The sequence below is a fragment of the Lepisosteus oculatus genome, chromosome 19 (genome assembly GCF_040954835.1).
Source record: "Lepisosteus oculatus isolate fLepOcu1 chromosome 19, fLepOcu1.hap2, whole genome shotgun sequence".
In the NCBI taxonomy this organism is placed as follows: Eukaryota; Metazoa; Chordata; class Actinopteri; order Semionotiformes; family Lepisosteidae; genus Lepisosteus; species Lepisosteus oculatus.
Window position 1 is genome coordinate 8,062,817 of NC_090714.1, and position 243,793 is coordinate 8,306,609.

Sequence of the window (243,793 nt, forward strand, 5' to 3'; positions counted from 1 at the left end):
TTGACAGGGAAATCTGGAATACAGGTTTTCAAACAAAGGAGGGATGTACAAATTATGAGTGAATTATGTTGCTGCACAAGCCTATTGTGAGATGGGATTACTTGTCTTTGTTTTGTCATAAGTACACAAAACACAAATGTTCTTGCTATCTTGCATGTCTTAATTATATCATCTCTTGCTTTTGGCTAAATAATATTTATAATATTTACTATTTCAATGCTGTTTTGTTCTCTAGTTTTATCATTGTATCCAAAACTATGTTATATCTGCATGAATATATTTTTTCATGTTGTGGAACACAAACTAGGGTGCAGTGGATTTTCACTAAATTCAAGCCAAGCTCATGTTCTGCAATCCTTAACTAATTCACCTCTGAATTTGTAATACCACAAGTCTCCAGCCTCAGTAATATTTTCTCTTTGAAACCCATCTGAGTTACACTGGAAAAAAATCTATTTCTATTTCTTTCATTCCTAATTATTTTACCCACACTCCTTTTAGCACGGCCACTACAGTGAATTAACTCAATTTATCCTCACTTCACAGAGTTAAGCTGACATTATGGCCCGGTTTAGTCGTTTATCAAGGTCAGACTTACAGCTTTCCCTACCCTTCATGGCACAGCTAGAAACATCTTTTCTAAGTCTCAGTTAAACATTGTTCTGCAGAGATTTTCCTTCAATGCTCCTTAATAACAGGAGTTTGGAAATTCAATTACTACACTATGGCATGCATTACTCACTAAACCCTGACACACCAATCTCCACTATGACTTATTATGTGGGATAGATCTTGAAACTTTAACTTTGAAGTTTATAAATAAATTATGTGTGAGGCACTATTTTTCACAGTGTATGGCATGGTCATATTTCAGGAGAAGAAATGTGTGCCAGTCTATATTGGTCTAATTCTTGCCATCTAAACACAATCCTTGAACCAGCAGGGGCTCCCCTGCACATTCATTAGCTACATATTTTGTTGATCCAAGTGGTAAAAACAAAGGAGGAATCACAGCGAGGGCATGTTATCATCGTTATATGGATTGTGAGAAATGGATTTTTAAAGTGTGATTAGTCATCACTAGGCATTACAGACAGCACTTGACAGAATGTTTTTTTGGGAGATGATAGATGAGCCACAAGCGAAGAGAATCTGAAGAACTACAGCTCTCAGGTGAGGGGAAACCTCACAGTTTACAAATTAAATTGAAGGGGTACTTTTCAAGGACTCTATACAATGCATATAGAGTCATAGCTCTCTGATGGTGAGATTAAAGAATAACCTTATTTCCAGTTTTGAGGTGCATAGTACATTGTGACAAACCAAAAACCCAACAAACCAAAGTGATAGCAATTCTCTTCAGTACTTGTTTATTTAGGGTGGACCAGCTGAGTTTGGGTTGTAGATGAAACAAGCTTGTGCTCATTTTGTGAAGTTAAACTTGATATTATTGCGTTTCCTGTTAATCAATTGTCTACTTGTTGCACATTCCATCTTAAATACTTTGTGCATTTTATGTCATTCTATATCCAAATGTAGTATTACATGGCAACCCTCCAACTTCAAAAGTTCCCAGTGTACTTTTAAAAGTTCCATCTGCAAACAAAATAATTCGCAAATCCAATTTTGTACCTTTGCTAAACTGAATACCATTGCTTAATTTCCGTACCAGGACAGTAATTGTTTTAATATGAAAAGAAATATACAGATGCAGCCATTTTAATTCTAATCTGCTTAACAACTGTAGAAAACATGATTTTAGGAGGAAACTCAGTTGAACTGGCAGCCCAGTATGTGATCTCCTGTCACAGCCAGAGGAACAGTGAGTCTGTCTCCCAATAATGCTCAATATCTTTACAGTATATATAAATATTTTATGATATGTCTTTGTTGTAAATGTCTGTAATATGTCTGTAGATCTTTTTTGTTTTGTTTTGTTTCATGTTAATTTGATTATTTTAATTTGCTTTGGCAACACTGATTGTACCCATCGGTCATGCTAATAAAGCACCTTGAATTTAATTTAATTGAGAGAGAGTGCCAGAGAGAGAGCGAGTGAGTGCCAGAGAGAAAGCGAGAGAGAGCAAAGAGAGAGAGCAACACAGCGTTGTGAAACCAGGGAACTATTTATACGAAAACGGGCGATCTTCCCAGACTGTACGCCCGTTTCAAAGTGGGTCAGCTGCACTGGTCAGTGGCTTTCCTAGTATAATCCAATATAGTGTCTGTAATATTTGTTATTTTAGTTTTTCAAAGAAATGTTTATTTGTTAAAAGAAAACTCACAGCAATAGCTAGATTTGAACACCTGATCTCAGCCTTATAAGTCAGCCACTTAAGCCATCATGCCACAGACACAGTGGTGTAGCAAGCAGTGAAACAGCCATACACATATCAATAGAAAGTCTTATACTACTGTTTGTGCTAGCGTACATGAATATAATTATATAGTTATTAATTTCTTTAGATACGCGATTCCATATTATATTCCCTATTCATCAAATTCTAAAAGTATGTTTTTGTTTACTCTGATAATGAGCATATTCGCAGAAAAGGTTATATCTATCACTTTTCTCACAAAGTATATAAAAGTACAGTAATGTGGTCAGAAGGAGCACGTAAAATTTCTGAAATAACCACGTAAGACTTTGATGCTTAAAATGTTTAGGGAGAAATAGAATACTGGTGTGTATTTTTTCTTTAAACTACCAATACCAGCCATATACAGTACAGTTTACATAATATGTTTATGTTCCTAAATTAATATCATTTATGAGCATATGGTGAATCAGAGATTCAGTGGACCAGAGTAATACTTTGAGTTTACAGCTTGTCCAAGGTCATTCATTAATACTTTTCGTAATATCTTCGTAAAGACTTTGATGCATAAAATTAATATATTTATGATAAAGGTGGTAGGTTGTGTACTTTTGTCCAACTGAGCAATCTTGCTTTCATAAAATATATCAACTTTTTAATGTTTAATGATACATAATACACAGTTTAAATTTAAAAATCTAAAGAGTATACAAATTGAATTCTTAATTGAATAAAGATTGTCCCTCAGCAGTGATCAAGATTCGAAACTGGGTGTTTCCTGGTGACAGCTCAAATGCTGTACACGAGAGGTTAAGCTTTATTAGCTTCACCTGGCGGTTTTACAAGGTGATTCCGGATTCTAGTAACATAATCTAATTTGCATACGGTAAACCACAGTATGATGTGAAATGATGCGTTTTGATTCGACACGCCCACCGCGTTGAATGGCTGCATCTGTATACCTTCAATATTTAATTTTTTCCTGTTTATTTCACGTTCAATAACCTGTTTAATTCTCAAATGTGCAATGTTAAGTTGTCTATGCGCAGTGTCTATGTTATTCAGAATGAAAGATGGGGATTGAAGCAGAAAGGACATCTGAGAAGCCATCATAGTGCATACAACAGCACAACTTGTGTGTTAGGCAGGAAGAAATCACAGGGAAAACACAGATGGCCATGACTTTGTTTGCTTCTCAGATACTTTTGGCCTTGTTCATGGGGAGAGTACAAAACATTTTCTATTTTGACACCTTTTCAATTTAGTCAGTATTCATATTTTCCAGACATGGGGCAGGTGAAAGAGCCCTTCACAAGTACCAATGACATAATCTGTTCCAGACAGATTTCCAGACCGAAATCAGATTTTGTTGAGATCTTTTTGAGTTCAGCATTGAACTGTTACTGTTTTGTGCAGCTACTCCTTATTCTCCTGCCAATTCTACTCCATTCCAGTACTTAGCACGACCTACAATTACCTGCAAATAATGCACTGATGATGCTTGTTTTCAATTAAGTAAATAAGAAGGTATTTATCGTTTAATTCTGCAGTGTTGGGGATTGGAAGGGCTACATCCAAATTTGAACAAATAATTATCCTTTTACAGTTTTGTTTCTGTATTTTTTTAATTTATTGCTCCAGAAAATTATGTAGATACATTCTGCTTTATTTATTTATCAGTAGTTTCACTGAAATCACTTTGCAGAAAGAAGACAGAAAAACAGCTCTTGAAATATCACACATTTGCTGGTCAAACCTTGTCAAAGTTTCAGGATGAGTTATTAGAGGTGAGAAAGGACAACATGTAAAACCTGGCTATGGGAATGTTTTTTACCATATAACATTTGCTACAGTACATTTCTTTGTCCACATTAGGACTCATCAGCATACAGTATGTGGCTGAAATATTGACCTTTTTAAAACTGTTCCTTTGTTACAATAAAAGTGTTTATGTTTCAGTTTATAGAGCGGCACTCCTTTTTTGGACGCAATCTTTATTTCCTAAAAGTCAGAGAGACTCTGGGGGTAGTACCCATTTCAAAACAAACTGGTGTTTAAGGTGTGCCCATTTCAAAACAAACTGGTGTTTAAGGTGTGTTTAACCTTAAAGCCTAACTTATTATAATACACTGAACAAGCAGTATTTGACTTTGACTTTGTGACCCTCTATTCATTCCCAGTAATACTTAATTATGCTAGGGGCAATGACACCAAAGATATGTCCTTTTTGCTTAGGGTCACAGCACTGCAATATTATGCATAAGGTTGTCAAAGAATATGTGCAACATTGAGCACTAGGAAGCTTGTAATCTACACTGAGCTATGTGCTGATGCATTTCAGGTGGCTGGGATCACCACTCGATGACCAAGAAAAGGAGTCCACAAAGGACTAGTCTACAAAGGAGAGGAGCCCACTGTACCCACCTTACTCACCTGATGGATTGTGACTTATTGATGGGAAGATCACCCTCACCATTTATTTAAATATTCCAGGGAATAAATGCTAATGGTGTGGCTGGACATTTTATTCTAGATACAATCTTCTCTTTCATCTTAATTTGTGTTCCAGGCTGTCACGAAGCGTCTTTCAGGACACTATGCAGACAGTACAATTGGGAAGGGGGTGAAAAACACGGGGAAAAAAGACTAGGATAGGGGCTGGAAGAATAACAGAGGGCGTGTCCAAGGTGCAGTGGTGCTCGGAAGGGTGTGCCAAGGGAGAACAAGTCCAAGGGAGTCCATTAGAATATCCTGGAAAAGCCAATGTCCAAAGCCGGGTGATCCATCCTGACAGACGAACGAAGTTAAAAGCCGGACTGGGATCCGGCGAAGGGTCAGGGGAAATCAAAGGGGGTTATGGGGCCAGGCACTCCCAGTCCCAGACCCAGATGGTCAGGATGCCGTTGTGAAGCCTATGCCGTCGAGTCTGTCCTGGACTCGTGGATAGGCTGGCTTCCGGGTGTCTATCTTCCAAAGCTGAGACCAGATTGGCAGGAACGTCTGGCTTTTATAGGACGGGGGCAGTAACCAGAGGCAGGTGCAGGAGATAAGGAATAAACAAGGAAGAGCTGTGTCACGAACAGTTCTTTCCGGGCCCTACGCAGAAGACAAGCTCCGGAAGGGAGTGAGGAAACGCTAGGAAAAAGTCATGTAGGAGAGGGTATGGAGACAGACGTGTCCAAGGGGTGCAGGTGTCCAGGTAATCAAAACATGAACCGGGTCGGGACCGGCGGGGTGGGGAATCAGGAACAGAAGGTTAAAACTATAATGGAGCCAGATGCAGCAGGACCCCGGGCTCTCACGAAGAGGAATTCAATGAGGAACCAGGAGTGATGTCTGCGTCTGGCTTTTAAGGTGGAACGGAAATAAGAAACAGGTGCAGGTAATGGGGCAGAACAAGGAAGGGCTGGAGTGCCCTTAAGAGGAGGGGTTTACGATCGTGACACAGGCCCTTGTTTCACGGTTGTTTATGAAAGACTCAATTGCATTTCATTTCATTTATATTGTAAGGGCATCTCAACAAAGTAAAATGGGTGTTGCTGGTATGAAAACTGAACATAAATGGTACTGTACATGAGAGTGTATTAAGGATTATATGATAAGAACACTAATGTTGCACAAGCCTGATACTAACTCCCAAACCAAATGCAAACCTTGACTTCCTAATATTTTATATAGGAAGAGATTCTATCTCAAATTCTACACATGAGTGTTTGCTTCTTTCTCTAACTCTGAAACAAAAACTTATAATGAATTATTATTAGCCAACATCTTTCTCAAGGCTTTGTTGTTTTCTTCACTCTAAGGTTTGTATGGGTTAAATATTTTGTCTCTCATACACAGTACCTTCTGTAGAAGTACAGTACTTGTATGTGCCTTACTATTACAGATGACCAGGCAGAAATTACAATCACTGAAGGACAATAATTAATACAAAAGTCTGACACATACATTATTCATATATATGCCATTTTCGTGGTTTTACTATCAGCAAATGAACACCAGTGATTAAATGTTTTCCAGCACTGTTAATTCTGTTTATAGAAAATTATTTTGCTGTTGAGCTGAAACTGAATGGCCTTTTAATGAGTTTCGGCATAAAATCAAATAACCAGTGAATCTTTTTTGGTCACAAGTCTTCCAGTCAATTGTCAACACTATTTTGTAGCTATTGATTGATAGAGTATTCGACATGAATTATGTCCCTAACAGGATCCTTAACAGGTATTGATTATTAAATAAGTCTCTGTCCTTGAATCATTTAAAACATTTCCCCAAAGAATGAAAGCTCCACTGAAATGTTGCTGAATCTCTGCTGTGTTATATTACAATCTATGATTTCAATTTTTGATTTCACAAGACATCTGCATTGTTCCAAAATGATTTTTTATCATTTCTCTAGTGCAGGTAACAGCTTCTGTGGCTTTCTTGATGTTGTTCTATGCAATTAATTCTCTATTCATATAAGAACAAAACTTCAACAAGAAGTAGGAATTTTGTTTTTCTTATAAAGAAAGAACATTTCAAACAAGATTTAATCAAAATAAAGGTAACTGCAGTGAACTTTTTGAGACATGATAAAAAAAACAGAATGAGGTTGTTTTTTAACATTTTATTTGAAAATCACAGGAAACATCCTGTTAAACGTGCAATATTGTCCAATGTCTTATAGACCCTCAATTTACTTTCCTGTTTTGGCAGAGCTTTAGACATTTGTTGACATTTTCACAAAAGGAGGCAGTTCCAGCTTGTTTGCTTGTTGGAAGCAGATTCATCTGAGGATTCAGTTTTTTTCTTGAAAGAAAACAAGGCATTGGCTTCCACAACATAGCTGGGTAACTTGTTCCAGGCTCTCACCACCTTTTATATCGAAATACTTCCTGTTCTGAAGAAATCCTGAAGATTAACCTTTTTATATCAACACCGTGTGATTATTATTATTATTATTATTATTATTATTATTATTATTATTATTATTATTATTATATGTGCAACCCTGGAATAACAAGCATTTGGAAAATGTAATTTAGCATAAGGTGGTTTTCCAAGATGCTCCACATGTTGTTCACATTTCACATCAAAGTCCTCAAGACTGGGCTTAACAGGTACATTTAATAGTGTAAGGGCTACTTTTTTGTTATTTGCTTTTAATGTGTATGGCCTCCACTGCCCTCCCTTCAGTAGACTAACTTTCTATTGTCTGATATTGTATTATCTTTGACTGGAATATTCTCTGTATTTACAGTATCTGATACACATAAGCTTTAAAGTAAGTTATAATATAGTGGCTATTTTTTTTTACCTGCTTAATCAGAAATCCATCAGAAATGGAAAGTGAATAAATTGGACTTTCAGTATACTGTACAGTATATGATTTAAATGCTTTTTTCCTAATGCCATTCTTGCACTTATAAAACTATTTTTATCTCGCTTGGTTAGTGATTGTTCAAGTTTATAACTTCAACTGAATAGCAGAAATTCTAATGTTTTCAAAATTAAAAAAACAGAGGAATGTAGTAGCCTAACTAACCCAATTTTCTAGGTCCTGCTGAGTAAAACATTTTATTTCATGTTTTGACCAGAGCTGATCTTTCCTTTATTAGATTTAAAATATTAGACTCATTCATCTCTGAAATAGACCAATTTAAAATGGTTTTAATTAGAATGGAGAACTAGTCCCAATGTAATTTAACACAAAGGGCCACTGCAATAGTTTGGTGATGAATCGACCAATACAATAAACCTTATGAAAAATAATATGACCTCATAATTTTATACAGCCTCTGGCAATAACAATATGGCATTCATATAGTTACCTATAAATAAATGATAAATTACACTGCTGGGTGCTGCTGAGGTTTCAGCATCTCAGCCATATCCGGTTACAAACAAAGCCCCCAAACAACATGGCTTTCATAGACAAGTGTCAGGATAACAAATTTTGTATGTGAGTGACTTTTTTCATTTATTTTACTCCTGAAAAATAAATGCCAGAGGCGCTGAATTTCTTTGCATTATGGTTTCAGTTTCCATTAATGTATCCACAGTCTGTAAAGCCTTTTGTTTTTCTCCAGGTTTTACTACTAAACCTACAAAATTTCAATTGAGAATGGTTTTTGAAATGTTGCATTTGCTTGTTCAGTCATAGTTTCGAATTGATGTGCAGAACACGACACATCTTTTGTTCATAAAAAGAGTTATTGAAAATGGTTCTTGGTATAGCAAGCTTCTCTCTGTGTTCAATTCTAGAACAGGAGTAGCCAGCCTTGGTGCTGTATGTCTATAGCAAGTTCAGTTAATACCTTATTTTTAAATACATTTTCAGCATCTGATTTATTTACCTAATTAAAGATAAATTCAGTAATTCATTTATTGGAACTTTCAAAACTCTGTAATTAAATGGAAGTTTCTAGATTGACTACCCCTTTAATATTTTTTTCTTTTTTTTATACTTTACGTATACTTTATCCCTTTACAGTATTTCCAGCTGCCACCCTAAACACCATTCTGTACTGAGTGGATTATTTTCTTTGAAATATAGACCTGTTCAACACATATACTGTATGTGGACCTGGTGTCAACAGATGTTTGTTTGATCATACAACCACCTCGTTACCTGTTTAAGTTATTGCTGAGACAGGAGAAGTCTGATCATTGCTGCTTTGTTCTGGTCCATAAGAATTAGAAGACTTCTACAATCTGTTAATTATCTCCCATTTCTTTGTACATCAACCTCTAAGGCCAATATTGATTTTAGAGTCATTTGTTTTGCTAGTGTCAAGCTATTGACAGCCACTGACATTTTATGACAGCTTTTTGTTTTAAATCACCCATGTAGTACTTATGTATTCATATTTTGATGTTGATCAGCAAAACAGCCTATGAAGTGGAAAGTTTAGAAAGTGTAGAACACGATAGAATCAAAGTTAGAAAATGAATTTAATAAAGAATATTAGGCAATGCAAAACTATTTTGATCTAAAAGGTAAGTCTTTAAAGGAGAGTAATTTGTTTTTCCTTATTGGTTTTAACACTGTGAGGGTTATACTGTATCTGTAAAAGTAGTTTATATTAAATTGATTAATATGACTGTTTAAAAGCTGCTTTTAAAGCCTGGAACTAAGGAAAATAAAATCTTAAAACCGACACCTCAAAAGTTGCTCATGCATACACACATCTAGATTTTGCCAATTATTCTATCATTCTGTTTGGTTTTCTAATGTATTTTTTCTTTCTTTTCCATAGGTTAAAGTAGCACCCCTCCAAGAGTCTTGTATGGAGACGTTGACAGCTTGAAAGCAATATCTGAGAAACAGAGTAAAACTTTAAAGTCTGGAAGACATTTTTTATTCTGGCAGTCCGGGTTTAGCTCCTCTCAGAGATCTGAATAAGATATTCAACACGGGAAGCTCCCAGATGGCTCCACCTTGTCCTGACCAGTCATTGTAATTGCTGGAATGTGAGAGAAGAAGCTAGCAGTTCTCTGGGCTTTTATGGAGTTGATCATACAAGTAAGTCTCCAAGGAAACAAACTTGTTCATCTCAGCTGAGACCTTGTTATGAATCTGATTTTGTTCACTTGTATGACCCTATAAAGATGTAAAAGTAACTTAAAAGGGCCACAGAGCTGGAGGAAATCAAAGCTCATCCAGGCTAAGGGGAATATACCAAACCAATAGGAATGAAAAAATCAAGTCTAACTTCCCTTTGCTTTTGACAAGTTAAATTAAAAAATGTTTGAAGTATGCAAGCATTAAAAAGGAGAAATAGCATTTTCACAGTTGTTGGATCAAAGAGCCCAAGAGGGAGACGACAGATATTCCTCTTTACATCTCCCATCAAGCATTCCAATAGGTACAATGATAATCCTTAACCAAAAGAGAAGTCCCTTTTTTCGCTCAGTAATTCATAGGAATGTTGTTTAAAATAAAGCCAACAAAATGGTACAGATGACACTTTTCTGTTTAGACAATATTGCGCATATGGTTTCTTACAACTAATTGATCTGAGAATCCCATTCAGCACAATCAGCTTCAGCTATGTTTAAGTTACATCCATTTCAAATTCCATCAACAAGTCAAAAAGCAAAAATATAATAATTTCATACCTCAGCCTATGAAAGTCTTCAATAAGAAAGTGTGATACCTCTAACTGTGACAAGGAATAGTCTTCTGCAGAAGCTGGTTTTGTCCTGTGTGTACAATCTACTGCTTTACAGTAAATTATGTAGTGCAATTAACAATGACTACATGGTTACATTTTATTGACTTTATTTTATTGCATTTATGTTCAGTGTTGACCATCAAACCTTTAAGATCCGAGGAGTAAAAATGTGATTCATAAACAGACTAATAGATGTGAAGGAAAAGTCTATGAGTATATTGGTAATACTTCATAACACACGTACATTAGGTACATTATAAAGTGTACATACAGTACAGTACATTATAGCACTTGTTTTCAAAAGTAATTAGAAGTACATGTAACATTAAGATTGACATGTAACATTCTTAAGTATATATGTAACCACAGTGTACAGTAGCTGATGCTAATGTAGTATGAAGTGTTTCTATTAACTTTTTTGTTAATTTGTTCCATCATTTATTATTCTCTTTGGTAAACACACAGTACAGTATGTATTCCCATCGTAATTCTTCTCACTGTCTTCAATCTTGTTCCTGCATGAGAAGACACAGGGCTTGAAGTTGCTCCAATATCAAGCCTAAAATTGAGAATAGGCAATAGCAATCATTTTGATTACTTCATTGACATGCCTAATAACTATAGTATCAAAACCATGAGATCTCTACAAAAATAAATATGCAGTTTCATTATTCATAGGAGTGAAAAAAAGTTTGAACAAACAGTGGGATGCTGTTTAATTAAAAAGGACAGTGAATATGAATATGTAAGGAAAGAAGTCTAGTCAAGGGTGTTCAATAAGTGGAAACACAAAGGCTATGGCATTTCACAACAGTGGTACTCTAAGATGTATCATTAAAAGAAAGATACTACTTTTGCACTCATATTATCACTGATTATTTACAGATTTAACAGGAACTTCAAACACCAGGCTCATCTGTCTGGGGTAGGGCTGCAAAAACACACAGAATGCCAGCAGGAGTGTGAAGTATAATGTAGTGAAGACCTGAAGAACAACCTCAGGCTGGCAATTAAGAAAACTGGTAAATGATAATCACCTCATTAAGTCACGGATCAGAGTGCTCCACACTTAAATTTCAAAAGTAAAATTAAAGTAATAAGATCAGTGCATCTTACAAGAATGCAAACCTTGGGCAGGTTGTCATTTTACATTAAATCTCAATTGATTGAGCTGGTTGAATAAAGGAACTGTCTATGCAATCAATTAAAAAGTGTAGAAAATGTGATTGAAACAATCAATCAAGGACAATGCTGAAATAAGAAAACCAGGTTTGAATTTGTTAGGTTATTTAAAAAACCTTCAATACTAAAGCCTTGGGAAAAAAAAACAATTATTGTGCTGATGTGTCTGGATTCAAATACATGTTGGTTCTACTGAATAAAAGCACTAGTCAAGGAGAATGCTGCCCTTTTTGACCCTTTTCCTGAAATGTCAGATTAAATCCATGAAACCTTCCTTCATTCTCTAAACTACCCAAACTACCTGCGTTCGACATGCGAGTAGTTAAAGCCATGGTGCGAAGTTCCTCTGGGATGAAGATTTGGTACCTTTGGGGTAGACCATGTTCCAGAAATAAATTAACCACCTCCCAAAAGCTGCTAAGCTTTACTTGTTTTCAACTGACTCAGTCTCATTCCAAAAAAGTCTACAGGTCAGCAGAGTCAAATGCCAGTGGACTTTCAAGTATTGACAACATTAATGAAGTTTAAATAAATGAGACTTCACAATGGCCAATGCCAGTGGCAGACCCTGATAGAACATACATTAATACATATCAGGGCTTTGGTCACAGTTCTTTATTGGCATGCATTAGATTCCCTTGATAATAATTAATCTTATATTCAGCAGCATTTAGTTGGCCTTTCTTACGTGGCGGCAGAGAATACATACTACAGAGACTGCTTAATGACCTTGTATTGAATACTCATTGATCTAACTGTTCCATAATGGGCCAAAGTGTCTCAAGGGAATGCAATTGATAGCACATGGCTCTACTGCTGAACAATGATTTACATTCTTAATAGTGCAAGGACTTGAGTTTATGAATACCAAGTACATTTTAAAGTTCTACAGGCACTAAGATGCAATCTTGTCTGTCTTGGACAAAGAGCAGTAGTGGATGATTTCTATGGTATGCTTTTCCACTTGATGGTAGCATTCTTTTTTACTCACTAAATTCTTTCTGCATACCTATTTAAATATGAAATAATTATTCAAAGTGGTTGAAAATATCTATTTTCTTTTTTTCCCTCCAACTTGGACAGTATAGACACAAATTTAGACTAGATACAGAAAAGACCAAATTAATTTTCAATAAGCTATTTGTATCTTTCATGGGAATTGTACATTTTAAATGTCTGTTAGGATTTATTAATATCAATTTAAAATTACTGTAGGTATATGTTTCTATTGTAATTGATTGTAAGGACTTTCTTCTTTCCACATATAATATTTTGAATATGGATCCAGATTTAATGGTATATTAGCACATTTGAGTGTGATATTTTTCTATTAGCTTTTGGATAAAAAAAAACTTCAGGCAATATGAGTACAGTTTCACACTACAGTACTTCTTTCAGAATTTCATTGCACTTATTACAAAGCTCCCCAGAACAAGACCAAAATGATCTGTAACACTTTCCATCAACAAACCATCAAACATACATTTGTCTACCTAACAGGCTTTAAAAAGCATTGAACTACAATGTTGTCACATAAATTCAAATGTGTACAATTGAATTGAATTGAAATACAATGAATAATAAACATTTAGCTTCATCAATTGATAAATGTTTCCTAATCATTTAAATCATGTGGTAAAGTTACTCTTTTTTAAACCATGGATACAAGCCTTGATTGATAAATACAGTCTACAGTGAATTATTTGCTGTAAATGACTTTTATATCCTTATTTTTATATTTTAAGTGTTCCCTATTGAAATGGGAGTGATATCGGGCAAGTATGATTCCTTAGCCACCAGTAGAACAAGGGCAATTGTTCAGAATTAATTAAAGACATTAAAATCTAAACATCACTCCTATTAAACTTTTATGGAGTTATAAAGGCTAACTAATTTAATATAACTTGTGTTATCTTGAGGAAAAGATTTGAACAGTCCACAGTTAATGTATTCCAAATAACTGCAAGACCTGAAAACCTTATTTTCTTAGTGTGATAGAATAGGCCAATGTCAAGATTTCTGTAAAACAGATTGAAATTACAGCAGATACTCTATTAGCTTAAAGAATTTAACAAGAATTCCTACAAAACTGTAAAACAGCATTGTGTGGAATGAGTGATGATGCATTATGTTGCACTATGTGGAAGTGCATTTAAAACTGAGAGTTGGTGACATTTCTTTACACAAAGGTATGTGACAGTCTGGAACAAACTGCCCAGCCATGTTATTGAAGCCAATATAATGGTTTCCTTTACGAACAATCAAAGATTCTCTTGGATCAATTAGCTACTAACTACAAGATGGGCAAGGTAGACCAATTAGCCTCCTCTAATTTATGACTGTTCTAAGCCACAGACATGATCAAATTGTATGCCTTAATTATAACCCAATATAAACCACATAATTAATCTGAAATAACTGGTGTAACCTAATTTGTGTATTATATGAACCTTTTTTGTAGGACATAATTGCAGAATATCACCAGAAACAAAATGAACCTCATAAGCCTTTATGTTTAAAACAGTAAGCCTTTTTTTTTCAAGCATATATGTATGTATCACACTGTGGTGATCTAGTGGTTTACAGCTGGTAGTTTCTCAGAAAATTGGTTCTGTATGAGATAAAATGACAACTGCAAAGGAGATTTCCCTAGGTAGCACTTGTAGGATTATGGGTTTCTGCAAGAAGGGAATGACCTGGTTTTAGCCAGGCCATAACAATATATTTATGAACATTCCTATCGTCAGACTCTGCAGCTGGGGGTGGAGATGTTTGCTGCAGATGTGAGATATTGTATTCATTGCCTTGCATGTAAAGGATGGGTTTACAGGAAAACAATATTTGTATACAGTTAAAGCATGGCTTGAAACGATGTTCTGTGGCCTTTAGACTGACACACTGATGCTCAGTACGAGGCTGTTTGAGAGAGACAGCTACTGAAATAACGATTGACTGGTCATGGAGAAACAGCACCTGGCAATATTACAAATAACGTTCTGGCACACTAAAAACAGGACAAGGAAAGGGGGACAAGAAAAAAGTTTCAGTATTAGAGTAAACAAGTACAGATGTGCTTCTTGAACAGCTTCTCTGTTTCTCAAATGCACATTGAATGATCAAGTTAACATAAAAGAAACTTGTAAAAAATTGTGTTTTTTTAGTCATAACAAATAGCAGTTGGAAGTGTGGGAGACATTCATTTAGGAACTAAAATCTTTGTCTTGGGTGGCAGGAATTTTGGATCTAGCTCTCACCAGAAAAACAACTCATGTCATCATTCGCTGACTAACCAGTAGGTGTACAAATGTACAGATATCCCAGCACTGGCTTGTTGTAGGGTGTCCTTTGTCACTGTTCCTCCCTGTTCTGGAGTTGTGCAAGGCTGCAAATCCTGGTCTCATCACTATGTAATTAGAAAGGTTTATTTAAAAAAAAACAAGGTGTACACCTATTTGTGATTTGTATTTTAGGTTGTTGGCTTAACTTTTTGTTCTTTTTTAACACTCATTATATGAAAACCTCGTATCTACAATACCAACAGCAATGAGGTAATATACTGTATGTGAAACAGACATCTTATGAAGTAATTATGACATGGCAGTAGTTGGATAAGGTAAGCAGGCAACTGGCATTGGTTAGACAGCTTTATTTAATCTGCAGCCTTGCACCAGCTGGCAGGAATATTTCTTTTCTAGACTGGTCGGGGTGAGGTTGCTTTGCTCAGTCTACACAAAATTGGCAGCCACTGGGTAATTAGATTAAATCTGCAAAAACTTGCCAAGACAAGGGTGCAACATGCAGTTACCAAATTTCCATTGTCAGAGTAAAATCATCATAATTAACCTGCACACCAGAAGAGACTGCTGTTATTCAGACCATGGCCTGGCTCTCACTTAGCAATTACAGTAAATTGTAGAGCAGCAGAAGGCGAGGCAAGCCATGTCAGTAAACAGCCTGTGGAATCGGCTGTATAGAAATAGGCCCATTGTTCCTGCACTTGAAAGACTATGGTGTGATGTAGAATCCATTCTTGTCTACAAATGTCTGTAAGCTGCATGCTGCTGTGTGAATTTAGGCCATACTCTGATTAGTTGTCATTTTTTTTGAATGGCAATCATTTTACTGTTGCAACTGGCCTGGGAGAAATTCCAGCACCATGTTGTGCTTCTCTGCATGGAGTTTCAAAAATTGACCCTTTTTTCAGTGTCGTGAATAATATCTCTGTGCCTTTTAGGAGTCCTGTGTCTTCTGGCTGTTGTTCTAATGCAGTTCCCAGTTTTTTAAGTGACACTTTAATTTGTTCAAACAGAGCAAGTTATAATTACTCTTCACCTGAAAACAATTTGAAAACTGTAGTCTAGACCATATTATTACTTAAATTTAGTTGTCAATTAGATATCTAGGAACTGAGCTGCAAAAAACAAGATTTTTTTAATGGGAATCTGAGTTAGGGGAAATTATAGACCAAGAGGCAGAGCTGTACATACTGGTATAGGAGCAAATTCCTAATGAACATTGATGTTACCAGTGTGTGTACTGTGTAAATCAGACACATCATTAAACATTTACACATATTTTAATGGGAATAGAGATGATGGTAATGAAAAATACATCCACGTCAAAAGCTGTATCTCTGAATAGCTATCACTACGTTGTCAGAAAACAGTGTTTCTTCACTTATTTTATTATTTTGCTAAGGGCACTGATTTTAGCACATCTTTAACATTTGCAGTATTCGAAGAAGAAGATGATTCTGAGATACAGTACATATTTTAATAATGTGATGAGGTTTTTACACAAGCAAATAAACTGAGATCAACATTGATTCTAAATTGTGACAAGCACATTTTATTTTTAAAAATACAATAACTGTGTTCTTTAAAGGAAAAAGATCCAAAACAAATCACAAACAATTGTGATGCTATCAGATTCTCTGCTTACATCATACAATTTTAAAATACTGCCTGCCTGTGATGTGTTTTTACCTGATATATTTTACTTAATTTTTTAATTTTTAATGTTAATTTGAGCAAAGTGGACATCATAACAGCATTTTACTCTGCATTACTTATTTCAAGTTCCAGACCAAGGAATTCCAATATGTAAAAGGTAAAAAAGGTAGATCAAATACATTGAAGGGAGTGACTGAAATAGTGTGTGGAAATTCATGTAGAATAATGATTTCAGCAAGCAGGTTGATCATTTGTTACAGGGAATGTTTCTGTCTATCAGTTGTAATGTTTCTGTCTGCCAGATGTAAAGAACTGGCCATTGGACAGAATGTTTGGTTTCAAAGGTTTGTGGTATATCCTGACATTGGCATTGAGCCAGGAAATGGGATTTAAAAGCCCTGTTACTCTGTGAGGTGGTGCTATAACATCTTTAATGTCTAAAAAAACTGACAGGGTTCTAGTTAACATCTGAGAGTGATCATATCTCGTGTCCATAGAGGTCAGAATTCCAAAGTGTGAATTTCCTATTGAACCTAAAAGGCTTTTGTCATGCTTAGATGTAAGCATCTAAGCTTTAACCAGTATTAAATCTGAGGCTTCACTTTGGACTGACTAGCTTTTGAGGCTGACAGCATGAAAGCACCAAAAATGTTCCCTTGTGTTTTACTATAAAAAGAGGACGAATCATTCCAGTAGAAAAAAAGTGTGTTAAGGCATTCTGGAAGCTTGCATAGGCAGAACACTTCATCTGATGGTTCCTTATATTTAGTCCATGTAGTATGCTGTATATGTATTAAATGCAAAGATGAATGCAGACCATTGCGAGCCAAGTCCAAAGCCTATAAGGGGTTACCTTTGTATTGCTACTGTAGTTTCTTTTGCCTCCTTCCTAATTTGACAGTACTTGTATAGAAACTTGCCATCCCTTTCAAAGCCCCATTAGCACAAAGCACACTTTGTCAAGGTCTGTTTAAAGTAAACTGATGAGCTGTTGCCCCACAAGCTATTATTACCTCCTGATGTGTTCTCTTTAGGAGAATGACACACCTTATCCTTGGCCTTCGATCATTCTAGGAGGATCAGGAAAGTATGTGGAGTGGTGTTAATGTATCACTGTCTTGTAGCTAGCTAGTCTCTAATGAGTCTTTCACTGACCATAACAGGATTTGACTCTTATTTAACACTTAAATAATTCTTATTTAACACAGATGAAGAGTAAAGGACTGGGAACAAGACATTGCAGCCCCCAACAGAAGCTGGTAAATTTGTATTTGTAGTATAGGGGAGCACAGTGGCTCAGTGGTTAGCATTGCTGCCTCACAATGCTGGGTTCAATTCCAGACCTGGGTGCTTTTTGCATGGAGTTTGTATGATCTCCCTGTGATTGTGTAGGTTTTCTCCAGGTGCTGTGGTTTTCTCCCACAGTCCAACAACTTACTGGTAGGTTAGCTGGCTTCTGGGAAAATTGGTGGTAGGTGTGAGGGTGTGCATGTCTGGGTTTGTGTCTGTCCCTTCGATGGACTAGTATCCCATCCAGGGTGTATCCTGCCTTGTACTCATTGTTTGGTGGGATAGGCTCCAGCTCCCCATGAATTGGAAGAAGAAGTTAGAAAATGGATGGAGGGATAGTACAGTATTGACCCCTTTAAAGCTATCTGGATCCTGTCTTAAACGGTCCTAGCAGTCCTAAACTGGCTAATATAGTGGACTACGTTTTCTAAGAGCTTATTCAACCATGGGAAACTTTTTTAAAAGTTCTATTAGAACTATACTCACTTAGCTAGTATCACTTAGCTTTTTGTAACCTATATCTCAAGTGTTTGTGAGAGTGTCTGGACCAATTATCAATAACGAATAGTTGAGCAGTGATCTTAAAGCTGTCTCTTGCTTCTCTAGAAAACACAGAAAGGACAGAAGCTTGGAACATTTGTCCATGCTGAATTTTGGTTGTGATCTAGGATATTCTCACTGTTTGGTCTCAGTAAGATGTCTCACGACAATGGCTGTAAGCTGGTAAGATCCCCCAAAAGCCTCTTCGTTTTTGTACTCAGTGATCTGAGACAGTCGCTTTCTCTTGGATACTGTATATCATGAAAAGCGAAGGTCACTAATTTTCTCACTCCAAGTAAGTGATAAATCACACAAAACGTAACGTGTTACCTCTGGATTGGCTGGGCTAACACTGATTTTCCAAAAATCATAATTCATTAAATATTTAAGCATTATGAGGAATTACATTCAGTTCTGCTGAGGGCAAATTTATTTAAGTTTCTTGTGAAATATCAATTAGATTGATCAGAAAGAGCAAGGTTAAAAGACTAACATCTGTACATGAAAGGGTCATGATAATGACTAAACAGAATCAGGAGTGCCTTCCCATCAGTCATTGCACTGAATTGCACAGAAGTTTTGATTGTGGAGTTGTATAGCTAGATGGGCTTCTTGGATCACTTAGCTACTAGCAACCAAATGAGCTATGGGCCAAATGGTTCCCTCTCATTTGTAAACTAAGCAAACTGCAATGTGAAAACTACTGCAATTCATTATAAAGGTAACACTAATTTTAGAACTTTTCTTATTATCCGTAACACTGCAGTTACTTTACAATGCTTCAATAATACTGTACATTTAGTTATGATGATGAATTGGTAACTAAAACAAAAACTGAAGAGACTCCAATTTATAAAAAATGCTCCTGAATTGTTTGAGTACAGCACTTGAGTGCTGTAATTTCATCACTGCAGAGCAGAATTAGAAAGCAAATGGATAACTTAATCCCTCCAAAGAAAATAAGATTAAATGTGGATTAAGATAGATTAACTGGACAACTGAAATGATCGCAGGTTGTCTCCTGTGAGATCAGAGAATAGCATCGTATTTACTGTAGATACAGATCATCCAAGAAATGGCCTTTTAGCTGCTGAAAAGTGTTTTGCAGCTAAATAAGGGTATCCCTAGCCAACAGGTGAAGAACTGCATTTCAGAAATGGAGATTTGCTGGAATGTGCAGAAATATCCAGTGGCACAATTCTGTACAGTGTTCTGATGTAACTGGCTATTTCCAGAGATGTTTATTAGTTTCTTTTTGTACCTCAGATTTCCTGGATAGCACCAAGCAGACATGTTTTTGACACTAAAGGATAGTGAGACAACATCAAAAAATATTTACCAACAATAAAAAAACACAATACTTACATGCTGGAGTACAGTTAGTAAATTAGAATATGTCTTTCTCCTCATTACCTGATTAAAATAAATCCAATACAGTAACCTTCATTTGCCCCAGATACATCTGCAACTTTTCATGCTTTAACTATTTCACTCTCTGAGGTGAGAACAAGCACGAATCAGAATAGTCAATACTCACTTTATTATACTGACCCCAAGGTGCGGAAACTGATACATATGAGTCAGAGGCAGTGGCAGAGTTTAGACATCTGCAGCAGTCTTTCATATCTTCCAGGTGTCCTCTTTCCTTGACCCCCGAATAGAATAGTTAAAAGTTGTCAAGTAGTTGTCAAGTCAAGTAATGACCAAAAACTACAGTATTAAAATCATCTGAAGTTTTGTTCTCTGTATGATCTCTTTCTAGACAGGTGCTGTCGACACATGCTTCATTTATCCATTTAAACTAAGCTTTTTCCTGTGATATTTAAAAAGCATTTTAATGACTGGCCTTAAGTAAATTAAATGTCATTGTAATTCACAAATGCCAGTTCTGTAATGACCATTTTAAGGTAGATTATGCTGCATTATCTTTAAAGTTTTGACTGTGAAACATCCTTGATTGTATTATGTTTTTTTAATTTCTTGACTTTTTATGGAAAGTGTGTCTGGGGGGGTAGATATCTCTTAAATTCCATTTATTGGTAAATGGGATTTTATGTGAATGACGCTTTTAGGGATTCATATTACGAAATGATTTATATATGTGAATGAATACTGTACTTGCCTTGTACCATCTGTAGTTTTCATTTCATATTGTTGCCACCAGTGAGAAATTTAGAAAGCATTTTCTCCACCTAGTGGTTTGATATGAATGAAAATATAAAATATAGAGGTTTCTTAAATGTTAAGATCACCTGAATGAAATAAGAAATTATCTTTATTATAGAAGCAATGTTGCAATGTTCAGATCACTACAATGTCATGTAAGCCCATACAGATTTGTTAAATGTAAATTTTAGACAGTGCCACTTAAAGTTTTACACAAGACAAAAGCAGACTATGTTCTGTTAGAAAATGATTTATTTATAAAGCTGTCTTGATTAGGGAAAAACTGAAAACATCCTTATGTTCTGTTTTCATAAAGCTATTTTACCCTCAAAATATATTAATATTGGTGACGCTGAGGTAATTGCATACCTCTGCCTAAGTATGCCTGGTCATAGTCAACTCATCGCATTAATGAAACTTTAACATAGGGCCGCACTCTGAGAGTGTGCATTTTCTGCTTGAGGAGATGGCATTTTTAATTATGCTTTAGATAAGTTCCTGCAGATCTAGCAGCAAGGCGAAGGGAAGCATCCACAGCTAGTTTTCAGGTAAGAAAGAGGAACCACTATTTTTCTCTTGTGCACCAAATACAAGAGATTTAATTCCTTTCAGTTAAGCCCTCATCCCAGCTTACAAAATACTCATGCTTCTGAGCTTTTATCAATCTTTAAACAGACAGTTTTATATTCTTACCCTTACAGCACTTCTCCTACCAAACAATTTCACAAACCTCTGCTAAGAAAAGCAAACATTAGAACCGCCACCACTTTTCACAAGCAAAAGAAAAAAAACAATCTGTTAGACAGTCCCAGAACTGCTTCTAATAAAGAGAAACTCGTCTCTTCTCTGAGCTGTGTTGCATTGATTCACACTGCCAGCTTATAATGCAGGTATTTAACATTTCGTAGTTAGGCAGGTGCTCATTTGCTACCCCATATTTGCATCTCAAAACTGGACACATGTCCCCTCTAGTGATCGCTCAAGGAAACTGCGCCCTATATTAATGTGTTGAGGATTCGATCCCCTTTGTAAATCCTCCAAATTGTGGATTTTTGTTTTGTTTATTAATTTGGTAATAGTATCACAACAGGGAAACTAAAGAGTGATATTTTATTGTGTCTGTAAAAAACTTGTTTAAAAAAACTGTAATAAATACTTTTCGTGGATAAAAAAAGAGGACTGTAAATTTAGGACTGAACAAAAAGGGCAAGACTTATGATATGAGTGACTTTGAATCTTGTTTGGACACCAGCAGCTAAGGCTGTGCTACAATCAAGAGGAAGTAGAGTGCCTTCCGCGTGCAGCAATGCTTCTAGCACGGGAAAACATACACAGTGCAGTCAGTAAATATTTGGACAGTGACACAATTGTTGTTTTGGCTCTGTACTCCAGCACATTGGTTTTGAAATGAAACTGACTATGTGGTTAAAGTGCAGAATGTCAGCTTTATTTTGAGTGTATTTAAGTCTATATTGGGTGAACCATATAGGAATCATAGCCATTTTTATACATACAGTTGTAACGTTGCCATAGCCAAAATGTAAATGTAGTGGCTCTCTGAAGGCACCAGTTCTGTAGGGTTTGGGCATTTACTGAGACAATTATTAATTGTAGCAGTAAATCACAAAGTTGATGCTTTTGATGGCTTTAGAGTCCAACCATGCGACATAACTCAAACAACGCACACACACAGGTACTAATACATGAGGATACATTTATTAATACATAGAATATGCATGTAAACCTAACAGATCTTATCGAGCGGGTTATCAGAATACAAAAGGTATATATTCAGTCAGTTACAAAGAGTTACATATATCAAGAGGACATACGTTCAGTATATCATTCATTAAGACCGTTTCGTAAATGAACTTGGTTACAACTTCTACATTAGATACTCAAAACAAGTACATAACTCTTAGGAATTAAATTGATATCAACTGGTTGGGATAACAATTGAATTCTCAAGCTGTAATGCATTGAAGTTGAATACTCATCCTATCTCTGGGGATTCAGATCTTCCTGCCGGCACAAAGAAACAGTTGCAGGCTTGTTGCTGTCCAATCTGCGCTCTCTGGCTCGGTGCCAGGCTGTGATGTGCGGCTTGCAACGGTGCGCTGCTGATGCTCGCTGTTGGCTTTAACTAGCAAAGTTTGTGCACAGGAGAAAAGATGACTGTGGGTCCCAGCAAGTCAGGAAGAGGACCGGTTCGTTCCTGATGAAGAGCTAGTTCTGAATAGTGATTCAGCTGTCCACAGTTCTGACCTGTTCACGAGGCCTGCTGCTGGTGCTAACCTCGGGTGGATCCTCTGGTTACTCTCTGGCAACCTCCGCTCTAGACTCTTAGAACAAAGGAAAGTTCTGGCACTCGGACACACTGGCCGTTCCATGGTTGTCCGGGCTGAGTCTCAGGATGGTCAGGAGGCGCACTGCGAGAATGTCCTGCCCTTGGGAGCCTTCTGCTCCTGGGCCATCCTGCCCTGGAATTCTCCTTTGAATTCCCTTTAGAAAAGTCTCAGAATTCCCTCAAATCTTACTGAATCTTACTGAATCTCACTGAATCTCTGTGTTGCCTGTTTTTACCTGGAGGAACTTCAGCTCGTTGATTGGCTGAAAGTTCCATGGGCATCAGAGTCCCACGTGGGTTACTCGGCCCTACCAGTCCCTGATTGGTTGATCAAGGTGAGATATGAGTCACTTACTCCTGACACTTAGGAATGCAGTCCAGATGTCCAACTCGCACTCCCTAAACAGATAGGCACCAATGGATGACCATTGATCATGATAGCCAGGCTTAGCTAAGTGCATCCCCCTTTGGGAGCTATCAAAGGAAACCTTAAATCAGCCTGCATGAATAGTTTCTCTGTAGCTGCACCACAGAGATGAACAGAGAAATGGGGCCTCATTTTGGAAGGCTCAGAACACTTAATTCTTTCTTATTAATAAGCCTCGCCGCTACACAGTAGTCCTCCCATATAATGGACCAAAAGTAATTGGACAATTGACTACTTAGTTATTTCTTGGCCATCTGTGTGTTGTTGCATCATTAGTTCATGCACAAGAGAGCTAACAAAGGGTCTAGAGATGATTCTGGAGTCTGTTGCTGTTGTCTCTCAATATAAGGACCAAAGAAGTGTTAATGCCATTAAAGCAGGCCATTATGAGGCTAAAAAATCAGAAAAAAAACAATCAGAGACATAGCCAAAACATTTGATGTGTCAAAATCAACTGTTTGGTACTTTGTTAAGAAGCAAGAATGCACTGGTGAGCTTAGCAATGCATTCAAATGACCTGGTAGACCACAGAAGACCACAGTAATGGATGACCGAAGAATACTGAAGATCATGAAGAAAAAGCCCTTTTCTACCGTTGAACAGATCAAGAACACTCTCCAGGATGTGTCAAAGTCTACCATAAAGAGAAGAATAAACCAGCATAACCTCAGAGGGTTCACCACAAAATGCAAAACACTGGTAAGAAAGGCCACAGAAAGGCCAGGAAACAGTTTGCAAAAAAGTACATAAAAAAGCCTCTAGAGTTCTGGGACAAAGTCTTATGGACAGATGAGACGAAGATTAACCTGAGTGATTGAAAGAAAAAAGCCTGGGCATTTATGGCTGCCAGTAGAACTGGCTCACTTGTCGTTATTGATGATGTGACTGCAGACGGCAGCAGGAGGATGAATTCTGAAGTGTACAGAAGCGTCTTATCTGCTCAGATCCAACCAAATGCCTCAAAACGCACTGGATCGCGTTTCACCTTGCAACAGGACAATGACCCCAAAAAGGGCCGAAAACTGGAATGTTCTTGACTGGCCAAGTCAATCAACCGACCTGAATCCCACTGAGCATGCATTTCACTTACTGAAGAGAAGACTGAAAGCAAAAAGCCCCTGAAACAAGTAGGAACTGAAAAAGGCTGAATTACAGGCCTGACAGAGCATCACCAGGTGATGTCTATGAGTCATGACTTGCAGACGGCAGCAGCAGGATAAATTCTGAAGTATCTTATCTGCTCAGATCCAACTAAATCCTTCAAAACTTCTTCCATTAGGAATTTCACATACCCCAGCTTGCTCTCCATGAGAAACACAGGCACACAGACAGGGAGAGAGAACCTTGGGGTTAGAGCACAGGGTCATACGGTACCCCTAGAGCGGCTGGGATAAAGGGCCTTGCTCTGGATTCCTCTACCAGCAGCGGAATTTGAAGCGGCAACCTTGCAGTTACAGGCACAGATCCTTAGTCACAGAGCCACCACTCTGCCCGGGACAATGACCCCAAACATATTGCTAAAGTTTTTCAGGGCCAAAACATGGAATGTTTTTGACTGTCCAAGTCAATCACCCGACCTGAATCCCATTAAGCATGCATTTTACTTACTGAAAACAAGACTGAAAGCAAAAAACCCCCAAACAAGCAGGAATTGAAAATGGCTGCATTACAGGCCTGGCAGAGCATCACCAGGATGTGATGGTGATGTCTATGGGTCCCAGACTTCAGGCAGTCATCAATTGCGAAAGGTTTTGTAAACATGCCAAATTTTATTTAAGATCATGTTAATGTGTCCAATTACTTTTGGTCCCATGAAATGGTGGTATTATGTATAAAAATGGCTGTGGTTCCTATATAGTTCACCCAATATAGACATAAGTACCCTCGAATTAAAGCTGACATTCTGCACCACTTTAACCTCATAGTCATTTTAGTTTTATTTCAAATCAAATGTGCTGGAATACAGAACAGCAAAAATTATGTCACTCTCCAAATACTTACAGATTGCACTTTAAGTGGAGAGGTATGTGAAGGGAACAGAATATTGAAGGACAACAGTAAGTCCTGAAAATTCTGGTTTGACACCTGCGAAGGAGGAAGCAAGACGCATGCAGATTGGTGAATTCTGTGACTGGTGGATTCAGCTCCCAGTGCCTACCGCACGACTCTACTACCTGTTACTTTCCATCTCACAGTCAATCATAAGAATAAGGTTTGCTTCATCTGAAAGAACACATCAGATTATATTTACTCACAAGACAGTAATTTCTGGACTGATCTTTCTCCTATCTGGTCAGTCTTTAGTTTTTTTTTTATTAAGCCATGTAGACACTATAGTGAACCTCTGTCCAATATGGTTTCTCTAAACCTTTGGAGCCTTTGTTCTCCAGTTTAGCCCCAAACTTTTTTATATACCTAGATTTAGTATGTCTAAACCAGACTACATTATAACACCCTAAAACAGACCAAGCATCTTTTCTAACTGGCCCCTACTTCAACTAATAAATACCGACTTATATAGCCTGATTTTAAAATTACAGTGGCCAAAATGTCTTAAACCTTTCTCCAGCATCGTGACACGTCTGACACGATTGCTAGGATTAAGCAGTGGTGTGCCAAATTTGTAATCCTTAATTTAAACCTAGATTAAATAACACATTGATGCATCCACCAAATGCAAATTCAAACACAGTACTTGCTTCCATCTAGTGGAAATCTGCCATCACTCTCAACAGTGAGTTCTGAAAGTGTAATTGGTGAGTGGTTGGAGGTACAGTACTGGTTTAACACTGTTGTAGTAGCTGAAACTGGCCAGCACTGTGCTAAGGAAAGCCATGTGAACTGCTTGTGTGAATATCTGAGCAAAGGAGTCAGTAGGTCACTCAACATTTCAGCACCACCGGCTAGAGTTTGTAGCTGGACAGCTCCTCTTTGCCTACTGTTTAATATTATTTTTAAACAAAATTAAGTTACAGTATTATGCATTTTACTGGGGACAACAATAACTAAGGACAAAGCAATGGTTTGTGAAAGCTTGGGATACTTGGTGAGAAATCTCTGGCTTAAGGCCATAAATGAGGAGGCTTGAACCCCATTCAGACTGAGTAGAGACAGAGGAGGGATGCTTTAGGCAAATAAGAAGGGAGGCATTTGAGTTCAGTATTTACAGTATACTGTAGTTAGTTCAGCGGTGATGATGCTGATTAGGTGCAGCTGTGTGAGATTGACTTGTCTCTGTTATTCCTCCCAAACTTCAGTTAATAACTTCCACTTAATTAAATTGAGAGTAGTTGTTTAATTAACTCACACATAATTATTATTAATAGAGAATATTCATAATGTATATTTTACTTGCATATATTAATGCATTTTTACTTTATTTGCACTTACTAAGGTACTAATAATTACTAATTATTTTCCATCAGTAATAACTTGTTTATAAAGCAAATATGCAATACCTTTCCCCTTTCCTGATGTGTTTTTCACTTCTACTGATTGATGGCAGCAATAATGAAGAGCAGAGAGCATCAAAAAGAGAGGTTTCAAAAAGGTTTCATTCTGCTCATGTAGCCTGTTTGGTTGCTAGTAACTAACTGGTGTGAGGATCTCTCTGTAATTTGTGAATTGTTGTAATATTGTAAAAATAAACCTTATTGTAGACTATTGTCTATTAATGTTGTTACTTGTCAAAGAACCCCAAATATATTTACCTGTTCTAAACCATGTGGCTTATGGACTAGAAAGCCATTTTCACATTGATTATCCTCTAGTATACAGTTGTTTTAATTATCATTGCCACAGGCAAAAATGATCGGTCTACAATTATTTGGTTTGGTTAATTGACTCTATTTAGGGGTAAATATACCATTAGTAATTCTTCAGTCAAATGGGATCAATATTTATTTTGCATTCCCTAATATGCATGCACAGGTGTAATGATTTATATATTATGTATACATATAAATACAAGCAATACATATACATATATTTACGTGTCATGATGAACATCAGATTATGTGTTCACAAAACAAATAACACACATGGATCCTTTTTCTCCCTCAGAAGAGTATAATAATCATTATTAAATAGCAGTTCATAATGGTTATACATACAGCACCAGTGTCTTTCAGATGTGAAATGTGTGCTAATAAAGCTAAAAGGTTAGAGGTTCACAGTGTTGGGGCATTTGTAATGAGAAACACTTATTGAAAATAAATACATTCAGAATATCATCTGTATAAATTTCACCTGAATCTTGATATCAGGGAACAATGTGACACTTAATATTAATAATATAGTATGCAGTAGTGTAAAAACCTGTTGTAGTAAAAAAAAACAATAGTCTTTAATATTCAAATTAGGGCAGCCTGTAAATATATAGTTTATGTGTTTTAAAATATTGTTGGCTGTCATTTTAAAGATAGATCTTTTCTGTTTTTTTACATTTGTACAAAAAATTATTTCCCAATTATATGTTGTGTGCACTGTAAAAAAGAACATATGTTGTTCAGTCGTGAACACGAGATGGCAGTGTTTGAAAAAGTAAAGGTGGATTCTACTGACTCTGGAATATTGAAAATGCCCAATACAGAGCTTTCATAAATGAGAGAGACAACATTTGCCCTATTTGAGAAATTCAAATAATTAATAAGATTGTGTTACTTCTATACATTAGATATAGACAATATAAAAGTACTGAATATATGCAAAAATCTAATTACTGATGTTTGTGGTATTTATTAAGCACATATTACTGATGCGTATGAGTGTGTTTGCATGTGCAACCATTTTGTGGAAATGGAATTTCAAATTAATATGTTATACTCATGCTGATTTGTTGTTTTTGTTTTTAGACTGGACGGTAAAGATATTTTAATAATAATAATAATAATAATTGCTTACACTTATATAGCGCTTTTCCGGTCACTCCACTCAAAGCGCTTTACAGGTAATGGGGACTTCCCTCCACCACCAATGTGCAGCATCCACTTGGATGATGCAACGGCAGCCATAGTGCACCAGAACGCTCTAATGTTTTATAATCACTAGAGTGAATCAAGATGCATTTTAAAGCTCAAATTAATTTGTGCTGTGTAGAAAATATAAAAATGCTATGTAAAAGATCAAAAGGCAGTATTGATAATAATAAGGAAAAAAGCACAAATTAAAGCAACAATAATTTGAATGCACTGGCAGAGAGAAGCACAATGAAATGATTAATAAAATGATAAACTGCTCTGGCAAGTCTGAAACACCAAGAGATTGCAGATAATAGCTATCCCATGCTGAAAAGAGAAGAATGAAAACACAACGTTTTGGCTGTGGAGCCTTCTTCGGGTGTGGCATCCGAAAAAAGCTCCACAGCTGAAACTTTGTGTTTTTGTTATTCTCTTTTCAGCATGGAATGAACCTATTACTTGTTTCTTTGCAGCCTATGCATGCTGATGCAGCTACCCCCTGATAATAGTTATCTGTCACTGATGAGTTAAACAAATATATACAAGTTTGTTTGTAAAATCACCAGTTTCCCTTACTTTCATAGTCTATCATAAAGAGGCATGCACTTTCTTTTAGTCGTTTTACCACTAGAGGACAGCATTGTAGTTATGTAAAGATGACAAAGTGGCTATCCAGAGTCCATATTAAATAGCAAACTAACACTATGTACTGTATTTGCTCATCCTAAATTTGTTTTACATTAGCTATTAACACTATCAGCCTGTAAAGTCTACTATTATTACAGTACAGGGTTTTTTTCCTAAATCAACCCTGAGCACTTCTCACACACAAATAATCCCTGCAGTTTTAAAAGAACAAACAAAACAGTAGTGTGGGCCTGGTGGCTTAAGAATGTTACACCATGTGATAACCATATCTTGCTTGTAGTTACAAGAAGAAATACATTACAAAAATACAATTATTCTTTTATCAAATTAATAATGTTAGGAGTCAGAGGATTTTGCTAATGGGCTCAAAAGATTAAAAACATCTTGGTATACTGTAGATAAAGCAGCTCACCAGATTGAAAGCACACATACTGTATAGAGGAACTAGTTACTCCGGTTAGTAGTAGCTCAACTGATTAAGGTGCTTGTTTGTTCATGTGGAGTGCAGTTTGCACTGTTGCCCACACATTGCTGGTTGGAGCCTGGGCTGCACTTTTATCACCATCTGCCTGTGAGTGAAAATCCCAAAAAGTGGCACACAACAAGCAAAACACCGCCTGTGGTGGATAGTGCCACGTTGGACAAAGTACTGTCAGCTTATAGCTTACAGACAGCTGTGAACTTGCTCCATCACTGCTCCTTTCAGTCCTAGTTCCCAACCCTGTTGTAGGGGCCAAGCGACTTGCAGTTATGTCAAAGGAGCAGCAGGAGCAGATTTCAAAAACCATTTTCACCCTTCTCTGAGCTATTGCTCATCACAGCTTTAGGCTGAGACAAGCTGTTTAACCATGAACAGTTTGATACTGGGGGGATACAGAAATAAAATAATTGAAAATTCCAATTAAAAAAACATCCATACACCTAGCAGTTATATTCAAACAAAACTGAAACAAATAATAATTAAATCAGTGTCTCAAGACTTTAAGATGCCCATTTTGTGGTGCATGTTGTAGGACTCAGAGCTACATCATATCATATAGCACCATCCATCACTATGGTGTGGAATTACTGCATTGTAGAATCTCTGGGGTGAACATTACAGAGGCCAAAGCACAATAAGGTGTGTCCTTTTGGCAAGGATGTTGAATGAATCTCTACATTATATTATAGTGAGCTTTCTCAGTATTTTTCACATAAAACATGTGCTCTACTGATGCTTATGTTCCCGCCATTTATTATTGTTACTTTATTATTAGATTTGATGCACACATTCTCTCTTTAGTGATCCCACAGTCTAGCTCAGTATTGGTAATATGATAGGGCAAATACAAACCAGATTATTGTTTAGTTTTTGTGCTAAGGTTGGTGGAATGATCACAGAGAAGGTGAATGCTACATTTTAAACTTGTCATCTAGCATTATCAAGCCATCATGTTTGGGATTTCTGAAACGAAGATCTATTTTGAAATAGTACAGTACATTACCTTGTTTCATAACACATACAGTATTTACTATGGTTACATATGTGTGCTTTCATTTCAGAGACACAGATATCATGTTTCATATCTGGTATGAACCAGAATGGATCCCAGAGTAGACAGTTACAGTACCGGCAGCTGTGTAAGTTACTGTATGTAATTTGTATTAAGATTTGAGCTGTTGTCTAAAGCAGGCCTCCAAGCACCTGAATATTACTGGCTCAACTACCAAAGCCCAACCAGTAATAACTCAAGTGAAGTGATATTTGTGATATAAGTGATATTTCAAACACCCTCACTTCCTTCAGCAAACAAGCAGAAACAAGCCCAGGCTGTAAACCCAGAATCATTTAGGTAAGACTTCATTGAGTTACACATGCAGGTGAGTGTACATTACTTTCAACATGTCTTGCCAGTGAGCAGTCCTGGGCCAGTCCGAGCTTGAGAGTGCAGGCTGCAGCCAGTTACATCTGGGCAGGTTTTGCTCAATAATTGGGAGAAGCATACAAAATAAAAGGAAAAATTGATTTGCACTTCAAATGTGCTGGAGGCCCTGTCATGTGAGCTTACAGTACCTTCAACTTTTTGTTTATTAAAAACCATGTCGCTGAATTTCCCAGAATCATATTTGATGTTGAGAAAAGCAGTGTCACATTTACCCACAGGGACTTTCAGTGTTCCTTGTCAAAATCTCTCTTAAGCTCAAACATTACCAGTAAACTAAACAGGAAAACAAAATTACCTAAAAAGCTAAAAGGCCATGGACATTTACGTGGATGTCATGAGATGCCTTCAAATAACAGAATTAAATTGTAATGAGTAAAAGAAAAGCTGAAAATGCCTTGTGCTGTGAAGGATGTGAAAGCTCTTTCTGACGTCAAGATAAGGCTCTGGGAGTTAACTTGGGGCATAGGGTCAGAGAGTGGTAGCTCCTCCTGACATCCCAGCATGTGATGGTTTAGAGAAATAAGCAGCAGATTCAGAATGAAATCATACTTCGGCAGCAACCAGTGTCTAAAGGTCTTTATTTGGGAGGGATTGATGCATGTGTCCAAGAATCAAAAAGGCCCTATCCATCAGAAACTGACAGAAAATATTGACCCACTACAGTACAGATAAGCCTCTTAGGATATAAACTACTCTCGTCTTCCCAACCAAGTTTATAAGAAAAGAAATTCCATCATAAAAATATTATCCTCAGCACTGAACACCCAATAGCGGACATTCTTATAGATTGAATGACAGAGATAGCAATATAGTATTGTTCCTGCATTATTAAAATGCTTGTTAATCTTCGCATCAACAGAACTGAAAGGAACAGCTAATCATTTACATATGCAATCATGCTGATTAGCATTAATGAGCATATTGACAGGCATAAGATGATGTTTCCATTGGTGTTCTGCATAATGACATTATGCCCTTATCTCCAATGATCCACATCATATTAGAATGAATTAGTATAGTAATTGACAATAATTGAATTAGAAAATCACTGACCTGTAAAAGATATTTGACATTCATATGAAGAAAATCCCATCATCCGATGAAATGGAAAACACACAAAACAAAACTGTTAGTTAAATTAAAGTTGTTCAGCCAGTCTTTTCATTGAACCTTCACCTATCTTGTCTGTTTGATATGTTTGTTGAAGTATAGTAACTGCTTCTAGTACATAAGCAAAAACTCCTACGAGGTGACCAAGAGCATTTATTTAAGATCACACCTTCGCCTATGATATCTGTGAATATTATAATCACAATTTAAGTTAAATGTTTTATGATGAATAAGTTCTAAGGTTCAATTATTATCTTCACACTGAACATGTTTTCAAGATTCCAAAGACTTTACATTTAGACTTTTGTTTTTTCCTTACTAGTGTATAATGTTCGGTTTAGAGATCTATTGCTATTACAAGCAGGTACATTTCACTTTACTAATCCACTGTATATTTAAACATTTCATACACAAACAGCACACAACACAAATATCTTACCCTAATACAACACGTGGAGGACTCCAGACCCTAGACCCCATCCCTACTGTCTCCACCCCATACTCAGATGTATATCATAGGAAGCGAATATTTCATTCCGTTCTCAGACAAATGCTGGGGGACTGTAGGGAAATTTAAAGCCACGCCTCATGGAGGAGGAATAAAATGATATGCGATATGAAATTGCTGTACTTTTTTTTTAATTGTGTTACTTCCAGTTTTCACTTCCCTTACCTCTTTCCTCTTTCATCTCTTTAGGTTGGTCTGACTCACTGGTAGCTTTCCAATTCACTCCCACCTGACTTGTCAATGCTGCTCTCACTGACAACACTGCCAGCTCCTAGCTATCAAGATATACAGTGTGGTTATGTGGTGAACTGTGGTTGCTTTGGCTCACATGAGACCCACCCATCTGAGGGAGCACTCAGCGTGGGGAATTCTAGATACATTTGGCATGACCAGGCTAGTGTGAAGGACTTGTACTCTGCATATCATTTCTGGACGGAAGGCTTCTGAGCAAAGATGAGCACTTAATAAGCCCTTGAGCTGTGAAACAAACCAGATATTAAGCAAAGAGATTATTGATTTATTGTATGAGGAACACCCAGCACAGCTTCAAATATTTTGTAGTGTCTTTTTTTCTCCCTTTTACAACATCAGGTTGTCGTCAGCCTCAGTACAAGGTACAGTAGTTGATTGTAAATTGGCTTTTGATAAATCACACAGCAGTTTCACTGAACCTTTAATCATCCTGAATATGATGGATCTTTAAGTTCCTGATAAATTACAGTGTGATTTGAGTATGCATTGATTTGCATGCTGTAACTTGTAATTTGATTGTGTGAACAGGACCTGCTGTCCCATAGGAGCCTCATGCATGCAGGAGAAAATCTCATGGGTTATATTCTGGGGTACAAGACCTTTAATAACAATTCAGCCAAATGCAGACCCATGTTTGCCTGCAATTTATCTTCCCTTTCTCCTTGCCACACTTCAGTCTTGAAGTGCTGCCTCTCATACTTTTTCCTGCAAGTCTCTCACTAAACATAGAACAGATTTGAGCCCAAAAGGAGCATAGCCAATACAAGGACACAGCTGAAGCAAATTATTTGCCTATTTTTGACATTTTCTAACAAGAAAAATAAACACATAACTAGATAGCACATAAAAGTGTGGATACTATAATAAGACTTACCAATTGCAACATTTTTTTCTGTCCTGATTGCATTGTTCTCAGTACAGTACCAGTCACAATGATTCATTAATATTTCTCCTGATAACCCCCAGAACCATATACTAATCCCCCAGAAACATAATCTGTAACTCATCCTTAATCCTGTTGTACCACTCTCTTATAAATCAAATTGCCGTCAGTGAATAGTATATCACATGTAAATGATTAATAAATATATAAATTCAGAATTATTTGCTTTTATGTTCTTTAGTGCTGATTATCAGCAGTGACTTTGCCCTTCAACCATGACAGATTCTGATGCAACATCTAGACTGAAAATCAAACTTTGCCTGGAATATCATCTTGCAGTTAACGATTTCGTAGCAACTCCTTGCTTTAACATTTAAAAGTAAGAATAATGGTATAATCCCTTAATGACTTAAAACGTTTAATTGTTATCTATAGTAGGTAAAAATCATGTTGCCTTTCTTTGAACACACCTGTGGTTATCAATTATTCAGTGGACATATTGAACTAATAGAATGAAAAAAAGTGCCTAAACCCTTGAAGGAAAGATTACCAATGAAACTGAAAAAAACAGGATAGCACATATAGGATCAAAGAACCCCAAAGCCTCATATAATTAGAATTTTCAAAGACATCAGAAAAACTATCACCTGCATTTCCCAAGGAACCTTTTCCCTCTGCTATCCAGTAATTATGATAAATAAAGCTACATATTCCTGGAAATACAGGTAAGATCTGAGCTTTCAGCGGATCATATACAAAAGAATGTGATTCAAATTTTTACTTAAGGTTGGACTTTTTTTCTACAAATAAGAATCTGATCTTATACAATGAGCGAAATCACATTACACTAAATCATCAAACTCTTATTTCTCCTTACAGTAATTCATGAATTTTTTCAATTTAATACTGTAATAATGACACCACTTAAAGTATATGGTGCCGAAGGTTTTCCAGTTTTCCTTGCTTCATGAAAATATTTTAATTAAACTTTTGACACTTTGTACCATCTATATGATTAATAAATCCATTTCAGATTCCATGTGGTATTTGAGAGAAATGTTTTAAGTATTTTGAATTGGTAGATGAGTCACATTAATGTGTAGAATTTCTGTGTTTAAGTCTCTTCCAGCACAGGACCAAGAATCAAGAGGTCAAAATTAAATTCTAACATTTCCAAACAGTCGCCCTAAAGAGCTACTCAGGTATATCCTAAAATATAAAATTTCATGTGCTACAGAAATATAGTGATGGTTTTATAAAAACTGCAAAAAATAAATAATGACTGTAGAAAATTGTGGAATCTATTAAGTGACATTTCTAAGAATGGAAGAACCTAGATCATTTCATTTTAATGTACTTAACTTGACTATCTGGAAAGGTCACACTGGGATTTAAGGGAAATCCCTTTGATCCTGTATTCCTATGGATTTAATGAAAAAATAAATTGGTTTTACTATACTGTAACAGAGCATTTGCTCTATATTGGCAAAGTGTTTTTTCATTGGTCTGAATAATGCAAATTCAAGTTACATTTTAGTTTTGAAGCATATGTTCCAATTTTTATTAATTCAGTCATTTACTTAATTATTATTATATAGTCATTACTGATGGAACAGAGATTCCAGAGATTTTAGATGTCTCTCACATTTAAAATATGACAATGCTACAGCAAACGATTTTGCTTTAACTGGAAAATGATGTTAAAACGCTGAGCATTAGTGCTGTAAGACACACAAAAAGAAAAGGAAGTCCATTAACCTAAAGAAGAATCTTCTTCTCAGTGAAAAACCTGGTGATGAAGATGAAAAAAATTGTGAAATTGCTTCTGGTGACACAGCTTACTATCATAACAAAAAAGATATGCTTTTCTGTCGTGATGTTCTGTAGACTGCAATTTGTCAAAATCACAGTCACAGACAACTTACCTGACCTGGAGCAATAATTTCACTTATTCAACATTTTGGAGTGACATAAACTGAGTAATGGTTTCCATTTTGCCTTTACATCTAACAATACTTAATCTCTCCTGAGTCGCACTTAGTACCACCACTACAGGAGTAACAAGCTTAATTTATTTTAAATTCATTTTAATAATTTACATTTTCTTGATTTATGGACAAAATAAATGTTTACGGTAGACTGTTTATACAGTATGACAGTGTTAATTAGATTTGTTGAATGGATGTATTGATTGTTACTTAAGGAGTTTATAACAAAAATTTAAGAAGGGAGACAACAGCCAAGTTCAATCAGACTCAGCTGTCAGTAATTCGCAATCACTCCTGAGGTCATTTCCCCACCTAAAACATTATGAATATTATGGTGTACGTTATCCCGTTCTCTCCCTCAGATATCTTTTTGCATGGACCATCCTATGACCCTTCATTCCCTACCTTTCTTCACTTTCAGTTGCGCGCTCCCGCTCTGGTCTGCAAGGGCTCAGAGTGTCCCATTTGTCAATTTGTGTTTCTCAAGGGTGCTCTCAAGCGCCCCCAATGCACCCTTGTCTGAGGTCCACAATTGAGCAGAGTTTGCCAAAGGAATTACCCCCCTTTAATTACATCACCTTGCGGAATGGTGACATTTAATTTTCTAACCTATCAAAGCGGAGTGAAGCTGCCTCAAATATACAAGTGTTGGTAAAATTAACTTTACAGTTTTAAAACTTACATTATTTTATGTGAAAACAAAATTTCATTGGGTTACTTTAAATTCAGATGAATTCTAGTGTAAGACTGTACTGTATGAGCGACCTGAACCAATGTTATCCACTGGGGACTAGAACAGGGAGAAAACAGTGAGACAACTGGCATGCCAAACAGACATGAACTTTTATCACTCCACCATCACAACACAACAACTTGAACTACTATTTTCCTTGCGATAACATCCAGTTCCCCCTGAGAATCCGAGAGGGTATAATGTCACAGTTGCCACAGCAACAGCAGCTGCACACTTCCCTTTACGGAGATTAATAAGTTACTGTCTTATACAGTACATCACATGTATTCTAGATATAAAGTATTGACACAAAGCTCTTATTTTGTCACCCCGTTTCGACTGTTGAATATTTATTTACCTACAGTGTTATTTGTACACAGAAAGATGAGGTATTTAATAGTACAAAGCTTTGAGGTATTTTGCTAAGTTTACTTTGACAACTTAAAATCAATCCTGTTTAACGTTAATTAACACGTTATGTTCCTTATACTGTCATTTTTGTACTGGGACAGATGAGATTAAATGTATTTAATAGTACTAGTAGAAAGCTTTGAATAAACACTGAGCTGTATTGCCAAACTGTCCTTAGTTTACTTAGCCCATTTTGAGTCTGCTCAAAATGAATGAAAAAGATAGGTCACTACTTGTGTTCAGGGACAGACGAGATGACATTCAGTTTCATCAGACTGCAAGTGAAGAATGAAATAAAATTTAAAATCATTCTCTGCAGAAGTGAACGTAACTGACATTGTCATCCCATCATTTTCGAAACAGCCAGCATAACGAACATCCTGTTATTTGTAAAACCAAGTTGCTCTGGACAAACGCAAATTCACCGTGATTGTCTCAATTCATGTCTCGTCCATTCAGAAACCTTTCCCCCCATTATCAACTGGATTGTAGCAAAATGTCATCAAACTTTCCATTAACACTAAGTTCTGTTAATTGATATACTGTACATCTATGAGAATTGCTTTTTTTAACTATCAAAGGTATACAATAAACAAGTCCTGGACTACCAGAAAACTTCCGCATCTCCCGATGATGCCATCGGCAACGCTACACTCCAGTCTGGTGCAAAGGCCTGAGCTACAAATGCTTGCTGACCTGCTGAGCCTCTGTTCTCCTCGCATTCATTGGATCTGTGCTCCGAATAACATGCAGGAAAGTGGGGGGGGAAAGCTGCTTATTTCGGGCTGGTTATGGCTATCAAAATGCTTTCTGTTGTTCCTGCTTTCATGCTGCTTCTTTTTCAGTGCCTTATATGCATGTCGGCAGAGATTTTTTTTAGGAATTTTTCATTCTCTGCTCACAGTTTAATGAAATATAGATAGATATTGTGATCGTTCTTGTTGAGCAGGATCGGCTCAAAACGGGTGAAGTAACCTAAGGAAAACTTGGCAATACTGCTCTCTGTTTATTCAAAGCTTTGTCCTATTTAATACCTTTCATCTTGTCTGTCCCAGTACAAAAAGAACAGTACGAGGAGCATAATGTGTTGAAATTAAACAGGATTGATTAAAAGCAGGCAAAGTAAACTAAATAAGGTGAAACTTGGCAATACCTCAAAGCTTTGTACTATTAAATACTAATCTCCATGCATAAAATACACTGTAGGTAAACAAATATGCATTAGTGGAACTGGGGTGGTGAAATAATCATTTTAGGTTTTTCTTTTCATCCCTCTTGCACTCTACCTCTACCTTTGGAGATGCCCCTTGCTTACTCCTCGCTCTGCTTGGGCATCCTAGCTTCCTCTTTTTATTACCAGGAGGTTAGCCCTGAATCAAGCAGTTAAGCTAAACACTCCAAAATTCTTCCTGTATACTTAATTCTTGTCAGGGATAGGTAGCGGGTTTTCCTGCACAGGTACATTTAGAGAAGCTTCATACTCACTTTTCTCTTTTCAGGAGATTACTTTTATTTTGTGCATGCTACGAGTATGTCTGTGGTAATCATTTCCTTCATTTTCTTTCCTTTCCAGCTTTTCCAGAATTGCTCCTCCTATGTAACCATCCTTCTGCACTTGTTTTCTTAAGTATTTGCTGAACAAATTAATAAGTGGGATGTCTAAATCGGGGTCCTTTTACAATCTGTGTTAACAGCAACAGGCATTGTCTGTTATGTAGAGATGATATAGTGCTTACCTTTTCCTTTCTTATGATGAGGGCACAGGTCTAGCAATAACTCTCCTGGAGAGATGCTCAGTATTGGCACTGTAGAGGGTGAATGGGAATTTTCCTTACTTCTCATTAAAAATGTAATTTCCTAACAAAGAAACCATTTGACCATGTGTTTCTGTCAGGCTTTATTGTCCATATGTAAATGAAGTTTCTGGAGTGGAGAAAAGGAAATAAAAGCACTGCTTGAATGTCTTATTTCGGATATAAATTACAGTGACATAGTGGTGTTGCACTTTTGTTGAATTGCATTGAACCCGTTTCATATTTTAATATCTCTGCTTCTATTATTATGTGTTGTATCTACAATATTGGAAAAAGCCAGCCTGTGGAACATTATTTGAAATATAACAATATTTGAAAGGTAATTGAATGTTTTACAATGCTTTCCTTATAAGGTATTTTGTATTACTCTTTGTTTATGAAATGGAAGACAATGTGTCCTGAGTCTGAGGAAACTCTGGGTTAACTGGGAATGAAAATGGTGATGAGTTTCTGGCTTTAAATTAAATGTAGATGGTGACCTTCATCGTGCTGGCTTATTGCCACATTGTCTCATCAACTTTGGCTTGGAGGATAGAGCAGACATTATCCATTTAACTTCATTGGCAGTCAACGTGATCATGACATTATTCGAACATATTCTTTAATGGGTATCTACAGTAGCTTGGCAAATAAATAATATATTGCTTGTTCATTTAATTGAAACAAATTAAACAGTAGTCATTATGTGAATGCATTTTGATTGTATTCTGTATATTTCTTAAAACCAATGAAATAATTTGTCATTGATTTGTTTCTGCAATTCTGCTGAAGTTTAACATTTATTACTATCACCGCGTAGACTGTTTAAATGCAGTTAAATGTTAATCTTTAAATAAATGAAAACACAGACTGTCATTTTGATTACAACAGATTTTTTAAACTCTGTTCATACCATTCAAAATGTTATATCTGGGGGGAAAGCAGCTTTTATTAGAGTAAGCACGATACTTTTTAAGGCAGATTATCAGCTATTTTGTATGCAGCCTACAAGTTAATTAGTCAAGTGAAATGGTGCTAAGAGAAAAAAAACTCTAATTGAACGTGACTACTTAACTCCCCATGCAAACTCCAGATAAATAAAAATCTAATGGTATTTTAATAGGCAAGAATATACTGGGAAATTGAAGGATTAAAAAATATATAATTTGCTAAATCTAACAAATGCTTATGAAAAATATTAGAGTATTTTTTGCATATGCCATGTGTGAACAAGAAAAAGCACATCATGCCATGTTTAGTTGCAGCATAGATGAAGCCTCATACATTTTGTTTAGTGAATTATTTGATCAAAATTAAACTACATTATTAAATATTAATTATGTGGTGCTTAATATTTCTTGTAACGTATTTCAGACATGTAACTGTGAAAGGCTGTTGAACCAGAATCAGTAAAATAAATTTATACCGTAAAAGTCTGTGTCTGTGGCTGTATCTTTTATTGCTGATATACAGTACTGTAGTATTTTTATTAACATGAGCAATATGTAATGTGATGTCACTTCTTTTGTTAATAGAGTACAGGCACAATAATTGCTACCATTCACCCTTTTTTAAGTTAAATCAAATTCAGCATCATTCTGAGTCACCAAGCCCCATCTGAATGATATCTGTTATATAGGTTTTTTTTGTCCGATAGCCAGTGTGGAGATGATATTAAATGCACAAACTGACAGGACCATTGGCTTCTGTGGTTGCATGTTTTGTGCAGCTAAGTACATGAAAATTGCAGTGGGCTCTCACAGCTATTCAGAGTGAAGAGTTACATTAATATAAAATGTCAGCTGATATCAGGGTGAATGATTTCTTTCATTATTGCTGGTTACCAACCCTATTTTCATGTGATTTGTCATTTTGTGAGGCAATTTAGTTTAAAGGGAGTGCTGAAGTTGCATGTAATCAAAGACAAGTCTGAGGCCAAGGGCTAAAAAATAAATATGTTTTTTTTTCCCAATTGAAACTCATCGCGTTTATGGTTAAGGCCATTGTACTGGGGGGCCTTTGTTTTTGAAGCATTTGAATGTTGTGTTAATAAATGTTGTGTTATTAAATTATTATCCATTGCATGATATTACTGTTACATCCCAGTGTGTGGCCTATGTGTGTTTTTGTTGTTATGTTCCACACTTCTGACTTCTGACTTCTGATTGTTCTCCCTCCCCCATTGGTCCATCATTACACCACTGTTTCCGTATGACATCATCTTCAGTTAGCCTGTTATTAACATTGACACATTTAACCAATCTCCGCCTGGAATTTCCTCCTCCTTAAACATTTGTTAGATCTCTGCAGTAGAACATAGCAGGAGCCTGGTTCAGGTCTTAAATTGAAGGTAACCTCCTTAGGTTTGAGTGTGAACAGTCAAATTTCTTATATTTCTTAATGTGTCCACTCGGCAGACAAACATATGAAAAAAAAACAGCAGGCGAAAATGTTTTTTTTGTCAGATTTTTCAACTACACGCATGTCAAGGGCCTGGGAATGATTTGAAAACCTTGTTCTAGGTGACTACTAGCTTGAATAAAAATCTGGGACAAATTGATAGATTAGAAAAAATTCTACATAATGTTTTGTAAAGACTGAACCTGGAATGAAATTTCACGCCTATAGTAAAAAAAATCATAAAATATTGAAAATAAGAATAATAACCATTGCAATTGCTATAAAAACCTTTAGACACTACTAGGGGGCCTTTATCTGCTGTTATACAATGAAAAAAAAACCTCAAGAGTTCCCTTCTTGTGTGAAAAAAAGGAGCACTGATAAGAAACTGATAAAAAACTAATTGATTACCCCTTCTGAGTCAATGATTGACTAAGGGCTCTGAATGGCTGAAAATACAATGAATGACAGCGGTTTTTACCAATCAAATCGCCTTATTTCTAGCAGTCGTTCTTTAAACATTTACTACAAAGTCAATAGCGTTCAATAGTCTCCAGGTTTGGAGATAAACTAGACTGGGTTATTTTGGATATATATCATGCTTCAGAATAAGGTAAAAACATGGAATATATATATTTGCTGGTTTTTGCTTTTGCGGTTTTGTTGGTAAAAATGTATGATATTGACATGCTGTGCTGGCTGGGTGGCTGGGTGTTTTTATTGGGATTCTGCTAGTTCATTAATTTATTGGTTTATTGCATAATAGTGTCACATCTGTGGAAACAAATTTTATGGTTTTGTTGTGATGATATTGGAGAATATGTGCATGTGAGAAAATTTGTGGAACGGTTCAAAAAAACGTTGTTTATCTTAAAAATAAAAAGTGTAATCTGGGGAGACAGGCGTGGTCACCAGTGACCACAATCCGGGCAAACAGGTTAGCTTCTCGACCAATCACAACTCATCTTATTCACTATAAAATATGGAGGCTTTCAGAAGGAAGGGGCCTTTCGTTTAACTTTGGTCCCACTTAGCTTTGGTGTGTGTGTGTGTGTTTCCGTATAGCTTTGGCTTTGTTGTTTTGTTCTTTCTGTTCGTCTCTTTGTACTTTCGTTTGTTTGTGTTGTAGTATCCTCTCACGAGACACCAGTAAATGTAGGGGTTTGTGCTTAACTGGGACAATTATTAATTGTGGTAGTAAGTCACAAAATGATTATTTTGATGGTATTAGAATCCAACCTTGCGGGATAACTCAAACAACGCACACACACAAGCACTAATACACGACTATACATTTATTAATACATAAAATGTGTATATAAACATAACAGATCTTATCGTGAGGGTTAGCAGAATACCAAAGGCATATATTCAATCACAAAGAGTTACAAATACCAAGAGGGACATTCATTTAGTATATCATTCATTCATGACACCTGAAGAAGGCTTCACGGCCGAAACGTGTTCTCTTTCTTTTTTTTTCAGCATGGAATAAACCTATTACTTGTTCCTTTTCATTCATTTAGACCGTTTAGTAAATTACTTGTTTACAACTTATACACTAGACACTCAAAACAAGTACATCACTCTTAGGAATTAAATTGATAACAACTGGGATTGAGGTAACAATTGAATTCTCGAACAGTAATGCAAAATGTTGAATACTCATCCAATCTCTAGGGATTCAGATCTCCTGCAGACACAAAGAAGCAGTGGCAACTTTCTCTTTCTCTGGCTCGGTGCCAGGCAGTGGTGCTGCTTACGACGTGGTGAGAGAGATTTCTACTGTGATGCTCTAGCAGTGGGCTCTCTGAAGACTGGCTAGTTAGTTCTGGCTTACTAGCAAAGTTTGTGCCCAGGAGAAAAGTGACTGCGGGTCCAAACAGGTCAGGAAGAAGACCGGTTCGTTCCTGATGAAGTGCTAGTCCTAAATACTGATTCAGCTGTCCACAGTTCCGACCTGTTCACAAAGCTTGGGCTAACCTCGGGTGGATCCTTTGGTTACGCGCTGCCAACGTCCGTTCTCGACTCTTAGAACAAAAGTTAAGTCCTACACTCGGACACCCTGGCCGTTACGTGGTGGTCCGGGCTGAGTCTGAGGATGTTCAAGAGGAGCCCTGAGGCTGAATGTCCAGCAGGCGCGCTGGGAGAATGTCCTGCGCTTGGGAACTGTGTTCCCTTGGGAACTGTTCTGCGCTCAGGAACTGTTCTACAGGCGCTCTGTGTTGCTTGTTTTTACCTGAAGGAACTACAGGTCGTTCATTGGTTGAAAGTTTCATGGGCTTCTGAGAACCATGTGGGGTTAACCTGCCTGATTGACTGATGATGAGTATCCATGCACTCTGACCTTAGGGTTGTAAACCAGCTTTGGATAATACTTTTTAGGCGCCAGAAATTCCATTTGTTAGGGTGGTTGATGTGTACCAGCTTTTGGGAGTTGCTCTTTATCAGGACACTCTATCAGCTAGAAAAACACCTCAATGTGAACCAAATGGAATGGCCTCTCTCGGTATCAAGCACCACTGAGATGAAGGAGAGAGGGACTGGCAAGGGAACAGAAAACTTAATTCCTGTATTTTAATAAGCCTTGCCGCTACAGTGTTATCCTTATTTTGCCATTACCTTGCCCAAACTTGTTATTGTATCTCTGTGTTCTTTTGTACCCTGTTACTTGTCTACTCTCGTTTGTATTTGTAGTTCACTTGTGTATAGAGTAAGTTCAGGTTGTTGGGTACATTTTGCACACACTTAGTTGATTCTTGTATTAGTCACACCAGTTTAGTATGGGTGAGTGCCGTTTGTCTTGTATGGTTTGGGGTAGTCAGTGGAGGTTAGCTAGAGTGTTGAAGACGTCGAAGACTGTGTGTTTCGGGTTTTCTTTTGTAGTCAGGTTAGCTTTCCCTCACTTTCTTAGCCAGCTCCATTTTATTTATTTTATTTTCTTTGGCACCACTCTAGTTCCCTTACCCTGTGTGTTATTGTCTTATTTCATACCAGTCACTTATTCAACTTAAAACATCACTTTTTCACCAACCCTTGTTATCGTGCTTCCTAGTCCCTCATCAGAACCCACCTGCTTCCAAAAAGTATCCTAAATGTAACACCCCTTTACCCCTAGACACTTATGATATTGTGAAATTTCCAAAAATAAATTATTTTTGACTCTGCATTAAAAGAGTCTAGTGTAAAAATACTAAACAAAGGCAAAATGAAGACAGTTGGAATTTGCTTTTAAAAAAGTTTTTTAAAGCTTTTGTATAGTATTTAAAATATGAAAATGCATTGAATGACTGAAAACCTCTTTAAATACCTGCATGCCATCCTGACTAATAAAGCATGTTATCACAAAAGGAAACTGGAATGGAAGGACTAGCTGAAATGCTGGTTGTCCTGTCATGATAACATTTATCTTTATAAAAAGTAAATGCAGATAGAAAGTGCTTCTTTCTATTTCATGTAAAGAGCAAATGTATGTCTTCTTCAAGGAGTTTGTCCCACTGACTGCAATTTGGCATACTTAAAAAATACTTAAAATAGCTATTAAACTGTGTTTAAATTATTTTTGATTGAGTGGGGAGATTGTTCTTTGCTGTTTTTGCCTTTCTCTTAAATGTGGGATCAGTGCAACAGCTTACATTTTGATATGCTAGTAACATCTTTGCTTAAAGAGCCTCAGAAGTCAATGGGAGAATGCTTTATTTGGCAAAGAGCTCCAATTAAGATATATTCTTACATGTTGACATTTAGCTGTAATGGTCCGTGTCTTGCTCAGTTCCTGATACCACAAAAGCAGACAGCCTGAGGCAGCATGGGGTCATTGATTGTAAGTGTAGGTTTTTACTACTGGAAATTAATGAAGATCACACTATTCTTCCCAAAACAGATATAAGCTTGTAGCCACATCATACAATTAAAGCATTCTGCAATATGGTGCTATTACTGTACAGTATGTGGTGTGAGCTTTGTGTATTAATATTTCCACTGTAGAATGTTTTTTTTTTTTTTCATGCTGGGAGGATGCTTAGGTGCCCATACAACTAAAATGGTAGATATAATATTTTAGGCAAAATAGATCTTTAAGGAAACACGATCAGTAATACGACAGTATGGTAATAGTTGTAAGACCTTAACAGTTTGTGTAAACTGTAGAAATTAAAAACACAATCTAATCATTATTTATATTCATAATTTATCATCATTGGTTATAAACCTGTACTGTGGTTTTAAACACCATTGTATAACATTGCGTAAAATTAGTCATTATGCACTGACTGCTTTTAATAGATGTAGTCTTATAAGTGGAAGCAGTTCAGCAAGAGCATTTCTTAATTCAAAAACTTTAAATTAGGCATTTGGGAGAAGCTTCTGAGCTGACAAGTCCAGTTTACTGGAACTCCAAAAACTGGAGAAGTATTGTTGAAAGAGCAGTCATGCCTGCTCCTTAACACTTTTTATTTGTCATTTCAATGTATTTTGCACAAAACACAGTGTATTAGAAATGACAGTGACACAGGGAAAAGGTTTGCAAGGAAATTCTTATTCAGTTGGTAGAACATTCCATTATCTGGTCCACATGAGTCCTGAAATCCTGCTTTAAGCGATTATGATGGATCATTTATGTTATAGCATTTTGCCTTCACTACGTTTGCAGCAAAAATGTCTACGACATACATTTTGCAGATATAATCATTGTCACCCACCATCCCCTGCAATGCTATTTTACATTCCTGTATAACTGCAGAAATATATATTCACATTCTTTAAATCACGTTTAAAAAGTATATTTATACTTTATCCATCAATGTTCAATAACTAATGTAATGCAATTCAATAGAGGGTTAGACAAGCTGAACTTGACCCTAATCAGGGAGAAAATAGACACAAGGCAAGATACAGAGTGAATTTCATTATCAGAGATGGAGGGCCTATAGTTAGGTTCATGAATGTATGTGGTTATTTTGACTGTGTCAGGAAGGCTAATCTGGAGATGCTTCTGGAATTAAATGTTTGAAATGAAGGAGCACGAGCATGTATCCCAGTATTGCTCTGTTAATGCAATATAAAACTGTGCTGCAGGCTGGCGAAATTCCACAATAGACAATACGAGATCATCAAACACACAGCGTATCACTGATATGTTGCTTCTCTTTTATTGGTTGAGCTGTGGTTAATGTAAACCAATAGATGAACCTGTTAAATTTATCTAATTATTCAGAGGCATCTGCTTCTTCTTTCATGATGAGTTTTCCCCAAGCATGTAAATAAAGAGAGAATGCTGATCTGCCATTTTTAAAAAAAAATCTAATTATAATATATCCCTTTAAAAGGTATAGGTTCAGAGTAGCTTATAACCTGTGCCCCTGAGACACAGAGCCAATTATGTGATTCAAATACTGTATGCATATTCATAGTTTTTTTTTATGAAGCAGTCATAAAAAATGTTCCCAGATTGCAATCTGCTCTGCCAAGGGGAATAATAGATAACTGCGAAAAGAGAAAGGACAAAATGTTTGAACCTTGTGCTTTTGTCTTACAAGAGATTTAATAAATAACACCAAAATGCATTCCAGCTGTTGTTTAATGATCCTCAGAAATTGCTCTGATCTCTGACTTCTGTCCACTCCCTTCATGTTCTGAAGCAGCTTTGTTTTCATTTAAGCCCTAAAAATGGCATTCTCATCCTCGTCTGGAGTTGTTCTTTATTCCTCACAAGATAAGACCATAAAAAAACGTCTTTTCACATTAAAAGAAAGAGGTGCACGCTCCCTGTGCTTTCTAGGACAATACTCCCCCGCAAGTCGAGCATCTATTCATCTATTTTCTAACCACTTTATCCAATACAGTGGGTAAATACAGGGTCACAGGGGAGCCACAGCCTATCCTGGCAAGCAGCGGGCACAAGGCAGGATACACCCTGGGTGGGATGCCAGTAAATTGTAGGGCATAGTATCAGCATTATGACAAAATGTATTCCTAATTTATGATTCTTTAAAAGCATTTAATCTGATCTTCTTCTTGTATCCAATATAAGCATTGTCCTCTGTCAGTGCTTGCTGACGTATTTAGCTTTTATAAAAAATTACCCACAGCCGCTTTATTGTCTTGACATTTAACAACACACTGCCATCTGGAGGGCTGTGAGCAAGTGAATTGGAGATCATGCAGCACATCTTAAAACTCAGTTTACAATGTGTGTTTTAATGTATAATTTGGAAACCGTTCCAATATGAAAGCCCTAGAAGTCACACCAATTAAAGGGTACTGTCACTCATGCTGTTTAAGCGATGCTATCGTCACTAATTGGGGTACAGAAATCCCCTTGTAAAAGGGGGATCAAATCAGCCAGCTTGCTGTGAACATAAATGACACAAATTTAGGATTAACGCCAAATCTCATGGGGGTCATCTCTCCGTAAAGCTGTGTGATGTGTTTCCATTTATAGCTAGTAGATGTAGAATTAGCCACATCCACATCATGGCAATTTGTACCTTATGACAATTTCACTATGCCATTCAAAACTGTATCTTTGTCTTTCAGCACATAGGGGTATTAATTTGAAATATGTTCAGAATATTCTTTATTCCAAATGTAAATTCCAAAATTGTATTGAAAAATGAGTCATTGAGGCAAAAAGATTGTCTCAATGCCTTTCAGTCTGTTTAGCCCCATGTTTAATTTTGTGTGCCTCTATCAGATTTTGAATATGGAGGTCTGCTCTGCATTAATGGAAACTTTTTGCCATTATCTACCAGGAGTTCCATGAAATGTCACAGTGACCCATGTGAGTTACCAGCGATCTTACAGTTCAGTTAGTGAGACCTGTCAATTCAGAACTGGCACTTGCTCTCCTATGGACTACAGTGTGCTGTAGACTTGCAAGGAGAAGGAAGACTGTGATAAACACACGGCAAAACAAAGTGAAAGCAGATCTCATCCCCTGTTATTTGATTCCATTAGGAGATTGTAAAAAACAAAATTCAAAATTAATATAAAAGACATAAAAGCTGAATCTTCTAGGAAGGATTTTTCCCCTTCTGTCTCCTTCAAGTTGAGATCTGCTCTTACCTAGGTTTGCCTTATACCCAGACATGTTCTCAAATAACTGAAATAACTGGTGATGTTTGTGTTTAAGTAAAGAATGTGGAGATCATCAAGTCACAGGATCCTGGTAAACTGGTGAATTGAGCGTAGGGCTTTGTGCTGAAAAACATCAGACTGTGACTCACTGCTGTGAGAGCAGTCACTTGACCGGATTGACTCCTTGTCCCTTTATATCGTGCTCAAGGAAGAACCAAGCAGAAGCACAGCTGGAATGGAAACAGGCTTAGGGCTTCTATTAATACAAAGATGGTTAATATACCAGAGGGTTCTAGGAATCGAACCTTGCCCTTGTTTGAGCAGTAATCCCACTATTCTATTTGGACATAAAGGTTTGTTCACCTCCATTATGCTTGTGTCAGCAGAAGTCAACTTTGAAAGATATAAAGATCACAAGCACAAAGCTGGCTGTGAGAGCATGTGATGCTGTCCTCCTCTGCCATCTGTGTGCCAGCCGGTAGGCAGAAGCCTGGTCAGTCTGTGGCCTGTTGTCAGTGCCTGTCTCTAATGTGCTGTGATTATTCTGAGGACATGCCAAAGACAGCCATACAGGAAGCCGGGGGCTACATTGTAATCATTATCCTCAATTAGCTGTGTAATGGAGTGTCAATAATCATTTTTGCAAAGCCTGCGGTTTCGTTTACCTTGGCTGAGGGACTCTCAATATCTGCTTAAATGGAAGGCAGATGATTATACTTAAACAAAGACAAACAGAAGAGACCTCAGTATAAACAGACCTATAATTATCTCTTTCAAACATTAGCTGTTTTTTTCTCCCAAAAATATCCACTTGTTTTCCTAAATGTTAGCCAAAGGGCTGATTGTGAATAGAGCTTAATTTTCCCTGCTATAATGTACCTTATTGTAAAGCACTGTGGAACTGCTCTCCCAGTGAAAAGTTGATGTAAACAAAATAAATTATTGATTCATCACACTACACCCTGGTTTTCTGGTTAAAGGCAGCTCAGAACATTCTCTGTGTTGCTGTTTGGCTCCTAGCTGTCAGAAGTGCTTACAATTGAAAATATTAATGGTCCAAAACAGAAAACGGGGCCTTTGTTTTTTAAGAAGAAAGTGAAAAGTTCAGAACAACTGAGAAGGAAGAAATGTCCTTGAAACTATGTCTAACTTGAACTGAAGTGTCTTGGGGCAATGGGCTATGTGAGGACCAAAACTGCAGCCAGCATCATACAGAACTTCCCTGACAAATAATAAACATTGAAAAAAGATATTGAACCCTACTCCCATTCATTTAGGAAGCTTTTAATAATCATTTGTTACATTTAATCTAGTCTTTGATTTGCTTTAGTACAGTATGTTTAATTTATTCTTATTTAGTTGTAGCCTTTTCTTGGTACAGTGTGAATCATCTCACAGACTAGAGTCGAAGCCATGGGAGTTAAAGAATAATGTACAAGAGAGATCAAGAACAGCTACAAAAGAACCTGAAATTGTGTGTTGATAGTTATGATATTAAATATAAAACAAACAAAAATAAATAATTTGGCTGTGGTGAAAGAGTATTTCAATATAGTTTTACATCCTTCCAGTGTGGAAAACAGTAGAGCGTTGAGCTGTTATGAGAATTGCATGTGTTTCATTGCATGTGTTTCATTCTAAATGTCATTTAGCTTCATATTACCAGCCCCTAGAATACAGCTACTTGACTTATGTGAAGGAGAATTTTTCCCCCTAGAGTGCTGAGAGGAAGTGGGAAAATCCAGAGCAGCTTGCGTGTCATTATGCGAAAGCAGTTCTCTTGTGTAACTCAGAAGACGAAGAATATTTTTCTGTTAATAATCCTCCCACAGAAAATGCGATTCAGATACGTCCTTCAGGCTCTCAAAGCCTCACGTCTTCTGTTTTTTTTGCCAAAGGAATGGGACAGCAGCATGGTGAGATGGAAAGCAATTTAATTAATGTGTTAATTCGCCGGATAAGAAAGGTCTGCTGCTTTTTAGGAAAGAGAAGGTAATTTTTTAACCCAAGGTGGAGAGAAGAGACAGAAATCATTTCTACCAGGGAAGGGATCAAAGAAAAAATACAAATTATTCATCGTAAGCAGTTTGTACTAGTAGCTCCAGGGAAAAGAGACTGCTGTAGACAGAGTCCCCATCTCATTTATTTTTATGGGAAAGGTATTAAAGTTTTGCCTAATACACACTTGTGTGCGGCTTTTAACAAGCAATTCTGAAGGTAGCTGAAATACAGAATTAAATTATGGAGTGGAAAAATATCAAGAGGCACAATGCTTATTTATATACACATATTTTCCAGTTCATTTTACCAAAGGGAAACTGATTGGGGTTTAAGTGCTGGGTTCACAGGAGTCTGTGATTAGAAATAGGTGAATAATAACAAGTAAGAATCTTATAGAATAGTGAACAAGAGTTGCTTTTCCTAGCTGTAACCTGAATTCCCCTTTTGTGTGTTTCCTCCTTCTCCTGAAGCTGTAGGCGTTTGAAATGTCTTCCATATTGAAGCATCTTAATTCTTGCAGCAGTACTGACTACTTAGCTGTGGAAGAAGATGCTTAACACTTTATTATGACTAAACACTTCAATGTCTTTTCACAAAATGTTTTCACCTTGTTTTAAACACATCCAAATCTACTGAGTTCACATCTTGCAGAGTGAGCTTTGGTATTGAAAGACCAATTGCAATTTTTTGTGAAATTTATTATCTGATTGACGAGGGTAATAAGAAGAAAGACAAAGAATTTTTGACTGTTTTCTACAGCAAGTGCTTTGTAAATGTTATCAGGTATAAAATAAATCAATGACCTGACCTTTACAACTTATGCAAATACCTACTTTAAGTGAAATTATTCATTAACAGCGGTGCTGTATCCCAGGACCCATGGAGTAGCATCTTTATGGCTCATCATGAATAGAGCTTGGATGCTGATTAACCGAAGGCCACCAATCAGCTGTGTTTATAGACAATTTCATCATGGGTGACAGCGCTAACAGCACATGATTTACTGACTACCTCTAGAGCCCTTTATATTCAGAAAGGAATGCGCTTACTTTAACATAGTGCGTGCCAGAGTGTTTCATATCTGTCCTTGAAGATTTAAGGGGAAGACTGAAGAGGGTGACATGTTGATGAATTCAGGGCGGACCGGCTCATCAGAGGAGGACCTCTGCTGTTTACTGAGACAGGAAGTGTCATGAAAGGTGTCAGAACTGTCACTTATACCCAAAAGGTTACAGAAATAAGCCACAACATCCTTGCAATGAAATTCATGAGATAATAAATCAATTATATTAATAAGCTAAGTTTATTGGAATTTTGCTTTAAACACCATTTCACTTTATTTAGCGATTTTTTCTGTTAAAACACAGATACAAATGGAACATCAGATTAATGTGTTTTATGTTATTTAATATGGTGCAGACTAAAGATCTCCTGTATAAACAGTATACGTCAGCATTCAAAAGCATTTAACGATTTAACATGTTTCTGTATGTCTGGATGTAATTTACTGTACCTAAGTAATGTTCTCAAACAATTATCAGGACATTGAAAGTCTTTAAAAAAGGAAAAAAGTACTTTAATATGTTTACATGTTATTTGCAAACAGTTTGCAGCAACCAGTTATTACTTAGTACAAAAAACCAAAAATGTTAAATACATTGAGTTAGGTAATACATAAGTAGGTCATTAAATAAAAAGGAATTGTATTAATTTTCAAAACATTTTTCTTATCAAAACCCTCTTACAGTTATGGAGTTAACAGAGGTCCAGGAGGAAGGTAAGATTCTAATCTCGCACACCTCCTCTTGCCTATGTATGTACTGTAATGTGTTATACATATTAGTCTCCTTATCACTTTTTTAGAATCTAATCAAACTAGTAAATATTTAGTACATTGGCAAGATGCATGACTTAGACCAGTGGTTCCTAATCTTGGACCTGGTGACTCACACACCTGCTGGTTTTCCATCCCACCTTGTTTAGACAGTTGAAGCCTTAATCAAAGTTTTAAAATATTGGGAAAAACAGGCAACATTTTCAAGTGATGTACAGTAGTTGCACAGCTTGAATGTTTTTCAGTGGTGATGCATGAGTCAGTCCCATGAAGAGGTTAGTGAAAGGCATTGAATACTATAAATCTTTTGTCTTCTTACTTTGAGGAAAGCAGAGAATAAGCTGAGAATGACAGAAACAAGATGCCATCTGTATCCTTTAGAAGACAGTTAATTCTTCTTTCTTGCCATTTAAATACCAAGTTCTACATCACAATTGAAGAAGATGATAGGACAGAGTCATTGTACACTGATAGGTTAGTGCTTAGCCTCCCACAAAACTATTGATTTACACAAATCATGTACCATCCCACAATACTATTGATTTACACAAATCGTGATCTGAGTGCTGAGCAGGAATGCCATGCATTGTATAGATTAACACTGAATTTACAGTAAAACAAGCCCCCAATATAAAAACCCCTGATCTTTCTCCCTGCTACCCCACAGGCCTGATTTGGAAGAACAATATCTCCTAGAACTGATTAATCTCAGAATTAGACATTTGGAAAACAGTTTGAGATCACTTTTCAAGAGGATTATGGGTCGCCAATTTGCCAGATCAGTCCGGTCATTTTTTAAACAATAATAAAATCATGACCCTTTTCTTAAAACTCTCTAGTAGTTCCTCTAAAAACTCAAATTCTTTAAACACAGTTAAAAGATCACTGCTTGAATATCCCAGAAAGTTTTATAAAACTCGAAGGGTAAACCGTCCAGTCCCGGTGTCTAACTTGATTTAGCAGTCTTCAAACTTTTTGTTAATTCTTCTGTCGAAAGGTCATTCAACAAGATTGTAATGTCTTTTATGCCTTTTGAGATGACATTTACATATTTTTCCACGACTTAATTCGAGATTTGTTTCTTTTCAAACATTTCCCTATAAAAGTCCTCAGTTATTGTTAACATGTCCTCAGATGACGTTTTCAAAATGCCACCCTGACCTTTCAACCTCACCATTATACCCTCTTGTTTGATGATTTTCTTAAAAAAGGATCTTGCATTTTTCTCCTTCTTCTAACTCTTTCACTCTGCTCTGGAATAATATTTTTTTAGTGTTCTCTATTGAGATTTTAACCAATTCATTTTTAACCTCTTTAATTTCCTTACTTAAATCCCACCCTTCATACCCTTAATTTAAAATATCTCTTTAGTCTTTTTTGCAACCTTTCTCAATCCTCTGTGTCTTCTCCCTTTTTCTCTCCAAACCTTTATAAAAAAAGGCTATGTGTTCCTTCACCTCTTCCCACCACTGTGCTCTTGTGTTAAAAAAGCCCTACAAAGATTGCCATCCTCTATACAGTTTCTTTCCCTGAACCTGCTTGTTACTTCTTCATCTTCTAGTAGTGAGGTATTCAGCTTCCATATGCCGTTCCGTACAGTAACAGCTGTTGGGATCGAAAGCTTACATGACAAAACACAATGATCAGAGAAAAAAACAGTTTAGCTTTGCATTTGAGCGCAGTCATAGATAAACACAAAATCTATACATGAGGCTTGTGTTCCATTAGAGCTATACCATGTGAAGCCTGCTATGTCTTTAAAAACATCTTTTAATTTAAAATCCTTGAAAATGGTCTTTAACAGAGTTGATGACTTATCAATGTTTTTGTTCTTCCCTATATTCTTCCTTTCTTCTTTCCCTAGAGGACAATTGAAATCTCCAGCTAAAACCAGTGGATCTCTTCCTAATAAGGTCTCCCTCAGATCTTGAATTAAAATATATCTCTCATGTTTATTGTTTGGGCAATACGTTTAAAAGTTTTAAAGTGACATTCATGAGAGACAGATACACTGCCAATGATCTTCTAGGTTTTACTACAAAGTAATAATTTATCACCACTTTTTGTGTTTAATTAAAACAGCCACATTGTCTGATTTCTGCTTTCGTTTGATCCACTCCAGATTGATGGATCAAATTTCCATAGTTCTTCCATGTCTTTGTAGCTATTTTTAAAGGGTAGCTGTCACACAGCATTTATCAGGACCCTACGCAGATGGCAGAATCCAGAAGGGAGTGCAACAAACACGGGGAAAAAAGACTAGGATTGGGGCTGGTAGAAGAACAGGGGGGCATGTCAAAGGTGCACCAGTTCTTTGAGGGGGGGACGTGGTCCATGAGACCGTCCTAAGGGAGTCCGTAGGGAAATCCAGAGTGGGAGAAAGTCCAGAGCTGGGTATTCCATCCAAGACAGACGAGACAAGGGTCACAGAAAATAAAACGGGGTAACGGGGTCAGGGGCTTCAAGCCCCGAACCCAGATGGTCAGGACGCCATTGCGATGCTTACGGCGTTGTGCCACTCCCGGACTCCCTGGTAGGCAGGCTTTCAGGCGTCCATGTTTCAAAGCTGAGCCCAGACTGGTAGGAGTGCCTGGCTTTTAAAGGGAAGGGCCGGAGCGCCCTTAAGAGGAGGGACTTACGGTCGTGACAGTAACCCGCATTCTTGTAATACAATGTCAGCATCTAATTTAAACAAGACTGATAGTATGGTCCTTGCTCTTAACTTGGAGCAAATGCTTCTCACATTTATAGATGCTATATTGAGTGCCATATTTAAAACAAGATTGAGGGAGACAAAGTCTTCTAGTTACATTCATGTTATTAATAACCCCTTCTTTTCAGGGCTTTCTCTTTTTTCCTTTTCTTTCTCTCTGTCCAAATATGTCCTAAAATATGGTTCTCTGTCTCCTCATCTTCAATTTCTGGGTCTAGAGTCTGATTGTTAGAACTACCCCCCTGAGCATCTGCGGACCCTATGAGGAGATCTACCCCTCATAGACTTGGGTTACTCTGTTAGTTATCTTCTCTCACTTTCCTGCTAGGAGTTAGATCTTTGTCTATACAGTATCTGATGTTTCGGCTGCTCTTTTGGACTGCATCCTGTTCCGTGAATTCCATTAGACTTTCTCCCACTACTCTAGGAGGCACGATTAAGTCCGAGTCTGTTTCACTCTCTTTTTCACTATCTTCCTGTTCCTCGCCCTGTTCTTCCCCTTAACTACTTTCCGCTCTTTCATCCTTCTCACTGTTCTCACTATCATCATTCTCAATTGTTTCCTGTTCTATCAAGTGGTCTTCAAACAAGTGGTCTTCACTCCTGCATAAGATATATTTTTTAATGTTTGTACATTCAGAGTACATATGGCCAATTTCTCTACATCTACTACACACTACTTTTGTGCAAGCTTCCAGTGACTGACCTAATTCACCACACCTCCTACACAGTTTGGGCTGCCCTTGGAAGAATACAAAGCCTCTATTCTCACCCAAAACAATGAGTGAAGGGATGTGTTTGAATGCACATATACCCATTTCTGTCCTCATGTAGCGAAACGGGGATTCTCTATGCACAAGTCTAGATGTCATCATTGTCCAGGACTTTCATAGGATCCCCTTTGACCAAGCATAATGTAGACAACCAAGTCACAATGTCTTTCTTCATCACCATCTCGTTAAACATCTGGATAACCACAACTCTATTAGATATGTCAGTTTCTGCCATTTGAATTTTCTAATTAAACTCTCATTCTTTTTCACTTCTACTTCTTCGCTTCTAACCCAGAATTCTTCCAATAACTTTGCCGACTTAAAGCTAATGTCAAACCCAAGTCCTTTAAGTAACGTATTCAGACAATTCACGACCAAAACCTTAAACCTTAAACCTTAAACCTAACTCATTCTGCAAGACCTTCCTTGAGAATTCTAGTCGAGAGATATCGAACCAGTGCGCGGGACTGTCCACACCCTTCAAGACCGTTTGTGAGCAAAAGATACGGCAATGCTGACCCTGCTGGACGCCATGGCCGTTACACAAACTTCCAACAAAAGCTCAGCTTAAACTCAACTGTGCTCCAAATTCAAAATCTACTATTACCTTGGTTTTAAACCTTTTCTGGGAGGAAAATACTAGCCTATTTTCTTTCTTTCTCTCTCTCTAATCCTCCACAGTTTCCAGGTGCAGCCAATTTAGTGATTTCCATGTGAGAGTTTGAGAAATGTGACTCGCTTAAATGAGATAAGCCCACCTCTTGGTGATTCATCTGTGCTCCCAACACATACTCTGCTATGGAGACTTATTAGAATGAATGGCTGATAGGTCAGGCTTCAGAGAGCACGTGTCATTCCCTTTCTCAAACTTCATGATGTACAATGTATTTTATTTTATGGATTTGTCTCTCCTCTTTATGTTACATTAATGTTACATGAATTATGTACAGTACATGCCTTAGTATATGTGAATGAATTTTCACATTTTATTTAATTGAGTTAAAATATTCTAAACATGCTTCTGGATTCATTCATACATTTAAGTAATTTTGCCTGTTAATAAGCATTTCTAACGTCTATGGGATCAATCTCTGATTTTTATGTTCTTGCATGTCTGAAGTGCAAGGAATATTATATATTTTATACTACACATTCAAGCACACACTTTGATTGAATATATTCACTAAGGACTGTGAAGTTCATCTGGTGAGTGATTCTGAAGGATTTAAGGTAATTTTTATTTTGTGTCTTTTTATACAATAAAAAATGTAATGGTAAATACTGTGAAATGTGCCGAATACTGCATGTAGCAAATGAATGAATTAAAGATATTTGTTATTTGTCCATTTGTACCTGTTCTAGTTTATTTGAACAGGAAGCTATTGCTGGGCTGATTTCCAGCAACAACTCCACCCATATGAAGTGAAATGGATAAATTCCAGATTAGAAATTATTAGGTATCTGAGGTCATTTGGATTAAACTAATTATTACATTGTGTAAATAATGCATTAGACATGGCTTATTTTCCAATTTAATAATGTAATAATTTTAATGTGTTCAGCTGCTTTGTATAATTCAATTCAATTCATTTCAATTCAATTTATTTTTCACAACAAGGTTGCCCCAAGGTGCTTAACAAAGCAAGTGACCATACATGTTGTAAATACACCCATAACATCAAGAAACAAATCTTTTTCCATTTGTATCAGGTACGCAAAATTTCTTCAGTATGTTATCTACCCTTTTAAGAGATATTTAAATTCTCTGCATTGGCTTCCGCTACAGACATAACCATACCACATTTTGTGTCATTGTATCTTATGGTGAAGGGCTTTTGAACCCATACTTGTTTTAAGAGGTGCTATATACAGTATAAGTTACAATTGCTTTACACTTACCAAGTAAAAAATTTTAATCTGCACCAATGTTCATAGTATCTTTTAGCCATTCTCAGGTAAATTGAGGAACTTTGAATTAACCGACAAGAAGCCAAAGGAGACATTCAGTGACATTAGTTTCCTTGCAGACTCAGATCATTTGTCTTTCTTTGTCCTGTTTTGTTTTTTAAGGTTGTCTTTTCCAACTAGTGTGAATCTTTGACAGAATTCACAGAACTGACGGCTGTCAGTTTGCAAAGGTTGAGCTTTTTGCAGAGGACTTATGTAAGAGTGATTTACCTTGAGAATCAATCAACCTGTAAAAATTGCAGACATCAGTACATTAAAGCCAATTGTCCAGAACATGTATTTACAAATTATTTTATTTATTTATGACATATTTGCTTTTAACACACCCCCAGTTTGCCAAGCCTTAGTCAAGTTTAAAATTACAGGCATAAAGCTGAGCCTAGCATAGTGGGTGAAGAACAACAGATTGATCTCCTATCACAGTCTTTTGCATTTTTCATTCCCCAAGACTCACACTGCTTTGCAAAGGAGTAAGAATTGATTGGAGAAGTAGGTGCATAGAAAATCCCTAACATTACTTCTTCTGTCTTTTTAATAATAGTACTGTAAGTCACATCTATCACTGCATAATGTATGCAGCAAAAAATAATATGTGTGTGGGGGATATTAAGTTTATGATTGTCAAAAGATGCCTTTCGCAATGTAACCTTGCTCATTTCCACTTATGTCTCAGAGTTCTTGTAGTGTTGTTGATATTGTTGATATTGTTGTTGAAGGCCTGCCCTTCAGTGGCTTCATTACAGGCAGAATACAAATATAAAAGTAAGGTTGTTATGGACTACATATTGGTAGAATGTATTACAAATGTGAAAACCATTAAGCAACAATGAAATCCCCTCTGAAGTCCTGTTCACAGGTACTATGGAGAAGGTTGTAAATGCTGAATGAAAAGTAAACTTGATGCTGCATTTAGAACTCTACTCTAAACATAAACAAATTGCATTTAATTTATATACCAATGTCCTGTACTAGAAAGTTCTTAAGTAACTTATACTGACTGCCCGTCATGTCCAAATGTGGCAAAGGATAAAATATTTAATTCCTTCAAAGTTGTCTCTTGAGAAGGTACTACACATGAGTGGAATTAATAGAACACTACTTAATATTGCAGAAAGTTATCACACATCAAGCGTCATGAGTTCCATCACTTTAAGCAATTTTCTAACCTATCCAAAAAGGGGAAGGTATCGTAGGAAGTTTGCAGTTTGAAGGATTGTATGATGCATACAAGAATGTAACACTGTGTGGCAATAGATTTTCTCATTTTATTTCAGGGGGAAAATGTTAATGTTTGCTTCAAAATGCATTGATAAATATCACGAGTCCCAGAGACTTATTCGATTCTGGTGTAAAATAATAAAATAGAATTTGTAGAATAGAATTACAGGTCTTTCACTTTTTATGAGTTCAACCTTTCACAGTACATGAAAAACCTGTTAGCCTTGAACCAATGACCTGCATTCATTGCCCTATTTGTAAACAATCACTACCTTGCAATTATGTAGCATTTGTGTGGGTGGATGCTGACAAACAGTTTAAAGCAAAATATGTGATAAAAGCAATCACTCCTTTTCATTAGCTAATATATTTTGCTGGGTATTATGTACTGTACATGTTGGCAGGCACGCTATGGTTGTAACTACGTTAAAGCTAGGTTTTAAAACATTTATTTTTTAGTTGCAATGCACAATATAACATGCAAAAATCATACTAATTATTATTTTAATCACACTCGTACAGAAATGAAAATCCAACCACAAAGTCAAACTTCAGCTTTGAGTTAAAAATATTTATTTAGCCATATTACCTAGACAAATGCTATATAAACGGTTTCTTTTATCACCTTGCAATGGACCTGACAGACATTGTACAATAAAGAAGAAGTCAAAAATAGAAAAAATATAAACTCTTGAAAACTGGATTTCACATATAAATTTGAACACCACAATATCAAATGTGCAAAGTTGTTTTTCAAGTTATAGAATGGTTTTAGTTTATATTGACATTCTTTGTATGCACTTTTAAACTTCATGGCTTCCTATTCTTCAGTGAGCATTTTTTACACCAAGTATATAGGTATAAATATTTACTGGTGTCAGTATATACTAGTGACGTAGACTACATGAATTCCAGCTCTGTATTCTGACTGTGTTGCATTGCAATCAAATTGTCGTACAAAAGCATTATATTTTTGTAAGTATCTGAAACAAGAAACTGAATTATTTGTTTGCCATATATTATCTCTACAAAATCTTAGAAGGAATACTTTGAAAGGTTTATCTTTCTTCCTCTGACACAGTGAGTTCAAACTCCTACCCTGGACACATAATTCATCTCACACTTTAGAACAAGAACACAGCTGAGTTATATTATTTGTTTTTAGCTGACAAGGAAAAAGTGGGGGAGACTTTCAGATATCCATGGTCTTTAAAATAGAATTTATTATTATAATTGGACTAAAATACATTTTATAAATTAAATCTTGAAAATGTGCTCTGTGGGAAGGTTTCTATCAATATGTGTATTATCTATTTCAAAAATCTGTGAAAGACATGTTTTGAAAAAGGTTCATTGCTGTCACCAGTAGCTCCTCTGAAAATAAGATATTTTTTATTCTGTCTTTGTACATGTGTTTCAGTCAGAATTTGCAAGGACAATCAGTAGTTACAGACAAAGAGATTATATTACAATGTATAGATTATCTTAAAACTTATAGTTAAATAAAGGTCTTTGTAATCTGAATAGCAAGAAGTATCGTAAATGATCTGACTTTTTACAAAACAATTAAGAACCTTTAGAAAATCAGGACCTTTATTTTTAGGGTACACATTCTTTCAATAGTTTGAAATAGTTCAATAGTCAAATTCTAATGATGAAACAAGCTAACAAATATGAAGGGAGTTATACTGTACTTCATCATTAACTCACCAGGCTGAGAAAATGATTGTGCCACAGTGTTACAGCCTCCTCACTTCTAAAGGATGTGCCATGGAGAAAATGCAATGATGAGGTTGGGCGGAAGGAGGTTTGCAAAAAAGATGAGCTGTCTGCATCCAGGAAGCATGTATTTGTAGGAAATTCAAGCTTAGAATTTCATTGCCTCCTAAACTTCTGTTTAAATATATAAAAAAACATTTTTCGGTAGCTCAATCAAATTCCAATGACAAAAGGAGTCAACAAATATGAAGGGATAGCAGATTTAAGATTTTGGCTTTATCTCGCCTGGCTGAGGAAATGACAATGCTAGTAGGAGATCAACACTGTCACATCCCCTCAAAAGAATCTGCAAACTATTTGATGCAGTTTCGAACACTGAGCTACAGGAGTGAACCAAGAGTAGATTGGTTCAGCTGCAGTCTCACAGAAATGTGCATGTAGCATGGAATGAATAGTTAGCATTTATAACAGAAGCTTGATTTTGATTGATTGAGTAGATTTGATTAAACAATGAATGAGAGGTATGTATGATGCAGGTTTGAACTTTTTTGATCAAGTAGTTTTGGACATGCAATGTTTTTGAGGAACACAGGTGATGAAGGAAGGAAAAGAAAAGCACATAAGGTGACAAAGTGACCAGAGAGAATGAAAGTCAGTGAACATGTGGCAGCACTAGATGCTGCTGCAGCCTAGAAGAGTGGCTTGATATAAAAGAAGGAAGAGCGCTACCACTTGCTGAAGTTTACTAGACTGAACAGATGAGAACATATTCTGGACATAACGCCCAAATGAAGAACAAATATCAGCTACATATGCAGCTGGAATCTGTGGTGGGGGGAGAGTTGAGGGCTGATACTGCATTAGTTGGACACCAACAGAGGAAGGGGTTAACGGACAGAGAGAAACCATTGCTTTTGCAGCCTAGGATGCAAAACTAGTGCTGCCTAGGCACTAGTATCAGCATGGAGGTGAACAAGGAAGGCACATCCAGTATGGACAGACACCATGCATTCGCACACAAGGGACAGAGTGGGAGCCAGTGACTGGGGGCTCCTACAGGTACAGTGAAAAGAAGGACTGGGGAGAGGGAGGAGGTGAAATGACATACATATACAGTACATAGGCTAGAGCCATAGATGCAGTGGATTGGATCAAACAGAAATGGAGTGAAAAAGGGGGAAGCAGGGAGAGCAGAGCAAGCGGGTTTAGGAGGAGAGAGAAAAGGAAAGGAAAATGGGAAAAAAACTGCTGCAGCTGTGTAGAGTTTTTGGAAGGCTTGACAACATCAGGAGAATTGAAAGAAAAGTGCAAACAGTCTTAGTAGAACTATATGTTTTAGTGCTTATACAGTATAAAGTGAGTAAGACAAAAGAGAGTGATGTGTGTTATACAATATATGGGAATCTGTGATATTACATCAGGATTAGTTGTGGGTTGCAGCGACTGAGCTTAATAAGTGTGGCTGCCCTCATCCCTCCCAAACGTTAGTTACAACTCCATTCATTTTATATTTTAATACAATTTTATTTTGTGTTTACTGTATTTAAAATTTTAATTTAACACATATATTTTTACCTTTTTATCAAACAAAAATAACCCTAAACAAAGACTGAAATAAATTCTGTTTTAAAAAATAACAATACTGATAATAACAATATCAGTTAAAAAAATGTGCATTGTGAGACCAATATCAGCTAATGTGGAGGGTCATTGTTGCTGTTTTTGGATATTTGTAAAATACATTTATTTCAGGTACAATAACTGTGAGCTCACCTTAATTACAGTGTATTTTATTGCAAATGGAATCATGGCAGTACTGATTAAAATTGTTTCTATGTTTTTCTGAAGATACAAGATAATGATTTCCTTTTAGAAAATATTGAGACCTGAACATTTGTACAACTCTGTGTTTTATCTTACTTTTGAAATCAAATCAAATTTAATTTGAAAAATGCAAAATTGGGATTTTATAAATAAAGCAATAATACAAAGCATGACAGGATGACTTTGTGTATTGGTCTGCTTTTTTCATTTTAGATTACAAACTATCAACTCAGGTGTCCATAAGAGATGCTAATGTGCAAATCTGTTACCCATGTAGAGGAAAAAAATGAAGGAGTTCTAGAAGGAGTGATACTGAAGGTAAATGGATAATGTTTTCATTGCTGGATTGGGCAATCATTTCCTAGTATCTTTTGGTGTCTGAAATTCACCCTTTTAAAAACGAGTTCAAGTCGAGGAACGAGTTATCACCTGTAGACAATGATAAGCTCTATAATCTTAGCTGCCAATTCACTGGGCCTTGCAAGATTATGAAGTTTGCCCTACAGGAAACATTTTTCACCAGCTGGTTGTAATACAACAATAAGAGAAAGAAGAGAAAATTGCTTAGTCTCACTTTGAAACAGTTTTAAAACATTCCTGAGGGTTCACTATTTGCCCATCAGAGTCCCATTAAGAGATTACCATTCTCTCTGGCCTAATTAAAATCTAGCATTTTCAGGAAACTCAGAAGACTCATGACATAAAGAAAAGAACATTGTTTCCAATTGCTGTCATGGTTCATACAGTACAGTATAGGAAATAATACTTTTTGTGTGTGATTATAACCAGTCAGAATACCTGACATGAAAGATGCAGTACTATACCTATATTTTAGCAACTGTATTTTTCATTTAGTTACTCCATCATTTCAAAGCTTGAATTCCCTCTATGGAATATGGAGGTCATATGATTGTTTCTAAAAAAGGTGATGTTTAACGATATCTGCAGTTGTTCTCAGTGCATTTAGCTAACCTGAGCAATCATATACTGTGATTTAATTATTTATCTTGTCCAATGTTTAGCTTTGTCTTATCTATGGAATTTAGCAAGGACAATGGACTTAAAAAGAACATTTAACTATAGAATTCTACTGTAATTTTTTCTTATTCCCAGCACTGGCTATGGGTCTCTTTAGATCTAATCAAAAATGATTTTTATTTAAAATCATTTGAAAATGTTCTGCATTTTAACACTAGCATGGTACCATTGATAAAATACACATTAATATAGCATATTGTAGCGCTGTATGATATTTCAGTGACATTTAAATACTGTTATATGTGTTTTGTCTCAGTTAAAACTGGTTGGACCAGATTAAGAAGCAATCTGGATGGATTAATTATGTTTTTGGAAAAACATCTCCTCTCATCAATAGTAATCCTTAGTCAGCCTCATAAAAAAACTGGGATTTTAGTAGTTCAGTCAAATTCTAATTATGACAAATAGTTTGGTGTTAACTCACCTGGCTGAGGAAATGACAGCTGTGGCTTTCACAGGAATGAGCTAGAGAGGCAAGTGCAAGGGGGGTGCAGGGAGGGGAGTTAGAAAAGATGTGAACAGAGGCGTGGGCAGCCAGAGAATATTTATGTGTAGGAGAGCAAGTGGAAGTAAAGTGCAAGATGTTATTCTTGCGTAACTTGTATTTGGGAATAGAGCCTTCAGGAAACAACTGGAACTGGAACTCAACAATTGCAGTCTAGCTTTCTGGTTGCATACAGTATGGTAAGTGGGTATTGTATGTGTAGTGTACATTATTTAGGGGGTAAGTGAAGGTGTATGAGTGAATGTCATTACAGTATTGTATTCCCTTTTTCAATTCTGAATCAAAGGACAGGTGATCTACTGTAGGTTGTAGTTAAATTGTAGTTGAATTGTGAATAAATTAGGAGTATTGAAGTTGGCTGACTGTTGTCTGGAGGTCTAGAGAAGAAGAAAATGTTCCACTTGTGTGATGTGTGTATTTGCATCTTGCATTATAACTATTTTAGACAAACCACTGAACACCTAATCTGCAAACCTCAAATGAGCGCAAGACATCGTATGCAGAAATGATTGATCCTTTGCTATGGAGAGTTCAAATACTCCTTAAAGACCCAAAAGACCCGAGGAAGGGCATCACTGTAGGAGTCTCATATTATGTGTAACAGTCACTTATTCTATGAGTGTTGTCACTCCAGCAAACCTGGTCTGCAAACTAATGCCTAGCACAGAGTAGTCATATACTCTACATTATTGATCAGTTACTTCTTCTGTGGGCACTAACTTTCCAAAGAGCTTTTCAAGTCCATGTTGTGTATCATTTGTTACCCTTTTGTCTTTCAGCCAAGTTTTGCCTTTTTGTTTACTGAATGGACTGCCTGTAAGCCCTTTCTGTTAGTCTGTCTGCTTGTCCATTTATTTATTGCTGTAACCATTGCTCTGCCTCTAAGTGGCTTGAGCATTGTCCTCATGTTTAAAATGTCTTGGAACAAACCTGGCTAAAGAGAAGTACGTTGAGACTTCTGTAAATGGCATTGACAGCAGCTGTTTCAATCCTGAACAGAAGTGACATAAAAATGTCTCGGCTTGCATTTCTCCACTTGAAGGGGACAGAGGTTACGTGAAAATAAACTATTTTAGGTTTTGTGAAGAGTTCAAGGTAGATTACAGTCAAAAACAGCTTGAAGCCATACTGTGCAAGTACTGTAGATATTAAAGTGTTTTCATAAAACTTTTGCATTTCAAAATGCCTAGCAGAAATGTTTCTGAAAAGGGCAAAGTTCTTTTTCTAAACAATGTTATCTATTAAAAAAATATTCACAATTTTTTTAATGAATATTCATTTAAAATTCAGAACACCCAATGATTAAAAAAATGTATTAGTACAATATCTCACAGGGCATAATCTTTCATCAGGATCACGATATACAATCCGAACTTTGTTTCTTGGGTAAATATCCATATTCTGGAACTGAATACATACAACAGTAGAATAATAGATTATGATGAAATATACATTTTGATATACAATATTTCTCTAATATTTTTAAAATATTTCCAACAGGAGTAGAAAGTAAAATATACAAAAAAACACACACAAGAAAAGAATGCAGCACAGCAGATTAAATCAATATAAATCAAATCAAATATAACTAATAGGGAAATAAAAGTTCCACAAAATCACCATGCAAGGTGAAGTAGAAATGATTGAATAAATACAGACAGAACAGTATGAAAACATGTTTAAAAACAGCTTAATTTATTATTTAAATCTTATTGTCCAACAAAAAAGAAAAATATCAAAAGCATTGTATTATTGACTAGCGTCTTTTCACATACTACTGTTAAATATGGTGTACACCCATATAAGAAACTATCTGTTAGTTATCAGGTTTGAATCCACTCAACAGTGATGCAGCGCCAACTGTGTGCTGCCACCTGGAGAGTTTGTAAACTCAATAAAGGATATAGTGCAGACTCGAAGCTGCCATTTCGTACCTGCCTAGGTTCCACCCTGGGGAATTTACTTGTTAAATTTCCTTCAACCCCTTCCAGGTAAAGGTATTGATAGGTAGGTGGTACTGTTTCTAATTTTTCTTTCGGTAGTTTCCAAAAGATTTGAGCATGTATTCCAGGATTTAAATGTAATACCTGGAATAATACCTGGTTAATGTGCTTATTTCCATATGCTCTGGATGGGGGTGTACAACAGGTAATTCCTACAGATAATAACTTAATAAAGTAACTTATTAAACAGCTATTAAACAGATAATAACTACAAACAAGAGGAGCAAAGTCCTGACATACAATCTCTTTTGAATCAAATTAGAGTGGAAAACAATGAGTGTCAGTTAACAATCATTCCCTGCCATTCTCAGTATAACATGAAAGAAACAGGATCAACAAAAAAGAAACTTTGTAAAGCAATTCTTGAGAAAGTTCTCAGAAAACATTCTAAGAGCCTATACAGGTGATAAATAGAGCTTGAAATATTTATACTTGCAGTATATTATTTTAAAAGGATATTTAGTGGCAAATGTGCTCCTTTCACACATTGTAATATCTGCTACACCAGAAGTGTGGTCTTTGTGTGTGTATATTTTTTTGGGTTGATGAGGGAGGAGGATTCATGTGTCTAGGCCTCGAGCTTTCCGTGCTCTTATCGGGATCCAAGCCAAGGCAGGGGGTGGGTATGGTAGGGATGAGGACTGAAAGATATTATTCTTTCCTCAGTGTTTAGGGCATGCTGATGCTCTGGTTTCCCCTGGCACCTCCAATTCTCAGCATGTTCAACTTCACACATACCCTCAGGCAGATCATCTTTTAATCTTTCTTTTGAAATTTTTGTACTTTCATCTAAAGTTTCGGAGGGATTATCTATCTTGGTTCCTGACAGACAGAAGCAGACATACACTGGTACTGCAGAAATACATATTGTGGCATTAATAAGTCTCAGAACAAAACCCACCCATGTGACTTGGCCAATGACAACGTTTGTTTCAGAGCATGGTGCGTTGGCATTTCCTTGATTTCCTTAATTGCTGAAGAACAAGATTTACCTTTTATGCTAAACAATGGAATGACCTTTCTTACTGTGAATTATCTTCACTGCTGTGAAAGGTGCCTTCATTAATCAAAGTGCAACAAAAGCACTTCTATAGAGCCCAAACTCTCCTGGAAATTGTATTCCACTTCCCCAATACATCATAGAAATACATCTGTCCCTCAAAAAATAACACATCAAATTTTGAATAAAGCACTTCAGAAAAATAATTCATTGTTAGTTTAGTTATTTTGAATGTTTTGTTTTCAAATTACTGTGTAAGAGTCATTTATCATCCAAGTATCATCCATGTCCTGTCACATTTTAAAATATCAGGGTACTGGCTATGAAATGCATTTGCTTACATTTTGTTTCTTTAAACACACTTCATAACATAAGGTGTATTTTGGTGGTTTGCTTGACTGCCTTACAGCCCTTGCTTGTGCATGCAGATGTGAACTTCTGTGCATGTGCTCTTTGATGGATGGGCATCTCATCCAGGGTGTAGTCATTCCCTGTTAGCTGTACTGTAAGGATGGGCTCTGGGTTCCCACAACTCTTAATAAGCAGCTTTGTGATGATGGATAGATGGAAGAATAATATATATCTTAGGACAATAATTGATATTGGAAATGAAAGAAATTAATGCACCCCATGGTGCCTGCAGAACAACGGATTAAATGATTAACTTAATTTTTAAATCAGTAAAGTGTGTTCTCTAATTTCAGATTAAATAACCAAGAGAATTCCAGAGGTAAAACATTATTTCTCCATTATGCAATTACTTGAAACTGAATCCCAGTAATTCACATATTGAGCTTGTTTTTTTATCAGAAGATATAAATTGGTCTGAATAAAGCACATTTTGTTTCATGGTGATTGTATTGATGAGATAAATCTGGTTTAATGGAAGCAGGGGGAGAAAGCTGGCATAGCCTTAGGTGAATGAAACTTCTCTGTGAAATATGGGCCTACATAGTCTTATAATACTCTAGTTAAAATCCACATGGGCCCAAAGATTAAAAACTGCATTCAAAGTATGAAAACCTCTGCAACTTACAAGCTACTAGCTGCTCACATTTCCATGTGAGCCACTACTGCATATACAGTAAGTACAATTTGCAGTTATTGCTGTTGTTGATATTACAGGGTGTGGGACATACTGTACCTACTGGGCCCTCCAAAGTACCCCATCCAAGCCACTGCTCTCTCCTGTATCTGGGGCACCTCATAAGTGCCTTAAATAATTCTTAATTATGTGATGTTTAACTGTGCACTTAGTATGCAAAGCTTCGAATCTCAGTGGGGCCCTTTAAAGTTGCACACAGACCACTGTTAATGATCGCAGGAAGTAGCAGCAATCCATTTTACTGTGGCCATGAGAGCAGATTAATCTTTACAGTGTGCCTTTGGATAAATGGCTTCAGTGAAGCCGGCTTGGCAGAATTTGTACCAATTACTGTATGTTCAGAAATTGCTGGCCCCAAAAGGGAGCTCTTCATTTCCTAGACACAGAAGACTTAATGATGATCTACACTGGTGGATCACTGTGAAAGACAATGCTTGGATTCCACTGGAAAAGCCAGGCTACGGTGTTCCATATATCTTCAAGCCTCACCCTTGGGAAGGAAATGTGAATCCTGGTTGTTTTCCAGTCAAAAACAAAAATTCTAGATATTAAGAACATGCACAGCAGCTATTAAAAGCATGTCATAATTGATTAGAAAATAACTGAAACAATAGAAGTAAATGTTATGAAACTACTTCTCACAGGATTCTCACAGGAGCCTATTCATTCTGTTGCCAGAATGGTACTTCAAGGTCTATTGCTTTTTCTTTTCACTGTAAAGGAAACAGTGTCTGAAGTTTTCTGAATCTTTCACAGAAGGGCCTAGAATGTGAAATATTTTCTACTTCTAGTTTTCTGGGATTGACCCACCAGGAAGGGGTCTTTTACCACAGCAATGTAGCAATGTTGCTCACGAAATTAACCACATAGTTCTTGTGCTTATTAGAATTTTGAAAAGCAATTATTCCACAAGCACAGGATGTGACAGTAAAGCCAGCATTGGTAATTTTTCAACGCTTTGTCATCCAAATGTATAATTATAAAGTGTATAACGCTTGAAAAGGAATTGAGTGTATAGCATCCATCTTTCATTCTAGTCATTGTCTTTCCTTTGGAGCTGCTGTGTTTTTAACTTGGTTCAGGGACAATGGTATTTATTCTGCAAAACATTTGCCTTTTTTTCTTGCTTTTAATCATTGTAATCTGGGTGAACATAACTATTTGCAGGATCCACAACTAGTTTTATTTCCACTTCCGGCTCAACACTTCTTTTAAATTTAGACTACATTTTTTTAGACTACATTTTTTCATCTTTAACTACATTTTACCTTTTGCAATCAGTTGATAATAAACCCAAGTTGCTGCTGCACTCATGAATTGTGTCTGTTTTTACCTTTGAGGCATGTAACTGAATCATTGTAGCTGCAAGGTTCAGGGGACAAAAATCTTTTCAACGAAATTTTTCAGTCTGGCCATGCTTGTGTCCTTCATTTACTTTGTTTTGGGGTCTCCCAATGGCCTTGAGCTCCTGTAGGGACAGAGAAAAGCAGGACTGGGGAGAGGAGAGAGACGAAACAACAGAGGTACTATAGGATGGGGCTGTAGATGTAGTGGGTTTGACACTCGACCAGAAATAGGAACAAAAATGGGAAAGGAGGGAGAGCAGAGACAGTAGAATCAGGAAGAGAGAGGAAGGAAAGGAAAAAGGGGAATCAAAACTGCCACAGTTATTTTGACTTTCTGGAAATGTTGATGACATCCGAACTGAAAGAAAAGCACGAACCATATGGTCATAGCAGAACTGCTCATTTTTGGTGAAGTGTTGAAATTGAATAGGCGAGAAAGTAACTCAAACCCTTGCTTGTAATAGATGAACGCGAGGAAGTCCAAACAACACCGAGTGCAATGTATGCACTAAAGCAAAACACATAGTGCTAGAAAAGATGCATCTGCAGCCATCTGGGAGCTTATCTGTGTGTGTAAGCAGAAGTGCAAGATTAGAATTTGATCTCCCCCCAAACTTTTGTTTAAAACCTTGTGCATCAACTATGAATGAAATCACCAACAAATGTTCTGTACAGATTGACAGATGTTCCTGTCCAAAGACATTGCTTTGTACCTTTCTCTTTTTGACCAATCCACAATTTCATTTCTAAAAAACCCTGCAGACTATTTTCTTTACTTGGCCCCTTGTTCATATAAGATTCAGCATCTGCAATTTTATTTTGGAAGCTATGGATAGCTTCAAGCATGAAATACAGAAGCATCACACAGTCACGGAATCTTGCACTGATCTCTACCTAAGAATTTCAAAAAGGCTAACAAGCCAATGTTGTTCAGTTCTAACATATAGACAGTTGTAACATATAGACATTATTAGCAATTAACATATTTTGGTGTCATTCTCTGTTGTTCGTGAGAGAAGGCTACTCTGTTTTTAAAGCTTCAGACACTGCGTCTTTTACCTGATGGCACTTTTCTTTAGAACACTAGTCATTAAGCAGCACAATTTGATTTTGTATGACACATTGCAATAATAGGTAATCAAAAGCTGATAAAAAGTGAATGTTTACAGTGTACGATTTAAAGACTATTTTCATGGAATTCTAGCTTTGTTCTCTTTAAGCAATATAAAGAGAGAAAACAATCAAAGGGTCAATTTACTACAGAAAAGGCAGTCAACACAACAAGTTTAATTTACATGTAGATTATATTTAACAAGCATAAATCTTCGTTTGATACATAATCTAAACCATACAGGCTTAGTGAAAACCACACTGATTAATTGAATTTTAAGCCAACTGCTGTGATACAAATATCTGACAAATTGGTTTAATTGCATTCACATACAATAAAGAGGTGATCTAAAAGGTCAGCAGGAAAATGGTAGAATGCCCCAAGGAGTGAGTACAGGCAAGCTGAATTTAATACACATTCATCACATTTTATCATCTAATTAGTCTGCAGAATGGCAGACTGATCAACACTGGCTGAAGCTGGAGTATTGATTAGATATTAAATTGGTATCTATCATTTCACTCATACATTGACAGCCCCCTTTCACTGCAGTTTATAGTTTATAGAATCAGCAACATGTTCAGTGATTTGTTTTAGAAAACATACCTTTACATTTTGAGACTGTGTGACATGATGGAAAAAAGGCACCTTGTCTAAAATGTTAAATGGTACTGAAATAAATTAGTGTTCTGCACCAGGAGCAATAAAAGATGAAGACACCCTATGACAGCAGTTTAGAATCAGACATTTAAAGTATTTCAAAAGTGTTTACTTTGTACTGCACAGCATAAATAAGGAATTTTCTAAATATTGAGATTGGGTTTAGAAGACTTTTTATATTAAATTACCCATAGATTTACCATTTTCTTTACCAAGCAACCATATTGCAAAAACCTTTATGTTTGATTGCTTGCATTAATACTCACATTTAGCACAACAGGTAGTGCTTTTATTTTATTAAAGCAGGAGACTACTTTCATTTAGTTCACTAGCAACAACTTCTGTATTAAACAAAGAAATGGGTGGGGCTGCACTTTATTTTATTTTCACTACATTGCTTGATGGTTGATGAAAAAACACGAAAGACTCAAGATGAGTCACTTCATCACAAAAATGTTTCTTGAGAAGTAAACTTAATTTTGAAAGAAAACAGACAGCTCTCCCATTATAAACGTACTGTGATATGTCAAGGCTGACAAAAACTGCTACTCCAATATAGTAAATGACAGTGAAATCCCATAATCTGTAAAGTATAACAAATGCTAGCAATGGAGGTCAAGGGATAGGTAATACTTGGTAACAGAATGTCAAAACAATGTAAGAACAGATAAATACAGTTCAAAGTGCCCTTGGTAGAATTTCATCAGTGTTCATTTTACATATCTTGCATATTTTAGCTTATTTTATGGGCTGTCCCTATGCTTGTCTCAGTTACATTCTATCCAAATAATAACCAAAATACCTCTGTGTATCAGGGTATCTAAAAAAAAGCAATTACTTTCTGAGAAGCCTTCTGAGAAGCTTTTAATGTAATTAAAGTCAAAACACCCTGTGTAAGTTGGCATGAAACTAAACAACCTTTTTCACAGATCTTTTCATTACTTTGACTGGCTCTGTTTTCTTTCAGTGTGGTTGACATGGTCACGATTAAATACTGCATTACTGTCGGCTTTCTGTACGTTAACGAAACGGGTACTATTTAAAGACAGCAAAGGCCAGCATTTAAAAAGGATAGGAAGCCTTTAAAAAGTTTCATCAGAGGGTAATACCAGCTAAATCCATCTGGCTGCGTTTAGAGATGCATGGAGGAGAATTGAATTCTGCATTTTTAAGATTTTCTGGAAAATCTATCCTTTGCCTTTTGTCAAGGAATGCATAGGCTTTGCAAAAGTTGTCAATAGACCTAAAGCCTAGGTGCCATAATCAGTAAGCATTTAGAGCTATTAGACATATGCAGTATTAATATACCAATGTCTAAACCAAATTGTTGCTGGTTCCTAGACAATATAAAGAGACAGTGTTATGCCAAAACTCTTTTCATGGAAGTGCAGTTCCTTAATGAAAGTGTCATTAATGATGTGTTTCATCAAGCATAAATGAAAAGATCCTGAAAAGTTCCTCCTTGATTTCACAGCTTTTAGGTAGCAAACTGGTGTGAGATACCATATTTGGACATTTTGTTGAATATTGGATAGCAGTGTGGCCTCTGTGTTTTGATGGCACTATTTTATTAGAACACAGTGCACGTCTCTATGTTGTTCAGTCCATTTAGTGATTGGTGTTATGTTATACATTTATCTTATTAAAGCCGGATTATCATTTCTATGCATAACACACTAGGTGTCAGAAGTTCGAGGACAATGGCCAAGTTTCCTCCTCCACAAAACTTTGATTTCTCTCGCTCAGAGCTGTGGCCAGAATGGCTGTTTCAATGGTACAGGATAGCCAAGAAGCTGAACGAAGAAGAAGGAGAGGTCTGTATGTCGCTATATTTTCTGAGGAAAGAAACAAGTTTTCAAAACTTGTTGATGAGAGGGGGATGAGAATGATTATGAGACTGTATCAGCTAAACTGGACAACTACTTTGTACCTTAACTTAACGTCATTCATGAGAAATCCCGCTTCCACCTGCGCGTTCAAAAGCCTAAGAGACCATGGAGAAATATATTAGAAGTCTGCACGAGCTGGGGGATATGTGCACGTTTGCCGATGTCAAAAATGAATATATCCATGACGGGTTAATCATTGGGATAATAGACTTAACTGACTTAGCACTTGACAAAGCAGTAGAGCTTGTAAGGCAGTCAGAGCAGGTAAAAGGAGAAATTAGCGATCTAGGGGCTAATGTTAATGCGCAGCTAAATGAGGTAGCTTCTAAGCGCGCAATGCACACGGAGAGGGAGGGACACAGTAAAGGACAAAGAAACGGGGGCAATGTAAAGCAAGAACAGCACTGCATCAGGAACAGTGGCAAATGTTTCAGGTGCGACAAAGTACACACAAAAGGCTATAGATGTCCAGCAAGGAATGAAGAATGTCACAACTGTAAGAAAACTAGACATTTTGCTGTGGTGTGCCATTCCCGCGAAGTGAATGAGGTCACTGCACCTTCATAGGGAGGAGACGACAGTAATTTCCTTGGAGAAATCATAGAGGTGGATGACTCAAACAATGCATGGACAGTGAAGTTACTTATACAAAATATAGAGATAGCATTTAAGAATCTGAGGAAGGCTACATTTAAGCTACACAGTCCTGGGGATAAATTGAACCATATGGGCTACTTCATAACCACCACAGGCTGGAAAAGGCAGTAGTTTAGGTTCAAAGTAAATTGTGATCTGAGGCCAAGATAGTCTTCACCTTCTAGCCCACAATGTAGCTGTTGCAATGAGTCTACTTAGTGGTGTGCCCCAATGGTCCCAGTGCCAAAGAAAAACAAGGACCAACTAAGAATATGTGTTGACCTTAAGAGGTTGAACAAGGCAGTCAAGAGAGAGAAATACATACTGTCCACTATAGATGACATTTTACCCAAGCTTGCTAATTATTAGTATTTTCTCTGTTAAACGCTGCTCGTGGGTTTTGGCAGATACCATTAGATCCAGAGAGTGCCAAACTCACAACATTCATTATGCCATTTGGAAGTTATGTCTTCAATAGACTCCCATTTAGATTCACTAGTGGTCCGGAAATCTTCCAGCGGGAGTTGGCGGAGCTTCTAAAGGACCAGGAGGGCGTAGTTATATACATGGATGATATTCTAGTCTACTCATACATCCGTGAACAGCAAAAGGAAAGACTCCAGAACACTCTGCACACACTGGAGAAAGCAGGACTGAAACTAAACCATGACAAGTGTCTCCTACGTCAGCGACGGCTTAACTACCTGGGACATTGTATTGATGGGCATGTAATCCGCCCAGATGAAACTAAGGTCCAGGCTATTACTCAGTTAGAGCCACCGAGCAATGTGACAGAGCTGAGGAGCATGCTGGGTATGATCCATTACCTAGGCAGATACCTCCTGCACCTGTCTGAGTTCACTAAACCTCTCAATGACCTCCTCAAGTGTGATGTAATGTGGACTTGAAGTGCAACACACGAGAAGGCGTTTAAGAAGGTAAAACAGCTGATCACTGAGGCACCTGTACTAGCATTTTACGATGTGATGAAGCCTACCATTGTCAGTGTGGATGCCAGTAGTTATGGACTATGTGGGGTCCTACTGCAGAAACATGAGGGACAACTAAAACCATTTGCTTATTGTTCTAGCGTGCTCACAGATGCAGAAAAGAGCTATGCACAGATTGAGAAGGAATGTCTTGCAGCAGTCTGGACATGTGAAACATTTTCTAGATACTTATATGTTCTGGATTCATTCTTGCTACACAGTGACCATAAACCACTCATTCCGTTAATAAACAGTAAAGACCTAGACTCTGTGCCAAAGAGATGTCAGAGTCTGTTGTTGTGTATGATGTGCTATAACCCTACAGCTGAATATACGCCAGGGAAGCAGCTTGTTATAACGGATACCCTGTCAAGTCATCCTCAGAATACTGTAATGTAGGAAGTCGCAGAGCTGACCAGCGAGCTAGATGCCTACGAGGAAGCAGTACGTGAGGCATGGCCCATCACACCCGCCAAGCTTAACATAGTTAAGCAGGAGTCACTGCTGGATGGCCCAAGTACTGTGCAGATGTGCCGCTCAAGGTAAAAGCCTACTACTCATCCAGACACCACCTCACAACTTCACAAAGGCTAGTGTTATATGACGACAGGATAGTGGTGCCATGGAGCATGAGAGCAGAGATATTACAGCACATACAAGATGGTCACCAAGGTATTGTGAAGTGCCATGAGAGAGCTAGGTGCAGCGTGTGGTAGCCTTGAATTAGCAGTATCATTAAAGAAATAGTCCGTATGTGCAGAGAGTGCCAAGTGTCCATGCCTACCCAGAAAAGAAAGCCCCTGATCACTACACCACTTCCTAGTCGTCCATGGGAGAGGGTCGCAGCTGATATCTGTGAACTGAACAAAGAAAACCTCTTGGTAGTTTTGGACTACTTTTCCAGGTACATTGAAATAGCATACCTTAATGACATGTCATGTAACACTGCAATAGTCAAGCTAAAGAACATCTTTGTTAGATGGGGATGCCCAAATGAGCTAGTTACAGACAATGGCCCTCGATTCTTGGGAAGAGCATTCAAGCAATTTTCCAAAATATGATTTCAAACATATCACAATCACAACCAGTCCTCACTACCCTCAAGCCAATGGTGAGGCTGAGAGAGCTATCCATATGGCTAAGCAGATCTTAAAACAAACTCATCCTTTCTTAGTACTCATGACCTACAGAGCAACTCCATTGCAAGCCACAGGTGTGAGTCCATCACAGCTTATGCTAAGTCGACAGATCCGTACTACAGTTCCCACCCTAAAAGCCAACCTACAGCCTGCATGGCATGACCTTCAGCAAGTGTGAAGGTCAGATGAGAAAGCCGAGCAAAACTACAAATGGATATACAAAAATAAGTTAAAAGTCAGACACCTACCAGAACTCCAACCAGGGGCCAGAGTTGCAGTGAAACTGGACAACTAGCAAGGCTGGACAAAGACAGCTACAGTGCTGCAAAGGTGCAATACACCACAGTCATACAGTACATGGTCCAGAAAGACAAAGGAGAGCTGCGGTCAGATCGCCACCACCTTAAACTTCTTCATAGTGCCCTGGAGACTCCACAAAAGGGTGGAGAGGTACAACACAAAGAGTGACAAAGGGATGCACTTACAGTACCTGGTCAGACGCAGGTCAACTTTCTGTTATACCAATTGTCACTACACCAAAGACTCCTACGCACGTGACACGCAGCAGCAGAACTGTGAAACCCCTGACAAATATGGAGAGATCATATAGAAATAGGACATAGCTTGCAATATGTGGCAGAATAATCCACTGCAGCTATGACAGTGACTGGCAGTCTACCCAGTTCACCTTAGTTATAATCTGTTCATGTTGAAATATGGTCTCTTGCAAGGAATAGAGATTGTCCAGAATTGTTCTGTTGGAATGACCAATGTAAAACAAATGTGAAATGTTTCTTCTACAGTTAATACAGTACCTTAATGTTTCAATGTTATTTCTAAAAAGGGTTGTTTGGATCTTAATGTGTAACAAGGCAAGTTATCTAGGATATGTTAAAATGAACAGCATCTGAGGTAAAAAGTTAACAATTTTGTCTGGAAATGGTCTATTATAATTCATTGTGATTGAGTTGTTGTGATTGACTGCACATGTCTTAAAAGAGGGAAAGATGTGCTGTGATGGCACTATTTTCTTAGCAGGATTACTATATACGACTGGGTTCTGGGGTCAGAGGTCAGGAGAGAAAGAGTGTAGAGCGGTCTGCATCTCTCTGTTGTTTAGTCCATTTAGCGATTGGTGTTATGTTATACATTTACTTTATTAAAGCCAGTTAAACGTTTATATGCCTCTGGATTATTATTTCTACGCATAACACTGCAGCCTCCAGTATGCATGTCCAGGTTTTTATGTGGATGGTAAGCTATCTTTTACTCAGGGGAGCACACCACTGAAATATCTTCAAGGCTGTTCTAAATAATGAATAGCCTAATAATTAAATCTATCCAGAGAGAGAAAACAGGGTATTTACAGCATATGCCAGTTTCAATGTCTAATAAGATAATAATTGAGCACAATGTTTTGGTTTGATTCACATACACTGATAGGCCTGTGTGACTCCAAAGTTACCAAAATATTGTCCCTGGCAACCCACTCTGTTGCAATGTTTTTCCAACCAGCCTTATAATTATTTCATTTATTATTAGTAGCAAGGTAAACACAACAAATAAGCTACATGTTTTCAGCAAAGGAGTGTATTTTAGGGGCTACAGGTTGAGTAACTCTCCTCTAGAGTGCAGCTCAGTGATGCATTCAGGCTGTGTGTATGGGTATGTACGCAAGGGAATTGTTCTTTCAGTGTGTTAGAGTGACTCAGAGATTCTTTGGTGTTGCCTAGCAACAATGAGTTACAGCTTAGGAGATGTGGAGAAGCACAGTCTTGAATTAATTTTGCTCAAAATGTTGGGGATTTTGGCCATGTGGTTATTTCTGATTATAGAGGTGGTACTGCACATAAGACAGTGGGTTTCTTAAAGGGAATCTTTCTGTTTTTTTATGTAATAATGAATTTCCAGGAAAATATATAAAAACATGTTTGAGGGAGTAAGCAAACTTAAGGTGAACTGGGTAATAACTGAATCATTGTCATGCATATTTATTGTGGGCTCAGGAGGTACTGTCCTAGAAAATACTACACACAATGTTATACGGAAGAGGATCCAATCCCTCACATCTACAGATACAATAATGCTAAAATATGTTGGGTTAGAACATAAGTCCAGAGTATGCATGTTGGAAATATCTTGTTAACATGTTTGTCTTTATCAAGAAAATGTGACTGTTAACTAGCTCTGGATGTTTCAGATCACTGGAAAGTAGAACCATCTAAATAGACATATTATTCCTCTTTGCATGCATAAAGTCAAATCAAGCATCCACAGGCAGCTGTGTGGAATTAACTTTGGCCTATATACAGTATGTACTGTATCTCACATGGAACATTTTTCAGAGTGATGAACAAACTAACCTATGTCAGAGCCTCTGTCATTGTTAAAGCTGTGGGATATTATATATAACACGTGGTAACAGAAGTGAAACTTGTGTGGTAGTGCGCGAGATACAGTCAAAATGGAGCAGCTAAAATCGCCAACTGAATTAAGGTTAACGGACAATGTAGAGGAGCAATGGTAACATTTCAAACAGCACTTTACCCTCTACTTAACAGCTGTTGGAGCAAATGAAAAATACTTTTTAACTGTCGCAGGATCAGACGCCATAGATGTGTCCAACAGCTTGCAGCTGACAGAGGAAGAGCAGAATAATTACGAACTGGTCTTAGAGAAGTTTCAGTCCTTTTGTACTCCCAAAAATAATGAGACATTCGAGAGATATGTTTTCAACAGCAGAGTACAAAGCAAAACTGAGGTGATAGAGGAGTTTATCATATCAACGTATCGTAAATACAAAAGAAAAGGTGAAACAGGGCTTATAGCGGTGAAGTGATTTCCACTGTTGGTACTTGTATGTTAAGGCTAAACATTGAGGGAGAAACACACATGGTGCCATTTGTGATCGTAAGAGATAAAGCTTGAAAACGTGTAATACGTTAGGTATTGGTAAAACGGTAGATGACGTAACTGACACAAATGTACAGTAATGAATGTTGAGGATGCATACGTTGATGTATTTAATGGCATCGGAAAGCTGAAGCTACAGAACAGAATTGAGTTAGAAAACTCAAACAAGCCAGTAATACATGCACCAAGAATAGTACCGATTGCATTGAGAGACAGGCTGAGAGATTAGCTTAAAAGGTTAGAAACCGTAGATATAATTGAGAAAGTAGAAGAGCCAACTGAATGGGTGCACTCGCTAGTGATAGTGGAGGAAAAAGACGGCTCATTAAGGTTGTGTATAGATCCTAAAAGCTGAACAAATATGTTAAAAGGGAATGCTTTCAGTTGCCCGCAAGGGGAGAGATCTTAGGGGACATAGCATGCGCTAGTATTTCTCTAAATTAGAAGCATCTGCAGGATTCTGGCAGGTCGCTCTTGATAAGGTCAGTGCACGGCTGTGCACATTCAACACGCCTTTCAGGAGGTACTGTTTTAAAAGGTTGCCATTTGGATTATGCTCTGCACCCAAGGTCTTTCACAGGACGGTGCAGCAAGTTTTCGATTTGCGTGCCTGAAACGAAAGTGTACATTGATGACGTTCTGGTGTGGGGAGAAACAATTGAGGAACATGATGCCAGAGGTGAAAAACTCACACAGGAGGGTGTTTAGATAGATCAGAGTAAAGTAACGGCAATAAAGAACATGCCAGCACCTACAGACAAAGAAGGTGTACAGAGATTTCTAGGCATGGTGAATTATGTAGGCAAATTTGTACCTAATTTAGCAACACACACCAGTCAATTAAGAAGTCTGCTTTGCAAAACAACTGAATGCACTGTTCATCTGGAACTGGAATGCAAATTATCAAAAAGAATTTGAGGATCTGAAAGCTCTCATCATTCAAGCACCAGTACTGAAATTACATGATTAGAATAGGAGCACCAAGATCTCTGAGATGCCTCACAAGCAGGCATATGGGCAGTGCTCCCACAACAGTATGGTACAAGGTGGAGACCTGTAGCATATGCCTCTGGGGCTTTAACCAGCTATGAACACAACTATGCCCAGATAAAAAAAGGCTTTGGCCCATGCCTATGGGTGTGAAAAGTTTCATGTGTACAAAAAGTATATGGGAAACCAGTAAGGGTTGAGACTGATCACAAATCTTTAGTGATAGTAGCAAAGAAGGGTTTAGCAAACACTCCAAATTACTCCCCCTCTGTAATTTAGAAATGCAATGTATGGGTCAGTCTTGCAATCCATTGCCTTTTTTATCACCAGCTTCACAATCCTGACACCGTTCTCTACAAGGTCATTGGACTGATGATATTGTGGACTGGGGGTAACATGTCTGAATTCATATCTTTCGGCAAAATCCCTAAATTCAATGTACTGTTGCCAGCAGCCATATCACTCTGCAACTCATAACTGGCAATCCCCTGAAGCTAAGCAGGTGTGAGCCTAGTCAGTACCTGGATGGGAAACCTCCTCGGAAAAACTAAGGTTGCTGCTGGAAGAGGTGTTAGTGGGGCCAGCAGGAGGCGCTTACCCTGTGGGCGATGTGGGTCCTAATGCCCCAGTATAGTGACAGAGCACTATACTGTAAAAAAGTACTGTCCTTTGGATGAGATGTAAAACTGAGGTCCTGACTCTCTGTGGTCATTAAAAATCCCAGGGTGTTTCTCGAAAAGAGTAGGGGTGTAACCCTGGTGTCCTGGCCAAAATTCCCATTGGCTCTTACCAATCATGGCCTCCTAATAATCCCCATCTATTAATTGTTTTCATTACTCTGCTCTCCTCCCCACTGATAGCTGATGTGTGGTGAGCACTATGGCTGCCATCGGATCATCCAGGTGGGGCTGCACACTGGTGGTGGTGAAGGGGAGTCCCCATTACCTGTAAAGCGCTTTGAGTGGAGTGTCCAGAAAAGCGACATATAAGTGTAAGCAATTATTAATTATTATTATTCAAAGTGGTGGAAAATGTAGCCGCTCGTTCCTATGAGGCAATTATCAATGAAGGTGTGATCCTTAGGAAGAATTGAAAAAATCTATTGCAAGCACCTGAGCCAGAAGCTGTGGAAACAACAAACACAGACAGGTACAGAGACCGACACCAATGCAACACGGAATCAAACAAATGAACGTCTGGTTGATCGTGAACAAAATTGCCCTGACCAGGATGTTCAAATTCTCACTGTAAGAAGGTCTGGTAGAGTTATTAAAGTTCCAAAAAAGATTGATTGAAGAGTGTTGATATCAAAATTGTGTTTTGTTCAGCGTGTCTGTTTTGTTGTTAGTATTATCAAGGTGTCAAACTAAGTTACGTGCTTGTGTTATTACAAATCGGTATAATTTAGTGCTGGTGGAGACGATGTGGTATATTGTAAAAGTGCAATAGCACTCAGTGCTTGTATTGTATCACAGACCTATAAAAAAGATTGTGGGAAAACAACTGGTAGGAGACAGTTAATGAATGTCAGCTGGAGCACACAATAAAAGAAGTAAATTTTCAACAACTTGGTTATGTTGTATTTATATTTTATGTGACAGATGATAAAAGTTAGCTTTGGCATGCTGATGAACCCAAAAAAGGGCGAACGTCTGTCCATGGCTGCTAACTCTGAGCACTTTTTGCATTTAAATTTCATATTTTGGAGTTATTGAATGTTAACAAAGGAGTGTAGCAGCACTTCACTGTCTCTGGATTGGACTCAAGAAGTTTCATCATGCTTGGGGTGGGCATGATTAAATAACATTCAAGGATCAGAACGATAATGATGCCCAGGAAGAAATTCTATGTTTGTTTACTGAAATGAGCCCAAGCAAAAGAATATAAGCATTCAGGGCAGCAGGAAGTGACCCAGGCAATGAGGAAAATTCTTGTTTTCACAGACTGGAAACAGGTCAAGACCTTGAATTTTCAAATGGCTTTGATAACCAGTGAGAGTGTTAGCGGCTCTGCTGTGCTGCTGTCACAAGTGAAACCTGCCTTCAGCTGTCAGACAGTTCTGGCACCACTTGTCTAATTAGCATGCCAGACTGTAAGAAAGAGTTCCCATTTTATTTTTGTTAATAGGAAAGGAAGTTTAGAAATTCTTACTACACACCTTAAAAAGATAAGATGGATTCTCCCTATGGTGAAAATTAAATAAGGTTAACTTAGCTATCACTAAGCCCAGGTACAAAATGAATTTGTGTTAAAACACAGTGGTTCCAAGGTTATCCAGTGTTTATGAAGAAAAATACTCATGTACAACGCAAAGCTTTAGGAGAATACACAGGGGGTTTGGGTATACTATTATTATGAAATCAGAATTTATTATGGAAACTTACATTAAACAATAATTAATTATCAAAGGGCAATGGTCGATGAAAGCCATGTTCAGCATTTAAGAAATCTGTGGGTAAGAAAATGGATTCTGTACACACAAACATGGTCCTTGGGCCTTTGCATGCTTATTACTGTGATAGGTGCAGAGGTCTATTGTAAAGTCTTCACTCTTGCTTACCAAGGACAGTATTGAGTATCTCACATTCCAAACATTCACAAAGCATTCAATCCTTGGATGTTGTTGTCCCTAGTGAAATGGTAGAGTTACAGAATCAAAAGATGCAATAAGGTTTGTGTATTCTTTATATACAGTATGTGAAGTGAGCAACGTACAATAAAGCCATTAACTCCAGGAGACAATTTCAAATGCATAGAACAGATGCTGATCTGTTTCCTAACTTCAACATTAATAAAAGCTCTCTCCTTTCTTGCTTGGCTCCATTCTGGTCCACTGACACCAGAACTAAAACGCATGTCTCACTTATCAGCACTATGCACCACATACTGTAGCTTGCAACAGGCCAGCATGCGGAGTAGTGTATTGGGCTTTAGACCAGAGGGCCATGTGTTCAAAGCCAGGGAGGGACACAGCTGCCTTCCCCTTTAGCAAGATACTTAATTCAAAATGCTTCAGTAAAAGCCTTGCTGTATAAATTGGTATTCAGGTTGTCATTGTCAATCAGTTATATAAAGGATTAAAGAAATCCACCCAAAGCTACATGACATGGTTCCTAGTACAGTATGCTAACTACTATGTGAGATTTAGCATAAGTATACTCATCTTTTTTTTTTCATTTTGTTTTAGTTCCAGTCATGATGCATGTCACATATCCTTTATACATGATAATATACAAAGGGACAAAGGGAGCCTTTTACATTAGCTTGCCTATTCACATGCTCATGTCATGAAACTGCACCATGGACCACCACATAAATAGGAACATGGGTAACACATTTGTGTATAAAACTACAGTACATATTTTAAAAGATGTAATAGCAAGGACCTACTGAAAAATACGGCAAGTTATATATGATTTAATATAAAAGTCATAAGTCAAAGTTATGTCTTGTAAAATCTTTTCATTTTTAGAAACTAAGATCTGTCCTTATTTTCTGTCCTGCATTTATGCAATTTCTCCCTTAGTCATCTTTGATATCTTTAATTTCTTATAATTTTGTTGTTTTGGGTAATTCTGCCTGACTAATCAGGAGACATTATAGAACACGATAATTAAGTATTTTAACAGCATGATAGTTGTTTGTACTTGAAAGAAATCAAAGGACAAATGAAGCACATTAGCTCTATTTAGCTCAGAGAACTTCAACTCAAAAGGAATTTAAAACTAATTTCAATGCCAATAAAATAAAGACACTAATGGCATTTTTCAAGTACAACATTTTATTTATTCAGAATATGATTTAAAGAAGATATATTAGTAAATTGGAACAAAAAATATTACAATTTCATTTTCTGTTTGTATTTTTGTCCCCATCCTTTTGTAGTTTAATTTTAGACTTAAATGTGGGCTTTAAAATCTGCCCAGTATAATACTGAGAACACAAGCTTTTAAGTAGGTCAACAGTTTCACCAATTACATGGTAATTTGATTACATGCACAATTTTCAAAATGGTCAGGCTTGCATCACAGAACAAAATTTTTTATTTTGTTTTATTAAATTTAAAAACTAAATCCAATCCACAAAAAGGCTATTTATATAGCAGGCTCGCTGTATAAGCATTTTGCAGTTTCAATTCTGCAAAACAGCCTAAGGCTCACTTAAATAAAAGGCATGGGACAGAATGCACTAAAAATGCTTTGTCAGACACCATCCTCAAGGAAAATAACACCATTCTTGTTTGCGTAAATGAGTGAATTATTTGAAATCTGCAAGCTCATCTTTAAATCCTGCTGGTGGACTTTGCCACTACAGCAGCCACTGTTAATGCAACCTTGAAATGCATTAGATTGTGGTGCTGCTGCCCATGTTTCTTCATAATGCAGAGGGAATCAAGGTACAGAGCAGATTCTGATATTCCCTCTTGACTCAAGCAGAGGCCTCTCATTAAGGCTACTGCAAATCATGATCTATACAGGACTTTTTTCTGTACACGAGGATTTTGTTAAGATGGTGCATAGAATCTTGACTACTTTACTAACACAGGATAGATTTCTCTAAGCTTATTTTTATCTTTTTTTTAAGAGAAGCCCCATGCTGTCAACAAATTTTTAGAGGCTGAAGGTATATTGTAACATCATGAACGAATTGTTAACTCCACATATTTTGCTGCAGTGTTTATCATTGCTGCCTTGCAGCTTTGGGGCCCTGGGTTTAATTCCTGGGGCACACCAAGCTCGAGAAGGTTTCCTCTAGGTGCCACAGTTTCCTCTCACAGTTCGAAGACTGGCTTCTGGGGCAATTGTCCCTGATGTCAATGTGTGCATATTTGTGTCTGTGTGCCCTTCAATGGGCTGGCATCATGTCCAGGGTGTATCCTGCCTTGTGCATGTTCCTTGTCAGGCTCCAGCACCCCTGTGACACTGTATTGGATAAAGTGGTTAGAAAATGGATGGAAGTTTTTTTATTATCTGAATACAAAGTTAACCACATTTTAAAGAAAAAAACAAGCTTCAGTCAACATTATTTTGTTAATTTGGACATGTTAGGGGACGTTTTAGGACAAAAAAATCCAACTTCTCTTCTACATGAGCATGTGTATTAATTAAATTATATTCTGAGCTAAATTGGCAGCAATTAGTGTTTGTATTTTTCATGAGGGCTTTATTAAATCTGTAATAGCTATAAAATCCTGTGTAGTGGGATCAAACTGTTTTTTTCTCATACATAAATCATCTAAAATAAGTTGTTTTATTTTAGGATTTTAAGACAAACAGCTGGATGAGCAGAAGTTGTGAATTGGACTTTGTAACCTATACATCAACTTATTTATGTTAAAGGAAAGAATTAGTTATTTTTAAATGGGGACCAAGTGGTGTTATTCTTTCTGATACACAGGACATAATGAAAAGGAACCCACTGTCTCTTAATTGTATCTTGTTTTGTAATGTTTAGCAGCTGACATGATCTGACTATCCTCTCAATATAATATTCATGTGATAGTACTTTATTTCTTATATTTATTGCAGATACAGTATGTATGATTTTTTAAATGCTGTCCCAGAATTTAATGTATACAAGCTTCACTTGAGTAGTACTTACCTCAAAAGGCCCCTGTGTCTCATTTCATTATGTGAGCTTTTAGAGAGGTACAAAGCTATTACTATACAGCAATTGTGTTACGCATTCCACTCGTGCCGCTCTCCCTTCTTGCATTCCCACGCACACACCCGGTAAGACAAGCTCACGCCGCAAGTAACACCAATCACCTTTCTCTCCCGTCTCTATTTTAGTTCTCCTTTTTCCTCACTTCCCCGCTCACTATTGCGGATTCTCCTCGAGCTCCCTAGTGCGCGGTTTTCCTCTTGCTTGTCTCAGGTTTTCGAACTCCTAGTCTGTCTTTCGTTTTCTCTTTCGTCTAGTGATTTGGATTGCTGCTTCCCCGTTTGCGCCTCCATGTTCCGACCGTCTCGCCTGCTTCCTGGATTAGATTTTTGCTTAGTGATTTGGATTGTTGCTTCCTGCTCGCCACCCTGTGTACCGACTTACTCACCTGCCTCCTGGTTTTCGTTTTTTGCCTTGCGATTCTGCTCAGTGTTTTCTCTACACTCGAGTCCAGCATAGGATCCTATTGCTCTAGCAGCCCTGCCTGTCCCACCCCTGGCTGCTGCTGCTGCTTGCCCCTTGCCCCTTCCCACCCCGGAGAAATTTGAGGGTGACCCAGCAAAGCTCCAGAACTTTTTAACCCAGTGCTGGATGGCCTTCCACCTTCGACCAGACTGTTTTCCCACCGACAGAGAGAAGATTGCCTTCTTGGTCTCCCACCTCTCCGGTCGCGCCCTGGACTGGGCTACCTCCCTCCTTGCTCGGAATCTCCCCGTGACTGCCGATGTCAACCAGTTCGCTGCTGCCATGCAGTCCATTTTTGGTCAGCTCCACTCCCACCACATTGCCATCTCCCGTCTCACCTCTCTCACCCAGGGTTCCCGTTCTTTTCAAGAATATGCCACGGAATTCCGCCTCCTGGCCTCCCAAGTTCCCTGGAATGAAGAGGCTCTTATTCACCAGTTCTGCCAGGGCTTGTCTTCTGCTTTACAGGACCACCTCACATATCTTCCATTGGACTTTCCCTCCTTGCAGCACCTCATCTCCCGTCTGGCTGAAATTGACATCAGGCTCCAAGAACAACGTTCCCGGCTTCCTCCCCCTCCTGCCACCCCCCGCCCGACCACCTTCTCCAGGCTGTCTTCTGAGGAGCGACGCCGCCGACTCTCCCAGGGTTGTTGCCTTTATTGCGGGGTTGCTGACCATCTCTGAGCTTCATGCCCTCTCTGCCCCCCCCACACTTCCCTGCCCTCTGTCAAGGTTGGTATTCTTTCCCCTTCTGCCCCTTCTGACCTCTTTTTGCCTGGTCTGGTTTCTGGGGATGGTTTCAAAGAATCTCTCCTGGCTTTTGTTGATTCAGGCGCAGAAGAAAACTTCACAGACTCCGGACTCGCCACCACTTGAAATATTCCTCGCGTCCCTGTTTCTCCCCCTATTCGCCTTCTCACCCTGGACGGATCTCCTCTCACTCTTGTTGAATGGCAAACAATTCCCCTCACTCTCCGCATTGGTGCCCTCCACACTGAGAGCATCCAGTTCCTACTCCTCCACTCTCCCTCCCACCCCCTGGTTCTTGGATACCCTTGGCTGAAGATGCACAACCCCCATTTTCACTGGTCCAACAGTGAACTACTCGCCTGGGGACCCAATTGTCATCATCGCTGTCTGCAGTTGCCTCTCAGACTCTCCTCTGTCCACCTCTCCCAGGAGGACACCAGCGGAATCCCTTCTGTATATTCGGATCTGCACCTCGCCTTCAGCAAGCAAAGAGCACTCTCCTTGCCGCCACACCGTTCCTCCGATTGCGCCATTGACCTACTGCCTGGAACTGCCTGCCCTCCGAGAGGACGTATCTACCCTTTGTCTATTAATGAATCTGACGCCCTGGAGTCCTACATCCGTGATTCCTTGGAATCTGGTTTCATTCGCCCGTCTACTTCTCCGGCCTGTGCAGGTTTCTTTTTCGTCGAGAAGAATGACGGATTCCTGCGGCCCTGCATCGATTATAGAGGTCTTAATGAGATCACCATCAAGAACCGGTATCCCCTTCCACTCATTAACTCTGCATTGGAATCTCTTTAGGGAGCCTCTGTCTTCACCAAACTTGACCTACGGGGTGCCTACAACCTCATTCGCATCCGTGAAGGTGACGAGTGGAAGACAGCCTTCATTACTACTCTGGGTCATTATGAATATCAGGCGATGCCCTTCGGCCTGGCTAATGCTCCTGCTGTATTCCAGGGTTTTATGAACGACATTTTTAGGGACATCATTCAGAAGTATGTTTAGGTTTACCTCGATGATATTTTAATTGTTTCTCCCAACATGGATGATCATGTCCTTCATGTCCGCAAAGTGCTCACCCGACTCATCAACAACTATCTTTATGCCAAGTTGGAGAAGTGTACTTTCCATGCGTCCAGGATCCACTTTCTAGGATACATAATTTCCTCTCTGGGTGTCGAGATGGACCCTGCTAAGGTCTCTGCTGTCTTGGACTGGCCCACACCCAAGAACCTGAAACAAGTGCAGCGTTTCCTAGGCTTTGCCAACTTTTATCGCCGTTTCATCCGAAACTTTAGTTCTGTTGTAGCACCCATCACATCCCTTACTCGTAAAGGTCCTGGACAGGGAAGGTGGACCCCAGAGGCTGATAGGGCCTTTCGTCGTCTCAAGCAGAACTTCTCCTCAGCCTCAGTTCTCCGTCACCCCAATTCCTCTCTTCCTTTTGTGCTCAAGGTCGATGCCTCGGCTCTTGGGGTCGGCGCCATTTTATCTCAACGCCATGGTCCTAAGGGCACACTCCATCCGTGCGCTTTTTCTTCAAGACGCCTATCCTCTGCCGAGATGAATTACGATGTTGGGAACAGGGAACTTTTGGCCATCAAGCTTGCCTTGGAGGAGTGGAGACACTGGCTGGAAGGGGCCATCCATCCCTTTACTATCCTCACTGACCACAAGAACTTTGCCTACTTGCAATCTGCTAAACGCCTCAACCCCCGCCACGCCAGGTGGTCCCTGTTCTTCTCCAGGTTTCGTTTTTTCATTACCTATACTCCTGGCTCCAAGAATATCAAAGCTGATGCCCTGTCCCGCATTCACGACCCCTTGGACTCCGAAGACCCGCCAGCGCCCATTGTGCCGCCTGACAGGTTTCTCGCAGCTGTACGATGGGACATTGAAGACAAGGTGAGATGGGCTCTCTGGAACCTCACAGTCCCTCCCCACTGCCCCCCAGACCGTCTCTTTGTTCCTGATGCAGTGCGCTCCGCAGTTCTTCAATGGGGCCATGACTCCCGCTTCGCTGCTCACTCTGGCACTCGTCGTACCATCGAATTCATTTCCAGGGACTTCTGGTGGCCTTCCCTAAAGTCTGATGTAACAGAATACGTACGAGCCTGCCCCACCTGTGCTAGGAGCAAGACCCCTCGACAGAAGAAGGCTGGTCTATTACAACCTCTTCCCATTCCTTCAAGGCCTTGGTCTCATCTCTCGGTCGACTTCCTGACGGATTTCCCGAACAGCCACGGTAAAACAACTATCATGGTGGTCATCGACCGTTTCTCTTAAGCTGCGCATTCTGTTCCTCTTCCAGCCCTCCCATCAGCGCGGGAAATGGCAGACCTTTTTGTCCAACATGTTTTCCGCCTCCATGGCATTCCCAAGAATATTGTTTCTGACAGGGGCCTGCAGTTCATATCTAAATTTTGGAAGGCTTTCTTTCAGACCTTAGGGGCATCGTCCTCCCTCACTTCTGGTTACCACCATGAAGCCAATGGTCAGGCGGAGAGGATTAACCAGGACCTGCTGACTTACCTCAGGTCCTATGTCTCTGCTGCCCATGATAACTGGGCTTCCCTCCTCCCCTAGGCTGAATATGCCCACAATTCGCTCTATACCTCCTCCACTAATATGTCTCTCTTCTCCCTTCCTCTGTTCACTGGGCTATCAACCATCGCTCTTCCCCGACACTATTCCTAATTCTGATGTCCCTGCTGTTCGGGCATATTTTTCTTCCCTCCCGGAACTCTGGAAGAAGGCCAGGACTGCTCTGCTCAAGACCTTTAGGAGACAGAAACTTTCTGCTGATAGACGCCGACGTCCCTTTCCCCGTCTACGTCGAGGCCAATTCGTCTGGTTGTCGTCCAAGAATATTTCACTCCAGCAACCTTCCCGCAAGCTGGGTCCTCGCTTCATTGGCCCCTTCAGAATTCTATCCCGTGTTACCCCTGTTTCTTACCGCCTCGCCCTCCCCCCCACCCTCAGGATTCACCCCACCTTCCATGTTTCCCTCTTGAAGCCCTACCACAGATCCCCACTCTCTGCTCGGCAACCTCGCCCACCTCCTCCCCGACTGATGGATGGAGTTCCCACCTATACAGTGAATAAGATTTTGGACACCCGATGGCAAAGAGGGATCCGCCAGTTTTTGATTGACTGGGAGGGTTATGGCCCAGAGGAACATTCCTGGGTTTCTGAAGTGGATATCTGGACCGAAACCTTATTCGAGATTTCCTTCACACCCATCCCGCGCCAGTTATCCGGTCGTCAGGAGCCGACCCTGTGGGGGGGGGGTACTGTTACGCATTCCACTTGTGCCGCTCTCCCTTCTTGCATTCCCACGCGCACACCCGGTAAGACAAGCTCACGCCGCAAGTAACGCCAATCACCTTTCTCTCCCCTCTCTATTTAAGTTCTCCTTTTTCCTCACTTCCCCGCTCACTATTGCGGATTCTCCTCGAGCTCCCTAGTGCGCGGTTTTCCTCTTGCTTGTCTCAGGTTTTCGAACTCCTAGTCTGTCTTTCGTTTTCTCTTTCGTCTAGTGATTTGGATTGCTGCTTCCCCGTTTGCGCCTCTGTGTTCCGACCGTCTCGCCTGCTTCCTGGATTAGATTTGTGCCTAGTGATTTGGATTGTTGCTTCCTGCTCGCCACCCTGTGTACCGACTTACTCACCTGCCTCCTGGTTTTCGTTTTTTGCCTTGCGATTCTGCTCAGTGTTTTCTCTACTCTCGAGTCCAGCATAGGATCCTATTGCTCTAGCAGCCCTCTCTAACAAATTGAGCACATTGCAAATTTATATTTACAACACACTGCAGTGCAGTATTATCATATCTGTGAGTTTTAAACATAAGATTGAGAAATATAATAAGGAGCTGTACTACTTCTTCTTAATAGTGGTAAATGTAATACATATTTAATGAACACATATAGCACATAATATATAAAGATGCTGAACATTTAAACCAAACTTAATGCATTTGAATGTTATCTGGATTAAAATGTAATAAACAGTAAGTAGTTACAGAAATTAATCTTTTTTTAATAATTTCATGGCCATTTGTTGTCAAATCTTTAAAGCATCTCATCTGATGTAATGCATTCTTGAAATAGTTGGACTGCAGACTTTTTTTAAAACTACATAATATGTTCATGTGGATTAATTTGCGGTGATTAGAATTGGTTCAGGATCAAAGAGACTGCGCCTTGAATGAGAGGTGTAGAATTGTGCGAGAGATTTGATGTGTAAGAACACATTTTTTGTGTGTTTCTACAGTATGTGTGCAATTATTTTCAGACTTCAAAGTGTTGACGTCAATTTGGGATTTTTTTCTATTCTTCAACTGAATATAGTTTTATCTGATACACAAAAGTACGAACCTTTTACACTGTTATACCTCTTCAGAGGGATGAATTAGACATTCAGGCAAAAAATAACTGCAGGCTTTGATACTGCTCAAAGCACAGGCCAGCACCCTTAAAATGCCTGAAAGAAAAATCAATAAATGATACATCTCAGTGTTATAACAGCGGGTTTTAAAAAGCCAAATCTCTAAATCAGATTGACTCCTGTTGTTCACAATTTCTTAAATGTGGTTCAGTTATGTATGGGAATAAAATTTTGCAAATTGCAGTGTTCCTTTTTAAGTTTGTTTTCCCAATGCTAATGGCATTATTTGGTTTTTGGTATTAGGCTCTGGTGGTATCATAGTAATTTAGTGATGCAGAATACCCTTAAAGCTGATGGGTCAGTCATGTCATCTTTAGACAAAGCCTGGGCAGGAAAAGGTGAATGTAAACTCACAGTATGAAATGTTAACTGGAGTTAGAATTTGAAATTGAATTTCTTGCCTCTCTTTGGAAGTTATATATTATTTATGGAATGGGTCAAGAACACAATGAATGATGCTGTGCTCTTATAATACATTAGCATCTTCAAAATGTTCATGTATTATTTAATGGGTACACTCAAAGAATTGTATTGGTCATTTCCTTGTGGTATCTGGAATGCTACAGTATCTTTATTATTCCAAAAGATTGCCTCTTCTATCCATGATTTGAAAATCACTTGTTCTTGGTAAAGGTATGGGACTACAAAGGGATGTATCGAGTGCAAGGCTGGACTGCACCTCAAATGGTCTCTGTGTACATACAGAGATAATCTAGAGACTCCATGAAATCTGAGGATCTGGCAAAAGCCCAGACACAGGGAAACCATACAAACTCCACCCAAAACCCAAAGAGTTGTGAGGCACTAAGCGTGTCACCCCTAGAGTATCTCAATTTTATGCTGTATAATTTTAGAGTGTTTGCTAAAGTTTAGAATGCAAAAAACATTTTAAACAAGAAACAAGAGGCACTGAGTCATAAATAACAATTTTGTCAAAAAAATCTAATTTGCATTTATTTGAATGCAACAGCATATGCAGGGGGAATTCTCAGTGAAGTCTTTCCATTGTTTTCAGTGTCTCCGGGCTTTGTTCATTTCTGATTCACAGTTTTATTATTCTAATTTATGTAATTAAAGCTAATAGTTCTGTCTGCTTAATAGCTATCTTTCCATAAAAAATATTTGCATCTCTTTGTATATCATCAACCAGCTGAATATTAGAGATATGAAAATCTGTTGTAATGCTATAAAGACCCAGGAAAGCTTAGGAAACAATCTGATCACCCAAGAATTTATAATGTGTACAGTATGAGCAATAAAAAATGTAGTTATTGGTCTCTCACCAGAGAGACCAATAATTTTGTAAGTGTTCTTTTTGGATGTCACTCTTTCTCTCTAAAATAGCCAGAATTATTTTCAAACTAGTTCTGTTTTAGAAACTACATAATCTGAATTTTCAACATTTAACCATCCATCCATTTTCGAACAGCTTTATCCAATACAGGGAACGTTGAAGGGGAACCAAAGCCCATCCTGGCAAGCAAAGGGAGCAAGGCGGGACACACCCTGGGAAGGATGCCAGCCAATCACAGGGCACACACAGATACAAACATGCACACACTCACATCACAACCAATTTTTCCCAAAAGCCAATTAACCTACTAGCTTGTCTTTGGCACCCAGTGGTAACCCACATGAACACTGGTAGAACCTACAATTTTTATGCAGAAAGCCAAGAATTGGACCCAGGGCCCTAGAACAGTGAGGCAGCCATGCTAACCTCTGTATTACCATACTGGTGTAGTCTGTGCCAGGCATCATTCCAGCAGACATGACTGCAGCCAGCCCTCATGGTAGATAACCAGAGACTACAGACTGTTAGTGCTCAATTGATTCCTTGGTATTCCTCTGGAGGTCTGATGTTTCCTCGTACCTAACATGCAAGCTTTGCAGCTGCTCTTGCAAAAGCAGTGTTGAGACAGAGAAGAAACAGCATAACAAGGCTGTGCCTTCTGCACAAACACATATTCACAAGAACCACATCTGCAGGGTACATAAGACTTTAAGAAAGGTTACAGACATTACCCTATTCAACCCATCTCAACTGTTTGGTGGTTAGTGCTTAATGGATCCAAAGATCTCATCCAGCATTTTCTTGATAGAAGGCAAAGTATCAGCATCAACAATATGGCTGAGTAGCTCATCCCTTAGTCCCAAAGCCCTTTAGGTGAAGAAATGCCTCATTTTCTTAGTTTTAACTGCACTCCTAAGTAGTTTAAATGCACTCTTCAGCTTACAATACTGTATTTTCCCATTGAAATGCTGTACATCACACCACAAAAACCTTATTTTAGCTGAAAATTCATCTTTAATTTTATAATTAAAGGCTAATTATGTTTCATTGAGCTATGTTCTGTTAAAGTAAAGGGCTGCTGTGATGATCATCCTGGAGGAAGATAAGTGATGGAGTTATCAGCCTGTTCCTGCTGTGGATTGTACTAATGCTTGGTAAAGCCCTGGAGAATAGAAGGCTGGGAATACATCTAAAATTAAATGAGTGATTCAATCCAGAGGGATTCATTGCTGCTGTTTGCTAGCCTTATATGATTCAGCAGTGGCTTACTTCTTCATTACATATCTCAAGCAAAGTGATCCATATATGAAGAAGGGTTTTTGAGTATGTTAAGTTAGTATGCACTTCTTGAAACAAAAATTAGACCATTTACAGCTCAACTGAAATGAAATTAAACAAGGAGATCTTGAAAGCCGAGATGTTTTTGCATTTGTTGTAGGTCAAACAGCATGCTTTAATTCAAATAATAATGTACTGTATGTTAAATAAATGTTCTTTATAGATAAAAGCTGACATTCCCAATGCAATGCAATGCAATGCAATACATGCTCAATGCAAACAAAAAGTCAGAGCATATTTTGTTCTACAGGAGTGAACAATTATTTTCAAAGCAGTGGGAATGTTGTGCTCCCTGATACAGGTATGTCTCTCGACATACAGTACCTCAGGACTGTATAATATGCCTCTGGTACCTCAGCCACAGCAGACCTGGCTAATGTGGCAATTCAGTCAGCTTTGAGAGTTTAAAAGCAGTAGAAACACCAACAGGAATTTAAACGTGTGTTTAACTGAAACCCTCTTTCTATTCAGTCGTACACCAGTCGATACTGACTCTGTAGTTCATCTCTACGAGGATGTCTGTGAACCTCTAGTGGAACTCATGCCATGACTTATTGCACCTTCAGTTGCTACTGGAAAGGAAATGACCCACAATTATATGTTCAAAGATTACATTTTTACATTTTTTAGCCTATTGCAATATATGTATATTTCACCATCAGTACATTCAGTTATTTAAATGTTAATATTTAGAATTTGTCTTTAGTATTTGTGTGCCTATAAAGTCCTTTATTTTCTTTTTACATTTTGTAATTCTTCAAATTCATTATTAAGTAACTAATTAGGACTCCATCTATGGACTCTAGCTTGTCCATGGCATAACTATGATGTTATGGATGTTGCATCAAAAATATGATCATCCAGGCATGTTACTCTGAGTTTCAGCGAAATGGATAAATTAAGAATGATTATCCCAAATCTCAGTGAGAAACCTGGCTTCTGTAGCACGTAAATGTTGTTTGTTTTTAAGTTCCAAAAGCATAACTCTACCCCTGTTGTTAAGAATATGACAATAAACAATGTTTAACACAGAAATTGAAACAGGTATTTGTGTTTTTGCATTTCCACAGTTGGGAAATTGCTGCCTCTACTAGAGACATGTCTGTGGTTCTCAAGCTCTTTCCTAGTCATGCCGCAATAAATCCAGACAGCCGGAGGAGCTGAGCTGAGAAATGCACTCAATTAGTCATAGATTAAGAGTGTTGCAATGGGATTGATTCACTTGGGACAGACAGCCAACATTCTGATATATGTTAAAGACATATGTTATATGTCTTTATTTGTTTTCTATGTATCACCTTCTTTTAGAAAAAGAAGCCTTACTATTGGAGTTTGGGATGTTTCCACGAGCTTTTTACAAGATCCCCGGATAAAGAATGTGCAATTGCTGTGACTTAGTTTCTCTTGTGCTAGAAAATAATTCTGCAAGAGAAAATACTGCAGTAAGTAGTTGATATACCCTCCTTTGATCATATAAAAAAATGATCTTTCATGCTCAATGCAAACAATTTGCATGTACATGGCTACCACAATGGTGTAAAATGTAATGACCCAAAACAAAGCACTTTTTCTATTGTGTTTACATATTTCATGCAGTGAAAGTCAGTCTTAAAAGCATTTTATATATCATCAATCTTGGTTGCAAGCAGAGTACCAGTAGTCTGTAGTCAGAAATACACTATATTACTATATCTGCTTGAACAAGCTATTGTCCTTTCTTATATTTTCATATCAGGAGCAGTGATTAGATTTTTTTTTTATTTGAGTGTCCTGACAATTTTTTGAAGTGTGGTGAAGCTACAGTACCTGTCAGAGCTATGGAAGAATACTTTCAAATAGGTAGGATTAGCCTGTCTTTCCTTGTATCTCAGCAGTAGCTGTAAGATCACTAACAATTCTAAGAAATTAGACAGCCTGGATAAAATCAATGCATTGCAATGAAGGAAGCTTGCATAAAGGACCTGTAGAGAACTTCCCCTGTATAGAGCACTCAGAACAAATGCCAGGAATAATCAAATCTATTTCTCACATTTCTAAAGATTCCATTGTAACACAGACATTTGTAAATCCTGTAACCACAAATAACAGAAACTGTCACCTTCTAAATGAAGGATATAGCATTTTATTACAAAATTCACATGCTGTATGTTGTAGACTTCCTTCTTCCTGGAAGAAGCTACTTATAGAAAATAATGTGTTTATATTGAGTCTTACATCCCACTGTGTGGTCTGTGTGTATTTTTGTTGTTATGTTCCACACGTCTGACTTTGATTGTTCTCTCTCCCCTATTGGTCCATCATTACACTATTGTTTCAGTATGATGTCATCATCAATCAGCTTCTCGGCCAATCAGAACTCATCTTATTCACTATATAACATGGAGGTTTTCAGAAGGAAGAGGCCTTTTGTTTGACTTTGGTCCTGCTTGGTTTCGCTTTTCGCTTTTCGCTTTTCGCTTTTCGCTTTTCGCTTTTCGCTTTTCGCTTTTCGTATAACTTCGGCTTTGTTGTTTTGTTTGTTTCATCTCTTTGTACTTTCTTTTGTTTGTGTTATCCTTATTTTGCCATTACCTTGCCCAAACTTATTGTATCAACCCCTGTGTTCTTTTGTACCCTGTTACTTGTCTACTCTCGTTGGCATTTGTAGTTCACTTGTGTATTTGTGTGAACTTTTGTGTATAGGGTTAGTTTAGGTTGTTGGGTACATTTTGCACACGTAGTTGATTTTTCTTGTATTAGTTACACTAGTTTAGTATGGGTGAGTGCCATTTGTCTTGTATGGTTTTGGGTAGTCAGTGGAGGTTAGCTAGGGTGTTGAAGACGCAGAAGACCGTGTGTTTCGGGTTTTCTTTTGTAGTCAGGTTAGCTTTCCCTCACTTTTTTAGCCAGCTCCATTTTGTTTCTTTTCTTTTCTTTGGCACCACTCTAGTTCTCTTACCCTGTGTGTTATTGTCTTATTTCATACCAGTCACTTATTCAACTTAAAATCATCACTTTTGCACCAACCCTTGTTATCGTGCTTCCTAGTCCCTCACCAGAACCCACCTGCTTCCAAAAATTATCCTAAATGCTACACCCCTTTACCCCTAGACACTTTGGGATGTAACATTGAGAAATCATTTACACTTTCCAGACAATGTAGGGAAACAAGTAAAAGGCAAAAAGGGTGGTAGGGTGTGTAGTTAAAGTGCTCAATTTAAATCAAGGATTGTTATGTTAAATTTGTACAATACACTAATAAGATCTAATTTGCAATAATGAGTTCAATTGTGGTAACCACTTTAAAAAAATGAAAGTCCAGAGAAAAGGCACTAGATGCATTCGTGTGATAATCCTACTATGCCAGGTTAAAGGAGTCCTTTTGAACAGAGAAAATTATGAAGTGATCAAAATCATTTAAGGTGTTTACTCAGTAAACATTTGAGTAAACATACTCAAGTGAAAACTGCTTAGAAGTGAAAACAGGTAGAATATTTTTTTCAAAAAAACATTATGGTGTTCTGGAACAAGCTACTCAGCCACATTACTGGAGCCACTAACCTGGCCTCTTTCAAGAAACTGTTGGCTCATACTAGCTACTTGTAACAAAATTTGCTAGATAGGATGAATGGCCTCCTCTCATTTATAACATTTTTTATGTTATCATGTACTAGTCAACCAGGATAAAAGAGGAGATGAAGTGATACCACATGAACGTCATTTAAATCAATGGGATTGTAAAGTGTTTTATTACATAGTAGAAAACTATTAAAAGGTGCCATGAGTCATGCTAAGACCTCTGATTTCTTTTCAAGAAACAGCTGTCTCTATGTATAGTAAGCTGTGATTTGTTGGTTATTACACATTGCATTTTAAAGACAACTATCCAATATTCTGTGTAGTGATCAATATTGCAATAAAATGATGCAGCCTATTTACATATTGTGGGAGATGAAGTGGTTTGCACTGAATAGAAATGTGCTGAAATATTTAAAGGGTCAGTGTAAAGAAATGATTCATTGAGTACAGTGGTTTAAGATAAAAAAGTATGAAACAATGGTATTGTGTGTTTAAAAGTGATGTAAAAATAATAACATAAAATGACTTTAAACTTTGTGAAAGAAAATCCCTGTTATTTTTTTAATTTAAAAGATTGCTTTTTGTTGTTTTATAATGTAATCTTCATTTTTGTTCCTTTTGTCAGAGAGAATAGAAAGGGAAAGGATGCATTAGACAAATACATTAACATTAACTTTAAATCTCACTTTCCGCTTTAGTGCTTTGCAATTATGGTCCATCTTCCTGAAAATAACACACCATAAATGTGTTTTAAGATCATTATATGGAGAATAATAAAAAGCAAAGATATTGGAATCTTACCTTTGTGTTCTCTGATTATAATAAACTGAGTTACCCTCATCTGCATACCTTTGAATAGTTTTATACAATTGACCATCGCTTGTCTACTGATAAATTTAAACCATCATTATTTTACAAGAAGAAATTAAGAATGCATTCCTAATTATATTATGTGAGAGGTTTGCAATGATATTACTTTTTCTTATATTTGAGATGTGATGGATTAAATAATGTAATGCAAGTGAATGCCTATTCAACTTGTACTTGTTTCTGCCTTTTATTTCCTTAAAGGACCTATGTGAACCTTTAGAATATAATTTAGTAAATAACAGGTGCCACCACCTCTCTGAGCAGCACTGATGTGTAATGCTCTTTTTCTAACAATATTGTTTGATGAAGAGAATAATTGGAAAAGAAAAAGGATGCATTTCATTTCAATGCATTGTCCAAGAAAGACATGTTACCACAATGACTTGTATATTTAAAATTATTTCTACTTAACTGGCAAAATCAGTATAACACACTTTGGAACATTTTAAAAACAATATCCAAGTTCTTTTTCTGCTGCTCAGTGTAATATCTCCTGTTCTGCATGAGGGAGAATGAGAGTTAACCTGTCCACCCACTGAGACATTCATCATCTGACATTCTGCAGAATCACAGGACCTCAGTACTTCACAGGAGGGTTCCTACCACCTGAAGGAGGAGCTTGTTTCCCAACTGTCATCACTGCAAGAGCTGGTGGCACACAGAAAAGGGATAGCACATAAGTTTCATCAAGGTGGCCAAAAGTTGATTGCTCAAACATAAAATATCAGAATAAAAATATCATCCTAACTAATCCAAATAAAAACAAATTCCAATGTAACATAGTAAAATACATAAAACAGTAATGGTGAAGCTTTAATCTTTCTCAGGTATGAATGTCCTAATAATAGTATGTCATAATATGGCCATATTACTTATTCAATAGGTTCTCAGGAATAGATATTAGTAGTATTCACACTACAGCTACACAAATTGCATTTGTGTAAAAATGATAACAACTGTATCTACACATGATGGAGCAAGTGTCATTCTCAGTTTAGCATATATTGTAAACAAAAAAAAAATACACTGATGATGGCATGCAACAGAACACTTTTTTTTTTTCTGTGTTCATGAACTATCCCAGATCTGATTATTCTTGCTATTGGAAGGTCTAAGCCATCAAGCTAACCTTACTGCAACATCTGAAATCTCAGAGACTGGCATTGCCCTCCTTTCCTCTATCTCTAACTCTCCAAAATGTGAGAAATTCTATGAGGATAAAAAATAAACTAGTATTACTGCCACCTTTGTCATCCTTGCTGTCTGTAAGCATTATCCATGGTGAATAAATAGACAATCCTATTTTCTGACACTGTTGAACAAGTGTATCTATGCAATATAAAGAAAATAGAATGTTATTTCTCTCAAGGTATAAGAAAGGAAAACTGAAGATAAAATGTGTACGGTTTTACTTTGGAGCTTTCCGTTAAAGTAGGAGGGAGATCACATATAATCCTCTTAGAGAACTCCGAGGTGATGCTGGAAAGAAAAAATCTGTCTCATATGAGCTGTCTTTTTAACAGTCAAATAGTTTGTATGAAATTGCCAAACCAAAGGAAAAAATATTGTTAACGTTTGAGTTACCTTTTATCATAGAATGAATGTTTGCCTGTCCCATTGCAACATTTTTAAAATAATATAAAAACTGATAAAGAAAATTACAACAATCTGAAGCATACTCTGCCTTCAAGATGAAAAAAATTTACTGGTACCTTGCTTTTTGGATTTTCCATTTGTTGTAGTTTTGTTGCTAATTTGATTTTTTGTTTGATTTTTATTTCACTCTGAGGTACAATTAATTTGGTGTTGGCTTGTATAGGTAGCAACTTGACAGAATATATAAATAAGGACACAGCCTGTTAAATCCATCTGGATTTCTAGTATCAAAAGCATCCAAAGTTACAAAGTAGCTGCAGTCTTCATGAAAATTAACTCACATTGTTAACAAGTCACTTTATTCTGGTATTGTACCTGCAGCATTTCAATGTACTGCCACTACTACCTTGTTAAAAAACATAACATAGATCCTATCTTGCCCTTTAATTATATGTTTCAAAACTACAATTTGTGGCAAAGTTGCAGGAACATCCTGTTCTACTTAAGCTACAAAGTAATTTATTTGCTAACAACCCTTTTATTCAGGTTCAGAGTTATCTACAGTAAAGAGACAACTCATCAGGGTGGTCAATAATTTATTGATGAATGCTGATTCTGATTTTGTCTCTCTCCTAGACTTATTAGATCTAAGTTCTGTCTTCTACACTATTGATCATCCTCTGTTTGCTAAGCAAATGGAAGTGTTGTAGGTGTTACGGGATATTGTTTCTATTTGCTTTAAAGAAAGCCATTTAAATAAATTGAGCTTTTTGTTCATCTTCAAAAAAACAGTCTTATACTGTATGTGTTCCTCAAGGATCAGTCCTGATACCAGTTTTGTTCCGAATCTGTTGACAGTGGGTTAGATTTTTCAGCCAACAACATCAGATTTTCAATTACACCACAGTCTCTATCTGGATGATATCAGAATTTCAATGCACTTTTTAAACAAATGAATCCTGAAAAGACCAATATACAGACATGTGAAAATTCTAACTTCATTCATGGTAATGGGATTCGGTGAAGTACAGAGGTAAATAATCTTGGTGTTATTTTTTATCCTATTTTTTTTTTCTTTTGGAGAGCATATTTGTAATGCTAATCAGGTTTCTTTGACTCTGTAACATTGATCATCTCTGCTCCTGTTTTTCCCAGTCAGATGTAGAATAGCTAATACATGCTTTTGTATTTTCTTGAATGGACAACTGTTTGGGCTTTTAAAATAAATGTTGTTAAATTTAAAATAAATGTTAAATTAAAAATAAAGTGTTATATTCAAAGCAGTCCAAATATTAATTGAAACAAAATGCTATGAAGTTTGAATAGTAAACCCAGGAGCAGGCATGAAATGAAGCAAAACATCAGGAACTAAGCAAGCTGACATGAGCAAGCTGCACAAGGTCCAAAGCAAGGCACCTGGTGAGCAAAGTACACAGGCAGACAAATACAGACCCAGGGTGAAGTCGGGAGCAAAGCAAGGTTCATAATTGGAATTCAACACAGCAGAAAGGCACTGAGTTAAATCCAAATATCCAAAATCCAAATTAAATTAAATCCAAGTTAAATCCAAATATCCAAAAATCCATCCAGAAGCCATATCATTCTGCAACTCAGAACTGGCAACCCCCTGAAGCTAAGCAGGTGTGAGCCTGGTCAGTACCTGGATGGGAGACCTCCTGAGAAAAAATAAGGTTGCTGCTGGAAGAGGTGTTAGTGGGTCCAGCAGGGGGTGCTCACCCTGCGGTCCATGTGGGTCCTAATGCCCCAGTATGGTGACGGGGACACTATACTGTAAACATGTGCTGTCCTTTGGCTGAGATGTAAAACCAAGGTCTGTGGTCAGTGAAAATCCCAGGGTGTTTTTCGAAAAGAGTGTCCAGAAAAGCGCTATATAAGTGTAAGCAATTATTATTAAATACCAGAGCACTGGGCTTCATCCAAGCAGACTTTAAGTAACCTGAACCACCTGAGGCAGGTGTTGTAAATTGCCCCAGTTGATACAGATCATTGTCTGATTACAAATCCATAGCAACCAGCAAAACAGACAGGGAGAATAGGCAGGGCCAGTTGCCACGGTAATGCTAGCTTGCACTGCAGCACTTCAGCATTAGTGAGTGTGTCTTTTGCAAGCCATTTATCACTGGCACTTTTAATGGTTTTAGGGACTGTTACGTCCCAGTGTGTGCTCCATGTGTGTTTTGTTGCTGTGTTCCACACTTGCTGACCTTGATTGTTCTCCCTCTCCCATTGGTCCATCATTACATCATTGTTTCTGTGTGACATCATCATCAATCAGCTTCTCGGGCCAATCAGAACTCAGCTTATTTAGAAAATATCTTGGAGGTTTTTAAAATGAAGGGGTCTTTTATTTGACTTCAGTCCCGCTTGGTTTAACTTCGGTTTTGTTTCACTTTTGGATTTTGCTTCGGCTTCGTTTTGTTCGTGTGTGGGTTTCGTTTAGCTTCGGCTTTGTTGTTTTGTTGATTTGTGTTCGTCTCCTTTGTACTTTCATTTGTATCTGTGTTTATCCTTGTTTCACCGTTACCTTGCCCAGGTGTATTGTATCAACCTCTGGGTTTTTTTGTACCCTGTTACTAGTGTCCATTCTCGTTTTCCCTTTGGTATTGTGTATAGGGTTAGTTTAGGTTGTTGGGTACATTCTACACATATAGAGTTTTGTATTAGTCACACTAGTTTAGTATGGGTGAGTGCCATTTGTCTTGTATGGTTTTGGGTAGTCAGTGAAGGTTAGCTAGGGTGTTTGAAGATGCCGAAGACTGTATGTTTCGGGTTTCTATTGTAGTTGGGTCAGCTTTCCCTTACTTTCTTAGCCAGCTCCGTTTTTGTTTATTTTATTTTCTTTGGCACCACTCTAATAATAATAATTAATTAATAATTGCTTAAACTTATATAGCGCTTTTCTGAACACTCCACTCAAAGCGCTTTTACAGGTAATGGGGACTCCCCTCCATCACCACCAATGTACAGCATCCACCTGGATGATGCGACGGCAGCCATAGTGCTCCAGAACGCTCACCACACATCAGCTATCGGGGGGAGGAGAGCAGAGTAATGAAGCCAATTCATAGTTCCTCTTCACCGTGTGTTATTGTGTCTTATTATGTACCAGTCACTTAATCACCTTAAAATAATCATTTTTGCACCAACCCTTGTTTGTCACGCTTGTTTGTCAAGTGCCCCACCAGAACTCACCTGCATCCTAAAAAGTATCCTAAATGTTACACCCCTTTACTTCTAGACACTTGGGGACGTAACAGTGACTATTTAGGAATATACTGCAGATTGTATTTGAACCACACAAGGGCTCATTGTGCTGTCGCTTATCCTGGTTTCCATGGCATAAGCAAACAGAGAGCATGTGTCTCTTCTCACTGGATAGGAGGTCAGTGTCCCCATGCTGGGCCCTATTTGGGGATAGACTGGAGCAACTTGGGTAAAGTTACTCAAGGAGCAAAAGCAGGAACTTGAACCTACTATAGTCATGATTCAATAGATTTATCCATATCAAGTATGTTACCCTTCCCCTCTTTGTGACTGTTTACAAACAGATTATCAATAATCCCAAGAAAAGAAGCAAATGCTATAGAGCTCTCTTCATCTGACATCAGGGGAATATTGTCTGTATTTTGGCTTTGGGGTGTCACAGTGGCACTGAAATATACAGCTCAGGTATGCTTGAATGTCAAGTAGTGCAAAGCCTGGTCTTTGCTCACTTCTGGTAGGTCAGTCCCTTGGAAAGCATTCAGCGCTCTGATCCATTTTAACAGTAGGAACACAGAGAACTAGCCTTGTGATAGCAGCTCCTTTCTGTCATGTTGCAAAACTGTTGAGACACAAAAAACTTTACAGACAAGCTCCACGGTCAAACCCACTGAAGTGGATGATCTTGTTGGCCCATCACATTAACCCCAGAGGATCTATTAAGCATTCAAGTGGGGATTGCATTAATGTGCAATGAAACAAGAACCCACTGCATGCCTTTGTCACTTCTGGTTTGTGTATTTCCTTTTATTGGAGCAAAGCCAGTATTGTGCTCATTGAAGGCCAGTGTTGCTTATCTGTCCCACTTAATTACAGCAGTAACATTATCTTCCTTAGAAAAAAAGTTATTTAATGCATGCAAGGGAATGAATTTTGTACCACTAACAAGGGAGTTTCAGTCAGAATTAAAGTAAGTAGAAAAATAGGCTTCTAAGACTGGGATAGCCAGCTGTTAGCATCTTGCCATTTCCTGCTAATGGGAGTCCAAACCCACTAATGAAGTCTGAAAATCCTCAAGGAAAGAACACAAGATAATGAGGAGGAAGGTTTTGATTCCCTTTATTCACTTTCAGCTGGACATTTTTACATTTCTTTTGCTAGCTGTTTCAATCAAGCCCCAGGTTGACAGAGAACAGAAAATTAGAAACTTCATCTGCTTTGTCTGCTAGGATCAGAGTTCAGCAACATAAGCAAAGGCCCCAGAGGATATCTGCCTCAGCTCCTGCATATTTGTCTCTCACACAAATTGTGAGCCCTTCGAGAGACCCCCCAATGTTGCATATATAACTGTACCAAGTAAGGTTTCAGTTTACAATAATATAATAATGTAATAATATATAATGTGATTGTTTCTTTCAAGGGATTGTTGTAGGCAGCCTCTGTTTCATGATGTGGTTTGCCTAAAGTTTGAACTGAAGTTAAGACAATAAATGGAGAATATTTCCTTATCAAAACTGCTTGTATTTGTTAACACATATCTTTACTGTTTTTTAAACCAACAAAGATATATGCTTATATTTTGAAAACAATGTATTATTTTGGAAAATATAGTTTCATAGCAGTGTGACATTTAGAAAGCAATGTTTTATAACCAGAAAGTTGCAAGCAGTCTGACATGGATAAACAAACAGCAATTTCTTAAATCCATTGCAAACATTATCTGGTGATCTACTGAAGCATATTTAAGATGTGTCCAGCTCAATTTCAGCTACCTGAAAGCAGAAAGAAAAGTATATTTATTATCCCAAGAGCTGGGGAATGAACATGGCTTCTGCTTAATTCAGTTCATTTTCCCAAATCACCCCTCACTGAACAGCTGACTGTAGGGTCACGATGATGACAACTGGATGATCTAAGCAGGTAGCTATGTTAATAAAAAGCAGAGAATTGCTCTTTGGGATTTAAGAGAATAGTAGACAAAGTGGTATTATATTCCTGTGTGGAAAATATAACTGTGCTCATGCAGGAGTTTGTGAAGATCTGTTCTAGAAGAATTATTTTTGTCCTCTCAACAAAAGCAGCTTTATCCATGAAAGGACTTTCTTCATTTCTAATACCCACAGCAGGATGAGAAATAGACAATAAATTTGATTAAAACCCAGCATCCTATCTTTGACTTTCATGTCTTTGTCTTAGGTTCTGCATATTTGTGTTCCGTAATTAAATTAGCCATGTTTTTGTATGCTTTACAAACTCTCCAGTGCAGTAAGAGAAATGTGTGTGCATTTCTGGTTGAATGTAATAATCAATTATATGTGATAAAAGGGTTTAATTTTAATTGTAAGTCATCATTAAACCTGACATTTTTGTCTTTTCATATAAAGCACAGTTAATCTGTAAAAGACATGTGCCTGTGATTTGTTCCTGGACATACCTGTAGGCAAGCCAGTGATCTCATTGACTAGTTATTCTGGTTCAGGGCAATTCAGAATAATGACACCTGTAGAGCTTCCTTTGCCTAGTCAGTTTTACAGCTTGATCACCTACAGATATTAACTTCAGTGTCATTCACAGTAATATGTTTCAGAACTGATTTGCAGGAATTTGAAAACAAACGTCCTGGAAAGGTGTTGAGTGTGCACTAGAAGGAGACAACTCTGCCAGCAGTTAGAGGTGAAGCAAGGTCAGACTTGTCAATGAAGGATTCCTGATTTCTTACTAGTATCGCTCCAAAAGATGTTGGAATATCATTTTAATAAATAAAATCCTTTAAGGAGAGTTTTCGGGGCTTTCAGTGACAATAGATGCAATGAGGAGGGTTTTAATCAAACATGAAACAGACAGAAAGTCAGTGCCGCCAGCACATTTGAATGTATTAAGAGCCATTTGCCTAGATCATGTTGTACAGCCATCAAAAACCTATTTTCTAACTTCTTCATAAGATCAGTAAAGGTGGCTATTTCATCTACCAGGATTGTTTTTGACCAGCTAATTTTTCATTTTCACCTGAGCAATTCATTTGCTTTAAATGATTATTCCATTTGCAAAAAAATACATGAAAAATAGTAGGTATTAGGACTAAAGGCTCAACAGTGAAAATGAGCTCTTAAGCATTCGTGCATGGTTTTTCATTATCACAGATACATGTAACGCAGACATGAAAAAGGTGATTATAAATGACTCCAAAGTGAATAAACAACTATAAACTATAAACAAAAATAAACAACCCCTGTAAAGAGTTCTTATAAAATTTACACCTTCTAGTGATGCTATTGAATCTAATTTATTCATAGATTGCTAGTGGTTGGACAATATGAGGTTTCATTTTTACATTATTAGTACTCATACTGCCTCTGAACTTGCTTTATTTTAAACAAAAACATTTTTATTTTACAAAAACATCAAGTAAATTAAATCAAGGTGTTAGATCATCATCCAAGCCTGTGGTGCTAAGAGTTTTATTTTTCAAAAGCTGAATAATACCCTAGCTAGATTTGCCATAGATGGCTCTCTGTAGGCAAATCTGAGAAATTAATACTATTAGTCTTTTTTAGCTTTGGCAATTAAACTTTAAGAGGAAGCAGTTTTAATCAGTTACATTTTGAACTGAAGGTAAGAGCTTGTCATTAATGCTGCAGAAGAAGCTTTATCCAACAGAATGGATCATTAAATAATAATGCAAAAGAAAATAATTCATACTGTCACTGGTACAAATATTAAGAACCTCCACCAAAGAGGGCTCGAAGAGGACATACTGTACTATGCCTTATACAAGGATCTGAAATATTTGTAATCCAATTATCTCCTATTCTTCTACTGGACCATGGTTTCTGTCAGGTGATGTCATGATGAAGGTTTAAAAATGCCACGGTGGTGTTCTCAGATAATTAAGACACTAGTAAACAGAGGAACAGGGTGGGTGAAATTCAACCCACCTCATTTTTTAGCTTTGCTCTGTTCTTCTGCATGTCAGCAAGCCCTTTAATAGTAGGTGAAAGCTGAAATCATTTTAATGACTTCATTTACACAAGATGAGTTAGAAATGGAGTAGATGGGCCGAATGACATCTTGTTTGTTACGTCTTATGTTCTTATGTATGTTTTCACTAAAATTTCCCACAACCTGCTTTCATTTTATACTGCAAAGACTAATATGTTCATTACTGTTTTGTATGACACTAGCATGAGTAAATAAGCCATTAAATATACAGTCTTTGCAACATAATTAGTGAACAAAGAATCAGAAAGACATCAATAGTTTAGACTCAAGTGTCATGTGGAGCATGATGCACATGCTTGTGGAGACTGGTGATGTCTGTAGAGGATCTGTGGGAACCGAGCATTTTCCTATGCAGTGTGAACATTTGAATTTTGAATGCAGGCTGTATGTGTCGTTGCATTCTAATTAATGGTGTAATTTCTTGTTCACTACAGAAATTTTCTATTATAACATGTATTATAATGATCTAATCGCATTAACATGTTAGCAGGTGTGGAGCTTGCTCGTCATGGAGCTAATTAAATGGATGAAAAATTACTTTGACCTAAACCTGATATCCTTGACATAACATGTTATTCAGGCTGACATCATTATACTGTAAATAAAAACGTTTCTCTGTTAAATAATTATTTGAGTTTTTTTCGTATACAAAATGGAAAAAATAAAATCATTGTCCTTTCTCCAACATTTGCTGAAACGCAAACAAAAAATATTTGTTTAAATATTGCCCATATCATGGAAGGGTATCACTTTCCTGTTAAAATATGGTCAGCAGAGTGCAGCAGTGAGCTGCATTCATCAACGTACTGTATTCAACTTTTCAGAAGTTTGAAAATACAGACAGCTCCTTAAGTCGAATTATTATTATTGTTGCTGCTGTTGTGGTGGTGGTTGTGTGTTTGTTGCTGCTGTATTTTAGACGTTTTAAAATGATCATATTCTAACACTTTTGCTCCTGGAGTTAAACTCGTCAGCTTTGTTACGCAAATTGAACCATTCATCTTTATTATTGATCTAAGAGATCAACGTTGCTGTCCACCTGCAATCCACAATGTTAACGGACTTACTGTAGGAGGAATGAGGTTTTACGAGGTGCACAAACCACTAGAAGTAGCTGTGGTCCTCATGTTCCTCGCTTGTATGTAGACATTCAGAACAGCATCAAATCACTTTTGATGTCGAATTTCAAATGGCAGGTGTATACTCTATTAAATGTAAGTATGGAAGACCAGCGTCATTAGTTGAACGTTTGGAAAGGCGCCCAGCTTCAGACGAGCTGCAGGACTCCAGAAAATAAATGCTACACAGCATTTGAGCTAGTTGATAAAAATCTTGTGCGCTCAGTATTCCAAACCATGAGGTACTGTGCTCCTTATTCCTATTTCTTCCCACTCGAGCTAGCTTGCGAAAAGCAAATAATTAATAATTTCTCGTTTGGAAAAATCACAGTTACCATCTTCGGAGTTAATCAAAGTAAATTTGTATCTGTAGATGTGACAGAAAAAGGTAACTGAACTCCGTCGCTAGCTAGTGAAACCCGTAGCGAAAACGCTGTGTTAGAACTGATTCGGTTGTGTTCTGACGAGCTCGCACTGCTGATGCGCGTATCCTGTCTACCAATCAACTAAGGGCGTCAGGACAGCAGGCAACACTCCCAACTAGTGGAGACACTCAATGAATATTTATATGGAAGCAGCACACTTTCCTCTGCACAAAGTTAGCAGATTATCAAAGGAACTACGGCTAGCAAACGGACCTGGGTTCATGGAAATTCCACCATCAAATTTTCATTAAGACTCTGGATTCTTGCTTGGTCATTTTGTGAGCAGCTTCTGTGCGTAACAAGGGGCAGACCGACAGCAGCTCTGGGGACGTGCGGCGAATGAAGACGTCCCTATCGCACTACTTCCAAGACTTTGTGCAATTGCTGTTATTTTCTCTTCAAAAATGTCAAGACTTCGTCCATCACGCTCTGCTCGCTGCACTCCGAGCTGCTCATTTGGAGGAAGGAAAGATCACAGCCTTTCCGATCTAAAGGTCCAGCCCTGTAAATTGTGACAAAGGCTGGCAGCATTGAAGTAAATCGATATTCAAGAATGAGTGGCGATATTCTTTTAGAATCTTAACGATCTTTTGTCCAATCTGGCCCGATGTGCGTCTTGGTGTTTTTTTAGGTGAGCGGTCCAGGTACTTGCAGTTTCAGCAGTTATAGTGCTGATAGTGACAGATTATTATTGTTGAGGGTCCATGCGAGACTGGAGGTGAAAACATGTCTGGCCATCTCTCTGTGAGGATCACTGCTGTCAGAGATGGCATTTTGGTCCAGTACTTCAGTTTTTACCTCTAAAGTGCCTCGGAAGATACTGTTCATGTTCACTCTCTCCCTCTCTGTCACCTACCTGTTCTACAGCTTGATGAGCTGCTACAACTCGCTGCAGTTCCCCTTGCAGGAAAACTACTTGTACCAAGCGAGGCTGGTGACTGAGGAAACAACTTTCACGGCATTAAGAGAGAAACTTTACTCCACCACATCACGGGGCTATCTTGGAGGTGATGTGACGGGAAGAACGGCGACCGAACAGACCCCGGCAGGCGATGCCTTCTACGCTTCGGACCGGACGGGTGATGCTGGAATCGAACAAAGCGCAACCGAGTGGGTCAGGACTCAGCTTGCTCCTACTGAAATGAGCTCCCGGGGCCAGCATGCCGTTTTCGAGAAAGAGCACCAAGAATCCAGCACTACGGACGAGGAGCTCATCAGATCGGGGAATAGCACCCCGGATTATGGAGAAAAAAAATTACCCCAAGCCATCATAATTGGGGTGAAGAAAGGAGGTACCAGAGCTCTTTTGGAAGCTTTAAGGGTGCATCCTGACGTAAGGGCAGTCGGGGTTGAGCCTCATTTCTTTGACAGGAACTACGAGAAAGGACTCGACTGGTACAGGTGCGCCCTTTTGCTTTCCAATTTTTTTTTGCCTTTAACGGGGTCGTGCTTCTCCGTATTAGTTTGCCAGTTATCAATGCCAACACACGAAACGCTGCCTGTGTATTTGTAGCCTGAGGTTTACACATTAAAGACGTACTCGTTAAATAATATCTGAGTTGTGAGTTTCGATGGGTGGCGGTGAAAAACAGTACAATGGAAAGGTTTAATCGGAAGGGTGTTTGTTTTCACGATCCGGTCTACATCAGAAGAGGTTCTCGCAAATAAAAATCCCCCCACCTCCCACCCCCTGTAACATCACTGAAAAGCACTACGAGTGAAGAAAACTAATGTTTTTCTAAACAGGTTTTATATGTTTATTATAGTACTGCTGCTAAAGTTAAAGCTGCTGAGGTTGAGATAATGTTACATAAAATCGTTATAAATGTTGAATACGTTGTGAGATACTTCTATACTTCTAAAAACTCAGTGTTTGTGACTGCAAGATAATTAGTGCTGTCAGAAGGGGTCTTTGTAAGGTTCATCCTTACAAAGCCATTAAGTATCTGCTTTTTGCAGGTAAGTGTAAAGTGACTTGTCACTGTTTTTTAACTGGATAATAGATCTGTGGATGTCGTACTTTCCTGACACCACTGAGGACTCGAGGGTGTAGAACTGAACTTTCAGTCAATACGTGCCAGTGTCACTGGAAAAAGATGAACAGACAGTAATAAGGACGCCTCGCAGCTCGAGATTCACCTGTGGAAGGCTTACGAACTTCGCTATTGCGAAGCTTTCAGTGGCAGAGAGTACGGTGAGAAAATCATTAATTAAATAAAAACCTGCAAATCGACAGGTACATTTAAGTATCGGCAAGATTTAACTTCAGGGTTAAAAATAATGTCGGATTTATTATTAATATTAGTTTATTGGTTTGCTCTAGCAGTTTATTTTGTAAACAATAAGAAAAGGAACTTGGAAATCAAAACAGAGATTTGATTTAGTCTATTTCTGATTCTTCTAAAAATCAGACAGCAGTCTACTGACTGATTATTTTTACCCTTGATCTTATTTTCAGATATTTGATGTGTAACTAGTGTGCCGCATTTCTCAATTACCTCTATCTGTATAAAGCAAAAATATCATTTAGATTCCTAACATATAAATCAAATTGATGGTGAACGTAAAAGGTTTTCATGTTAAAATCATTTTACATTTTAGAATATGGCAATTTGAGGGGATTTGATAGCACCTTTTACAGTAGAAAGCAATTATCTAATTATAAGTAAATTACTGATTCCTGATTAAGTAAAAACTCTCTACACTTCTGTTGGATGGCTAGTAATCAAACCATGTTCTCTGCCATATATGTGACTGCACTCTTTCTTTACATCTGTTCTCTTCCTTAACTTGAAATATTTATAACGCCTAATTTAAACTCGTTTAACATACAGTACATATGAATCTACTGCTTCTTTATATGGAGAGAATTGAAGTTGGGAGTGTTGTTAATGCCTGCAGCTTGTACGCACACACTATCAACAATACTGAATATTTTAAATAGAAACTTTGCAATAAATAAGAGTTCCACGAATTTAATGCCAAAATATCTGTTTAGTGAAATCCTGAAATTACTTCACAACTACAAAAATTGATTAATTAATTCAATTTACCTTTCAGGGACAGAAAATATTAGCAGTTCAACTGCACATCGACCGTTGCGATTGGTTGATTGAGGAAAAGTTTTAAGGCTTGTAACTCAAAGCAAACAGAAAATTATAACATTACAGAGGATGCTTTAAGGCATTTTGCTTTCTTTTATGAAGCGTTTTTAACAACCGAATAATAAATACCGTTTCCATAACCTCTTTTATTACAAAAGAAGGCATGGACAGCGGCCTGTGTACTGTTGGAAAATACTGGCAAATTGCTTGTTGTAAGTATAGCGCCGTCGTCAGAAAAGTTGATGTTTTTATGTGACCTTTTTTTCTCAGTGCTCAGCTGTGGTGGGGGGATTCTCCCCTGAATTAATTTTTACAGATGTTGTCATGAGGATTTATCCCTTCTCTGGTTTATCATCTCTGTAGTAGAAATTGTATTGTTTAGAGTCTAAAGGGGTTTGGGAAGGACATTCCTCACCACTGTTACAGGGATAATCGCAGGCAATTTCTGTCAAGTGAGTTTAGTTTGGAGTGTCTTCTTATATGGAAGGTTAAGTATGACAATATATATTCAGCTTGCGCGTATGGTTTCCGATTAGAAGCTGAAACCCATTGAGAACATACAGTACAATACCGATGGAAACGAAGGATGCATTGAAAGTAATTGGGACTACATTATTTGCCATACTTTATACAGGGTTTTACAGGGTTCGGCAGTTCGGCTTTTTGTTTATTAATAATTCTGTGATTCTCCATCTCAATATATTTAAATGCAGTTGAGACTGGCTCTCTAATGTCTCTTGGCCTCTAAACTGTTTTGCTAATGAAGTACAGGCATGTCTGTTTTTATTGGCAAATTAATCATTTAGAATCTGTCTGTCGAGATGCTTATATATCTGTCTATCTAAAGTAGTTGTCATTTTTTTATAAGAAAAAATAAAGTTTCTTTCCCTTCCAACTTGGACAGTATGCACACAAAATACGAGAGGTGCAAATTAATATTCAATAAGAAATTTGCATTTGCTATGGTTATTTTACAAAGCTGAAAATGTCTGGGACTTCATCTATATTAATCTGTAAATTAAGTAATTTCTAATTTATTTGATTTCTCAGGCATATATACAGTAGATGTGCATATTTACTGTTTGTACACAGTCTGTGGCAGCACTGTCCAGCTGTGATCCTGTAGGGTTGTTGTGTCTTCACATTATCTAGGTCTTTTCAAAGCAACAGCAGCTAGAAAGTTTGAGGAAGACTGTAAATTGGTCCAGTTAAACCAATAATGAGCTGATGTAGGTAATTAAGAACTAAGTTAGAATAAAAGTCTGCAGACACATCACCTCCCAGGGACTGAAGTTAGACCACCCTGGAATAAGGTGTCTGCCACTATTTCTCTGTATACATCTGGAGCAGTGGGGATAGGGGTCTTTGATCATTGTGTGATATGGAAGAAAAAATTACTGCCCAGCATCTCTGCAAAGCTTTTAGATCTGTCTGAAGAGATCTGCAGATCAGCCTCCAGGCTGAAAGAAAGAGACACACAGGACAGCACTGAGAGCAGGTGGATAGGGTTCAGGACTTGTAATCCCATGTGAGACATTGTTGTTGTACACCTGAATAGCTTCCATAAAATATCCGTGCTGTAAAAATAGGTGCAAATAATGACTCCCAAATAAACTAGTGATAAACGTAAAAACTAAACTATTGCCAGTGTCACCAATAGATTACACCAAAGAAGCATACTTTATGTTGACGTGCTGACCAAATCTTGCATGCAACTTTATGTGTAGTTAAAACATGTAATATTTTAAATAATACACAAATTATAATTACAGTATGCATAAGCATCTAGGAACACACAGTGCGTGAGTGAGAGAGAAGCTTATACAAGTTATACAATATCTATGGATGCTGATTGACGAACATGAAATTTAAACATCAACATTACCAACAATGTTCACTGAACATGGTAGCTGAAAGATTTTTGCACATTGGTAGGGTATGAAACTCACTGGTTATTTCTATACTGAAGCTTAAAAACTACCCCCTATTATAAACAAAGTGTCACTATGAATTAATTATTAAACCAAGGAAGTAGACAAGGTCTTTCCAGTGCACATATTCAGATGTCTATTTTGCATATAAGTGGCTCTGTCCCTCTTTCACTTGCAGGTTTGTGTTATAGCTGTAGTAATATCACCTGATTATTTTATATTTTAGTAAAATCAATGTATGTAAAGAAAAGGTTTTGTTTGCAGTTCCACTGAGGTATTAGGATCTGCCGACGCTTGTATAAAATGTACTAATGAGACAGAAAATACATTTTTAATTTCTTACTTAAGTTGGATTGCACACAATTATGTAACAAACATGAAATATCCAGCATCTGTTGTTGGTTCATATACATGATCTTGCAGTTTATAAAATCCAGAAAGCTTCAATCTGCTATGCTGTGCAGTGGGAGTCTGATTTTCCTGCTTAAAATGTATAAATAGAAATTTAAAAATCATTTTAACTGTAGTGTCTTTTTTTCTGCTGTTTTAAGCACTGTTCTGTCGGATAATATTCTATATTTTTATTTAATGCATGTGCTTACAGTTGTTCAAAGTGTTCTTGCTTTCTGCGCAAGCTTAATACTCTTTGGTGGGGGGTTCCAAAAATGTTATGCAGCAAGTGTGGAAGATATTTAATATTCAAACCATAGTTTCAGTAAAATTATGCAGTTTAAATAAAACATTTTAAATAGGATTCTGTTAGAATAGCTGGGTCAAATTAAACCATTTTTAATTTTATTCACACCTTATCAGACCCTTTTTGTGAATAAAAGGAATAAGGTTAAGGTGTCTTTTTCACAGATTCAATCTATCTTGCTTGCTAATTAATGAGAATCTTGACAGCTCTTAACACTGTTTAAGCATGAGCAGTTTTTCACAGGAAATTAAAAACTGCACAGATCAGTGCTCCGTGATTATGAGGCAGAAGAAAAGCACTTGAAATGAAAATTAAACTGAGCGGCAACTAGTCTGACACTAACCAACTTCCCGGGGTCAGATATACTCTGGAAAAAAAAACATGCAATGATTATGCCTGTAGTATGATTCACCCACAACTTCTCAAACTTTACTAAAAGTGTTGTTCAGCCTTGGTCCAGATTAAATTTAAATTAACTCTGCCAATTGCACTTTTAAGCACTTAATAGCTTCACGTGTTTTCCAAAATTGTGTTATATCAATACCATGAATACCAACAATCAGACACAGTACTGTTTGCAAATTGTGATTTGCAGGGCAGTTTGATGTTTTCATGGAATCTGTGCTTTGTCTTAATGAACATTTCGACAGGTGAATTGTGCTAAAATCACAGTAAAGTGTATCTGAATATTGAAAGCATTATAAAGTACAGAAAGATAAATTTAATCTTAATATAAGCAGTAGGAAATCAACGGAAAGCCAAGACAATGCATGGCACAAGCATTGCAGAATGTAAGAACGTACTGTTTATTATGGGTAATTTTCAGAAGGGTTATGATACATAAGATAAGACTGAGAACATCATAGGCCGCAGGTACCATATCAGTTTATGCTTGATGTTAATGCAAGTCATTTGGATATTCATTATGGCTGGCTTACAATAATAATACTGCAGAATATTGATGTGTTTTAAGTCCCTTAGAATCAGCAAAATCCTTTAAGCAGTTTTTTTTCCATAATCATCTATTACATGACTTCCTCTGGATGATGTACTGCAGAAATGTTTCACATGGCTTAGCATATGGGAACAATATCAAATCCTATAAATCTGTTTTACCAGTAAGCTCAAGTGCATAATAATTCTACATAAAAATAAGGGTTAAGGGCTTGCTGCAGTATCAGCTGCATCTAAGGGACTAACTGCTATACTAGCATGTCTGTTTTGTAGCATTCCGCTATTTTATTATTCACATGGAGAAAACTATTTACGTAATGCAATGTCATTCAATTTATGGCCTTGTGATTGATACAGGGTAAGCTTGTTTTATAGCATCTGATGTTCCGTTCAGCACTAACTCAGAAATCTCATCAGATGCACAGAATCAGTTGGGGGTTTGCAATCACTTTTTTTTCTTGTAGCCGGAACACGATGCACAATTTGTTTAACCATTGTCAAGATTGCTATCAGAACTGAATTGAAATCCTGGAAAAGGTTCTATCTATAGGAATGCACTTTTTGAAAGAGCATCTCTTTATAGTCATATTATGTAACCCTTTCAAACCATTTTTTACATTATTTGCTGTTAAGAATATTTAGTAGTTCAGCATGCATATTGCTATATTTTAAATATTTACATATTTTCCTATATAATTGTAAAACTAGGATGCCCTTTGTTTGTTCAGCCTATTTTAAAATCACGTCCTTAAAAATAAAACCATGTCCTTTTTGTAGACAGTAATTATACCTTCTTTGGTACTGTACTTTCTGTAACATAATGAATCATTCTTTCTGTCTGCTTTGGAAGTGCAACAGATCATAAAGTGTTGAAGAAAGCCTTGCAACTTGCCTGTTTTAAAATCCTTTCTAAACTCACCAGAAGCTGATATTTTTTGTTGGGAAGCTATAATTGTTTGTTGACAGATAATTGTGGTTTAATGAATGTCAGAGAAATTGCATTAGTATTGTGAAGACTCCACCTTTGATAAGTAGTGTAAAACAAATAAAGCAGGAAGTATCAGGTGTTGAAAAAATGATGGATTTATCTAATTTGTTTGTAATTTAAACATTTATAATACATCTTGTATTTACATGGTTTGTGTTCATGGTTTTATCATTGAGTGTATCCATTTGAGATAACCCCTTATGATAGCAAGGTCTTGTATTTTACAAGACTCTTCATGCTATCTGCAAACAACAAACTACCTAGCTCTGTAGAAATAAATCTTTCTTGAAAACTCTGTCAGCGTCATAGGCTAACACACAGTAGTGTCAAATTACAGATGGCTTATGAGATGTAAACTTTTTTTTTGCAAACACCTACAAAGATTTCTTCATAGTGCTTAGTGTTGTCCTTCCATAAAAGGAAAATAATTACAAATTAAAAATCATTTCTTAAGCACAACTGGGATTACTTATTCCCCAAATTTTAATTGGCTCCCAGAACAATGACAGCTCTTAAAGGATGTCACTGAAACTTTGAACACACTGCTTTCTGAGTGATTAAATGATTCCTACTCACTTTTCCCCCACCTACTCAGTGAAAGCTGGTACAGCTCAATAATTAACCGTAAATAGTATTCATGCACAGCAAGGGAAAATAAAGAAGGACTTGTCACCATCAGTTATTTCTTGCACTTATTCAGCAGCTTTTGTTAGGGCTCATACTGTAATTAGTACAAAGGCTTTGTTTTCTAGTTATGCCTGTATGTTCCTTTGGTGCCTCTTGACCAACACCCAGCCTGCATTCTTGTCACATTGAAATGCACATTGCGAACTTGAATTAATTAAAATTAATTCCACACAAAGCTGTACATAATGTGGTAATCTGTTCAGTACTGCTTTCCACCAGCAGGGTTATTTGCTTGCAGTGTAGAAAGTAATATCGAATGTGTATCTTATTTAACTTGCATTATACAGTACAACTCAAGCATAGTCACCTTTACAGTACATTTCAGGTTTGTGGTTGAGTACAGTATCTGTCCTACAGTTTGTTTTAAATACACAGAGAAAATAAGCTCAGCCTACTGTACATGAATCCCCTGTATGCTGTTCAATCCAATGGTTAATTAAAAGCGAGAAGCATAAACACTGTGTTTCATACCTCTGTTGATTGACTTGAGTGTCATATCTCTCCATGACCAAAATCGGAGCAAAGAGGATTTGCCTCAGTCTGTGCTTTCCTAGCAGGAGGGGAGAGTACAGTATCATTCTATTGCACTGTGTCGCACTTTCCTCTCCTTTCCAGCATCGACAACATATCTGCATGTGCTAGATAAGACACAATCACAGCGTGTGTAGATGTGCCTCGAGGTCCTTTTCATCAGCATTGTGTCTGTAATATTCCTGGGCCTTTTTAAAAAAAAATCAGGACTGAATCTCGTGCTTAGGGCTGTGCTAGTTATAGTTGGTCTCAGGACACCTCTGGAAAGATTTCCAGATTGTTATATTTGTAAGCACCAAAAAGCCAATTAAAGGCTTTCTAAGCATTGAAAGCAGCTACTGTACTTCAGACTTTTCCCATTGTTTTAACATGTCACTATCTTGGCAGTAAACCAGAATTGAAACATAGCACTAGGGCTGGGCGATAATTCGATAATGATAATTATCGCGATATAATTTTCCTCTATATTAAAACAAAAGTTCGATAAATGTTCGATATATAAGTTTATGCTTTGCGCATGATATGCACATGCGCACGAAATACTGCGCAGTGCGCGTGCGTGTTGCAGACCGGGCAGCTAACGGGGTGTTGTTTACCCACACGGTGGTGGCTGACAGGATTGTAGTTAGAGTGGAGAAATGAGCGACACTAAACCAAATGTAGTGCTGCCAACGACCAGCTCGAAGGACGATGACATCGTCGACAGAAAAGGTCATTCAACTTCGATAATTTGGAGATATTTTGACTTTTTACGATCAGACATAAAACAGAGCACTTTAAACTTTGCAGTCTGTCTGAGCCATCTTCTATGTGTGTTTTATCACACTGCAGTATTTAATTTTTCTATTAAGATATTTATTTTGTAAATTTTACTCATGCATATTTTGACATAAAAAAGACTTGAATACTCTCTACCTCAGATTTGTTTAATGTTTCTGCTGTTTGGCAAGTGTTTGTTGTGTTCTTAAAATAAAGAGTTGTTTAATTTACCAATTAACTGTCTGGTTTCTTCAACTTTCACTCAGGAGAAAAAATCTGCCTTTAAAGTTGAAAGAAATAATGATTTGACATTTATCGTGATAATTATCGATATAGACTGATATGAAAATTTTTATCGTGATAATGTTTTTGGCCATATTGCACAGCCCTACATAGCACCCAAAGATAAAACAGAAAAGCAGAAAACCACTTGATTGTACAGAAAGGAAAACAAATTAAAGAGTAAATGTTGATACATCATCAACACCTTCTGCTGGCTGCCCACCAACTAATGGCTAGTTTCTGAAGGTGCTGAGCAAAAACCACTGATGAACAGAGAGAAACAGTGGGTTTCCTCTAATTGCAAGGCCGTGAATGGAAACTCAATTCTGGACATCTGCTTGGGAGTAGACATGGAATGCCAGACTTGCTGAACATGGTTGAATAAACATGTCATTTACCAAAGGACAGTTAACTAGACAGCTGGAATATGCATGAAACCCGGTGGCTTGTGACTTTTCGTGGACCTGAGTAAAACTATCTTAGACATGTAATTGACTTAGACACTTTTCTGCCTAGGCTGCTTTACTTGAAAGAGAGAGGTGGAGCTTGGTGTGGTGTGTAGTTAGAGAAGGATTAATTTGGATTTGAATGTTAATTTTATTCCACTCGAGAAGAACTGGGGTTAATCTGAGTTTTTCTTTGAAGTACGTGCTTTCCAGATTGAGGAAAATATCTCTTTCCCTCTTCTTGTTCCTGTCTGGTAGTAAGGTGAATTAAAAAGTAAAAGTAATTGTTTTTGACAGTTGTCTTGTTTCTTCCCACTTTTTACATCCTTTCCAAATCATTTCCCATGTTTCCACACACAGGCTGTGAACCCGTCTGTTGCTGGAACTTTATATCCCTATTCCGAGTTTGACTGTCATTCACATCCTAAAAAAAACGTTGTTTATACTGTACATCACCCAATTAAAATTGGTATCATTTTCTTGCCAACATTGACAAATAGCATCATGAATGAGCTAAATGCACCATCATGTGCTGCTGCTAAAGTACTACATGTAATTCTTTAGTTTGTGATTCACAGCTTGACAAATTTTTAATTGGTTGTCCGCTGCACTCACTTTGAAGATGTGAACAATGTAAAGAGATATTGTATTCATGGTACATAAACATTTATTGAGCAACTTTTTAAAGAATGTTTCTAGATTTTTCAGATATCTCGATACTTGAAACACGAGTTGCATGGTACCACAAACCTTTAACCATTAAGTCCTAGTCATTGAATCTTTTTCTACAAACATACAGTACTGTGACACTAAATCTATCCTACCTATACCCAGCTGAATATGAAAGTATATCAAGAACAGAAGCAATGTTACAAACGCTGGGAGGCCATTTGTTCCATCTTTCTAATTTCTTTAATAATAGTCTGAGTCACATTCCCATCATGGGTTAAGGAATCCACAATGTTAGGACCCATGTTCTGGGCTCCCACGTTACCTTTGTCTCCTATTCTTTGTCTTGAAAAGCCCTGAACTTAATTCCCTCTTATGTCCCTGGGTTGCCATTTTCAACATTAAAGAAATCCCCTGTTTCAGATTTCTGCAGTGTCTTTGAAGATTTTTAGTACTTGGATCGATTACTTGGATCGAGTGCCCACATACTTTTCACTGTTCCAGACCAAAAAGATTCAGTTCCCCTAATCTGTCCAAGTAGAACACAGCCTTCAAACTAGGAATTAGTCATGTCATGTAAGGATTACTTAACAGGAACAGGTTTCAAAATTTGATTTGGGCTGTGGGTTCTTTTTTATGAAATACAGACTCACTAAAAAATCATCTGAAATAAATGTTTACCAGGTAAAAATAAGCTTGTCACTCACACCTGTCAGAATGCTGAATTCTATCCATTGCCAGGCAGTCACCTCTCTGGGAACAAAGAACAGTGCAGTTGTTTGTTTCAAAACTAGACCAAATAAATAAAAGCAAAAATTCAATCATATCCAGATGGGTATAGCAACAGAAACAATGGAACCAGTTTATCATGGATTTCTCCTGCATATTTCCATTTCTGGTACTTGAGGATAAAGTAGAAAAGATTTGTAATTTGTCTCAGACCTGAAAAATCTGTGAATCATGAATCCTCTGGGTTAGACAAAGGTCATTCATTTATGAATTTGCCTGGGACAAGGAGCAAAGTTTCTGTATTTCGCACCAGGCTAGGTAGACTTGAAAGCAGCTTTACTTAATGAATATCAAGGCAATTACTAAGATTAGTGCAATGGTATGCAGTGCTGTGAGTGTGAAATTTAGGAGGAATTTACTGGTCTACAGAGATCTGCATGGAGTACTAACACACAGAAGACATGATGAATGGATGGATTAATACCCTCATTCATTTATTTCCTTTTATTTATTATATAATGATAGCATGCCCAAAGGGGTTGGGCAACCTGTTGACCTTGGACCCCTAGAGGTTTTTTTTCTCCTTCTAAGGAATTTTTGGTTCCTCTCCTCCGTTGTCTTCTGGTCTTCTGTTCTTGTAAGGGATTCGGTAAGAGAAACCGGAACCAATTAATGAACCCACTTGCAGGAGCTGATAAACCCTAGCCGTGATCCAAAGAAAACAGTAGTCGAAGAAACAAGCCGAGAGTCCAGGGGAAGCCAGAGATCCAAACAGGGAGCGAGTACCGAAGCCAAGCCGTGATCTGAAAAACCGTAGTCAAATGGGAAAAACTGTAGTCCGAAAACCAAGAGGAACACAAAGAGGAAGGAGGCGTAGCGCAACTAGGAAGCTCGAAAGGAAAACCGATACTGAGCAAGGAGGTAGGAAAAGACTGGTGTTTAAGTACAAGATGAGACGGGGGTGTGGTGGTGAATATGTAAACTGATAGGTAGACTAATGAGGTGAGATTACACCTTCTTCTGCCTCTTACGTTGCAGGGAGGCAGGGATCGTAACAGTTCCATATTGACAAAATATATGGTCACTTGCATTGTTAAGCGCCTTGGGGCAACCTTGTTGTGAAAGGTGCTATATAAAAATAAATTGAATTGAATTGAAAAAGGACTAGACAGCCTTTTGATATGTGTTAATTTTCTTTACACTGATCACTAGGAGACACTTCCGTATTAATGAGCTCAGTCTTGCCTCTTGAATCAGCTTCTGTCTGTCTTCTTTTTTTAGATGTGCTTAACACAAGCCACCAGGTTTAATTCAATTATAACATTGGACTTATACTGTTGCATGTCTCCAGAGGTGTGAATTAAAGCTTTGGTTTACACCACTGAGTCACCCTGACAAGAAAAAAAATCATTAGACGCTTAATGCGGTAGCTGGTGTGGAGAAGCTTGTTTGTTGCGATTATGCTGTTTGTTTCATTGTTATTCTATGCTTTATTTTATTTTTTCAAAAAAAAACACTATGGGGTATTTCATTTCAAGGCCAGTTCCAATAAGGTGCAGCATTTCAATGATTGTAGCTCTGTGTGAAACAATAAATGAGTAATGCTTTAAATGCGTGAGCTGCAGTCAACGTGTTGTTTACATGAAGATCAGACAGAACTGTAAAGGGGTTTGAACAAGGAGACATGATCAGGGCAGGGGGAGTTCTCCAGGATCTGGAATGCTATGCTTGAAAGAAGAGCAAAAGTAGAGTGCGTACAGCACTATATTTCCTCAGGGTTAACGGACAACCTTTTTTTTACCTCACGCTGATGTACAGTGTTCCGAAATTGCAGAAGAAACTGCTTCTGTGTTAGATAAAACGTGAGCTTTAGCGCATCTCCTCAGAGGCCAAGGCTAAATCTGTAGGATACAATCTGAAGCTTTGTGGAATTATGCTAATAGATGTAGCTTGAGGTGATAATATTTTATTGCATAGTTTGGATAAGTGCCATTAACAAAGGATTAGGACACAATCAATGTACTTTGCCACTTTGATGGGATTATTCACACTCAAATAAGAAGGTGCATTTTGTGTCTCACAGCTACCTCCAACAAGATTCTAGAGCTCTGCTTCCTCCTCTATTTCTCTGTTTCTTCTCTGCTAAATGTAAATGCTTTACTGTTTTACTTTAAATTGGGAGCCCATCCAATTTACTTATAGTTTAATTTCTTGTACTGCAATTTATTATAGAATACATCTGATAACACAAGGAGGCTTTAAAACACAACATTTTTGCTTCCTATTGTCATTTGTTGCGTTTTGATGCTTCTACTGTAATTTGTGTAGTTTACCATTTATGCAGTAGCAATCAGCAACAGAATAAGAGTAAATTGTTGCAATGTATAATACATGGGGGAGGGGTGTTGGCAGAGCTGTGGGAAAACTTTTCTATTTCCATTTATTATTTTTTCTCATTGTTTGTTGCCAAATTGTGACTTTAAAGTGAGTTTCTGGGAAACTTAATACTGCATATCCACATTTACTAACCCACCCAGTATTTTAATTGCTGTCAGAAAGACTTGTGGGTTTGATTAGCAGAATTAAGAATGCAACAAAGGTTACAAATGAGATTTTGGCCCATCTTGCTTGTTTGGCTGCTAGACGTTAAGTGATTCAAGTGTCTTATCCAACTGTTATGTGATAAATCCAATTTAGTCTGCTTCAGCAACATAATGTGGACTGCTTGTGACAGCCACCAGCCACCTTTAATGTAAATAACTGCTTTCAGTTCTTGGTCTTAGCTCTTGATTCCCACGTATATCCCTATGTCTTTGTTGCAATGTTCATCATGGAGTAGTCCATTGAATTGGGTTTGTTAGCTGGAGAAGACATGAGGTTGGTTTTATTTTTAATTGTAGCTTGGTGGTGAGCTCAGAGGGCACTCTGCAGAGCTGAAGGTGCCATTCAGGAGTTGCAGAGAGAAACCTTTAAAACTGAATTTTTTATAGCTATCTCCCATAACACAATGAACTAAAGGAGCGACAAGTTGTAGCTTCCTGTCCAAGCAAATCTAATTCCCATCACTGTGAAAATTGACGAGTGAGAGAACAATGATATATCACAGAACCTAATGAATGTCAAAACGACAGTTAGTCTGCTCAGTATCTTTTTCATTCTGTAGCTTTATAGGCTGATGTCTGAAGTGGACAAAGCACTATAGGCTGTTTTGCCTCTGATTTGCGATCCCAGCTGGGCCAGTCATAGCATGAATTTTAATCATGTTCACGATAAACCCCATAATGATGTCCTCCACTGTGATGATCAACCTCGGCTTTGTTTTATTTCACCAGACTAGCAAAGAGAATCTTAAGAATGAATTGATTTTTAAATAAGCATATATTTAGCTCTAAGCACTGGCAGTACATATTAGGTTGCGTTGTGCTGCAAACAAAGTATTTTAATTGATCTTGCTGATAAATAATGAAGGTAGGCCTTGCTTCTGGTAATTCAAGGTCACTGTGCAACTGCCATTTCAATCTGAAGCCCTTCACTTACTTAAAGGGACCACTGAGCCTTGAAAGTTTATCATAGAAAAGGTGAAATTTTCTATGTACTGTAAATAATAGATTCATTTCATTTCATTTACTACACTGTTGGAGGAATATTTGATAGAGAAATATGATTGAGTATTATTTTCTCAAACTGTCTTTCTTGTCTTTGAGAAGGGCTACACACATCCTTTAAACTGAAGAGAGATACACTTAAAATGCATTCATCCTTTTTATAACCAGCACAACACAGATTTACAGTATTTCTAAGCATCTCAGCACTGCAGTGTTCCTTAAAAAAAGGAGAAGGAAGGACCTACCATGCATTGAAGGTGGAACAGAACCAATACTGTCTGTACTTACAGACAGTGCAGATTGGCCCAGTAGTACAGACATAAATGGCTTGAGCCATTAACTGTCATGAATCTCTAAGGTGCAAAAGCCAGTTGTTTTGCTGTCTCCAGGCCAGCTGGTTTTGAGTCAGTCAGGGTGTCCCCAGCTTGCTGTGCAATAGCGTAACAATGTAACAGCGACATCTGTGGCTTGTCCAGGGCCTGTCATATGGCAGTGTTACTGATGACAGCTGTAAACTGTACCCACAGGTGAAATTTGATTTTGAATGATTTTGACTTTCGTAGATAGCTCCTACTTCGCACTTTCTCCCATGACATCTGTAAGGTTTTCCATTGCACAGGTCCATAGAAAACTTAATTAGTCTGGGAGAAAGACTCTGGATGAGGCATGTGCTTAACAATAATTCTAGAGTCATTAGAAATACAGTTACCTCAAAATGTAGCCAAGCTCTTGGGGATTTTAAACTGAAAGCTGATTTGAAAGGAAACCTGGATTTTTATGACAATACATTATTTCTCAATACAAAAAAATTGGATACTACAGACAGGAATGACTTTCAATATTGTGTATGTAAAATATTGTCAAAAATAGTTATCTTAATTCAAAGTGCTTGATGTCATTTTAATCATACCCCAGCAATCTGTATTTCATGAACCCTCCATTAGCTTTGATATTCTTCAAGAATGTATTTTCTGTAAGCTGTTTGAAATCTCTTAAACCTCATGTGAAGGATAAACAACCACTGCAACCACTTGTGATCTGCTGCAACCACTTGTGATCTGCTCTCTTCAGTTCATTAATATTCTGCTAAATGACAAATCAGGAAAACTGATTTCTGTGATCTCTTAGGCATTTACAGTAGCATTTGAGTTTGATATGGGATTTGAACTGTTATGTTGTTTCTGTTTACAAAAAAGTATGACTGATTCAAATGTGGGGTACAGAAATAATAGTGTGCTTTGTATTTCCTCTGTTATTTGTTTCACTGGGCTTTTGAATGCTTTTAAAAGTTTTGGAATGGGAAGGTAGTTCACTTTGAGAATGTCCATATTGTTTAAAATGCATAGATTCCACAAAGGGACACGTTCTACAATGTAAATTTTGCATTCAAAACTTAGTGATTCTCTGTACATTTTTCAGTTTCTGTGCTTTTTGCAGGAGACACAATTAAATCAAGAAAAATTATTTTGATATTCTTCTGCTATTTGCTAAATGTAAATTAGGTATTACCTGTAGCCCTTGGCTGTGTGTCTCTGTAGCCATTCTTTAAGCCTCCTCTTAAATCTAGTTGGCAGTGAGTTCTCTTTCTGTTGTTCTGAATGTTTACCTGGGATAAACTAAGGAAAACCTCAAGGCTTTAGCATGAAACTGGCATATTAATTAACCAACTAAAGTAACAAGGACACAGAAATAGTATTTCTGTCACAGATTGATGTATCAGAAGGATACAATTCTAAAAACCTGACCTCGTTGCTTTTTTGGAGGTGGCATTGTCTTGAAGCTGGGAGTATGCCTGGGAGAAGGCAATTGAATCCTGGATATAAGATACTCAATGATGAGAACATACCACAGTGATCATGAATTTAGAGCTGGCTACTATACATATATTGTGTGGGTTATATGTGTAGTACCACAGAGCATTGATTATGTATATAGTAGCTCTAAATTTTCTGTGGTAATTCTGATCTACAACTGATTTTTATGTGATTCTAAACCAAACAATGTAAAAAAAGAGAGACCTGAACTAAAGCATTATATATTTTTATATTAAACAGTACTGTGGTAATTAGATGAGCATGGCAAACAGATATAGACATATTCGAGAAGAAGTGACACATCTTTGCACACATTATTGTCATTCAGTAAAGTAATTTTAAAATATAAATTATTTTTTGTTGGTGTATGTTGAAGAAGTAGGTTTTATATTGTGTCAGAGATTAGCTTTTGTTTTATACTCTTTAAAGTAAAAGTTTTGATTGTGACAAGTTTTGTTTTAGAGCTGTCCTTGATCTTTGAGGATGAGGATTCATTGCAAAGTTACTTTGTATTTCATTCATTCATTCATTCTTTCATTGCAATGGTACTTTGCAGTAGTTTTCTGGTTTACTACTTAATCCACAGCCTCACATAAAAATGTGATTGTGGTTCTTTCTGGTGCTTTTGTCTTACTAATGAATCCATGTACTTTTTACTGTCTACGTACAGTAGGTGCATTGAACTCTAGTAGCAGAGATAAAGTAATAAAAGTAGTACATGCAAAGCCCACAAGTCTTCTAAAAGACTCAAAATATAATACATAACTCAGTTAGTGTCAGTTCACAAGGTACAACATGGTTTTCAGTTATTAACATTTTGTTAAGTACGTCGTTCATATGTCAGTTATGAATTAATAAATTAAGACAACCTACTAAAACCTTGTAAGCTGCAATGTGACATCTCCTGTCTTCTCCTTCATTTCCAGTCTAATCATTGCTTTAGTAGCAATTGCAGATCACTGGACTTATCAGTATGACAGTCTGAATCCTTAAGTGAAAGTACATTTTTATAGATTTGTTTCTTTCCTGATCATATGTGTATTTTATACTGGTTATACAGCCTCAAAGAAGCTGCTCATTATGTAGTATATTGTACCTGTGTTTTTTCACTCATTTGTTTTACTTAATTTTATCATGTACTGTACATTTTTATATTTTACGTTTATTTTTGTATATGGCATGGTGGTGGCACCGTAGTTAGCATTGACCTCATAACAGCATTGCATCACTAGGGCCCTAAGTTCAAATCTGGATCTGGGCTGGTATCTGTATGTTCTTTCTGTGCTCATGTGAGTTTCCTCCTAGTGCCCTGGCTTCCTCCCACAGTCCAGAGACATACTGGTGTGTTAATTGGCTTCTGGGAAAACTGACACTGGTGTGTGTTTTTGGTCTTTTTGTCGGCCCTGTGATGGACTGGGGTCCCATCCAAGGTGATCCTTGCCTTACACCTGTCATTTTCTGTATTGGGTCTGGCTGCCCTGCAGCCCTGTATTGGAAGAAGCCTTTAGAAAATAGATGGATGGATGCGGATTTAGATTGCTAAAAAACTAGTTGGTTAATTGATTTCATTTTAGGAGGATGTTATGACTACAGAGAGGAGTGTTCACTCCCAAATTAGCACAGGTGAGATGCTGGATGGAGAAAATACCTGAGAAATGAGGGACATCATATGAAAAGTGATGAGTCACAATGATGGCTGAGAAGCAAATAAAATATGAATGAGAAAGAGAGATATAAAGTTTTTTTTATTAGCCCTTACTGCTGCACTGTTCTCTGGCAGTCTGTTAGCTTGTGTTTTTAATTTGATGGCAATTTTATTATCGTGGTAATTCTGTAGTCACTTTACTGTACACGCAAAGAAAACCTGCTCTTACTGCTTGCTTTTAACCATCTTATTTGAAATGTGCTAATTATACCTTCATTTTATTGCTCTCATTTTCACAGTCTTGCTCATTGCAAAATGTAATAATGAAATTAAAATAAAAAATGCTCTAATGCTCTTAATGCTGTAATGATTTTCCTCTTCCAGTGACTGGTGTTGTACTGAAATTAATGTATAGAACAACAATGAAGGGTAAAGCAGGGATTTTACAAGGTTCCTTCAAATTTTAAGTGATTATTGTTAGTTTGATATGTGGTAAAATGTTTAACAGAATATTTATACACTTTAAGGTGGTTTAACTCATTAAAACAAGTTATAACAGAAGCATTTCAGGATGATTTAGATCAGTGGTTACTGCAGCCAGCACCCCTTTGGTTCTCAAAATATGTTATCACACCTCTTATCAAAAATCATTGAAGTAGGTCAGTTCTTTAAACAGTATCAAAACTATAGAATGAAAGAGATAGCATTGTATATTTAATTTAGTTTTGTTGTAAAATAAGAATACATGAAAAACATACTTTTTTAACATTTAAAAAACATAGTTCTGAAAAAAAAGATGTATACACAAGTGCTTAATTTGTGTTTTCAGTATTTTACTTTCTAAAAACATCTGGCATTTATTGCACCCCCAGGGAGTATGTGCACCCCAGCTTAAGAACTGATTTAGATGTTTAGCAATTAGCTATAATCAACAGCACTTAATTATGTCCAGTGGAGGAAATGTAGAGTAACCCTTACCCGTAGTACAAGTGTTCCATTGCACCAAGACTTACCCAATACTTAGCCTTGACCTTATAAATAGTAGTCTGCGACTTACATTAATTCCTTTAATTGGTCCTTTTACCCTTGACATATTAAATCTCTTATATACAGTATGTAATTAATTTACATAATATACAGTAAAGGTTTATTTCAAAGGAAAAGAAAAGAGATGCAACTGTGGAGCCTTCTTCAGGTGCCAGGTGTCAAGTCTTCAGGAGCCTGAAGAAGGCTCCACAGCTGAAATGTTGCATCTCTTTTCTTTTCCTTTCAGTGTGAAATAAACCTCTACTTACTCCTTTGCAGCCTATTCATGCTCATGCAAATACCTACTTGAACCTATGCAGTGATGTATTGTATATACATACAAAATAATACAATCAAAAATATAGTACACCGCAGTAAAATCACAATGAAAGAATGACGGAATGAAAGGGTGGGATAATGATATAACCACAAAATATGCAGTATTAAACCACTTTACCATGGTAATTTTTAACAATTGTCTTTGATATTAAGTAGCATCTATAGTGTGCAGAGATACTTCTCCCATCAGCTGACCTATTAAATGCTTTTCAATTCAAGTTACAGCTGCATGAACCATCTACTGTGTGTTTTGAATGGAGATGCCTAAGAACAATAAGCTAGAATATTTTAAATTAATTTATTTGTATTAGTTTGAATGAAATTAACTGAGATCATTTAGATTTAAAAATCTGAGAACTGCTGTTAGAGATTGTATTTATCACTGTTATGTCTGGCCAGGGAGGAGAATGTGTTTTTCTTGCATATATTCATGATTTCAAGTCTTATCTGCTAGGCCTAATGAGCCATGAAACATGTTTTTAATTAACTCTCTATTTTTCACTTCCATGCATCATTGGTGAAAGAATATGCAATATATAAAAATGCAATAATCATTGTTATTACACTTGGCTAAATGAAATGCAGTGCTCAGAAGCCCTTTCACTCTCACAAAAATATAAAGAGATTAGGTCGCATCTTTGGACTCATATCTACTTTGGCAGAGGAATTGAGGAATTCACAGCTGAGAGATATTATCTGCTGGGGGCTCTGAAGAGCAAAGGTCTGATAATAATAATAATAATAATAATAATAATAATAATAATAATAATAATAATAATAATAATAATTCCTTTCACTTATAGAGCGCTTTTCTGGCCACTCCACTAAAAGCGCCTTACAGGTAATGGGGATCCCCTCCACCACCACCAATGTCCAGCATCCACCTGGATGATGCAACGGCAGCCATAGTGCACCAGAACACTCACCACACACCAGCTATCAGTGGGGAGGAGAGCAGAGTAATAATGCCAATTCATAGAGGGGGATTATTAGGAGACCATGACTGGTAAGGGCCAATGGGAATGGCTTCAGTGGGTTGCCAGTTGTGAGTTGCAGGGTGATATGGCTGCTGGATCTGTTGGTTCTGGATGGCCATTCCCTGGATGATGTATATTTTCAGTCTTTGACATAAGTTATGGGCTGACTAGTTCAAAACATTTCTTGAGCACTACTAATGCAAAAAGGCCAGATATCTCAGGCATAATGAATTTGTAATTGGCACAAAACTATTGTAAGTTCTGAGACACCAAATAGGATCTGCTAACCTCTGTCCAGAAGTTCTAGAGAAGCATGGTTCTTTGTTTGCTCATAAAGCTGTGTGCCAGGGAATTTTCTCCATTATTTTCATGGCATGGAATGTGTTACATTTGCTCCTTTTTGTACTCATTGTCTCTATGTGTGTAACTTATCACTGATCTATTGACCTGAAATATACAGTATAAGCACGTGATTTACCTCAAAACCAGGAACATTTCTAGTCCAGACAAAATTTCAACCTCGTAATCAGTTATATTTGAAATGGCAAATAATACAAATTAAGATCAATGTGCATGTTCTCCCTCAATCAAACCTTTTTTATGTTCTACCAACACAGAAAACAAATAACTGAAGAATGATTTTGTGTGGTTCAATGTCGGGTAGGACACATACTGTATATGAATTTAGAAGCATGTCTTAACTCCGATCTTTTCAGCCACTTCAGTGAAATGTATAAAGGACAAATGACCCTTTTTTTAGAAAAGGTTGATATGCCATTGATATGAAAGCTTTTGTTTGCTACTACAATGAGCACTGCTTCTATATTTTGAAACATATACAGTAGTATTCATTTTTAGATTATCCTGGTTTGAAACAGTTCTGTTCCTTTCTATCAATTGCTGGTGCCTCTTTTCTGTCCAAACACATTTTCACCTGTGCAATCAGGTTCTTAGTTCTTTGATTTTCTTGTACTGCTGTTTGTTTTACCGTTGGCTGCTGTTCTTTGAAGAGCAGCTGACTTGTTTTAACAGTACAGATCTCACCTGCCCATCAACAGCCTTCCACTATCACAGATTGATCTCCAGAAACAATCAGGCTTTCATTTCAAGTAGATGCTTTCTTTTGTTGTGATTTAGTTTTACACTGTTGCAATATTAGATAAAAAAAAAGATCTGTTGGTGATAGCCTTGGAGCTGGGCCAAAATAAAACAGACTTCTTTGATTTTTTTTCTGACTCTCTTTAGATGGTACTAGGGTCTGTTGGTTATCATGAGGACCTGTGACAAAAAATCCTGGGATTTATGTCTTTGATAATGCTGCTTCTAGTGCAGGTGGCGTTTTCTTTCAGCAATTATTTTATAAGAACACTCTGTCTGAATCAGTCAAAACAGATGTCTCATCTTCAAAAGCAATAATTTACAATTATCACCTGACATTTAATATATGATTATACTGAAATGTCAGATACAAGTTATTCTTAAACTGCTGCTTTAATTATGTTTTTTAGACATAAAAAAACTAGGGATATTTTTTAAAATCTCGATAAAGTCAGGAGAGAAAAGGAGCAACGTTCATATTTTCTGATACACATATATCAGAGAGACAGTGTGGCAGCTCTGTTTTCTCTGGGGGTGATGCATTTTTAATAAGCACAGCTCATGAAAAGGTCATTAAAACAAAGTTGCAGCTTTTACAGAAAGAAAGCGTCTTCTTTGAGCATTTCTGTCTTCGTAATCTTTTGTTTACTTTTTTGACATGGTTAAAAGAAGAAAAATCAGTCGACAGCAACTATACCAGGATAAATGAACACCCAATTCAAACATTCCTGCCTATATGGTGTTTTTTTTTTCAATTTTGAATTGCCAATTATTTTTCTCTTTATCCTCTCCCAAATTCTGTTGCCTGCCTATCAGCTCAGCTAACAGCCAGAAGCATCGTACAAGCACAGCAGGCATGAAGGCAATGCCTGCCTTCCTTTGAAATGTGCACTTTTACACACTCCATGTCCTACGTTGCCCTGCAGGAATGTTAGTGTTAGTTAGGAGTGATGTAGCTTGTATTGACAGCACTGCAATCTCACAAACCTTTAACAGGAGACAGAGGCTGCCATTGTGTTGCAAGTAGGGAATATCCTGGCCAGCACAACCACAGAGACAACTGGTTACTGCACATCACTGCTGGGTTAATCCCAGTGTTCTAATAGTATAGCCCAGATTTAAACAGGTGATGTCTGGATTATGGGATTCATCCATGATTCCAACTGGCTTTGCTGCTATGACCGCTGAGGAGATCACCATTCAGCTTTTACAGGTTTAAAATAAAGGAATATCAAGCAGATGTGTAGCTAGGGTTTTTATAATGTATCTTTTTTTGGTACATGAAACAGAAAACAGAACTGGTTTTAGTTCATGATTTGTGCACAGGTTCTATTTAGCAGATTTTGAAATGCATTTATGTATTTTTTTGCCCAGGAGTAAATAATAGCAGCCATACTGCTTATTGTTTTTCTTTGTTCTCATTAATTGTTCAATACATTATGCACATGCGGGAAATTCTATTGAAAATTAGAGTTTAAAAATGAAAATGCAAATGAGTTTTGACTCTGTATCAAGCTGATCATTTGAAAATGAGGCAACAGCTTGGCTGCTGCTTCTCCTACTGGTTTCTGAGCTGTGTTGGACAGCTGTGGAAGTTACAAACGGAATAATGGATACCTGTGAGAGAACTGTAACAAAGGAACTCACTGAAGGGAGCTGCATTGTCATCAGAAGGCATCATACTCCTGGTTTATTAAGGTCAATGAGAGCCTGTGAATGAATGACTTCCCACTGTGACCTGTTCTCAGATATGCAATTTCTCCTATGAAAAAAAGTATTAATGTTCCATTGGGTTTTTTTTACACATACAGACTGGCTTTGTAGAAATTCTTGTTGGGAATCTTTTCATGCTTTGACTTTTCTTCTTTCCCTGAAACCTGTGCTTCGAAAGAATGAGTGTAGAACTAGACTTTTTTCTCTCTTGAAGTCATTTTGAAAAGCGATATGGAGTTATAATGCTGTGATATCCATCCTTATTAGGCTCAGTGAACACAATGGACATGAATCATGTTAGAGGTAAAAAAATTAGTTAGAACACATTAACTACCTGTGGTGATTCACAATGTCATAATGTTACAATAACGTAACTTTTTAGGGGCATATACCAGAGGTTATGTACCAAACTGTATGTTAGAGTCAAATACAAAAAGTTTGTCATGTTGAAAGCGAAGGTTTATAACCTACCTAAAAATGAATCTCATTAGAAGTGGAGTGATGATACAGGGTGACAGAAATTGGAGAGGTTCAGATACACAAAGATAAATTAACAATCGGTAATGAACATACAGTATGGGATTTATCCTGTGTGTTATTATCAAGAACATACTGGAATGGCACTATGCCAGTTCTCTATATTAGCTGTGCCATAATACTCTGATTTAAGATCAAGCAAAGAATTAAGTTCTCTCAGAGGTCAGATATTGTGCAGGCAGGCACCAAACATGTTTCCTCCCTCACTGTCCCATAAATAATAGCAAATAAATCTGTGATGAGCTGTAAATTCTCACAGCAAGATATTAGAGCTATCCTGGTGTGAAATGTAGACAGTTTTATAAGAAAGAAGAGATATTGCACTCACAGTGATAGAAGTCACATTCTTAACGTCTTATAAGCATGTGGCTCATGTCATTATTTTTATAAAGGGCTTCCTTCCCCTGCTTGACAGTAAACTACTGGAATGTGCTATAAGATATGTGAAAATGCAGTTTGCTTTATACATCAGTAATTAGTTCGTTTGATTTTCTAGACAGCCCCTAAACATTTTATCTCCTTTTTTCTTTTCTTGTAAGTAGAACCTAGTCTTTTTATCCTTTGAAATAGCGATATTAGAAATTGTTTTCAATTTTAAAAGACAGGATTGCTTATTTTCGGCGGTTACTATCAATTAAACACAAAAACAGAAAACAGCAATAGATTAATATGACATAATGGAAACACAGGAGGAGTTTACCCAATTCTTTGCATGAAAGGAATAAGATTTGCTAAATACAGTATCTCTGTCTTTCAGTATTATGTCTTTCTGAATCAGTCTAAAAAGAAGGTTGATATTTTTTAGTCTGTTTCAGAATCACTGTTGTGATGGTTGGATGTATAGTAGTGTTTGAGATTTTAGCCAGAATTTTTTAGCCTTTATACTAGTTTAGAACTACTATATCTTACACAGCACACTATTGAGATGGTTTTGTTGCCATCTATTTCCATCCCAGCTTGACCTACTACGGATTTTTAAATCCAATCTCTTTTGGAATTAATCCAGGGGTAGGAGTTGTATTAGTAATATGAGTATTTTTTTCTTTGTAAAAAATAACTTTTCACCAGCAAGTTAGCACATTCATATTTTTGGAAGTTCTACATACTGTACATACAAGTTCTAAAAAATATTGACTCTTTTTGTGTGAAAGCAAAATAGAAGGGCAGAGCAACAAAGATATTTTATCAGATTTCTGGGCCTGAAGGCTTTTAGCTTTTAGCTCAAAGATGAGAGAAAATTCTAAATTAATACAATGGAAGACACACTGTTAATAAAAACTTATAATAAGGGTTAATTTAAACTGTTCACATAGTATCATATGAAGGCTGTTTAAATGCACTAATGGCCTTATTTTTCAATTATTAATATTCCCTAATGAATATATTTTTTAAAAGAGCAATGTAAAATAAATCAAATATTATACTGCCTTGTTACTGTTTACTTGTGATTATCACATACAGTCCTGTATATTTAATTGGTACATTAGATATTTCTGGCAAGTGGTTTCTATGTTTTCATGTACTTTTTATTAGTTCTCAATTCACATTCAACAATCAGAATTAATACTTTGATTTTGTTATTTGAGCTCCTAAGCCATCTAGTTAAAATAAGCATTTAAATAAGTAAATGCAGCACTGAATGGGCTTTGCTTAGTGGGTTTTCACAGAATGTGTGTTTTTAGCTACAGTAAAGAAATCAGACTGTAATGTTCAATATTGTAAACCAGTTTCATTGCTTTTGTTTTTTAGGGTGTAATAATGGAAAGCCTGGAGGTTTTATCAACTATATATATTATTTTTTTCTAAATATCACAGGTCACCTCTAAAATGTTGAATGGGGAAGCTGTCCCTTACATTTTACTAACATGTTGATTAGTTGTGTTCTTTAAATCTAGTTGAGCCCTAGAAATCAAAATGATTACATAGGACCCATATAGATAATCAAAATTGCTACTGTATGACAATTATTGTGACAGTGCAAGGTCTTCTTGTATTTTCTGTAGTCCCCTCTGAGGAAAAAGGAAAGTAACTGCATCATTTGTCAAAATTTAAAGGTAAATGAGTAAATGGAAAAAAAAAACGTTGTGAAGAAAAGTCTTTCATCACAGCAGTGATACAGCTGAATGCATGATTGTGCTTTGCAGTTCAAGCCCACCTGCTGTTTAACATAGCATGAATTAAGCACCAGCTAAGTGTGTTGAATCCTGAGTGCCACATTGGACCAGAGAGGTACAATATCTACCAGAAAACAAACTTCATTTTTCAAAGGGAATACTAAGCTGAAGTAATGTTTTCAGAAAAAACTCAAATGAATACGATTATGGAGTATTACAAAGAATTTGCCTAAAAATGTAGAACATACACTCAAGAATATGAAGTAGAAACATTAAAATGAGGAACTCATACCAAATAACTTGGTGCAAAAAGCACCAAACATGTGAAATTCAAATTTATACCACCCTGTGATACAACAGGAATTTTAACATTTAGTCCCTCTCGTAAGGAGAATAAGCCATTAGAGAGATGGTAAAGGAAATTATAGAAACTGTGGCACCTATTTTTTCTTTCATTCTGGGAAGAAAGGTATAAAAAATAGCTCCTGTTTTCAAGCAAATGGAAGAGATTGGTTGAATCACTGCATCAGTGAAAAACTGTAGAACTGGTGAAGCCAAACCTGTACAGAGGTCCTGTATTTCTTCACTATTTCTTTAAGAGGAATAGCTGTATGCATTGGTTTAAATTTAATAGAGATTATTTAAAGTTTTACTTTGGTATATCTGCAGAAGCTGATTTTTTTTGTATTCAACTGAAAAAAAAACAGAAAGAAGGTGAGAACAAGACTTAATGGTGGATTAAGTAATGATTTCTGCTGATAATCAACATGAAAGAGAGGGCAGATCTCAGCAGTATCCTTGGAGAATAAGGGATTGTTTTGTGTGGAGTAAGCAGAAGTCATTTTGAGGAGAAAGGGAAGCCTGCAGGTCTCCTGAGACTTGCAGTTTTCCCCCTGGGTGGAGAATGGATGGCTGGTCTATCCTGATCGGAAGAGCCTCATTATGGATTCTGTTTATCTTCCCTTACAATTAAAATTTAACTCTGCTGCTAAGTCTGCAGCACATCACTGGAGACTCCAGATGAAAGCTGATTTGTGGTGGCCTATGAAACCACAGATTGTGGGGGAGGTTTGTGCATGCATTGGGGGGGTACATTTTTAGCTATAAGCCATGTGAATTATGCAAACCTGTCTATTCTAATATTTATTATATAATATAACTTCAGATCTATCTTCAGACTTTATGAATATTTTTAAAACATGTCAGGAAAAGAGGCTCCTAATATTTCTTACATATTATTCTTTAATTCTCACCGAGCTACTGGGTGCTACTGTGTATAAAAGAGGAAACATGTAACTGTAACTGTTAGTTCCTTGGAAAAAGAAATCCCTTGGGCTGTACCAAAACACTCTCGTAAACAATAGTTGTACCAAATCAAAAATGTAAAATACAATCAACAGGTGTTAGGACACATACAGTATGTGAAGGGGTTAGCTCAGTGTTTCTCAGCCTTGGGGTTGCAGCCCCATGTGGGGTCGCCTGATGTGCAGATGGGGTCGCGGGAGACTTCTATGAACTGTTATTATGGATCCCACCGAAGTTCTAGGCAGGGAAATTTGAAGTTCAGTACATTAAAAAAAAGTTCTAATTGGTTTTGAAACATACCATAATTTCAATATATTTGATTTGGAGCTCCCCTAATGCTCATGAAAATAGAAAGTGTGTGCCCTGTACTCTGAAAGTAACCATGACAACTTGCACGACCGCTCGTAACCCAAATGCAGCCTGTCAAACCAACGTCACCCACTATTCCGTGTCCTATGGTAGCTAGCGTTACGCATTTTAGTTAATAAGCCAGCAAAATTAAGAAATTTAATTTCTTTATCCGGTCGCCTCCACCTCGACACCGACATTGGCCAGTGAAACCGATGTTGAACCTGAGATCCTGAAGTGTAAACGAGCAAAAATGCCGAATCATTTCTTCAGTACGGATTAACGAGTTTCCGGGAAAACAACGAGGAAAGACCTAAACGTTTGCTGTGTGGTAATATACTCTCCACAGAGTGTATGAACCCAAACTCAAAAGACACTTCGAGACCACTCAAAAGGAATACTTGGGCAAGCCAAAATCTTTTTTGAAAGAAAATATGATGAGTTGAATAGGCAGCATATGCAGTTTAGAATAACCATGACAGTTAACGAGAGGGTTTTGAGAGGGTTTTTTGTAGTTATTTACCGCATTGCTAAAACTATGAAGTCACATACTGTACCATTGCTGAGACTGTGATTCTGCCAGCAGCAATTGACATGGTATTTGCATATTGACAGCAGATGTTTGAAAGATATAGAGCTAAATAACCTGATTAATGTATACCTGCATAATGCTATCGTAAAAATGTTTTTTAATATTTTCTCTCTATTACACATTTATGGATAAGGTTTAAAAGCACTGTGTTTGGTTGGTTTGGTAAATATATGTCATGGTTTGTGAGCTCTATCTTACCTGTGTTTTGTGTGTGATGTGGCTACTTATGTGGAATTCAGGACACAATTAAAATAAAAGGAAAGGGATAAACATGCTTTTATACATGTAATAACAAGTCTGTTATGGTATAATATAGAACTGTTATCTATAGTAGCCTTTTGTTGACTAAGTATTCTGGCTCGGCCCGCAAACCCCAGAGATTTTCCCATTTGGCCCACTTGTTAGTTTAATTGAATAGCCCTGTGTTAGGGATTCGGTACGAGGGACCGAACCAGTGAGTGAACCCACTTGCAGGAGCGAACAAGGCCAAGCCGTAATCCGAAAGCAAGCCGTAATCGTAGGAACGAGCCGAGAGTCCAGGGGAAGCCAGATATCCGAAAGGGAACGAGTACCGAAGCCGAAGCGTGATCCGAAGTCGTAGTCAGTAGAGCAATCCGATAATCCAGGGGTAGCCAGTGATCCAAAACAGAGCGAAAGTAACCAAGCCAAACCGAGATCCGAAAAGCCGAAGTCCAAAGGGAAAAGCCGCAAACCGAAAGCCAAGACGAACACAGGGTAGAAGTAGGAGTAGCGCAACCAGGAAGCTTGAAAGGAAAAACCAATACTGAGCAACGAGGTAGGGAAGGACAGGTGTTTAAGTAGGATGAGACGGGGGTGTGGTGGTGAATGGGAAAACTAATAGGTGCACTGATGGATAGGAGCTACGCCTACTTCGGCCTCCTCCGTTGCCGGGAGGCAGGGATCGTAACACTCTGCTCTCATTAATGGGGTTGTGGGAATTTTGGGACCTAAAAATGGGGTCACTCTGCTAAATCTCAAAACTCCTTCACTTTGGCTCATTCTTGCTTCAGCCATGACAGCTTTAATCCCAAATGTTGGGAAGTAAGTCCCATCTTTCCTTGCAGTTTGATCCATTTTAATGATTTCCTGGAAATTTGAGTTTCTGTACAACAAAGCAGTTATTGGAACAAAAACACCAATGACATGTATTAGATTAATTAAGCATTTCTTTATGTAGGATTCTGAATAATCCAGTAATGGATGTTGGCCTTGAATTAGACCCAAACACGAAATTGATCCTATTGCGACTTTCTATTTAATAGGAGTCATAGCTGTTACTTGTAACTTTAAACTGAAACTTAATTTTCACCAAAAGTTCATTTTAGTGTGATTTCATACACTACTGAGAAATGTGTAGGCAATTAGAATAGAATAGAAATTAAAACTAATGAAAAGAAAATTAATGTAATATATACAGTATAATTAATTTAATATATATTCTTAAGGTATGATGAGTTTCACTCAGTACTGTATATTCAGTTTAAAATATAGAGACTTCCCTTCATGTGGATTTGTAAAAATTCCATTGACTTACATAGTATTTAGCCTTTGAACACCAGCTTCCCAGCACTCAGTGCTGCCCTGATTAAAGCAAAACTGAGAGTGCTGGGTTCCAACACTTTTCGAGCCTTGGTTTGGTGGTTGAGCTGTTAGTTCCTGTCGGATTCTTCCTGATTGTCGAGGTTTTGAAGGTTTCTCACTCAGGTGCTCCAACACATTCTGTTAATTAGCACCCATATTTCACAGTCTCAGCTTTGAGATCAGGAGGACTGAAACTGCAGAATGGAGAGATTTTAGGGCTGATTCAGCACAAGAGGCTCTTTTGATGTTGGGTCGTGGCACATGCACAGAAAGGATGCTGATATGTCTAACTGTAGCCAAGTTTTTGCTGAATCTAGAAAGATGTTCACCTGCAGTCTGATTTAGTGAATAAAAGCTGTGTTTTAATCACAATAGTCTTACATATTTATCTTCTCAGAATATTTCTGCATTTGTTTCTGAAGCCAATAATTGAATTAATTTGCCCATTTACCTCTACCTCTCAATGGAACATCACTTTAAAGTTTCAGATGTTATTTAATGTTATATTAAATATGTTAAAGATAAATAATTGATGTGATCAAAAAGATACATATGGATGAGAGCATGCCAACAAACACTGCAGACTCTGGCATGGAAAATTATTTTCCATTTTTTGTGTGACTGAAAATATATATTTTTCTGGTGACAGAGTTGGAGTTCTTTTATTCCATGAAATCGTATACAGTAGCAAAAAAATAATAATGCTGAAAGGTTTTATTCTATCTCTTCTGATCAAAATTACTTGTCAAGACTTTATTCTCTCTATTGTTGGAGTATTGGGATCCATCAGTTCATTGAGGGAAGTGCTGAACTGTCACTGGAAAGAAAACACAGTGAGCACCTTTTACTTGTGCCTTCAAAATAATGCGTACACAGCAATTGAATGGGAGGTGAAAACAGTTAAATGCAATGCCCTGGGGAAAGCTGTGTTTACCCGCAAGGTGTTCAGAAACCTGACTCATTTTTTTGCTTTACCTAATAAATCACTGAAGGCCTGATGTATATCAGCAAAAACAGTGTCAATTTTGATGCTTGATTAGCATTTCTGTCACTTTCCTTTACTCTTTACATAACTCCAGCTGTGCTAATCAATTCATCTTGTGCATTGGCATAGCAATGAAGAACGATTCCTCAAACTGACAGCTTGTTTTGACAACTTGTCCACTGCTAGGGAATGGAAGTGAAATCTTTGCTTGTTTGAAGTGTATGTCTCTGCCATAGAGCAGACCTTCATCTGCCTAATTGAGCAAAATTGTATGTATTGCAAGGGAAAAATTGGGTTATTTATCATAATCCCGATTCCCTAAAAAGAAGTGTAATCATTATCTCTTGGGAAGTGCATCATCACTCCCCTAAACTGAGCTTTATGCCAAAGCATACAGGGGCTGACTTGCTAGGTTGTACAACTGTCACCATTATATTTATTGCAGCAAAGCAAAATCGCTGCCAGATACTATGGCACTCTCTTCTTGGGTAATGGAGATCAACCAGGGGGACCACACAGTAAAAACGCAAGTGCAGGTGCAGTAAGCATACTGCATATTGGCCTTTCAGAGCACCCGCAGCATTTTGGCTCAGCACTGGAGACACAAATCATGCATTTTCTTAGTAGGAAGCTTCTTACTGAATCATATGCAGCAGTAAAACAAGGAAGGAGGTGGTCAAATCTTTCAAAAAATAATTCCTGTGAGCATTTGCTGCACTCCTTACAGACTGTTGTCCTGAGATTTCTGTTTGTCTTTTTTATATGGATTTAGGTAAAGGAGTAAAATTGGGGTTTTGTAGTTCAACCCAGTCCTGGTTGAATCCAGACAATATAACATCCCACAAGACCTTGATGAACAGAGACACAGAGCTGGTGCATACAAGTAATGAGCTCTATGGAAGCTCCAAACCGACTTGGAAATCTATCAAGACTTGAATCAGGCCACAGGGCCTCAAATGTGATCAGGGAGTGTGGCAGGAGCTCCTCAGGACGTTTTGAAGTCTATTGATTGCTGTGTAAGTTTTGTGAATGCAAAAGAAGCTCAGGCTCTTGATGAAGTTAACATATGAGCCAACCAGGGCTTTAATGCTTTAATCCATGAATCCTAAAGATATTTACCTGAACAAAACACTTTTAAGACTTCAATGTTGCTTCGAGGCTAACTGGTAGATAAAGTAACTTTGGAAGGGTTGTCATTCATTTTAATTTGAAATAAGCTCTGCTTGGTTTCAGTTGCTTATCAGTATGTGAAAGTACTAGGAGAATTAGTGGAAAAAAATTAGATTGTTTCAGTCTTTTGTTTTAAAGTATGTACATCACAAACGGTACTTTCAATTTAGTGTTTTCATTTATAGGAAGCATGCTCTGTCATTCAGTCATTTTATCATAAGAAGCTGATGCTCTGTAATTTTAATTGGGTTGTGAGTTGCATAAAATGCTGCACAAAGTTATCATTTGGAGTTTCCCAAGCTATTTGTCAAGCTGTTTTTACACATAATTACTCTTGCCTTAAGAACAAGTTCATAATGAATTTGTCTATTCTTACTCAATATACTGTATTTAAATGGCCTTCTTAATTATTCAAGGGCTACCTCATTTTTTTAAAGAAGTTAAGGATGAGCTACTGTATATGCACCTGGAGTCCTTATTGTTAAAATAGTTGCTTTTTAAATGTAGATGTTTAAAGAATAAAAAAAACCAAAATAATTCTCTTATTTTAATTTGACCACATTTGTAGGGTTATTTGAAGAACAAATTCTTAAAATAAGGGTACTCCTTTTACTAAGGGAAACAAGAAGTGTATTTTAGTTGCAAATGAACAGGTAATAGTTAATTCCATGCTGAAAAGAAAAGATTAGAAAAGAGACATTTTGACTGTGGAGCCTCCTGCGGGTGAGATTATGGTGGGGTGTGTTTTAGTTTATGGTTCAACATATTTCCCAGGTTTTTACACCCCTTCCCTTTTAACACACTCAAAACTCAGTGCTATAGATGCATGTAATCAGGTACAACGGATACAAACTACCATTGACAAGGCATTGTAGCTGAGGAAGCTAGTCTGCCCACTCATCTCCATTTGCTCATCATTATTTAGAAATCCTGTACAGTTTGTAAGAATGGAATATGCATTTTAGGGATACATTCAGCTCTCATAATAAATCCATACTCTGTCTCACATTGCCTGCAAAACACAACAGAAGAAGACAGAGATGGAAAGTCAAGAGTTTGTCTTCAACTGTAGGGAGGCCTCTGGCTTGTGTTGTTTTATTATTTTTTTTGTTCAGCTTTTCAAACTATTTTAATCAGAAGTCTTATTGGATCATTAAAATAAGCAGAAGCTCATTTAATCTAATGAACAAATGATACATTTCTATCATATCTTAGCCTACACTACTCTTTTCAGGACTATAACATGTGCATTGTTTTTTACATTACATTTAAAAATTAATATTTTTACATGTAAAATAAACTTTTGTTAATTTAAATGTTTTCCATCTATTGGCATTGATTTACAACAGAAAACGTAAGCCGAACTTATTCCAAAATTATGTTTCTGTTTATTCTTTACCAACATACAGTGTATCGGAAATAAGAAATATTAAACCATTAACAGGGACTGGGTTTTTGCCAAATAACCATGAAGGACACATAGGAGATTTCAAGGAAGAGTTAACATGAGTTACTACTGTGTCCATTGCTCTGTCCTGCCCTCTAATATAATGGGATCTCAGGTTCCTTGAAATCTGTTGTTTCTATTCATTGATGTACAGTAAAGGTAAAATCCATCCCTACGTCTGTTTTCATCAAGTTATTATTACAGATGAAGGTCATGAAAGAGCAAATTAGGAAGGGAAAATACCCATTTTATGCTTTGCAGTTTTGTTATTGGTATTCAAAGTCTGAAAATGTTTGTGAAGATTTAAACAAAAAAGATCTGAAATATCAAAATTCTACATTGTCCCTCTTAAAGTTTTTACAGGGATCAAAGTTATCAAAACAGCCAACTTTAGTCCACCATGCTTTGTGTTGCGTTATGGATCCTCAGCAGGAAATCAGGATTAAAGTGGGTGGCCTCTCACTTTTGATGCAGGAGTCAGTATGGGGATCCTTTTCATGTCCATCCCTCTCTTGATCCTCAGTGTTAGAAAAGGACAGATATGTATTTGACAGGTTAGCTCCAGGCTATATGGCCTTCCTTAATGAACAATGACCTGTGTACTGATTCCTTCGTGGTACATACATTTTGAATGTGCTACAGCACAAACTTACTACATAAACTTTCAAATGAAAGATTGTTCTTTGCAAAGATTGTTTTCATACGTTTTCATCTGTCTAGTTCATATAATTGTTTACTTTTAACCTCTTGACAAAGTAAAGCCAAACCATGACTTATGCATTAAAGGCCTTTTTCCATAGTACTAATATTTAATTGTCTGTCTAGTATTTTGTAATTGCAGTTGTTAGATAGTCAGGCCCCTATGCAAGGCAATGTGGTTAACAAATATTCTGAACAAGTAACGCAGAGTTTTCAGATACTCTTTCTCACAATTAAATGTGGATTCTTATGGAGAGGAACATATAGTTTACCTTTTGAATAACATCTGTGTTTAATGTGCATATTTGATCTGTTTAGGGTATTGTATGTGACAGTAGACAGTATATGGTTTATATTTTTTCTTGTTTATAGGAGACAAATGAAGACAGAAGTGAAATTGACTAATATTCTGTAAATAGGGGAAAAGACTACTGACAGTGAGCTGAAACTTCATTTATGGAGATGATGTTCTAAAAAATAGGCATTGAATAATCAAAGCATTAATTATATGATAATCAATTACCAGCTTTTCCTCCATTTGTGCCAAACAAGCACACTGGACCTTATAACTTCTATTCATTTGACTGGGGGTTCCTTCTGTTTGGGGAAGTGAATGTATAAAGTTTGAATATCTTAAGTTTGTTGTAATTTTTGCAATTTGAATTTTAATCTCACAGCAGCACACGTCAGAGCCTCTCTAAACTGAAAGCTATACCTGCTATTCTATTTTAAATGCTGGCAGCAGCAATACAACAGCTTTTTAAAATGTTTTGTGATACGGATTTTGCAATGTGAATCCCACCAGACCACACCAGATTTTCAAGTGTTGAGCTAGCAGCTGTGGTAGAGCAGAAAAGTGCAATGGTTGGTATGAGGTGCAGACAGTTTAATTCCAGATGGGCACACAATGATGGTCATATGTCTTTCATGACCTGGCAGCGGGTTATGTGTTTATTTTTAAACTGGTACATACATATGCATGACCTGCTGTAGAGAGCCAGAAGTGAAACCTTTTGTTCTTCTGAATAAGTTTACTTTTGTGGAGATATGATTTTTAATGGTTCAAGAATGCAGTGTTTACAAAATATTGGTCATAATCTGAGTTTCCTTGTGCAAGGAAGGGTTAGATGGAACTGAGCTTGCTTGGCACATATCTATCCTTTACCCAAAGTTTCAAGATACAGATAATTTAAAGACGCCTAAAAGCCTGCAACCTGGGTTCTGCATCCATTGTACCAGAGTGGAGAACTTCTTAATTTCCTGGTGCCTTTCAGGAATGATGACAAACAAAAACATATACATTTAGGAATGTTTATTAATGTTAGGCATACGAAGCTTTAACTTAACCCACTTGAAAGTGTCACGAACCACATGCAGGCATGCAAGCACTCCCGCTTTTCCACGAGTTCTACTCTCCCTAAACGCCCACACACCAATTAACTCCTCACTACTTAAACCCTCACACGTCTCTTTTTCCTTGCTCACTATTGAGGTTTCCTCCCTTAGCTCAGTACTTGTACTTTCCCAGCCTTTTTTCCTCAAGATTCCTACTCTCCCGGCATTCGACTCTTAGCTCTCATCCTCAACTACAACTTCGCCATGGTATTTTGGTATTTCACCCCCTCGGAAGCTTCCTGGCTTTTGACCAAGACCAAGACCATGACTTCGTCCCTCGATTTGGCACCGAACCACAAGGGATTACCAGTATAGCCACACACAGGGTCCTATCTTCCATTGCCTGGTGCTACGTCACAGAAGGTTTACCACCTGACCGTAGGATGAGGTAGTTAGGACTCCCTTAAACAGGGAGGAGTTAACCAAGGAGTAGCTGCAACAGTGGAAATAGGATAGTGAAGGGTTGCAGAAAGACAAATGCAAGGAGGAGAAGGGCTGACTAGGTTATTAATAGTTTCTCGGGAAGTGATGTCATGGTGAATTGTAAATTTGAGTAGTCGAAGTGAAGAACTAGTTTGCTGTCATTTCGCCTGGACTTTTATTAGTATTTCGTTAAATACTAATATTTACAGATTGGGTGGCACAGTGGAGTAGTGGTTAGCATTGCTACCTCATAGCACTGGGTTCCTGGGATCAATTCCAGACCTGCAGTGCTGTCTGCATGGAGTTTGTATGTATTTCCCTTGTTTGTGTGGATTTTCTCCTGGTGCTCTGATTTCTTCCTACAGTCAAAAGACATACTGATGGGTTAATTTGGTTCTGAGAAAACTGACCTTAGGAGTGAGTGTGTGCCTGTCTGTGTGTGCATGCTATGGAATGGTGTTCCATGCACAGTGTATCCTGCCATGTATCTGTTGCTTGCTGAGATAGGCTCAGGCTCCCCTGTGACCCTGTATTGGATTAAGCAGTTTAAAAATGGGTGGATGGCTCAGTTAATATGGAAATGTTGCTATTATGTCATTTTCCATGACACTTGGGGAAGACATTTGGATTCAAGACTCCTTAGGCTACTTATCTGCTGTTCTCAAATTAAGGTATCAAAAAGTTGATAAACAAGAATGTCTGATCATGTGAGAACTGTGGTAATGTGGGGAAATGTTCTGATGTCAAATGTCTTATAGACAAAAATATTTTTGTGATAAAGGAAGCTAATTTAGGATCTTCGGCAGTCCTTCAATGGAGGCTATTTTAATTGGTCCTATTCTCAGTGGACTACAAAAGATTTTTCATGAATTTTCAGAAGGTCTCTCTGATGGGAAGTCAGACTTTGTGGCTTTATGTCTGGGACATTAAAGGGACAGTAAAATTCCTGAGCCACATCAGAGGTACTAAATTCTCTCACCAATGAGATTGAAGAAGACAAATTAGCCTTGAAGTCTCCTACATTGACTTAGTCCAGAAGAACTTTCCATTTGTTCACCATTGTTTCCAGTGCCACAAAAGCAGAGGATTTTTAGAGTTCCTCTTTCTGGCTTTAATGGTGAACTGCAAAAATTAACTGAATGAGAATCCACAGGCTCTCCTGCAATGACAGTCCCTTAAGGCTCCCCTCCTCCTCTTGTCCAGTCATATTTTTTAGCATCCTGTGTGGGTGAATCAAACTGTTCTACAGAATTCACACTTCCTTGTTTAAAATAAGAAATTAGTTGCACTACCCACATATGAAAGGAATAACAAGCTTGAATTAGAGCATTATCCCCCCCCAACACTGTCTTCACTTTGTCTGCTCTCTTTGACTTTTTGCCCTCACGCTCTGGAACCTACTGTATTGCAGAGTGTTTTTGTGGTGGCATTGCAAGGCAATTTATTTTTAAACGTGCAGGTGCAACTGTATACAAACAATACAGGCTTCTCGGCTAAAAAGATGTTTACTGTATATCATACATTTACAGTAGTTGCCTTTGAGCTAAGTGGTCCACTGATACAGATAAAGGACCTTTTGACGGAAGTTTCTCAGTTTAAGCTCTGTTAAGTTTGGAGCTCTGTTACTGATTCAATCTTACATTTGCTATGCATTCTCTTGTACATTGAATAATACTTGCATTTGATTTGGATTGGATTAATCAATTTCTCAACATGGTGGTTCAGGTTCTGACATATACGGAGGAGTAAGTCCTGAGTTAAAACCAGAATCTATTCCCTCTCAGGTAGACCAGGGAGCCAAGTCTGTGAGTTACAGGTGATGCATCAACCTTATCATTTTCTGACTGCAGTGATTACAGTACAAGAAATTCCAAGAAGAAATAATTGTTTGTAGCTTGTTGTCTACATGAAACCTGTATGCATTCATGGGTAATGTTGACAGTTAAGTTAAAATTGCCATGTTCTGAAAAAATCTCGCAGAGAGGATGGGGTAGTGTTTTATTTATTGGTGAATGCCGTTTTCCTCTTGACAGATGGGATGGAATGCAACATTTGTGAGTATGTACATTATTGGTCACACTTGCATTTGCACAGTTCAAGCCAGCCACTGGGTAGTGGAAGTGTGACGATGTGTGGAGGAAGCTCATTTAATACAAACATGCCCTTGGTGCAGACTAAGACCTTTCTGCTCCTGCAAGTTTAAACACTGCTACAAACCAATCTGAAAGTATTTAGTTTCCATAGGGATATTGCAAGACCTCACAGCACTAGGATTACTGTACAGTAGCACAACTTCATGTCAAAGTCTTATGGTAGACAGATTTTCTCCTGGTTTAAATCCAGCTTTCATCAAAAGGAGTCAGCCTTTGCCTACTGGCTGCATCTGCAAAGGAGGAGTGGTAGAATGTTGCACAATGGTTAATCTACCAACTGAACAGGTATACTCTGCCAGGATTGTTATAATGGTTGTACCCCACACTATCTTTGTAATATGTTCAGGTTCATGTTTAAAGTTAAAAACCTATTTGATTGATATTTTTGTTCACTTTCTTATTTTGTATCAGTGTTTTAAGATATGATTATATCAATTAGTCCTGAGTTTTATTTCTTTTCAGCATCAGTACATGTATATACTGATATGTAGTAGTTCTACAGTAAGTATATACAGTATAGATACTGTAGGTGCATTTGATCTTGCTAGTTAATCAAGTATGAACACTACAAGTTCATTGGAAGTTCAGCAGAAGAGAGATGGTGATTATTGCACCAGGCCTATGGAGTTATGTTAACCTTCACAGTCTCCCATTTATTTCCAAGCTTTTATTAGTAAGGTCTCTGCTCCTGAGTAGCAGGAAGTAGTTCAATCCCAAAGTGCTTTGTACTGATTCATCACAGAGGTGATCTTGGAAGACCTTCCAATACATAAGACTAAGCACAGTGGGTTTGAGCAGCCTGCTATCTACAAATTGTAAGTAAAGATGGGACAGCATTTAGATATTCTTCTCAAGGTTTAGTTTATTACATGTCAGTGACTGAAAATGAGTTCCATACAGAGAAGGAATTGTAGTATCTGGTTTAAAGTGTCTTACAAGTGAGTACTTATGACATTCATGTGGAATACTAGAAGAGTAAGCTGCATACAGTATGTACTGTATTTGCATCTGTAACAAGGCATGTCATGATCACTATCATGCTGAGTAGCACCTGCATAAAACTATAGATAAAATTACAGAATCCAAAAGGACTGGCTCCAGTTGCTGGAAAATGAATTTTCTTTCTGTAGCTTTTATACACCTTTGAGATGCACATATTAACCAATCCCTGGCTTTCTGTAACATTCAAAAGAAAAAAAAAAGTTATGGCTTATAAATTGAAGTTAAATTGTAATAATCCAAGGATACAAGGTAGATTTGTAAAATTCATTTTTTAGAGTCATGGATTTTCTATTACATAAACATTGTAGATAATGCTTAGTAATACATTTTTTTTTTAGTTTTCATCATACTGTTTTTTCAGAACCAAAATAACTTTAAATAATGAATGCAATATAAATATATGATCACATGTGATCTTTACTTTAATAAGCGAATCTCATATTAGTTTATAACTAACTGTTTATAACTGTTCTGACTATACATTTACCAGTGATATATAGTACTGTATGTGTGATGAGCCTTACAACAGAGATGGTATTTTATTTCTCTACTAGTATATCTAGGCATGTAACCCATCCTTAAGTGTGCATACAAGTTAACGACCGGACTGAAAATGACTAATGGGAAGACAAAAAATGGAAGCAACTTATTAAAAACACTGTTGTTTTAAAATGTGCCACTTGGCATCATTAGATAGACAACATCTGCATGTTTTTCAATTCATGGTTAAGTAAATCCCATGCAGAAAAGCTATCCTGAATGCTGAGCCACAATCAAACAATTGCAATGGATAAATGGTAGAAACAGCTGCAAACCTGTAAAAGTTCCAGTGGAGACTAATCTGCCTTCTTTGTGTGCACAGATTAAGCAGGTGTATGCACATAAGTGTACATGTTTCTTAGAATTGATTAACAGATGGCCAATAGATTGTCATTTATCTTAGTTATCCTTTTTGATACCAAGTGAACCAAGAAAGCAGTTGATTCTTTATTCCTTTATTCCTAGAAAAGCACCACAAGGTTAGCAGTATTCTTAGAGCAAAAGCATGCTGTATAGCAGGAATTGGTTATTCTGGATAAAGTCTATTCTTATGCAGTTTCATTCCTCATCTTAATGAAGACAGAAGATTCACTAATCAGAATTAGAGTTCCTCCTTTAATCACACATGAACAAAGACCCAAGATTTATTAAGGAGCTGACCACTGGTATGAATGCTGCTCTTTGTCTACATAAGTAATAATTGACAAAATGTTGAAAATCCTAATCAATTAAAAACTGTAGAAGTACATCATGATTATAGATTTGTGCCCAGATTTATTTTGGATGACTAAATTAATTTGTGACACATTTGTATTTTGATTTCTGATTTTCCACACTTCTTATAAAGATTTGCTTTGGATTAACTGTATGAAATTAATCACTCCCACAGCATGCAGGAAGTTTGCATGCAACAGTGTTTGTGGAATCATACAGTCACATAAGACATTAAACATATACCTACAGTATGTTCACAGGAGCTTACAGACTACGGGGTGAACTGTGCTTCAACAAGTGCTACAAATAATGCCTTGGCTTTTCATCTGTTTCAAAACAAACTGCATGGGAAAATGAAGTAACTTGCTCAGTGTAGCACACAGCATGTCAGTGACAGAGCCAGAATTTGGACTGGGCTCCTCCTGGTAACCACTCACCAGAGGAGTACATGCCCACCATGTTCACTTGGCAGCCCAGTGTGAGTGAGTCAGTCAAGTGCTTCAGATGTAGAAACAAAGTCTCGTCCTAGGGAGTAAGTGGTGTTTGTATCTAATTGCATATGCTTCAAAATCCAAATGACCTGTGAAAGAGAACCTCATTTTTCAAATTAGTTTCAAATTAGTTTTTTAATAATGTAGTATATTCCTATAACTGTAGGTAATCTAGAATTTGGACTTCCCTGATTATGAAACTATGCAAATCCTATTTTTATAGCTCTCATATGAACTAGAATATATAAAAACCAAAACAAATAATGACCTAATAACCTTATACATTAAAATACTCCAGAATCTGTTTTAAATCTGCCTACTTTTCTTTTGAAAGGATTCTGTGCTTTCTTGTCTTCCAGGCTACTTTTCTTATCTATACAGGAGATGTGGGGATTTTGAAATGGATTTCTTGTTGCTTCATTTTCTGTCTTTCTATTTTTTGTAGATCATTGGACTGTCACATACCTTTTGATTCCACCAGCTCTTGCATGGATTGCTGCATTGCAGAATAATAAGTGTAACAGTTGCTTTCTCTGTTTTGGTTATTTTCTCTAGTCTCATCTGATGCATGGGAGGCTCAAGCCCCTTGGCATACACCAGCTGTAACCTTGATGCCAGTATTTAGCACAGACCTGATCTTCCATCATTGTCAGAACTAAACCTAATGAGCACAAAAGGCACAGAAAGTCAATGACTAAACTGATTTGCCTAATGAGAAGCATTCACTGCTAGCTTCCAGCTTACAGAGTGGGAGAATGTGCTCTCTCTCCAGCAATGACCTGCCTCTGTCTTGCAGCGAGGGCATTGTGAGCCTACATTTTTTATCATGTCACCATGCTTTCTCTGACCCTATTAACACTGCTGATCTATGAAGCATATGGAATACGCTTCCTCTTTTTTCCAACACCTCGACTTCTGTGGCCTTCTGATGACTTTGTTTTCTTGCACTCTCAGATATAACCCTTTGATGGTTGAATGTAAATCCAGCTTTACAGAAGTGCTGGTCTGCGCCTCTGCATTCATGCATGGAATGGGTGCTGTAGAGCTACATATATATTGTTTTTTTGAATATTACAAGTTCTCTAAAGGGAACATTGTGTCAGGCAGCAGCACAGGAAATTACAGAAGCTGCTACAAGATGCTTGTGATATGTAATATATGTAATAAGACCAAATGCATTTCTTTGTTATTACAAGCAGGAATATTATGAAGAATATGTATTCATTTGTATGTATCAGCATGAAAGACAGGATTCTGAGCCTGACAATTTGCTAACAGTTTGCCTCTAGGGAACCACTTCTTATTACCAGGCATGAATAGAGTACCATGTTAAGTTTATGGCTTACCATTTTTGTCTGGTCTTTCATGGTAAGTAGCAGTGAAATAAGAATGGGATAAGCTTCAAATGGCTTTCAACTGTGATTGTACAATGCCACTCCAATAGGTAGAAGATTACTGTTTCCTGACTCATTTACATGCAATTACACAGCAGTCACTACGCAAGTAGAGGGGACGTCCATAATTGCCTAACTTTTACCATGTAATTATATAGCAATTTATTCACTGTGATCTTAAACGCTTCCAATGTAATTGTATTAAAATATGAAAAAGGGAAGTCCTCTCCATGCAAATTTTAATTCAAAACCCTTTCTTTTGCAGGATTGTGATTTTCTTGTAGATTATGGGTTTCATAAATGAAATACAATGTCAATCAAAAAGGCAACAAAAGAAAGTAACCTATGTGTACCATCTACTGTGCTTATTGTTAATGTGTGCAGGTTTTGTTGAAAACTGTATCTGAAGCTCTATAATATCATTTTAAATCTGCTTTACTAGAGTAAAGGAAATATTCACATTTTTCTTAGAAAATCTTCCAGAAAATCTTTCTGGAAAGTAAATTTGTGATGCCAAGCACCTTAGAATAGTACATGTATTGTGTATCACACATAGTTTAGATATTATACCCCATCAGTTGCTGGTTCATTTAATATTATATGTGCAATTTGCAATTTAACACTGTGTTTTCATAGGGGAATAGCATACTGGATTACGAATTTGGATTCATTACATGCAACTTAATTACTTTTTAATGTGGAGGAACTGTCTCAGAATCTCAGCAAAACACTAATTAATGTAATGGGTTGCACATGATTCACAATGTTTACAATGTCTATGGTAGGCAACTCATGCAATCTCTTAGAAATTTGCAAAGGTACAGTGAACCATGATAAAGTAAAATCAGATGCAATGTGGCCACCATGCCTTGATCAGTTATTTTAAAGTTAGTTACAGTAATGTAGCAGGATATTACCTTGAGTTTAGAACTCAAGAATCTAATAAAATTTAATTTAAATATTATAGATATTCATTTGAAAAAAAGAGGGATCTATTGTCCCATTTTAGGGATCTGTTGTCCTATTTTAGTTCTTACACAAAATGAATTTCATAAATATCAAACAATGCACAAACTTTACAACGCAGTGACTTAAAGATCTTATCAACTAGCAACTCAGTATTTTAAATTTTCTGGTTTTGGATTCAAATAAATATCTATAATAGTGTTCTTTAAAGAGAAACTGATTTCCCAAAGCACTGATAAATTCTTAATCTACTATACAAATTTCACTTTCTGTTTATATTAACAATTTAGATCAATCTCCTCCTCTTCTACAAAACAATTACAATTTTAAAACCTTGAAATCAAAGACAGTAAACCTCTTGATTATTTGCATTGTAGTGTCTTGCACCTGGTGACCATTTCATCATTCTTTCATATCGCACTCTCATGTTCATACAGTACATTTTCTGATTCTTTTACTTCCATAACACAACACACAGTCACTTCAATAAAGAAACAAATTCAGTCATGCAAGTAAACATCCTTTCATTTTGTGGTTCTTACCAGAATGTAGATGAGTTACATGGGTTAAATAGTTAAATGCAATTTATATTTTACAATTTCTGCAGTTACAGTTAAACAGGGAAAATTTGGTGATGGAACTTGAAACAAAAAACGCTTGTTGTAGTACAGATGAATCAGCTTTAATGAGAAGTTCTCACAGATTTCTAGATCTTTTGTATGTAAATAAGAGAAAATGTATATAAATGACAGTCTTTTTAATTTAATTTATTTCTAAAATAATATCTTTGAGATTTGTTACTCAAGAATAACAGTATTTCTCCAAATCCTTTGCCACAAAACATGCACAGGATTTTTCTCTGTAAAATTTAAATCTGAATTGGGCAAATGTACTTTTAAGAAAGTATATGAAAATGTTTTTTCTCTTTCAATAAATTATTTCTGTGGAACTCTGTTTTATACATAGACATGCCTAAAACAGCATCATATGTGCAAACCAATGAATCTGTAAAAGCTGTTGTTGTATTTGAATTGAAGCTGTATTTGAACTGCATAGCTGGCTAGACTGGAGTAGGCAGGATACTTTGCTCAGGGATCCGCTGTGCAGAGCTGGACCTACCACCTTTAAGGAAAATTCTCAGAAGCCAAACCATTGCTGCAGTAAGTGCTGCCACTTACCCTGTGGTAAAAGCAGTATAAAATGCAGTAATTTGCAGTTCAGTCCCATGCTGAAGTTTGGAAAGGCAAAGCAGCATTATGATATATACACGCTCCAGCCAAGGTATTTCTGAAGAAAAAAAAAAACAACTATGCAAATACATCTCAATAATGTTTATAATGGGTGGATCATTTTTCCATTACATTTCTAAGTATATTATAAATTTTGTGCTTGTATATTTTAAGTTCCTTTTTTGGTTTAGATTCTGTTAAAGCATTACATTTCTCTCCATATGCATCACAGAGATCTGGACAATTGTCTGTTTTCGGTCATTTTCAAATTCCTTTTCCAGCATGAACAGAGTTTCCTTCAGCATATTTTATGGAGAATGCTTTATCAGTCGGTCACTTTTCTTGATTATCTCGCCTCTCCTTTTAGCTAGCAGAAGGCGCTACTGAGTTGTTGATGACGCTAATCGCCTGAACTTAATTATATATTTAACATATCAGTGGAACACTGAGCATCTGAGGTTCAGAAAGACGTCACTTATCTACTGTCATTCAGCTACCTCGCTCAACTCCTCTGCTCATGTCTCCTTCACTGGCTTCCTCTGCTCTTTTCATAGGAGCCCAGAGGGCCGTGCAGAAGAGGGGGTCTGGTTTCTCACACAAATACGATGCTTTATTCTGGCAGTTCTTTCCTTGTCTGGCTCTTAGTAGCAGTATTGGCAGCTCTCAGGAAGATTGGCAGGAAGTGCAATCAATCTAGCCTTCCCTGAAACTATGATTCAGTGCCAGGAAAGAAGGCAGCATCCAAAGGCTAGAATCCTGTACCAGACTTTGTATTGACCCACATGTCAGGGGAAACTGGTAGACTTGCAAACACAGTGATCTGCTGTGTAAATTTTAGTTTTATTATACATGTAGAAGAAGACATTTGCATTTTCAGTATTAAATTTTAGACATCACATGAAATAAGGGCCTAAGCCTGCCTTTACGGACGTGTTCCCATCATGATTTTCCCCAATGGAGACATTTTTAACAGTTTAATGACATTAAATTATAAATTATATAAACCTTGTCAGACAGATAGGTAGAAGCCTTTCCAAATCTTGGGGTTTTGCAAGCAATAATATTTAAAGTCCAGATTTCTCATCAGCACCATTTTTTCCAAACATGCAGGTTTTCTCCCTGCTGAACACAAACTGGCACATGTACAGGATTTGTGAAGAGAAGCCTAAGGCTGGATTTATAACATTGTCTCACCTTTCCAAAACCGACCTGCTGGAATACAAGAAAAGCTAACCATAGTCTTTATTAATGATAAACTGATAGCTTCTGAAAAAATAAATTTGGTAGAAAATACCCAGATTATTTGTAACCCCATAACAAACATACTGATGGGCCAAGATGTTTGGATGTTTAAGTCACAGTAATGTAACATGCAATGCATTACTAGCTTAATGTTACGACCACGCACTGCACCTGTCACTAATTGCACTTCATTACCTCATTAATTCTACTCACCTGTTCCCATCACCATTTAAACCCTCAGTACCAACAACACCTTGCTTGGTATTGAAGTCTCTAGTTTGATAGTTGCAGTGTGAATCTTGCATATCACACCTACCATTGCCCTCATCACAATCACAACTGAAGATGGTTTGCAAATACAGATTTTCAAAAACTGCCTTCTAATAAGGACTAAACAGTGACCAGTGAGCTTACTACCATACATTCAAAAGAAATTATTTCTCATTTGAAAAAAAAAAGAAATGTTCAGCACTAATTGTATTTACAGGTGGTTAACTACAATGATTGCAGTATTGCATACTACAACAGTTTGTTTTACTTACAAATATCGTGTTTCTTTAATAAAGTAGCACTGCTTTGTCGATTCCATATGAGTTTTCTTGATGGGGAAAATAACTCCAGCTTTTTTTTCTACACTTCACCTATAAGGCTAGTGGTGTTCAGTCCTCAACTTGGGGAGCTGGTGAGTTGTGTAGGTTTTCAAGGCCCCATTAAGCATTTTAAGTTATCTTTTTATTGCTTTATTTAAATAATAAAAGAAACATCCCACGCACAACCACCTACCAATCTAAAGCCCAAACTCCTACTCCATGCTGTTGCATAGCTTGTCTCAGTAATGGTTCAGTTTAGGTCATTTAGAGTTTAACAGGACTGTTAACCTGCAGAGACACTGGCTCCACCGGACTGGGATATACACAGCTGCACTAGAGTTTTAATAAAGCAGTAATAACAGAGGAAGAGAAAGAGAAGAAACATTTGGGTTTGTTTTTCTTAAACACCTTTATTTTGTTCCAGCTGAAGGCTTCTGGTGCAGAAAAATGGAACTAAGTAGACTGGGAAAAAGTTTATATTTAGAAAAGCATCTACCTAGCTAAACATATTATTTTCTTTGGTGCGGTAATTAGTGTTTGTGAATATTAACAAGGCAATTATATCTGCATGTAGACAGTGTCTGAGCTTCAAATCTATTAGCCCTGCTTTGCACCTCACTTCCCTCACTAGAAAAAAAAACGGAAAACACCTTTGTAGTTGCCTTCTTAGCTGTTGTGTAACTGGGGCATGTGGAGCTGCTTGTAAAGACTTCTCTCCCATAAAAAAGTGGCATCAAAAGTCACAGCTACCAGGGACACTCAGCTTTTTTCCTTTCTGCATTGCAACATTTAAGTAAACATACAGTATAATTGATTAGGTAGAAGTTATAGAATGTGCTGACATTATTTTATTATAAGATTCATATAACATACTGTCATGTCATTTGTCTTGAAGTAATGCAATAGATATTTACATGTACCCAGCTGTATCACAATCTCACCTGAATTCCCTTTTTCTTGAATTATCCTGTCTGGAACAATCGGTGGATATACAAGATAGTAATCTGATACTACCAATTCTTTAAAAACAAGGACTGATTCAAATTACACCCCAAACCAAGATAATTAAATCTTCTAGTTAATTAAAAAAATTAGACAGCTTTCATTAGTTTTCTGATATAATTAAAGTAAAACCATTCTTGTTATGTTATCTGTTGTTCAAGACTTCTATTGAAAGCAGATTAGTTGTCCACTACTAATGCACTAAGTTCTCAGGGAAACCATTATGGTTAAGGTTGCTGGTTTGATGTGTAAAGCACAAAGCCTTGCTAATTATAGCTGCTACCAGATTTACCTTTATTTGGAGGTTATAGGTTTGGGATTTTGAATGCCATCTGGCCTTAAGGTCAGCTTTTGATACACAGTGAAGCACAGAAACATTCCTTACAATATTTGTTATTTTAACAAAGTGAACTGAAAGCAAAAAAGCAATTGTGATTGCTTTTAGCAAAAAGATTCATGCAGAACCACAAAGCCCCTCAAATGAATTTTAAGTCTGTTCCCCAACCTGCTCTCAGACAGCAGATTTTAGACAACACCAGGTGGTATTTTATCATGGATAGGCAAATTGTCATTTCCTATTAACATTTTGACTAACAAGCTATATGACAAGAGCTCTCATAGGCAAATACTACTCTAGAGGTCATGGGAGTTCCTCTTCCTGCTTTATCACTTTCCAGTTGGACTAAAAGGTTGACATTTACTGCATTTTCTGTCAATATACCCACTTTAAAAAACAAATTAACAAGAAAATTGCTGACACGACCCCAAAAGGTTCTTTAAAGAAGGCTGTTTTATCCCTGTTCAATAAATGTATTTGAAAACACTGAAAACTTCAGAAAAATACAATATCTTCTAATAATGGAACTGACCCAGTTTAGTGATTTTGAAGACTGGGGAATGTGCTTAATTGCACCTCAGTGCCAAGCATAGTAACTCAACAGCTTCCTTGAACAATCTTTATCGGTCCTTCTTTTAGTTAAATTAGGGTGGAAATATGGTAAATTGCTTGGTAAGGTAGTTTCTGCAAGGAATAATTAGACTAATGACTGTTCTACCTGGGTTCCTAAATGATCTACAGTAGTGTGCTGTATCCTGAAACCTCTGAACTGCCTTCATTATCACAGAGCCCGTAAATGAGTCAGTCTTTGTATCCTTTGTCAAGTCAGAGCAACATATTAAAAAAAAACAGAGTACAGTGCAAAAATCTTGAACTGAGACCTGCCTGTTGGTAGTTTTTTTTCTCTTTTCTCCTTTTGATATCCAGCTGGCAGATTTCATATTGTATCCAATTGTTGACATTTCAGTAATTTCTCTTTGCACAAAAAGGCCCAGTGCACACAAAAAAGCAGGTTTTCTCATGTAGAAGAAGGTTCCCAAGAGAACTGGCAGGTTCAGAAGCCTTTGTATTCACTTCACAGGAGCCTCGGCACTTCAAATATTCGGCAGTGCCCTGGGGCCATTCTGAGTAGGTATAGTTGGGAGTGCATCACCTGTCAGGCTGCATCGATTCAGCCTCTGACTCAACTTAAATAAAAACAGACCCGATCGTGTACCTCAGTCAAGCTACACTCTTCCATGCACGGTATGCTGGGAGCACGACAGGAGTGTTCTCAATGTGCTGAAGCTATTTACTCTGCTCATAAAATGCATGGCTGGCTTTTTATTTTTTATGTATGTATTTTTCTTTGCCTTAGCAAACAGATTTGCTGTTTTTGGAATGAAAACCCGCTGCATATAAACTGTCCAATACGAGGTACCTCAACCAAGTCCCAGCTGCAATTGGAGCCTAGCATATCCAAAGTGCACACCTTGTTCCTTGACCCTAACGGGGTCCCTTTTACTGAAGAAAAGGTCTTAAAATCAGTGGTGCAGTAGTTCTCCCATTTCAGGTTCCTTGAAAGAATATGTTATTGATTTGATTGCTAGAGATGGTCTACTTAAAGGTAAAGTGACCTTTAAACCCATATGGGGACTACAGTGAAATTAAAACATACAGGATCCTATCTAACTATTTAGACTGTGTCTGAACACTGCACTAATTGACTGTTTCGAAACATGCTTTGACAGACAATTACTGTCACAGTTTAGCAAGTGTGATGTGTGTGGCATACTGTACTCCCACAAAAAAGCCCTACTTAAAAAAACAAACAAATTCAATTCAATGATCTGTAGTGATTAATTTGAAAGTAAAGATCATTGTGGAATGTCTCTATGTACAGTACATGCATGTACAGTATATATATATATGTTTATATATATACAGTATATACACCATATACAGTACATGTTACGGTATGAACTGTATTTTGAAAGGGTGTGGGTTACTTGCTTTTTTGTTGCACTGGTCAAAATATTGGGATGGCCCAATGAAATAAACAGATTCTTTTATTGGCAGGAACTGCATGGCTGGCTTGAGGAGCACAAGATACACCCCCCATCACCTTCCCTGGCCAGAATGATCTTCAAATCTCAATCCTGTTGAGCATTGGTGGAACAGTTGGAATGTGTAGCTCAATCCCAAACTCCCATTACGTCAACTGAAGGTGATCTAGCTAAAATAATGTGATCAGGGTGGGCATTGGGGCTGCAATGTTTTAGGACCTTGTGCAATGCACGCCATATCCCGTTCAGCTGTTTCTGCAGCTCACAGAGGCCCAGCACCTTCTATAATATAGATGCTGTTTTCAGTATAATATGTATGCATATGTTACTACAGTTTATATGTGGTTGTGTCACAGCCTTGCTGAGTTTTGGTGTGAATCACATTTGTAATTAAAAGTCTATTTTAAAAGTAAGACATTTCAGTGTTGTGAGAGTGAGGGTTAATTTATATTCACATTCACATAATAGCTAGATTTACATGCATGCATGTGCAATAGATACTCCAATTATTATAGTACTTAAGCACCGAAGTCATGAAGTCTGACAAAAAGCCTTTGAATTTAAACTTTTTGATAGCAGTATCTAAATGACTGTAATCATTATTTGCTTTTCATAAAGCATTTATGACCAGCACATTTTTTACCAGCACTTCACAAGAAAATTGTCTGCTTTGAAGAACAAATAGTTTTTGGTATTTTTTTCATATTTATCATTACTATCTGCAAGAATTGAAATTCATATAAGAAGCGGGAGTGTGTAACGTGTGTGTTTGCTCTGCAGATTAGAGTCCTAGAGAAATCCCATGAATGAATTATTAACATTAGACAATGAAATGGATCTGACAATAAATAAGGAGAAATATCAAAAATTCCTTATTCCTATCAAATTTTGTTTCGTTCCACTAGCACAAAATTCTGTATCACAATGGACTGTCCTAACAGTTTATTCTCTTTAAATGATAGTTTTTCACTTCCCTATTAAACCTTAGTTCTAAGAAAAGAAAGCACTAGGTGTTGTACAAAAACAGGTCAGACTTCCAATACATATCAGTATAGATATTTGATCTATTTAATGTTTTTTTAACTGCAAAACAAAAAACAGCACAGGAGATATTCCAGGGACCATTAATTGAATAAGTTTGTTCAAGCACATACAAAAAGTTCAATTATATTATGCAAACGTGTCTGCTACTGAAAAAAAACTTGGATGGGATTAAACTGCTGCACAATAGGCATCTAATCTATTCCCTTGCATCAGATAAATAAAGGTGTGGTGGGAGAACATCTTTTATCATTCTTATCTGTTCAGATCTTTGATTTTAAGAAAAAATCCATGTGTAATCTCTTACCCAGACAAAAGTCCTTTTAGTGCCAGCAGAGCCAAGCAAGATCTTACAGATGCAGCCATTCAAAACAAGCGGGCGATACCGCATTATTTTGCGGTGCGCTTTACGCAGTCTACCGCAAGTTACCGTAAATTCTCGTATAGTACCGCAAGTAAAATAATAGTATCCTGAATTTCCGCAAGGTGGAGCTAATAAAGCTCAACCTCTCATGTTTGAGCTGTCGCCATCAAAGTCTTTACCGTAGATATTACTAATAGTATTTACAGTATAATGAATGACCTTGGACAAGCTGTAAACTCAAAGTATTGCCCTGGTCCACATTCTTTTTTTCATTCACCTTTGTAAAAGTAACACCACAGCATTCCGTTGATCCAATCACGCATTTGTTTCCAATCATGCAAAGTACAGTAATTTTTGAGAATCTCTGATTCACCATGCCTTTCACATGCTCATAGAAGATATTGATTTAGGAACATGTATACTGTACTGTATACAGTATGTATATGTATATTTAATGTCTTTACTGTGCCCGTTTAAGTATTGAATATTTATATGGAATTTTACCATAATGTGTGTGAAATCCATAAACGATATTAGTTTTGGAACATAAACATACAGTATGTAAACTGTATATGGCTGGTCTCGGTACTTTAAAGAAAAAATACACACCAGTACTCCATTTCTCCCTAAACATTTTAAGCATCGCAGTCTTTAACGTGAAATAACGTGTATACAAAGTGGTAGTTTTAAGCTTTTCTGCGAAAACGCTCGATACCGGAGTTAACAAGCATACTTTTAGAATTTGATTGATAGGGAATATAATGTGGAATCGCGTATCTAAAGAAATTAATAACGATATAATTTGGTTTCTGTCAAAGAGTAATGAAACCTATAACTTGATTCTTACGGCCGCCCGGTCCTGCCAGGGATTAAAGAAAAACATGGAATCGCAGATCTAAAGAAATAACAGTATACAGTAACTATGTTCATGCACAAACAGTAGCATGTTACATTATTACTTTGGGTGTCTCCTCTTGCCAGAAAGCGCTAAATTGCATTTTGAGTGCGGTTTTTGACTTTTTTTAAATTACAATCCATACATAAGCTGATACTGTTTAGACTTTTAATTATTTAAAACTGTATTAAAGCAGCACAATGCACAATGTAACTTAAATCGCTACCTTTGTCTTCTGCGTAATAATATTCCGAAATAAGAAATAAGATTGCTCATAATACGCCTTATGATAATGTTGTTTAATGACAAAGTATTGTTTATCTCATGGCTAAATAGTCAAGTATAGCCAAAAAGAGAAATATCGACTCTATTGAAACTCCAGCGAAAGTATTAATGGTTTTTAATTACCATACTTTTATGGTACATGACTTTGCTAAAATGTATTTACAAATAAAAACGATTACAAACGCCAGCGGAAAGAGAGAGACACACACACAGTTTTTCATTGTCAAAAAGTAATTGTTTTTTACTTTGTCAGCACCCAGACAAACGCAAACGCGTTTTTAATAAAATGACTTTTATTCATTCTAAATCAGACTCACATTCCTGAATGTCCCCCGCCCCAGTCAAAAAGGGAAATTTTAGTAGCTAAGCATAAAACGCAGAGGAGCATAACAAAGGTCATAAAGCTCATAAACAATATTAATTTAGGAACTTAAACATGTAAACTGTATGTTGCTGTTATTGGTATTTTAAAGAAAAAATACACACCAATACTCAATTTCTCCCTAAACAGTGGGAGGGGGGAACAAGCTGCCCAGCCGTGTGGAATGCTACAGAACCCCAAACAGACAATACACACTAGCCGAATATTTGACCAAGATATCCAGACACAGCTGTATGAGCTTCACCAGTAAAACTCAAAGTATTACGCTGGTCCACACTATTTGTAATGACTTTATTTTTTCATCGACAAAGAGTAACACCCACCACAGCATTCCGTTGATCTAACTAACAAGGATGGGACATTAGCTAGCCAATATGATAAAGGAATAACTTTTTTTTTATTTCTTTAGCACATTTATTTGAACATTTCCATCAATTGTACAAGCACTGAAAAACTTTTCAATCCCTAGTTCATCAGGCATTTTCTTTTACTATAACAGATATAAAAACTCCCTTGCTTTTAACAGAGCGTTTCATAATTTCTAACAATGTAAATTATTTAAACTGCGACACTTTTATCATTCAACGAGAGCTCAAAGTATCACAAAGCCAACTCTTCCCACAGCAGGCAGGGTGAAGCGCTCCTTGCTTAGAATAGCAATATTATGGACAATCAATTGACAATAAATATAGAAAAGCACATATTAAATTTGGGAAATTTGGTTTCAAAAGTCCTCATATCAACGATGCCTGTACTGTTTTCCTCTACAGTATGCTAATATATTGTAGTGCATTCGCAAATGATCTTTTAGATTTTGATAGAGAAATAGAGGCTGTACAGTATGTGTTACAATATAAACATTTACTGTCAACCTTTAAATCAACAATTGATTTAAAGACGATCTGTCAAAGCGCAATGAAACCTATTACTCGATTCTTATGGACTCCCGGTCTTGCCAGGGATTAAAAAATAACATGGAATTGCGTATCTAAAGAAATAACAGTATACAGTAACTATGTTCATGCACAAACAGTAGCATGTTACATTATTAATTTGGGGGTCTCCTCTTGCCAGAAAGCACTAAATTGAAGCACTAAATCTGAAGAGCGACTTCTAAACTGTGAAAACATATGTCTGTCTTTCCGTAGGGGGAAGGGAATCTGATCTACAAGGCCCTTTGGCTACAAAAGTAAAAAGAAGGCGCTCTCTCTCTATCTCTTTTGATTATTACATCCAATAATCAAAAATGAAACAATAAACATAATAAACATAATAACCATAATAACGACCAACCAACAAAAACAACCATATAAACATAATACCAACCAAAAACATAGATAACAACCACAATACAAAATCAAATATATCAAACCATTAAAGCAAAACCGTCCTCCAATTTTCAACAAATCTCAATATCTTGCACGAATTATTCGAAATACAAACCAAAAACAGCCCGCAAACTCTCTTAAATTCTTCCAATTTTCATAATCCCTAAACCAATCCCTCCTCCCATCCCAGTTAGTTAGTGACAAAGGCTAAACTTTCTTGGAAAAATGTATTTTATGCAAACCATGTTTGCTATTAATTCATTTAGGGCTAGAATATGTTCATTGTCTTCCAATGAAAGAAGGGTTCCTTTCGCCGTAGTCAGGAGACATTAGAAGCTTGCCACACCCGGACTGTTACACCAACGCATTAGCATGTTAAAGCGATTTTATTGAGGAGCCTAGCTTTCTTAACTAGTAAGTACTGTACTTACTGGGTTTTGGAGGGGGGGAGGTATCTTTCGCTGGAAATCTCGCCCCCTTCTACTTTGAAAATACCTGTGAAACCGGTTTAATTCGTCACAGCCAGCACTCCCGCAGAGAGGGGGGTTGTACTTGCAGTGCATCGGTATAGATGGGAAAGCCAGAGCCGACCGCTACGCCGCCCCCGTGTTATGCTCTTTGTTAATGTCTAAGCCGGAACACATCATTATATGTTGCCCAGCCTAACAGTATTAAAGCGCCTGTAAAGCGCTTTGAGGAGCCACCTTTAAAGGCGCCATATACAATAAAGTTCATTATTATTACTATTGTTAATTTGCTGGACAGAGAGGTGAACATTATTATATAGAAGACAAAGATAGCGATTTACGTTGCATTGTGCATTGTGCTGTTGTAATACAGTTTTAAATAATTAAAAGTCTAAACAGTATCAGCTTTATTTATGGGTTTTAAATAAAGGCGATTTAAACGCGATATAAATCAATATAAATATATATATTGTAATGCATAGGTGACTGTTCATTGTTATTTAAATGACTTAAATTCGATCATGTTGTGATATTTAGAAATATAAATTTGTTTGGTGCGAGTAAAGTTTTATTTAATCTCTGACCCAGGGAAACATTTTATTTTTTCAAAGAAATGTTTGTTAAAAAAAGTCATGGCTTCAGCTGGATTCAGACACGCAACATGTGATGTAGGAGTCAGGAACCTAACCCACAGCGCCACTAGCAAGGTCATGTGAGGAGTGTTGAAAAAGCCCTACAAACATTATCAGCAGACATCATACAGCGTGTACTATTCTTGTGTTGCAGTAATCAAAATAAAAGTATGCTTGTTGACTCCGGTATCACGTTAGTTAAAGACTTCGATGCTTAAAATGTTTAGGGAGAAATGGAATACTGGTGTGTATTTTTTCTTTAAAGTACCGAGACCAGCCATATATTGTATGTTTATGTTACAAAATTAATATCGTTTATGGCCTTCACACGCGTTACAGTATGCTCCTATTCTTTTTATGCTCAGATTCTAAGATTTCCCTTCAGTGGTAAAATTCCATATAAATATTCAATACTAAAACGGGCACAGTAAATCTTTCTACAACCGACCAATGGACCACGAGTTCCCCTGTCGGTCAACCAATCATGTGCCGCGGTATTTTGCGTGAGGCCGTAGCCAATTACCTCCGGTACGTGTCTGTACCGCGCACTTTGAATGGCTGCATCTGTAAAATAGTTTATTTTAACACTTGAAAAATCACACATTTAAGTCATGTATGTTATTGTTGATTTACAGTATTTCTTTAATACTGCACCTAGTTTCTCTCATATTATTTCTTTCTGAAGTGCTGTCACTAGCCATTCCCCTGTATTTTATTATCATTAGCATTATGTCTCCCCTTGCCATGGCCTTAGGTTGATCAAAGTAAAGTCAAAGTTGTTTCAAAGCCTGCAGCCAGTAATTACCCCTCAGGTTTCAGCATTGTTTTGGACACCTGTGAAGTAGTGAGGAAATTTGAAGGGTCCCTCTTCTGGTGTTTAATGTTTGCAGGAAAATCTGTGCAAAATGCAGAGACCAAAATTGTCTGAAAAACTAACTGAAGCACTAGGTATTTTTTTGTTTGTTTATCGATCTGTTTTCCTTTTAAATCTATTTGTCAAATTAAGTGAACAATGTGTTGTCCATTTGAACCACACATGTGTTCAAATTGTTATAAACGTATTTACAAAAAATGATACTGTATGGCCCCCTGAGTGTTGATACTCAAATTTGGGCTTACAGTCCACACACCGCTAGTTCAAACCTGGCCTACCTGTATGTGATTGGGATCCCCCTGCTGCAGCTAAGTCAGCTAGAGTTGGCCAGGATCTCATTAGATTGCTGTACAGCGGCAAATTCAGACAGGGGCTTGTGAGCTTGCATTGTTGTCTGTGAAAGCTGCATCCACCTCCTTAGATACTCTTTTTCTGTCTAATGTTGTGGTGCTGTGGAGCTCACAATATGACTAGGATGGACTGCCTGACGTTTTGGAGGATATGTACTGTATAATCTTCCTCCCCTGTGAAATTACAAGAACTGTAGGAGATGGCTGACATGCTTAGGAACTGAAGGCTCCTCTGTGGCTAAAATTGTAGAAGCATTGGTTCAAAGTGCAGGTGGATCCCAACAGTCCAGATGTTGCTGGTTCATGCCTATTCAATGCCATTTGTCAACATACACTGGTCTAGCCAACAGTATGCAATTGGTCTAGTGCAGTGGACATTTGGTGAGCTTTAATCAGTCAGGGACCCATTTGCTTTTACAGAAAGAGTGGCTCCTGTGATCAACTAAGCACTTGTGAGCTCATAATAATGTCATTGAGAAGTATGGTCCTCAGTGCTACCTCTCCTTAGACGCTACAGAGCTTGTTGAAAATCGTGCTAACCTAACCCTGACAAAGACACTGACTGAGGACTCAGAAGGACCTCAATGTGCAATAGATAGTTTGTAGACATAAAGCTTTGCAGATAAACATTTAACTGTTTTATATAAAATAAGAAAATAATGGAATGTGTACTGTTTCATAAAATATTTAAATTCCAAAACTGTGAAGAATGAAAAGAAAAGAAGAATTACTTCTGTACTTCATGTTATGATACCTGTGGTAGAGTTTAGCTGACTTTCTGCTTCCTGGCTCCAGAATACATGCTTGTAGAGCAGAGGGAGGCTTCACAACCAAAAGGCAAGTTTTAAAATGGTTAGTCTCCATCTGCTTGCTCTTCTTCTTTCTTTTTAATTCTCATTCGGTAGCTGCATTTACATTTAGCAGCTTGTCTGACAGATATGGTCAGCTCTTTCTCTCCTTGGTTGCATCCCCCCCTTCTGTCTTTGGACAACCGTAAGCAGTTTTAAATATCTGATAAAATCCTTAATATTCAAAAAAAAAACCTTAAACAAATATATAACTATAACACATTATTCCCTGTATGTTTTTTTATTATTTCATTAGGTGGTTTCTTGAGTTAAGACACTATCCTAGCTTTGAGCTTTTCCTTACCTAAGGCACATTGCTTACATGATTGGAACAAGCACGAATGTAAGAATGCTTCAGCGTGACCAGTGGTGCCAGGTTCTATTTCATGTGCTCTTTGAAGCACCACTTTGTGATCTTTAGATTCTAAAAAAAAAGTTTTTCTTTTCAGTTAAAAAGGAATAGCAGGATAAAGGTCTTTTTATTCCCTCCAGGCATCTTGGCATACTCGAGAGTCATCACCAGTTTGTAATGTCCACACCGATGCAAAAAGAGGTGTTATTTAATAATGAAGTTTTCAGAAGTAGAGTAATTCTAGGAGATGAAGGCCGTGTCAACTTTAGTCATAAATGTAGAAAAATAAGAGAGCCCTGAAGACACAACGGAGGATCTCAAGAGAGGAGAATGAGACTTCTTAAAGCTTAGGTTAAACTGGACTGCTACTGACAGGCTGGGTAGAAAAGTCAATGTGGGGCTTTGGATGTGCTAAAATGATGCCAAATAGATTATTTCGCCAGGAAGGTGTTAAGAGAGGTGACAACATATCTAAGCCAAGATGCAATGCGGAGCTGGATAGCACAACACCTTGCTGTCAGAGATAGCCCTGCATTCACTGCACTGATTGCAGCAATTTGGGAAGATTCATGCAGAATGCAAATGTAAGCTTTAGTTTGTTTCAGTCCACAATGTATTAGTTCTATTAGGCATTCTTGTCCCACTCCGATTATAGAGAAATCCATTTGCTACAAGCAATTTTTCAAAGGTGTAACCTTTATTTCTTAAAAAGGTTATTTCTTTTCAAATTCTTCAGTAAGGATATTAAAGAAATGTTGGGTCTGCTACTCATAGAGATAATTAAAGAAGAAAATGATAGACATCCAGAGATATTGAAAACATTCCAAATGTCCACTGGACTTTCATTAGCAGTAACACTTAAATTTGTACAATTTGTGCTTCACTTTTATAAAACTGCAAGGTCAGCTTCTTCCACTATTTTTGTTTCAGTTGTATTTGACGATGTATTGTTCTATTCTTTGGAAAGTTTCCTCACTTCAAGGTCGACACAACAAATCCAGCAGGGTCAGTGAGCCAGTTCTCAACAGGACTAGTTTAATCTAATTTACCGCACAGTGATGGGGGGCACAGTGTTAAAGAAGGAAAAGCTGCTTACAATGGGAAGAAAGCACATTGCTTTGGAAGTGACAAAAAATGTATTTTTCTGATGCCAATTTGGCATAACATGACAGAGTGTTTCACTATGTAACATCTGAAACATGAGGAACTTTCAATAAACTGATAAAAAGGTCATGTTTTTATGCCACTATGCTAGAAAGGAAAGGATTGATTTACAGGTTATTGTGTAATTCTGGATAGTAAATATAAAAGTAGTAGCATATAAAATAAAGTATAACTTTAGTGCCACAGTTTTCTTCAAATACACCATTAGATGCTACCCAAAGAAACATTATACAAATATAAGGTAGATACTAACTAGACATAAATAAATCCTATCTTAGAGTAGCTTAACACAACTATCAATGTGCACCATCCACTTACGATAATTACAGTACATTAGAAAGTGAATGGATGGTCTGACTGTAACAAGCTATATTGTTTTATTAATTTAATTTCACTGCTTTTAGCAGTTTCAGAGCAAAAGCTAAATTATATGCACTGCTTGCTTTGTTAAACATTTACAAAAATGAATGCCTACCAAGAGCATGGAAAGAAAGAAATACACACAGTTTTTTTATTGTGAAGTCCCAAGAGTGGAAAGGGTGGTACAATTAAATATGTCGGATTTGTTCATTTCCTTAATCACTGAGGCCTGTAACCGGCTAAAAGGTCCCTAGAATGTTAGTTCTCTAAACCTGGGGCTGTTGACATTAAGGAACCGTTGACTGTGCCCAAATACCTCAGGGTATCAAGGAGCCAGTGCCGTTCATGAAGCAGAACACTGAGACATCACAAAACAATCTCTCTTTTCCAGAACAAAGGGATAACATAGTTTTCTTCTCCCCAAGAGAAGTCACACAGAGGATTAACAACACTTGAAACTACACTTACAATCTGATTCTTTGATAAAATCGAATGTAGGCATAGTTGTGCACGTTCCTTATTTCTTTCAGAAGTGCAATTTCATCATCTTGGTTCAGACCAAGAAGTAACCCTGCTCTCTAAATGTCAGAATGAGAGCTGATCTAACTGACTGAAAGTGCTTTGTGTTGTCCAACTAGTTTTGAGCCACCACCTGGGTTATCCTGGTCATGTAAGCAAATGACATAAGCCAAATGTGAACCAACCATGCTCTGTGCCAAAGTCATTAGCAGCTGAACCACCAGGGAACATCTGTGTGAAGTAGATACAGTTTTTGAAACCCATGAATGCAAGGAGTAACCTTTTCATCCTCTTTAGTGTCAGCTCCATAGCTGGTTTTAATCAATGCAGCAATTGGAATTATTATGCACTTTTTATGGCAAAGAAGAAAATTTCTCTGTTGGAAGTAACATCTGATTGCAGATTTTTATCAAAAGTGCTAGAGCTGGCAAAGTCAGGACCTTTCTGTTTGTAAAAGTCAGCAATAATGATACTGTGGAAAGCTTACAGCAAAAATTCCTCTAATTAAATACAATTGGCTCAAATTACAGGCCTTATTTCTCCTAAATTCTATATACATAAACATACTTTTAAGGAGGAATAATAGAAAATGGCCTTCACTCTCTCTGGCAGAAATAAACCCGTAGCAAGTGAGTAGTTTCAGCTGTCAAAATGTATAAGGGGGGAAAGACAAGCTCAGCTTTCAAAGGCTTTAATCTTCTCAGCTGACAACTTGTGCGTTTCCAAGGAGAATGCATTTTAGTGCCACTAAGTGTGCAAGTTCTTAAAAGAGAGAAAAAGTTAATTAAAAAAGGTCCACCCAACATAAAAAAGTGTTATATTACTGTCTAAAGTAATTTAGATTCTGGAGATAGTTTATGGTCATCTTGCATAGTGTTTTTTTTATTGCTTGCTCGGGTCAGTGCTTCATAGATGTATTCAGTCAGTATGCTTTGCCCTGAGTAATTTCCTTTTCCCTGCGAGGTCAGAACCAGTGATTAGGGTGGGCATGACACTTCAATTGACAGCATTTCACCATCCCAATATCTCAGAGATCACAGAGACCTATATGTGTTTTAGAAAAACACAGAGCTTAGTTTCTGAGGTGTCATTTGGTTTGTTTAGAGTAATTACATAATATCCTGAGAGGTTAAAAGAATGCGGTAAAGCAGATACAGAACACCAAATTCTGTTAATCACCCTCTATCCCATTTCCCAAAAAAGCATTGCATTTTATTTCTTGAGGACTGCAAAGGAATGGTTGTTTAACCTCAGTCACTTTCTGGTGTTATTTGCCAGTGGAGCTCATCTCTGTACAAAATGTGGTGTCTCAGAGGGCTATCTTCTATAATTTATGGAAATAAATAAAACAGATTTGATTCTCAGCAGTAGCCAAGTGGTAAGGCTTTTTAATGAATAAAATGCATCATTTGGAAGGAAGGTGTTGACTGCCTCAGAGAGATTGAATTTGCATTAAGAACGAGCTGTAGTTCCTATCAATTTTCTTTATATACACGAGACTTAACTTTTAACTCAAGACAGCCTGCATGTTGAATTGTGATGGTGAAGAAGCTCAAAAGAGTTGAAGATGATTTTCACAAGAACAAGATACACATAAAATTAATAATAGCTTGAAATTGTATAACACTTTCTATCCCTAAGTGTTTTACACACTGTATCAGAGAGGACTATCTTAATTCACCACTGAACTGTATCACTCTAGCCTAAAGTTGAATTAAGCCAGGACACTGGGGTTAGCACCTATTCTCTTACAACGAGTATCTTTTTTGATCACGTAGTCTTGACCTCAGACCTCAGTTCCATTTGAAAGAGCATTGTAGACATCCTCTCACGAGGCACCAGTAAATGTAGGGGTTTTGTGCTTAACTGGGACAATTATTAATTGTAGCAGCAAGTCAAAATAATTCTTCTGATGGCTATTAGAATCAACCTTACGGGATAACTCAAACAATGCACACACACGGGTACTAATCCACGAAAATACATTTATTAATACATAAAATGTGCATATAAACATAACAGATCTTATCGTGAGGGTTAGCAGAATACAAAAGGTATATATTCAATCACGAAGAGTTACAAATACCAAGAGGGACATACGTTCAGTATATCATTCATTTAGACCGTTTCGTAAATGAACTTGGATTACAACTTCTACACTAGATACTCAAAAGCAAGTACATCACTCATAGGAATTAAATTGATATCAGCTGGTGTTGAGGTAACAATTACATTCTTGAGCTGTAATGCAGAATGTTGAATACTCATCCAATCTGTGTGGATTCAGATCTCCTCCAGACACAAAGAAGCAGTGGCAGGCTTGTTGCTGTCCAATTGGTGGTGGGAGAGGTTTCTACTGTGATGCGCTGCTGATGCTCTCTGAAGACCGGCTAGTTAGTTCTGGCTGAAACTAGCAGAGTTTGTGCGCAGAAGAAAAGTGACTGCGGGTCCCAGCAGGTCAGGAAGAAGACCGGTTCGTTTTTGATGAAGAGCAAGTTCTGAATACTTAGATTCAGCTGTCCACAGTTCCGAACGTAGTTCACTTGTTGATCAGTTGAGCGTTTGCGGTGGGTTCATCTCGGGTGGATCCTTTGGTTACGTGCTGGCAACCTCCGTTCTCGACTCTTAGAACAAAGGAAAAGTCCTGCACTCGGACACACTGGCCATTAAGTGGGGGTCCGAGCTGAGTCTGAGGATGTTCAGGAGGAGCTCTAAGTCTGAGAAATGTCCAGGAGGCACCCAAAGGGCCCTGTGCTGCCTGTTTTACCTGGAGGACCTACCGGTCATTCATTGGTTGAAAGTTTCATGGGCATTCAAGACCCACATGGGGTTAACCTGCCCTACCAGTTCCTGATTGGCTGATGATGAGTAACAATGCACTCTGACCTTAGAGTTGTAAACAACTTTGAATAAGACTTTCCCTTGGAATCCCAGACTTTAAGGTGCCAGAGATGACCATTTGTTAGGGTGGTTGATGTGTTTTAGCCTTGGGAGTTGTTCCTTATCAGGACACTCTATCAGGTAGAAAAACACCTTAATTGTGAACCACATGGAATGGCCTCTCTGTAAAAAGTACTAATGAGATGAAGGAGAGAGGGACTGTCAAGGGAGCAGAAAACCTAATTCCTGTACTTTAATAAGCCTGGCCGCTACAGCATGATCCAGAGTATAGGTTCTATTCTAGATCTAGAATATCTAGAGAAAAATTCCTATTTGTCACCTAGTGGGTGATGAATAGGACCTATTTTTTGCCCACTTAAAGCAAAAACTGGTTTTCCTTAGAGGTCTCTAGTGCTAGTATTGTTGAGGCCCAGCTTTGCTTAGATTGTTAAATCTGACAAGGTCAAACTACAAGGCTGTAAGGCTGCTGTGAAAGAATATACAGATGGAGCCTACTTGGTATTCTCATTCTTACAAATTTATTGGTGCCTCCTACTGATAAATGCTTGAGGAGTGTACTGATAACTGTAGGCCAATGAAGTGCCATCTCAGTCAACTGATCACTATGTATTGGAGAATTGTTCTGCACTCAAAAAATCTTTAAATTCTTATAAATTAAAATTCCCTACATTTCATTAGTACATATGGTTAAAAAGTCCTGAAAAAAGTGTATGTCATTTTGCTTTAAAGATTCCTTGTCTCTGTTCAGTGTGGGGCTTATAGTGTAAATCTATATTTGTGACCACCTCTGATGTGTGCTTTGACCCTTTATAGAAAATGTGTTCTGGATAGTCTTTTTCCCTAGACATTGTGGGTCATGATAGCCAACATGGATGTGAGCAAGAATAATCAAAGAGCGTACTATTTGCATTGATCATATGCAAGAAAAAAGTTGCCAGAACTAGAAAAAATTAAATGTATGTGGCTAACCATTGCAGAAACAAATTACGAATAATTATGCTATGTTTTTGAGAGTGCTGCTACTTGCACTTTAAAACAATAAGAAACTGGTCCAACAACTCCATTTGCCGTTACCAAATGGGTGGTTCTTGCTGCCCTGTTAATGCTGAAAGTGGTAATATGTTGGATATTGGTAATTTCTTTGTTGCTAGACTGGGATAGTTTTTCTGTTCATGATCATGGCTGTCAGTCCTGTAATAAAACATTTACAATGATCAGACTTTTCTGTTACAAAATTGTATAGCATATAGTCTAAATTCTTATGTCTGAAGCAGCTACTGTTTTGTGTATAGACAGGCTCTAAAGCTTATCTGCCTTCCAGTTGTAATTATATGTTTCACATGTATTGATATTGTAAACAACTGTTTGGAATATCTATTTATTCCTTTATTTTAAAAGTTAAGTCAATTGAGACCACAATCTCCATTACAATGACAACCTGAAGATCCATCTAGAGCAGAAAATCTGCTGTAGCAATTTGAATTCAAAAGTGTGCTTAGAGGCGCAGCATAGCATAGCAGATAGGGCAATAGGTTCATAACTGACAGGTTGTAGGTTCAAATACCCACTGCAGACAGTATTGTAGTGCATTCAGTGAGGTACTTTATCCCTGCTGCTCCAGGCTACCCAGCTGTATGAGTTGGTATTGTCATGTTAAAAGACTGAATGCCTGGTGGGATAAAGAAAACTTAAAATTAATTTTATTGAACCATACAAAGGGAATAACAAAATGTTGGCCTCAAGCATCTGTTACTATAATAACTGTTAGGTACCCTTGGTTACTATTTGGTTGGTTGTTACTGTAAATCGTGGTGCACCCATAGAACAATAATACTGTTGTATCATTATATGACATCTCCCCCCTTTTTTCAAAGCTTACTGTAGTAACTTTTTTAACTTTCAGTGTAACTTCACTATTGCTTTTCCTTTCCCAGGATTGAATAAGATTCAATTTAATAATCAAACATATCTAGACAACATATATAATGTTACATACAGTACAAATCTGTCACTTTTAAGCAGCACTTATTTCCTTCGCTATGTCCCCTCCCCCCCTCCTTTATTTCCAAATTTACAGATTCAGTCTCGCAACCAGTTTACTGACTCAGAGTGCATTATTTTGCTTGCTTTTGGAGGAAATCGGTAATGGTTCCTCGAGCAGCTGAGAGGGAGAGACTGCCTGAAGGTGTCACTGGTTGCATCATAGTGCTGCTCCTTGCTGTGTTTCAATGAGGTAAGACTTCAGTGTAACACTTTCACATGTGACCACTGCTGGAGTAGCCCAGACCTTCTCATGGTCCAGCTTAGTGAGGAGGCCAGTGTCGCCCAGACACAGCTTAGGCAGGTTCCTCAACCTGATGCCAGTTATATTAGTAGGCTTGATTTTCTTTTCCTGTTGCTTTCTTCGTGTGATTTCTCCCCATGAGGAGCTCAGCTGGGCATAGTGTGACATGTTGTTGACCTATAACACATGAAGGCAAGTAGAGGGTCTTCCTGTTTAAGGATCTTCTTTGCTGTCTACACTGCCCTCTTTTTTTGACCATAACCTTGAGGATTGTGAGGGCTGGATGTAATATGCTTGAAGTCCCGCTGTCTCACCAGTTACTTAAATTCAGTGCTGTAGAACTAGAGTCCATTTTTGCTTGCAACTTCTTCTGGAATTTCAAACTCAGCAAAAGTTGGTTTCAGCTTAAAGGCAACTTGTGTGCTTAAGGTTGAGGGTAGGTGTAATATCTTAATGAACACTGAGTAATAATTTGAATTAACTAGGTAGTTCTGTTTGTTATGTCCACAGAAATCCAGTGCAATTCTCTTCCAGAGTTTGTCAGGGATTTGAGGGGAGATTAAAGGCTCATTTTGTTGTGCCTTTTTTAGCTCACAACATGACTGACATGACATCACTTGTACTTGATCTCTGATAAGATCCCCAGCCACCATTCTGAGGCATTGGCCCTTTCTCTGCACTTAGGTTTTGGTGCCCATCATGAATCCTTTCTAAAATATCTGCTCAAGGTTTGTGGTACAACTATTCTGTTTCCCCTGGTGACTATGCGTTTGTTCTCTGCCAACTCAGCTGTCATCGGGAAGCTCTCTGACTGCAAGTGGTGTTTTACTCATGTGCTCTGGCCATCCAGACCTGATTAACTTAATCACACCCTGTAGCTTGTCATCTGCTGCTGTGGCTGCTGTGGCTGCTCTGATACCACCATCCATTTTCTGTGGAGTTGCAGGCATGTTCTACACTACCATTGCAACATAGCACTCCACATCTGTGTGTGTCGGCATCTTTGGCAGTGCTACTCTGAGGGCTCTGTGACACATGTGTGCTAAGAGTGTTTTTCCAGTTTCATACTCTGCTGTTGGCTTAAATCTCATGAGCCACATCTCTGGCAGCACAGCGGGAAGTTATCTAGGTCTGTGCCATTGATAAGACTAATGGTTTATGGTCCGTCACCAGCTTGAAACATTCTAGGCCACAGAGGTATTTCTCAAATTTCTCAATTGTCAGACATTCCTTTTCTATCTGTGCATATTGGGTTATTACCTCTGTGAGGCACCTGGAGCAGTATGCCACCTGCTTCCATTCTCATCCATGGAGTTGAAGTAACACTCCTAATCCCATAGCTGCTGGTGTCTGCTAAAACTACTGTGACCCTATTGATATCATAATAGGCAAGAACTGGTGCCACCATCAACAGCTCTTTGAGGTGCTTGAATGCTGCCTTCTGTGTCCATGTCCATGCAAGTTTGTTCTTCAGGAGCTGGGAGAGTGGCTGGCCTACTGTGGGGAGGTTAGGGATATACTTTCCCTGGTAATTCACCATACCTTAAACTCTCTTCAGCTCTTGGAGGTTCTCAGGTTGGGAATAGCTGCTTTATCATGACCTGGTCATGATCTGGTCTCACTCATGACTGGTCAGTCATGTGACCCAGGAAGCATAGTTGTCTCTGTTGGAGAAAGCACTTTTCCTACTTTAGCTTTAAGCCAGTTGAGTCAGTCTTTTGCAGGAACCTTTTCAGACGTATGTTGTGCTCCTCCATGGTTCTCCCGTACATCAGAATGTTGTACATGAACACTGCAGTTCCATCCACACCTTGCAGTGTCTCAGTCATTTCTCTTTGAAAGATTTCTGAGGCACTTATTATTCCAAATGGCAACCTCTGGAAACAGTACTCGGAAAATGGAGTAATAAATGTGGTCAGCTTACTACTCTCAGGTTGCAGGGATATTTTCCAGTAACCACTTGCAGCATCCAATGAAGAGAGTACAATAGCTCTACTCAGCTTTGAAATAATCTCCTCTGCGGTGGGAAGAATGAATCTTTCCCTCTTTTACAGCTTCTTTTAAATTTTTAAAGTCTATGCACATTTGCACATTCCCAGTTTTCTATAGAATGGGCACTATAGATGCACACTAATCCATTGGCCGTGGTACTTATCCAATAATGCCATTGTGCTCCATTCTGCAGAGTTCCTACTTAACCTTTTGCATCATGGGTAAGGAAATCCTTGCACTGTGTGTACTGCATAGAGTTTTAAACTACTCTGTTTTGAGTGTGCCATGTACTCCAAATCCATTGTGGACGTCTATAATCCTTGGAGCGGAGCGGTGGCTCTGTGGCTAAGGATCGTGCCTGTGATTGGGAGGTTGCCGGTTCAAATCCTGCAACCAGCAGAGGAATCCTATTCTGTTGGGCCCCTGAGCAAGGCCCTTAACCCCAACTGCTCCAGGGGTGCTGTACAATGGCTGACCCTGTGCTCTGACCCTGAGCTTCTCTCCCTGTCTATGTGTCTGTGTCTTATGGAGAGCAAGCTGGGGTATGTGAAAAGATGAATTCCTAATGCAAGAAATTGTATAGGGCTAATAAAGCAACATTGTCATTATTATTATTATCCTTTTCACAAGGCCCATTTCAGCTGCTGCAGATGGGCTGAGTAAGTTGTTCATGCTGTTTCACCGAATATCATAACCTAGGAAGGAGTAATGATTAGTTTTGAACTGCATGCTGTCCTGCAATGTCCTTAAGCAATCTTTAGGTCTTGCACAGTGAGATGCCAGACTGCTGCAGAGTTCTCTCTGGAATGGGTTGTTGAAAGTCTCTTCATTCATTATGCTAGCATCAGCACCTGTGTTAATCTTAAATCTTACTGAAGTGGCACCAATGAGAAGCTGCACTGTCCATCTATCTTCTCTCCAGTTTGAATTGCACACTGACCCCAGGAAGTATGTAATCTATTCTACATAATGTAGCGGCAATGCTTGTTAATAAGACAGAATTAAGTGTTGTGGTCCTTTCCCAAATGAGGCCCCATCTCTCCCTTCATATCTGTGGTGCAGCCACAGAGAAGCTTTTCATGCAGGCTGATTTAAAGATGTTTTCTTTTGATAAGGGACAGCTCCCAAAGGGGGATGCACTTAGGTAAGCCTGGCTATCATGATCAATGGTCATCCATTGGCACCTATCTGTCTAGGGAGTGCCAGATGGACATCTGGACTACATTCCTAAGTGTCAGGAGTAAGTGACTCATATCTCACCTTGATCAATCAATCAGGGACTGGTAGGGCCGAGTAACCCACGTGGGACTCTGATGCCCATGGAACTTTCAGCCAATGAATGAGCTGAAGTTCCTCCAGGTAAAAATAGGCAACACAGAGCTCCAGGAGAATTCTGTGGACTTTTCTAAAGGGAATTCAAAGGAGAATTCCAGGGCAGGACGGCCCAGGAGCAGAAGGCTCCCAAGGGCAGGACATTCTCGCAGCGCGCCTCCTAACCATCCTGAGACTCAGCCCGGACAACCACGGAACGGCCAGTGTGTCCGAGTGCCAGAACTTTCCTTTGTTCTAAGAGTCTAGAACAGAGGTTGCCAGAGAGTAACCAGAGGATCCACCCGAGGTTAGCACCAGCAGCAGGCCTCGTGAACAGGTCAGAACTGTGGACAGCTGAATCACTATTCACAACTAGCTCTTCATCATTAACGAACCGGTCCTCTTCCTAACTTGCTGGGACCCACAGTCATCTTTTCTCCTGTGCGCAAACTTTGCTAGTTAAAGCCAACACTAACTAGCCGGTCAGTGAGCATCAGCAGCGCACCATCGTAAGCCGCACAGCACAGCCTGGCACCGAGCCAGAGAGCACGGATTGGACAGCAACTGCCTGAAACTGTTTCTTTGTGCCCGCAGAAGATCTGAATCCCCAGAGATTGGATGAGTATTCAACTTCACTGCATTACTGCTCAAGAATTCAATTGTTATCCCAACCAGTTGATATCAATTTAATTCCTAAGAGTTATGTACTTGTTTTGAGTATCTAATGTAGAAGTTATAACCAAATTCATTCACGAAACGGTCTTAATGAATGATATACTGAACGTATGTCCTCTTGATATATGTAACTCTTTGTAACTGACTGAATATATACCTTTTGTATTCTGATAACCCTCTTGATAAGATCTGTTAGGTTTATATGCATATTCTATGTATTAATAAATGTATCCTCGTGTATTAGTACCTGTGTGTGTGCGTTGTTTGAGTTATATCGCATGGTTGGATTCTAAGGCCATCAAAAGAATAATTTTGTGATTTACTGCTACAATTAATAATTGTCCCAGTAAATGCCCAAACCCTACAGAACTGGTGCCTTCAGAGAGCACACTACAATGATCTGTGACTTCACTCACTGTTTAGCTGTGACACACTCTAGCCCAATGCCCAATTTCATGACACTTGTTGCAGGTGCACCTTATTGCCGAGAGCCTTTCCTCCTTTCTGTGTTGTTCTACATTTGCCACATTTCCTTTCATTTTATTTGGTTCCTGTTGTAATTTTGTTATCCTTTGGCCTTGCAGGCCATTTTACTGTTCTTTCATGTCACTGTGCAAGTTCATGCATGGCACCCAAAACCTCATCTTGCAGACTAACTTAATATGCAACCTCCTCTGACTGCCAAACTGTCTGTAACATTTGTGTCAATATCATACCTGCCATTAATTGTAATCTGCAAGAAAGCTCTGTATCCAAAATTCCCGCTACAATGCGATCATGGATATTCTCATCCCCAAAGTTACAGTGCTCCAACAATTCATAAAGGGCTCTAATAAAACTGCCTTCTTGCCAGGCCATTGCACTCTAATGAAAGCAGGTGATTTCATGGATTGTGTTTTATTTTGGACAAATGTACTTGTCAAATTTCAGTATTCCCCTTCAGTAGTCCCCTTTCCCACTCTCCGCAGTGAATAGATCAGATAGATTAGGCAACTGACCTGCATATCTTCCTCATCCTTGTTGAGTTAAATAGTACTCCTGAATGTCACAAAACACTGCTTCAATTCAACCATTCTGTTGGTTTGTCAGAAGAAAAGTTCAGAGGTGGGTAAAATTTTGCCACTGATTTTTTTTTTACTTTCTAAGTAGAAGGTCACGCACGATTTAAGAACTTCAGACACCGTGTCATGTTAGAAGACTGAATGTTGTGATGTCAACAAGGGACCGATGTGTGGTAACCTTTGTAGATGGGAAAAATGAAACAAAGGACCAGATCCGAAAAGAAACATAAAATTTAATTAATTGTCCTGTAGAAACGGGAGAGAAAATAACTGTGTGCTTAAAGCAAAAATATTTCCCACTGAAAAAAAATAGTACTTGTGCTACTTTGTGCTCTCAGCTGTAGCTTCCTCTGTTTGTTATATGGACACAAAGCGGTGTACACCCCCAAATGTTGTTTCCAGCAACCAAATAATAATCCACATTTCATTCTCATTCATATATAACCTGTTTTTTTAAGTCTCTGTGTCAGTGTGTTTACAAACGAGTCCATTTGACTCATACTGTAGCCCATTTTGTAGTTAGTAGTTAATTGCTCCAAGGATCTAACCCGAGCCATTTTTTTAAATAAAACTGGATAGCTTGTTCCACTTTCCCACAACCCAAAAAACCCAGGTATTCTCTGCAAAGGACTGGTGTCCCATCCAGAGGAGGAGCCACATGCTCTCTATAATGCTTAATATTACAGAAATCATGATGAGATCTGGCTCAATGGGCTGCTGGAGATCTGGTGTGAGTTTACCCTTTAACTTTGCTCAAGGGTACAGCATCAGTGTCCTATCTAGGATTTGCAACTCCCTCTTCTGGAGCCCTAACCACTTTTCCACACCACTTAAGTAGTATTGTGCTGTTATTCCAACCAGTATGAATAATGATTAATTAATTACATCATACTTCATTTGGCATTAAGATTTGTTAAGCTTTTTTGATGTTATTCTCCATCACAATCGTTCCATGTTGTTTACACACAAATCAGTAAATTAGCCTTTTCAGTTAAGCACAGGCTTCATTTTAAAGTAGCTCCTTTCTAAAAAATAATCCAGAAGGCCAAAACGATTTAATTTGGATGCTGAAGAGAATAATCCCCCCTCCTTTCCTGTTGTAAAATCAACACACTGTTGGTAATATCCTTCTACTGTGGGCCAAGGATGAAAGGAACAAGAGAAAATGAATAAGAAGATTCTTATCAAACATAAAAGAGTGCATGTTGGCTATATTGGCCAATTCAAATAGTTGGTACAAGAGAGGCATAAGAATATCAAAGACAAAAAATAATTCAATGATTCCTCTAGACCCCCTGAGTTAACTTATCTTAGTTTATGATCACCAAGAGAAATGACATAATATCCTACTGTGGCATTTTCGCCACAATATATGTCTCCATGATTCTGACAGACCACTTGTATTTATTTTATTACTTCACTACTCCAGTCTCTGTATCTTATGAGGACTACACCACATTCAGACTGCTTCTTTCATATTTTAGCAAATACTGAAAAATAGTAATATTTAAAGGAGAAAAAAATTAGGCTCTCGTTTGCCTCTGAACCAACAACAGCAGAGCAGCAAAATTGCATTATTTTGATTGCTATACTAATGATTTATGACTTATGTTTTTATTTTTTGTGGGAAGCCTGTTTTGTATTTATTCAGAGTTTTCAAAAAAAATAATTAGTACTTAAATTTCTCATTTGATGAGTACAGGTAGCCATTGGGACTTCAAAAGAATCCATTAAAAGCTCATTACCATACAGCCTACTGCATAACTACTTTAATTTTTCCATACTACAACTTGTAGTTTCTGATGATGGTTCCCTGGATGAAGCACATTTTGCAAACTGTGTCTCATGAACTTCTTAGGATTAAGTATTTTAAAACGGTAAATATTGTATTGTGGCTCAAAGCTTTCACTATTTTCTTACATACAGTATACAGTACCATTGCATTTGCCCCATACAGTAAAGTCATCAGTAAACAATCCTATCACAGACATATGGTAACTAAGACAATCTTTTTCTAGACAATTACTGTGTTAAATGGAAGTATTTTGTTTCTGTTGCTTTCTTTCTCTTGAAAAATAGCTGTTCTGAGCTGAAGTAAAATTCTGAACACTAAGTGGACTAGATTGCTGTCTTATGCAGATTAATGAGCTGTCAAATAGTTTTTAGACAGGTGTATTGTTATTAAATAAACATCTAACTCCCTACCTCCAAAGGAAGAAATAAATAAAATACATTGCTTTTCTTTCTGTGCATTCCCTGGATGCTCGGGAATTGATAAATTAAACTAACATTAGTGTCATTTTGCTCAGAACAGTGTGGCTCAAGACTTTTTGTGTCATATTCCTTTTTTTTGTATTGTGTCCCAACTAAGACTGACTGAATCATGTGTTTGCACATTTTAGGAACTTGCACATGTGGCTGTGCTGGGACTCATCATCTTTGAGGTGTGCTTCTGGCACCAAGCTATGCAGTGCCCTCTAAAGGGGCTATTTAATTGCTATATCAAAAGGGTGGCTTTTTAACACAAGAGAATTCATTCAGAAATCCATTTGAAGAACGAAGGGATTATGTCACTGTAAGAGCTTTATATTGCCATGAGGTGTCCTACACTCTCTTCCTCTAAATTATCCACAGTCAGCATTCGATCCACCATCTCTCAGACATGTCCCTGCCTCCAAAGCTGCCTGCTTGCAAAGGCAAGTGAACAAATCTACTGAGCTAAAAGACCAGTCATTGAGTTTTCTTCAAGATACAGAGGTTTACAACACTGTAACAAGTTTATTCTATCAAATGAGCCCTGTTACACATGCCTACTCATGTTAAATAAATAGTCTGTTGCTCCCGATCTACAGTATATTAATGTTTGAGATTTCAGTGTCGTTACCAAACTTGTTAAAACTGCAAATGGTACAGAAAAAGTAGTGGAAACACTGATGCAGGCGTAAGGGAATTTAGATTAGATATTTTTTTAAAATTTTAAAAAATAAACCACTCTTTCAGCTTTGTGGCTCATTGCATTTGCTGTCCATTTAAAATCAAAATTGAAACCCCGACAATAATGACAATGTCCAAAGTCAGTAGTGAAGATTTTATAAAAAGTGTTTTTTCCCAATTTTCAATATTTTTCAAGTATCTCCTGCCCAAATGTCAGTATTCTCAAGGAATAACCCGTTGGCTGCACTTCAAATCCTCTAATCAACATTTTTAGCAATGGTTAAACTAACATTTTCACTAGATTAAACCATAACTAGTCACTAATCTGTCAGATATGCTTAATGATTAGAGAAAATGTAATTCAGTATCTTTCTTGTACTAGAAGTTCTAGATTCAAGCACGTCATATTTTAATTGCAACATAAATGAATATTATATTGAAGATAACCCGAGGCCTGGTAACCTTTTTTTACCCTTTCTTTTTGCACACCCTATAGATCTAGAGGAGTGGAAGTACCAAAAAATTTAATAATTAGAACTTCTTTGTTGAGACAGTTTTAATATAATTATCATTATTTGTATTCATTTGCGAATATACATTTTTTGTTTGCGAATTTAGTAACTTCCCAAAGTAAATAAAGTAAAGTAAAATAGCAATGAACCAAACAGGAGGTTATTTGAAAATATATTTTGAAATACTTGCTTTATAAGCTTTGTTTAATCTAACAACAAATCAATTACAGTTGTAGAGATGAGTGTCAGAATAGTGCCAGAACACAGTAAGTCAATAATTTCAGATGTCCACTGCAATTAGTACTGAGATGACAAATGCAATGCCAATGTCCCTATGTTGTAGCAATGTCAAGAGACTGGTTGTTTACCCAATTAAAAACGCACAGCTACTTAAATATAGTTCTAGCTCTGCTGTGACCAGTTAGTTCAATATTGTAATGAGTTCTGTTTTGGAGTTTTCTTTATTTAATGGCAAAATCAATGTGTGTATTTAGTGCCAGGCATTGGCTCAGCACAACTGACAACAGATAAGTAGACTTACAGTGCATTAATTGGCTTGTGGTTTGCATTTCTGCACTAATGAGGAAACACAGGACATTGAGGCCATTTTGAGCTTTGGTGATTGTATTTTAATAAAGTGAACATTGTCTGCAAAAACTGAGTGATGTGTTCTACTGCATAAGTCCATAATAACTGTTTGTCAAGAAAGATGCTGTGTTTTTAACCAGTATTTATTAGTTAGTGTTGTACATCACTGACTTTGGCAATATCCCTTTGTTTCAGTTTCATGGTTATTCTGTATCTTATTTATCAGTTTTACAAACTCACAATCTGGGTATTGTTCTCCTGAAAATGCAAGATTTCTCAGGTTAGCTGTGTATCTGTAAAGATCTCCTGGCTGAAGTCCGTTGCAAGTCAAAGAATTATATAATCAATCAAGGTGATCCTTCAAATGTACTCTGACAACAAATACAGAATATATTTTACGAATGCACCATTTTGTTTGTTGTGGCTCGGCAAAAACGAAGGTTAACATTGTCTGATGCAAGTTCTGAGAAAAACTAAATTTTAGAAAAATATATTTAGAAAGACAGAGATTATTTTCTGAAAAGACTGTCGGAGTCACATTACAAATTAAATCAGAGATGTTGTTTTGCTTTGTAAACCTAGAGTAGATAATTTCACTATCACACATGCACGAGGTTCCACAGAAAAACAATTTGATTGAGAATGAATGATTGATATACCAAAATAAACAATGGACCTCTTGTATGGTTCTGCAATCACAAGTGGGATGTGAGCCTCCTTTATTGAGTTGCACCAATTTCTTGCTGTTTCTTTGCTATTTTCTATGCAGTATCTGCTCTGATGTCAATCTCCTGGATTGTTACCTAGGTTACCACGTAGAAGAGATGAAAGTTTTGAAAGAAAATCTTCTACTCTGTCTGCCAGGTTGATAAGACATATTAGGAAAGATGTTATATATATACAGCATTGTATTATAGTTAACTATCATCTCTAAGGACACACATACTTTGCATTATTTTTGCTAAACCAATTGCTTTTACTTTGTATGTCCATTTACTTTATATTTTTTTAAACTCCTGTTTCCATGTTACGGTCCTTTGTGTTTTAAAAACTATCTGTTTTTTGCTCAATTCAAATTAATAATGAATATTTTAGTTATGCAGTTGTTATTGAGTGCTCTTTGAAATGTCCTACAGATTAGCAGGTTCGATGATAAGACATACATTGGATTGAACCTTTGGCTTGAAGAGCTACATAAGGAACAGAATACAAAAGATAGATTGAAACTTGAGAAGAGAAAGAGGGCACCCTAAAAACATGATGATGGTGAAAATAATAAATAATATATTACAATCACTGGCAGTTCCATTTACCCCATTTCATGAAATTGTATTGAGAATGCATGTTCTAAAATGGACAAAGAGCATCCTCAATATAAATATCTCGTAGAATGTGTATCACTTCGCTTCTGTGGAAAAAAAAGTGAAATTACCCATAAGGAATTTATGATGAATTTCTGAAATGCCATGTCCTATGGGATATCATGAATCTTTCTACTAACCGACAAGTTATAATTAGGTATGTAGGACCAAATGCAATTTACAGCACCTAGAGAGAACAGGGGACTTCTTCAAGATCTGCAGCAGTACAAGAATCCAGGCAAGGTTTAGAAAGACACTGTCATCCCCTCCACATCCAGAGGGTTCTCCTGCTCTGTCCTGTTCCTAGTTTCCCTGTGCTTTTCTTGTTCTTCTGGTTTGTCTTATTGTCTGGGGCTTTATATTTCCGGGTCTCCCTATCCTCCTCGCTCGGCATTGGGATCAGTTGTTGAGAGGCTCGCCTCAACAGGTTGCCCCACTTCTGCTTCCTGAGGGCTTATGTCTCGCTCCAACTCCACCCGATACCTTCAGCCCGGACCGAACCCTCTCGTTTGCTCCATTCCTGCCGCTACGCATAGGGTCCTTCCGTCTCGCCAGTCTCTCTCCACGGCTAGCCCCTGGCTTCTATGACAGCCAGAAAGAAGGAGACACATCAAAGCGTAGTGGGAGTCTGAAACCAGCACCCTTGTCACATGGTTGAAGTTGACTCTGTGAAATCCTTTAAGAACCGAATGGATGGATCGCTGAACAACTAGAAATGAGCAGCCTTGGTCTCCTCCCATTTACTGTATTTTCTTAGGTCACATGATTGCCACCCAACATGAAAGAAATGATGAGACTCAAAATATACAACAAAGGATATTCTGTTGTTTTGCAATTAAGAATAAAATACATTGAACCAGTTCTGAGAATGGCAAATATAGTCTGAACCCTTTTTTTCATGAAAGGACAGCTCTGACTCGAACCTAAAAATATTCATTACGTTATTCACAGTTACATATTACAAACCACTGTTACGTGTGTACCTATTAGATACCATATTGTTCAATACCTGTTTATTAAATTCATTTAGCAGTTTACTTTCCTTAATCTCATTTCTTGATGTGATACCAAGCCTATTTTTGGTACTTTAGGCCTGATGTATAAACATTATGTGCTTTGCTGTACCAGTTTCCAGATAGAAGAAATGCATGTCATTCATCCTGCACATGAAACCACTGTCACTGGCTCCTGTCACTGCAGCGGTAAAACTGCTAAAAAGATGCAGTGAGTTGACTCAGTGTTGCCTTTGAAGCTGATGCATTTTAACTTGTTAGTGCTGTTTCAAAGGATAGTCTTTGTTCTGCTTAGAGCCTTTTGCTGGCTTCGAAAATTAGTCACAATAATTTGAAGAAAATAAGACAGGGTAATGAAGGTGGTATTTTGAGACATATTGAACACAGTGTCATTTCCTTAAAAAAAGAAACAAAAACAAGATTGAATGGTTCCAAGCATTAGCCAGCAACCTTCCACTGTGAGATATTTTGAATGTATTCCTTTATGAAGTGTCTTGTTATTGTTTTTAGGTGCCTAAAAGGTATGACATTCATCAGTAGCTGTTTCCATTTCTACGTGATTTAGAATATGGGTTTATTTCTCTCCTTTGTCATGGGATACTGCATGTTATGTTTTGCTTAATATATTAATATTCCTTCAAATGCACTACTTCACTAATATTAAACTATAAATAAAATATCAATATTTGTAAGGTGATAATTAAATTGTAAAAATTCTGTGTTATCTTCCAGGGCCTGGTTTGCTAATTGTATTTATGAATACATGTATTAATTTTGCCTGTGAACTGCAGGGAAAGATCTTCTGTTCACTGAACCACATATCCAATTTATGTAAAATCTCTCAGAAGTATTTTACACCTTCAGCCAATTTTAATTTTTGTGTCTCTAGGTAAAAGCAACCAGCTTGTTTGTTAGGGTGAAGAATGATTGAGCAGTCATGGATGTGAAGTTGTGTGTGTAGAAAAATAATTTGGTATCTTGTTACAGTTCAGCTTGCTTTGCTTGCATCCTCTCATGGTTTAATCACCACCAGACATGGCTGTTGAGCTGCCTAATATGCGGTGTCACTGCTGTGCCTCTACCTAATACTTATAACCAGATGTGTCAGTCTACATGTTGTTTATAGATGTGCATAAATGCACTTGATATATGCACATCAAAAACGCAGGGAGCTGGAGACAAACTGACTTATTCGCATAGCTGTATCGTCCACAGACGATTCCAATGTCTCTGTAGCACAACATGAATTATAAGTAACTGCACTCTCTACTGTTTCAATTTTTTGGAAGCTCACTCCCTAAAGTTTACAAAGAAATTAAATTTAGTAGAAAACTGCAAATGCCCAGTGGGAGCACAAACTGAAAAAAAATATACATACTGTATAGTAGACATACAATTATTTTAAAATATTCATCATCCCCTTGTGATCTCTAAAGGGGTCACAATTTTATTTGCAGTAGGTCCATTTTGATCAATGGCTTTAACCATTCACAGGGAAAACAGCAAATAAAAATATTTTTCTCTTCTGTAAGATTTCATAGTGGAATTGACTATATAATTATCCAGCATTGCTGAGAATTGTGAAGTGGTATATAAGTTTTGTCTAGGCTCTTTGCAAGTGATTTGCAAGATGTTCCACTTAATTGTCTCAGTAAAGACTGGCTGCAGATGTGTGCTCTGCCATCTAGAATATTTTATAGCTCATTGTCTCAGGTAGTGAAACTCAATTCCTATTCCTGGGATTGTAAATCCCAGAAAGTGTTCTTACAAACATTTAGTTTTTTTCATTTTCTGAAAATGGGTAGTGTTACATCTCAGTGTGTAGTCCATATGTGTTTTGTTGCTGTTCCACACTTCCTGACCTTGATTGTTCTCCCTCCCCCTTTGGCCCATCATTATATCATTGTTTCTGTGACATCATCTTTATTCAGTTTCTCTACCAATCAGAACTTATCTTATTTAGTATATAACATGGAGGTTTTCAGAGGGAAGAGGCTTTTGTTTGACTTCAACTTCGGCAGTTTGTTGTTTTGCTTTGTGTGTGTATTTTCTGATAGCTTCGGCTTTTGTTGGTTTCTGTTTGTCTCCTTGTACTTTCGTTTGTGTGTTTATTCTTGTTTTGCCTTTACCTTGCTCTAATGTGTTAGATGTTCAACTTTTGTGTTCTTTTGTGCCCTGTTCCTGTTGACTACTCTCATTTTACCTTATTTGTATTCCTAGTTCACTTGTGTATTTGTGTGAACTTTTGTGTATAGGGTTAGTTTAGGTTGTTGGTTACAATTCTGCACACATAGTTGATTTTCTGTATTCGTCACACTAGTTTAGTATTGGTGAGCACTGTTTGTCTTGTATGGCAAAATCCTATCACCACCTCCTCGCGGTGCCAGCTGGATACAACGATTCGTTGGAACTAACGGTGAAGATCTCTGATGGCAGGCAGAGCGACGAGCCGGTTGGAGTATTCTCGGTCGCATTTAATGGCAATGTCAGCTCAAAGATTTGGTTCAAACCACCAAATGGAGATGGGCGTGTCGACAAGCGGACCCTACTGACGTGGGATTAACGCTAGGATGAGGAAGAAGTGAAGGTTAGCTAGGGTTTTTGAAGACGCTGAAGACCGTGTGTTTCAGGTTTTCTTTTGTAGTTAGGTCAGCTTTCCCTCACTTTCTTAGCCAGCTCCATTTTGTTATTTTCTTTTCTTTGGCACTACTCTAGTTCCCTTACCCTGTGTGTTATTGTGTCCTATTTTGTACCAGTCACTTATTCACTTTAAAATCATCACTTTTTCACCGACCCTTGTTATCATGCTTCCTAAGTCCCTCACCAGAACTCACCTGCATCCAAGAATTATCCTAAATGTTACACCCCTTTACCTCTAGACACTTGTGGTCATACAGGTAGGTTTCCTGAAAGAGCATCTAATATAGTACTCACTCTTCTACTGTTGCTTATTTAAGGTTTGCATAAACTACACCATTGCATCATCCACCATATACAGTAAGTCAAAGCTAGAAATTAATAGTGGGTTGCCATTAGGAATATTTCTCTGTGTCAGAGCCATTATCAAGTACTGGTAATCTTATTTATCTTTATGGGTGTGTGGGTTTTGATTATAACCAGGACTAAATTAACTGTATTAATTTTACAAAAGTATTATAGCTCCTTATTAAACTCTAAAATGTGGAGTATTTGTGCCTGCCAGGAACTGAGAACTTGAACTTGAAATCTGTTTCTGATATTCTCAGTGATACTGAAGGGAATTTGATAAAGTCATAGTACTGAAACAATAATAGTAGACAGAGGACAGCAAAACCTTTTGATAAGCATGTTAAAAGATGCTTCAGTAGTACAGTATCTAATGCTTTACAATGGAGTAGTGGCTTATTAGATATCCATTCTTCTATGCCTTCATTTGCAATTCGCATGTATTGGCACAGAAAGTAATCACCTTGAAGCCTTCTGTTGAGTGTATTTGAATAATATTTTCTAAGCCATAGATCTCGTTCTTTATAGTTTTATGGAAAGGTGTGGTCTCCATCCCCAATGTGTCTGATGTATAGGCAAGTCTTTAGATCACTGGGATAAGGTTCCATTGCACAGGAAAGGGTTAAGGAATTTGCTTCAAGTGTGGAGCTCTTTTCAAAGGTTGTAGGTCATGAGCCAGGTCTGCTCAGCTCTTCTTATTTGGCTTGTTTCACTCCTGATCACTACTGCCATCTCCCACAATGCCTTTTAACAAAACAAATGCAAAGTGAAACAGAGTCTTCTGTAGATTGTTAAAAAAGGAATTCTATCATTCTTACTCTTCCTAAAATCTTGGAATACGTTGCTCACCTTACCTTAAACATTATGTACAAAATATCGTGAGACATAAAACATAGAAGGCAGAACTGAATTGTGCTTATGCTTGCTGACCTTGTTTTATCTGAGGAAAAGAGAAGTGGGTTGCTGTCTTTTGATCCTTTGCATAGTTCAAAATAGAGACAATGTAGTTTGGTGCCATTGTCCATATTAAGTCTTATTTATGAAACCGAATGTTTCAAAACACATTTATAAAATGGTGGAAAGTGATGACAAGAAAGCTTGGCATCTTTAATAAATGCCAAGGCCTTCATACAGAAAATCATCAGAAAGGCTGAAATGCTTAGAAGAAAAAAAAAATGTCCACAGCAGATCCATCAGTAGTGCAGCTCATGATTAATAATTTTAAAGTAATCCAACAATTTAATAGATATGGAAAACAATGACTTTTTACTGTAAGTCCCCTACACTTGCGAAAAACACTGTTCTATATGCATCTTGACATGCTGCCCAGACTGTGGTTATTTACGGTTTAAAATTGAAATCTTTTATAGTCTTTACTTGTGAAGTGCTTTGTGAGAAAGGTTGGGTGATGTAAAGTATGGCTGTTTCACATACTCCCAGAAGCAGATGGAAATTAGGAGCTATTAAAAAAGGATTTTTTGCATTCCAAATTTACCCCCTTGGCTGTAAAACTATTTTGCATTCTTGTCACATTGACTGTCTCAATTCCCCAAAAATGAAGAAAGAATTCTCATATCAAAGTTACGTTATCCAGGATCTGCTTCCTTTCATCTGACTTGTGTGAGCTGATGCTTTTTTGCAGATGTAAAAACACATTACTGAAGAGTTTCAGCTTAATCCCTATAAATAGATAATTTTATTTAGCTAAAATGCCTCAATTTCACATTGTTAGGAAATGCGCTGATCTCAGGTTTCCCTGCAGGCAAATTTTGGGCAAATTGTCTAACTTGTTTGCTATAGGGTAGGAAGCTTGCCCACAATGTGCCCTCAGGGAAAATAAAGACACTTTTGGCTGAATGACGCAGCAAATACCGCATAGTGACGTAAGCATAGCCAAAAGTTGATATATTTTTATCATATATCATATATTTTCAATTGCGAAACATTTTTGAAAGATTGATCTGTTTCATTTTGAAGGAAATGTAGATGATAACCTGGAAAGAATTTGGATGAAACACTGTTATTCAGAAATGCAGAAATATGCTATTATCATTTCTTTTTTTTTTTACTTGCATAAGTGCTTTCTTTGAGAAGAAGAGAAAATCATCAATATTTGATGTTCTTTGTTTTTTGTGTGATCCTTGGTGGTCCAGTGTTGCATTAGATTGTTACAGAGCTGAGTACATTGTCGTAGTGATATCTGTTTGTTTTTTCCAATTGATCCTGACAATATTTTTCAGTGTACTGCTCTTCACACAGCCAAAGATATTGAAATGGTGTGGGACAATTTCGAAATTGAGGCGAAAATAAATACAATTTAAAGTATGCGTAAATTTGTAACATGGTATAACTCATAGCAGGTATCTTTCTAAAAGGTCAAGTAGTTATTTTTTTCATGTTTTTTAGTGACCAGGCATTCTGTTCTACTTTTTTGTGTGGTTGCATGGGGGTTGAGATTCAGTGGAAAGATAGGCTGTTGACACCTGGTAACAGTCAATGGGATTCCCTGCTCTTGACAAAACAAGGAATCATCCAACTTCCCTGTAGGAAACGGGTAACGTCCGTGAGAATTGTGGTACCTTCAGCTATTGTCTTCTATGAGGCACTATGATCCTAATGCCGGTGTCACACTACACGACTTCCTAGGATTTTCAGTAATCATTTACATAATCGTAAGAAAATCCCAGCAAGTTGTAGAGTCGCAGCCTGCACCCGTTACCATCAGTTGTGTAGTGTGACACCCCCTACAACTTAGTCATTGCGCTCTTAACAGCCCCCACGACACTCTGTGACTCACTACAAAAAATCAAACTAGTTTGATTGTCTTGTAGTGTCACAAGTTGTAGGGGTGGACTCTAGTGTCTGCGACAGTCAACAACCAATGAGCTCTCAACTGGAAGTGCAATGCATACAATGCCCAAAAAAAGTCAAGAACAGTGGTGGTCAAATCATATTGTCCATGACAAAACAAATGTGGTCTACTCCAAGTTTTTGGGCGTATCCTCTTCTTTTTTTTCCTTGTGACAAAGGAGAGCACAAGCTACAGCGAAGGCAAAAACTACCTGCTTGTTCTCCATCTTGTTTGTTTACTTTCCTGTGGTGCACTTCTTCATATTCCGGTGTGCTCCACATTGATTGGCTGCCAAAACGAAACGCTCTCACAGTACAGGAATCGTGTAATTAGTAACCCCCTGAAATTCCTAGTCGTATAATTTGACACCCTCTAAGACAGAAAAGGCAGCGAGATTCAACAACCACAGTCGTTAAGTTTGACATGCTCTCTGACTAGAAGTCATGTTGAGTCATGTTATTGACGCCAGCATAACAGAAGGAAACATTTGGTGATTCCGAATTCAGTGGATATAAAATGAAAAATACCCCAAAAAAGTAGTAGGAAAATTTTTTGAAAAAAAGATAAGCAAAAGCAGACATACAAAAGGCTGAGTGAAACCAATCCATGTCATCTGAAAATATATTATAATGACTTTTTAACATTTTTAAATTATACTAATCACGTGATGCTACTAGGACACATAGTAATTAAAATGCATTAAAAAATTTGTTTTCATCAGTCTAACCTGAAGACTATGACAATTCTGTATAACTGACTGTTATCATTAGTCAGTTCTAATTATTAATCATCAATTCATCTGATACCAGGCATCCCAGACAGGCAGATGTGCTTCTCTAATAAACCTTCTAACATCAGTACAGGCTGAATTTCACTTTAATTTGGAAAGATTGGTTTTTCCACTCTATTTTGGGTCTTCTTTCTAGTCTCTTATTTTTGTTGACTTTCTGTGGCCCTGCATTTGCACTCATTTGTTTTCTTGTGCAATATGTTTTTACATTTGCCTTGGAAAAACAAACAAAACCATCAAAACACGGCTTCTATGAATAATGGTGTGTTTTATGATCACCAGAAATGCCTGTGCTTTGGAGCGTGCCGCAGTCATTTGTGACTGACATTAGGCAAAAAAAACATGGCACCAAGGTTACAATGATAAAAGCAAATCAATGAAGTTCCCCTTGTACCAAGTGGCAATTCTGATGCTATATGGCCTTTACTGAAGCAATATACAGTATATGCAACAGTGGCAAGTCATGCTTTAGAATTTACATTTCCATTGTATTGTCAGTTATCTATCTATGGCATCTCCCAAGATCTTCTAAACATCCTGTTAACCTAGAAAAATATGTTTCTGTCTTAGTTTCATGGTATTGATGTACATTTCCCACTACGTCTGGTGAATTGCTGTGCTCATGCATGCAGCAATAGTCCTACTTCACCTGAATTAAACCAAAGATGAGGCTTGATTGTTTAACATAGAGATGTATTAAGGCAGACTTTGGTGGACATTTTATCACTCACATACTAGCAATACTGTAATCTGTGATACAGAAGATGTATGCATGCCTGGACATGAGGGGCTCTAAGGCTCTTGAAGCTCTCTTGCTGTATGGTTCTCTGTTCTTTGCATTACAACTCATTCCACATGTCCTACAAGTCATGTGGATGGGGAACGTGAAATTAAGAGTGATAGTACCATTTGTTTTTTCTAACACGAACAATTGAAGAGAACTGTGTAAAATCTGCTGCCATGAGCCTGTTTTCAAGCTGTAATACAGATATCCTCAAACACTGACCCTTCCACGCTAGTTGCAGTTCTTCAGATCAGTTGGCACTTCAATTGTTGTATTGATTTTGCTAATTCTCAATTAAAGAACTGAGGACCTAGTTGCACCAGTGCACTGCAATGAAGTGGACTGGAAGAGCTGTGAGCTGAAGAGCCCTGATATATTGCTTACAGGAAAATGGGAACTGACAGTTCATCGAATTCATGAACCATTTTTAGACTACTTCAGGACAGAGTGTAGCTCCCACTTTAATGATAAGGCCCTCTTTAATTTTTAAGCAGATGGTGGTGGAGAATAAATCTCAAAGGGGGTCTTTTCAGTTGTTTTCAGCTCTGACCCCTGGGTTCAAGACCCGGCCAAGATACTCTGGGAAAATTGTTTTTCATTTCACCTGTATGTTACTTCCCATGCTTCAAACCCCCACCATCTGAGTCTTGCCAGAGATTAAATCACATCACAAAATTCAACTCAGCTGGTGGTTTGACTTTATCATTTCATTCAGGCAATCAATCACCTTCTTACCAGATGGAAAGGTCCCGTTAGGTCAATATAAAGATGTAACTAAAACCAGAAGATTTTTCAAACAACCTTTCCCTAATATAGATAATTCTTCTGATGGTGATTGTAATAGAATAACACCCTGTGTTTCATTTGAAACATTTTTTTTTGTTAAAGCAAAGCTAAAGCTGGTGGGTGTTTTGGGTTAAGGAGACGTTACAATGTTTTGTATACTTCAGGTCTAAAACATGTAATGCATTAAAAAAAATAGACTTATCAAATTATGTAACCATGATCGTGTTTTGTATAGCACACATTTCTCCATATCACATATGTGATATTATCATATTTGTATCCACTATGTATCTGTGTGATTAAATCAAACAAAATCTTTCTCTGGGAGAGGATAGTTTAAATGGTGTATGCTGAAGAACACATACAGATTAATAAAAAAGCATTCATTGATTATAGAATCAATGTAAAAAAAACTGTTTGCTATGCATTTCCTCACAAAAGCCTACTGTAAATGTTTTCTACCGGAATGCATTAGTTCTCCTCTCACATTCCTGTGCTGTTGAGGGTCATTTTCAATTAACTGGAGACCATCTCCAGTTAATTGAAAATGACCCTCAACAGTTTTTCACCATTATGAAAACCTATATCTTTCATATATACATTTTTCTGTTTTTCTGATATTTGTCTCTTTCTGTACAGTATATGCATTAGTGCTGGAAGAATAAGTAAACCAGGCATCTTTCGTTATTAGTGCATTTCACAAGCGTTTGATACGAGCAGTTCCAGTATGTTAAGGTTTTACAGAGCTTTAAGTAAGTTAGTACAGTAGATGGCTCTTAGTAGCCCATGCACATCTTGAATTGTTCATCTGGATTCTTAGTCTCTGACTGTTTGTATTACTTTTATGATAAAAGAAATATTCAGGCTCCCTGTTGCGCTTACATCTTACTGGTCATGATAATGTTTTTGATAGCATCAAAAAACTATGGATTTTATTTTATTGACTTGAAGTGTTTTTCTACGGGGAAGCAAATGGTTCAGATCATCTCAAATAAGGAATATAAGTATAACAGTTAGCCCTATTTAATTTCAAAGCTGGCAAAGATTATGTTATTTGGACCCTTTGGTAATGTTTAGTGTAATAAAATCATGCAGAGATTCAGACTAAATGAAAGTGCCACATTCTTAAAACATGGATTACTTCCATAAATAATATAATTTCCTTGAAATTGTCTGATAATCCATTGTACTGGAATGAAGGCATCTCTTTAAACAAAGAAACAAAATGATGTTGCTCAATGTGTTAGAAAAATTGTTCTGTTCATCTCTGTCAGTTTGGATAGAATTCATTTACATAATTAACAAATGATTTAGATCTGAATCATTATAAACCACTAGCACTTGTAGCCATAGTCTTTCTGTTTGGTAAATGTTTTACCACCAAATTCATAATAAATACAAATCATAGCATTTGGAAACTACCTACAGGCTCTATACAACAGTTACACCTGTAGGTAAGCAGGACTCTAAATGAAGGTGTCTTTGATATTGTTTTAATTATTATTGTCTTTCCTTGTTTGAGCATTATTTCTTAGCATGTCTACAGATTTTGCAGATCTGTTTTCTACAGATTTTAGCTCTGGTTTTATGAAATTAAATTACCACCTTTATTAATGAGAAAACATTGAAATATAAATGTTCCTGGAAGGATCTTTAATTAACTGCTTATGATTGCTGAGGGTGCACAGTCAATTTAATCATTTCAGAGATACAATGTACTTGGTGGTGGGAATTTATTTATTTACACAGTTATTAATATAGATGGTTATTTATAAGAGCAACTCCACTTTCAAGAATGCATCAGTACACAATAAGGAAAATTAAGCACTGAATTTATTGACATATGGCTAGATTAAACCTCACTGTTAAGCTATGGGAACATTAATCATATCAGGAGCAGGGAGACACAAGGGTTTGCTATAGTAGCAACTGTTATCCAAATACACTTTAAGCGGTATTGGCATACTACCTTTATACATTTTGTTTCATAATACTTTTTTTTTCTTTTGTTGTTTCACTTCATTTTCATTTTTTATGGTACAGTACATAAATATATATGTCATTATTGTCTGTGTTAGAAACATCAAGCCAGTGGTAAGTACAGCTGTATTATGGCTGTGATTTTGTAAAATGTTCATAGATGGACATTTGGAGATGCCTGTGAACCACACTGAGGTATTTTCTCAATTACTATTTTGTTCAATGGCATCTTGAGCTTCATTTAGGTTTCTTTATTTCACCTGCCAACGTTTTCCTGTAAATTCTTGAGGCTATTTGAAATGATCATGTATATTAGCCAGGTCTGCTGCTGCCTTCAGTAATACAACAGACATGCACCAGACGCCAAAACTCTTGTGAGATCTTTTCCATCGATGTTCATTCCTCATTTCCCACATACCTATGTATTGTATATTATATATTTTTTGGGTATTGGTTTTACAGAAACTTGAAGAGTCAGACACATCTGTTTAAGGAAGGGAATTGCCAGAATTTCTTTTTTCCTCAGCTGAAGGTGATTCGTAGACAAATACTCAAACCTGCTCTTACCTGTATGTTTATGAATAACTCTTATCTTGTGCCAGTAAAAGTGGGTTGGGGGGTTAATTTAAGTTTCCTTTAGGTTTGTAATCTTCTGGTGGGAAATATTTGTTTTAGAAAATTAAAACATTGTTCACCTGGGGAAAAAAGGGGAAGTATAAGCGACTAATATTGTAGAGCAGGGGTTCTTAACTTTGAGAGTGCAATCCTTTTTTGGTGTTAAAAATATTTTGTGACCCCCCCCCCCCACACACACACACAGATTTAAAAATAGTTATGTTGCATAAATTGTAAGCCTACTCACTTAATAATAATAATAATAATAAGCTGTATTTCTATGGCACTTTTCATAGAATTATTTCCAACTCAAAAGTGCTTGTTACAAAACAATTAAGTTAATTTAAGCAACTTAAAATTAGCAACAATAACAAATTAAAAGAACCCCATACAAACAATACAAATAGCACTGAAATTACATAAGAAAAATCAAGTAAAAGCAAGAGTAATAAAATATGTTTTGAGCTGCCGTTAAAAAATATCCACAGAGCCAGCCTCTCTAATATTTTTAAGTATACTATTCCACAGTTTGGCTGCATGGTAGCAAAAGGCTGCCTCTCCATTCATCATATGCTTAATTTTTGGAATAATCTTTAAAAGTCGTGCGCTTGTTGCATTGACCTTGATTGAATTTACAGTACGAACAGCTTCATCCATTTAGTTCAGGGGGCATTTTCTTAGCCTCGAGGGCTTGCCTATGAATCATTCAATGCATCCACAGAGCTAACGAAGCAACAGCCTGTACTTTTGTGACTAGCCCACTGTGTTTGCCAGTCATAGCTCGTGCACCATCTGAGCAGATTCCCACACACTTGTTCCAGTCAATTTCATGCTCACGAACATATGTGTCCAGCAAAACGAAAAGTTGAATGCTAATGGCACGCTCGGGAAGAGGACGACAGAACAAAAATCCTCAATTTCTCCCTCTTCAACAAATCTGGTGTAGACATCAGTGGTCTCGTCAAGTTGTAAAGAAAAATCCAAACTAGATTTTATTTTAGCGATCACTTGCTCTTCCACGTCTCTTGCCATACGCCCAGTGCAGTTAGGCGGTATAATTTGACACTGGTATCGATGCTAGCTCTGCAGCTCTTTTACGATACATGATTGAAACTATTTCCTTAGTGCATGGTAAGAAAAAAGTCTCACCTAAATGTGTGTGGCTTCACAGTTTTGACAATCCAGTTAGCTATGACGAAAGACGCCTGGTGCCTTCTGGTTCACAATGGTGGCTTTTTGGAGGGTAGATTGTTTGCCTCTTAGCTGCTGTAGCTTTCAATAAAAAAACTTTTCGTATTTTCTCATTTTCTTTGTTTTTTCTGTTCAGTATTCTGCTGTGCGTTTCTCCACATTAGCTTTAGCTCTCACTTTTCTAGTGCCACCTATTAAAAACGCTTCATTGCTAGGCTAATTACATCTACCTTGCGTGAAAGAAACAAATATTACAAATATAAATGCAATCGTGGCCCACCCAATAGAAATTAATGTAGCGCCCTCGCCGGGCACACCGGAGAGCAGGCTGGGAGCTGTGTCCGGGGGATGGTCTGTGGGCTTGCAGAGTGACCACTTAGTCACCCTGATAATGTAAATAGTCTCAACCATGTACTGTGTACTGTGCAGCTATCCAAGTCACACTGGAGATTTTTTTACAATACGCTGAGGAGCTGATGTCAGTTTTCATGCACTTTCCTTTGTAACAATATAATGTACATTAAGGAACAAGTAATAGGTTTATTCCATGCTGAAAAAAAGAAGAAAGAGAACACAACGTTTCGGCCATGGAGCCTTCTTCAGGTGTGAGAGAGACAGGGCAGTAGGCAAAGGTAAAGTAGCGGGAGAACAAAGGTTGAGAGGGAGGAGGAGTGAGAGGCGGGAGCAGGGGACAGAAAGAGAGGCCAATCAAGAGGTGTGAAGTCAGAATGGGTGCAGAGAGGTGTGAAATGAAACTTCCAATGAATGGAGAAAATTTAAAAGAACAGTAATCTGTCGTTAAGGGAAGGGAGAATGTGTGATCCTCCCTTCCCTTAATGACAGATTACTGTTCTTTTAAATTTTCTCCATTCATTGGAAGTTTCATTTCACACCTCTCTGCACCCATTCTGACTTCACACCTCTTGATTGGCCTCTCTTTCTGTCCCCTGCTCCCGCCTCTCACTCCTCCTCCCTCTCAACCTTTGTTCTCCCGCTACTTTACCTTTGCCTACTGCCCTGTCTCTCTCACACCTGAAGAAGGCTCCTCGGCCGAAACGTTGTGTTCTCTTTCTTCTTTTTTTCAGCATGGAATAAACCTATTACTTGTTCCTTTGCAGCCTACGCATGCTGACGCAGCTACCCACCTGAACTACTAATGTACATTAAGATAAAGAATGGCACATGTTTATATTTCCTTTTGTCAAAAAATACAGTTTAAATGCTGGTAAGTATAGAATTTGCAAACTTTTAACTGCTTTGTGTGTTTTTCAAAACCCTTTCTTTGCTCAGTGGATGGAAATGACTGTCACGATTATAGTCCCCCCTCCTTAAGGGTGCTCCAGCCCTTTCACTTTAGACTTAATTCTGTGCACCTGATCCCTTTTTCCAGCCCACCTTAAAAGCCAGGCGCTGACGCTCATCCTGGCTCTGCATCTGGTTTCCGCACCGTGCGAGTCCGGGACCTGGAAGCGCCTGGTCCCGTTAAGGTTGTAATCTCTGTTCCCATTTCCGTTCCTGTTCCTGTTCCCTATCCGCCGGTTCCGACCCGGTTCATGGTTTTAATTCCTTGTTTGGATGGATCTCCTGGCTATGGACTTACTCTTGTGTATTTGGATACCCTCTATGGATTACTCTTTTGAATTGTTTGCCTCGGCCACACCTCCCCCGTGCACCAGCGCACTTTGGACACGCCCCCCTGTTTTCAGCCCCGTTGTCCTGCATGACGTTTTCCTAATGTTTCCCCACTTCTTCGGATTGTGTCGTCCGCATAGGTTCCGGAAAGAACTGTACGTTACAATGACTTAGCAGACATGATAACAACAGCATTGGTTTAGAACAGCAAGAATCTCCTTTCCCAGGGTGCAGCACACAGATGACAAACTGCACTGATGTGTAAGGTTACTTGCATTTTCTTTCAAAATGTCTGACACTCAAACTGTCACGATATTAGTTCCCCCTCCTTAAGGGTGCTCCAGCCCTTTCACTCAAGACTGTATTCTATGCACCTGCTCCCTATTCCCAGCCCACCTTAAAAGCCAGGCGCTGACGCTCATCTGGGCTCTGCATCTGATTTCCATATCGTGCGAGTCCGGGACCTGGAAGCGCCTGGTCCCGTTAAGGTTTTAATCTCGGTTCCCGTTCCTGTTCCCCGTCCGCCGGTTCCGACCCGGCCTTCGTGGTTTTTAATTCTTGCTCTGATGGATCTTCTGGTTTTGGACTTACCCTTGTGTTTTGGATATTCCCAAAGGACTACTCTCTCGGATTGTTCGCCTCGGCCACACCTCCCCCGTGCACCAGCGCACCGTGGACACGCCCCCCTGTCTTCTGCCCCGTATTCCTGCATGACGTTTCCCTAGTGTTTCCTCACTCCGTTGGATTGTGTCATCCGCATAGGGTCCGGAAAGAACTGTTCGTTACACAAACATATAGCACAATACAAGTATTGATACAATTTTAGTGGCAGATTATTACTCATTCTCTGTATGTCTTGTTTTTGGGCATCATTACTCTTTAATTTCTCTTTCCCTGTTATCTGACAGTATTTACATTTTGTACTATTAAAAAAAACCTAGAGCAAAATTTCTTATCAATAGTGAAAATTAAAATTATTAATATAATTATTTAAAATGAGAAGAATGGGATTGTCTACTCTACCATACTGTTTTTACAATATACCATTTTTAAGGTATACCTGCATTTCTTTACATTGATATATTATTTTACAAAAAGCAGATTCATTAAATTATTGACAGTAGCTAATTGATCCAATGAATTTATCAAATTTATTTCATGAAAACGTGTTGCTACTTACTTATCTCCAGCAGCGACACATCAGCAGGGTTGGGAAACCAGGAAGCAAACACAGCAAGAACTCAGGAACTTGGGGTAAAGTTTGAAACATGGCAAACTCTATCACAGAGTATCCGAGCACTGTCAAATCATGGCTAAAGTAGTCTTGAACCACATGAGCTGGGCAAGGTGGATAATTGCCTCCAGGTGGTACAAACCTCCTGTTAAATTAATAAAAACAGTTTAGGTTACAATCCCATTCTGAACCACATGCATAGTCATTGAGTCAAGTTGGAAAGTATTTGGGAGACTCTGTGATTGAATAAAATGCTCATTTATTCATAATGTCTATACATAAATCCTTCTTCATTTATGTATAGATAGGAAAACATGAATTATGTCCTCATGCTTTTGTAAAGACCTTTGTTTTAATTTACTATAATGTCCTGGCAACCCATCACAGGCTGTGAATGAGCTACTGTATATGGGAACACTTTTTCTACAGGCTTTTAACTAGGCTGCACCATTATTAAACTGACCACAAATAACCCTGTACATGTAATCTAATAATATCAAGTGTCTCCAGAGACATTTGTTTTCAATGGCAATTACAAGTCAGTTGCCTCAGGCAGACCATGAGCTGGTAAAACAGCAGAGAAGATTAACATTGAAATCATAATAAATACAATAACATTTCTGGATGGAAACATACAAATGTATTTCTTTTTTCTTAGGGGGAACACATTTTGAACAAGCATTTTTCTTTTCCTAACAAAAATAAAATGTTTAAATTTGCAGTTTGTGAGATTTCTGAGTGTGGGCTTGTCATAGACAGTATGAAGTGTTTTCTTTTACACACAGTAAGTTATTCTCCACTACTGATGGAGCTAGATTTCAGTACTGGTGAAACCTGGAGGGCCATTGTTCAGGAAATACAGCTGATGGTGAGACAAGCACTGCTTTAAAACCTAAAACAAATCATCTCTGGAACTCAACAGACATGCTCTGGGTGAAAAACTTGCGCTTTTAACAGAATATCAGTATCTGACAATGGGAAAAGAACTAAACCAGGCACAGAGACAAATAGAATTCTGTGCATTCCTATTTGGTTTTGTTCCTTGACAGTCATACGGTTCTTAAAGATATGTTACAAAAACATTTTTAGTATTGTTCCTGGCTAAAGGAAGGCTCAGAACAAATTGTACATTTTCCTTATTTTATGTCATTTCATGAAATAAATAATTTTGTCCAGAAACATTTTGAAGCACATGATGGCCTCAAAGAAGTTTTTCCATATGCTTTATTATCAAGGCCACATTTTGCAAGGCCACATATATTACATGAACTTAGATGATTCTGTTCCCATATTTTATAGGCAAAATAACAAGATATCTCTTGCCATGATGTCTTTTCAATCATAAGTGCCATGATACCAGATCAAATGTTCTCTTAGTGTCTGTAGGGAAGGGACAAGGCTTCACAACACGATTTTGAGAGTTAGCAGTTGGCCAGTGGAATAAGATATCCCCTACACACACATTTGTATTGTTATATTTATACTGTATGAACTTTTCCATGGACTCTAACTTATTTTCTATTCCAAACTCTCTCGGACTCTTGAAAATGTTTCGCTATTCCCTATATTGATCATGATAAATACTTGCACGGCCACATGTGCGTTTTCATGTAAAAATCTCTTCTTTGATATACAGTATCTGTTTAAATCCCTCCCTGCAGAGGAAACACCTGGAATTTCAGACTGCAGCTTACTGTGTCTAGTCATCAGCAGCTCTAATTCAATGTTGACTTAACACCAGGCAGTGTTGATTGCTTCCTGTTGACAACCTCACCACACATCACCAATTTAAAGTCGATGTGAATATAATTTCACAGTAAGGTGCCTTAGAAAAATCTCTGACACCTTTTCCCTTTCCTGGTCCACCTGTTTACTCTATCCTGCATTTTGTACAATGCTTTTTACATTTATAGAGTAAGCATCTGTCAAAACCTCATAATTGATGTGCTAAACATGCTGAATAATTTTTATTTCATTGTTTCCTCAGTGAAAATTCACTTCAGTAAAGATTAAGAGACAACCCAAATTATATACAACTTTTAATTACTCTGAAATGTATTTTTGCTAGTTGCTAGTTTTTGACCTTACAGGTGTGATTTAAGCTCCTCTGGTGTCTTGTAAAGAAATACCCACAGGGGAACCAGCTGTTCTGTTCATCAACATGTCTTACCCTAGATCTCTCTGAGTGGTTCATTTTTTTAAATTATTTTATAAAAGTTAAGTCACTCAAACATTGTTATAGTAGCATCTCAAAGGCAATGATGGCTTTATCTTTTATTTAAATATTGTAAAAAATCATTCATCTTCACTACATTTCTTGAAATAATCTGCTTCTGGAATATGCTTCTGGAAACAAAGGAAAATAAGTGTTTAAAGTAAATTCCACATATAGATCATTACTTTTGTTTAAAAATTAAATGTTACTTATTACCATCAATAATACTAAACCTTTTCAGAAATTGGTTCATTAAAATAATCATGAGTAAATGGAAATAATTGGACGACAATATGCATATTATTGTGTTTTATACACCTCCACCTTCAGCAGCTGAAGCTTTTTACCTTTCACCCAAGTCTTAAAATGATATATCCATGCTTGCTTATTGCTTTTGTTTATATTTTTGTTACACACAAAAGCTATTAAAGTTAATCATGCTGTTAAGCACCTGCATGTTGGGCTGAAAAATGAACCTTGTGAAGCCATCATTTTGGTCATTGAGGGGTTCTTGAGACAAGAATGCTGGTCAGTTGTGCATAAAAGCTGCAGAATTAGACCCACCAGACCTTAATGAGACTAAGTACTCAGACTGAATGTATTTCAACAAGTCAAAAAAGGAAAGGTCAGGATAGGGTCTTTATGGAAGACCAGGTGTAAATTGGGAGGCTTATAACAGAGCAGTCTGAGGAAAGAGGCTTAGTCTGTATTCTGATTCCAGAGGGTAGGAATATCAAACCAGATGTTCCCATGGCCTATGAAACATTAAACATAACCAAACAGGATCAGTTGGGAGGGAGAGAGTGGTAGAGCTCAGTAAATCGGAGATTTACTGAGCTCTACCAGAATTTTGAAAGCTGAGAATTTTGAAAGCTGTTGAAAGAAGTAGTAGTTAAAAGTACTAATGAAGTAGGCGTTAGTTAAGATTTTAAGGAACTTTAAGCAAGTTGGGTGCTACAGAGTAAGAAAATTCAAAACTCTAGTGCCATGTGAAGAAAGAAGAGCAAGAAGGGAAGACAGAAGAAGGGGTCTGCTCAGTCTTCCCCAGAAGGGGGACAAGTGAGAGCTTGGGTTCTGGGGGAGACCAAAAGTAGTAATGATGTAATGTCATATGACTAAAAAAAAGATTGTGTGGGTTGATTAGTAAGCGTCAGGTGAGGTAACAATAGACAGAGGGCATATGTTGTTAAAATTGATAAATGTATCTATCTGGGGAGAAGGTGGTGTTCTTATCCATTTCATGTAATAATTTATCAAGTTAGAATTAAAATGGAAGAGCTTTTTAATACAGTAGGGAGGAAGAAAAAATGAGATCACAAAGTCTCAATTTTCTGAGCATATATGCATGTATATATTGTTACAAATGGGGGTTATGAAAATGGTGAAAATCAGGAATTGACCAAGCAATTTAGTCGATAAGCGAAATAATTTTTCATAACCCCCAACTCGTAAGTGATTTCTAGCAATACACCAGAGTGGCTGGTATAATTAGAGGCACATGAATTCTTTGTTCTCTGGCACAACTTTGTTGAGAGGAGTAATAATCCGGGAACACTTCGTTACACAAATATTTATTACAATGACACAAGACACAAACTACACCACACAGAACAAAACACACACAAGAGTACAAGTACTCCATGTACAATATTCACAAACAAGTCATTTCAGAGGACTAACATTCTGGTCACCCAGAAAACTCCAGACTGCTAATAAGCATTAAACTCTTAATGCGTACAGAGACCACATAACAGATTAGCTGCCATCAAACTAAATACAATGCACCCTGGAGTTACAGTAAATCTCTCTCTCTGCACCCCAGATGCCATAAAATAAATGGGTGCCTATAGTCCTATCCATAGAAGCAGGAAAGCAGGAAAGACGTGTCTACCTGAGGTGTCTTTTATCCAGGAAACCCAGGTTCCGTAAAAACCCAGAATATCACATTTTCTCTAAGAAATACTTAGCTCCAGTCAGGTTTGGTTTGGATGATCATGAAGTAGCGGCTCTCGCCAGGCGCAAGCTTCAAGTCTCAACTTCTCTGGACTCCTCATCTCTTCTCCTTGTTCCCTGCTTCTTGTCCTGCCTCTCCTCCTTTCTCTGTGCTTTTAATGTGATCTTATACATTAACAGTGTGTGTCTGTACTGCTCCTCAACAATCATTAATCCACAACTTAACCTACAGTGGGTATACTAAAGATAACTTTACAATTGTTTCTGCTCAAAGGATCCCCAGACCTCTTCAAACATCCTCCCTCCTTTGAAGCTAAAAGTGTTTACTCCTCCAAGTGTCACAAACTTTATCTAAAATGTAAGAGACACTTCTCAGTCACCTAAAGGTGCAACAATATGTTTCATGTCTAAGTGAATCAAGACTGACATAAGGTAGAAATAATGATGTTTTTATATGTTATTCAGGTATAAATGAATAAAAGTTTACTTACTTAGGTATTTTCTATAAAGCAAAAAATATAAATGTTCAAACTGCTTGCCTAGACATTCTTATAACATTGTCCTCCTCTGTCAGTAGTTAGTAGTAGTAGTAGTTCAGGTGGGTAGCTGCGTCACCATGCATAGGCTGCAAAGGAACAAGTAATAGGTTTATTCCATCCTGAATAGAGAAGAAAGAAAACACAATGTTTCTGCTGTGGAGCCTTCTTCAGATGTGTTAGTAGTAGTAGTAGTGCTTTCTTTCTTGCTTGCTGAATGAAGATGGCATTGGAAAACTTAACTGGTGGTGACCCTGATTTCTAAAGAAGAATGCCGGAGAGGCCTTTAGGAAAGTCAAAGAGATGCACAGTACTGGCAGAAAGAGAACTATGGATGGATGATCCACCAAATCATGTACCTGCTGTGTTGCATCTTTTCACTTGTCAAAGGAGTAACATACAAACCTTCAGAAAGCTGGTGTTCTCTCAATTCCATTCCATTTTTTTCACATTTTCAAGCCAGGCAACTAGCCATCTTATGTTATAAAGATTCCATTCTGTGTTTCATTAAAGATCTTGGGTATGATGGTGGGGAAGAAAACAATTAAACTGGCATATGAAAAGACCTATAAAATAGCTTTCTATTTTCTCTGCACCTGTACTACACAATTGTGGTAATATTATGCAGACTACACATAGCTTTTGAATTAATGTAGTCTGCTTAATACATTGTTAGAGACAACATAAGATATTATAACCACATTCTCAACCCTTAAAGACACTAAAAGCGGTAGCCTTTTTCTAAAAAAGCTGAATTCAAAGTCCATTATTCTGTATCAATTTCATGGACACCACTCAAAACATTGAAATACAGAAATTGGGGTTGATTACACAGTGTAGGATTTTACATTAATAGAGTGCTGCCTTTTTGCATTCAAAGATACCAAAAGTGGGTCATGAGATGGTTGTCTGGGGGGGGTGTAATGGGCCAAATATAAACATAGATAAACTAAAATTAGATTGAATTCAAAAGTCACATAAAAATACAAGTTTCACACCTAAGTTACAGGATGCCAACATCGATTATTTCATTGTCATGTATTATGAAAAATAGGTTCATTCTTAACATTAAATCTGGTTTATTTATGGTGTATTTGTAGAAAAAAAAAGTTCATTTATAATTTTGGAGACTTCTTATTTTTACCACTGCTCAGAAGGAACTTAAGAGCAACTTTAGAGATCTTAAGTTAAATCCCCACGGTATTTATCTGGTGAAACATTATTTTCTTTGCTGGAGAAAGCAGCAGTGCAGTGGTGAATCTTGTGAATGCAGGGAACATGTTTCATGTTAAAACTAATGCTGGTACTGCCCCAAAAAACTGAACTGAAGATCTGTGGCAAGCTAGTCACACCATGTAATTAGGAACAAGTGGACCTTTATAGATTGTAGAATACCAACCACCTTTCATGTCATTGTGAAACAAAGCCTGATTTTACATCTTTTTTGTTTGTGTATTCAGTCTGATGTGAGTAGTTTCTACCATGCAGTTGTCACTTTCTTTCTTTGTCTCTTGTGGAAATTGAGGAAATAGACCTTTTGTGTGAATATTTGTCATTTGAGAAGCTTCCAGTGCAGGGACAAATTGAAAAGAATGTACTAGTAGCACACCAACAAGAAAAATATAAGAGACTGTGAAAGAAATTGAACCAGTTAGAGAGGCAGAAAAGGTTTAGACCAGAAGAAAATTCAATAAGCAAGATACATTAGACATCTCATTTCATCTTTCTTTGAATTTGACCAAGCAACTGAATTTATATTTGTCTCTCAGTATCTACTGAAATACCAAACAGTTGTTCAGGAGCCCTAATAATCATATCATAAATCTGCATAGTAAGGTGAAAGGAATGGCTTTGTCTGCTGGGTCCTGAGAAGAATATCTCTGTGTTTAAAGTCTGACACTCATGAATCTCTTTGGCACAGTCTTCAGCTGGACATCATGTTGCACCTGGAAAAAACATCCTGTCCCTCAGAAAGAAAGGCTTAATCTCATAGCAAATACATACTGAAAGTAAGATAATATACAATTGATGTAAGCCCAGATTCTTGAAAAAGGTTGTCTATTGCAAAGTCTTTTCAGTCCCCAAAATGACTTCTGAGGTTTGTTTACATGTGCAAGGTGCTTGTGGCAACATTGCTTAAGAATATAATTTTTCACTCCCTTCGTCTGCCGACTAAATTAAGCTTTCTCAAGGTTGGATGTGCAGCATGGGACTGAAGAAGGACAGGATCATCCATCAGTGCTTGTAAATATATCTCATTTCCAGCCAGGAAATGCTTCATGATAGCACAGCTCTTTCATTCTGCAAAATCTCGTTCCAGAGCTTCTCTCAGCTGACGCAGCCAGATTCAGACTGGCTGGGGAGGTAACACATGAAATGCACACATTAGGTTGAACCAGGGCAGATCTAGACACAAGAGTCAGTGCTGTGTATTTGCTACAAAAGCTATTTTTACGAAAGGCAAGGAGGCTGAAACCCCACTTTTGGAAAAAAAACTAGCTGCTCTTGGTTGATATTCTTTCTTGCCATGAAACTTTCAGCCAATGTGGAAGCTTCCATGAAAAGAAAACACAGGCTGGATTTTAAAAGCATCTCCAGTGAATTAGGACAGATTAACTAAAGCTTTTTCTTCTGCATTTTCCCAGCCTTGGTGAAATCTGGAATTAAAAGGGTCGTTTTAGTTCAGACTGAAAAATACATGAAGCATCCTACATAGGTGTTTTAACCTCGAAAATATAGCCCTTGTGCTGAGTGATGGCATTGAAAGGGCTTTCAGTCGTGCACTCATGTGTATCAGGGGAATAAGAGCATGAATTGCTCACCAAAGACAGAAATGTACATTTTATTATAATCTGTGGCTGTGAGAGTTTATACAATATTTTATGTTTATACAATACTTTAATTTCATGTCTATAAACTTTTGGAAAACTAAAAATCCACCATTTTTACATGTACATTATTTTATTTGACTTAATCTTACTTAATCTACAGTAGTATATATATTAGGAAAGGAACAAGTAATAGGTTTATTCCATGCTGAAAAAAAGACGAAAGAGAACACAACGTTTCGGCCGTGGAGCCTTCTTCAGGTGTCAGGTGTTGACACCTGAAGAAGGCTCCACGGCCGAAACGTTGTGTTCTCTTTCGTCTTTTTTTCAGCATGGAATAAACCTATTACTTGTTCCTTTGCAGCCTACGCATGCTGACGCAGCTACCCACCTGAACTATATATTAGGAATATAAATATAATAGAATTTACAGGAATAAAATCTACCCACAAAGCCTCATGTTTAATCTTAGATTGAAATTGTGTTTAATGATTTATGTGATGCAATGTGCATAGTTAAAAACAAAGTGAGTGTCTTACGTTTGTTGAGGCCATAATGTTCTCTTAACCTCTGTGGACCAAGAAGCAACGGTCAGTTCTAGAAGGAGAGTTTGCTTCATGTCATGAAGTTAATCATTTGCTACAGATCACATGTAAAGTGTTTTTCCCACACTGGACTCCATCAAGCTTAATTGTCATTCTTCAATTATTAATTATGGTGTCAATTTTTGAAAATATAACAGCTTTAAATGAGACAAAGCCAGCATTTTTAGCTTTATTTATTTTGCTTATACAGTTATAACGATGCAAACTCAGGACATCAATAATGAATGAGCATGAGGCCACAAAGTGCACCATGACATTAAGGAAGTGTCAGGGTATGGCTGGTTGTGGTTGTTTCAGGGATCAGTTCTGTAACGAACAGTTCTTTCCGGACCCTATGCTGACGACACAGTCCGACGGAGTGGGGAAACACTAGGGAAACGTCATGCAGGAAAACGGGGCTGAAGACAAGGGGGCGTGTCCAAGGTGCGCTGGTGCACGGGGGAGGTGTGGCCGAGGCGAACAATCCAAAAGAGAAATCCTTAGAGTATCCAAAAACACACGAGTAAGTCCAAAACCAGGGGATCCATCAAGACACGAAGTTAAAACCATGAAGGCCGGGTTTGAACCGGGGGACGGGGAACAGGAACGGGAACGGAGGTTAAAACCTTAACGGGACCAGGCGCTTCCAGGTCCCGGACTCGCATGATACGGAAATCAGATGCAGAGCCCGGATGAGTGTCAGCGCCTGGCTTTTAAGGTGGGCTAGGTAAAAGGAATCAGGTGCACAGAATGAAGTCTTTAGTGAAAGGGCTGGAGCACCCTTAAGGAGGGGGGACTATAATCGTGACAAGTTCTACACAGGTCATACATTTAGGATCAGTGTGCTGAGCGGGAAAAACTCTAGATTTAATAATCCTAAAAGAGGTGGAGAGTTAAACACTTACTGTTTTTTAGCCCAATGTTGACACTTTTTCACAACCTACTCTTTAGCAGTGAGGATTATTTTGGTTAATCTGTATATCTGTAATACATTATCCAGCATTTGCTAAATGTGTTTATACTACATTTGGTCATAGTGAAGGACTACCTTCTGGAGATGCAAAGTGGCAGATGGTGGAAGACAAAATTTCCAATAGATTACTAAGACTTTGCACTGCAGCGCTAAGGCAAAACACATCTTGAAAACAGAATTGGAAGGCACTCTAATCAGCTTTTTTTTCTGTAACCATTGAAACACATCCATTTGTTTAGATATGTAAACAAATACTGATTTCCCTTTTATTAAATAATTAACTTTGACTGTAGAAAACCAAAAGTGAATAAATGTATTTGATTATTTAGCATTCATTGTTAGATTGATCTCTTATAGAAAAAATGCTATGAAAGGAAGATTAACTATTCATGTCTCTCCATTTCTGCGTTCTACAATTCTAGGATTGTGTGAATTTAAGTATGATAAAATTTGGCCTTTAGCTCATAAAGTAAGTAAAATGCTCTTGGTGGCCAGATTAACACATGTTCTAAGGTTCATTTTTCTGGCCACTCTCAATTGTGAGAAATTCATTATAGAGATTCTGCAGTTTGCTGCTTGAAGATATGAGCTGTTTTATGTGGTAGAGGAGGTGCCTACACTGCTGTCTGCAATGAGTTTCTTCAAAATGTTTAACCATTTCTCATTTTTACTTCTCATTTTTAGCACACTCAAGATTTGTACTTTTCAGTTCAGCGAAATTGAGTTGTCACATTCTGTGCTGTGATCTTAAGGATCAACAAATAAAAATGAAAATTGAAAAAAAAAGTTTCTGTTCAGCGAACCCAAACTATGATGAAGAGAGACATTTAATGAAGTGACATCCAGTTCTGTCTCGCAAAGCTGCCACTGGAGCCCATTTTTCTCCAGGGTTGTGCTTTGACAGAACAGTTAACCTTTGGACCTTTTTCCAAGAAACACAAGCCACTTCTCCAAACTTTCCCATGCTTCTTCATTGCTGTGGCCCTAACCACGTGGACTACTGTTGATCTGGCTTTGTATGACATGAAGACAAGGACCTTTAAAAGAAACATTGTTTTTCTAAAATTAAAGAACAGTACAATGATAACACCAAAAATGAAACTACAAAGTTCCTTAACTCAAAAAATGCCAATTGAAAATTTCATTTACCCAGTAAATATGTCAGTGCAGGAAATACATTAATTTCTAAAAAGGAGCTAAAGAAAGATTGTTTTTAATTATTTAAATGGAAAAGAGCAGCAACTTTCTGCTATTTTGTCTATGCTACATAGTCTTTCTAAATTTAAAAGAGAACACTGGGTTCTGCAAGGACTGCTTTATACCTCATGCAATTTTAGCAACCATTTGTTGACTTCTAAAGTTTATTCTTCAGAAACAGGGAAGTTTTATTTTACGTCCTACAGAACAGCAATTTATGTTTTCACTAAATGACACTCACAAACCAGACTGCACCCCCTCTTCTAGAAAAAAAGTTAAAGTAATGAGTCCGAATTTGTGAAGATGTGAGAGACAGGTGCATTACAGTATGTCAGTGTGCTTCAAGTGCTGCAGGATAAAGTGCTCAATGTGTGCTGATAAAGTCCTACAGGATTAGTATGGGTTCTACAGCTAGCTCAGCTTAGTCCTTAATGGACCAGCTTATGCCTCCTGTGCATGATTATAACATTCTTAGCAGCCTATTTTGTAGCAGCCAGATGGTCCCAAATAAAATCAGGTTGTATTTGTTTTTTTTTATTCTGTAAGGCCAGGTGCTGGAGTAGAAAGTGTTTAATTTGTTTTCCATTTCACCATTGTAAATATTAATGTAGTAGAGGAAAAAAGTGTTGCATTTGAGAAAATTGCTTGTTTCCAATCATATTGTTATACTAGCTCTGCACAGAATCATATAAAGTTTCTCTTTCTACTTGAGAATGTTTTGTTTGTTTTTATGGTAATAGGGGCATGCATATTTGTAAAATAATTTTTGCTTAAAATTTAATGGGAACTTACCACTTGTATTGTGCTTCCAGCTTCACAGGTTCTGCTAGAGTGTGTACGTACTCTAGCTTGGCTATTTTATACTGCATGGCACAGGAAGATGTCCAATTAATTTGTATTAACTAATCTAGCTGACTGGGTGCTAAAAGCAAGGAGTTTTGTTTCTAATGAGTAATTTCTAACTTTATCAATATTATTTCACACAAATTGCTTGGATGAGTGAGTTTCTAATAGTTCACAGGTGAGAGTTCCAGTTACAGCCAGTGTGTCATGTGTGATAAGAAATAAGAAACAGAAAGTTGAAAGAAGCTACGTTGATGCATTTTAGTGGTAAAAGTAGGTTTTAGGATTCCACTATTCCTTTGCAGACGATCCAATAGTTTTTTTTGCACTAATATTACAGAACGCATGGACAAGAGGAAATGCTCTGGAGTATGTATTATATTTGTTATATTTTTACATATTTTTGGTAGATGTAGGTGTAAATGAATAAACTCTGTATTGTACCCAGGATTACAGCACAGTGAGAAGATTTCTTAGGTCAAACATGCACAGGACCTATGGCAACAATTGAAGAATCTTCACAACATCACAGTAAAGATTATACTAAATCCTAGTGCAGTGATTCCCAGTTTAGATGCTCAAGTTTAAAGTTTTATGTTCAAGTCTCTTGAGCTCTAAGGGACAGACCTCTACTGGCTCACATGCTTAGCTCTCCCATCATCCGGATGGCCTTTGGCTTCCTCGGGACCTTGAAGATTCTCCTCAGTGTTACTTCTCTGCTGTTAGATCTTTTTCTACTTTTATGCAATTCCATCTCAGCTGAATCACTTCTCCCTCCTTCTCTCTCCACTACAGTTTCTTCATCTCAGCATTCTGCAAAACGGACAGCTCCCCCTCCTTCTCCCAGCTCTCCGATTCTGCCTTCTCCTCCTGCTACCACCATGCTTTCTACTTAATAACATTTCTCATCAGATTTCTCAGCAAGTTTCTTCGATTCTCGAACCCCTTTCTCGTTCTGTAGCCAACTTTTGATTCCCATCTGCTCAAGCTTGAAAGCTCCCTCCATTCAGCTCCGTGTCCCTCTTCTGCCTCGCCTGTCTCCAGTCTCCCTCGACCTGCCCCCAAGTTAGATTTCACCTTTAACACAGCTACTGTCTCAGGCTCTCCAGGCTTTATCTACAGTCCATCATCATACCCTCTCTCTCCACAGTGTGATTAGACTGAGGCGATCTTGCTGTAAATCTAAAATCCTGCAATCCTCGTCTTCTCTAGATCTTAACCCTTGGCAAATTTATTTTGGCTTTCTCTATTTTCAGAGGTGTCATCTGTTCTGTCTGCCCTCTCAGGTGCCTAGAAGTGGACCAATTCATGTATTGCTGATCTTTTTGTTCATTATGCTGGTTCTTTATTTTATGAATACCACAAAGCCCTTTCAGCTTAAACTGCAGATAATCATATTGTTGACTGGTCCTCTCACAATACTTTTCCACTAAATTTTAGTGAGTTCAGAGGCCACGCCTGCAGGATCAGTATTTCTACAGCCCACTTCACCTCAGTCTCCTTTTCTCATTCTCCCACTGATAACTGATGTGTGGTGAGAGTACTGGCGCACTATGGCTGCCGTCACATCATCCAGGTGGGGGCTACATATCAGTTGTGGTGGAGGGAAGTCCCCATTACCTGTAAGGCGCTTTAAGTGGAGTGTTAAGAAAAGTCCTAGATAAGTGTAAGGAATTATTATTATTATTATTATTATTATTATTATTATTATTATTATTATTATTATTATTATTATTATTATTATTAGTAGTAGTAGTAGTAGTAGTAGTAGTAGCTCTCTCATCCCACGCAATCAGTTCTCTCTCCACTACATTACTGTCCAGGAAGCCATCCATCGCATCAAATTAGCATGCAGTGGCACCTGGCTAGCTAAGGCTGATATTTCAGATACTTTCAAGCTCCGGCCTATCCACCCATTTCTTCATCATCTCTTTGGTATACACAGGGACAATAAATATTATTTTGCTTCTAAGCTCACCTTTGGTGGTTGCAGTACCCCTTAGATCTTTAACATGCTACTGGAAGCTCTCTGCTGGATTACCCAAGTTCCATTTCTCCTTCACCTCCTTGATGACTTTTTTCTCATCTTTCTGCCATCTCCTACACTCACTCTAACTTGTCTCACTACTTTGTTATCTTCACTTGGTGTTCCTTTGTGTCCCCAGAAAACTATACTGTAGGTCCTCTCACCACTCTGGATTTTTTTAAGCATCAACTTGGGTACAATTAAATTCTTAAGTCTAATACACTTAAAGCCCTTCTGACTCCTTCCAAGCTGTCTCATATTTGTTCCCTCATCTCTAAGTTACAGAATTCAAATTCTAACACTAAACGCAACTTGCTTTCCTTGCCAGGACATTTAAATTATGCTATCTGCCTTATACCTCAAGGCAAATCTTTTCTCTCAACTTCTCACTCTTTCTACAACTGTCAGGTATCTCAACACCCACATTGTTATATCAGCTGATGCTCAGAAGGATGTCAGGATATGGAGTATTTTACTCTGCCACAGTAATGGCCTCCCCTTGTTTTACATCAGTTGGTGTTCTGCTCAGCATGATCTGTCTCTCTTCACTGGTATGCTGGTTTGCAGGTATTTTCAATAGACAATGGTTTTGTAGTTCCTGGCCCTCTCCCCATGTACGATCATGTGCCCTTCTGGAACTCTACCCAACTGTTGCTGCCCACTTATGGGGACACCATTGGAAGGGAAAATCAGTTCTATTCCATTGTGATAAAAATGTCACCGTTTTCATTACCAATACAGGACTGTCCTCTTCTGCCTGATTTCAAGCCTCCTTTGTCTCACCTGGATTTCTGTTACTTATAACTCCTTCATCAGAGCTCAACACCTCCCTGGACTTTCTAATGCTGCAGCTGATGCTTTTTCTAATTTGCAGATACCCAAATTCCGCAGCCTGATGCCCACTGCAGCACCTTCCCCTCTTCAAGCTCCGGAGATCCACAATCTTCTATTCGAATAGCATCAACTCTTTCCACCCAGCTTCAATCAGCATGTTACCACATGTCTGCTGTCTCAGTTCCATTTTATCCATGCGACCTATTCTTCTGCCTGGACAGAGTACGCAACCATCTGCGCATTCCACTGGCTGCCTTCAACTTCATTCAACATCATTATTCTTATCGCCTTTATTGCTTATGCTAGAGATACTCTTCATCTCAAAATTCTATAAGATGTTACCTCTCTGAGATTCAGTTCCACCTCAGGCTCTGGTCTATTCTCTGTCCTAACCTGCTTTCTATTCCAGCAATCTGACCCTCTCTTTGTGGAATACAAAAGAAAGCACCTCCAATTGTCCCTTCCAGGAAGCCTATTTAAGCCTGGGTGTTTATGTTTTCATGCCCCAGAGTTTGCCGAGCCAGCCAACCCATTAGGACCCCAGGTTATGACCATTAGGTTCCCAGGACAGTCCGGGTGCTACATTTCTGTACTTTACTAACCCCTACTTCTCCCTTTGAAATGCATACAAAGGCTTTATTGGAAACAATGAAGTTCACTTCATTAAACTGCACTGGTAAATTTACTGGTAGTAATTCTAAGTTTGAGCATTGACTTAAGCAGGAGGAAGTAACAACTCCAGGTGTAAAAATAAAGTTCATGAGAAGCTGCAGATGTAAACATTGGCACACCATCTGAACTGAGTTCTGGTAACAAAATTCCAGATTAAAATCCACATTAAGGTTAGGCAGAAATATTTTCTGTGCTGCCATTGTAAACGTTTACCAACAAACTCTGCTTTTTAATGGACAGAGCTCAGCATACATGGCAATGTTTCCTTAGGATCAATTTTGATCTCTAGCTTTACCAAGGTCGTGCCGTATGCCCATTGTTGTCTTAACCCTTGAGCCCTGCTAATGCCCTGCGGTGCTTATTGTAGTGCACTGGAGACCAAGATAGACCAACTCAATTTAAATTTGAACTCAGACTGCACAACAAATTAATGCGAGTGGAGGTAACAGATCTGTCCATTAATCCACTGCTGCCCTGGTTTCATTACACCCACGCTATTTACTACATGGACTAAATTTTAAACATTACTGGTTCATTTATATGAAGGTGGGTGGATGCCACAGAACAGTGATGAACAAATAACAATTTCAGTCCAAGTCTAAAATGATACAGCATATTGCATTTTAAGTTTGAGCAGAGGACTTTTTGAGCAAAAGAAAATAGCAACACAGATAACCTTTGAACACTTGGACTCCATATTTCTAAAAATGTCACAGATGCTCCCTTATTAAATAACAGCAAGGCAAGCCCGCCATCTCCCATATGTATGAAGATGAAAATAAAAACTGTGAAATCACTTCTCAGGGAAGAAAATCAGTTTCCTTAATGAAAAAAACACTTTTTTAGTGTTCTTGGATAGTTTTTAGAATGTAACTATCAGCGAGTTAATTAAAGAAGGAAACTTCCCATGAATCAATTTCCAAACCCGATTGCATTTTGTGCAAGACTTATGCTTTCCAGTTAATCATCACACTTGAGTTTTGTAATGGGAATGGAAAAGGCCTTGATACTTATAATAATTTAGACCATGGTGCATGATTCATTGCTGTGGTGGAATCATGTATGTTTTATTTTTTTAATATGTTAGTTGGGCATATTCTATAATGTCCCTCAATTAAAAATCAATTCTTTTACACCCTCAAGAAAAAGTTTAGAGTAATCCTGGGAATACATTGTTGCAACAATTCTTGGATTTCCAGCTGTGTCTGTTGATGCTCTTGTAATAGATGAGAAATAAATTGAATCTAAGAACTGTCTGAACAGTTTTGGGAAAATGATTTATAACTTTGGAAAAACATGGGCAGGAGATTTGCTGTTGTTGCGACTGATATGGAAGGCATAAGGCCACGTTTGTATTATTATATATTGTCCAAATATCACTTTTTCATGATACTACATTTTCTGTCCTTTACAGTGCAGGGTAGAAAAAACATTTTTTAAACTATTAAGTAGCAAGAAAAATGAAGCCTTCTGAAAAAGTATTGCATTCTAGGACATTTTTAACTTATTTTTCTTAATTCCCTTAACCATCTGTTACAAGATTACAGATGCAGTCATTCAAAGTGCGCGGTACAGACACGTACCGGAGGTAATTGGCTACGGCGTCGCGCATCGTGACGCAAGATGACGCGGGGTACCGCGGTACGTGATTGGTTGACCGACAGGGGCACTCGTGGTCCGTTGGTCTGCCGTAGAAAGACGTACAGTACAGTAAATGTCTTTACTGTGCCCGTTGTAGATATTGAATTTTACCACTGCAGGGAAATCTTAGTAGCTGAGAATAAAAAGAATAGGAGCATACTGTAACGCGTGTGAAGGCCATAAATGATATTAATTTTGGAACATAAACATACAGTATATGGCTGGTCTTGGTACTTTAAAGTAAAAAATACACACCAGTATTCCATTTCTCCCTAAACATTTTAAGCATCGAAGTCTTTAACTAAAGAGATACCGGAGTCAACAAGCATACTTTTAGAATTTGATTAATAGGGAATATAATATGGAATCGCGTATCTAAAGAATTTAATAACGATATGATTATATTCGTGTACTGCGACAGGGCTGTGTAGGGCTGTTTTGCCTCCCTCTTCATGCAACTTCCCTTGTAGCCTACTGGTTTACGTGCCTGACTACCAACTCATGGGTTGTGTGTTCAAATCCAGCTGGTGCTGGACTTTTCTTTTAACAAACATTTCATCGAAAAAATAGAATAGCGATATTATGGACAATCAATTGACTTTTATATTTCAAAATATCACAACATGATCGATTCTTAAGTCATTTTTGATAACAATGAATAGTCACCTTCTTCCCTTCTGACAACGGTCCCTGCTTCTGCTTCCTGCTTCTATTGTGTGTGTGTGTGTAATAGAGTAAATTTTTATAGAGAAATGGAGGCTGGACAGTATGCATTACAATATAAACATTTATATTGATTTAAATCGTGTTTTGATTTAAATCGCAAACGTGTGTTTAATTATATGTGTTTTTTAATCATAGTCAGGCTAATGCAACATAAATTGATACAGTATCTTTGTCTTCTAAGTATCTTATCAAAATTTCAGCATACAGTAGCTTTCTACCTGTTTAGATTTATTTTTCTTGGGATTTTGGGATCAAACGTGGAAGGATTACATTGTAATCGTTTTTATTTTTCAAATACGTTTTAGAAAAGTGTAATCTATACCTGCCCAGACTGTACGCCTTCTTATACCCCGCCTTTCAAAATGAAACGTTTCCCTTGGTCAAAGATATAAATATATAATATATAAATAAATTAAATTTAACTAAAGTGAAATAGCGTGTGAAAAAGTGGTAGTTTTAAGCTTTTCTGCTAATATAATATGGAATCGCGTATCTAAAGAATTTAATAACGATATGATTATATTTGTGTACTGCGACAGGGCTGTGTAGGGCTGTTTCGCCTCTCTCTTCATGCGACTGTACCAGGAAGAGGATTTCTTTCTATTCGAAACGTGTATTTTAAAAGTTTAAGAAGTAAAAACCTTACAGCGTACACAGATTTCTAAACTGATCGAGATCGTTATCTTTGTCTTATGCATAATAATGTTCACCGCTCTGTCTAGCAAATTAATAATAAACTTTATTTTATATAGCGTTTTAAACGAATAAGTAATTAGATTGCTCATAAACCTAATCACTTGCTTTTTCTTTTTATTTAGGCTCAGATTTCAACTATAGATCGTATTATTAATAACCATAATAACAACCAACCAACAAAAACAACCATATTAACATAATACCAACCAAAAACATAGATAACGACCACAATACAAAATCAAATATATCAAACCATTATACTCTTGCAAATTCCACCAATTATCATAACCCCGCCCCTTATGCAAAACCAAACCCTCCTCCCATCCCAGTTTATCCTCTTTATCATAAACAAAATCCATCTCAATTTTCAACATAAACCATTACACAAAATCAATACCTCAACACTCCATACTCAACAACGATAATTCACAAACAGCCAGAACATGTAACTCCACATTCCCAAACAAACCTCATTTCCATAGCCCCACCCCTTATGCAAAACCAACATCCCTCCCCTGTTCTCTCTCTCCCCTGGCGTTTGTAATCGTTTTTATTTTCAAATAAATTTTAGCAAAGTCATGTATTTTAAAAATCTTAAGATTTTTATATTTATGTCTTTATTTAGTGGTTTCATTAGTGACAAAGGCTAGTAACCTTTGTTTCATTAGTGACAAAGGCTAAAAGGGCTTTTATGTAAACCATGTTTGCTATTAATTCATTCAGGGCTAAAGTATGTTCATTGTCTTCAAATGAAAGAAGGGTTCCTTTCGCCGTGGTCGGGTTGAAATTAGAAGCTTGCCACGCCCGGACTGTTACACCAACGTATTAGCATGTTAAAGCGATTTCATTGCGGAGCCTCGCCTTTCTTAACTAGTACTGTACTTACTGGGTTTTTGAGGGGGGGGGGGAGGTGTCTTTCGCTGGAAATCTCGCCTGCTTCTACTTTACGAGTACAACCCCCTCTCTGCCGGAGTGCTGGCTGTGATGAATTAAACTGGTTTCACGGGTATTTTCAAAGTAGGAAGTACAGTGTTAACTGGTAGCTAGGCTCCTCAATGAAATCGCTTTAACATGCTAATGCGTTGGTGTAACAGTCCGGGAGTGGTAAGCTTCCAATGTCAACTCGACTCGATTGGAAGACAATGAACGTATTTTAGCCCTAAATGAATTAATAGCAAAAATGGTTTACATAAAATACATTTTTCCAAGAAAGTTTATAATAATACAATCTATAGTTGAAATCTGAGGCTAAATATAAAGGAAAAGCATTTTCAGAGAGCAATCACGCTGTGTTTATGTAGAAAAAGCGATTAGGTTTATGAGCAATCTAATTACCTATTCGCTTAAAACGCTATATAAAATAAAGTTTATTTAGAGATGAATGATAAGTGTCGCAGTTTAAATAATTTTCGTAGGAGGGCTTGGACAGATTGCAAGTGCATTTTTGCAATTTACGTTGCATTGTCCAATGTGCTGTCGTAATACAGTTTAGAATACAGTTAGTCTAAACTTTATCAGCTTTATTTATGGGTTGCAATTTAGAAAAAGTAAAAAACCGCACTCAAAATGCAATTTAGAGCTTTCTGGCAAGAGGTGACACCCAAATTATAATGTAACATGCCACTGTTTGTGCATGAACAAAGTTATACAGAGGATGGATTTTTAGAAACATCCCATCAGTGACATCACTGAAGTCAACTCCTAGGTACTGTAACTGTCGTGTGGATAGTTTCACAAGAATCAGACAAAGGTTTAAGCATCGCTTGTTCTAGATAAAACTGCAAAAAAAAACCCATAAAGTACTTATTTGTGGCTCTGTTTGCCCAAATCATATATTCACAATGTGAAATTTAGAAAATAATATTACGTAACCAAAATCCGCAATATGGAAACAGAACCTGTGTAATTGTTGATATATGATGTACTCGTAACATTTTTAAAAGACGAAATACAACATTTTAAAAAATGACTTGTATGTACTTGATATCTCTAATCAATCCACAGCGACATTGTTAAAGCAGAGTCCCAGCACAAAACGAAACTAAAACGCCCTGGGCATACCGTTTCGCGCTTCTTATTAGTTGCTCAAAAGTAATTTGACCGTATGAAATGCATAATATAAACCTAGAAACATATACGTGAGCAGTATTTACGTAGTATCGGTGTTAAGACATACCTCTCAAATACTGTAAATCAAGTTAAAAATATCTCAAGACCGATTCTGGTCATAATGAAACCATGTTTCGTGTATGTTTTCTTTAAAGTACCGAGACCAGTCATATACTGTATGTTTATGTTCCAAAATTAATATCGTTTATGGCCTTCACACGCGTTGCAGTATGCTCCTATTCTTTTTATGCTCAGCTACTAAGATTTCCCTTCAGTGGTAAAATTCCATATGAATATTCAATACTTAAACGGGCACAGTTAAGACATTAAATATACATATACATACTGTATACAGTACAGTTTGCATACAGTAATATGTTTATGTTCCTAAATCAATCTCTTTTATGAGCATGTGAAAGGCATGGTGAATCGATTCTCAAAAATTACTGTACTTTGCATGATTGGAAAAAAATGCGTGATTCCGAAATGCTGTGGTGTTACTTTTACAAAGACGGTCAATGAAAAAAGGAATGTGGACCAGGGCAATACTTTGAGTTTACACTTACAGCTTGTCCAAGGTCATTAATTATTAATACTATTAGTAATATCTTCGTTAAAGACTTTGATGGCGACAGCTCAAACATGAGAGGTTGAGCTTTATTAGCTCCACCTTGCGGAAATTCCGGATACTATTATTTTGCTATTTTTGAGGTATTTACTGGTAACTCGCGGTATTTACCGGTAACTCGCGACAGACTGCGTACAGCGTACCGGAAAATAATGCGGTATCGCCCGCGCATTTTGAATGGCTGCATCTGTATATTTGGTTTATTCTACTCTGCCTGACAATGACACCTGGTAATGAAGCCACGTGAGCAGTGGTTTGGAGTTTAGCAAGTAAGTAGATGTAAAACAGCAGAAAAATAAGACACTTGCATGTTGACTCCCACAAAACTACACAAAACATTGTTTTTTGGAGCCCATTTCTCAAGAAAATCATCTATGCCATGATTTTTTCAGTGTTCTACAGTATTTAAAATATGTGCCGTACTTACAGTACCTTGCAATAGTATTCAGACCCTTTCATTTTTTTCAAATGTTGCTGGATTACAAATGATACTTACACTTTTTCTAATCAATATTTTTATTTCAAATTCAGTTTCAAACCTTCTGACAACTTATTGCATTCTAGGGCATTTTTAACGTATTTTTCTTTATTCCCTTTACCATCTGTAACAAAATTATATTTGGCTTATTCTGCTCTGACTGACAATGACACCTGACAATGAAGCCACATGAGCAGTAATTTGGGTTCTGAATACTTTTGTGAGGCAGTGTTTACTTAATTTAGATTTTTTTCTTTCTACAGGAAAACAGGTGACATTATAAATTTGGTAGTGAAGGAAATAAAATAAAAAATTAATAAAATTGACATGATTCTTCACCTTAAAAAAAGGTGAAACATCTTTATTTCCACCCCATGTTCCCGGCAGGCTTGACTTTTCAGCACAACCCATTTGCTGAAATAAATATGGAGTGTTAGCTTTTGTTTCCATCTCTAACTTGGCAAAAGGTTGATCATTCTGGATGACAGAAGGACACAGCAGTTTTTTTCCCTGTTTTGTGTCCAATATTAAATAAATGTAATGAAAATCCATTGAAAGTCCAAGGGGCCTCACAGGTTCCTTGCAGCATTTTTTTTCTTCAACAAACAACACTCAGCTCAGTTATATGTTAAGAGTCTGCCATCTGGAAAGAGCTCAAAATAAACACAGGTGAGACATAACGCAGAGATCTCAATATATCACAAAACCCTCAAATAATCTTATGCAGGAGAAAAGGCAAGGTTTGTAAAACTCTCCAGCTAAATGGTGTATAGGCTTCAAATCAATCTGTCACCCTGTACATTGTTTGATGTGTTTTGTTAACCTTTACGCATCTGAAATCACACATTGCTGACACGGCACAGTATTTTGTATAATGACTGAGCTGGAACACATAATGTAGAGATGAAGTGCTGTATAAAAAGTGTTCTGTGAGCAACAGTGAAATGTCATTTTTATAAAGAGATGGCAGAACAACAGCATGTTCTACACTGAAATGTTTATTTGCATAGTAGTGGCAAAAATAACTACCTTGTCTGAATGGATCCAAGATCAAATTAAATGTCAGAACCCTGTGGCCCTACCACATGGTCAGTGCTGCTTTAGTGGATATATTTGCAATGTTTATAGAAGCTGAAGTCCTTATGTTAAGCAGAGGTACAGTTCTTCCATTAGAATAACTTATAGTAAATAATAACTGCAATTTAAATGTCCGCTTAATTTTGAGGGATGTGTTGAAACAGTGAAAAAGGTTAGTTAACCCCTGATTGTCAGTAAACTACTATCTAAAGAGCCAAATTGGCAAGATCGCCACTTGTATGTAACCTTTCTTATGCTTGTACTTATGGGAACAATATGATAGACCCAACAATTCAGTCTGTCTGGTGTGAAGTGTTTTGTACTCCAACTTTTTTATTTTCTGTTTGGTTAAATTAAATATTTGGGTCTCTGCTTCTGTGACATAAACATCCACAGATTTCTTTCTTTAGACTGATTGATTTTTTCCCTACTGTCAAGCTAGCTCTCTCCTAATCTAAGGCACCATTCAATAAGAGCTGATGTCTGCCTCGAAGAGTCACAGAAGAGCAGTACTGCATTTTTATTGGAAGCACCCATATATCAGTCTGAGACGATTAGCGTCAAAGCATCCCATCTGTATAGTCCATCTTCCAATATTTGTCCCCATGTTGGGCTCTGCTTTGTCAGGATGGTACGATGCAAGCACAGATCAAGTGACATTCAGAAATAATCTTTTACAGGTCTTTACCTATATCTGTAGGATTTAAGAAGGGACCTACAGGTCTTCTACACAGTTTAACTAAGTTTCAAGTAATGATTACGAACTAGCATTTGTTTTGTAGAATAATATTTTAAGTTTAACTTTAAAAAAATATTCAGTGTATAAGCCTGGATAGAGAGTAATATACTGTAAAGTAATATAAATATTTGGTTTACTCAGGGCTGAGTTGCATTTCCTGTGATTACCTTCCTGTTTCTTCTATACTGTATAATTTTTTTACTTTGACATTTTACTCTGCCTTGGCGTCTGACTTTCACTGCACCATATTATTCATTTTACTTAAAGCTGAGCTCATTGAGATTGTCTGCTTTGTCTTCTGCTTGTTTTGGTAAAGCACTGATGGAAAAAAGAAATGTAACACCTCCTCTCCACACTCAGCCCCTCCTGTCTGCGTGGAACATGCTGAAGAGTGACTGATCCATGAATACGATCTGATGCCACTACTGACGAGTCCATCGCAGTCTCTGTTTGGACCAAAAAGGGTGACATCTAGGAGGTGTCTTGCTCTAAGACCAGCAGCATGGAGCCTCACTGTCCTATCACTGATGCAGGCGTAGTGTCTGCTGGCAGTTTCTCTCAGATGGAACAGTCTGATGTGTCGGTCCTGTTCTGGTGTGGTCACTCGAGGGTGACCAGATCTTGAGTGGTCATCTGTCCTGCCAGTCTGCTGAAACATTCTCTGCAGTCAGGACACAGTGGAGCAGCTTACTCCATAGTGTCTGGCAATGCTGGCATATGACATGCCTGCCTGCAGCATGCCAATAGCCCTCTCCCTTGCTTTTGGTGACATTCTGGTGACATTCAAGGCATTATGGAATGCACAGAAAACTGACTAAGTGTGGCCCTTTTCTTGCAGTGACCTAAGCTTTGAATTAAGGCCTTTTTAAAGGTGACCTGATCAGGCATTGTTCCGCCCGGACCTCTTTGGGTAAAAGTAACTGATTTTGTTCAGTTAAAAAGTCTTCTTTTGTCTGAAGATATTTAGGTGCTGATTTTATGATACCCAGTCTCTACACAATTTGAAATGCTTTCTTGTACACTAATGCCATTTATAGAAATTCTACACATATAGTACATTACATACAGTATATGTTATTTTATGACTGCTGTAATTTCTGTTCATAAATGTTAGATTGAATACAGACTTCTTGACATTTGGAAAGCTTAGGTGATCAAAAGTGAGAGAAAATGCTCAATTTTCATAATTCTCAATATTCTCAATTGAGTTACAATGTTTCAAAATGAGTGAACATTTCCTTTCACCTTTGATAAAGATTTAACTTCTGTGCTGCACTAATGCATCATACTATATGATATAAGGAAAGTGTTAATCACACTCAGAAAACAGAATACAAACAGTGTAATTTGCTCTTGCCTTCAATGAAATCCTAGGAAATCTGTTCATCAATTGAACTGTTTGTCCTGGGCAAGTGTAATGAGAAGTTTATTGCCTGCCTTCCTTTTGATTAATTTAACCACATACTAGTAAACTGGCAGACTGGCAGTGTGGCATTTAGTAGCATTGTGATGCCATTATGGCTTAACTACTGTATATGGATCATTCTTTGTCATACAGTATGTATGTAGGAAATGCAGATACAGGTCAGCTATGAGCATCAACTGCAACATTTCTGGGGACAGGATTACTTGGAAGCCCATTTATCAGCCTTTTATTCTTTTTTGGCTTCTGTTGATGAAACAATTGTAAAATGTAAAAGAGTCATACTTTTCACCTCCTCAGTTACATACCATCTCTCCAAAGGAACTCCACTCACACTGGCTGGAATGGATAATGTTGAATGTGTCCAAGCATAAAATTTAGAAATAGTTTCTATGAATACAGAATTCATGAAATTGTGATGCAGAGTTACCCAAAGCACCTTGACCTGGTCTCTAAAAGAGGCTATGGAGCTTCATTGTTTAGTCAGCACCATCAGTAACTACACGCTCTCAGCTCTTAAAGGCCACATCACACCTTCCCTCTCATACTTCATTAACCACCTCCTCACATAAAATAAACCCTTTCTCTAGGCTCAATTTATCTTTGAGGGAGAAAAAATAAAAAATAAATGTCTTTTCCTTTTTAATGTTTTTCCCAGACGTTGACAGAGCAAGTTAATTTGGCTTTTCAGATTCTGCTGCTCTTGGTGTACACTAAATATGACACTCAGAACATTGAAATACAAACGGAATAGATCCACTTAATGTTTTATGTTAGCTTTCTGTTAATTACATTGATATGTTCTACTTCTCTGTACAGTAATTAATGCTTCATGTCCACACATTTGATAATTATCAAGAGCACAGCATGTGTTTTATATTTCAAGGATGCAATTTAATCATTATCATATTATTTTCTTGTTCAATTATCTAGCTTTTATTGCTGCTGACTATAAAAAATATGTAGTGAATTTTAACATATACTCATGCCAGAGGAAGGTGTTGGAAAATATGAGGAGTGTACATTTCTATATGAGAAAGATTATGTACATGGCCTATGGCAGCATTCCTGAAAGTCTGAGTTTCTTGTGCTCTGCAATCAAAAAAGAACAAAAAAGATTCTTTGGCATTCACACCCTAACTCCCTCCCAACAGTCAGACTCAGTCAAGTCAACATCCAATTCAGGTAAATTACTAGCAACGTTAGTGATCATGGAATGCATTACCTTCAAGAGAAATGAAAAATAACCCATGGTTTTGAAAATGTGTGGATATAAGAGTTACTTTTATATAGTTCGAGGAGTAGCAAAGGCAAAAGAACACAATGCCAGAGTGCATTTTTTGGGAAACATTTCTAACAGCGGCTGGCGTGGTGATGGAGTGGTTAGCATTCCTGTCTTGCAGCTTCATAGAGTTTGTATGTTCTCCCCATGTTTGCATCAGTTTGTGCTGTGTGCTCTGGTTTCTTCCCACAGTTCAAGGCATACAGGTTGGTTAAATGGCTTCTGGGAAAAATTGGCTCTGGCTTGAGTGTGTGCCCTGTGATGAACTGGCATCGTGTCCAGGGTGCATCCTGCCTTGATCCTACTGTATTACTTACTGGCTTAGGCTTAGGCTCTGGAGTCCCCAGAGAACCTGCACTTGATAAAGCAGTTCATCTAAATAAATAAAAATTATTTAGATGAATCTCAGAAAACTGTAGAAGACTATGATCTTTAAACAACTTCAGGTGGGTGCCAGTCATTACACTCTATCTCCTAGCACCTTTAGATTCAACTGATTTTTTTTGTTAATCCAAGTTCCTTTGTAAAAGGATCAGTTAAGTCTTCATGATGCAAAAACTGTTACCAGTATCATTTGTGTTATCAGTATTTTCTTTGAATAAATTGATAATTAACTGCTTGAAACACCTCTGGTATTAATCAAGGGTGCCATTTGATAGATGCAGTGTAACAGCAGCTTAACACAGACAATAATTGACAACAACGAATGATACAATAATAATAATACAATACATACAATACAATCAGTACAGTGAGAAGTGCACTAAGAAGAGTTACTCACAGTCCAGAACACACAAAGAACAAACCAGAACAGAACAGTACACAAAAAATTGTATTGCACAATATAAATATAAATATAAATGTATTAAGTCCCTGGCATATATATGTATATATTGCATAAAAACGGTTGTAAACCGGAAAAAGAAAAAGAACAGCTGTAGTAGTTTACTGTTCAGTCCAGAAATGGGTCAATGTCAATGTTGCCTCTGCCCAGACGCAAACTGGATGCTTTGTACAGTCTTATGGCAGAATGCAAGAATGACCTCCTGTAGCGCTCCCTGTCACACCCTGGATGGATCTGTCTATTGCTGAACGTGCTCTTCATTTCTACAAGCATGTCATAGAGGGGATGGGAGACGTTGTCCATGATGGCCTCTAGTTTGGACACCATTCTTCTTTCAGCTACTACTCTGCCACGTGCTCTTCATTTCTACAAGCATGTCATAGAGGGGATGGGAGACATTGTCCATGATCGCCTCTAGTTTGGACACCATTCTCCTCTCAGCCACTACCTCCAGGGGGTCCAGGACAGACCCAATGGCTGAGCTTGCTCATCTGATGAGCTTGTTCAGCCTGTTAGAATCCACTGCTCTAATCCCAGAGCCCCAGCATACCACCGCGTGGAAAATGGCGCTCGCCACAGCTGACTGATCTACCCTTCTTGTAAATGACCTTGATGTTCTTAGACCACTTCAGTCTTTCGTTGATGTGCACCCCCAGGTACTTGTACGAGTCCACCATCTCCATGCCACTCCCATGGATATAGACAGGAGTAGGTTTTGCCCCTTTTCCTTCTTAAATCTACCACCAGTTCCTTCGTCTAAGTTAAATTCCATTGCAGGTGGTTCTCCCCACACAACTCCACAAAGCTGCTGACCAGTCCCTTGTACTCCTCCTCCCACCCACCCACCCTTGATACATCCCACAATTGCAGAGTCATCTGAGAACTTCTGCAGGTGGCATGACTTTGAGTTGTATTTAAAGTCCGAAGTATAGAGGGTGAAGAGGAATGGAGAAAGAACTGTCCCCTGAGAAGCCCCTGTGTTACTTACTACCTGTTCAGACACACAGTTCTGAAGTCTCACAGACTGTGGTCTGCCTGTCAGATAGTCAGTGATCCACGTGATCATGGAGGCACCGACTTGCATCTCCTCCAACTTCCTCTTTAGAAGTAAAGGCTGGATAGTATTGAAGGCATTGGAGAAGTCGAAAAACATAATCCTTACAGTGTTGCCATCCTTATCCAGGTGTGAGTAGGCCCTTTGCAACATGTAGATGATTGCATCCTCCACACCAACACTGGGCTGGTAGGCAAACTGTAGGGTGTCCAGTGATGAACTGACCAGGGGTCTCAAGTGGGACAAGACCAGCCTCTCCAGTGTCTTCATGACGTGTGAAGTCAGCACAACTGGTCTGTAGTCACTGAGGACAGAGGGTGCCCTTTCTTTGGTACCGGGACCAGGCATGATGTCTTCCAGAGCACAGGGACTCTCTCCAAGCGCAGGCTCAAGTTGAACAGTCGCTGGAGCACAAGCCTTCAGAACTCTTAGACAGACGTTATCTGGTCCTGTGGCCTTACTCCGGTGCAGCCTCTTCAGCTCCCTCTTCACCTGGTCAGCCGTGATGAGCCATTAGCCTAGCCTGGGCGTTGGTGTCAGTGCTGCAGGTGTTAATGACAGAGGTGTTGGAGAGTGGCAGCTGTGGGGGATGGGGGGTGAGTAGCTGTTGGGGGCTGTAGTTGTAGGCGGCCATGATTGTGGGGGATGAGGACGTGTTGGGCAGTCGCAGCAGTGAAGGCTTAGGGAGCGTGTGGCTTTGGGGGGACGGGTGTTGAGCCACGGAGGGCCCTGAATCAAACCTGTTAAAGAACTGGTTCAACTTGTTGGCCATCTCCAGGTTCCCCTCTGTTGCACCCCCAGCCCTCTCATGCTTCTCCCTCCTACATCCCTCACCCCATTCCTTTGTATCTTGTTCTCTACCTTCCTCCTGTAGGCGTCCTTGCTCTCTCTTAACTTCTGCTTTAGTTCCTTCTGTACACGCTTGACCTCTTCCTTATCCCCCCTTCTAAAGGCTCTCTTCTTGTCATTCAGGAGATCCTTATGGTTGCTGGTGATCCAGGGTTTGTTATTGGGAAAGCAGTGTACATCTTTGGTGAGGATGATGTTGTCAATGCAGAAGTTAATGTAGTCAATGACACAGTCCACCATGCTGTCTATGTCTATATTTAAGGTCCAATGATTTTCAGCAGAGTATGATTTTGCTAGGAAAACTGCATGAATATGCTAAGCAACAACTCAGCCTGTTGTGAACATTTAACCTGCATCCAGGCACTGGCAGGGCTTGGCTCTGTAAATGATGATAGACTGGTTATGACAGTAAAGATGGGAGTAACTGCCACCTCTCACCCCACCCAAAGCAGTGTTGACGTAAGATGGAGCAGCACGCAAGAAATGGTTATGCCCAGAACCTGCCAAAGTGACAGTACATTAAGAGTCTTTTTCCTGAGTGTACTATTTAATCGAGTAGTTACTTAAGAAATACAATCATACACCACCATGAAATTGAATAATTTGGTTTATGAACTGACTATTTTAAACAGTTTCCAGGCCCATAAATCCTAGCATAAAAGACAACAGAATACCCAAAGGTCTTGGCACATTTTACAAAACAGTATAAAATATCACCACTATATAAAAGTTTATTTTTCAATTTAAATTTCCAAAGAGGGTATTTGTACCTAACATTTTTAACACAAATAATGGAACACTGATAAACTGAAAAAGCCAGCAATCCCTATAGAAATCCCCACAGGACACCTACTTACTGTACATTGGCAAAGTCGTTGTTCTGCATCACTGGGCTGCAAGACTCCAGTTTATACATCAACAGGGATGAAACTGGGAACACTGGCAGCTATCTGATTAATTCCAGTAAGCATATTTGATGATCGGTGAGCATATGCATAGAGAAGAAACTACAAAAGATTGAGAGAGTTTTGTGTATTTAAGGGACACACGTTTTAACGACGAAGTGGGAGTTACTATGTAAAAGTTTGCTTGTTCTTGTCAATACTAATCTCACTTCACTGTACCCTTTTCTACTTATTGTATAAACTGTAATCCTCATACTGCTACAGCAGCACTAAATTCTGTGCGATCCTGTGATCTTTCAACATGATGAATATTCATTCCCACATTGTAAGAGTTATCCCAAGAATTTTTATTAAGATTTATTTTAGCAGAATTTTTACTTTTCTGTAAATGGCGCTCTTTTGAAAAACAGATTCACTCAGATAAAATATCCAACAATCATTATGTGCAAGAATGGGCCTTCATATTAGATTCAAATAACTTTTTTACTTGTTTTGCTCTTATTTGCTGACCAAAAACACTTCAACATTTTTCCAGTTAGGATTTTGTCATATACAATATATTGTACATATTATATATGACAAAATCCTAACCAATAAAATGTTGTTTATAGTTTCCATTACAGTTAATTTCATGAACTTTATACATAGCTAGAGCACAGAGAATATACAAAGTTAAATTGGATAGATGTTTCATTCACCTTGACCTTGAACAAGGTGTTTTATTTTATTTTTTCCCACAGCTTACACATTTGACAAGTGCGTCCATGTAGTTAACTGCGCCCTAATGGATGGTTCCTCTGCATTGACACTGTCACACATGCAAAGGACTTTAGAAAACTGCTTTGGCACATTCATGCATGGACAGCAGCACAAGCTCCTAAGTGGTAGGATGAGTGCTTTTAGCTGTTTTCACTTCTTTTGGAATCTATCTCTCCTGCTCTGTCATATTAATCAGTTTTGCTCACTTGCGGCAGAGCTGCTAAAATTCTGCACATAACAATTTGAGGCCTTGCTTCCAGTGCGTTCAGCTGTGGCTAGTGCTTACAGCATGCAGTTTTTATGCTGAGAATTTCCCATTTACAGAACAGAACAAGTTACCTCAAGGTGACAACTGTGGTGGCTTGCCTTTTTTACTGGACTTTTGTCTCTACAATAGGACAAAAAAAAGTTATTCAGCAACCTACTTCTGGAAGATTACAGCTTCTTACACAAAATTGGGTTTTCAGTTAAATTTAAATGTCACTGTTTGGAAGAGGAGATGAGAGTGTTTGTTGTAAACTTGCCAGACACATTGTTGTATAAGAACTTATCAAAAAGGATCTAAATATGTGATTTCTTAGGCTGTAACCACTAAGGTACCAAAATAGATACACTTTATGTATAATCAACAGTTGTTTGTTAGCATACTTGGGGTGTGTTCCAGTCCTTATGGTCCTCAGGTAATGCTAGCTCAGTACAGTTGGGCCATCTTAATTTATTCCTTGGGGAACACTAGCTCTCTAAAACTGGGACAGCAAGTTTCCTATGTAAAGTTAGTAAGACTCAAAAAGTACATGTTGCCATTTTCAGAACCACTGTGCTTAATAACATTAGTTGTATTTTGGACAATGAATCTATTGCTTGTACAAATAGGACCATACAGAACACACCCACAGGCAACACTAGCATGAAACAGAAGAAGGTGTATCACTTCAGTGTTTTCGCCATTTGTGCCTATGATTGCTTGCATGTTGTGATGTGATTCCACTCTGGAGTATACTGTTATTAGTGAGAACATGTTTCCAATGGTGTCATTAGAGATTCAGTTTCATTGGAGAATCCCACCTGCTAGAACTGTACATTCCCTATACAGTATACCTTTTGATTTATCATTGAAAGCAATTGAAAAAGTTGCAGACATGCACTTTACTATACCTCTGACGGTGTGATTCTAAAAAGAAGTTCAGATAATCTGGTCTTTGGACTTTTAGGTGAGGCAGCAGTGATGCAGATTTATACAATATTAATAACTTAGGGACACATCCAAATTCAGGAATTCTTGATACACTGAAATATGTGGTGAAATCCGAAACATATAACTCTATTTTATTATATTTTTAAATGACAGTTATTTACTGTAGCCAATCACAACCAGAGCAAGCAAACTGAACCACATGTGATCAAGGGTGGAGTGTAACAGCTCATTGTGATTACAAATTACATTTTTGGCCAATATTTGTTTCGTTTTGCATGTCAAAGTAAAAAGTAATACTTGTCAGCCTACTGGAAGGCTTCTTTAATCTCCCACAGCATTTTTTTCCCTTTTCTGCATAACTGATATAAACTCTATGATGTAATTACAGTATATTGCATTATCCTTTTCAGTGGCCTGTTTTAAGTCAACATATGCTCTGTGATTATTATATTGTAAAAAATAAATGTCAGTTTCTATTAGCATTACTAGCCTTAGAGATCTGGCTGCAATTTCTTGAAACCCATATGGTTTATCACAACCTTGAAGGTTTGGACTTGGATTGCAGTATTTAAACGGGAAAGAGTTTACCTCTTGGGGTCCATCAGGTACCAGACATGAATCTTCAGGTCTCCAGTTAGAAATAACAGCATCTTGAGGGAAACCCAATCAATCTACAATCAGATGCAGCTGTACTCAAACATTTTGCTTGATGCTAATGTCTTGCATGAATATTGTAGACTGATTTATAATAACTACTTTCTATTATTTTTCACTGAATTAAGTCTGTGCTGGAAGGAAAGTAACACATTTCATACCCATAATATCCATTCACTTGATTACTATATCACATAAGCATCCAACATTTTAGGACTGCATACCAGATTTGAAAGTATTATGATGAAAATGGTAGATATATATCATGACATATTACAGCATTCCTGTAGTTTTTTTTGCTTAAACTGTGCTCCTGGTTGATGTCCAGAATGACAGATTCAGCTCAATTAACTACTTTTATTTTTAGATGGCACTTTATTTAATTAACCTTTTACATGACAGTTTATCTCAGAAAATAGGATATGAATGACTTTTAGGTGTTTTTGTGTAATTTACCTAATTTTTCTATGAAGACCTACTGTAAATGAAACTGTGGTCTCACGAGATGAAAGGTTTTACTCATTCAGTTAATATTGGGGGGGTGAAACAAAGAGCTTAAAGTTCAGTATCTGCCTGATGTGTTTTCAAAGGTCCCCAGTAACTGTGCCAAGAAGCAAGGAGAAATGACATTTATTACACAGCCCATGTTTATGCAAAAATTATCTATCCTGTCAAAACCTTGGTTGCCAAGCTGCCTGCAGCAGCTCTGTCTTGTGAAAAACTGTGATGTGAATTAACAGGTTCAGTCATCTCATAATTCCTCCTGTGGGTGATTGCCCCTTTATGGTTTTGAAATAACTATCAGGAAAACAGGTAGTTAGATTGTAGCAAATACTCAAAAAAAGTGCTAGATGGTCGACTCAAAAGCCATTAAGGCTAGTGAATACTGTTACGTGGATTCTGCACAATCAATGTTAGAAAAAATGGTATGGCAGTATTGTTCTACCAATATGACCATTATACCATTATAAATAAGCGATCTTTATTCTTCCCTTTATTCTGGTTCCTGAAAGAAAGTTACTGTAGTATCCATTGGTGATGGATATAGATTCCTCATGTCCTTTCTTTAGCAAGAAGAAACAAAATAAAACTGCATAATAAGAGTAAAAGGAATTTACAGTATTTCTAGAATTTTGAGAGAATTATGAGAAATTAACAGTGTAAACACAATCTATTCTTTTCTTGCTGTTCTTGCTGGCAACTTGCAATTATCTTACTTGGAACCTGAGAATGTTTTAGATAAATCAAAACTATATTTTTTTTTCAGTGCGCACCAGATGAACATCATGCTTGCCAAGCACTTTAATATGTAAGACTTTAATAAGGAGACTCGGAGACCGCTTCAGAGAACACGTCAGGGCTGTGAAGATTAAAGATCTCTCCAAGCCCATTCTCATTTCACCTCTGACGGCCACGACCACTCTAATCTCTCCGTCTGTGTTCTCAAAGACGGTTTTCCGAACTCATACATCAGAAAGACCACCGAAACTAAAATTATTCTGCAGTTAGGATCACACATTCTCCCTTCCCTTAACGACAGATTACTGTTCTTTTAAATTTTCTCCATTCATTGGAAGTTTCATTTCACACCTCTCTGCACCCATTATGACTTCACACCTCTTGATTGGCCTCTCTTTCTGTCCCCTGCTCCCGCCTCTCACTCCTCCTCCCTCCCAACCTTTGTTCTCCCGCTACTTTACCTGAACAGTACGAAGAGGTAGAAGGCGTAGCGCAACTAAGTAGCTCAAAAGGAAAACCAATACTGAGCGAGGAGGTAGGGAAAGACTAATGCTTAAATACCAGATGAGACGGAGGTATGGTGGTGAAAGCGTACACTAATAGGTGGACTAATGAACTAAGGCTACGCCTTCTTCTGCCTCTTTCGTTGCCGGGGGGCAGGAATCGTAACAGTTACCTGCAGCCTGAGTTTTCAAGTCTGTCTTTAATAACAGACAAATGTGCTGCGCAGCAGGTCTTTTTGGTATCAAATTTGTCTTTAATCAACTGGGGATGATACTCAAATATTGAAAATAGAGTTAGGGCCCTTGTTTGACTCCTGTCCAGACTTCAAAGTGCTCAGTAACTGATCTATTAGTAAAGATTACTGCATGCATATCATCATGAATTAGTGAAGGATGCTGACAAATATCGGAGGATATCCATACTGTACTACAGGAGGTCATTTTTTCTTGTGCTTTTGTATATTTTTTGCTACATACTTGTTTATACATAAAATACACACTGTATATAAATAGTTCCCTGGGTGCATTACATAGATGTGATGAAGGCTTGGACAATGCTATAACTTAGAATCAAGATGCAAAATGTGTAAAAGAATCTGTTTGAAAACATTATCTGAAGGTACTGTATAGCCTATACAAAGAGCTGTTCTATGGGCTCTGCAGTGAAGCCTAATTAAGTAAACAGAAACAGATGGTGTGCTGCTTTTTGTAAGTAGTGTGCAGTGCATTTAACAACTTGCTCCAGAGTGACCCCTGATTAGACAAATAGGTGATGTTTGAGAAAAGTTCATTTTATCCATCTGCACTTGTTTACAGCAGAGGAGTTTGTTTATAACAAAACTACTTGTGTGAAGGATCATAAAAGTCACTCACAGCAGAGATCACATGGGTTTGTTTTTTCAATAGCTCAAAATTCCATTTTTCTTTTCTACTGTCTGCTTCCTGACATTTTCAAAATGTATGTTTAGAGATCCATGGCTGATTTGATTCACAGCTGAAATAATGAGTTTGACCTCAATCAAAGCAGAAATGACTAATGTATATTCTACCTGTTTTTGTAATCACACATGCATAATGAGTTAGATTGCTTCTGATTAAGATGATAGTGTTTTTATCATTCTTTTTATTAAAAAAGGCCTGAGATGACTCAAAAAATCCAGAGCAAAAAGTTTATTTTTCCTGAAGTGGAACATTTTTGGAACAATAGCAGTTTTTTTATTTTTCTATCAACACAGATAACATGTAACCAAAATAAAAAAGAACTTTTTTTATATAATTCTTTTTATAATAACTACATACATAATCCATTTTCAAAATGTTTTGTACTTATAGAGAGATTTGTACCTTTATTTGTGCCTTGAAAGCAGGGAGGAATACTACAGGTAGCCCCAGCACTGGGATGCATTAATTTTGTCATGTGGAACAACCCTAGGCCTCTGTTTGCCCACAGAAATATGCTGCTGGGTTGTACAGAGGATACACAGGAATGATTTATCTGGACTTTCAAAACCTTGAGTACATGTCTTTTGTAGGATGTAAGCTGAACGTCATAATAAATGTCTGTGTTGCTTTATTTCAAATTTCTTTAATACACAAGAATAGAGCTCAGTGATGCTTAAAATGTGATGCTAAAGAGGACTAAAACAACTACCGCACAAATATTTTGATTATCTATATTTTGCACGTGACACAGCAGCACCGGCTCTTCCAGATTTGAAACATCACACCTTGCCAAGGAGGCTCACACTCTTGTCATTGCTAATTTCCTACCACACATCTGTGACAAACTGAGACCTCATGGGTTCTCCAGAATCTGTTCCTTTCCAAATCACTAAAAATATAACCCATCTATTTTATGCCACACATGGCCCTCCTGCACAGTTTCTGGTCTGGGTTTCCTGTGAAGCAAAACCAATAAAGACAAGAAATTGAAATGAATTATTTTTAAATCGCTCTCTTGTTTCTTGATTTGCACAGTCTTCTATGCCACCCCCCAGCTCTCAGGTACAAAGCAGAAGTTTTAATTTTGGACTGAATAAAGTGGCTGAAATTTGTAATGGGTGCTATTAAGTCAAAGTCTCATTTGCACCTGTTATCCCATTTAACACCTAAAATCCACTTCACAACCATGATGCATGTTTGGAAACTATCTTTAAAAAGCTAAATGTGTTAGACCTTGAAATGTGAAAAAAAACTGCAGTTATTTCACTGACAATAGAAGGAACATAATGAAGACTAAGCTTTTCCAGTTCTAAGGTGAGCTACAGATACAGTGTATTACTGTATATCCTGTTGGAACTAAAACACTGTCCACTTTTACGTATGTAAAGCCAGTCAAATCTGCAGGAAGGGTCAATCAGGGCTGTTTCATAGGAATTACTAAATCACTGCAAACCAGATCCAATGAAAATCAATCAATCAATTATTTATTGTCTAGTTGTTATTTTTCTTATTTATAAATTATTTTTCTATTTGTCTTCTCAATGTGACCCCTGCATTGTCGCACTGTGTTCTGTTTGTGAAAAAGACGGTCAATACCTGAACACAGTACTATCTGTTGGCAGAAGCTGAATTGAAAGAACATAGAGACATATTTGGATCCTTTCACCTTGATGATATCACTTGACTTTTGCTTTTTTATTGATATGTGTGAATATAATCAGGAAATTAGCAGCTGTCAGTGGGGACTTCTGTTGCAAATTCCCAAATGTATTTGCTGATTGGATTTGGTTAAAGAAATCCTTTATTTTGAAGCAGGAGACTTAATCTGTGCAGCTACATCAGATTGTTTAAACATAATAATGATAGGGATCTATCGGGGAGAGGCAGGTAAGATACTGCCAGTGGAGAGGTCTCTCTCATTTGCAGATATTACAGTTAACATGCTAATACAGTAATACACCTGGGCTCCAGGGAAAAAGAATTTTAAATACTACAATTACAAAATTTATTTTACTTTATACTTTTCTGCATGGAGGGGAGTTGCTTTATCATGCTAATGATCACAAAGAATATTCTTGATAAACAGCTAATTCCTTAAATGCCTGCCTGACAAAAGAGCAATAGACTGTTCCTGATACGACAGGCATTGGGTACAAACTGAAAGGTATTCATATAATGAAATCTGCGATTATGGAGTCAATGGAGAGTGTGTGGAGTTCATGAAGGCACAATAGCACATGTGGCCATTGTAGATGGTAATGATATAAAGTGATTTTTTTTTTTGCTTTAACATTTAAAATTCTACAGCCCTTGAAGTCACATGTGACACAGTCAAGTTATTTAGTGGATGTTTTTTTCAATATGTATTACATTAGATAAAAATGAAATTGTTGAAAAAAAAACTTCAGGTTCTGATGCTGATGTGAATTCTGGTCTGTTGAGATTTTTATAACGCATCTTTTAAGGGTTTCTCTTATGTAAAATATCTTTTAGCAATACTCTTAGGTCATACACAGATCCTGAAAATGAGTTAACAAAAAAACATTTTGTTCTTTTGTATGTACCAGCAGTTAATAACTTAACACCATTTTAAAAGTTTGAAAAGAGGCGCCTCAGTAGAAATTTGTGACACTTTATATTTGAATGTTTGCTTGACATGATAAAGACAAGTCAGTTTAACAAAAGAGTGATTTGGGTCAATTCAGATTGTGCTGTTTGTTTTTGTTCACTGACACAGATGTACACCCACTGTGCAGTATCTAGGCAGGATGATTTTTCAGTAATATGACTTTCCTCAAAGTGATAAATTGCTGTGGCACAACTGTAACATTATTTCATAAACAATAGTTTTTTATTTTAGCAATGAAAGACCTGTGTGCCTGGTGCTTTGTTTATACTACAAATATTACTAATAACAGCAACTGAACAAATGTTATAAATTTTTAGAATACTTTGGCTATTAAATGGTTTAAATGTGATCTTAATTCTTCTAAACTCAGAATTTATATTTTGTGCTTTTGTCGGCAGGGATCTGATGCCCTCGACGTTGGAAGGCCAGATTACTATGGAGAAAACGCCCAGCTACTTTGTGACCAATGATGCTCCAAAGCGCATTCATTCCATGGCAAGAGACACAAAGTTGATTGTGGTGGTGAGGAACCCTGTGACCAGAGCTATTTCTGATTACACACAGACTCTGTCTAAGAAACCAGAGATTCCCACTTTTGAGGTGCTGGCTTTTAAAAACAGGACACTTGGGCTGATTGATGCATCATGGAGCGCTCTTCGAATAGGGATTTATGCTCTCCACTTGGAAAGCTGGTTGCAGTACTTTCCACTCTCCCAGATGCATTTTGTCAGTGGGGAGAGGCTTATTGTTGATCCAGCTGGTGAAATGGGAAAAGTGCAGGACTTTCTTGGACTCAAAAGAATTGTGACAGATAAACATTTCTATTTCAATAAAACCAAGGGATTTCCCTGCTTAAAGAAGCCAGAAGACAGTAGTGCTCCCAGATGCCTTGGCAAGTCCAAAGGTAGAACTCATCCCAAAATAGATCCTGATGTAATTCACAGACTCCGAAAATTTTACAAACCCTTCAATATGATGTTTTACCAAATGACAGGCCAGAACTTCCAGTGGGAGCAGGAGGAAAACCGGTAACTTGCAAACAATTTCCCATCCCATAAAACTGTGGGATGAAATGGCTCACATTTTAAAAATGGGGAATCAAATCACACTACCATTAATTTAAAGGTGCAAATGAGCTCAGTGGCCACATGTATGAATTGATCATGGCTTTGTTTGTAAATTGTCTGTTATCCATATCCAAGATCATGTTTTTTTTATCCTTGTTTTAGTGGTGATGGTAATGATGGTGGCAATCATTATGAACATGCATAAATATATATAAGTAATATCAATATTATTATTTTTAAATGGAAGATGATTTTTTTATTGTTCTTAAATTCTGAGGATATATAGAAGTCTAAGCAAACTATCTGCAACAATTCAAGTAAAGTGTCCTTAATAAGTGTTTCCCATAATGTAATTTAAATTTCATTATAAACTGCTTACGCCTCACTCAGTGAGAACACAATGACAAGAACACATTTAAGCTACCCAATTTATCAAAGATTCTACGACTACTCGCAGTTATTTTTGGACAATGTTTTTTATGAAATAGCTCTAAGCAGCAGTGGATAAAATCAGTGAAAGTCACCAGCCAGTGAATGTTGGTGTATCTTTCAGTATTTTGCAGCATTGATTCATGTCTCTGAGATTCCTAGAACTGAGACAATCATTTTACCAGGCATTTATTAGCAGAATCCATAATACCAGCACTGTGCACCTCTTTCTCCTGGGAATATTTACTTGGCATGCAAGAGTGGTTCAATTCCGTACACCTGTGGACGTTTTTCCCCTAGAGAGGCAAATGGAACTTGGGAGTAATTGTATCAGTCAACTTTTGCAAAGCTTTGTCCTTGAGAGACCCATATACCAAAAACAAAATGTCTAGGTCAATTGTAATTTTTAGGCAACCCATGAAGCACCCACAGTTAACAAATAGAATTAAACAATTGCATTAGGACACCTCTTGCTACATTCTAGATATTTTCCTCATGTAGTTCAAAGAGCTCTTAAACAGCTAACTGGAGTCCTTTGCTGGCTGATGAGAGATAATGACAGACTAATTAAAGGCAGTTACGGTTCTTAGGAGTCCATTGTTATTAAGCCCTCAGATGCTCATTCAGAAAACATTATTTTAATTAATCAGGATTCTGGAGTTCAAGGCTTGTTTGCCCTAACTAATATTTACTTTGCCAAGTTAATTACTAAATACTTCTATGGTTACAGCGAAAAGCTTGGGTTCGGAAGAAGAAAGCCTGTACTAAGTCAGTAACTGAAGAAGAGGCAAAACACACCTGCCACATACAGTACAGAACGAACTCATTTAGGTGGAGAGGAATGCATTGTACAGTATTTGTCACTGCAGAAATGAAGGCTAGTGCATTGTGCATTGTAGATAACCAAACAAAAGCTTGACATTTTTGGATGCTATGGTTAGAAGTAAGAATCCTCATACAAACAACTGCCAGACTTTCTTTCATATAAAAGAAGCAATGTTTTGAAAGCTTACCAACTCAGATGGTTAATGAAAGGGCTAAATAAAGCAACTTAATGTTTCTGAAATTATTATTTCTACTATAGATTATTACAGCGTGTAACTCAGCAGCTGGAAAACTATGGTACGTTATTTGAAGACTGCAAATGATATGCCATGAATTCTATTAAATTAAATGTAGATATAGAGCAATGAAACTAGAAAGCATTGTGATTACAAAGTCTCATATTTCCAGTGGAATTGTTCTCTAACATTGGTCAAAAAGCATTTTCTTGATATCCACAGACACTGATGTACAATGATAATGCAGCTGTCTAGGTTTTAGATCATTATGTCCTTTGGCACATGATATGTACTGTATATCTTAATGAGATAAATAAGAGTGAGCTTAAATAATCTGATTTTATAAAATGTCCATATGCTTAGAGTTCAGCCTTTAAGTTAAAATTACTAAAATCACTTGATGAAGAATCTGAAATGTATAGTCATTTAGAAATACACAATCTTAATTAAATTACAGCAAAAGATAATGTACAACCATGCTTAGAATGAGAAGTGACAGTTGCCTATTTGCTTTTGGTATGATTGATGGTGGCCTGTTTGTGAGAGGTGTTGCCAAAGAATTCCAATTTACGATCAACAGTCAACACTGTACGCCAGAGAAACTCAATGTCCTGGAAGGTCACTGCATTTTCCCAGGACCACGGCATCCATATGATGCATATGCCTAATCATTTTCTGCAATGACTCAGCATTCCAGAAAAAAAATAACCTGCATATCAACAGAACAGCTTTAGCTTGCACTGTTAATGAAAATGATCCTTCAGGAGTGAAATTGGGGATGGTGTATTTTATTCACTAATGAAATCCATTTTGCACCAGTTAGACTTCAAAGAATGAAGATGGTTAAATTATGTTTATTTGGGGATAAATCTCTATTAACACAAATATGCCTTTGGCCCAGATTAATGGCTGCCTTACTGCTCAGCTATACACTGACAATGTCTTTGAGCCAAACCAGAAGTGTCAATTTTCCAGAAGGACAATGCAAGACCACACAATGCCAGAATTACAATGGGAAGACGTGAGGAAAACATTGTTAAAATGTTGCCATGGCCAGATGCCATGGCCTCTTCTCTCCATGGTCCAACAAAACATCTGTGACCCAACCCATACCACTGGCAGTAGATAACAGTGATGAACTAATCTTCATCAAATGGCTGCAACAGCAAACGAAGAGTGGTGGAACATCCCACAGTGATCTATCCAGAGGTTGATCATGACTGTGCTTTAATGCTGCCATGATTATGTTAGTGGTCAGTGAAGTTGTACCCAGTACTATGTAGTGCTTTAATTTTGACAGCATGTCTTGTTAAAAATGGAAAAATTATTTCATATAGTTTTGTTTATATATATTTTATTTTGTTTTAACATCTACATTGAAAATGTTTGATTAAATCCATTATACCTGGGTATTACATTGCTTTTGTGCATCAGTATTTTGTATTTTCTGTAGCCTTGGTGCTTCTGTGTTGATAATAATTATTCAAAAGAATGAGAAGTGAGGACAAAAGATCATTTTACAAGAACTGGGAGTGAAAAATAACTAACATTTATAAAAATATATATATATATTAAACACCATAATGTATATTAACATTAAAAAAGGATCTTCAACTCACATCTATCTCTAATTTTAACATTATGTCTCCTTATATAATCATTGAAGATGACAAGATAATTGTCTGTCATGTCTAGATTCATTATAATTCTGTCACTTGAATTTAAAAATTAAAGTTTCAATTATTCACATATATAGTAAGAGACATTAAAATGCAAAAAATGCTATTAGCTCTTGTATTCATTTGTGTTTTAATGTCTCTCACTTGTAAACTATGTAAACTGTTTTTCAACCAGGGTTTATTAATCTTATTTTAATGTCTTCTTATTAAGGATAGTGCATTGGAAGTGTTGAATCAGATTTCAATTTTGTAACTGAATTCACATTTTATTTCTTTAGTGCAGATAATGTGTTTATTTAAATCATACAACTTAGCTCATACTTGGTGCAGCACAGCCCTTTGGTTATCCAGGTTTATCAACCAGTATGAACTAAAGCTCATTTACCATAAATTACAGAAGGTTGACAGGAATACAAAGCAATGGCAGTTTGATTCTGTTAACTTTAATAATGGATGAAGAACAATATATCAATGTGTGCTTCTTGAGTTATCAATTTACTTTCTTACAACATGATTCCATCTGATGAGTGGCCTTAATGCAGAGTCCTTATAGAATCTCCTTCATTTGAAGGGCAGGGTCAGGCTTGGCAGACCAAAGCACCTGTGTTAAATTTAAACTTTTGAGGACTTCAGGCATCACTTTTCAGTAATTCACTTGGCTTAAAGTGTAAAACAGTATATGTGTTATCCTTCCATTAGCCTATTTTGCTTGCACATTTATTCATATTTATTACTAGAAATATATGGAAAGAATGTTTACACATCTCTGGCCAGATCTTTATGTCTGCATTTGCCTTTTCCCTTTGCACAATTGACAATCTTCCGATTTGTTGCTTGTGAATGTGAACGTGGGTGTGAAATACAGCCATATTGAGACAATGGTTTAATAAAGGTCTTTTGAGTTAGATGACATTAAGTGCCAAGTGCACATAGTTATTCAGGACTTCAGTTTGCATCATTTTTCTTAAGAGCAGTACATGAATAAAATTAAAACTAAAAAATTCAAATAAATGTGTTATTTTCCTTTAAAGCTGTCCACTCAAATTAACTGCATCTACATCAATCTAGAATATGTAATCTTTTCATTGGGTACTCTGTGAAATGTTGCAGAGACTGCACTTTGATGTAAAGACCTTGATAAACCAACATGGTGTCAAACGATTAACAAGCAATTTTCCTTGACTTCACTATCAATAAACCATACTGTTTTGCCATTACACGGTTATGATTATAACGATTATAACTACACTTCACAAACATTACTTCTGAAAATACTAATGAGAAGTCAGTGATGTGATTTGATTAAAACAATTTTATTAATAGATTTTAGTATGATGATAATGAACCTAAAATAGCTTTGTTTTTGATACTTCCCAGAAACATGAAATCCTTAATTGGTGACTGGGTGAATCCTAAGTTCTGTACTCAATTTTTTTTCTCTCACCTATTCTGTCAATGTGCCACACTGAAATGGCTTCCTGGGGTCAGCCTGAATGTCATGCTGTTGGTCATGTCTCCTTGTCATGGGAGGCATTGCTCCCTTTCACAAATTTATTCAATGGTATTTTTTCGCCATGAGGTATTTAAAGAAGCAGGACCTATGTGTTGGTGTTCTGGACCGAACAGTGTGGGATGCATCTCTTCTGAAACAGAACTGCTTGACTGTCAATTTTCCTGGAATGCTCAAAGTTTTTTGCTATTTGCTATTATGTACCTTAAAAACAAAAAGAAATTGATATGAGTGTGGAATTCCGCTGATAAAATTTACAGCACTATTCAATAAAACATCTTTGCAGCAGAATCCTGTAGTGGTACTTTTATTTATTTTATTTTTGTTATTAAGTTTTAAAAGTGGAATAGAAATAATCAAAATTATATGAAGAGTTGGAGCTCACATACAAAATAATTGGGAAAAGGAGGGTAATAAAACAAGCTCTGAAGATGACAAAAGGTAACTGACAATACCCATCAGGTATATTTATAAGCAAAATATAATAGCTGTATTTCTTTCCATGAGATCAGGTTTTTGCAAATGAGTGATTTAATGCTAGTGAGGTTTTAAAATTCTCTTTTAAGAGTAGCCAGCTGTCTATCCACACTATGCTGGAAGACATGGCAGAATTGTATTTATTGTGGGTTTCTTTTTGCATAGATTAGAACAAAAAGTTTTAAAGATGCCCCCAGTAAAGCAGTTTAAACCACCTATGAATCATTTATCAATTTCATATGGAGAAACATGGTCACAAAGACCTACAGTACCTTCCCACAGTGGGTGATTGAGCCACTAATGGGCAACGATAGTTTAGTGGATCTCATTGTCTGAAGCCAGGAGCTCTGTGACTGTCTATCTTTTCACAAAACTTTTAATGTAACAGTTCATTTCACTCTTGGTTGGTTTCACTGAGTCCATTAGCTCTTCTTTTTTCCTTTTTAGTTTCAGCAGCATTTTACGTGTCTGCTTTTGTACAGCACTTTGGGTTTTTTTAACAAAATTATATTATTGTAGAATAACGAAAGCTTATGAGGTTTAAATGCACTCACATGCTTAAAATAAATGCACTTCAAGCAGGTGGTATGTATAATATAAAAACAGCATCTCAAGAATTACAGTAAAGTGGAACATAATAGTAACCCTTTCTTTCAGAATAGCAGAGCAACTGATTTGGATAC

At 37.5% G+C, this 243,793-nt stretch overlaps 1 protein-coding gene across 1 annotated transcript; it reads left to right on the top strand.

Annotated features, from left to right (window-relative positions):
- Positions 1–108,335: 108,335 nt before the first annotated feature.
- On the top strand, positions 108,336–242,918 carry hs3st4 (heparan sulfate (glucosamine) 3-O-sulfotransferase 4). The gene is made up of 2 exons (XM_006637100.3): positions 108,336–109,598; positions 237,286–242,918. Exons 1-2 carry the CDS (start codon positions 108,964–108,966, stop codon positions 237,917–237,919), a joined length of 1,269 nt encoding a protein of 422 aa, XP_006637163.1. The 5' UTR covers positions 108,336–108,963; the 3' UTR covers positions 237,920–242,918.
- Positions 242,919–243,793: the final 875 nt, after the last annotated feature.

What these genes read in the sequence shown, in the direction of transcription:
- hs3st4 (XM_006637100.3), top strand. Translation starts at nt 108,964, where the DNA reads ATGGCATTTTGGTCCAGTACTTCAGTTTTTACCTCTAAAGTGCCTCGG. An exon ending in AAAGGACTCGACTGGTACAG is followed by an intron (nt 109,599 to 237,285) that starts GTGCGCCCTTTT and finishes TTTTGTCGGCAG; the next exon opens with GGATCTGATGCCCTCGACGT.